Genomic DNA, 256224 nt, shown 5'->3' on the forward strand with positions numbered 1-256224 from the left:
GAACGGACTAACAATAAGCTATGCTTGAGCAACCATTTAAACATTCATAAAAGAGGGTTTTGATTTGACACACTATAATTATTCCTATCACTTGATGATTTGCCTCTGCGTCATTTATTTTAAGATCAGCTTTCAATCCTCGCTGCAAAACATCCCATTGATACCATCTCAATTTATCGTATAAATTGGTTTACAGGCTGATGTTGGAGATCTGATAACTCACTCAATCAGCAATAATTGATGACTTCTGCTTTCCTGGTTTAACTATGGATCTGTACACAATGATAAGTTTGTCACAGTTGATTTCTTAAAGTAGCAGATGTGATTATGGCCAATCAGAGTCAGGATTCTGGTAATGTTTAAGAGCAGGACAGTTTGGTTTGATTTTTAAATGTATCTGTACATAAACATCCTTATGTATAAATATCACAATGTATATAATTCTACTACATCGACTTATACAGTTAACCCTCACGCTGCTGAAACACTGGTCCACGCCTTTATCACCACAAGGCTGGACTATGGGAACTCTCTCCTCGCCGGCCTTCCCAGCATTAACTTTATCAATGTTTAAATGGTTGCTCAAGCATAGATTATTGTTAGTTCGTTCATTTATAAATCTGTCGAGACTGAGTCAGACTTTACTGCTTACCAGCGAGCGACTATCATGCAGCGAAAATGACCATCACGCGGCTGAAACACTGGTCCACGCCTTTATCACCTCAAGGCTGGACTATGGGAACTCTCTCCTCGCCGGCCTTCCCGGCACCTCCCTCCACAGGCTGCAGGTCATTCAGAACTCTGCAGCTCGTGTACTGTCCCGCACCAGGACCACATCACTCCCACCCTCGCTCGCCTCCACTGGCTCCCCATCCCCCAGAGGATCGAATTCAAGATCCTCATCCTTACCTACAAGGCCATTCACGGTCTTGTTCCCTCCTACCTCTCTGACTTACTATCCCCCTACCTACCTGCCCGTACCCTCCATTCCTCTGGCTCCGGTCTGCTCCACATCCCCCGCCCCAACCGCCCTACCATCGGTGGCCGGGCCTTCAGCCTCTCAGCCCCGAGGCTCTGGAACTCCATCCCCCAGTGCCTTCGCCGCCTCCTCCCTTTCCTCCTTCAAAGCCGGTCTCAAGACCTTTCTCTTCGACCGTGCCTTCAGCTCCCCTCTCGACTCCCTACCCCCTCCTCGCTCCCTCCCTTCCCTCCCCTCACCCTGACCAGTTCCCCCCTGCTCGGGTCCCGACCCAACTGTCCAACGCCTTGGGACATCCTCCCGATGTGAAAGGCGCTCTATCAATGAAATCTTGTTGTTTCATAAATAAGATCAACAAAATGAACGATGATTTGCTCCTGTAATGCCTCAGTAAGTTTATCCAGAGTGTAGTTGAACCATACAGTTTGACAAGGTCCCAGGTTAGTTCCTTGATATGTAATGTTTTAGTTGATTTTAGGTAGGGCAAGGGAATGGGAGCTACAACTGATCTCAACACTACTGGGTCAGGAGAGACAATATCAGCCAGAGTTCTCATTCTTGATTACTATCCAGTGATCCCCCTGTTGTAAGTGTCTGAATGTTTTTTTGGATAAGGATGGTATCAGGCTCAGCTGATGATTAAATAACTTGTTAACTCACTATCAAAGCTCACATAAACGATTGCCATCTGGCTGACATTGTAGGAGATTGCCAGTCATCTTCACTACCTCGTGGCTGGGTATCGAGGAGAAACAAACCAGAATAACTATACACATAACTATACACATCTTTCGCAAATTGTACTTCTCAAGGCTGAAGCTCCAGTCACCCTCCCATGTATCAAGTGTGATGATAATAATAATAGTCTTGCTTTTAATATAGCACCTCTGACATCAGGAGGATGGCTTATTGCATTTCACAGGATTTATTATGAGATATAGTGGTTGTATTTTATAGTGGAATGATGCACTATTATGATTGGGGGGTTGGGGGAGAGAGAATTAAAGTTAAAATCATTTAAGTAGTACGAGATAGGAGAGCGACTTTTCAACTTGTTACTTATGTGTACGTCTGATCACTTGATTATCAGAAGGACATTTTTATCATTGAGAAGTTATATAGATAAAAAAAACTAAGATATCTGGAATTTAACTTGTCATGAAAGCGTAAGGAAATTGGGTTTGTTCCAAGAGATGCAAGATAAAAATCGGGAAGTTGGAAATCAAGCAGAATATTTTTAGCCAAACCATAACGCATTTACGGAATAAGTTACCATGGAAGGCTGTAGATTGAATAGTATAATGGGTTTAAAAGGCAGTTCAATGCGTTTTTAGAGAAAGAGGGGGGAAAGAAACAGTGAACAAGCCAATCCCATTTTAATGTGCACTGATTTAGTGCAGGTCGGCTTATTGTCTGATTGGACCTGTGGTATATTAGAAGTACATTTCCAGTTTCCAAGTCCTGGATGAGAACTAACTTTCTTCAGTTGAACGTCAACAAGACCGAGGCTCTCCTGATTGGCTCCCGTCAGCGCCTCCTCACCTCAGGCGCTGACAGTATCATCATCCATGGTTGCACACTCCACCTTACTAAGCCAGTCCAGAACTTTGGGGACTTGTTCAACCCTCCACTATCTTTTCTATCCCACATCTGCGCCATGACTCACTCTGCCTTCCCCCACCTCCGTAACGTCACCCAGCTCTGACACTGTCTCACACCTCAGGCCCCCGAAACCCTCATACACGCCTTCATTACTTCTTGGCTCGATTATGCAAACTCACAGCTTGGCCTCCCCAACAACTCCCTTCACAGGCTGCAGATCATCCAGAACTCTGCAGCCCATGTCCTCTCCCACACTAGGCTCTGTGACCCTAGCACCCCTATCCTTGCCCAACTCCACTGGCTTCCCATCACACAGAGGATACAGTTCAAGATCCTGGTTCTCACCTTCAAAGCCCTCCATGGTCTTGCTCCCCCCTACCTCTCCGACTTCCTAATCCCCTACCATCCTGTCCGCTCCCTCCACTCAGCGGGCTCTGGCCTGCTTCACGTACCCCGCCTTGCTCACCCCACTATTGGCGGGCGAGCCTTCCACCACTCTGCACCCACCCTCTGGAGCTCCATCCCGCAGTCCCTCCGTCTCGTCCCCTCCCTCGCCACCTTCAAGATCCACCTCAAGACCCTCCTCTTCGATCGTGCTTTCCCTGCGATCCCTGCTTCCCCTTCTTACCTCCACCCTCCCCCAACCCGACCCTCAGGTCGGGTCTGAAACTCTGTCTGTCCAGCCCCTTGGGATGTCCTCCCGACATGAAAGGTGCTATACAAATGTAACTTTGTTGTTGTTGTTGTAACTGGTCAGCTTTCTGTGCATAGTGTTCAAGTGCACTATGCACAGGAAGCACTAATGAAGTCGCTTTTAGCACTTTCTTCTATTCCATTATAATCTCCACATTCTTGAGTTCATAGTATAATGACATTTCAGGGAATTGTTGAAGGTGTCATCTTCAGATGAATATCAAAGACCCCATGGCTCTATTTAAAAAAGAGAAGGAAGCTTTCCTGTTGTCCTGGCTGTAAACATCCAGACAACTATATCATTCACTTCATGGCTGTTTGTGGAATATTACTATATGCAAATTGGTTGCCACATTTGCCTACAAAAATACCCAGTCACTACATTAGACAGCAAGTGCTTGTGAAGTACTTTGTGAATGTTTTGATGCTATAGGCACTATATCAAAGGATTATTATAGTTACACAGCAACAACTTCTAATATATATTTCCCTTGTCCAATCATTGATCTGTTGTTGACTAACTGTTTAGGACAAGTTCACACAACATACTTCTGCGTAATACACTCAATATTTTTAGCAGGGATGAAATAAATACCATATAATTTATTTCTGGTAGGACATTTTGAAATATTCAAAAGGTTACGGCACCAAACATTCAGTGCGCTGATGTGACAGTTGGAGACACAGTGGAGGGTCCCATTGATTTACATGCCTTGTGGTCACGCTGTAAATGATACAGTCATAATTCAGCCAAAAGAAGCATCACAAGTGGCCCTTAGTGTAGTAATACTTTCCTTTTAAGCTATTGCTACTATATGATAAGACTTATAAGTTGCATTATATTACAGATCTTCTACGTCACATTTAATTGAGGACACTTCAAATAGTATGACATTTACTAAATGAATTATTTTAGAAACTATTTGGAATCTGTAAAGTGTTGTATCAAAACTCAATCGTGTCTTAACCCAACTTTCCCGTCAGGACTGCAAAACATTGGGACAGAGCCAGAAGAATCAGAATAGGACTGTCAATTAGTTAGGAATATTTCTCTGGTTACACAGTGGGGTAACTTTGGCACAAGTGTAAAAGCAGCTTCAAACAGAAATAATTGAAAATTTCTTTTCATCATGTTGTACTATACTTAACTGGCCATGCATGGCCATTAGAGACTGATGAGCACTGTTTCCAAACCAGTCCAACTATTGCTTGCATTTACCTTCCCAGGAAAGTAGTGCTAATCAGAGTTGGCCATGTGTTTTTTTAGGAATTTCTCATGGCTTATGCACCTTCATCTGACAAGCTTAATTTCAGTCATGTGGTCAATTGACAACTCAACAAAACCATCAGGTAGAAATGCAATTAAGTGGTGAGGATGCTGTACTTCAAATAAGACATCAAACAGAAAGTCCTGTAGCGTGTTGGTTAGAGCACTTGCCTTGCAAGCAAGAGACCTGGGTTTGATTCCTAGCAGGGCGAAAAGTTGGGCAAGTTTCCTTACTCCACACACTTCTATTTACTTAGCAGTAAGTAAGAACCCAGTTGTTGGTCGATTGGAAGATCTTCCAGGTGTAATAAATCTCTTCAAAACAAAAATAAATTTTAAAAATAATTTGGTCACTCAATTGTTTATTGTGTGACTACTATGCGCAATTGGCTGTCATGTTTCGCCCCACAAAATATACAAAATATACAGTCAATTCACTTTACAGTATATTCTGTGAAGTGCTTTAAGACGTCTCGAACAAATGATAAGGCACCAAATCAAATGCAAAGATTATTATTCTTGTACAGGTTCTGTCTGCCTTTCAGGTAGATACAAAGATCCTGTGGCACTATTCAAAACGAGAAGGGAGTTTCTCTCAAAATCGTGGCTAACAGTCTCCCAGATAAATTTGTCATGCACATCATGGCTGCTGCATTTGTCTTCAAATGCCTCATCCCTATACTTGACATTAACTATTTGTGGAGCGCTATGAGATATTTTGATTACAGGAGCACCATATCAAATGCAATATTTCTTATTTACATTGTAAAACACGAAAAGTGTTGTCCGTTGGCTACCTAACTTTATCTTGTTCATTTCTTGGGACAGTGAAGGATTCTTAAGTGTAAGAATCCTACTTATTTCCCAAACCATTGTGAAAGGCGCTATTCAAATCTAATCTTGTTGTTCAGTGTATTTGTGAATAACATGCTGTGTCAGATGTAGCCAGGCAGTTTGGGTTTTCCAGCCTCAACTTTAAGATACATTCATCACCTAAAGATATTTGAGTCATGAATTTGTCAAACAAGATAGCATGGACTTGTGGGATTATACTCATCCTTATAATTTTGTTGCCAATTCATAGATTATATCATAATTTAATATGAATATTAAAACTAAGGTATTATAACTACAGGCGGTATGGTAGAAATGTTTATCAATCTATTTGGATACAAAGTAGAGTTCTCCATTATTTTGTATAGGATAACAATTTTAACAATGGAAAAAATCTTACGTAGCCTGCAGCAAAGAGGCGGCATCTCCAGGAAAGGTAAAGAGGGCAACGGAGCAAATTGACACAAAAAGAAAAAAAAGTTTCTCCCCATGTACTGGGCATCAATCCTTCTGATTAAAAATTGGTCGTTCACTTCATGGCTTGTTGTGGGACATTGCTGTGTGCAAATTGACTGCCACATTTACCTACAATAACACAATCACTCCACTTTACAACAAATCCGATGAAGCACTTTGAGACATTGCATCCATTTGCTAACGTGCTACATCAAATGCAAGGATTATTATCATTATGATTGTTGTTACCATTCTATGAAAACTTAATTTGTTTTTGCAAGAAGAAAAGATTTGGAACAAATATAATCTATGTCTTTAAAATGCTGAAGGGAATAAATTATACAGATATATCCAAATCAAGGTGTGATCACAGAATAATAAAGAATGAGTTTAAAATTGCCAACCTTTAAATGACTTAGAAATTAGTAAGATTTCTCCCTGCACTAAAGTACACAGATATGACTCTATGAAGCTGTGACTATTAACGTCTTAAAAAAAGGTGAATGCATATCTATTTAAGAATGATTAAAGAAGATTATAAAGATGAGCATAGGTATAAAAGATTGAAAACTCTGTGGAACATGATGGAACCAGTCTTGTTGAACCCGTGAAAACGTCACTCAGAGAATGCAGTGTGTCACCATTAAATAATATGACTTATATAAAATTGATATTCTGAGATATTTCAATGATAAAATAAACGTAATAAAAATGGCTGGCTGGCAGGTGCATTACTATAGGCATACGTGTGTTCAGCTAACCTCATAATAAAGTTAGTAACACTTGAATTAGTAGCACTTTCACTTCTGAGTCAGAAGGTCATGGGTTCCTGCCCCATATCAGCACTTTGTACTTGTGTTGTCTAGTCTGACACTCCAATGCAGTGTTGGAAATGTGCTGTATTCTCAGATGTGTGGTCCTTTGGATGAAATCTTAAAGCAAGCTCTTATCTGCCTATTCAAATGGATGTTAAAGATCCATGACACTATTTGAAAAAAGAAGGGCGTTTATCTCGGTGTACTGGCCAATACTCCCCCACATAAAATTAGTCATCTAATCCAGTTGGCCATAGCTATTTGTGCAACATTGCTGTGTGCAAATTATTTGCTTGCAAAATACAGTGACTATAACTCACACTTCTTTGAAATGTTTTCAGATGTCCTCTTGACGTGAAAGATGCTATGTCAAATGCAAGGATTATTAGTATATTAATGGTGGCTAATATGTGATCATTTCCTTCATTACACAAGTCAAGCCAACCAATCCTGCTCTGAAACTAGATTGTCTGACATGACATACTTCTGATTTCCCTATTCAGGAGAACCCTAGAAATCTCTGCAAATAAGGCAGTAGGACAGTTGGATCATTTGATGGCTTCAATTCTTCAAATCTCTCCTCCTAACTAATATTTGTCATCTGGTGAATCTCCTCTGTATCCTCCTCATTGCCTTTGACATCCTTCCTAAAGTGGGGTGCCCAAAACTGGATACAAACCCCTAACTATAATATAATAATAATATTCCTTGCATTTGATATAGCACCTTTCACGTCTTCTCTACGTCCCAAAGCGCTTCACAGAATAAACTGTATAACTCTGGCCCATTGATTCAGGTTGAGAATTACCTCTGCTTTAATTCTCTATTGCCCTATTTATAAAACGTGTTTTAACATTATTGCAGTTTTGATAGATATCTTTCATATTTTCACTGTTAATATTTATAAACCTTGTGCAAAATAATTTTGCTGGAGCAAATAACATTTCAATAAATGAGGAGTCCAGCCAGGGTCACTGAAAACCACTCTACTGAAATGTCACATTAAAGTACAGTATGTGTTTTCAAGTGTTTTTATAGCCCTTCCATTTTAAGTGTAAGACAAGTATAATGCTTTGCTGGCAGTATATTAAAGGGAATGTAAATCTGAATACAGAAGTTGGTTCTGTGATGTAATGTAAAGACAGCACTCGATGTATTTATTTCCGCCTTCACAGTACTTGTGTGAGGCTGCCTTCCGCACTCTGAAATTACATCTGGTTGAAGATTTACTCTTTTTGTATATCATTTCAGAATGTCTAGTGTTCTTAATTACAGTTTCAATTTTGTTGATGGCTTAATGCAGGCTCTTTGAAGAGCTAATAAAATACAGCTTCAAAGTCTAGAATGTATTCAAGAATTTGCAAAAATCTGAAATGCTGCTTAGATAAAATAAATCTAGATTCTGGTGGACTTTCTCCCCATGAATGGTATATGTCTGGTTTGTGGGAAGAGACCAACAGAAGAAATTCTCATTTTTGGGCACAAACACCTCCAATTATGTGGTTTTTTTTTTACCTTTTTCTGCTAGATCTTTGTCATGGGAACAGAATACCTTCTGGTTCAGCCCATTTATTCCAGCTTATCACTCATCACTCATGTGTTATGTAACTATAGAATTGTTCAGCACCAAATAACAGCCTGTGCCCTGCTTTTAAGATCCGTTTAATTCAAGATGTTACAGACTTTATACAAGAGCCATGTGTCTGCAGTAACACCAATCGGGTTTAATTTACAGCAGGAAATCAAATTTAATGGATGTCAGAGGTCTGAAAATCCACTTAGTGTTAGCCTGGAGGATAATTGTACCTTAAATTTTTTAAATTGCTTAAAGTGTTGTGGAAATTTCTTAAATTCAGTTTCAATTTGGAAGGTGGTTCATCTTTATACAAAAAATAATCTGTGAAAAAATGGCTTCCAGACAGAGGCAGAGCTTTCCACAATTCTATGAGAATTTTGTTTTTAAGACAAATTTATTCTTACAAGTTAGGGTTTGCTGGAATTTGGGACCTCTGAAATCAAACAAACAGCAAACAAGCCTAATAAACAAGCCAGAGGATTAATAATTGGCAAAATACAGAACCTTAAACACAGAGAAGTGTTTAATTAAAGGAACAACTTTGCCACTTGAGGATTATTCCCCTTGAAACTAGAACTGAAAGCAATAAATAAGTTTCACACAACACATCCCTCCAAGGAACTGTCTAATAATTTACTCCAGTCAGGCAACAAACTGATTGACACAACAAAGAAATTCCATAGAGTAGCTGTGATGTGGTTCACTGGATATAGCCTGAGGCCCAGGAAACGTGAGAAAAGGTAATATAGCATCTATATTTACCAAAAATCAAATGCAATGAATTCAATGCATGATTAGATCTGTAAAATCTGCTATCTATTTGACCTGCTGTTAATACTTGAAACATTGTAGGAATACAGTGGGAATTATATAAAACAAATCCTTGTTCGCTTGCATGTTTACTCCCTTGTATCAAGAACATCTCCCGTGCTGGTAGTGATGTGCCTTGCTAGCTGTTCCCCGAGATGAAGGAGCAGCTCACTGTTGCATAGACATTTGTAAAGATAGAGGGTCAGTATACAAATTATGGCAAGTCAGAAAGATATCCATGAGATAAGCAATACAAGGGGTCATCAATAGATCTCAAATAGTAGAAGAGAAGCCATGGATGGAAAAAGGCCATTTGGCTCACCAAAGCTTATATGGTGTCATGAATATTTTGAATGATGGCAATATTTTTACTTCCTTAACCTTGGTTTGTTGTAGATTATGCCAAACATATCATCAGTCTTTTATGAATCTATCTCTTCTAACTTGAATTTTCTACTTAAGTTAATTTGTTTTATTTGCTGGACTTTTGCAAATCTGCCTCTACTGCCCAATGTTGCAACAGAAGTCAGATATGCAGTCACTACACTTTACAGCAAATCAGGTGAAGCACTTTGAGATGTTTTGACAAAGTGACAAGGCGCTATGTCAAATGCAAGGATGATTATTACTGGGGTATTACAATTAGGTTTCAAAGGGATCTAGATAAATATATAAAAATGAATAAACTACACTATGGGTAAGTGCAGGTGAATGGATTGTTCTTAAAAACGCCAGCTCAGACATAAAGGATCAAATGGCCTTGTGTGCTATCAAGTTCTTTGGTTCTATGGAAAAATGTATCTATTATTTGAAATGCAGAACATCCAACAGGAGATCGGTCATGTTATTTGACAAAGAGAATTCAGGATTTTTTTAAAATTTTCAACAAAAATGAAAACAGTCAAGTAAAAATCTTCAAAATAATGAGAATTGACATGGTTTATCACATTATGCTGCAGATGCTGAGCTCCTGTGTGTACTGTTTCTACTTTAATTGAGTCTCATGGGAAGGCAGTAGAAATCTCAGCACATTGTTTTGCTGCAAGGTTTCAATGTGACATACTGTTGCTGAGGGGAAAATATGCTATTTATTTTCTTCCGTTCTACAAGTTTTGCAAACTTGCTCCTGCGCACTTATAGATGACTCTTCTGCAATTTTAAAAGTATAATTTCATTTTAAATCTTTAATGTCATATGTTGAATGATCCCGATGTTTTAAAAATACATTACATGTATAATAATCTTTGCATTTGGTATAGCATCTTTCACGTCAGGAGGTTGTTTTGTAGTGTTTCACACGATTTACTGTGAAATGCAGTGACTATATTTGTAGGCAGATGTGGCAGCCCAAATTGCACACAGCAGTATTCCATCAACATCCATGAAATGAATGCACAATTTTATTTTGGGAATTGTTGGTCTGAACACTGGGAGAAAATCCCTTCTCTTTGAAAAGTGCTGCAGAATCCTAAATGTTTCTTTGAACAGACAGACTGGAAATTTAGTTTAATATTTCATTCAAAGGAGATGACAACTCCAATAATACGATACACCCCAGTACTGCATTGGAGTATCAGCCTAGACTTTGTGAGTTCATATTCCCATTTTGGGCTTGAAACCATAACCATCAGAAGCACGATTCCTACCAACTGAGTCAGACTGATATTAGAGCTATTTGTAAGTGCAACACACTAAGTGTGTAATGGAGCAAAATGACGCCTGCCAAAGTATTGCGCACAATACACAGCATAGCATAACCTGAACATTTTTTATCTATTTCATGTCAGCCTATCAGCAGAGGAAAATTCATCTTAAAATAATTGAAAACAGTAAGAAATGTGTGTGTGTCATTGAAATTTATTATTAATAATAATTATTGCATTTGATTTAGTGCTTTATCACATCGTCGAGACATCTCAAAGAAAAAAAATCATACATATATGTCATTATTCTCAGCTATTTCATCCATTCACTTAAGATTTTATTATTTTTTGAGAGAGATGATTTTAGATTAAGTCCATTTCACAACAAGCAGTAATACTTTTCACTATCCCACAAAATGTATTTGTTCAATGTTCCATTTGCATATATTAGTAACAATTGGAAAAGATGATTGCACAAAGTCTAGCTGTGCGCTGGCAGAGTGGTGGATTATCACAGGGCTTTGCAAATTTGCTTTGCAACTGTTGCTGGAATAGTGAATAGTTTCAAAGATGTGTTTTTTGTTTTAATGTGTCATGCTTCAGCTGATACATTGACAAAAGGTCTATGATCTGCACTTGTGGTGACGTTAATGAGAATGATGCTAGTACTGGAAGAAATTGCTGTAATTGTATAATTGATGTTTGGGATACATCAAATGCCAGTCTTTACGAGAGCCCAATGTTATATTTGATAATTGGCCCTGACTGATCCACGCTATGTATCCAGAGACAAATCACGTTTTGTACTTCATAATGCTGCTGAGTTGCACACTGAGTGGCTTTGAAAGGACAAGTCTATTTAAATTTGTTAAGGAACCTCAGAAGTATTTACTATTTAAAATTCTATAGTTTCTCTCACAGAAACCAACAATTTCTGTATTAGTTAGAAAGGATTTTTTTTTATATGGAATTAATATCGTTAAGGTAGTTATGTAGAGATAATTACCTATGCTTCCAGGCTTGAACAAAATTCACTGAGTATCTGATCTAGACATTATACAACAAGAATCACAAGTTTTTTTATAGCACTGCAGCAAATGCCTGTTGAAATGATGACGAAAAGTCACAGAATTACAATACAATCTTGCTCCTCACCGTTGTCTTCTTTTCATTTAACTGGTCAAGTCTAGTTTTTGTTCTGTGTTGTGCTTCAGATGGAGAAGGTTGTTGCAAAAAACACTAAACTTCATGTAACGTACAGTAAGATTGTGCACTGTTTAAGGACTAGGGTCACAGTCAGTTTAATCCTGCAGTGAACCAACTCTCATTGTTTGAAAGAGAATTTAAATAATCTAATGAAACTTAATAGTTATATAATAATCTTTGCATTTGATATAGCACCTTATCACATCTTTGAGACATCTCAAAGCTCTTTACAGGATATACTGTAAAGGAAATTGACTGTATATTTTGCGGTGAAACGCGGCAGCTAATTGTGCATAGCAATGTCCCACAAACAGCCATGGATTGAGTGACAACATTTTTTTTAAGGGATTATTTCTCCCGGAATGCGATGCGCCTATTGACTAACAATCGTCTTCCTACATACTGCTGGGTAAACAGAGGCATGTGGAATAAGGAAACTTGTCTAAGGTTTCACCCAACCAGGGAATCGAACCCAGGTCTCTCATTTGCGGGTTGAGCGTTACAGAAGTCCACGTAAAGAACATGCCTATGTGAATTAAAAAGACAGGATAAAAAGGTAAAATACTTTGAGGTCGAATAGTTTCTGCTGACAGCCAGATATCATCCAAAAGAGGTTTTAAAAATCCCTTTGTCAGTTGTGCTTTCCTATAACAGCGATAAATTCCTAGAACCTAGACACTGGATTCAATTTGTCCAGCTGGATAATGTTTTAGTGCAACTTGATACTGTGTATTATTTGTGTCCCAGATTTCTACACATCAAGTTTTCGGGTTTATCAACATATTGTTTCCTGTTCTGAGATCACTGTAAAAACACAATTATTGGAGGATACATGAGAGGAAGTTAGGATGAATCAGGGTTGGAAATGTTTTTAGTATATTTATGACCTTGATGAGAAAGAATATAACTGGTCCATTTTCTGGTCCTCCCCCAGAGATGTTGATTGAAATCATTGTAGTGCCCCTATAATAGTGTTTTTGCTGAGACATAAAGGGATCACAGAGGTCCTAGATGCAGAGGATAGCACAGAGGAAGACCCAATGTGAGAGGAATGAACTGTGAGAAGTTAAGTAGATAAGTTTGTTTCCTCAGCCTTGGAAAAATACATCTCAGTGAGGATCTTCAGAGGTAGATACAATTTTCAATGGGATTAAAAAAGTAAACACAAAATAGTACTTTCAGATATGCCAATGTAACAGAACAAGAGGGCATTAGCTTAGCTTGTAATTACAGGAGCAATTTGAGGGCAGATGTAAGAAAAGGTCTCATTTAAGAAAGTCTGATGCTGTATTGGAAAAATGGTGGCGAGAGTGGGTATTCTAGAAAGATGAGATCAAATGGGTCATCCTCGTCTGAACTTCTCTTGTAATCTTCTGATGAGTTATATGAGCACATACCATTTGTTTGTCCCTGCTTGCTGGCCTTCAATGACCAGGTAACAACTTTCACTCCATTTGAATCCCACAAGCAGAAGATAGCAAATGAACTATATTGTAGTTGCAGCATTCAAACAATTACAATGCTGGTACTGGCATTTACAAGCATTTATCGGCACTGAAAAAACGACACCAAAAAAAGTTGGTGAATGTCTGTACCAACCTTGTGCTTCCACCTAGCTAAAAATGCCATCTTTCAGTTCCAGGTGCAGTTAAATAACGGCTTGCCTGTGAAGACTATCCCCTGAAGAATAATTGCCTTCAAGAGAAGAGGAGGAAAGACAATTGGCAGAAATCCTTAGATGAATAGTTTATTGCTGGAGCAATTCTGGCCAGTCATTCTTGAACAGGTGATCATTAAAGCAGCACATACCATTTGCTATGTAAACAAACCAACTGCTGAAAATTCTAGTATTTTAAAAAAGTAAATGCTTTGCTGGGAAACATGTGATGCAAGCTACGATAATTAATACTCCAAGAGGTAGAAAATCTATAGTGTCTAGAATTTGGCAAATTTTCAATTTAGTCTTAAATTTTTAGGCCGTTATGTTATTTTAGGAACAATCGAAAAAATAGCTTTAAAGTTAAGACTGAATTCAATAATTTGACAAATTCTGGAAGCTCTGAAATGCCACATAAATAGAGCAATTTCCTAAAAATAGTATTTTTATCATTTATTTTTCTGTTGCCTCTATCCTATTTTTGTCAAACTCAGGAACACATGCAGAAACCAATCACCTGCTAAGCATATCCAAAACAGATTGAGAGTTCCATATATGTGTAGCACCTACATATGGACATTTCCCTGTGTTTGGAATGGAATGCACAATCTCTCCTAAAGGGACACCCCTCGCTCACCGAATTACGAAGAGTATTAGGCACATGTTGGTGAGAATGAAAGCTTGGGGACAACAGAATATGCGTATCATACTGTTTGAGTTTGAACCAGCTAATTAACACTTTGAAACGTCTTCCTGATGTGAAAGTCTCTATATAAATGTAATTTGTATTGTAACATTGAGAACACTCTCTGGCAAGCTTATGACTGCTTGACCAACGAGGACCACTCTGCCCATCCGAGCTTTGGGTTGCAGGGTTCACAGATGCTGAGTGTGACTGGTCTGACCTGCCAAGTAGTGCTGATGAGTCAGGCTGACTTATCCATCAATAGCAGTACACAGGAGCATTGTGCACCCATCTGGCTCAGGAATCAGTCTACCAAGACCGCAACATAACTCAATCCTGATATTCTATTGCCAAATGCGTGAATTTGGAGTTATCACAGCTACTAGGAAACCCCACACTTTACCCCCACCTCTTGGAGGACAGTCATAAGGTGGTCATTGATATCAGACAATCATAAGTTTCACAAAAGATCTCTCACTAGATGAATGATAGATACCAGGAAATACCTGAAAGTTTCCTGATGGGCAGCTCAGCATGAAATGCACAAAATCATTTCTACCATCCTCCTGCCCACAGCTCGGACACACAACGGTTCCATTAGTTGGAAGTTCAGAGCTTAGAGCATCAGCTGTTAACCTCTCCGCAAACCAATCAAGGTGGATACCAGGCCCTGCATATATGAGTGTGTTCATGATCCTGGACTCCAGGGTAACACCATCCAGCAGCTATCATCCCAAACCTCAGACTATCCTCATCAGCTATTTGATGCAGGAGACTTACTTGATCAATGGTGAACAGAACTCTTTCTGCAGCCAGTTTTTAATTCCCCCAAGACAATCTAGGCACTCTATCCCATGAGTAAATGTTAGATGAGACAAGGGTTTACACTAGTATCTCTTAGTGGAGAGTTCAGCACTTATTGGCTATATTATGCTACTTGCTTTGTTTGGTCGTTGCGTTGATCCAGCCAAGTGTTTGTTTCATAGGAATAAAATATATTTCATTTTATTACCCACAAAATAGACAGACAATTCACTTTACAGCATATTCTGTGAAGAGCTTTGAGATGTCTTGAAGATGTGAAAAGGTGCTATAGCAAATCCAAGGATTATTATTATCATCCTATTATGTGAGAAGCGTGACATTTCATATAAGGGTTCCAAATGGATTGACTTACTGTTTAGTAAATCGTATCACCCGGTACTGTAAATTAACTCTGTAATATAGTCTGTTATTCCCATCTGCTTTGTTTTAATGCTGATTAGTATGGAACTGGAACAGCAGCAAACAAACCTTAGTTAAACAGCAAGCTAAGCCTATGCTTTTAATAACATTCCATTTGAAGCCCTGAAACAAAGCTTGCTACTGTTAGATCTCTGAAGCCTGGAGGACTTTAGAACCGTGTTTGGCTGCATGCAATGTAAGACCCGTTCATTAGAGTAATGTGATTCTTTCAGGCGAATCAAGCCTGCAAGTTCTCGGTTAACCAGCAATTTCCTACATTTCCCTTGGGAAATGAGCATGTACAGCTGAAGGTTAAGGATAAAAAAATCCATTAACATGTAATGAGGCACAGGGCCAACCAATTGGAAGCTCTGACACACTGAAGATGTTTTCGGATACAACAGAGTATGGCACACATTATGAAGGCTTATTGCGCATGAAGACGATATACTTTCTCCAAGTGCAGCGAGTACTACTTTGTGCTGCTGTATAATGAGGAGAGCTGAGAGGCAGCAGTTTTTTCAGTGAGCACACACCTTGTAACTCATTACTCCACACAGTACCCAGTTACTCAGTCTGCAGTGTTCAATGCCAGAATGCCCTCACTTGAAGGTAAGTGATTCTGTCACTTGTAATTATGCAGGAATTCCTTTATTCTAAGGCTGTATTTATCACGCAATTTAACTAAGATTTTCCTGCTCTGGCATTTTATGGATGGTCCTGGTTTAATTGTGCTTTGTACAATTGGACAAAAGCTTTTGTATCATTAGGATGGGGCAGTTTTGTACAAGTATTTATTATGACTGACAAAAGTCTTGTCCTTTTTGATTGTTTTAACCTTACAATAGTAAATTATTAAATGGAGTGTATGCACCATGATCTGCTGAAATATTTATAACCTGGATTTATCTGTTCTTAACTAATGTCACTTTAACAAAATGAAAATAATGGCTGCGTATTGTCATTTGAGAACAGAATTTCCCTTTGTGTTTCAATTTACTACATTCGTTTTGCTTTGGACCAGAAAAATAGCCACCTGCAGCTACCTTTCTGAATGGCATGACACTGGGATTTATAATATCTCTGCCATGCTTCAGCATTCACAACATCCAGTTACAATGGAAACAAGGCAAGTTGGATTAAATGAATTCTCTTTGTGCTGCTTGGTCTGAATGCTTTTGCGGCCTGGCATCAAAGTGTGCTGCCTGTGTGTACAGTGTGCAAGTGGCATATACCAGCATGAGAGCAGAAAACTCTGACAGCAGCTATTTCCATAGTAACCACAATGAAGTACCCAATAGTTGCTAAATTCTCAGAAAAGGAGTACTGTAGTACCTGGAATCCATTAACTCCTTATATAAGAATAGCTCTCCTTCAATTCCCATGTTTTTTTTTCCAACAATGGCTTTAATGTTATCATTTCTATAAACTGTTGACCGAGAATTCCCTCAGTGCTTTTGAAGGGGCTCATTAGGATGTAGATTGAATTTAATCTTGTACGATGGAAAGATATTTGAATCTACACCAATATGTTGATGCAATTTATTGCTTGCATTTCTGCAGTCTTACCAGTGGAATTACTTGAGGTCTTGCAAAGTTGTTTACTAGAATGAGCAACACATTACCATTTAAATGTTATGGTAAATTCTAAAATTAATTTTATTATCTTATTAAAACAGTTTGACATCAATGTAGTTGTGTTGATGGAAAAAGATTACAACACAGTTCATTGTTTAATGTAACATTTAGGATTCAAATGTTTCTTTTACATTTATGAAACATTTCTTTGTACAATGAGTGTGAGAAAGTAGATTAGGCTGATTAAACAATATTTATTTAGATAGGTTTATGTAACACTGTTTGTCTAACAATTCATAACATAGATAGATAGGATCCCTAATGCTTTCATGTCACCATTACTTTTCTGTAAATACAGTTCTCAGGTTCCCTGTATGATCACCTTGTAATAATGTTATTACTAACCATCTCTTCAACCGTACTTTTGGTCATTCTACCCCCTCCCCAACCCAAAGTCAGCTGTGGGAAGTGCTCTGAAACATTCTTCTGACATGAAAGGCACTATTTAAATATAAATTGTTGTTGTAAACTACAGTTATCACAGAAATGACAGCACAGAAAGAAGTCATTTATTCCACCGTGTCCATGCCGGGTTCCTGTATAAACTGCCCATTTAGTGTCCAATATGCCTTTTTTTCCCTAGGTATACATGAATGTCCAATTCATAAATATCCAATTCCCATTGAAAGGCCATGATGGATTTTGCTTCAGCCATGATTTTTAGGCAGGGCATTCCACATTCCATCAGCCATCTGTGCAAAGACATTTTCTCTGAATGTCTTCTTTGTACTTTCAATAATCTTAAATTTATCCCATGTATAACATATAGGAGACTCTTTGCTGACTGAAGATTTGTTCCTACAGGAAAAAGTCATAATGTTAAAGCAAATATTCAATTTGGGCAGTTTTCCATAGCAAACCAATTCAGTTCCAGAATTGAAATAGCGAACAGCTTTGTTTTGCTGATTTTCATGGGCTGTACGTCAGACTTCACCGGGTGCAAAACCAAGTACATTTGTGTTGTATAGAGATCCAAATACATACATTATTAAAGGTGAAATTACGGATGGAGAAGGCATTTAAAGGGATAAACAGGATTCTGGCTTCTGTATACAGAGCCAATGAATACAGAACTAAGGATCGGTTGAGGATTCTTTTTAAGACTTGGGTTACACCATTGTTGGAAGGTTATGTGCAGTTTGGGGCACCACTCAAAAGAAAAGGATGTTAGAGCCATGGAGAGGATGCAGCATATATTTACAAGGATAATATCAGAGATATGGGGATATAACTATAAGGAGAGGCTAGAGAGATTAGGACTATTTCCTTTGGAGCAGAGAAGATTGAGAGGTGATATGATGAAAGTATTTAAGATAACAAAAGAATTTGAGAGGATAAATGATGAGGAACTATTTCCGCCGGTAAATGTTTCAAGGACAAGATAGCACAAATGTAAGATTATAACTGGGAGAATGCAAGGGGGAAGTTAGGAAAAGAAATTCTCCCAGAGAGTTGTCAGAGTTTGGAATGAATTGGTAAGGGTGGTTTTCAGAGCAGAGTCATAGGGGGGCATTTTTTGAAAGAAATTGGATTATATATATATGAGGAGAAAGGTTGGTATTAGGGGATATGAGAACAGAGGTTTGGGATTGATGACAAATAACAACGCTAATATAATTTGTTGAATGGCCTCCAACTGTGTCGCATAGTTCCTATTTCTTATTGTTGATGGCTTTTGGGCATCTTCAGAAGAAGCCTAATACAAACATTGGAAAAACTGTGGTTTAATATTTGGAGCAATATTATACCTTATTTTAAATGTAACAAAAGAAACACTGAAATAAAAAAAATTGGTCCTGTAGATTTTTCAAACAAAGTTAGTATCAGATGAGAAAATCCTCAACAGGAAAACATGTGCAGACAACATAATACTTCAGACACTAAAGACATGGAATCCCAAAGGGATTCACGAAGCTCTGTTAGTAAATGCTAATTAAAGAATGTACCACACAGTCAAATTTCCATCAGACAGCAAAATCAAGGTGCAAAACAAATCCAGTTGTAAGAATTCATTAGAAGATGAATACTACAAATTCTTTTCAGTGAATAATACTTGGGATACAATGGGAATCTGGTTTGTCCTTATTTCTGAAATGGTGAGAATAAAAATTCTATTCTTTATTTATTATGATCATCTTATATAGTAATAATAATCCTTATGTTCAGTATAGCACTTTTCATGTCAGGAGGACAGAAGATTTAGTACAGGGCTTTTCATGTCAGGAGGACACAGGATACACTGCAAAATATGTATTTGTAGGCGAATGTGGCAGTCCATTTGCACACAGCAATGTACCACAAACAGCCATGAAGTGAATGATCAATTTTATTTGGGGATTGTTGGCCAGAATACAACAACAAGATTTCATTTATAGAGCGCCTTTCACGTCGGGAGGACGTCCCAAGGCGCTGGACAGTTGGGTCAGGAGAATACCAGGAGAAACTATGAAATGGTGCCATAATATACAGTGGAATCCACTTTAGCCGGGCACTAGTTAACCCCGGACGCTGGGTAAATCAAACAAAATGCCCAGCCTCGATTAATTTCTAGTTTTTAAAAATGCTGGCTGATTCGGATAAAAAATCTGATTCATCCATCAAAATGCCGCGCCACTGTTTGTACTCACTTGGATCTTCTGTGTCTCGAGCTGCTCCATTCAGCCATGAGCAACTCCAGGATGGAGATGGTAGGAGGCTAATTGCGATTGATTGACAGCGGACTCCAGCCGTCCAAAACCAGCTGGAGTTGGGCTGTCAATCAATGAGGAGGCGGAGAAACAGGGAATAAACAAAGGAGGGAATGGGAGGAGTCGAAGCACAATTGATTGACAGCTGGAGCTGCTTGTGAACGGGTGGAGTGCCCAAACATTCAGAAGCTTTCAATCACCTTTGAGCCACCGCTCCTCTCCTGGGCGGGAAGATGTATGGTATTTCCTAACCGCAGACGCCTCTTAAACCAGACAAAATGTCCATCCCCGATGTGTCCGGCTTAACTGGCCTTCACTGTATTTGACGTCCACCTGAACATGCAAACCAGGATCTCAGTTTAATGGATCATCCAAAGGACGGCACCTCCATCAATGTAACACATCCCAAGCACGACACTGGAGGCTCGGCCTAGATTATCTGAATTCAAAGTCCCGATGTGGAACTTGAACCCATAACTTTCTGACTTGGAGGTGTGAGTGCTACTAACTGAGTCAGCTGCCATCCACATATTTAAGCCTGAAAAAAATCAGTTGGTTGGTTTGCTAATTCGTTTTTATCACAGTTTGTGAGGGTAGAGATTCAAAGTACATCTCTTCACATTGAGTTCCGAATCACAGCTGTAACATTGAGGGAAAGGTGGAAAATATGTTGGAAAATGCTTTCTCAAATGCTTTTTCTCACACTCTTTCCCTCAACTTGGTTGATCTCACACAGCTTAACACAGCAGAACAGGTGAACAGTGGTAAAGGCAGAACTACTTGAACTCTCACTGGTGAGTGGTTCACAGTTTAAGGGGAACTGAAAAGGGGAAACATATCTAAGGATCTGAGCGGAGTTGAACATTTATTTTCTTAGGTGCATAATAGTAAATGGCACATGTTCTGGTTACGGTTTCAATCGTAGCAGTGGTAGAACACTGTTGACATTTACACCATAACGCAGCTGGAATAGATTTGCAACTAATACAGAGAGGATATATACATTTTTCAAATCAAATTTGAGTGAAGAGCTTGGTGGAAAATAAGAGATACATTTTTACACCTCATAACTCGGTGTGTACTTCTTACACTGTTAACCCAAGGGTTTTGAAGGAGAGTCAGACATGTACGGGTTTACTGGGAAGATTTATGGTTGTGGTTTCATCACTTTATATGAGAGATTATATTAAAAATAAATCATTCTCAGAATAGTGCAACAATCTGAAGATTAGCCAGGCCTCAACAAACTGTAAAACTGTGGCCAAAGAATCTGTCTTGTTCAGAGAATCTACACTCAATGCCTAACAGAAGGTTTGGCTCTCACTCACCTACACAGCAATGTGTGTTAATACAGCTAATCTTCTCCATCTGAATTTTAAATTGTCTGCATGTGACTATCTGCAAATTCTGTTGCTTGCTGAATCTCACCTTGACTAATTTAATCCTTTGAAATAAATTGCTCTGCATCTCATTACATAAAAAATAATCTTCAAACTCTAACAATGTAACATTTCAAAAACTGTCTGTTAGCCAAGTGGACAAGAAAAGAAGCAATAACCTTCAGCATTTAGAAGACAAAATGTTCTAATATCCTATTACTATGCAACAAGTTCCAGTTGTCATTTTGCAGTTTTAGTTAACAACTTACATATATACATAGTCCCATTATAATGTGTTCCTTTATAGTGTGGGTTTGGTTGCAGTATAGACCCCATTTATTGCACATGCATTAGAGCCTTTCATGTGAGTGGTAAAGCTAGCGAGGCTGGCAAGGAGGGTATTTAAACCTCCAGCCTGGAGGTGACAAATAAATCAATACAAGTTTTAGCAGCATTGTGCATGGTGAAGATGAAAAAAACTGAACTTGGTCAGGGATGTAGAGAAGAAAAAAAAGAGGTGAGGATTGAACAGAATGCTAAGATTGCACACAGGCTCAGTGGAGAAAGCAGCCAGGTTGATTGAGGTAATCTGATCATTTAATATTTATTTAATATTAAAACACATTTTTGGTCATGATACATTATGCATTATGAGATGTTTATAGATTCCCACTGTACAATGAGGGACTTGCACAATTCTACACCTCATACAGACAAGGTAAAGTTCTTTTTTTGCAGGGAAGTTGGGTTGGATTCTTATGGGTATTAAGAAATAATCATTGGATTTGATACAGTGCCTTGAAGTTCAGGAACTTCTCAAAGAGCTTCACAAAATTTCTGTAAAGTGTAGTGACTCTTTATTTGTAGATACTGGAATATGGGCCACATATTAAATGGCATAAGGTTCATTGGAGTGCTTAAGTGGCTTTTGGATCCAACCCCATTTTTAATTATTTTCAGAAACCTGTTGAATTCATAAGCCAGACTTCGATTCTGACAGGACAATATTATGTTGGTGAATGCTTATTGAAGTATTTGTTTACATCAAGAATTATTTTAACTTGTTGCTGATAAGGATCGCACGTCAACTGGGTTTATACCTGTGCAGATCAGGGACATAAAGAATAGTCATGTAATAACATAGGAAAGAGAACAATGTGGTGGTGTTATATTGTCACACTGTCCTCCCTACACAGTGTTATCTGGCTGCTGATCACAGATGGAATCAGATATGACTGCAGGCTCCATTAAAATCTGCCAGCACCTTGTCTAGCCAATACGAGACAATAGTTGGAGATCTGATCCCGAGGTGAAGTTTCTGTTACAAGTTTCCATTTCAGGTTTCACTTCAGAGTCCCCTCTATCCCAGGATAACTGCAGAATGAAACTTGCATCTCAAAGGAGCTTTTGTGAAAAAGTAACCAAAAGAAGCTTTTGCACTGAGACACTAATCTGGAATGAGTTTTAAACTAAATGAACTGATGTAATTATCTGACCAGGCGAGAGTTGTGTGTCACAAGGCATCCTTTAGATTTTATAAAGGTTAAATAAAGACTGCTGCAAGAGAATTTGAATGAGGAATTTGAATGCCGTTATGATCTATGAATGTTTACCCACTTACCTGAACCATGAGTTACTTCCACAATGAATTTACTCCCAAACGTATTCATTAATACAATGTATATAGTTTAGGTTTTGTTTCAATTTTTTCAAATATTTCCATGTATCGTTTGTCAAAAGAGTTTAAGTCTATCACCATTAATTGCTATTGAGTTATATACATCTCCATATCATGATGTTCAAACTGCAGCACAGGGTATCTGCCGACAGAAGGAAATGATTTTACTAAATAATAATGAATGCTGTTATAAGTTAAATTGTACAGCACTCCTATAATATATATTCCGACTGCACTAATTGTAGGATTCACAAATATGTGTGTCAATTGTACCTTCTGTGGAGGAAGAAGGAGCAACAACTCTTGTTTTTNGTTAGAAGAGCCACTGAATGTGGTGTGTTTGGTTCCAGGGCAGCTCTCATTTAATCCTAGATACATAACAGCTTGCAGAACATTAACAGCTGTCTGCTCAGCAGGGGAAGGGAGATGGGAATATCGGAATTTGCTTCATGTCACATTAGTTAGTACAGGTAGGCTGAGTTTTTGTGTGCCTTCAGCCAAACTATGAAAGTGTGAATTATAATAATGCCCTTAAATAGGGTATAGGATATTTCTCTCTAACAGTAAATGTGCAGTGGGAACTGAAAATTTACATTAAATCATGTTGGTGGGAACTCAACTCTCTGATCGTTGATGGATTCTTTCCTAAAAATAATCCTTGCTTTTGGTATAGCTCCTTATCACATCAAAACATTTGTATTTCACAGGATATACTGTTGTATGTAGTGACTGTATTTGTCGTCAATCCAGCAACTAATTTGCACACAGCAATATTCCTCAAACAGCCATGAAGTGAATGATCTTTTTTATCTGGAGGATTTTTTGACGACTGTCTACAAAGATAAAATTAACTAACTCAAACTAACAGGGAAACGTAGAACAACAACAATGTATAATCTGGTCCCCACATTATAGAAGGGATGTAGAGGCACTGGAGAGGGTGCAAAGGAGATTCACAAGGATCATCCCAGAACTGAGAGGTTATACCTATCAGGAAAGGCTGAACATGCTTGGACTCTTTTCTCTTGAAAGGAGGAGGGTAAGGGGTGACCTGATAGAGGTCTTTAAAATGATGAAAGGTTTTGATAGGGTAGACATAGGGAAGATGTTTGTGGGGGAGACCAAAGCCAGGGGCCTTCAATATGAAATAGTCACAAATAGATCAAATAGGGAAATTAAAAGATATTTCTTCACACAAGAGAGGTGGAACATGTTACCACAAGGAGTTGTTGAGACAAATAGCACAGATGTATTTAAGGGAAAGCTGGATAGGTACATGAAGGAGAAAGAAATAGAAGGTTAGGCTTGAAGGCTTAGTTGAGGAAGGGCAGGAGGAGGCTCGTTTGGAGCATAAACACCGACATAGCCCAGTTGGCTGAATGGCCTGTTTCTGTGCTGTATATTCTAATATATTCTAATGTATTCTAACAACTTACATTTATATCACCCTTCATGCAGGGTAGGGTTTCAGAGCTCTTAGCAGTGAAGGAGCCTGACACCAAGCCGGGGGAGCTGACCGTAAGCATAGTTGAAGAAAAAGTCTTCAAGCATGATCTGAAAATTGGAAGGAGGGGCAAGATTGAGCGAGAGAGTTTCAAAGTTTCGGGGCATGGTGGCTGAAGGCACAGATGCCGATGGTGGAGCAGAGGAGACATGAGACAGCAGGAAGCCAGAGCCAGCTGAGCGGAAGCAACAGGTGGTGAAGTGGGGAGTAAGCAAGTCAGAGTAGTAGGGTTAGCGCCAGGACATAAAGGGATTTGTAGACAAGTCTGAGAATCTTGATAAGGAGCCAGTGGAGCCTGGTAAGGACTGGTGTGTTGGTAAGGAAGGGATAAGGTGTTTAGAGCAGGTGAGAATACAGGCAGCGGAGTTTTTAATTTGTTGGATTTTGTGGGTAGGAGAGCTGGGGAGACTGGCAAAGAGGGCATTGGAATAGTCGAAATGGGAGGTGATGAAACAATTATCAAAATGTCTCTTAATTTTCATTGAACCTTATCTTGGGAATATCCATGTATAGGTGGGATATGTGGAATTCTGTTTGATTTGGATACTTTTAAACATGGTGATGAGTTTCTGCATTTGTCAGACACCCGGCTGACAAAAAAAATCAAAGCTGTGATAAGGGCAATCAAATGGCAATATTATCTCAACAATGAGTTATTTCTTTCTTTAAAAGAAAATACCTGTTATACCTCTTGTCCTTTCCAGTCAATGAAGAGGAACAACAACAACAACAAAATTACATTTGTATAGCGCATTTCACGTCGGGAGGATGTCCCAAGGAGCTGGACATTCAGTGTTTTGGACCCGAACTGGGGTTCCGGGTTGGGATTGTGGAGGGTGGAGGGCAGGGAGGGAAGCAGGTTGATCGAAAGCACGGTCGAAGAGGAGAGTCTTGAGATGGGTCTTCAAGGAGGCAAAAGAGCAGTAAAGTAAGTGAGCTGGGAAGCTAATTTTATATTTCCTGTTCATAAATTGCATTGGCCAAACTGAGAAAGGGTTTATACATTAACTTACACTCTTTAGTAACATTGAAAAATGGTCCTAAAACGTGCTGTGGTTGGGATATTCTCTGAACAGCTTCTTTTTAAATGAATTTTTGAAGTCCAATAGCTAAGCAAAGGCTAAATGGCTTAGCAATGCCAACAGTTATATTGACTACATCAGTGAAAATTGGTGCGCTGTTAGTATTATTTTTTCAGGAAGGTATCATTATTCGGGCTTTGTTGTGATTTGCATTCTACTAGCACAGATCTATCTTGCTTTATATTCAAGATTTCAACATAAACTGGGTGTAAATGGCATTGTAGATTTCCAATCTGTCACCACATACCAATTTGGCAGATTCTCCAGCACTCTCCATAAAATACAGCTGTTTGGCTGGGGTGACACTACTGAGCAATTGTTTGAATATATTAAATACACCAAATACCAGGCGCGTGGATTTATAACCATCTCTAACTATTGACCACACACCAAAACAAGCGGCCAGCTTTTGGAGCTCAATGAATACTCTCTCTGTCTAACAGGAAATAAATATTACAGATGTGTTTCTACATTGCATTTTCATTAATAATGCAATATTGTTACAAAAGGCAATTAAATTGTAATGCATAGAACATTGAATAATTTAACCCCATAAAGGGTTAAGCATGTGCATTAATTTAACAAGTCTTGTTGGGCACCTTAGTGAACCATCATGACTTTGTCTCTTCACACACAGGTATACAGTTTATTGCATGAGTGTGTCTTTAGTAGTTTATGTACAGTAATGGTGTTACGCAAAATATATTTGTATATCGAACAGAGAGGTTGAATTTTCAAAGCAGGAAAAACATTGTTAAATCTGCTTTTTTTTATCTGGCAGAATATGGTGAATGGTAAAAATTTTATGAGCCGTCTACTAAGTAAGCAAATTAACCATCATACAATTGAACTAGAAACACATAATTTTATATGGAACATTTCCATCCTTTCCTTTGTCAACGTATAATTCTTTAACGTTTATGGGTGAAAAGTGCATATATTGCTAGGGATGCTATTCACTTTTCCTGTCCATTTTTTTTAAGACCGCTGAAACAGAGAAAAACCTTTGAGATGTGCAAGTGAAGATTGCAACCTGTAACATGATTGAAAAGTGCTTTACTTGATAACACAAAATCAGAATTAAACCGATATTGATGTCTTGATAACCAGCAGCCCAATACAGCAACTCGCACATGGGTCAGACCAATGGACAGTGTAACTAATTCCAAGGCTCAACAATTGCGATGAAGCCAGGGTATTTTTTTGGGGGGGGTCCCACAGACCAAACCATAACTTAAGACTTCATCTGATCATATTTTTCAACAACAATAATCCTTACATTCGATATTGTCTTTCATGTCAGGAGGACATTTCAAAGCGCATCACACTGTAAAGTATATTCTGTAGATAATGACAATAATGCAAGGATACTCATAATTATTCTTGTATTTGATATAACACCTTATCATGCCGTTGAGACGTCTCAAAGCACTTCACTAATTATGCCGTAAAATGATGTGTATTTTGTGGGCGAACAATGGGTTAATCAAAACATCACAGATCAGGAATTTTCACCCCTTGAAGTGACGTTAAAAATGAATAATTGGTAAGAATATAGATATTCGAATGCAGTAGTTTGTGAGCATAATGAATGTTATTTAATTATAATCTCAGGCCAAACTGCTGGAGCTCAGCTCTGATGCTGATCTCCTGTGGGGACAGGAGCCTCCGGGGTCACATGGTTTTGTGGCAGTCACAACTGAAGGTCAGTTTCCAAGTGGAGTTCCGGAGATTTGACCTGAGATGCATACAGGCGCCTGCAAGATTTGCTATTTAATAAATCTCTGTGAGTCTTATATTATATATTATCCTCGGAAAAACTAGAAATCAGTCTTATTATTCTTTGCTATAATGAGATGTTAAATAAGGAGCCAGACCGAAGTGGATCTGAACTTATTAATCTGAAGACATACCATGTGAGTTTGATCACATACGAGTACAGGGGAAGAAATAAAACATAGAATCATTGAAGGGAAAATGAAAAATAATCCCTCTAGACATGAAAATCAACTGGCAAGCCTTTCAGTACTTAAAGGACTGTTCAGTTTATTGAAGTGAAATCCCACAGAATATGTGTTTGTATTTAAACTTAACAACGAACAGTAAAGTTTAAATACAGTCTGGGCACTAAGTCTGGCGTCATTTTGCTACATCAAATAAACTCAAACAATGTGATAACATACTCCTACAATAATGTTTAAATCACAGGACCACATGGTAGTCATAACTAGATATACCTATAAGCTTATAATATTTATAAGATGATAAGGTTATAAAATTACCAGATGCTGTGGCTGATACCTGGTAATAGGAAATCTAAATCTTTATGGACATTATTTTACCTATATTTTTTAGTGCATCAAGCTACCAATGTGGTGCAACTTTAACACATTGGCACCTTTTACTTTGATGCAAAACAAAGCTCCCGCTATCCAAGTTTTATCCCTAAACCCCAGAAAAGAATCTCCTATTACACTGGTGACAGTTTTCTATTTTTCACTCTAAGCTATCCTTACTGGCAAAAAATCTCCACTTTCTGTTTGATCCTGTGGACCTGTGAACACCATGGCTTGAAATATTAAGCTTGAAAAAGTAGTTTACCAGGAAAATAGTAGCATAAATAACACTTCAATGTTGGAAATTTTGAGACATAAATTATTGTGCAGATTTCCTCAGGGCTCTGTCCTTGGTCCCCTCCTCTTCAATATCTATATGCTCCCTCTTGGTGACATCATCCTCAGATATGGGGTCAATTTCCAATTAGAGTTGGAAATTACGGTTGACGCCAGGACCACTGCTGTCCTGACAGAATGTCTGTCATTTTCTTCAGTTGAATGGCAACAAGACCGAGGGGCTCCTGATTGGCTCCCGTCAGCGCCTCCTCACTTCAGGTGCTGACAGCATCACCATCTATGGTTGCACACTCCACTTTACTAAGCCAGTCTGGAACATTGGCATCTTGTTTGACCCTCAACTATCTTTCTACTCCACACCTGTGCCATGACCCGCTCTGCCTTCCCCCACCTCCGCAACATCGCCCGGTTCCACCACTGTCTCACACCGCAGGCCACCGAAACCCTCATACACGCTTTCATTACATCAGGTTTGACGAAACAAACTCCCTGCTTGTTGGCCTCCCCAACTCCTCTCTCCATAGGCTGCAGATCATCCAGAACTCTGCAGCCCATGTCCTCTCCCGCACCAGGCTCTGCGACCCTATCACCCCATCCTTGCCCGACTCCACTGGCTTCCCATCACACAGAGGATACAGTTCAAGATCCTGGTCCCCAATTTCAAAGCCCTCCATAGTTTTACTCCCCCTATCTCTGTGACCTCCTAACCCCCTACCATCCTCCAGCGGGCTCTGGCCTGCTTCATGTCCCCCACCTCACCTGCCCCACTAGTGGCAGGTGGGCCTTCCGCCACTCTGTCCCCACACTCTGGAACTTCATACTGCAGACCCTCCATCTTGCCCACTCCCTTGCCTCTGTCAGGACCAATCTCAAGACCCTCCACTTCGACCATACTTTCGATCTCCCTGCTTCTCCACCTGCCCTCCACCCTCCCCGATCCTGACCCCCATCTTGGGTCCAAAACTCCGTCTGTCCAGCGCCTTGGGATGTCCTCCCGAAGTGAAAGGTGCTATTCAAATATAATTTTGTTGTTATTCATGTAAAGTCATTCTCCTCCAGGGAATAATGTGTAGACTACACTGGCACAAGCCTTGGCTCAAATTATGGGTGGTCTTAAATTTGAGATGTTGCAGTACAGTGTGCTTATAGCATGCTGTTGTTTTCCAGATGAGTAGTCTTTCATCTCCATTGTGTGCTGAAGAGCAACAAGTGTCATTACAGGACCTGGAGCTAGAGTAAAGCAATGAAGAAAGCCTCACAGAATTTATTTTCATGAGCAAAAAGATTAATGGAATGTGATCCAAGCTTCCATAATGCACAATGTAAATATTGATGTATTGTAGAATCTATGAAAAGAGTAAAAATTGATCACTCAATCCATGGCTGTTTGTGGAACTCGGTTGTGCACATTGTCAGCCACATTTAGCCCACAAAACACAGTCAATTCACTGTACAATATATTTTGTTAACCACTTTAAGATATGTCAATGACACGGTAAGTTGCTATATGAAATCCAAGGAATATTACTATTACTATATAATAATAATCCTTGCATTTTACATAATATAAATATCCTTGCATTTGTGGTCCACTATTTATCGTGGACCACGAACGCAGAATTATCATAGATGTTGATTGAAAATAAATGGATCTTGAACAAGGCTGTAGAATGGGATTCCTCCACACCCACCCACCCCCCACAGAGTGGTGGATACATGAACAGACTCCCAACTGAGCTGTTGCTGTTGTGTGAATTTACACCTTCAAAAAAGAACAGGATAAGTATGTACTTTGGAAACGTTTTTGAGGCTAATGTGGTAGTTGGAAATTGATACCCTACCCAAATCCCCCACACCTCGGGATAGTTGGACGGGTGAAGCCCAAGATAGAGAAGGTTTTTGTTCGGTCAATGAAAAAAGTGCCAACGTCAAGGGTGTGATGAATGTCACCCATTCTTTGCTTTCTTAGTTGCAGACTGTTTAATTTCATAGATTATCCTTATAATCAGCAGAGAGGAGACTCAGCTCAATTCAAAACCTTATCCCTGGTTGCTTTCAAGAGGGAACCAGACAGATGTCCAAAAGGGCATATGGAAAAATGCATGGGCATATGGAAATAGCAGGTGAATAGGACGAGATGGGTAGCTCTTTCAAAGTGCCAGCAGACACAATGGGCTGAATGGCTTTCTTCTGTGCTGTAAATTTCTGCAGTGTAGAAACATTGCAATTCTGCAATTCTGTGGTATAACACAACAAGCTAACATGATGAAGACAAATGAATACATTACAAGTAAATTTTATATGCATAAAAATAGTGATCACTTATAAGGATACATTGACATACTGACTGCATAGTTGTAGGATTCATTATTTAGAAATTAATTTGCAGTTGCTACAAATTAGACCCTGTAACCTTATGCTTTGGGAATAGATTGACCATTAGTACATTTTTTATTATTTATAATGCACGTGATAGAAGAAAAAAAATATTGTGGTATTGTATGTCTGATCCTAAAGGTTGTTGTAGACAAAATCAGGCCTTCAATGTACAGTGGAAAACAGAGAAACTTGTCACTGGCGTATTTGATAGCCCTATCACCTCTGGGCAAAAATGTTATGAGTTCCAAGTCCACATCAAGGCTTCAAGCCCATAGTCTTGGCTAAAACTCCAATGCCGTGCTGTGAGTGCATTATCAGAGGTGCGATGTTAAATTGAGATGGATTTAATTTTTCAGATGGCTGTTAAACATCCCATGGCACAATTTGAATAGAGACAGTGTGCCTGGCCAACAATTCTACAAATAAAATCGGTCACTTCATGGCTGTTTCTGGGACAGTGCTGTGCAAACTGGCTTCTGGGTTTACCTATAGTGAAGCCTGTGGAGACATTTTGACAAATTTGTAAGCAAATGCAAGGATTAATATTGATACTTAAAACAGTTTATATTGAAATATTGAATGACGTTTCTCAAAATTACAGAACATCATACACAATTATATTCACAAACAATAATTCACATTTTATTGCATGAATGCATATGATTGCCTGTGTTTTAATTTAATTTATATTGCTGATAGTAGTCCATTGGAAACAAACTTTGAAAATGCTTAAGATGTAGAAATAAACAAATATAAGAGCTTATATCACTGTTGTTTAAACACCAAAGGAACATTGAAGCTCCCATGATTAATATTGGGCTGTGTAATTTGTACAGTGTGAAATTTTTACTATTCAATAAATACAACAACAAGATTTCATTTATAGAGTGCCTTTCACGTAGGGAGGACGTCCCAAGGCGCTGGACAGTTGGGTCGAGACCTGAGCAGGGGGGAAATGGTCAGGGTGAGGGAAGGGAGGGAGCGAGGAGGGGGTAGAGAGTCGAGAGGGGAGCTGAAGGCACGGTCAAAGAGAAAGGTCTTGAGACCGGCCTTGAAAGAGGAAAGGGAGGAAGCAAGGTGAAGGCACTGGGGGATGGAGTTCCAGATAATATACAATATGATATACAATAATATACAATATAATATACAATAGTCCCTAAATATTCTCTCAAAACTCCATATTGTTTCCCAGTAATAACATTTTTTAAAGGAAATTATTTATTTTACTTTGCTCTTGCAACAAGCCAGTTTGTTCAATTAAAAGCACTGGAAGTCTGTCTATACGTAATACTTTCTACGGGCAATATGCTCTCCTGGGAAGTAATTCTGCAATAGACAGGTTGACCAAGGGTGAATGTATTAAATGTTTCCTTTGCCTGTAACCAAGAGAAATGCTCTTATCAATAACTTCCTTGTGGTTCGATAGTGCAGTTCAACTCTGGAGAGTGTTGCTCAGTAAAAGCTGATATATTAGCCAATTTATCACTGTGATATATAGTGACAGTGGCACTATTAAGGTCAAGAGAATTTATATGAACTGAGTACTTTTACTTCGGGGCATTATTAATTGAGATAGTGTGCAATCAAATTGCAATCAAATTTGAGGTATTCCTAAATCCATTCCATTCCTTAATTAAGGAATGAGATTGAAATGGATTTTGAACTCTTTCACTCTCCTCCCCACTTCTGAAAAACCCCACCATCTTGAGTCCCAGCTGGAGGAGACAGCATAGAGGCGGGAGGATGGCACTCATGGCTGCGCCTGAGAGGAGAAGAGATAATGGACTGTTGAGACCCGAAGGATAGGGATGGTAACAGAGAAGAATTTCAGGATAAGCACCAGGAAGTATTTATTTAATCAGAGGGTAATTACCAACTGGATTAGTTTACCAGAGAGGTGCCCTGGGGGGCCAGAGCATGGACGCGTTTAAAAAAAACTGCTTGAATCTGTAATGGGAGGATGGTAGGGTGTGTATTCTGGAAGGATGGGATCAGGTGAGCCAAAGGGCTTCCTTCATCCAACCTCTCTTGTACTCTTTAATGAAATATATTTTGCAGTAGTAATAAAACAGGGTGGTCAGAGTCATTGAAATCAAAATTAGATTGCCTTTTAGATTCAGTTGGCAATAAGATAGCTTAACTTCATCTCACAGAATAGGTCAGGGGAATGGAAAGGTAAGGGTAGGTAGGTAGTTTGTCTTTGAAGAATTAACCTTGCATTTATTAAATTTTCATTTCAATCCTCATCATGCAGCCTTGAAATTCAATGTAGTATTGTTAGATTTTCACATCTGTACAATATTTTCTGAACTCTTCAACAAAGGTACATTCTTGTATTGACTCCTACTTCTTTTTTTCCTCTATATCACAGCCAAACAACAATGAAAAATAATATTCCTTCCATTTGATATTGTTTCTTTCACCTTTGGGATGATGTGCCTAAGCGCTTCACAGGATTTATTGTAACATGTAGTGACTGCATATGTTGTATACAAATTGCATTATTAGATCATTTCCTTTTTGATTGTAATTTTAATTAATCCTTTTAAAATGTTTTACAGGCTTACCTCATGTTTCATTTCACTGTACAAGTTTCAGATAATTCATGGTGCCATGATGGTGGTGCCATTTTTGTTGAAAATCATAAAGAAGTAACTCTACAGACAAAAGCATCCCTCAGAATTTGTCAGGGGAAGAGAAAGGTAAGGGTAGGAATGGAGTTAGTCTTAAAAAAATTGACTTTACATTTGTGAAATTTTCTTTTCAATCCTCATAAGGCAGCTTTCAAATTCAATGCCGATTTTCACATTTGTACACACATCATCATCTACTCCCAATACAAGAAAAACTATTAACAAAGGCTTGCAAAAAGCAATGTTTCATAATCAATTTCACCAGTAAGATAATGTTATATAAGCTGTAATAAAGCATTTGCAACTTTCCAACTACCGCTAAAGACTGGCCACTTTTGTGACCAACCACCCCCAATATTGACACAATGGTGGAGTTCAAAGATTTAAGTATTAAGTTGCTCTTTTTAATGGCTATTTGAATGTCGCTATAATGGCTATAATAATCTTTGCACTTGATATAGCACCTCATCACATTGGCGAGAATCTCAAAGTGCTTCACAGGATATATTCTAAAGTGGTTTTGACGTGTATTTTGTGGGCAAAACAAGTCACTTAGTTTGCACACAGCAATGTCCCACAAACAGAATATTCATTAATTCATCAGAGATTGGTCACTCACACAAACAGCCATGGTGTGAGTGGCCAATCGCTGATGAATTAATGAATATTTTAAGAAGCAGAACTGGAACACTGGTTCAAGGATCAGGAACAAAAAACACTGATAGAAACAAGGGGGCAGGTGCTATCACATCCATGGCCAGGAACAGATGGGGGAAAAAGTGATGTGTTATAACGGGCAAAACATATGATATGAATTATCAAGCACTTTGCAATGTTTGTCAAGCAAAGGTACTTCATTAATGCACGTTTTAGGGTTTCTCAACCTCCCCCACCCCATTACCAGACTGGCCAGAATTCGCATACATTGGTGTTGTCAAAACTATATGCATTTATTCACTTGGATTATAGAAATTGATAATAATCATTAATTGGAGGTTTTAACAAGGAAGAAAGAGAGCTATCCACTTTCACTCTTGATATCTCTTTACATATAACTAATACTTTTATTAGCTACACTTGAGAGCCAGTTATCTACACTAATTGGGACTGGTCCCATTGTGGATATGGAAACGGGATAATGGGTCAGAAAGCTAAGTACTAATTGGCAGTGATGCACTGTGACAGCCCTTCAGACTCTCTGTCTTTCTTTCCCATGTTTTCTCTCCTTTTCTTTTTTTCTCTCTTATTTTCTCTGAGAGTGAATCTCTCTTTCTCTGACTTTCACATTCTCTCTCTTGCTGTCTCTCTCTCTCCCCCTACACTATACCTAAATAAATATTTGTGTTGCTGGCCCTTAGTCGCACTGCGCGAGTAAATTGCAATGAGTCCAAATCCCAACTCTCAGATTGTAGGTGTGTGGATGAGAGTGAGGTAAAATAGACCCCAATGATTTCTGTGTTCCTGGTGCCAAGGCAGAGTAATGGTCGAGGAAAAGGAGGTCAATTTTGAACAGTGATAATATGGAAATGGATGACTATACTGTGGAAGATTTGCTTAATTGCCTTTTGAAGATTAGCGAATATCTACTCAGAATTCTTTGCCCCTGAGAGACAGAGCAGGTAGCTTGGACTCCACAACAGTGTAGGTTTTGCACAGACTCCGAATGTAATGGGTTTGATGGGCTAAAATAGCCTTTTCTCATGTTGTGCTTTCTTATGTTGTTGATTAAAGCAATAAATATTATTCAGAATGTAACACTGATTTGGAGGCAAGAATGAACTCTTAGAAGGTGTCTTATGATGTATGTATATGAATAATAATCCTTGTATTTGATATAGCACTTTATGTCATTGAAATTTCTCCTTGCTTCACAGGATTTATAGTGTAGTTACTGTATTTTGTAGGTGAAGGCAGCAGTTAATTTTTGCCACAACAATGTCCCAGAAACAGCCTTGAAGTGAATAACCAATTTTATCTGGAGGATTGTTGGCCAGGACACTGGGAGAAATTCCTTTCTCTTATGCATGAAAAATGTATTCACATTCAATTTACTGAAACTGGGCAGTGTTCTGGTATGAACAAACAAACAAACAAAGCATCTCATTGAGTTGGCTATTTTATTTGTCCTGTTGATCTTGTGGTATATAATCCTGGCATTCAGTGAGGTCCCTGAGATAGGTATGCTTTGCAAGTACAGCAAGAATTCACCTAATCTAATCCTAAAAGTATGTCTCCTATTTTAATGGATTGTTGTAACCATTAGCAAGAGTGCCAGTGAAGTCGATGCCAAGTAGAATAACAAAGCCTTGAAATCCCTGGCAACAAGAAGCAGCATAACAGAACATTTCCTGTTGTTGGAGAAGATGGTGGTATGCCAGCAGGGAATGCAACCTAACACTTTGAATCGAGTGGGAATAAAATTCATGTAACCAAAGGTTGACAAACATATTTACTTGTGATAAATGACCAAACGTAATTCAAAAGTTGCCTGCTTTAACAAAAGCACCAGAAAACTTCTTAAGATGTCAATCTTTTAAATCATTTCTTAATATTACTCTTCATTAAATCTTGTTGATATAATAAAACGCAGTCTTGGTTGTCTACCTATTGTAATTGACCATGAAACACTTTCAGTCATTATGGACAATATGTCAAATGCAGCGAGTTTGGAATAAAATAAACTGTTTTACTAATCATTTTAACATGCCCGCTACTTCTGTATTAAAGATGCTGGAGGGAAACAACAGGGAAGAAAATAATTGGTAGACATATGTTCAACAAAGTACCAACAATCAGTACTATATAAGCCAAAGGAGACTAATGTTGAATTTATACCTAGCTAAGAACCTTTAACAAGTGAATTATATATAATTCAACCATAAAAACTCACCAAGAATGCTATTATCTTTACTTCAGAAGGCATCAACACATAAAACATAACAGCTTAACCCTGATTAAAACACAAGGTGAGCTCCATTGGGCATCGTAATCTTTGGGAAAACAATAGAGCAGAATTTATTGTTCAAATAAACCCTAGATTTAGATTGTTTCTTTAAATTACTTGTACACATATATATCAAAATTAATGTATTCACACTGATTGAATTATTCTTTCTGATAGATGCTTTGTTAGTGGCATCAGTTTGTTTCATCGAATGTGAAGGGTTGGGTTTATAAGTCAAGAAAGCACAACATTACTATTACAATACTAACAATAGTAAGCCTTGTATTTGATATTGTGCCTTATGTCATCAAGACATCTCAAAATGCTTCACAGGATATACTGTAAAATGATGTTGCTGTGTGTATTATCTGAGCGATTGAATTCCTTCAATTTAATAATATTAATAATCCTCGCATTTGATATTAGGCTTTTCACGTCTTCGAGTTGACAAAGTGCTTCACAGAATATACTACGAATAGGCCCACTCAGGAAGCTACTGTGCTTAGTCTGTTTGAATACCTATCTCCCAATAATATAAAATGCATATCCAGAATCTCCTGTAGTAATATGCCTCAAGTTCTGAAGAGCCAGTCTTATGCTGTTACAACGCTTTTCGCAAGTAGCTTTGATAATAATAATAATCCTTGCATTTGGTGTAGTGCCTTATCACTTTGTTGAGACATCTCAAAGTGCTTCACAAAATATAATGTGAAGTAAAAGTACTTCGTATTTTGTGGATGAAATCATGGAGGTGTGACCCCACACTCCCTACCTGTGGACTGGTTGTCTGCAGCTTCGGTTGACCCCACTCCAGGGTCTGAGACAGGAAGCTCAGCGGTGGGAGCGCACTCTCCTTTCAATAACTTGCTGACTGCAGCTTTAGCCATCCCCCCGCCTTCAGTGTATGGCTCAAATTCACTTCAAGAGTATTCCAATTTCAGGATATTTACTTTACACGGAAACATTGGGAATCAATTTTGCAGTTTTTAACAGTATTTCTTCCTGAAGAAATCTGTAATGCTTACTCATACAAACACTTTAAATCATTTTATTTTCAGTTAATCCTGGAACTAGCATGATGTACTTCCTGTTACTGGAGTGAATCCCTATTTGGAATTCTTCTTAGTTAAGAAATCCCACTGAGGTATATCACAGAATTGACTCTTTTTTTCAGGATAGTCATTTAAAAACAGTTGTATTTCAGATCCGTTTTGGTGAGAACATACTTTAAATTATTCCAAGCATAAAAGCGTAGTCAATTGTCAGTTTTTATGCTTAAACAAAATGTTCTTTCACATCTGGATTTATTAACAAGGAATTTTAGTTGTTATTAATGTCATTTTGCTTTCCTTTCTTTTAGCTTAATTGTTCTCAAGTCCCTTGGGTGACATTTTACACCCATCTAAGCCCTTTAAATGTCAGCTGACTACATTAAATGCTGTAATGTAGTCAACAGTATACTATTCCAAACATAACTCCTACCTATTAGTACAAACAGCTCTACCTGCTTTGTTCTGTAAGTAAATAAATCATCTACCACAATGGTGAGATTGCAAAATAGAGAAGGGTGGATGGAGAGTTCACAATTCAGCGCAAACTGGGAGCTTCTAAAGATTTCCTCAACTCTCTCAGCAAAAATTCATGTGTAATAGAAACACTGAATGTCTCTGTTAATTTATACTCCTTAAAGTGTACTGATCATTTGTGTGTGCAGTGTATCAAAGCAATTCACAGAATTTACTATGAAGTGAGGTGATTGTGCATATGTAGGCAAACATTCAAATCATACATCAAGCAATGAGAAGTGGAACGAAATTCGACTCATATAGTGTCAGATAGATGACAACAGTTTGGGAAACTAGTTTTGCAAAAGACTTACAGAGTTGCATGCAGTTTTTGTAATATTTAAGTAAAAGTGTAGACAAATGATCAAGAATTCTAAGTCTACGAAAGACATTACTTGGTACTTGGAATTATGTCAGTCTCTCATCTAAACATCCCACTTTGCACACGGTGATGTATTGGAAGATAGTACATTTTTTAAAAGTGGTTGTTTTCTGAAAGTATTAAATGCCTGAAAGGAACCAAAGAATGACAAGCGTATTAGAAAAAGAGATTTTAATTTAAAACAGAATTATGAGCGATCTACTAAAAGATGTACATGAAATTCTGTTTGGGATATTTTCGTTTATAAACATGCTGGAATTTTAAAAGGGATGTTGATAAGCATATGTGGAGGAACGGCATTAGAGGGTAAAGAGCAAAGAATTGGGATTGGGATAGATAGCTTCATTGGAGGAGCAATCATCGACACAAATACAGTAAGTTGAATGGCTTTCAGCACCTGCCTCTGAGTCCAATCAAATCTTTTCGTTCCGTCACTTCTATATGAAGTTATCATAGTGAAAAGGGCTCGGAGCACTCCTCAAACAGACAACTTTTTCAAACGCGTCTTGTGAAGGCGGCACATCTCACAATGACTATTGTTTTGGCAGATGAAAGATGTCGAGGCTGGATATACAATTTATATTGCTGGTAAATGTCTTCAATCATTTCTAAACATTCTGCTGTGTACTCTTCACAATGTGCTCCACGGGCATATAGTGAGCGATCTGCTAAAAGAGGTACATGAATTAGTGCTGGCTGATGTATCGGGGGTCTGTCTTGTCTGTGGCTTATCTTTTTATATTAACCTTGGGACGTCTCCCAACATGAAAGGTACTGTATAAATACAAATTTGTGTTGTTGTTAATCCTCCTATAAATTGATAGCAGGAAGTTGGTTTGATCCTGGCTCTAGTTTCTCTGGGCTTGACTATCTTCAGAACACACATGATACAGCTGGTCCAGTTGTGCTTATTTGTCTCTGAGAGTGTTGAGGTATTTTTGTTTTGTTGACAGAAAATATGAAGGTTGTCGGGAATTATTGGCCACAGGGTTTATTTCTTGCGAGGGAGTATGTATAAGGGAGGAAGTTGGTTGACATTCATTTAAATAGGGAATATTTAAAGTGAATGAAAGCGTGTGTCCCATGCACATTCCAGTTAATAAATTCATATGTTTTTACAGTAATATAACATTACTGAGGCACACACCAGCTCACAGATCAATCTCATAGTTAAAACACACCTGAAAAATGTAGCGTGAAAGTGACAATGTAGTGAGAAGGTTCATTCACAAATGACAATTGCAGTTGTGCAGAGCTTGAGATACCTTGACCTCCTTGGATTAAAACAAACAGAATATGTAACAGTGCAAAGCTTCAAGGCATTTGTTTGAATTGAAGGATGCTGCATGTTGTAACTGCAAGTTTCTATTGTTATGATCAAATGGATTGAAGCCTTCAATAGAATGGCCTTAAGCAGAGAATGATGTGGCTTCCCCGGCGTGTTCATCACACAACTAGAGTTTAAAACTAACAAAGATCAAGTGAGATTAATGTTTGTGTGGATAGGATTCAACAAGAATTTACACTTGTACAGCACTTTCCACATTGGGAGAACAAAGACTGATTGGGAGCTTGAGCTGAGCGGAGAGTGGGAGAAATTAAAAAGGTGGGTCTTGGGCAGGATTTGAAAGCAAAGGAAAGGAGCAAGACTGCTGCTGCAAGGCTGCAGGCATTTGAAAGCGCGGATTCATAAAGTTGATCTGTTGGAGCATAAGGAGCCAAGGAGTTGAGCAAGGATGAGGAGGGGATGAACTTATGGAGCCATTTCTCTATGGTCTGCAGTTTGTGGACCCAGTCCTTTATTGAACAATTCCTTTTTTTTAGAAAAAGGATAAATCTCTACTTACCTGCAGAAATTAAAGTTATAAAGATGATCAAATATCCCATAGTACATAATGGGTCTTATGATACTATGGCCGTGGGTGTATTACATGTGAAAAACAACTAGTCAGAGTTGACTCACACCGTTTGTTATCCTGGAAAATAGCTCAATATCTTCTGAAGGACAAGAGAGACTTGTCATAGAGATTTACCTTATTTATGCCTGGTTACCACCCTCTGGAAATTTATGTGGGCTGTTTGGGAAGCAGTGCATGCATGAAAGAAATTTTATTGAAAAATATGGATCAGACATGATCTGCTGGCATGTTTGATTTCAAGGCAGCCATCACTGCAGAAATGACTGGAACCTTAGGTGTTTATTCTGATCCTTGTGCTTAACAGCGAATTCTTAGACAGTACATGGCACTAAGCGATATTTGTCTCCATTTGGCCCGTTTAACAAATTTATTTAGATTTGTGTATTTATTGTGTATTTGTGTATCTGTGTATTTAGAGATAAATGTGATGCCATTTAATTGTAATTAACCTGATATTTTAAAAATAAATAAATGTATTCAAATGGCAGTCAAAATTATTTATTTGAACAAATGAGCTAAAGTTGCTCACCTAAGCAGAACAGAGTTCAGTCCACATCAAAGCACTTCCACAGTATCCTCAGTATTTACACCTTAATATTTTGGTTTGCAAGCTCAAAATTCCAACTGTGACAAGTCAGTTCAAATGTCTGATGCAATGCAGCACCCATTATAACCCGTTTCATTATAGCATGAATTCACTTATAATTAATTTGGATGGATGCCATTCTCAGCGGACACCATGTACTGTGCGTGTGCACAGTCAGCCCACTCATACTAATAAAAACAGGCTGATTTTCAGGTCATCAGGTTGCAGTCAATGTCACTTTCTGCATTGCAAATGGCAATGAGAAATGGCATTGGCAGTGACCCAATAATCTGGATTGCGGACTTTATTTTAACTTGAAACAGTCCATCGTGCAGGGAGTGAGACAGTCAGCTGCACACATGTACAGTCATACCTGTTATCACGTCTCATGTCAGCAAATGTTGTATTTAAACAAAAATTCAGGCTGTATCAGCTCTCAAATCTAACTATAGACAAAGCATTCCAAGACTGCACTTTAACAGTGAATCCCTCAGAGAAGGCCAACTATCAAGTAAATGGGATACCTTTGACACACAATCAACAGGATTACCTTACGGCTCTTTTGTTTTTTGCTCTCTTAAGCCTTTGGGGAAAAGCTACAGTGAAAGCACTTTGCACAATGTATACAACAATGTAAGAATTCACTACAATGGTCAATAGAGCATTGCAGTCAACACCATCGTGCAGTTCTTTGCTCCAATTTTATTCAAAGCAGGTGTGTAGAGCATGGCAGGCAGGGACATATAACTAATGGGTATGTACAATAGCAAAGACAAAGAGTCCTCTATTCTGGAGTGAAATGATCCCCAAAGGGACACCCAAGCCATTACTTATCTCAAAAGATCCAAGTTAGCACAAGAGGTAGTGAGACTGAAAATCAGATGGTTATGTAGTCTATTCATTAAAAAAAGAATTTAATTTGTCCTTTTTTGTACAAACCAAAGGTATGTTTCTGAATGCTAAATACATGCGGTTTTGTAAAATCAAGGTATTGGAATGAAACAAATATTCCAAGAAATGACAGAATTATTTAAATCTAAATCAGACTTAAAGTTCAATATTACTTAAATCTAAAAATGTTTTTTAGCATAGTTGTTACCTATATAGAACAGCATAAACAACAGTTCATTTTGACTTCATGAAAGAAAAGCAGAAATTCTGTAAATCCATAGAATAAACTTAAGGTGAAAGTCTCAGCCATTCCCTTCATCAGAACCCTTATCATCCCTTATTACTTTATCTTCTATGCACAGGGAAATGTGTGTGTGTGTGAGTGTGTGTGTATAAGAGAAAAAGCAGAGGAGGACACTCTACTGTTGTTCATGGCTCCAATCGGAAATCAAACTTCCAGTCCCTGTCTTTGTTTATCAGTGACAGTCACTCGAAAAATATCAAACCTGATGGATCAAATCATTGTGTCCTCAGGGAAAAACATCTGTAATAGATCAATAAAAGGGTCATACAAGTTGAATGCAGCAATTGTTGGGTTCTAAGCAACCAGATGCTTCCAATTTCCCTTTATAAAGCTAGTTATTAAAATGTTCTTTGCAGCATGATTTTTGGTGCACTGTTGCGGAATTCCAGCCTGTGATCAAAAGACCCTGAATTTACATTGTTCTCACAAGGAATCAAATGTGCTGCAGCTAAGCAGCTCAAGAGACTGACTCACTGCTATTTGACAGTGAGTGTATTGTACATGTAAATCTCATTATATGATGATTCAGTGATAAAATACTAATGGGTAAAGACATAAATTCCCAATAATGCCTTGTTGCAGATCACCTAGGGGTTACGCTTTGTGCGTTCTTATATTACAATTCTTTTATATGCTTGAGAGTTGAATTATTTCAGTATATATTTCGTAACACTGGAATGCATTCACTGTTTGTAACTTACATTGATGAATGCGTTGTGTTATGTTTTATGCACAGGGAAGTATGTGTGTGAGAGAGAGAGCATAGGGAAGGGAGGAAACTGGACACTATTGTTCATGATACTCCAATGGCTTCATGGCCAGAGCCTCCAATTATGGGTTTAATTGTTTTTGGAACTAGATGTTTAGGGCTCTTTTGAGCTTAGGCCTTTGCTGATTGAGTTAGTTATGTAATCAGCATCCATACAAACCAACCATTTGCAGTCCAATTTCATTTGCTTCTCAGTAAGCAGAGAACACATGTGAAGAATATTGGAATGGAAGATTGTACCGACTGTTGTGGTCTACCTCACCTGACTGAACATTGATGGAGTGGTACAGAGTTATTTATTCTATCTCTCATACTCAGTCAATGTTTGTGAATTAGGGGAGTGAGGGACATCAAAACGGTAGTTACTTACCGCCTTCAGTTATTTATTTACTAGCTTTATTAACTGCATTTATCATAATGTGAGGATCACAGTATAATGCTGTGTAATGTCATGTCATCTATTTGCATCCACTTATCCACATTGCGATTCTAATGCGGAAGTGAGGTGGAGCTACGATGCCGGCAAAAACATTTTAGTCACATGCAAGGACTCAATCAAGTCTATGAGGTTCACAATTTACCCAAGCGAGACTGTGAACCAGTAGCACCAGGTAAGTGTGTTTATAAAGTGATTAGTTACACCTAGTGCCTTGGGATGTCCTTCCGCCGTGAAAGGCGCTATATAAATGTAATTTGTTGTTGCTGTTGTAGGTACATTGAAAGGTTATAGAGAGAGGAGTGAGAGAGATGCTGAGAAATTGAGGGGAAAGTCAAAAAGACAGCGAGTCATAGAAAGTTAGAGAATTAGAGATAGAGAAAAAAAAGGAATAAGAAGAGCGAGGGGGGTTAACGAGTATTGTTTCAAGGGATACAAGCTTAAATCAATGTAGTTTCAAGACAATCTTATTGTTTGTAACTGCGCCATCATCAAGCTGAGTCTTCCAATTCTATGCCTCTAACCTCTGGAATTCCCTTCCTCAACCTCATGTATCGTGCCCTCTCTAACCATCTTCAAGTGCCACCTCAAAGCCTACCTGTTCAACTGTGCCCATGGTCACCTCCTCCCCTTCCCCCTCACCACCAACCTGCATGGTATCCATCCAGTCATTGTAAAGCTCTCCGAGACATTATTTAACATGAAGGCAACTTAGATAAATGTAAATTTGAATGAATGCAATTTTTGACAATAAATGTTATAATTGTCACTAGCAAGAAATATCACCAAGTTAATTATCCAAATACATTTTTTTTAAGTATTGTGTTGTCAATTTACTGTCATGTAACATATCCAAAATAATGTTTACACATCATTTAATCAAACTATCAGTCAGTGTAGCTTTTGAGATTAGTTTTTAATTTTTTTTTAAACAATTGATCCCCCCAAACCCTTCTTATGTTTTCCTAGTAAAGCAAAGCTCAAATATGCCAGCGATTAGTTTGACTGGAATTAGTTAATGTGTTTGAGGAAGCAATTTGTGCAGAACATTTTGACAATTGGTCTAAAGCCACATGCAATCAAATCATTCCCCAGGAGCTGAGATTATAACCAAAGCTTGAATTTTCTGATTTATAGTTGGAGAGCTTCATTGACAATCTACATAATTTTCACTGTTTCAATTAAGAAGATGGCAATACACCCACATAGTTTTAATCTGAGGACTAAGGTTCTTTAATTCTATGTTTTCTTATTCTCTTTGTCTTCCCTCCCTTCCCCCTTACATACAGTTGTGCAAAAGGGAAAGAGATTTTCTGATCACTGTACTTTGTTCCCCAGATAGCTCTGCCCGGTTGCTAAGCCAGTTAATTGCTTGCAGTTGAGTCTGTGGCCAGCTATGTGTTCCTGGGACCACAGTTGCCGACTGAGTGGTAAAGGGCAAGTGTGCAATACATAATCTTTCTTGGCAGAGTTGAGCTGGTTTGGCGTGTCAGAGATTAAATTTACTAGTGCGACATGCCATCTTGTCAGTAAGACAAGTGAACTATGTTTCCTTTTGCTGGACTGGTGTCATTTGAGCAGGACTGAAGATGGTTTCTAAGGATCCGAGAATTACTTTACTCATAAGAACCATACAGACAAAGCGATGTGGTTACGGTTGAAACTGGATCCATTACAGCCCTAGCTGATAAATATGGTTGAAAACTAAAGCAGCTTTTATACATTTCTGAAATGATTTCTTACACTGTTTAATACAGTTGCCTCAACTTTTTCTGCATGGAAATACTGAAGCTGTTTGAGGACTATTATTTGGTTTGAATATGATGCTGCTATTGAAAAGGTGCAGCATAAATTAATTACGAGGGTCTCTGCTTTCTTCTTCAATTCTTTAACACAATTTAATATGATTCTTTAATCTTTTATATTCCTACTCTTAGGAAAGTCGGAACACCTCCCCTTTACCACCCTCCAACCTACACATATCTACATTCAAAGTCTCAGCTCACTTTGCTTGTTTCCTTGAAGAAGAACACTGTCCTTTTTCATGTCCAAAGCCCTCCCCATGGCACTAAATATCACATGGCATTATTCAAAAAGAGAAGGCAGTTTCTCTCTCCCGGTGTCCCGGCCAACAATCCCCCCAAAATAAAATTGGTCACTCACTGCAAGGCTGCTTGAGGGATATCGCTGTGCACAAACTGGCTGTCGCATTTCGCACACAAAATACACAGTTGAACACTTTACAGTATATCCTGTGAAGCGCTTTGAGACGTCTCATCACTATATCAAATGCATGGAATTTTATTATTCTTACGTGTGTGCCCTTGTGCTTCAAACTAGGTAGAGATGTGGATTATTGGAAGTGCTCTCTACTGATGAGATATTGAGTCAAGGTCCCATCGGCCTGTTCTTCAGATGAATATGAAAAAAATGTGAAAGATAGTTTCTAAAAATGGGAGTTTTCTAGCCAACAATCTTCCAAATGAAAATTGGTCTTTCATCTCATGGCTATTTGTAGCACATTTTGTAGCACACAAAATAGTGTTCTATTTGCCTATAAAACACAGTTGCTACAGTTGAAAGCAATACTGTAAGCACTTTGATAGGTGATAAGGTTTTAATTAGGGTCAGGGAATCTTCTCACTCAGCTCCTGTTAACCCTGCAAGCCAAAGCCCAAATGGATAAGGTGGCCCTAGCTGGATAAGCAGCAAGAAAGCTTGACAGGCAGTGATTTCAATGGCAAGCTATTTGGTTTTAGCTGGTTAGACTCCAACCATACCACAAAGCACACTCTAGGACACTACGCTTTGACGCCAACCTGTGCCTCATACTGTCTGGAATTATGTAAGCAGTTCGCATCCAGCTGGAGAGAAAAAGACTGTGCATTCCATTCCAAACAAGGGAATTTCCATGTGTAGGTGAGATGCTTGGAACTGTCAGTCTGGTTTCTATACTCTTAAGCATGGTGATGGTGACTCCACATGTGTCGGACCCCCCGCGCCCCACCCCACCCCAGCTGATCCTGACCAAAATGAGGAATTATAAATGTGCAACTTGTTTTTCTCATGTTCAAAAAACCAACTCTGTTTTATAAAAAAATACACAATCATTGTCAATAATGTGTGTGATAGTCACCCTCACTGTAAAAAAGGTAAAATTATGTTGTGTTTCTTCAGTGTGCTAATTGTTTCCTATGTTGAGCACAAACTTCCCATGAAGAACTATTTTGAAGATATTGTATAAATATTTATTCATTTTAAAAGAAACAAGGAAGAAAGACCACAGATTATAATCGGCTTCCTTCATCTGACGTCTCATTGCTTTTAATTCCATGTGGATTTCATTGGAATTCCTTGTGAAACTATGTTGAAGAGCCATATATAAATGGCCCAAAGGGGTTGTGAGATGTGCGGTCATGTCCTGGTTCCCTCAAGACCTCGGCTACTGATGGTGGGAATAGATTTGTTCTCCCTCATAAATAGTCCTTTAATAACATTTAAAACATCAGTGTATGTCAATTGAGCATGATTGGGTGAAGTAAGTATTAATTTTGCCACTCTATGCTATGAATCACTCTGGGTCTGAAAACAGAATATCACATCCAGCAGTTGTAAAGCACTGTACACCTGTGGAGGGTCCTTTCCCTAAATGGAATGATGTTTCCAAATAAAGAGTTTATCAATTTCCTTCATCCCTATAGTTCTGATCTGGACAAATTGATTTATGCAAAATAGATAAAACAAATTGTATTAAACTACTAATTGTTACCTGAACTATTCAGTCACTGGTATTGGGGATTCTTCCCACTCAGTCCTGTTAACACTGCAAACCAAAGCACTGATGGGTAAGGTGGCCCTAGCTGGAAAAGCAGGGGGAAAACTTGCAATGGCAAGGTTTTAGGTGGTTAAATTCCAGAAGAACCACAACTCTGGGGTCCCAAAGCCTTGGCTCTCGCAACCTATGCCTAATAGAATTAAGGATTAGTGTGAGTACCTCTGGGAAAAACTAGGCATTCCATTCCAGACACAGGGAAATGTTCTTGTGTTGCCCTTTCTTAAGTAGAAAACAATCTCCAGGTTGAAGATTCAAACCAGCAACATTTTTTATATTTAACAAATGAGGAGCAGGAGCTGTCGTTACTGATGGCTGCAGGAGCAGTGTTTCAGTGCTGCTTCTCCAAAACCTGTCACTGATCCTACCAAAGTCGCATGTCATTCAACTATTGTAACAGGCAATGACACCCAAGCAATAAACCCTATTTATACTGAAATGTCCACATAAAGATCATGCAGAATGCTGTACTACAAGAATGGACATATTGTAATAGAAATGGGAAAAAAAAGGGTGACTTATCATTGAAGGAGTCTATCATAACACTGGTCTACAGACCCAAGTCCAATTACAATACATACGTATGTCAATGCGTGATGTGTTGCAATATTTTGGGCTCCAGTAAGATAAGGACAGAGCTGTATAACTCTTTGTACCCAATTCAACGTCTCTATCCGTGCTTGTAAAATTCAGCGCAGTAGTCAATTTTTCCTTGCTCCAGGGACATGCGAGGCAGGATTTTGTTGATTTGACCTTGTTTTTAACCACATGATAGAATATACTGACTTGCTACATGAAATTCTAATCACATTCTGGACAGCAGGCCAGACAGCAAGTCTTTCATTGTCTTGTTAATATTCCCATGTCCTGGGGCTAATAATCTACACCCATGCGGATATATAGACTCTGTCAGCTAGTTCGACAATGTACATTAACAAAAAGGGGTTTCAGTTTAAGTGTTTGCAATGTTGGGCTTACGCCAAGGGAGCAGAACAACAGGGCAGCATTTCAGCATTGTAAAGGGCAATTTGGGGACAGACACCAGAAAGAATGTCTTTACAGAGGGGGTGACTAGCAACTGGAATGGGTTATCAGGAAATGGATTCATTTAAGAAACAGATTTGTTGTAATGGGGAGGTCAGTAAATTGGATACTCTGGAAGAATGAGCTCAAATGGGTTGAAGGACTTCACAAACCTCTCTTGATATCTTGTGAAATTACATCTCAGAGAATGTTAAATTCTCCATATGAATGCACAATTCTTAAGTCTTGAACCATACGTATTCATTTAAAGTATTTGAGTAGTCAGCTCCAGTGATGGAGCCAACACCAACAAGGCCTAAATGGGACAAATGAGGATGCTTCTCTGCTTAAGCTTTTATGATTCTAAGTATGACTAATGACACCCTAAATGGTAGCTCCTAAATACTAGCTAACACAGTATAACTTCACACCCTTCAACATTAAGTGTAACTTTGGTTTCCTGAAACAAAGCTATCTCTCTGGAGATTTCTTCCATGTTACACGGAGAAGATGGCCCAATTAGTAATTATGTATGATATGGCTACATATGATATCATGATATTGTTTCGCCACAAAACACAAGCCACTCCAATTTACAGTACATCTTGTGGAGCGCTTTGAGACATCTCGATGACGTGATTAGGCGCTATATCAAATGCCAGGCTTATTATTATGGTGCACATCGTGGCCATCATGGATGTTGGCTAGATAGAGAGAAGTTGGGAATTTGCTCCCAAACTGTCCAGGACAGCCTTCAAGAACATATTCTAACCACATATTTGGTTCATGTGATAATTATCACCACTGATAGTTGTCAGATAACAATTAACATTTTCCTCCCAATATACAGTCTCGCATATCAAATATATTTTCTCCAATCAGCCTTCCTCAGCGGTAGAACTTTACCAATTATTAGAGGGATTAGGAAAGATAATCTGTCACATTTCATTAAGTGACAGATAGCAAATCCCTTGTGTTTCCAAACAAGCAAAGTGTGATTTAAGACTATTATTTAAATGGTACATTAAACAATGTTGTTAAACTGTAATTGAAAGTCTCTCAATGGTTTGTCTTAAAAGCAAATTTATTTAAAGGAAATTTATTTAAAAATAATTCACTATCAATTTCAGTTATGCAATAACGAACATATACACATGAATAAATTCAATTTTTCTGAGAAATATATGGCCCTTAATTTAATAATGATCATATTAATACATTTATCAACTAAGAAACCACTTTCACTGTGCTAATATGTGAGTTAAAATGTCCAGTGCACATATTGGCTGCTGTGTTCACCTACACAATACACAGTCACTACACTTTATAGTATATTACATGAAGCACTTTGAGATGTCTTCCCAATCTAAAAGATTCTATATCAAACACAAGGATCTTTTTGTTCTTTTCCAGCTCTGATGAAAGATATTGTTTCAAAAAAAAACTGTATATAGCTCCACTTTTGCAGGTTTTCAGATAAGTTGCTGTATGTGAACACATCAATTGCATTGAAACATCTGTCACTAAAACACTACAGTCACTGTAGAATCGCTTGGTACACAGTGGTTGTCACAGTGTGGTTCAGTGCATTTGCTGATTCACAATCAATCCATTAGTTCATCTAAGGGCAAAGGCTGCTTTAAATACACGCAACCCAAAAGGCTTGTTTATTGCTTCAGGGAGACAAGAGGATTTATGAAAGTAATTGTAGTAAATTGAGGATCTGGGAAGGAAGAACTCGCTTTCCCTTTGGGATGTTATTATTGTAGAAAAGACAACTTTGTGGATAAACTGAGGGCTGTGTAACAAAAGGAGTGCAGCAAAATAAATATGGCTTACTCAACTACAAATACAGTCACTTTACAGAAAAACTCTGAATCACTTTGAGATATTCTCAGTTTTCTAGGTGCTATATCAAATGCAAGGGTTACTCTTTATTATTAAGCAATGGGACCTACGAAAGTGCTGCATATGTGGGATGGAGAAACCAGGAAGGCGTGTCAGCAAGTTCCAGAGGGAAATTGATAGCTATCGTTGAAGAAATTAATTGAGGGCTATGAGAGAGAGTCTAGTGTATGTGATGGGGGGATACTCTTTTTTGGTCTTGATTTTCATATGCTCCTGTGACTGTTTTCCTGTAAATCGACCCTTTTGGTAAAATGAAGGTGAAAACTTGGCCTTCACTTGGCATTCAGGAGTCTCTACATAATTGCAGCTTCTATTCATGCCTGAACATTCACGGTTTGCTACCAAAGTTGCTAAAATGATTTGATAGAGGCACTCAAAACAATTGAAGGATATTGACAGGTTACATATTGAACTTTCCTCTGGTGGAGGGATTCATTTCAAGGGGATGTAAAATCAGAACTAAGACAATTAGAACTGACGTCTGGAAGTTTTGCTTAACGCAGAGGATTGTGAAGATTTTAAATGCTCTTTCCAGAAAGCTATAGAGGTGGAATCAATAGATATTTATAAGAAAAATAGACAGATACTTGGGAAATATAATAATAATAATCCTTGCATTTGATATAGTGCTTTATGTCATTGAGACGTCTCAAAGCGCATCACAGGACATACTACCGTAAATTGGATTTAATGTATATTTTGGGGGTGAACCCAGCAGCCAGTTTGCACATAGCAATGTCCCACAAACAGCCATGGAGTCAGTGACTGAATTTATTTGGGGGATTTGTTGGCCAGGACACTGGGCAAAACTGCCTTCTCTTTTTAAATAATCCCATGGGATCTTAAACGTCCACCTGATGAGGCAGATAGGACCTTGGTTTAACATCTCATCCGAAGGGTAGCAGAAATATTAAGGGGTATGATAAAAGGGAGGGGATATTGGGATTAAAAGATCAGACAAGATCTAAAACTGTTGGAACAGACCTGATGTGCTGCATTGGCTCCTCCTGTTTCTGTCTTCGTATGTTTCTATGTACAACATTCAATACAAAAAATACAATCCCAGAGACCAAGAAAGGCTATTTTACCGCTGGCATTTTGCTTTCCAGCCTTTTGTCAGACCTTTTAGGCCTTTTCCTGGCTGAAAGCAAAACATTGCGGTAAGAGAACAAAAGGGGGTCGAAACCGTCATCTCAACCAACAGCAAATGTACATTTATAAAGCACCATTCACATCAGGAGGACATCCCAACCACTCCAGAAGAGAGGAGAAAAGGGGGACAAAGATAGGCAAACTCAAAGATTTGAGGAAAATGTGCAGTCAAAGGATACAAAATGGACAGTGAAGATATTTACCTTTTATTGTGCAGACTAAAGTCCCTACCTCTGGAGTATACCTGTACTGTGAAGCAGATTTGCAACAAACGTTCTATGAAGAGCCATGAAACTGCTGCCATGGAAAGCTTGACACTGCACTGGTAACTTAAATCCACCCAGAATATGAATTGAATCTGGGCAGCAATGTAAACTGGAGATCACATTCAGCACAGATCATGCTGATTCAAACTGAGTTCTCTGTGAGTACTCTAATGTAAATGAAGTGTGTCTACTTTCTCCCTTGTGGCTTTAAGAAGGGATCCGGTTCCAATTGAAACGATGGAGAGAACGGCCAAGGCTGGTAGTTGTCAAATTCATATTAATGTAGTGAAGAGACTCCCTGCTGTTTCTCTGAGATGTGACAAATGTTACATGATTTATGTCATTACGTCACAGTGTTTTACAGACAATCAAAACAAAGGCTTGGCAAACTCTTTACAATAAAAACATTGCTCTGCTTAAATTAAGAGCAAAACAGTCTCATCTCTGAGCCACATTGAAGCCTCGGTCAAACAGAAGGTTTGCATATAATTTCTGCTCTGGTGCTGATTGTCAGTCTAATGCCACAATAGGTTAGCAGCTTGCAATGTACCAACAGCACACTGTCTCTGAGGAGCTGCCACTGCAAATAATCACCATTGTGAAAGCAGAATTTTTAAATATTTAATTTGTTCACTTTGATCCAAGTAATATGAGATGGCAAGTGATGTGCAGTTGATCGCGGCTGCATTACAGCAAAAGCTAAGCTGTCACCCAAAGATCTTCTCAGGTCTGTGTCTCAGGACTGAAACACACAGCGAACATTTTTGTAAATAAACGTTGCTGTGCCCAGTGAAATAAAGCAGTTAATAAAAGATAACACTTTCCATATGCAAATGAAGGAATCCAACAGACAACTAACATTCCCTCCCACATATTAGTTCATGGTGATGTAGCCAGTAATTAGGCTATTTTCCAATCCCTTGCTTAATTTAAAAAAAACACAGAAGCCCTGAAGACTCCTAGTTTTGAGTGAGGTTGTTGATAGTGCCCCTGGGCGTTGGGAATAGAGCCACTGTTATGAGCATGAGGCGGTGCCATAGTAGTTAAGGGGAGGATGACATTTCCATGTACCATAGATCTCATAGATCAGTGCGTGTTGTGGTTGGGGTGGGGCAGGGGTGGGAGGTTACAAGGTCAGCAAAAGTGAAGTGGGTTCTTGGAGGAAAGTTGATAACTGCAGGATCTGAAATTTGATCAGCCAAGAAATGTTGGGGTACATTCCACAAGTTCATACCATGGCAGGATAGGGAGCCACAATGGGAATCACAACATTGCCATTTGCTTCCAATGACTCCACGCATTTTGAAGGAAATTTACGATCTGCTGATGAGATCCAAAAGTCCTTTATTACTATCTAACAGTAAAACCATCATATCCACAGATATGATTTTGGACGATTGTTCAGATATTTCGAAAAGCTGCTTTTGTGTCAAAGAAGATGAGCTAGTTTTACCTCAAAACAATATTTCTTAAAAATAGCTTCTTACAAAACCTGTTACTTTAAAGAAAGTCACATCCCTCTAGATTATTTTTCCTTCCAAAGTGAATCACTCCACATTAATGTATATTAAACTTCATCTGCATTTATCCACCTATCTGCAAGCCTGTTTATGTCTTCCTGCATCCTTTTACAATCCTCTTCATTATTTACCAAAGTTCCCAGTTTGGTGGTGTTCATGAATTTTGACATCATTCCTCCTATATATGAGTTGAGAGCATTTATAGTGAACAACAGTAATCCTAATGCTGCTGATAACCACTTCTTACTTTTTTGCCAGAATGATAAACTGCCCTTCAATCTGACTCTTCATTTTCTGTTTTCTAGCTATCTCTCAATCCATTCTGCTGCCTCTTCCATGACTCCATGTGCCCCAGTTTTAGCCACAAAGTCTCATAAGTAGCACCTTAACAAAGGCCTCCTGGAGAGATTTTTCTATTTCCCTTGTCTACTCTGTCTGTTAGCTCTTCAAATTCAATAATGTTGGTCATGCATGACTTTCCTTTTAGAAACTCATACTTGCTATTTTCAAATACAATTCTTGAGATGCTAAGTTATTTTATTATAGACTACAATACAACAACAGATTGCATTTGTATAGTGCCTTTCATGTCAGGAAGATGTCCCAAAGCATTGAAATAGCTTGCCACTACAACAACAACAACAAAATTACATTGTATAGCGTCTTTCACGTCGGAAGGACGTCCCAAGGCGCTGGACGTCCTCAACAAATGTTAAGATAACTGGCCTGCAGTTTCATGGATTAGCTTTGGAGTCCTGTAGCTCAGTGGTAAGAGCACTCGCTTTGCAAGTGAGAGACCTGAGTTCAATTCCAGGCAGAGGGCGAAACCTTGGGCAAGTTTCCTTACTCCACGCAGCCTAATAATAATCCCTCCAAAAAACAAACAAAAAAAAACAATAAATTGTTCATTTTCAATCTACGACTGTTTGTGGGACATTGCTGTGCGCAATTGGCTGCCGCGTTCGCCCACAAATATACAGTCAATTAACTTTACAGTGTGTTCTGTGAAGAGCTTTGGGACGTCCTCCTGACGGGAAAAGCGTTATACCAAATGCAAGGATTATTATTATTATCTCTTTTTTTTTAAAAAATGGGAATAACGTTTACTTCCCTCCAGTTTGCTGACACAACTTCCTTTCTTTACTGTTCCTCTCACTGAGTCAGTGGGTCGACCTCTTTAAACAGCCATGAGATAGACATAATATGGGCACTTCATTTTACTCTCAGCTCGAAAACAAGCAATTTTGCTGTTGTACCTTTTTCCCATTTCAGTTGCCAATGGTTTGCTGCCAGTTCAGAATACAACTGGTACATTTTCCATAGGTTCTTTCTTTTAGCAATGGTGACTAGATATGTATTTGCACTGCTAGTGACTCCTTGAATGTGAATATTGCATTTTCTTCTCAGTGACTTCTTAGGATCTGATTATTTTACTCTTACTCCACTGCTTACCAATGAAAGGGAAGTGAAATACTATTGAAGCAAGAGGAGTGGCTTAATATCAATTTTGTATTTTGATTGACAGCATTCAATAGGATGGCAGAAGGCATCAGTTCTGTACATTTAATTTTAGCATGCATATCAGTTTGTAATGGTCTTTTGAAGTCACCATGGTATCCTTTAAAGGCTATTACTATCATTAATAAGACTGGATAGTGAATGACATCACTGTGTGTGAAATACCATAAATGCTGCAGCATACCTCAGTGATGAGATAGTGTTAGACCAGACATGCAGACAAGCCACCTTTCCCATAACAGGAAAAAAATCATAAACAAGATACTATTTACTCTTTTACTACTTGGAGCTTAACACTTGCTGCTTGCAGAGCAATAGCCATTAACAGCCAGCAAATGCTAAAGTCGGATACTTTAAGAGATGTCCTGGGTCTCTCTTGTCCACGGATTGAATTTCAAAACTAGAAAATAAATCCGCTTGCTCTTAACATGTCACAGCCTCCGACATTTTTACTGCGAATTGTCAGTGCTAAAGGTTTAGCAGTGCTGAGCAAGAGGAGATTCTGCCACTCTGTGTGAATGAGTGGCCAGCTGGAATGTACAGTGTCTTTTTTCTGGCAAGCAATTTACTTTGAAAAGGACTAAATGAGGTTCCTAGAAGTCTTCCTGAGCATATTCTCAAAATGTTCTGCGATGTAAATTTGTCACTGATATGTGCAGGGTGGGGGAGGGGGATAAGTTTGTGATATTTCATAACATTCAACCAGAATCTGTCATGAGATGACTGATTTTTAGTTGATAATTATCGACAGCTTTCATCTCGAAACAGCTTTGGAGATTTAGTTGGTTCGTGCAACCCTTTAGAAACATTGTGGCCACCATCTTTGTTCAAGGCAAGGGGTCAATGTGTTCAATTTTAATTAAGTTACAGGCAGCATCTTAAGTTCCTTTTGCAGGATACCGGCTGAGTTTAAAAAACTTCCTATTATGCAATATAAATTAATATTTACATAGCGCCTTTCATGTCAGGAGGACATTACAAGGAGCTTAAGTACTATACAAACACATTATGTGATCATTGCACCAAATCTGTTGTAAAATGATACAACTTCACCCTGTAACATGAATACTACAGATGGCATCCTTTGGTGTCTCATTGGATAAGAATTATTTCAGAACTGTTTATGAAACTAAATATTTTTAGGTTTACAGCGGCAATGCTTTGTACATTGGACAAGAGATTGAATGCCTGACAATTGAATGCAATACATTTATTCATAACTAATCTAACATTTAACCAACCAGACAATTATCAAGGTCTTGAAAGTGTAGGCAGTGTGGTAATGAAGTCATTGCTTAGCCATTGAGGGAGACGTTGAATAGAGGCGAGGTGCTTTCTAGTGGGAAGAGAGCAATATCTGATAGTAAATCACCCCATGTCATGCTTGTTTACTTCCAAGTTGCTGGCTAGAAAATGGCATTAACAGCAGTTAAAAGGAATCTCAAAAATAAAATTCAGACAATTAACAAAGTGTACTGTCAAATCAAATATATGCTAGACCCAGTGACAAAAACTCGATGTACCTCTGGCTTTGGGTTCTGATTTGAAATCTCAGATTGATCTGCAATAAAAAATCTTGCAGGTATCTAGCTGTGTCTGAGGTCAGCTTTCCAGAAATCCACTTAGATGATAATTTCCTGCTAGGTGCCAAGAGCCATTTTGGCCATCTTCTGCCTTCATCGTCTTTGTATCAAAGGATACTGTTCTGAGCAGACTTGCAAGAGTCAACCTCAGTAACCTTCACCATTTACTAATCCTTCTGGATCTAGTCAATTACTCCTGAATGTCAAAACCACCAGAGTTTAGTCACTACAAGCTAGGAAATGGTACCATTTAAAGCTTTAGTCAACACAGTTCAGTTACAATGCTGTATCCATCAGATTGGTAACAATAGTAAAGGAAGAGCTTTGTTCAGACATTGGATTTCACTTTTCAATTTTGATGAAAGCAGTTCCAGTTGATTTCTCCAGGGGGGCAATAATAATAATAATAATCCTTGCATTTGATATAGCGCCTTATCACGTCTTTGAGACGTCTCAAAGCACTTCACAGAATGTACTGCAAAGTGAAATGACTGTATATTTTGTGGGCGAAACGCAGCAGCCAATTGTGCACAGCAATGTCCCACAAACAGTCGTGGATTGAGTGACCAATTTTTTTTGAAAGAATTATTACTCCCGGAAAAGGGGTTCGCCAATCGACTAATAACCAGGTGCCTACTTACTGCTAGGTAAACATAGGTGTGTGGGGTAAGGAGATTTGCTCAACATTTTTGCCTTGCCGGGAATTGAACCCAGGTCTCTTGCTTGCGAGGCGAGTATTCTAACCACTGAGCAACAGGACTCCACTAATACCATCGAAAGAATTGCTCAATAGAATTGGAAAAATGGATATGGTGAAATAATGGTGTGTATTAATATTCCCTGTGAGCAGCGGAGGTGAATAGTGTGCAAAATTTTCAAACAGGAATTGTATTTTTTTTGGCAGTAAAGGTTATTGGTTAAGGAGAATGTATTCATTTTACCGAGGCTCACTCAGAAGTATATTATGGTCAACAATCAGTAACTGTTATTTCAATGCCAAGCCTGTAATCTATTCAAAACTTTGACTAAAAATTGTTCATCCAGTTTAAGTCAAAACAGCAAAAATTCTGTCAAGACTTCAAAGGGTCACCATCTAAATCACAAAAATATTCCACAAAGCTATTTTGTTTGAAATAAGTGATAGTTATGGTTTAAATTGATTCTTGTTCTGAATTTGTGCCAAAACGAACATATGCCTCTTTTCGCTCTAAACATTGAAATGCATCTAATGTGGTCCCATGTGCTACTTGAAGCCACAACCACTCACAGTAGTATGTTGGATGGTAGCTTTCAGACAAAACTGAGAAATAAAATTAAAATCACTTGCAGCAAATCTCTGTATGACGTGCCAATGGTTGCAAGTGTTGCAGAGTTAATTTCCCAGTTCTTGCAAATCCTACAGTCTTTTTTTGAAAGAAAACGCGAAATACTGAAGATGCTGGAAATCTGAAACAAAAACAGAAGTCGTTGGGAACACTCAGTAGGTCAGGCAGCATCTATGGAGAAAGGAAAGTGAGTCAATGTTTTGGGTCCATGACCCTTCGAAGGAAATGGGGCATGTTGGGAGGCAGAGGCTTTTAAGGTCTAACAGGGAGGGGGAGGCAGGGCAAGGAAGACAACGAGAAAATGGGGTAGAGGACAGGGGATGATGGGTTAAAGAGATGTTAATGATGCAAAACAAAGATGGGGGGATTGCAACAAAGCAGGGGAATAGAGATGTTAATACTGCAGAACAAAATGGGGGAAATGATTGCAACTGGTCTGCCTGTTTTGTTGCAATCTTTTTTCTTCCCTTTGTTCTGTCATACCAAGTCTTCAAATGGTTAAGTGGTGTTCAGTCACTGGTTGGTAGAGTACTTGTATGTGGGTGCATATGTATATATGTATACTTTCACAATGCTCTAGATTGCTAAAAGAGAGGAGAAAGTAATGCAGAGCTGCCAGTGTAACTCTGTGCTATGGTTCATACCAGTTTACAGTTTGCCAGCAAAATAACAGAACCATGAAATTACATTGAATCAGAGATGACAATCAAATTGTTCTGTTTCTTTCAGTCCTAATGCAATCTTTCCTTTGCGCAGCTCCTGAATAAAGTCCTCAATGTTATATTTGCAAAATGTCTTACGAGCACTGGTTTGGTTTTGGATTGCAATAAATAATCAAAGTGCCTTTTAATATAATAAAAATGTTAATTTGTTTATAAACCTGTAGTAGAAGTATCAATGTACAATAAACAGTATTTAATAGTTCAATATTGAGAAGTATGATAAACATATAGAGGTATAGATGTACATAGCACACTATATAAACTAAATTTAGATTTGATGTAGAGTGTTACCAGTGAGTTATTTTGCCATGTTGTTATGTAGGCAATTCAGCAGCTAATCTGCACCAGCAACACCTCAACCCAACGGGTTAATAAATTATCAATTCATCTGTTTTTGTGGTGAATTAGATTGATGAAGGAACAATGGTCGGCTCCGGCCTCTGCACATCCTTCATTCCTTCTGTTCCGCCAATGGCAACTGTACTTTCAGCCACTACTCCCCAAATCTCTGGAACTCCCAACCTCAACCTATCCACTTTGCCCCCCTCCCCCCCCACACCCAACCCCCCGCAAGTTTTCACCTGAAGGCTTTCCTATTCAATTGTGCGACAGTGACCTTCCGTCTCTCCCCAACTCAGCATCAAACTTCGCCACTGTTAAGTGCCCTGAGATGCTACACTGAGTGAAGGGGCTACATAACACAAATTGTGGTGATGGGCAGGATATCAGGAGAACTGCCTCCACTCCCTGAAACAGTGCCATGGGATCATCAATATCACTTGCACCCAGGAATAGGCAGATAAAACCTCAGTTTACATATCGGTGAAGAAAAGCACCTCCAACAATCGAGCATTCCCACAGTGCTGAGTTAAGGTTCCTGGATGATGAGTTCAAGGCATGAACTTACTGTCTTCTAACCCAGAGGCATGAATATTACCAACTAGCAGTACCATGATGATTAATGCATATCCTACTCCATTTGTCCTCTCAGCATCTAATTTTAATGACTTGCTGCTTATTTGTGACATTTGCCAATGCAGACTAATGAGTTCTATACTTCCTAGTTTTCAGAAGAATCAATCTCACCTACAAATAAGACAGTGTTATGCATCCTTAATTTCCATACCTGATGCTCTTCAACAGGAGCAGATAGAAAATGCTCACTGTTTCAAAAGATTTAGCTGAAGTCAGCAAAATCTGCAAACTTTCTCAATGCCCTTTAGTTTCCCCTTTCTGTGCTACAACTGCATTTCACAAAAGTATTACATGTTCTCTATGTTAAAATGAAATGATCAGGTGATCTTTGATATCTAGCAATGCACTTCATTTGTTATACTTTACAGAATATCCTGTGAAACATTTTGAAACATCTTCCCAACATACTTCTAACTATTCTGTGTCACCAAAGTCGGGTCATCACATTTATTACAATCATCACCCTCACACCTTTTGTTATTTGTTATCTCGAAGATGTGATAAGGCACTTCATCAAATGCAAGGAATATTATTATTATTTGGCAACATATTTCATCAAGGATGTGTAACAAATGGATTCTCATACATTGGTTCTGCACTGAATAATAATACCTGAATGTTAATCCTTGCTTTTGGTATTGCATTAAAGGGAATATAATAAGGGAACAAATTAATTAATCGAATTCAAGATCCTCATCCTCACCTACAAGGCCATTCACGGCCTTGCTCCCTCCTACCTCTCCGAACTACTATCCCCCTACCTACACGCCCGTACCCTCCGTTCCTCTGGCTCCGGCCTGCTCCACATCCCCCGCCCCAACCGCCCTACCATCGGTGGCCGGGCCTTCAGCCTCTCAGCCCCGAGGCTCTGGAACTCCATCCCCAGTGCCTTCGCCGCCTCCTCCCTTTCCTCCTTCAAGGCCGGTCTCAAGACCTTTCTCTTTGACCGTGCCTTCAGTCCCCCTCTCGACTCTCTACCCCCTCCTCGCTCCCTCTCTTCCCTCCCCTCACCATTTCCCCCCTGCTCGGGTCCTGACCCAACTGTACAGCGCCTTGGGACGTCCTCCCGACGTGAAAGGCGCTCAATAAATGGAATCTTGTTGTTGTTGTAATTACAATCATCTGTAAATTGCACAATAATAGCACATAACGATCCATTTTAAAATCCCAGCTTCTCTTTTATTGAGGGAGGAAATAATAATATCTCCAGTTCATCCCACAATATCCTAGGTCATTCCTAAAGTACTCCAAACATGAGCCAAGAATGAGCAATCCTTCTTGAATTACAAAGTGAAATTTCTAATGTATGTCTGCTTACAAAATACAGTCACTACATTTTATAGTATATTCTGTGATATGTTTTGAGACACTATAATAATAATCTTTGCATTAGATATAGTGCTTTTCACATCTTCTAGACGTCTTAAAGCGCTTCACAGAAGACTGTAAAGTGAATTGACTGTATATTTGTGGGCGAACTCTCCTGATATGAAAGACACTATATCAAATGCAAAGTTCACTTTAAGGATTTATTAAATTAGAGATGCTGTCTTTTTCCATAGAAAATTCCCAAACATTGGGAATACAATTTATTCACTGCTTTCTGTGCAATTTATTCACTGCTTTCCCAAAGAAAGTTTAGTTTTCACCTGGTCTGTTTTTCAAATGCTGAATTCCTCAGTAATAACTATTGGAGTCCTGTGGCTTAGTGGTTAGAGCTTTCGCCTCGCAAGCGAGAGGAACCGGGTTCGATTCCTGGGCAGGGCAAAACCTTAGGCAAGTTTTCTTACTCCACACACCTCTGTTCTAAGTAGGAACTCGGTTGTTAGTCGATTGGCGGATCACTTTTCCGGGAGTAATAATCCCTTCAAAAATTAAATAAATAAAAATAATAATTTGACCTCTGAATCCATGACTGTTTATGAGACTCTGCTGTGCGCAATTGGCTGCCGTATTATACCCACAAAATATACAGTTAATTCAATTGTACAGTATATTCTGTGAATCGCTTTGAGACGTCTCGAAGATGTGATAAGACGCTATATCAAATGAAAGATTATTATTATTATTGCAATTTACAGAGAGATCACTGTAGTCAGTTACATGATAGAAGGTTGACAAGTTTCAAGTGACAATTGTTTCATTATTGAAGTACTAAATACTATAGGCATAATTGTTTTGACGTATTCTCCTTGAATCTTAATGGGAAAACTTCTGGTTATTGGGACTCATTGTGCTGTGCTGTTGATTTAGGAGATTCTGAACCTGAGCTATTTTTGGATCGATAATGCATAATCTGGATTCATTTAATTTCCCTAACTCTGATATTAAACATTGCAATTTTATAACAGCTTATAAGTGGAGTTCTTGTTTTTAAAAGTGTGTGTTTTAAAAGTTGCAAAAGACCTTCAGTACTCCAAAGGGCTAACACAGCAACTTTTATACTGCATTACAATGACCTCATTCACTACAGTCTCTGCCTTTTGATACAAAACATTCCACACAGCACACGCAAAATAAATAAACAGGTGCTCATTGGGACAAAGATTATTTTAAAGATAAGAAATAAAAAAAATGCTGAACATTAAGTGGTATGAAAGGCTGCCTCGAACAAGACTCAGGAAAGAATTTAGCTCATAGAAAATCCCCCAAGAATGGAATTCTCCCACGTGAGATTCAGACTGCCTCCCTGTCACCACACTTACAAAGCAGACAGTCTGGGTGCCTGTAAATTCCTTTATCTATTTTTCTATTTGCCCTCTTCAATTTATCCTTGCACATAGCTTTCACACTGGGAAAACGTTGTATTAACCAAAATGTCTTTTGTTGAAAACACATCTCCCAGTGAAAAGCCCAGGTACAAATAACGGGTTATTGACAGAGAGGCAAACATTTGCCCCGTGGGTGAGTTGTAGACAGAGTGGTCGAGTGTAGGAAGCTCCTTCTGAGATCTGCCTGAGGTACTAACACTGAATCTGGGTCAGTAATATTCTTGGAATACATTTGTACAGCTGACTTGTGAGCTTTTTCTCTCTATTTGTTTGTTTTTTTAGGTCAAAAAGGTGACTTGTCTGATAGTTTTTTATTTCCCATTGAAAACACAGGGACCATGACTTTGCATGTGGAAGTTATACAGTCTGGGCCAGTGCATCTTTTCAGCCAATCCATTTTCTAAATGCAGATTGTGCGTGTGCTGAGGCAATTCTACCAACCCCACCGACCCTGTCATTCCCTTCATTCAGCAGGCGTCAGGCTACTTCATGTCACTCGCTCTACCCTCCCCACCATTTAGCACCCAGGCTCACCTTATTCAAGTCCCTTCTCAAGACCTCCCTTAAATTCAAGTTCTGTCTCAAGAACCTCCCTCTTTTATCACACTTTCACCTTTCCCTTCCCCACCTCCCTTGGCTCCCACCCTCAGCTTAGCTACCAAGCCAGGACTGTTAAGCGCCTTATGATGTGAAAGTTCGATAAATATAAATTTGTATTGTAATGTAATGGCCATTGTCAATATTGTAATCCAATGAAACACCAATAATGCACAGACATTTTGTAGGCTGTTTGCAGCAAGAATGGCTCAGGCTGCAATCAAATGCGATTTTTTTTCCAATTTAATGTAATCTTACTCTGAAAGAAGCAATGAGTAAAAGCACTGCACAGTGTTAAATCATATAGGTTCTTGGTTTGAAGTATTTTGTGCTGAGTCAGCTGCACATCAATTGTGACACAATTGGCCTTAGAAACCTTGAAATTAGGGAGGGAAATTTCAGCCAGAGGATGACTCCTAATCACTATTCAGATTCCTCCCCCAATACTGAGCGATTAGACAAGCTGATCCACAATTAAACAAGCTAGTGCTCTTCTGTCTTGAGTGAAGATGACTCAGATCTCGTAGAGATGTATGAAATTTTAACTAAAATTGAAAGAATAAATCCAAATCAATACTTTAGAATGTTTCAAGACAATAGAACATGAAGATCATAGGTTTAAGGCTGTAAAGGAACTTCAGGAAAGGCACCAGGAAGTTTTTTTTAGCAAACGGTAATCAACAACTCAATCAGGTTGCTAGGAAGTGTGAGAGAGGACTCATTTAAAAAGCATCATAACCCAGTTATTGGGGGCAGCTAGGGTAAGTGTGCTGGATGAATGAGATTAGACCAAAAGGCCTTATTCATCCAGACCAAATGTCTGATCTTGTGATTAGAAGGTGCATGTTTGCCCTGTTGTTTGAAGGTGGGATTAAAAATGTCCCATTCAAGGGATCCACATAGTCTGTGAACACTTGATATCAAAATTCACAAAACAGTAGCCAATGGTCCCTTGGCCAGATTACCAGATAGTGACCTGTATCATATTGGAAGGAAAAAAGAATCAAGATGTCTTCAAGAGGGGACAAAATAATTGGAGGAGAGGAAAAGAAAGTTTTGGGGAAAAAGACTTACAGGAATGTAAATCACAAGATGGGTTCAGATGAAAAGGCCCTTTGATCTCATCCTTCCAGAATAACTACCCTTCTGTTTTCCCATCACAGCACCAGGCTGTTCTTTTTTAACCGAAAAGAATTAAATGAAAAGGATGAAACATAAGGATTGTTGTTCAGGAAAATCTCCCTTCTCTTTCAGACAATGTTACAGGATTTTTAATGCCCACCTGGAAGACAGGTCATCTTAACATATCCCAAGCCATTTCGAGTCAGGATCCTTACAACAGCAGAGATAGAGGACTTTAATTCCATCATCATCAACAACAAGTTGCATTTATATAGCGCCCTAGGATAGCTCCTCAAAACAGGGTTGGATGCAAGCCACGGAAATGGGGGCGAGGTAGACCATTGGTGAGGTCAAAGATATACATCTTCAGGTGTGATTTAAAGATAAATGAAAAGGAAACAAAGTGGAAAGATTAAGGCAGGGAGAGATTGAGGGCTATGTGTGGATATGTGGATATTAGTTTAGATTGGCCTTGATCCCACCTCCCAGTGTTGAAATGATAGTCCTACACCTCTGCATGTGACCATATACTATACACTCCAATCTAATAAATCAAATTTATGTTGTCGTTTCCCAAGCAATATTCTTGTAGAGTTTCCTTCAGACGTTCCAGCCTATATTCCCAGAGGTGTTCTTTTCGATAGAAAGTTACAGAATCCTGAAAGCTGGGGTAGGAAATGGTGCTTCAATAATAGAAACAAAGAAAGTTTTTTTTTCTGTAGAGTTATTATTTACAGGCTGGTTGATATGCGTTTCAATGTCAAAATGAATTTTTTTAAAAGAAATATGTGGTGAAATACGTTTAAAATATTCTAGCATTTTTATTGTAGTGCAAGAATGTGGCTTCGAAAAATCCTGTTGGGGAAAAAATCTTGTCTGATTGAATTTGCTGGAAACTTATTCGAACAAACATGACAGAATTTTTGCTTTGGTCATGCTTCCCCTCTATGGTTGCTTTACTGTATGAGTTTCATGTCATAAAAGCTTAGTCGCCGGTTAAAGGGAATGTAATGGGTGCCTGACACTTCAAATTTTTTTTCCCCAAAGGCTCTTCAAAGAAATCTGTTTGGCACTGAGATTGGCACCTAGACGCACACATTGCTCATACCTTTGAAGATCAAAAGGTCTAAGGGCCCTAAGTACAGCAACACTGCTGACAACACTGCTTTATTTTGTGTTGATGTCATAGCAAGGAAGTTATGGAAATATTGACTGTGTGTGACTGGGCATCACCCAGTGGGAACAGCCACAGCACTCTGGTGAAGAATGCCATAGATAAGCAGTGAATGCTTTAATCAGTGTCTTGCGTGGTGCCAGAGAATCTCAGTCAACACAGTTTTCTGAGGCCTGTATTATTTTTGGAATAATTTTAAGATAGAATTCTGATCTCATCGGTCAACGGCTGTTAATGACAAACCTCCGCTTTCTTGGAAAAGCCTTTTAGAAAGTAAACACTTTGAATATCCTCAAGCTGAAAATCTGCTTGAAGATATGCATAATTTTTCCTGTGTTTTGAAAAGGGCAAACGTAAAATGAAAAAACGGAAAAGAATGAGACTAAATAGCTCATTCACAGACCCAGTGAGACACGATGTGCTGAATGGTCTCCTGTGCTATAAATGGCTGTGATTCTATGATTTTCTTTTCTCATTCATTACATAATGTCATAGAAGTGAAATTTGTGACATTACATAATATGTTCCTTCGAATAATTATTTCATAGAACGCAATATAAAATCTCAGTATATCCCTTAACTTGTTTAAACCATATGTAAACACACTTATATACATTCTTGTACAGAGGGAATTACAGATACCTTTACCAATCTAGTCAATGAAACTTTTAAAAGATGAGGATTTAAGCCCCATGTCAAGACTTTGAACTCATAGCCTAGGCTGGCACTCTAATGCAATGCTGGAGGAACACTCTGTCATTCTGTTCATCTGCAACCAGGGCTCCCTCTGCCTCTTCGTCCTCTTTGACCTCTCTGCTGCCTTCGATACTGTTGACCACATAGTTCTGTCCTTGAACGGTTCAGATCCTACATCTCACACTGTCTCCACTTCATCTCCACAAACAGTTTCTCCTCCAGCCTCCGCACTGTCATGTGTGGCATTCCTCAGGGCACTGACCTTGGTCCCCTACTCTTCAATATCTATATACTTCCTCTTGGTGATATCATCCGCAGACATGGGGTCAACATCCACATGTTTGCATATGACACACAACTCTATCTCTCGGCCTCCACCCTTGACTCCATCGTACAGTCTCTCTGCCTTGCCCCCCTACCTTGCTTCCTTCAGGACCCATCTCAAGAACCTCCTCTTCGACCGTGCCTTCAATCACCCTCCTTTCCCCACTGGCCTTCATCCTCCCCGATCCCACCCCCAGCTCGGGTCTGAAACATTGACTGTCCAATAACTTTGGACGTCCTCCCAACGTGAAAGGCGCTATACAAATGTAAATGTGACGGCACAGTTGTTGAAGAAGAAGGTCTTCAGATAGGAATTGAAGGAGGCAAGAGAGGGGATGAGGCAGAGGGATTGCTGGATAGAGTTTCAGAGTGACACAGAAATAGTGCTGTCAAGGTCACAAACAATGTTCCCTCATCAGGACCCCCTCTGCCTAATCCCCGTCTCTCCTCCCTGATCCATCTCAGTGGACCCGCACTAGCCTGGTTGAGTCCTACCTAACAAACCGCCTTCACTTTGTCTCTTCAAATGGTTTCTCCTCTGCCCCTGCCGTTTCACCTGTAGCATACCCCAGGGCTCCATCCTTGGCACCTCCTCTTCCTCATCTACATGCTCCCTCTTGGCGATGTCATTGGCAGACACGGGGTAAACTTCCACATGTATGCGGATGATGCACAAATCTACTTCTCCTCTCCAGCTGCGACTCCAGGTCCGATGATGTTCTGTTGACTTGTCTGGCAGACATCAGGGCCTGGATAAGCGCAAACCTCTAACGACTAAATGTTGACAAGATGGAAGCTATACTCTTTGACTCCCATCAATGTCTTCCATCCTGCAGCTCTGACTTCCTCAGCTTCCCGGCCTATCCCTAAGATTCACCGAACTGGTGCACAACCTTGGCATCAGGTTCAATCCACAGCTGTCCTTCCTTCCCCACATCTGGCCCTGACCAGGACGCATTCCTCCACCTCCGGCACATTGTCCGCGTCTAACCCTACCTTACCCGAGACACGGCCAAAACACTGGTCCATTTGTTCATCATCTCCTGACTCAAATTAACAAACGGCCTCTTTGTTGGTCTCCCCAACACCACTATGCACAAGATCTAGTTAATCCAAAACTTCATCACTAGTGCTAAACTCTGTAACCCCAGCACACCAGTTCTAGCCAGGCTCCACTGGCTCCCTATCACCGAACAAATCAATTTCAAGATCCTCACACTCGTTTCCAAACCCCTTCATGCCCTGGCACTTCCCTACCTCGCCTACCTGCTTACCCCCCACCCACAACCCGCTCCTCCACTCAAACTGGCTCTGGTTTTCTGCATGACCCTCATGCCCTCTGTTCCACCATCAGTAGCCGAGCTTTCAGCCACTATGCCCTGAAACTCTGGAACACTCTTCTTCTATCCCTCCATTTTGCCCCTTCCTTCTCCATCTTCAGGACACGCTTAAAGAACTTCCTCTTCAACTGTGCCTATGGTCACCTCCCCCTCACCCTGGCTAGGCATCGAGCTCCACTACTGTCAAGTGCTCTGGGACACTATTCTGCATGAATGCAAGATTTTGGTGTTGTACAAATGGAGACATAGCCTTAGTTTGACCCCATATGGCTGGGTGTCCAGAAAGATCTGCCATTTAAAAAAAAAGCTACTTCCCATGTACAGTGGACTGAGACAGCCCCAAACACATGCCTAGTTCATAAATTCCTAATGGATGTCAGACAGGCAGCTGCCATCTATGTCTTGAGATACATGAACAAGCACAGCATAGAGAGAAAGGCAGAGAGTATGCATTCCTGCAGTGTACTTGCATCTGTCTGATCCCTGGTCACAGAGGTGAGAGTCTGATATGCGGCTTTGTGGTGTTAAATCATTTCTCCAATCCCTAGGATCTACAGGAACAGGATGGTATAGAGGGTGTTAATGTGTCGATCCAAAACTTTGAAGCCGTGTGGGTTATGATACAACAAATCATTGTACACTAATTGTTAGTATTAGTGAAAGCACTCCAATCCTATATAGTTCGACTGATACTAAACAAGTAAAAATAAATTCTTACTTAAACCTGAGTACAGCAAACTTTAAATTCATACTTTCAGCTTCATATTCAGAGAATGGCATTTTTAACTCGTTGCACTGAATATTTAGCACAAGTTGGTAGTAATGAGACTGGTAGTGGGGTCTTTTTTATTTTGGTCAGCCGGATGTCTGACACATGCGGAACCCCAGAGAACAGCCTGAGTTAAAGGAGAGAAGGGGCTGAGCAGAGGAGGGGGATAGGAGAGATGCAAGTAATGCACTGCAATGGGAAGAGAGTCTGCTTGGAATTGTTGAAGGATGTGACCAAATGGACGGAGAAACATTCTTCATCCATACTTCTTATGACCGTGCAAGCCCACTGATAAATTGGATTGAGGAACGAAAGACATAGTTGACTATTCAAACTGTGACTGTTGTCTATGATTTGCTTATTTGGGACATCCTCCCGACATGAAAGGAGCTATACAAATGTAATTTTGTATTGTATTATTTGTGTTTCTTTTTTTATTGATGGGAGAAAAGCAGTGGAGATTTCAGTCATCCACTATTTGCAGTCGCAAGCACGACAGTTTTGCTGAGATAGTGGTCACATATCCGATGTTAAGGGAATAAGGCACACATACTCCCAATTGGTATGAAAAGAAAGAAAAGGATGATGAAATGTTTGTTATTCGCAGGAGTATTTTGTGCGAAGGACTGCTAACAGACGAGATTAGAAATGAAAAGTGACACTATCATCTTAAAAATGTAACAAGCAAACAATACAAAACAAACGTGAGGCTTTAAAACAAAGCATAGTAGATGAGAAAGAGATGAACATGAATGCATTTCACTGGAATGAACAACTGAGGAGGTTGTCAAAAACAAGCATTCTAAGACACTACCTTGTGCTCTATGTTAATGCAAGTTGTTGTTGATGTTGTTTCTCTTTAACAGTCAGTGCCATTCCTGCCATAGTTTACTCGCTTGTCAGTATGTTTTTTCTAAAAGTTGTTATCTGCTCAGCACAGCTGCAATAACGACTTCCTGGATCAGGAACTGGAGCATTCCTTCAGATTTACTAACACTGACGTATTCAAAGTTAACTATAGGATATTGCTGCAGGGAGAGGGATTAAGCATTAACCATTTCTACCTTCTGTCATGGGAAGCCCATGGTAACACATGGATTGGTACTGACTGCACAGGAACATCAGCTGCCAGGAGTGGCACATGCATGATCACAGTGAATAACAAGCACATGTCCAAAAAACAGCCAGTATGAATGCCGACATAAAGAGTGAGCAAAACTAAATAAAACACAGATTAAAAAAAGAATTTTCTGAAGTGAGCAACCTCATGTTTCTAAAAATGGATCAAAGTCTTGAGTGCTCTGAATTCCTCTGAAATAGCTGATGGCATTTTGATCGATTTTGAACTCTTCTGACCCTCATGCCAGTTATTACAGTGGTGGTGATGAATTGCAGGAGTTTATTTACATAAGAACATAGGAATTGCGAGACAAAGAAACCCAAGATCCTTGCAATTCGCCTTCCATCATCCCAGCAGTTGCATGCAGATGTCATGTTCCAAGCTGCCAGGATGATGAATAGCTGTATCCCAAGATATTACTCCCTAAAATAAATCTATCTAATTTGCTTTTGAAAGAATTGAAGCCTTCTACTTCCATCATCCCCCTCAGCAGCTTGTTCCATACATTTACTACTCTCTGAAATGGTATAAGCGTGAAAGTCTTAATATATGCTGTAAATTTGGGTGATTTCTAAGCATTTCTGAATCAGTTGAAGAATCTTCACAGCACTGTGCATGAGGTGATATTCCATTTGTAACATTGCTGGAACATGGGGTATGATTGAAACCATTCATTAATTACTAAATGCAAATGGTGATAATTTCCCTTCATCCTTGAGTTAATTATCACCTTCCAGGACTGTGCAAATATCAGCAACAAGCACAGAATACTTCCTAATATTTGCTCATTTTTTCGTTTTAAAAATGTTCTTGTAGAAAAAATACAGACTAATGTAAAAGATTAACTTTTCATACTACAGTCGTAATTATTCCAGCTCAGGTTTTGATTACTTCAGTTAACTACCCAGCAGTATCCAATAGTAGACAAGACCTCTGTGTAACATATCAAAAGACGTCAAGTCAAACAATGCAAACTCCCCCAATCTGCACTGTGTCAGCTTTGACTTGAGCTCAAATCCCAATGTCGGATGTGAACCTACAATTTTCTGGTCTAGAGATGGGCGCTAACCACTGAGCTAATCTAATGCAACGACTGAAAAATGTTCCGGGTAGGCAGAAAATATCCAAAGCTGAGTCCCATCATCCTTTACCCACCCACTCTGCAGACAAAACATTCACAGTGCTGCAAATAGAAATAATGTAACTCAAAGTACTGTGAACATAAGAATAGGATTAACCCACTTTTTACCCATTGAGTCTGCCCTAATTTATGCCTGCTCTTTATCTTTCTAATCTAATTTCCCTGTCTTTTCTCTAAATCCCTTAAAGCCCTGGTTTTCTCAAATATTTATTTATCTGCCTTTTTAACACCACAATGGGTACAAGCAGCTATTGTGTTCAGGGGCAGTTCATTCCACTTTCTCACAGCCTGCTGTTGAAGAACCGTTTTCCAGATTCACGTTTAACCAGCTTTGCTCCAATGTTAAGGTTATGCCCCATGCATTGAAGGACAAACCTGCTCTGGAAGTGGGTGGTGGGGGAAGGACAACTTAAATAGCTGAAGATTGGGAAATGTATTATATATAAATACGTAAAATCTACATCACTGTCTGAAATACTAGTTAGACCTGATTTGGAGTAATGAGTGCCATTTTGGCACTAAATCTTAAGTTGGATATATTGGCTTTAGAGAGTGTGCAGCTGAGATTTACTGGAATAGTTCCTGGTGTCAAGGGCCTAAATTATGGTGAAAGGATGGAAAAACTTGAACTGCATTCTCTTGAGTTGAGGAGCGATCTTATTGAGTTGTATAAAATTATAAAGGCATTTGACAAGATAAATAGTGAGCAACTGTTTCCTTTTGTCAGAGAATTTGAGGACTAGAGGCGTTAGTCTTAAACTTGAGGCGAAACCATTTAAAAGTGAAATAAGGAAACATTTTTCACACAACGGATAAGGGAATGTGGATTCAACCCCGCAGAGGGCAGTGGAGCAGAATCAATTGAATAAAGGAGTCCTGTAGCTCAGTGGTTAGAGCACTCGCTTTGCAAGTGAGAGACCTGGGTTCGATTCCCGGCAGGGTGAAACCATGGGCAAGTTTTCTTACTCCATACGCCTGATAATAATCCCTCAAGAAAAAAAACGATAATAAATTGTTAATTTCAATCTATGACTATTTGTGGGACACTGCTTGGCGCAATTGGCTGCCGCATTTTGCCCACAAATATACAGTCAATTCACTTTACAGTATATTCTGTGAAGCACGTTGAGACGTTTAGAAGACGTGAAAAGCACTATATCAAATGCAAGGATTATTATTATTATTATAATTTAAAAGGCAAACGGAGATATGCTTGATAGCCAAGGGTATCAATGGATATGGAGAGAGGGCAGGAGGTGGAATTGATCTGTGGATTGGCCAATGATCTTAGAAAGTTGTCGGACAGACTCAATTGGCAAAATGGCCTCACCTTATGTTTCTACGAAACACGCCATTTTTCCACTGGTTCCTATTAGTTTTTTTTTAACTCCACATGAGGCTCACCTATTCCTATTTCTCCCCTTTACCGCTCTATTCTCTTCTCCTTTCCCTTCTTTATTAGGTTCTCTCAGTCTTGCTAAACTCACGTTAATTAAATTGATTGATACAGAGTTGATATTTGATATATTTCAGCCTTTGATCTTTGTCTCAATGCTCAGCACTGAAACCTTAATTTGTAACATGTTTCCTATTGGCACATTGCTGCTTTATAAACAGGATTTTTCTCTCCCTTTGGAGTATCATTTTCAAGCAATTGCCACCTGAAGATGCAATTAAAATGAGCTGTGTTTTGTTTAAAACAAAAAGAATAATGACTGAGGCACGTAAGATGAGTAGCACACCAAATTCAAATCACCCTAAAGAGACAGTAAATAATTCAGATCCAGGAGGCATGCTGCAGAGAACTGTTTCAGCTGTCACTTCTAGTTCTTTTCAAAAGTTCAGCAAATGACTAAAATCAAACAAGCGAGAGTATCGCAGCTAAGAAATGTAAAGCACAAAAGAGTCTAGATTACAGTTTATAATGAAGTCTCAGATAGAATCGTAGAAATTTACAGAGCACGAGTCTACCGCAGCTCTAAGAAGAAGATGGACTTCCAATCCCACTGCCCTACCCTATCCTCATACCCCTTCAAGTCTCTATCTTTTAGATACCCATTCTCTTCCCTCTTGAAAGCCACAATGGTCTTTATCTTCTTACGCAGTAGGTCATTTTCATCCCAACAACTCTGTGTTGAAAAAAAGTCTTTTTGAATAGTGCCAAATAATCTTTAACGTTGACCTGAGCAGGCAGGCAGGGTCTCAGTTTAACATCTCATCTGGAGCAAGACAACTGTGACTGGTGATGATCATTAGTAAAAGAACCATAGAAATTTATAGCACATAGGCTACATTTTCATTGGAGCTCAAAAAAAATTAAGTATTGGGAGGGAGCAAGAGTGGGATTAGATGTGAAGAAAACACAAGCTCAAACTTGATGGGCCAAATGGCTTGTTTTTTGCTGTATCATTGGATGATTCCATGATTAAAATCAAAGCACTGAATATACTGAGGTCAATTACTTCCCCAAAGGCCAAATAAATCACAATGCTTTCAAAAAGCTGCATATTTGTGGTGACTACATCTGTGGAAAAAAGACATTTTAATTCTTTGTTTGCATTTTTGTGTATGCCTACAATCATGAAATTAAAATAAATTTACTTCAACAAGTCAAGCAGAACAGAACTATCATGCTATTGGATATAGGAACTCCAAATTTCTCAGCAGTTTACTCGATAAAGTGTCCATAGCTGACCTATTTTCACGCGATAAAGACATTTCCCATGCCAGTGTTTTTGTTTTTCTAGCTTGTATATTCATAGCAGTTAATCAACAGTTGATGTTTATTGCTACCAATAGCATTTGATCCTTGCCAAAATAATCCTTGCATTTGATATTGCTCCTTATCATGTTATCGAAACGTCTCAAAGAGTTTCACTCATATGACTGTTTTTGTAGGAAAATGTGGCAGGCAATTTATTCCCAGAAATGTACCATAAACAGCTATGAAGTGAATGACCAACTTTATCTGGAAAATCATTTCTTCATAGTTATTTTGCTTACAATTCTGCTTTCCGATGTTGTAAAACAAAAATCCAGAGTAATCTATTAAAGTCAATTTAAAATGAAATGAACAACAACTTGCATTGTATGTAATTTTTCAGGTAAGATGAATATCGCAAAGCCTTTGCAGAGATGACAGGGAGAATTGGCCAAAGGCATAGTTGGAGACAGGGTTGTAAAAAGGGTTTTGAAACAGGGAATGAAGGATCAAGGTGAAGAGATTTTTGGGAGAGTTTCAGAGATAAGGAGAATTGTGATGAACAGAGGGAATGAGGAACAAGATCCCCAGAGGATCGAGTTAAAGATCCTCATCCTCACCTTTAAGGCCATCCATGGCCTTTCCCCCTTTTACCTCTCTGACCTGCTGACTCCCTACCAACCTGCCCGCTCCCTCCGTTCAGCGGGCTCTGGCCTGCTCCATGTCTCCCACCTGACCCGCACTACCATCGGTGGCCGGGCTTTCAGCCTCTCTGCCCCCACACTCTGGAACTCCATCCCACAGTCCCTTCACCTCGCTTCTTCCCTTTCCTCCTTCAAGGCCGGACTCAAGACCCTTCTCTTCGATTGTGCCTTTGGTCTCCCTCCCACCTCTCTGCCTTCCCTCACCCCTACACCACCCCTCCCCCATGCTTGTGACCCGACATCTGACTGTTCAGCGCTTTGGGACGTCCTCCTGATATGAAAGGCGCTCTATAAATATAATTTTGTTGTTGTTGTTGCTGCTGTTGTTGAGAACAGAGTGAAAAGAGTGGAGTGCACAGACTGGAGTGTAAGGCTAATGAGGTGTCATAATTAGGAAGAGGCAAGACAGGGAGGGAATTGAAGATGAGAATAAGAAATTTAAAGGCAGTCCACTGTGGTAAAGGAGCTTGGTGAAGATGGGTGTAATAATAATCCTTGCATTTGATATAGCACCTTTCATGTTGCCAAGACATATCAAAGGATATACTGTAAAGTGGATTGACTGCAGGGTTTTTTTGTGTGAGCAAAACACGGCAGCCAGTTGCATATAGCAATGTCCCACAAACAGCCATAGAGTGAGTGAGCAATATATCTCAGATATGTATTTTGACCTAACTCAAAATTTAAGGCAAAGTTTTTTTTAACCCCTGGCTCCCAATGTCCTTCACAAGATTACCACATCAAATGTACCTATTATATTTTCAATGATTGTACAACTGTTTGCATGCAAACATGCAGGAAATAGTTGGTTAACTGCTAGAAAACCTATTTATGAAACATCTGCTGTGTACAAAATGTGCAGTCAGTGCTCAGGGCAAAATTGAAGTGCATCAGCTTGTTCAAGACAGCAAGTAAATATAGTATTCAAACTGCAGCCTCGGCCCAGCTGTTGAATTAATTGGGTTGGTTTGGTTGTATAATACTGTTGCAATTTATTACATTCAGGATGCTGAATACATTTAAAAAACAGCTTGATGGGAAACCAGAAGAGTGGTTATATTCTGGAGGGATGAGATCAAATAGGCTGAAGGACCTTCATCATCCAAACAAATCTTATGGTCTTGTAAATTACAATATGAGTTGATTCTGGACTTTCATGAACCTGTAGTTCATGAACCTGTGATTCAAATAGTAATTTGAATCACATCCGCAGACATGGGGTCAACTTCCACATGTATGTGGATGACACCCAACTCTACCCTTGACTCCAGGACCACTGCTGTGCTGACAGAATGTCTGTCAGACATTAAGTCCTGGATGAGAGCTAACTTTCTTCAATTGAACGTCAGCAAGATCGAGGCTCTCCTGATTGGCTCCTGTCAGTGACTCCTCACCTTAGGCTCTGAGAACTTCACCATCTATGGTTACACCCTCCACCTTACTAAGTCAGTCTGGAACCTCAAGGTCTTGTTTGACCCTCAACTATCCTTTCTACCCCACATCTGCGCATGACCGTCCCCCACCTCCGCAACGTTACCCAGCTCCGCCACTATCTCACACCATAGGCCACGGAAACCCTCTTACATGCTTTCATTACATCGAGGCTTAACTATCCAAACTCATTGCTTGTCGGCCTCTCCAACTCCTCCTTCCATAGGCTGCAGATCATCCAGAATTCTGCAGCCCGTGTCCTCTCCCGCACCAGGCTCCACAACCCTATCACCCCCATCTTCGCCCGACTCCACTGGCTTCCCATCACACAGAGGATACAGTTCAAGATCCTGGTCCTCACCTTCAAAGCCCTCCACGGTCTTGCTCCCCCTACCTCTGCGACCTCCTAACCCACTAGCATCCTGCTCGCTCCCTCTGCTCAGCGAGCTCCAGCCTGCTTTACGTCCCTGGCCTCGCCTTCTGCCACCGTGCCCCCACCCTCTGAAACTCCATTCCACAGTCCCTCCGTCTCGTTCCCTTCCTCGCCACCTTTTAAGACCCATCTCAAGACCCTCCTCATCGAGCGTGTTTTCGATCTCCCTGTTTCCCTCCTGCCCTCCACCCTCCCCGACCCCGAGCCTCAGCTCGGGTATGCAACTCTGTCTATCCAGCGCCTTGGGACATCCTCCCGACGTGAAAGAAGCTATACAAATGTAATTTTGTTGTTGTTGTAATTCTGACCGTTAAAATGCCCTATCATTTGGTAAAGATGTGATTCTGAAATTGAAATTTGGCTTCTATAAATTGACTTTAAGATCCTCGTTTTTACCTTCAAATGCCTCCACTGCCTTGCCCTAACCTATCTCTGCGATTTCCTGTGATCTTCCTCCTCCATCCCTTCTCTCCACTCTACTAACTCAACTAACTCAAGCCTGCTTCATGTCCTCCTCCATCTCTGCCGCACTGTCGGTGAGTGAGTTTTCACACTTTTCCCTTGCTCTCTAAAACAAATATCTCTACTTAGTTCCCTCCCTCTCTGCTCTCAAAACCCATTTGAAAATATATCTTTTTGACTGTGCCTTCAGCCATCTCCCGCCATGTTTCCCACCCTGCTGGGACTCCAACTTTGCCTCTGTAAAGTACTTTGGGATGTTCTTTTACATTAAAGTTGCTACACAGGTACATGTTGTTGGGTTTTTTTCTGACAAAACTGAATGAAAAACTTCAATATACTTTGATACTGTATAAGCAATCCACATTGGATTACATTTCCATGAGCAGCAGGAGACCTCTGCAATTGTATTTGAGACGTTTCAAAGATGTTGTGGGGCGCTATATCAAATCCAATTATTGTTATTGTTATCTTAAACATAGCAATTCCAAGAAAAAAAAGGGCCTCACTGGCTTCAAAACCCATCTCAAAATCGATCTCTTTTGACTCTTCTTTCGGGCACAATTCCCTCCCCTCCTCAGCTTTCTGCCCCCACCCCCTCCCTTTCTGGTTCAGTTATTTGTGTGAAGCGCTTTGAGACAACAACAACAACAACAACAAGATTCCATTTATTGAGCGCCTTTCACGTCGGGAGGACATCCCAAGGCGCTGAAATTCTTCTAGGGGGAGACATTCTTCTGTTCCCTAAAGGTTCCCTAAAAGGTGAACATTGTTATAAACCGTCGGTTTACTTTTGCACCTTTAATTATATTTGTCACTGATCTTGTGGATTCCTGTAGCTTATTGGTTAGAGTACTCATCTCACAAGCGAGAGGACCTGGGTTCGATTCCCGGGCAGCATGAAACCTTAGCCAAATTTTCTTACTCCACACGCCTGTTTATCTAATGCAAGTCGGAACCTGGTCGTTAATGGATTGGCGAATCGCTTTTCCGGTGGTAATAATCTCTTCAAAAAATAAAAATAATAATTTGGTCACTCAAGCCACGACTGTTTGTGGGATATGACTGTGAGCAATTTGACTGCCAAGTTTCACCTGCAAAATATACAGTCAATAAATTTTTACAGTATATTCCGTAAGGTGCATTGAAACACCTCAAAGAGATGATAAGGCACTATTACCAAATGCAAGGAATATTATTTTTCTTTTGCACCTTTAATTGATCACTGACTTTATTCAGCTGGATGAAGAAAAAAAATCTGCATTTTAAAGCAGAAATGGTTCAGAAACCTTAAAGATGGAGCAAGTAAAACGACAAGCCCCACACCACGGTCAAGACATTGTGTTGATCCTTTCAAGCAGGAGGTAGTGTTCACCTTTATTAAAGATAGTTTATATTTCATCCCTATTGCTCTTACAGGTGCACGTAAAGCATTACATATAATTGGGATGTCTTATCAGATGCTATATGATGTTATTGCAACAATACTAGCCAGTTGTGATAGAACACAGGATTGTAGAAGTAGCACATCTATGGGCACTTGGATTTCTGAATAATCAAACATTGAAATAGGGGATATAACCTGCACTTGGTGAACGTTGGGTAGACCAGGATATGTTCTATCTCACTCTTCTGACCCCCTCCCACCCCGCTGCCCCCATAAAACAACACCACCACCTTGCATTTATATACTGACCCTCACACCAGGGTAGCGTCCCAGAGAGCTTGACGGTGGGGGAGCACAACGTCAACCCGGAGTATACAACAGTTCTCTTTAAAACAATACAGTGTGAATCAGAAGTCCTTACTCATAGAGTTTTTAATTATTAATTATGTTCCTTTTATAAGACCACATTCGTAAAGAGTGTGCAGCTATTACAGTTGTCCGCAAAATATATAGTCAATTAATTCACTTTGCAGTATATTCTATAAAGTGCTTTGAGATGTATCAAAGACGTGATAAAGCGCTATATCAAATTCAAGGATTATTATTATTAATCATTCTTGATGTGTGATCTACACAGAGAAATAATTCAGCTTAGGGAGTAGTCAAAGCTGAGCCTGATCTTATCTTCTCCAGCCATCCACACACATACACATATACTTTGACAAGAGGTCATTCCATAGAAATCAAGATGGGAAACACTGGAAAATACAGCCTATTATGTTGCAAGTGTATATGTACACACATATGCATTTTGCCCTATGTGTAATGACACAGAGAATTATAGGTGCCATTAATGATTGAATTAACATCCCTTTTACTGGTTCTTCACACCCTCCTCGAAAATGATACTTGCCAGTGATTGTTAGATGGAAATATTGAAAATATATAATTGGGATTGCTTACTTTTGTGCCTTACATTATATTCACATACAACGGGTTTAACCGTAATGGGTCAAGTAATGCCTAAAAGTATGAGTAGCATCAAATACACTAATTTAGAGATTATGCCCAATGTTTTTGTAAATCCCAGATTGTCTGCTACCTGGACTATTTCTGAGCTGGCAGGCTTTGAGTTGCAGTGCTTCGGGTCAGAATTTAAGGTTAATTATTAAAGTTGATCTTTGAGGAACAGCCTCTACTAGGTACCTCAAAGGATTAAGTTGAGCTGAGAGCTTTCTAAAACTAAAGGTTAATTATTAGAGGAGATAAATCATAACAAATTTAAGTGATATGGGAAAGATAGCTGGGTTTAAAACTCTTTCTTCCATTCATCACTTCATTGGCATTGCATCTCAATCCCAGAAAGATTCTCAAGAAAGAAAGATTTCTCCAGGGCCATTGTTTGCTGGGTCATTTCAAGGAAAAACAGCAATTGTGTGTACCCGGAATGGAGCTTAGGAATGCATTTCATCCATGACTGAAGCATTCTGTTGGGCCCCATACAATGCCTTCTGTAACTCACAGTGAAATACCCTTTCAGATTAAATTCATTCTTTCCATGTTGCAGGAATAAGAAATGGCAATATTCTCTAACCCCCCACACAATCTAAGGCCAATGATAGGACTGCAGCTTAAATGCTATTTTTGTCTTCTTTGGTATTCCTTTGCCCTTCACCCACAAAATATACAGTCAATTCACTTTACAGTATATTCCGTGAAGCACTTTGAGACATCTTGAAGACGTGATAAAGCGTTATAGCAAATGCAAGAATTATTATAACCTTTATTATCCATAAAATCCAGATCATTAAAACTCTGCCACCCGCATTCTCACCCGCACCAAACTGCTCCCCGATCATCCCAGTCCTTGCCAGACTGCACTGACTGCCTATCCCAGAGAGGATTGACTTCAAGATCCTTACCCTTGTATTTAAATCCCTCCACTCTTTTGCACCCCACGAACTCTCTGACCTCCTCCCTCCTCAAAACAGTACCCGTTGCCTTTGTTCCTCCAGGTCTGGCCTCCTCCTCGTCCCCCGAGTCCTCCACTCCACCCTCGGCGCCGTGCCTTCAGCCACTATGCCCCGAGGCTCTGGAATTCCCTTTGCCTCCCTCCCTCCCTTCCTATTTTCAGGTCTTTGCTGAAGACCTTTCTCTTCGACCGCGCCTTTGGTCACCTTCCTCCCCCTCCCCCTGGCTCGGTCCCGGGATCCTGTTACTGTAAAGCGCTCTGAGACGCCGTCCGGCGTGGAGGGCACTATATAAATCCAAGTTGTTGTTGTATTATGATTTATGTTTCAGCAAATATTTTGCAGAAACTGCATAAAAAGGCAGACTGCTATATTTCTGCAAAGAGAATGATTTTAAGGTGCCAAGTCCTGTAGTGTATTGTTTAGAGCACGCGCCTTGCAAGCGAGAGACCTGGGTTCAATTTCTGGCAGGGCGAAACATTAGGTAAGTTTCCTTACTCCACACGCTTCTGTTTATCCAGCAGTAAAGAGGAACCCGGTTGTTAGTCAATTGGCGGATTGCTTTTCCAGGCATAATAATCCCTTCTGTATATTCTGTGAAGCTCGAAGATGTGATAAAGTGCTATATCAAATGCAAGGATTATTATTATTCCTTTACCCTTTTCCTTCCACCCTCCTTGCTCCCTACCCCCAGCTCAGGTCAGAAGCACTTGGGATGGCCCCCCGACGTGTAAGGCGCTATACAAATGTAGTTTTGTTATTGTTGTCTTTAAAATATTAAGGCATGCCTTTGCTGATATTATCTCAGTCGGTTTGTTTCACATGGGACCTGAGCTCTTAATTTAGACTCACCCTCCACGACAATGTTTGCAACGTTCTTCGAGGTACTATCTTTCAGATGAAATGTAAAAGGCCCTTTATGCTTATTCAGGAGGTCATTACAAATGCCATTGCACAGTTTTAGGGGAATCTTGCTTTGGCTGACTGACATCAGTACATTGTTCTCTTTAGACTACTGTTGGAATACTTTGCAGGAAACTTGGCTCATTTGATCATATGGGCTAATGGATGAATATTGAATGACCATGGAAACTGTTGAGTTGATTGGGTGGATGGTACTGTTTTATGAGAATAGGCAGTAGTTTCTGGGGACATTATAAAAAATAATTTATTATATTCTGCCTTTCACATAGAGAGGATGGCTCCAAGCACTTCACAGGATTTACTGTAAAGTGTTGTATCTATATATTCTATAGGGGAACACAACAGCCATTTTGTGAACAGCAGTGTCCCACAAACAGCATGAAATGAATGACTTGGAAAATTATTAGCCAGGACACTGTGAGAAACTCCCTTCTCTTTTTGAATAGCAATATGGGATCTGTAAAATCCACCCGAGCAGGCAGCAGAACCTCAGTTCAATGTATCATCCAAATGACAGCACCTCCATCAATGCAACTCCCCAGCGTTGTGTTGAAGTGTCAGCCTAGACTATGAGCTCAAGATCCTGATGTGGGTCTTGAATCCACATCCTTCTGACTCAGAGGCAACCAACTGATCCAATCTGACCCCCCATTTGCAGTACACTGAGGTATAATCATGCAGAAATTCTAATCCCTTGAAAAGGCATGAAGCTCACTAAGTTCAGAAATCAGCTCGCTGAGAGAGTCTCAAAAACCCTGCCCGTTAGGTTTGGAATCTGATCTCTATGAATTTCAAGCCCTGAGAGGAATCCAGCTCAAATCTTGGGGGACAATAGTCACTGAAGGATTGTCAAGACAACCTCTCTGGCCTGACTGACTCTCACATGTGTAAAGAAACAGTTAGCATATTACAAATAAAAACTGGAGTTTGTTTCTCGACTGGAGAACTATGTGCGGTAAAAAGTTGAGGAGTGGACTGAGACAGAGATATTGGAAACAGAATAGTTTTGGAGAGAGCTGCTGAAGATTGTTTTCTCAAATAAATCTGTGAACAGAGCATAAAGAATGGGGATGAAGTACAGCCTTCTCTATTCATAAATACATTTACTGACCTTTGCCACTGTGAGTTTTATAGGGGACAATTGTTTGGCCACAAATAAATTTATAGACTGATGCGATGAGCTTATAATAGGATTTTCTGATTCAAAGCTCACGCGACAAGGTCAGTAAATCTACCGACGAGCAACGAATAAGATGCACTGGCTGACCAAGGTCAGTAAATTTACCAACAATAATAGAACCACTTTCTGCAAAATAGATCCTATTGAGTTATGTGGATTTAAGATGGCAAGGTTCACGGATTCTTAGTTGCTCATCCAGTATTGTCAAGCACTTTGGAGCATCCTCATGATGTGACAGGTGCTATATATAAGTGTAACTTGTAGTTATGAGGTAAGTTGTATAGGTTTTTTTAGAAAAGTAATAACATTTTAAAGTGTGCTTCTTTTCTAAAGAAATAATACATTTGTGCGTCAGGCTAGATCATGCTTCTGAATCAGAAGGTTATGGGTTCAACCCTATATAGGACTAGGTTGATAGTGTGCTGCATTGTCAGAGGTGCCTTCCTTCGGGTGAGGCGTTAAACTGAAGTCCCTTCTGCCTGTTCCGGTGAATGTTACAGTTCCCATGGTTTTATCTGAAATGAGGAGTTTCTCCCGGTGTCCTGGTTCAGAATTCCCCAAACAGAATTGGTCATCCACTTTAATACTGTTTGTAGAACAGAAAATATACCGACAAAATGTACAGTCACTACACTTTACAGTATATTCTGTGATCCGCTTTGAGACATCTTAAAGACGTGATAAGGCGTGATATCAAAGGCAATAATTATTATTATAGGACATTGCTGTGTGCAAATTGAATACCACATTCAGCTTCAAGGTACAGTCACTCCACTTTACAGTATATCCTGTGAATGATTTCAGCACATGAAAGATGCAATATCAAATGCAAGGATTATATATTCATTTATTTTCAAGGAAAGATGAATGTAAGATAAGTAGTATGCATTTATTGCTAGATGATTGACAGCTATTTGTATCTTTGTTGAAAAGGAACAAGGAATATAGCAGACCTTGGTGGCCATCTGTACGTGGAGGAGCAGAAAGAGAGAAGCCCAGAGGTGCAGAGCCCATTGAAGGATGATCACTTATGATAGGTCGTAACCCAGATAAAGTACAAGAATTGTACAAGAGTAGATTAGCTATCGTCAGTTTAGAGAGGTGTTAGGTTCCGGGAGATAATTATGCAAGGAGTAAGAAGTTAATTTCAGGTAGTCCCTTTTTTTAAAAAAAAGGATTGCACTGTATGACGACTTTGGTGATGGTCATTAACCACAGAAGGAAAGATAATGCCTTATAGTATCCAGGATCCTGGAGCAATTTACAGTTCTTTTCCACAGATGTCAGGTGTGGCATTTGACTTGGTTCAAAGGGAAGAAAGGGGGGATGTATTGGAGGATATATCTGTGGATCTGTATTGCTCATAAATGCCACTGATAGAGGCAATCTGCTCCAGATCCCTTCTGATTTGATCTATGTGAGTATTGTGACACCCTCAGAAATTTCTAAATCCTTCTATGATGGTTGCCTACAAGAGATTTAAAGATGACCCTTAGTGCATTTTGGATATAAAACTTGAACATCTCAAAAATTAATGCTTCACAATGCTTGATTGTCCTCTCAAGGGTGTTGTGTAAATGCAAGTTGTTGTTGTAGCAGTTGGATAGTCAATTCATGAAAGATGCTCTGACTCTACAATAGATACTTGATACAGGCCACCAATAGATATCTGCACTGCATTGAAACACTTATTTGCCAGGTGCAACCAGATATGGATGTGGACTCCTTCACACAAACTAGATCAACCTTCCAACATAATAGAAGTAAGTGACTCCACATGGTTCATATTCACTATTAACCTCCATTTAAAAACATCCATTTACTCAATTAAAGTGCTCAACCTGTTGGGTCTGCAGCCTCTGCTGTCTAGACCTGAAACCAGTATTTTCTCAAAGTTACTTAAATCTCTCACAATGATTTTATTAACATTTATAAACTTAGTGTGCATATGTGTGTCGAGATCTTATTTTACGTAACTTATAACACTATGCATTAACTCTCTTTTCACTGAGATCTTTCTTAATCTGTCAGAGGACCCTCAGTCACTTCCTGCATGTCTTTCACCTCCTCAGCTTTGTGGAATGTTGACCTTCCCCCATCAAAAAGGACAACAACAACTTGCATTTACATAGCACCCTTCACACAGGCTGACGTCTTGGAGTACTGAGGTCCTCACTCTGCTCCAGGGCATCGCTTTTCGGGGGTGATAATCTCTCGAAAAAACATATAATAATTTGATCACTCAATCCACAACTTTGTTGGACATTGATGTGCATCTGCCACGTTTCTCTCACAAAATACAGTTACTACACTTTACAGTGTATCCTGAAGTGCATTGAGACAAATCTAGATGATGTGATAAGGTGCTTTATCAAATGCTAGGATTATTATTATTATCCTTGGGGGACAATACATCATTTATTACACGTTTTAATGGCCATATTTGTAACCAGCTAAAGTCACACCTACCTAAAGTGTGAAGGGCACTATGTAAAATTGAAAGCTTAAACACTTCCCTTAAAATTAAAATTTTTCTCTCCCTCTACTTTTAATGAAGGTAACATTTCCAAATATTCACAAATAAATCAGAGTGAAACTTGCTATGCTTCTGAACAGATTTGATTCTGTTTCTAGTTGTTAATTAAACACTACCCATGAGTGTGAAACCCCCCACCCCTTCTCTCCCAGTGGGTGGACCTAAAAGTCTGTCTGAAAATCCATCACCCCACCCCCCCATTGTGTTTCCGACCATGGAATGTGCCATTTCATTGCCATTTCCCAGGATACAGGTTTAATTCAGATTGAGTTCAGTCAACATCCTGTAAAGTAGCACTAAAACACATTTGGCAACAACAATAGCAGCAATGACGTTTTCGGATCAACTTCAGTCTTTTCCAATCGACTGGAATTTGCAATGTTTCTTAACAGATTCAACAACACAGATTCGAAGTTCCACCTATTCTTAGCCTATCAGACAATTTAGTCTTAAAATTTAAGATCGGGCAGAATTATCATTTTTTTTTAGTATTAATTTGGAAGTCTATTTTCCACCTAAATACAGTATTAAGAATTTTCCACAAGTCTGCGATCTTTTAAATTTTACAGGACAAAACTAAGTGGAATGTTGGTGCTCAAAAGTGTTAGAATTCATGGCAATTTTCATCCCATTCTATGCTGAGGCCACTGTAATAGTTATCTCGTCATCATTGGATAGCCTCAATGACTGTTCACTGAGTTTGTTGATTTTGATTTCCTCTTAAATGCAAAATTGTCCATTATTATACATCATAAACTCAAGAAGAATACATTTGTGGTGATGAAGAACAATTCAGCTTGTGACTGCACTTATAATCACCGTTTGACACAACAACAACGTGCACTTATACAGCGCCCTCCACACAGAATAAAGTCTCAGAGCGCTTAACAGTGTTGGAGCCTGACTCTGAGCCAGGGGAAGGGAGGAGGTGCCGTAAGCACTGTCGCACAGGAAGGTTTCAGGCGGGACTTGAAAGAGGGAAGAGAGGGGGCAAGGCGGAGGGATTGAGGGAGAATGTTCTAGAGTTTCGGGGCATAGTAGCTGAAAGCGCAACCTCTAATGGTGGAGCAGAGGGTGCGAGGGACAAGCAGGAGGCTTGTGCCAGTCGAGCGGAGGTGCCGGGTGGTGGATTGGGGAGTGAAGAGGTTGGAGAGGTAGGGAGATTCCAGGGAGTGAATGGATTTGAACACAAGAGTGAGGATCTTGAATTCGATCCATTCAGTGATGGGGAGACAGTGGAGTCTGGCCAGAACTGGTGACATGTGGGTACGGAGTTTGGCTTGGGTCAGTATGCGGGTAGCAGAGTTTTGAATGAGCTGGATCTTGTGATTGGTGGAGCTGGGGAAATCGGTGAGAAGTGCGTTGGAGTTATCCAGGCGGGAGGTGACAAACGCATGCATGAGGGTTTCGGCAGCATTTGGGGTAAGGTACGGTCAGAGGTGGGCAATGCTGCGGAGGTGGAAGAAAGCAGTTCTGGTCAGGGACCGGATGTGGGAGACAATTGGGGGTTCAACCGGATGCCTGGGTTGCACACTGGTTTGGTAAGTCTGAGGGAGAGCTCAGGGAGGTTGAGGAGTCTAGATCCATAGGAATGAAGCTGTTGATGGGAGCCAAGGAGTATGGCTTCTGTCTTGTCCATATTAATCTGCAGGAAGTTTACATTCATCCAGGCCTTGATGTCTGCCAGACAAGCTGATAGAACATCAGCGGCTGGAGTTGGTACTGGAGGAGGCAAAATAGATTTCCTCATACATGTGGAAGTTTATCCCGTATCTGTGGATGACATCATCCAGAGGGACCATATACATAAGGAAAAGAAGGATGGAGCCCTGGAGTACCCCGCAGGTGATCCGGTGGGGGCGTAAGGAGAAACCACTTGGTGAGGTAGTTGGTTAAGTAGGACTCGAACCATACATGCGGTTCCACTAAGGCCGATAAGGGAGGAGAGCCGATGGAGGAGGACGCGTGCTCAACTGTGTCGAATGCAACAGAGAGATCCAGGAGGATGAGGAGGGAGGGGGAGCCCTGGTCACAGATAGAGAGGACGTCGTTTGTGGCTTTGACAATCGCTGTCTCTGTGCTGTGGACAGGGCGAAAACCAGACTGCAGGGGCTCGAGGAGGAGTGGAGGGAGAGTTGTGACTGGTTGACCTGCAACAATGCATTCCACGACTTTGGCAAGGAAGGGTAGGTTGGAGATGGGATGGTAGTTTGAGAGATTAGAGGGATTGAGGATGGGTTTTTTGAGGAGGGGTGTGATGACAGCGGTTTTCAGGGGGAATGGAACAGAGCCTGAGGAGAGAAATCAGTTGACTCTGTCGGCCAGGAGGGGGGAGAGAAGGGGTAGTTGAGTGACCAGCAGCTGGATGGGGAGGGGATCTGCCGGACAACACTACAGAATGGGAGAAATCAGGTATTAAAACACACCTCAACTTCCTAACAGTCCAATGTGTTACACAATGGGGTGATTCATAAACACATTTGATGTGATAAGTATCACAACTATTATTGTGTATTACATGATTAAAATGTGCAACAAATGTTTTCATGGTTTACAAGCCCATTGTGAGGCTAATAATAGACATTTTAGGAAACTGTCACAAATCAGGGACTCTGGAGCACTGTTACATTTATCCATATATTGAATAGAGCAGGAGTTCAACCATCTTCCAGGTGCAGAGTAGGCAATGAGGTAATTTTTAAATGGCCTATGCTCTTAGGATTTTGCTTAGGAGGCCTAATATCCTACAAGTGCATCTCTGAAATTTGATTTTATTATACTATAGTTCCAATAATTTAACACTATCACTCAACTGCAATTTATTCCAGTGCTAGGCAAGGTAAATGCAAAATGTGGGACAAGTCACTTGCAATATTGCAGTCACAGCCTCAAGGCATTCCAGTGGAAATTCTCTAGGGAGCAGGTGCAAATGCATCTATTGTCTGGAGTGCTGACTGGAATGATCCAGTGGTGCATGAAGGGGCTCTTCAGTTGTCGGCTAAAGATTGCTTCACTCTGAATGAGTACTGTATCTTATTAGTTACCTGCTGAATTGACAAGTTTCGGAAACACAATCGCTGTGACCCATGCCTTAAAGCCAAAGGGTTAAAGTAAAATGAGTAAAATGGTATTCCAGCAGCACTGCTCGAAACATCGCTGGAAACAATTTGTGCATCATTTTTACTACAACTGTGCAAATTTTATTTCTCTCGCAATTATCTTTGGCATCTTCCAATCATCCCATAACATGAATAAAACAAAGGAACTTAAGAAATGCAATTCGATATGTTAAAAATCATTTGCTTCTTACGCTTCCATTATCCGCATCAGAATATTTCAGTAAGGATAGTATTTGTTCCACCAATCAACATACCTAATTTTCTTATTTCAACATCCCCAATTACAGTGACAGCATCTGCTGGGCTCTCTGTGTAACCATGGTTGTATATTAGGAGCATGCTGCAATATTAAGGGGGCGTTAATAATAAGCTGCTGTCTGTATGTTGCAGCAAATGGTTGTAAACTTCAAATAAACTTGATCAGCTTTAAATTGTGAATTCGCACAGGGGCAGTGGGGGGGGGGGAGGGGGGAATCACACCCATTTGCTTGAAAATGAGGAGAATCTGCACTGTTCTTCCCATTGACCTACACACGATCTGCCATATGCCTGAAGCACAAATCTCTCTGTTGCTTGTTGCTATAGTTACACAAAAGCCAGTGGTAAACCAATGAGCTTTGTGCCACACTGCTGAAAAGGACCAGCCATTTTGGTTATGGGAGAACACTGGAATAATGCTCTGCTTTATCCAGGAATAAAATCATTCAGTCAGGAGGAGGAGGAGGAGGAGGTGGTGGTGGTGGTGGAGGAGAAAGTCAGGCTTTTCCAGGATGATAACTGAGCCTCAGAGTGCCATCGCACAGACTCAATGTCATGTTGCCAGTCACTGGCTGTGAAATAAATTGAAGGAGAGAGAGAGAGAAAAAAAAAAGCTGGATTGCAAAAGAGAAAGCAAATCTGCATCTGCCTGCCAGCAATTCAGCAGGGGCAGTGTTTGATTTCAACACCACCACCACCACCACCACAACAACAACAAAAACACTCTGCAGCAACGTTACCTCAAACAGTGCAGCAGTTGTGTGCAAGCGCTGACCGAGGAGAAGGGTGTCGCCCTGCTCTGACATTGTTTGTGGGTATTGCTGATGCTTTATTTGGACAGATTCCACTGAAGGAGCAGGTGTGTGATTCATCTGAGGCTGCACTCGGGCTGCAACTGCTGTGGTTTACATGCAGCCCCGCAGCCCAGGCTGCTCCACTCCGAACAGCTGCTCCGGAGACACTGAGAGTTAAACCCTCTCACTCGCTGCTTAGCTGATTCCTTTTATTAAGGTAAGACGGAATTGATCAAGTCTCTTCTTTCTTTCTCTCTCTCTCTCTCGCTCTCTCTCTCACTCACTCACCCACTCACCCACTTTGAATATAGGAACGCAGGAAAGGATCATTTGTATCACTCGTGGTAATATTGCAGCCCCCAGTGGTTTTTCGAGGTTTCCCTTTTTTTTTAGTGCTGGAAATTCTCACACTGTGGAAGCGACTGGCGGCAAAACCACTGATTTGATACATCGGTTTCCCTTAACCAAATCTTTCATGGGATCGTGACCTGCAGGAGCAGCAGCTCCTTTAATTTCTGCAAACTCTTGCATAAATTAACACATGCATATACCCATGGCGTGCCTCCTATGGTTAGGGTTTGTGATGCTGTGTTACAGATGTCTACACAAACCCTGGACTTGTATGTTGGTCCATCAACAAACCAACCCTCCCAGTCCCAGGGACTGTATTGTCGAGCTTCCCCTGTACTGTAGTGAAGGAATATCCCTCCACAAATTGCTTTAAAGGATCATTAAAAACGCACAAGGATGCAGACGGTTTGTAAGGTGCTTTTCCGAACTGTGATACATTCCTTTAAGCTCCCAATATCATTTTAATTAAAAAAAAACAGCAGCATCAGTGTTCCAGCATCGGTTAGATTGCTTTAGATTATCCTGTGATGGGTGACAAATTCAAACTGTAGACCCAGTTCCCAATTCAGGAGCACTAAATTTGTATTGAACTCCTGCAAAAAAAAAAAAAGACTTTGTTTTGTGTTGCTCACTTTTCAGAATGCAAAAAAAAAAAATCTCATTGCTGTTTATTCCCACAGCAGGCAGCATTGGCTGGTGAGATCCTTCTCAATTCCAGCCCCTTCAAACAAATCACTTGCTCAGCTAACGTTCTCATTAAATTTACTACAGGTCTGGTTAGCCTGAGATATGGTGTGACACCCTCAATGTGTTTGATGGTGACAAAGACGAAATGCTAGGTGCCTGGTATCTATCTGCTAGGCTGCTGCAGGTGTGGTGACAGTTTGGAGACAAATGTGGTCCAGCTTTATCTCTTTTTCTAGTTTGCATGGAGAGCAAAGAGCTTTAATGCAACACAGTAAACTGAAAATTCTGTCATTAAAAAGGGGGAAATGTAAATCGCTATAGAGTACGTTTTTGTGGACTCACTGGATTTTTTTGTTGGGCATCTGAAAACCCTCTCCCTTAATTGGATTTTTATCTGAAATTATTATGGTTGATTTTTTTTCCCCCCCTGGATGCAGTATTGGTATCTGTGACAAAGAATAATGTTGGATACAGTAGCTTCTCGTTGTGCACGCCCTGATCTACCACTCCTCAAGATTAATTTATTCTGTGTTCTGTTTGTTTATCCAAGAATGACACTTTTGCTGCAAATGTGTCTTTAGATTCTCCCCCACCCCCCAATTGTGCCATTTTTATTAAGCCTCACATCTAATCCTAGTTTTAGTGATGTAGTGAGTTAACTATGCCACTTATTTTGTATTGAGTACAATATGTATTTGAAACAAGGGAATGCATATCTTAAATAATACCCAGAGCTTTGTTTTGTTTCATTTTGTGTTTTTGTTCGAAATACCAACTTAGCTGCTTTTTATACAGCTGATTCTTTTAAGCATATAAGATAGGATTATCTGTATTGATGGCTTCCCCCATTAACGATAAGATAATGACTTTTCTCCAAAATGCCGCCTTCAACAGCAGGTCTTCCTCACCTCGATGAGATCTGTGGTGGCTTTCATAAATCTGGATTCTTCATTGCCACGTTCTTTATAGTTATATTATTTTCCGGGGTAAAGCACAGCTTGTCTATCACATGTTAATATTAGTGACATATCTGTTATGTGTTTATAATGACACTTTTGAGAGAATCACCAATGTTAATGATCAGTCCATAATAGACCTCATTTCCATCTCAGATTCATTGTTCTCAATGATATTGAGTACACACGGTACAGGGTGGGCATTTACAGTGTATTGTGGTGAGGAGTGAGCTTTGCTGAATGGTTTATGGATGGTCTAAGACAAGTAAGTAACCAACTCTAGTGATTGGTACAAATATTTGGGTGTAGTGCTGCAGAGGCTTGTTGTCTAATAAATTTTTGGCTTCACTTCGATAGCTCACAAGCTGCCACAGAAAAGGGTGATTGTATGTTCTTCTTGGGCAGTGCCTGAGCTGCCTGGAAATCATTGCCGGTATATTGGCGGTAAGCTAGCAATAGTAACCAGATACTGAAGCATTGCTCCTGAATCAACCTACGTAAGTACATTATGTTGTGTCAACCTGGCTCAGTTGGTAGCACTTTCACCTCTGATTCAGAAGCTTGTGAGTTCAAGCCCCATAATCAGGACTTGGAACTCATATGGTCTAAGATGACACTTCATTGCAGTGCTGGGAGTGTGCTGCATTGTTGGAGGTGCTGTCTTTCAGATGATAAGTTAAACCGAGGCGCCGTCTGCTTGTTCAGGTGGATGTTAAAGATCCCAAGGCACCATTCAAAAAGAGAAAGGAGTTTCTCCTGATTGCCTGGCCAATGATCCCCCAGATAAATTTGGTCATTCACTTTGTGGCTATTTGTGGGATATTGCTGTGTACAACTTATCTGCTGTGTTTTCCCACAAAACACAATCACTACGCTTTACAGTATGTCCTGTGAAGAGCTTTGAGACATCCTTCCAATGTAAAAAGAGTCATACCAAATGTGAGGATTATTATTATCCTCTGATGGGGCTTCACCTTTCCCTAAGGCAGGTGGTGGGATAGGGAGGAGGAGGGAGAGAGAGTCTGGATGCCACCACTTTACAATTTGCACCTTGAGATCGAGTTTGGGGAGAGGTCGTCTGAGCTACTGTGGCTTTACATGCATGTATTGATATACATACGTTTTAGATTCTCCAAGATGAGTTTTATAGATCAGTGGCAAAATAAGCTCTTGTACTCTGATAGCCTCTGACAGCATTTCTGTCATTAATTTTGGTTTACAATTGTCTTAAATCACATCTTCTTCTCAGTTCCTTTTGTTGCCTAGACCTGTTAGGGATGTATTTTATTTGTGAAAAGACTTATTGCCCTTAAAATTCATGACTGGGTTTATCACACAAGTTCAGTTCATCTGTCTATCAAGAGCTAATACTTAATGACCGAGGCAATGAATATATCATCATAGTGCAAGATGAATGTTGTTTTAATCATCCAAATCAGACTTTGATATCCTGGAAGTGAATTAGCTGTTCTCTACACAGCCCATTTGAAGTGATGAGACCAGTAGTTTTCTACCTTAATGGTCCCTGAAGAACAGTAATATTTTCTCTTCCTTGTAGTCAAAAGTTACTTAACTAATCAGCAAAAAAAGAAATAACTTCCATCATTCTAACAGTAGTTTAATTTATTTAAAATGGTTCACGACTCTGTTAATGAGAGTGTATTCCATCCGCATGTCAAAGAAAGCAAGCTAAGTTAGTTCATGGTTACTTCAATTTTCAGATTTAGGGGGTTCAAACTTCCGACAGCCTGAATCCAACTCAACTCCAAGAGTTCAGAATAAAAAAAATGTTCAGCCATCAGTTACTCAGCAGATAAAATCATGAACTTGACAAGCAACATCTCTGCTATTCGATCAGCCCTGCACCAGGAGGTCCAAGTACCCGTGTGCGAGACATCCACAAGAACATCAGAGACCAATACCTGAGTTAATGTATTAGATTTCCACTAGACCACCTGGCACTACTATCTGTGCTGTTAGATCTCTATTAAAACCACTGCAAGAAAGACATGAACTACTATATTGTGCCACTTCATTTTTGGGATCAACCAACTGCACAAAGAAAATTGTGTTGCAGAAATATGCATTTCCTTCAGTTAAATTTTAACAAAACTGAAGCCTCCTGCTTGTTTGTTGCCAGTGTCTTTACACCTGCAGGCTCCAATTCCATCAAACTCTGGCTGCTTCCTCAGATTTAATCAGTCATTATTCTGTTCAAATCCTAGCTGTCCTCCATCAAATCCTTTGTCTGGTCTGTCACTAAGATCTTCTTTTTCCATCTCTGCTTATGGCCTTACCTGCTACTGAAATCCTCGTTCACCTCAAGGATGAACATCTCCAATGCCTCCTCACCTACTTCCCTATCTCCACCCTCCATAGGCTTTAACTCATGCAGTCCCTTTCGCCTCCAGTCCTACCCGCCTGTCCATATCAATGCCCTGGGACGTCTTTCCGAAATGAAGGGCGCGATACAAGTGTAATTTGTTGTTGTTGTACCCTCATCTTCTTCAATTCTGATCTGTTGCTTATTCTTCACTCTCTGATTCCCACTTCTCTCTCTTCCTTCCTTGAGTCTTCAGCACTGCACCCATACTCACTGGAACTCGCTTTCAAAACCTATTAGCCTCTTATCCTCTCCTTAGAACCATAGAAATCAACATAGAAGAAACCATTTAGCCCATCTTGTCTGTGCTGGGTCTTTTAGAACAATGTTTTCAGGCCCATTTACCTGTTTTAAGAAAGCATACTAAAAACATACCCACTGGACAAAATCATTATACTTAATTCTTTGATTCTGCACGTTCATTTAAATAAGTGCATTGTTAAATGGGTCCTGAAATGACAATATTTTGGAGATTTATCCTGCTAATGAATAAAAATACTTATTTGAGCGTTGGAGAGTAAGAAAATCTGACTTGAGTGCCTAACTAGTTGCTGGTTAGGTTTGTTCACATTTGTTGACGTAAAAATAACAGAATCACTTAGAAACTTCAATTGATTTCTGCTTATTGTTTCACAAGCCAAGTATATTTGTTGTTGCACAGAGATGTAGGGGAGTCGCCTAACTGGGAATATGTTTTGACTACTGACTGATATGTGAGATTGGCAAAAGGATTTCTAAATAACAGATGATGTAGCTACTTAGACGGGTTTCAGTCTGTCCCCGATAGGAATGTTGTCAGATGATAGGTGGAGTTTCATAACTCAGTGGTTAGAGCACTCGCCTCGCAAGCAAGGGGACCAGTGTTTGATTCCCGGGCAGGGAGAAACTTTTGGCAAGTTTCCTTACTCCATAACTCTGTTTACCTAGCAGTAAGTAGGAACCTAGTTGTAGCTGATTGGCGGATCGCTTTTCCGGGGTTAATAATTCATTCAAAATAAATAAAAATACTTTGGTCACTGAATCAACGACTGTTTGTAGGACACTGCAGGGCGCAATTGTCTACCGCGTTTCGCCCACAAAATATACAATCAATTCACTTTATACTCTGTGAAGTGCTTTGCGACATCTCGAAGGAGTGATAAGGCGCTACATCAAATACAAGGCTTATTATTATACTCTTGGACTATGGTCCGGCGTTACAGAAATAAAAACTGAGATTTGATGTTTGAGCAGAGTTGCAGAGACTGCACCGGGTCAGGCTAAAAGAATGAAAAATTGTCTCAAATCATTTTAAAAGTAAAATTGCGAATTTCTAAATTACAACAACAACAACAAGATTTCATTTACAGAGCGCCTTTCATGTCGGGAGGATGTCCCAAGGCGCTGTACAGTTGGGTCAGGACCCGAGCAGGGGGGAAATGGTCAGGGTGAGGGGAGGGAAGAGAGAGAGCGAGGAGGGGGTAGGGAGTCGAGAGGGGAGCTGAAGGCACAGTCAAAGAGAAAGGTCTTGAGACCAGCCTTGAAGGAGGAAAGGGAGGAAGCAAGGCGAAGGCACTGGGGGATGGAGTTCCAGAACCTAGGGATTGAGAAGCTGAAGGCCTGGCCACGGATGTTTGGGCAGGGGTTGTGGAGCGGAACGGAGGGTACGGGCAGGTAACTTGGGGGACAATAGGTCGGAGAGGTAGGAGGGAGCAAGGCTGTGAATGGCCTTGTAGGTGAGGATGAGGATCTTGAATTCGATCCTCTGGGGGATGGGGAGCCAGTGGAGGCGAGCGAGGGTGGGAGTGATGTGGTCCTGGTGCGGGACAGTACACGAGCTGGAGAGTTCTGAATGACCTGCAGCTTGTGGAGGGAGGTGGCGGGAAGACCGGCGAGGAGAGAGTTCCCATAGTCCAGCCTTGAGGTGATAAAGGCGTGGACCAGAGTTTCAGCAGCGTGAGGGGTGAGGTAGTGCCGTAGTCTGGCGATGTTTCGGAGGTGATGGAAGGCGGTGCCAGTTGTGGCGCGGATATGAGGAAGAAAGGACACCCTGTGCGGGGTGGCCGGGGGGACGGAGGAGTTGTGATGTGGTAGAGAACAGAAGCCTGGGTTGTTCTTTGCCTCCAGGATTATCCTGGAGTAGAAGGACGACTTGGCCGAGGCTAGAGTGGAGCGGTAGATTTTGAGGAGGTCCAGCCAGATTTGTCGGTGGACCGTTAGGCCAGATTTGAGGCAGGTGCGTTCAGTGGCATGGACCTGGCTCCTGGCTCTTCAGTGAGCGGAGGTGGGTGGTGAACCAGGGGGAGGAGCGAGAGTAGCAGACTGTATGGGAGGTGATGGGGGCAAGAGTGTCGAGTGTGGAGGAGAGGGTGTTGTGGAGGAGGGTGAGAACTGAAGAGGGGTCAGTGAGGGTTGAAGGCCAGAGGGAGAGGAGTTCAGAGGACTCCAAGGCAGCGATTAGGGATTGTGGGGGTAACTTCTTCCAGGGGCGGTAGAAGATGGTGGTGGGTCTGGTGGAGGTGGTGAAGGAGATGAAGTGGTGATCGGAGACGGCCTTGTCGGTAATGGTGACATCCGAAACACTGAGGCCCCGGGTGATCACCAAATTGAGTGGGTGGCCATGACTGTGAGTGGCGGAGTTGATGTGGAGGGAGAGGTTGAGCGAGGAGAGCAGGGAGGAGAAGTTTGAGGAGATGGAGTGGGTGAAGTGCAGCTTGAAGTCGCCCAGAATGATGAGGCGATCAGAGCAGAGGCAGAGAGAGGCTCTTGAACTCTATCCCCCAGTGCCTTCGCCTTGCTTCCTCCCTTTCCTCTTCAAGGCCAGTCTCAAGACCTTTCTCTTTGACCGTGCCTTCAGCTCCCCTCTCAACTCTCTACCCCCTCCTCGCCCCCTCCCTTCCCTCCCCTCACCCTGACCATTTCCCCCCTGCTCATGTCCTGACCCAACTGTACAGCGCCTTGGGACGTCCTCCCGACGTGAAAGGCGCTCTATAAATGGAATCTTGTTGCTGTTGTTGAGAGATGTTAGGAGGGTAGAAATATCGGAGATGAAGGTGGGAGAGGTTTTAGGGGGCCGGTAGAGGAGGAGAATTTTGAGTGAAAGAAAGGAGGGGTGGGAAAGGGTGAGGTGCTCAAAAGAGGGGAAAGAGTCAGAGGAGTAGGGAGATAGGGCAAGTGGCGTCCTTGAGAGATAAGGGCTATACCACCGCCATGGCGGTTGGGGCGAGGGATGTGGTGGAAGGTGTAGCTGGGTGGTGTGGCCTCCGTGAAGGGGAAGGTGTCGCTTGGGGTGAGCCCCCATTGGGGTGAGCACCAATTAGTCCCCATTTTTGTTAATTATACCTCATATAGTTTCAGGCCATGTCATGGTGCAGTATAAATCAAGTGTTAGTATTGCTGTTTAGATTCTGAGTCCTACTTCCAAACAGGATCAATGTGTTAGCTGCAATGTAGGAAAGAGGTTTGAGCTGGGGTGGATTTCTAAAGCATTTTCAAACTCAAACTAAATTGGGTGATCATATGACCAGCTTTTTCATCACATTAAAACACTAACTGGCATTTGGCACCTGGTAGTGGAGTGCTCTGCATTATTTGGCTACATACAGAGTTCTCCTCAGTCTTGGCCAGTGTGATTTCCTGGGAAGCAAATGTAAATCCTGATTCAAATCACTTTATTGCTGGAGGTGATGAGGAATTGTTCCAATAGCTGTCAAAGCAGAAAAGCTCTCTCCAGTACTCTTTATATTTGTGGTACTTAGAGGCCATACAAGTTATTCTTCAATGGTCTTAATCTTTATGAAACTTCTCATTGAATAACTTTGCTGAACCATGGCAGGAAGGAGAAAGAATCTCCAAACTCAATTAAAAGCTTTCCAGCTTTACTTTTGTGGTTTATACGATCAGCTGAACTCTGCAATTATGTTACTGCCATGTGTACCATTTATTGCATAATAAACCCAGAGAAGAATAAGGTAGTTGCACCTCAGCAAATGAAGATTACGATCCCATTCTTCAATGTAGTATTGTATGTCATAATGTAATGTCCACTAATTTACAGCACACTATTGTGCAATATCAATCAAGGTATGAGGATGCAATTGGCCTCTTCACTCATGCAGCAGTGTATACTTGCTTCTTTTGTGCACCAAAATAGTTAGATCCTGATATATTTTGTTATTTTTGAGATTTGCTCAAGGGCACAATGAAACCTAAGCTTATAAATATGCATGACATTCCTTTTAATTATATCTGTCCCTGTGCAACATGAATCCACTTAAATATGAATACAGTTTCAAAAGGGAACTAGATACAATACCTGTATAATGTATGTTTAAACATTTTAATAATTCACTGAAGACTGGATATGGTATACAACTGTGGTTTCAATTTGGATTTTAGTTGTCTTACAAACTGCTTCAAATGCTAGGCATAACATGAAAAAATGTTGCCCAGCTTTCTATTGAATAAAGACAATGCCTGGTATAGTGTGAAACCATGCAGAGCAAAAAAATTTAATTTCAAATCTCAATCTATACCGAATTAGGTGGATCAAAGCATATTGAGCATTTGAGAGGATCTTTCCCTGGACTAGGAAGGGGAAAGAAGCTGCCACAAAGGGCTCTCCTAAGGTCATTGTCTTCCCCCACCACGTACCTCCCCTCCCCACTCTAGTGGAAAATAATTTGTGTGATTATTGAGTAAAGACTTGCTTATAAACAAAATAAACATTTTGTTTGTCGCCAATGTAGGATTGTAGGAATGTTCCAATTTGAGACCAATTCTAAGATGACCCTGAAAGTCACTCACACCAATACTTCTTTGGAAGAGCACTGTTTTTTGGGCAGCTAAGGTCTGAGTTATCCGGAAACTCATCACCATGCTTAAGATTATCAACCAGGCTGAATGCTCCACATATCTATGCCATCCATGCAAGGAAATTTATAAGTTATCTGGAACTGAATGCACATTCTCTTTCTACAGTGACCTACCCAGCTTACCTAATTCCAGAGACCATTAGGTGCAGGTTGGCAAGAGCCTTGAGAACACTGCCTTAAAATTTAAGGCAGTGCAGACTTTTGGGAGTGTTAAATACAGTCATGATTGGCTCTGTGTGGGTCAGTCTTTTATTGAATAAACGTCCTGTGCCAACAACAACTTGCATTTATATAGATTGTTGGCCAGGACACCGGGAAAAATTTCCCTTCTCTTTTCAAATAATGCCATGGGATCATCAATGTTCACCTGAACAATGAAGATGATCCATCACCAGCTACATTATAGCTAAGCTGGTTAATCATCTTATGAGCTAATGAATCTGGATACTCCTCCCTGTTGTGGGCCATTAGTGGATGTTTAAGAGAACGTTTTTTGCTGGTGGCGCTAAGGATAATAAAATTTGTTGTTTGCCATCCAGCTGTGATGGACCAAGTGCTGGCTCGTGACTGTTCTCTCTATTTGTGTTGTCATGAAACACATGGTACTTGTACTCCACTGGTTACCCCATTGGAATTTGTTCTGGGTTACAAGCCTGAGCCCTGAGACACATCACCCTATAATTTTGGCTCTGGCATGTTCTAAACATCTCTCCTTTTACCTTCAACCGTCTATTTTTGTAAACTATAACTATATTTAAAAACTTTTGAATATTGGTTTGCTATAATAAATTTACAACTTGCATTTTTCACGCTTCCCCGTTTCACAGACTAGTTTTACTCGTAAAAGGACAACATTCATCTGGTTCATTTCAGCTGTATAAGTAGAAATGAGAATATGAAATGAGAATATTCTGATTTAGGCCAGTGACCATCAAGCTTTGAAATAAGTTTGTTGCATCTGTCAATCACACATTTAAATAAGAAATGATGTAATGTTGCAATGGTTCTGCTGACAGATTATCAACTCAGAACATTCATCTGCTACATCTTCTGGCTTCCTGCACAATCAATCATGTAACTTCCTCGTCACTCTCTTCTTCTATACATTCTGAAATATCCATTCTGCTGAACGCACAAGATTCAAGCTTTTAGCTCCGTCTGAGCGAACAATATTTGGTGGAATGGAATTGAAATTCTGTTAACATCAGCAGCAATCTGCAATCTTTGGACCAAAACATTAGTGATAAACTCAGACACCTTTAATAATTGATCAAAAAAAATCAAGATGGATAGCTCATTGAATTTAATTGTATCACGATTTTGACTTCCAGGTTTTTTGTGCCCCAACATATTTGCTTATTCTTTATGTAACACGATCCTGGCTAAAGTAAGGGTATTGTTTTCATTTTGCAAGTCTGCAGTTCAAGGCTGAAAAGGACATAACACGCACTTTTCTAAATTGTACTTACAAAGCAGACTGCGACTATAATTGCAGGATGCAAAAGCATATTTGCTACTTTTAAAATGCGGCTGGCATTCTACTTTCAGGTTGACCAAAAATAATTGACTCTTGAAACCGAATGTTGGCTTTAGAACTGCCTTCACTGTGTTTAGGAGCATTGTTGTGCCCCCCGCCACACACAAACAGATTTTAGCAAATCCCACTGTTTTAGTCTAAAGCACAGGTTGCAACCAGCAAGCCAACTCATTCGTGGAATACTGCAATCTGGCTTCTTTTTCCAATTCTCAGGGTTGAGTATGTCAGATTGGTTCAATAGTAGCACACTCGTCTCTGAGTTAGTAGGTTGTAGGTTCAAGCTCCGCTCTGGGTCTTTGAACTTGTATTGTCCAGTCTGACACTGTAAAGCAATTCTGCTGGTTAGAGATACCATCCTTAGGATGAGACATTTAAACTACAGTCCCACCTGCCTGTTCAGGTGGATGTTAACTATTCCATGGCACTACTCATAAGGGGCAAGTTTTTCCAGGTGCCCTGGCGAGCAAGTATAATTAGTTATTCACTTCAGGGCTTTTGCGGGACATTGCCTTTGTACAAATTGGCTGCCATGTTTGCCTACAAAATGCATGGGCTACGCTATACCATATGATACAATTTACATTTATGTAGCACCTTTCACATGTGGAATATGATCCTATGAACTGCTTTGAGACAGCTCTCTGACATGAAAGGTGCTGTATCAAATGTAAGGATTATTGTTTTATTATTATTTATGTTTTAGCCTGGCTCAGTGTTAGCATGCTCCCCTCCGAGTTAGAAGGTTGTGGGTTCAAACCTGACATCGGGCGTTGAACTCACGTAGTCTTACAGTCCAAGGAGTTGCAATGTCAGAGGTGCTTTGGATGAGATATTAAAATCGAGGACCCATCTGCGTGTTCAGGTGGAAATTAAAGATACCACCTGGTACTTTACCATTAAGCTAAAGATCTTTGGGACGTCCTCCCGACATGACGAATGCTATAACGAATGCAAGCATAACTATTATTATATTATTTCGCCCACAAAATATACAGTCAATTCACTTTACAGTATATTCAGTGAAGTGCTTTGAGATGTCTTGAAGACTTGATAAGGCGCTTTATCAATGCAAGAAATATTATTATTAACTGAAGCTCAGCCATGCTACCTTCGGAGTTTGCACCTGTTCTGCACAGTTGACTGAAAGCTTCCCAAATGCTACCTGTTTTGAGACTTGGCGTGAACAGGATATTAGACTAAATGATCCCCAGAAGAGCAAGCCACAATTGGCACATGGTTCAGGGCTTAAATAGTGAAAATAATTTAAAATAAGGAAAAGAAGCAGCCTTCTAAACCCCCCTCCACCCCCCACCCCAAGTTGGCTCTCAAGGATATGGGCTGACCGCAGAAGTCATTAAATTAATTAAATTTAAAAGGAGACTTTTACTATCCTCCTGCATATTGCATTGTGAAAATTACCTTCAAAATAACTGATGGTAAATACGATGAATAAAAAAGTGGTTAACCGATACAGTTTAACATTACCCGAGGAACGATCCAAAGAATTTGCAAGCCCTGAAATTTACTGGCCAAGTGACTTCTCTGAACGATTTCAGTTTCACTCCATTCTCTTTACCTGATACTCTGGCCTGGTGCCAGTGTTACACAAGGGTGCTCCACAACTGACTCATGAGGGAACAGTTTGAGTCTGGAGAGAGCTTCATGCGAAGTTGGCATCTGACCCAGCAGTTTGAAGCAGAAATCCATTTGGTGGAGATTGGAACAGCCGGTGGGAGATGATCAGCAGATTGAAACCTTAGTGATCTATTCCTCTGGGAGGAAGGGGACTCTGCACACATTGCCACATTGCCATCCGGCGTGGAGGGCGCTATATAAATCCCAGTTGTTGTTGTCTATTGGTGAGGGAGTAGGTGCACGCAGTACTAACACCGAAGCCCTCAAGGCTGCTTTGAGGGAATTTACATTATAAATTTGTATTGCACTTGAGGAAGGCAGAAGATAGCCAGGGTCTTGTAGAAAAATGTCAGGAAAGACAATTTGCCTTTGAAGTGCCTTCACAAGTTGGTGAACTGGATTCTAAATGAGGCAGGGTTTCAGAGTCCAATTGTGGTTGTTATTATTTTTGTAATACCTATGCACAAGAAGTGTGACCCTCGTGAGTTGAATAGTAATGAGGAAACTATGCATTGAGCTAACGGCTATTGGGAGGAATTACCTGAAGTCTGCACTTATAAACCATGATCATATATCCAGGGCTTGGTATCTAACTTGTGCAGAGAGATGAACTGCTGCTGCTGAAGTTCTGAACTTCCAACTAGTGGAACCACCTTTTAGTGGGTAGGAAGATGTGTCTAAGCTGTGGGCAGAAGGATAGTGGCAATACACAGACCACGCTAGTTTGTACTGCTCAACAGGAGGCTCACAGGGAATTCCTGGTGCCTGCTTTCCACCTAGTGAGGATTCGGCTTGTGCTTGCCAGATGTCAATTTACTGTCTCGTTGAGAGGTAGTAAATTGGGTCTCCTTGGGGCTAAGCTGGTTCTGAGGTGATGTTTCTGTTGCTGGAATATTGGAATCTACTCAATCCTTAGTAGTCTAGTTCCTGAGCCAAGCTGGTCTGCAGTACTCCAAAACACTGTTGATGACAGATCAGTCAGCCTGGCTTGTCAGCAGCAACCTGGGAGAGGCAGATCAGTCACTGGAAGGAATGTTTCCAACTTGTTAACCCTATAAGCCAAAGCCCTTAAAGGTAGGGTGGTCTTAGCTGGACAACCAGTGGAATGTTTTACAAACAATGCTTGCATTTATAAGATGTGCGATTTTTGTTTAGCTGGTTAAATTCCAACAGTATCCCAATCTAATTCTGGGGTCTTCTAGCTTTGAATATAATAATAATAATAATCCTTGCATTTGATATAGCGCTTTTCACGTCGGGAGGACGTCCCAAAGTGCTTCACAGAACACACTGTAAAGTGAATTGACTGTATATTTGTGGGCGAACGCGGCAGCCAATTGCGCACAGCAATGTCCCACAAACAGTCGTGGATTGAAAATGACCAATTTATTATTGTTTTTGGTTTTTGGAGGGATTATTATTAGGCGTGTGGAGTAAGGAAACTTGCCCAAGGTTTCGCCCTGCCTGGAATTGAACTCAGGTCTCTAGCTTGCAAAGCGAGTGCTCAACCACTGAGCTACAGGACTCCAATATCATCAATGTGCACCTAATACTTCCAGGCATTAGGTAAGCAGGTGGCCATCTAAGGAGAAAATGCACACTCTATTCCAGACAAATGGGATATTTCCGTGTGCAGGTTGCATGTATGTGTGGAACTGGCTGGTGTGAACGCTCGTAAGTATGGTGATAGGTGTCAGACACCTGGCTGACCCACAAAATAAAAAACAGCTGCTGAAATTTCTCTGAAAAAATGAATTGAATTCTTCCACAGATTTTAGAGACTGTCCGATGGTAAGTTTCACTGAGCTCTGCCTACACGATTCATATGTTACATTTAAACAGCAATTTTTTAGATGGTGTCAGACACTTTTTTTGCAGCATCAACGATGCTCTTGGTTTCTGATAAATCATCAGAATCACGTACCTCGTCCTATCAATCGAGCTGTCAGGCTGGAGTTATTGCTGTCATTTTTATTATTGAGCTTGTGCTGTATCTCTGAATGATGCAGTGCCTTGTTTTCTGAAGTCACCTCCACCAATAGCCGGGCTATTCTTTGTTACACAGTACTTTAGCAGTGTAAATAAGGTCTCCTCTCCTGAGACAGCCTAATTTACTGTTGACTTTCTCTCCACTAGTACAGTATTGCTCTTTCCTGTTACTGTCTTTTTTTCATGGGAGCAGTTTGAGATTGCTTTTTTTGTGTCTAACCTGAGTGGATGAACAAGCTCTAAGGCAATTAATAGACACATTTATATTTCATCGATGACACTGACCATCCATTACTTTGTGTTGCACCAATTTGCATTATATCACATGTTAAGGGGTCATTGTTCATTGCTAATGAACAACCCTGGTTAAGGGATGCATAATGCCCCAATGACCAGCCGATGGAAAGAAATCCCTGTCTAATTATGCCACCCGATTTCCCTCTGTACTTTGATTCTCAAGAGTTTCGTGGGGGATCCAATTTTTCCTCTGCTGAAACATTTTTTGCTGCCACTATATATATAGGTCAGTACAATGTTCACGGGGTTGCGGGGGGGGAATCTAATGGTATCTTATTGAAGATGCACAGTCCATTTTGAGAATGCAGATCCATTTTCTGTGAATAAAATAACAACAAATTACATTTGTATAGCGCCTTTCATGTCGGGAGGACATCCCAAGGTGCTGGATAATCAGAGATTTGGACCAAAGCACCAGTGGGGAGCAGGACAAAGGACTGTTGGATGGAGTTCCAAAGGGTGGAGGCAGAGAAGCTGAAGGCCCGACCACCAATGGTGGGCCAGGTGTGGGCCGTGGCGCAGGTCAGAGCCTGGTAAACGGAGGAAGCGGACAGGTTGATATGGGGTTAGCAGATCACAAAGGTAGGAAGAAGCAAGGCAGTGAAGGAGAGGATGAGGATTTTGGCTCTATCCTCTGGGGAATGGGAAGCAGTGGATCCAGGCGAGGGTGGGGGTGAAAGGAGGTAAAGGGGTGTTTGTGACATTTGATAGTATATAATGTGATGTTTGTGAAGTGTGATGAACCATGGGGGGACATTTGTGATGCGCATGGGGGATGTTTATTCAAGATCTATTTGGTCTTGATCCTGACTTTCGGACGTCTTTTCCCCTTCCCACCCCGAGCTCAGGTGCTGGGAAGGGGTAAAAACATCCGAGTAGACGCTGGGAAGGAGAAAAGACTGTTAAGCACTTACAAACATTTGTCAGGAAGACATTTAATTTGTTTGAATGGTATGATGGTATATAGTATACTTAAAGTCATGTTCCAATGGTGGCTTCGAGCCAAACCACATTGCTGTTCCTATATGCAGTATTCTCATCTGTCACAAGCAAATATTTGAGGACTAGCTAGAGAAAACCCCTTCTTTCATGAAAGATTTTTAAACATGTGATCCTACAAGATATATTGTATGCAGTGATGTTAGCAGATCAGGTCATGATTTGCAATGGGTCTCACAGTTTATTAAATGGTACTGAATTCTACCAAATCTATTGTACCAACTGAGTTGTTAGATAAAACCTTCCTGGGGTTTGAAATATTGTGTTATAAACCTGTCTGCTCGGCATTCTAGTAGTTTGTCTTTGAGGTCTGGTGTCACTGTGGTTGCTGCCTGTGAGTCTAAAAACTGCCATGGCCAAAGAAATTCTGTACTCGTTTCACAGGAAATCTTGGTGAATAAAACCAAGTTTATTTTGGGAGGTAAAGGGAGCTTGCCCTTTTCTCCCATCTTTCTTTTCTAAAGTCGCTGACTCTTTATTTCTCTTTGACCGTGCCTTCAGCTCCCCTCTCGACTCTCTTCCCCCTCCTCGCTCCCTCCCTTCCCTCCCCTCACCCTGACCATTTCCCCCTCCTTGCTCCCTCCCTTCCCTCACCCTGACCATTTCCCCCCTCCTCGCTCCCTCCCTTCCCTCCCCTCACCCTGACCATTTCCCCCTGCTCGGGTCATGACCCAACTGTGCAGCGCCTTGGGACGTCCTCCTGACGTGAAAGGCGCTTTATAAATGGAATCTTGTTGTTGTTGTTGTTGTTTATTCTGGTACAGTTTCACAGATTTCATTTGCAAGTGAATCATTGACTTGAGGATGGGAGGGGAGCGAAGGGAAATGGCATCACAGACAAACGTGTCATCACCGAGCCTCCTTTTTTTTTTGGCAGAGTGGTTGTCTTGACACATGCGGAAGCCCATCACTATGGTTTTGAATATCTAAACCACACAGCAAGTTCCATGTATTATTCCATTGTCTTATTCATCTAATTTAATTAGACACTGCAACTTCATGCAGCTATTGGAATACTTTCACAAAAAATCATTTGCAGTATGATGCACCTGCCTAAAAACATATTGAGCCTTAACTTAAAAGGTAACTATCCAATAATAATCATTGCTTTTGATACAGAGCTGAAATATCTCAAAGCACTTCGCTGTACTGTAAAGTGGTGTGACTGTATGTTTCTTGTGGATGATGCGGCAGCCAATGAAATAAATAATTTAGCTAACTTACAGGAGTTTAATAATTGTTAATACATTCAACTGTGTTCTTCTTGATTACGTTTGGCAAGGGTTGCCAACCTTATGTACACGGCTAAATCTTGCATATTATCAGGGATGTGTATTTTGCGTGCAAGATCTGTGTTGGGGTCGGTCCTGAGCCTAGCTACCTGAAAGAGAATAAGGCAAGGTTGTCCACTTTTGCTCATTTTACCCAATCTGATTACCAATTATGTTATCTGCAATGATAGCAAGGTCCCATTAGGCTTGTAGCATATAAGATGTGTGTCCAAACTGTTCAACTTCAAGGCTTGTGGCTCCTGAACACACATTCCTTTCAAGACTTGCAAAGTCCAAGACCAAGCAGTTAGATGGATTTGTAATAAGAGCTGCAGGAAGAACAGTGCTGGTATATACTAACCTGTTGCTCTGCAGCTTGGAGGTATGTCTCTTGCCAAGGCCCCTCACATGAGTCCCTGGATAAAACTAGAAGTAACAGTTGCTAGACCTTGGACCTCTAGAACACATGATACATGGCATTCAACTTGAACCTCCAGAACATCAAGATTGTTGGCAACTCACAATTTATCGAATACCGTACAAGCCCTTCCACCACGCTGAAGTCAGATATTCATCAAATAGCTGAGGAAGAACCCCTGAACCTTTGAACAATGACTGTTGAAAGGCATTACCTGAAGTCCTGCTTGATCAGTTCAAGCTCATATCCAGGGCTTGATACCTACCTTGATTGGTACGAAAGTAAACTTTACATTTACAACTGGTGGAACCAGTTCATTTGGTCTGTGAATAGGAATGTGTGTCTGAGCTCTGGGCAGGAACATCAATAGCAATTTTTAAGATAAGCTTCACTGTCCACAGTATGACTTGTGAACAGTTCCTGGTATATTATCTACCAACTGAAGACTCTAAACTGTGCTTGTCAGATGTCCGATGACTATTTAGTGACTATCCTTGTAAACCAAAGCACTTATGGGTGGTTGTCGTTGGACAAGTAGTGTGAAGCTTGTCAGTGTTCACAATGATTTTAGTGTGATTTAGCTGGTTAAACTCCAGCAATATCTTCATGGACACACTGGATTCTCCAGACTCAACTGGGCGGTTGGCAAAAGACGGCATCTCTCCAGCTGGAGAGAAAGCAAGACTGAAACAAGTTACCTCAACCATTCTCATGCATCTCTCAGCACCAATGCACAATGGACTTGATAGATTGCCTGTTTCCCCTTTAATCTACAGGGTTCTAGGGTAAAATGGGAATTCCTATATTTTCCCAATTCCCAATGCAAATATCAAAATGGGAAGCAAATGGTGGGGGAGATATTCTTTTTATTAGGTTTAAGTACATTGACCAATGGTGAGACAAGAGAATGAAACGGAAAAATACTCCTAACTCAATTCAAAATAGTACCAGGAATATATGTATTTCTTCTCCTTGCAGCAGGCTGTAGGCAAGGCAATTTTTAACTAAAAAATTATGCTGACACCTGAGTTTTGTTGTTTGCTACAGGAAGGCTAAAGGCAGACAACCAGGACAGGCCTAGACATTGCAGCAAGGGCAGGGGAGAGGCACTGCAGTGAGAGCAAGGGAATGACAGTGCAGCAGAGGGGAGGGCAAGAGAAATGGAAAGAGTCCAAATTGAGAACAAAGGAAGGAAGACTTGGATGTGAGACAGGGAAGAGAGAAAATGAAGATAAAAGGAAGCCCTGTAAGGTGTTTTGAAACATTTTGATGTAGGCACTGTAACAAATGTAAGGATATTGTAATAGATTGAAATAGAAGAAAAGAAAGCAAACTATAGGATCTGCTAAGTGGTGATTTCTAATTGATTTCTGTAAGAAAACCTAGTTGGGACACCTGGTGTAACTGGAGGTAAGTTATGAAGGCTAGCTGAGCATAGATGATGTTGGAGCAGAGCTCCTACCAGTTAGTGTAACGTACTTCCTGGTTTCTAACTTCATAGGTCCCATTACAAATCACTGCATGTTTGATCCCAGAATCAACAAAAGCAAATTAGAAGCAATTCTGGATGTATGGCAGCACTCTTGCCTCTGAGTCAGAAGGATGCGGGTTCAAGCCCCATGTCAGGACTTTGCACTCACAATCTAGGCTGACACACCAGTGCAACACTGGGGAACTGCTGCAATGTTGGAGGTGCCGACCTTCAGATAAGATGTTAAGCCAAGCTCCCGTCTGCCTGTTCAGGTAAATGTTAAAGATCCCGTGGCACTTTTGAAACAGAGAGAATGGAGTTTACAAGTCAAATAATCCCCCAGAATCAAATTGATCATTTTATTTACATGATTACATTGCAGTGAGCTTGTTGATCGCCACGTTCACCTACAATTAGACAATCTCGTTACTCCTGTGAAGCACTTTGAAGCTTCTCAGTGACATAAGATGTAATTTCAAATGCAAGGATTATTACATCGTCAGAATATTCAAGCAGCAATGGGAGAACAACAAAAAACAAGAGCGGTTTACATATTTTTAATCAAGTATTTGCAGTGAAATAAATTGCAAAACCAGGAAACATGAGTGGTAAAAACAGGGGAGGGGTGGAGAAGTGCTTGAATGCTTACATAATATATGTATGGTAATAATCCTTGCGCTTGATAAAGCGCCTTTCACATCAGAAGGGTGTCTCAAAATGCTTCACAGGATTTTTACTGTAAAGTGCAGTGACCATGTATCTTGAAGGCGGACATGGCAGCCAATTTGCTCACAGCAGAGGTAAAGTCTGAAATGATGGGGGAGTTTTCCAAGCAACAGAATTGTGCATTTTGCGGGAAATTAATGGATCAAGTAGAAAATAAAAACAGGTATATCTGTGCAACGGAAAATGATTACGTGAAAAATAAACATGTTTGTTTGAGCCAAGGACATTGCATTGCTGAATAAACTACTTTTAGATTTTAGTAAAACCCACTGGACTAACACTTGCTGAGTGAGTTTTAAAGATCTGGGTCAGTCGGCACAATGTGATTACGTCTCTGGGGATCTGTAAGGTTATAAGGAGAGTTTTTCACATGACTTGTTCCATGCAGTTCTCACTGACAATAGTGGTTTTCTTTCAGTCTTGGTAAGTGGTGCAATTTGCAAAGTGGAGGTATTTGGCATGGCTGTATTTGTATTTAAGAGGAGTGCTCACATGCTTGCAAGGATTACCAAACTCGTTCTATGTATATCTCCGACGATTAACGATCTTAGTTGCTGGTGCTTTATTCAGTTGCTGCACGCAGTTCAGGAACTTTTTTTTATAAACTTCTAGTAGGTCCAAGTGACAGATCAGCAATGTCAACACTTTTGAGCTGTATGTGTTTTAAAATAGGACTTTACGGAATTGAAATATCATTTCCAGAATTAAATTAGCTGCTCCCGTAAATCTCAAAAGGGTCTGCTGTTAACAAGTAGCGTGACTTGGGCATGTGAAGCATTCTTTGGAGGCTCTTTTTAGAATGTATTTTTGTATACTTGAGGAAAGCTTGCTGGTCAAACTACTCTATTGTGTTTGCTGTTGGGGTTACAAAGTGAGTGAGGAACTATGTTTCATTGAGGCTTCAGCCACGAAAGCTGCATGATGAGAAGGAGAGTTTGAAAAGTCAAGTCAATAGATATTACAAGTTTACCGTGAAAAGTAAACTGGAGAAGACATTCTTCTGATAAGATTTTTTTAAAAATGTTCTTCATATGATGTTGATGTCATTTTTTTTTTGTATTTTGTGTCTCCACACCCCCCTCCCCTCCCCTTCCCCTCCAGACACCCCACTTAGTATATACAGCTCTGAAACTTCAGAGGTTCTGAAGCTTCAGAGCTGTATAAACTGTACATAAAAGCTGATGACTTTTTTTTATTGACTTTGCAATTCATATGTTTGTTTTCAGTTTGTTGATTTTTTTAAACCAACCATATTTCTGCAATTGTAACTTTTTGTATTCAAGTAAATGTTTCTGTAATATAGAAAGTTAGTGCGTATGAACTGATTATACTGTATATGTAGGTATGGTTGATTGGGGAGGGATGCATATCTTCCACCACCATCCTCCCTAATCCCAGCTCACATGTAAATCCTTGACTGTCCAGTGCCTTGGGAAGTTCTCCCAACGTGAAAGGCACTATGCAAATGTAATTTGTTGTTGTTTAATTTGAGAACTTCCAAATGTTGCATTTCCTACTTTCCATTTCTTACACAGAACAGGTCAGTAATGTGCAGTAGGATCAGATGAAGAAAGTCATTTTTAAAACACCTTTGAATCTTTTAAATATGAACTAACATAGAAAAGCAGCAGAAGAAATTGTAATGGGAATAAATATTTCCCTACAAACAAAAGTACTGTATTGTGGAATACATAACAAGTATATTATCCATGCACAAGTCTGTTCTGTTGGTGCTATTTCTGTTGATGGGCATTTAAAATAGGGTTGTGAATGGAGCTTTTTGCAGCTTGATTATATCTTAATGGGAAAGACCTCCGTTTAAAAAAAAGGTAGACACAGCCTTTTTATATTTTCACCTAATTGTACTGAAAGAAATACCTCCCAAAGGACTAGAGGAATTCAGGGCTGCTCACAAATGTTGCTCTGTGCTCCTGAAAAACAAACAGCAACAGTATGTACAGCTCAGCACAAGGTAACAGTATGCCTTTTATCAATGTGCTGAATGTGGTGTCAGATTTTAGTGAACAAAAAATAAGCTCTTGAACCATTATTTACATAACTGGATTCTGAGGATTCAATTTTTTTCAAAAAAGGCTTGTGCTTTTTCCACGGCAAGACATACAATGAAATGTTTCACTATACCTAAAATGTAGCTGATGATAATTGAACCAAAAAAAACGCGTTTCTAAGAATGTGATCAGGGTGATAAATACTTTGTGACTCAATTTTTTTTGTAGTAGAAAGGCTTAATAATATCCAGTTATGTGTATTAATGCATGGGCAGTTCTAACACAGTATGCTATCAATAGCTCTGTAAAGTGCTATGATTGCCAGCTCAGTGGGGCCCAGCTTTACTGGTTCTATTTACAATTTCTATCGACACTAAAAAATCCCTGTCTCCTGAAAAATAACTTTTTTTTTCCTCCTGTGTTTTCCCTTTCTGCCTTTATCCACTTAGTTTTTCCAGAAGCTATTTTACTTTCCCCTGTTTCCCTTTTGTTCCTTTCTTTCCATTTTTGGTTTTGATTGCTTCATATACAGTGTACCTTTTGAACAATTTGATCTAAACTACAACATGATTCTTTCACAAGAGAGTAAGCAAATGGACCATTTGGTCAATTGAGCCCATTCCTTCGGATGGACCTTGTAAAGTTGGTAACATCATTATATATTCCACTGAACCTCCATTTAACAGTCATACCCTTGCTCCTCTTTCCTTACTTGGCATTCACCACTGTTCCTGAGATACCCTTTGAGACTTTATCCTATGTGAAAGGTGGTGTGTAAATTGTTGTTGATGTTAATCCCCTGAAGGATTATTCAATAATAAATTTGTTTGATTTTCTACATATTGCACGGTAGTTTGAAGCCGCATGCATGCAGTACTACACATGGCATTCTTTACTGTGGAATGATATAGTTTTTGAGTGGGTCTGCCAACTCTTCCACTTCATCAAGTAATAGTCCATTCAGCTTTCATACCTTAATTATTATTGAAGAGGAGAACTGAATCAGCAAGCTGTATCTTCTTTCTACGCCCTTCCTAATTTATTACAGATAATACTCAACTCTAAGTTGAAATAAACATTAGTGATGCGCAATAGAGAACCATGGAATTGCTGTTTCATTTTCTGTAACTCACAAAAAATATACAAGTGATTTACTAAATTTCTGTAGTAGAATGAATAGTCCATTATTACTCACTGAGCAGTCCCTTTCAAAGTTTTTTTTTGGGTCAATGGGGTTTATGACACATGGGGAAACCCATCACCATGCTTAAAAGTATCCAAACTAAAATGAAAGTTCTGTGCATCCCATCTATACTTGGAAATTCCAGAGATATTTATTGGAATGGAATGTGCACTCTTTCCCTGAAGAGACGTGGACAGTATTAAGTAAGTAGAATGTGTCCCTCCAAGGAGAGAGTGTGCACTCCACTCAATTTTTATATTGGATCTTGGAATGAATTTTTTTATAATGTTGTACGCTGCTTCGATCAATTAGAGTGTTGCTGGAGCCGGTGGTGTTCAAGTGGCCTTTGGTTGAAAACTGCGCAACCACAATGATGTAATTATTAAAATAGAGCTGGTGATTCATAAAGGAATTATTTGTCCATTCTAAAAAGTCAGGGGAATTCGGAGCCTAATTTATTATTGCAGTCCTAACATTATTTATTATTATTATAATTCTAAATTTTATAAGTTACTTTTTTTAAATTGTTGGTTGAAAATGCAACATTTCGTAACTGATTTTGTTGGTCTGTAGTGATATATATTGAATATATTATCAAATGTCACCTGTTTAATCCTACCTGGGTTAAACAGAGTTCCAGGATGCTACCCCGCGTGAAAGGCGCTATATGAATTCAAGTTGTCATTGCCCACAGTTTAGCTTCTTTAAGCTACTCTGAGAAAACTTCTTTGATATCAGGAATAGTAATATTACAAGGTGCAATGTGAGATATCAAAATGTTACTCCATGTCAAGGTCCAGGCTGGCCTGAAATAAATTGAAAAGATGTTGTGATTAATACAGTTGCTAGATAATATTTCAACATAAGTGAGCACAACCAGATAAGGTATGAGTGGCAAAGGAATAATCTAATTTGCCTCTCATGTTTGTGGTCTGCATTGTCAGAAAATCTGATACTGGCCAGAATCTCTACATTCCCTTTGTAGAGAGCAATTCAAAGTTTAAATAATTAAACTGCAGTCATGCAGTCGCTAGCTGGTACAGCAAACATGCTTAATTTTATTAAAATATGAATTTAATGTACCTGTTGTTTCTGCTCATTGATGTACGCCTCTTTGGTCGTAGTCTAGCCTTCTCTTGCTGGGTGAAGCTCCAGAGCCGCTGGTTGCTCTCTGGTACACTGTTCAAGTGGCCATTGTTTACATAGGAACCTTGGCAGAGTGTTGCCGATCTCTTAGACTCTAGAGGACATCACAGCTGAGCCTTCTTCCCACTCGGCCACCCTACAAATACACACCCAATAGAGGCCACTGGAGCAGACTGCTCACGTTTCCCCTTCACCCATCCCGCTCCTCAACTCTGGATAGTCCAGGGCCAATTTGACCTTCCTATGTAGCCACAGTTGAGACCAGCATACTCAGCGCAGACAGGATTTGAACCTTGCCTGTTGGCTGCAGCTTTACCCATGAAACAGTCAGACATTTTTCTTGGCTACTACCTGTGGTGTGTTTGTTCATTTACTTCTAATTTTGAAGCACACAGTTAACCCTGGGTGGGGGTGGGGCAGGACCACAGCTGTGAACACAGTGAATGACTGAGTACCTAACATACTTGGCACAGACCCAAATAGCCCCTAACTAGTCTTATCTCTAATGCCAGTCATCACCACCACACTGCAGGACTATTCAAGTGATAGCTCTGGGATGCTTTTTTCTTGAACTCAGTCCCAGAACCCACAAATACATTGTTTGGTAAAAGAATAAAATACAGCTGCATGATGCAGATTTTTGCATTGCAATTCAATCCAAGGAAGCATTTCTCTGCACTGTCTTTGGGAATAAAAAAAAGTAACATTTCATAATCAATTCAGACCAAATTGTTTACACAAGTGAAAGTGGGGGAGTTCAGATTTCTAACTAGACTTCTGAAATTGATGGTTCATGATTCATTTAGTATGTTGTATTTGTCACCCCAATGTTCTATGGCTGAGGTTTACAAGGAAAGTGAGGGAGTTTACAAGGAAAATTTGTGCTTGTATTGATTTTCCACTCGTCTCTTTTTATACATGAAGCCAGTTTTGATGTTCTTGGTGTACTATGAAATAGAAGGATTACACTGTCTGTCTGAAATACTAGTTTGTATGCACATAATCCCAAAACAATAAGAGCTAAATTGTCCAGCGATCAGTATACAGTCAGTTTGCAAAATCTGGACAGTTATACACATGTCACAGGAGAGATAGCAAGGATACTTTCTTTAAATCACAATGAAAATTGTATGACTGCTAGTCTGAGGAATGGTGTAGTCCGTGGATCTGGTAGTTGTAAAGACTCCCAACAACGTCTAAGCACAGCATCTAATCTGTGCACTATATGATGTAACTTTCTTTATATGGCACATACCAGCATTCCATGTAAAGATAGCAATGTTGTCTGAATACTGACGTGTGATAAGACTTGGCGAGGTGACTTTCAGACCAATAAGTGTTTTGGAGACTGTGTTGTAGAGATGCCTTTAAATGACTTTCCATCAGCTCTGGCATCTGCCCTTCAGTCCTAGCTCCAGACCCACATGGGCCGAACAGGGAGATCTATGGATTGTCCAGAACGCTTATGGAAATAATGTAGATAAATAGCAATTCATTAGGTAGAGAGGTCCACCAGAGGAAGGATTGATTGGGCCTGACTCATTCACTAAACACCACTGTAAAAAAGGATTTAAAGAATACCATTTTCATGAAGAATTATTTTCCGACTAATTTATAGAATCCGGGAAAGTTTACACACTGCAGAGGAGGCCGTTCGTCCCATCATGTCTCTGCTGGTTCTCACTCCCTCACTGGAGCTATCTGTCATTCCTTTTTCCCTTCTCTTTCGCTGTCCCCTTCAGTAATATTGTTTAAGTCTTTATCCAATTCCCATTTAATGCTGCTTCTACTCAGCTAGAACAGACATTTGTGGTAAGATATTCCAAAATCTAATCACAAATGTAACAAAAATTCTTTCTCTATTTACCCTATGAAAATCATTCATGATTTAGAAAATCTCTGTTAGATCTCTCGTTAACCTTCTCTATTCCAACGTTTAAAGTCTCCCTATTCCCTCTCATGCATGATGTTTGTGCTGGTGAATCTCCACTTCACCTGCTCCAATATAGTAATGCCATTTATATAACACTAGCTGTACCCGTTGCAGCTACCCTTGCAACAAAAGTATTATTATCTTCTTCCTCTATCTTATACTAATAAAGATGAAATGTCTGTTGTGTGTGTCTGCCAAGAATGCAATAACTGCCGAGAGTCTCCCCCTCCCCCCGCCCCCCCCCCACCCCGCCGAGAGTCTCCCCCGTCCCCACCCCCCGGCCGAGAGTCTCCCCCCAACCCCCCGGCCGAGAGTCTCTCCCCCACCCCCGCTGAGAGTCTCCCCCCACCCCCTACCCCCCAGCCGAGAGTCTCCCCCCCACCCCCACCACCAAGAGTCCTCCCGCAGGAGTCCTCCCAACAGTAGTCCGCCTGACTGAGTCCTCCCAACAGGATTCCTCTAAAAAGGATATGTGTGCAAATATGTGAGCAAGAGATGATAGCGAGTTGAATAGCATATTTTCATCATCTTTCTGGATAAAGATGTCTAAGAAATGGCAGACCAAAGAGAGAAGGCCGATTAAATGAAACTGGTTGCAAACGTAGCTCCAACAGATATAGCTAGTACTTTATATTATTATACTTTATATTATATTGTACTTTGTATAAGACATTATAAATCATGTCTCTACATTGATCAATTATTACATTATTGGCAGACAGACAGATGTGTCTCTCTAAAAGGGTGTGTGATTTCCTCCTTTGTTGCAGAATACCTCATATTTTGGGCTTAATTAAAACATTTAAATATAACTCATCAACAATAGGAGATCCCCAGAAAGAAATATGCCCATGGCACTCCCCATGCAAGACCTTTCCGATGAGGTATAAATCATGTCTCTACGTCCATTGGTTATTGCGTTATTGGAAGACAGACAAACATACAAACATTTTGTCTTTATTCGTATAGAAGGTCCCCAAAAACTACACAGTAGACAGGCTATGATCTGACTAACTTTTAACATCTCCCTCCCTGCCTTGCATGTAATCATATCACAACACATGTAGCAGGATTATGATGAAAATGACAAACAACAACAACTTGAATTTGCATAGTGCTCTTCACGCGGGTAGCATCCCGAGCGCTTCAGAGTGGCGGAGTCTGACATACCCCTCTTCTCTTTCTGCGGACTAAAATGTTTTTAATAAACAGATCAGACCTACTTGATGAAGACTGACATTTAAGGGGGTAGCAGCTCAGATTTCTTTTATCATTTTTAAATATTTCGTTAGCATCCAAAGGCAGAAAACTCAGAAAATGTACTGGTTTGGAATCCAAAGAAAAACATTTTTTGTGTGTGTTCTTTTAAGTATTTAAATGGGTGCGTTATTAAAGACTTTAGCTATCATGCTTCAAAATTTGGTAGATCTGCTTGAAAATAATTGTTTTTATATGTGTGTGGGTATGTATATATAAGTTTTACATATATTGGCAATATGAAAAGTTTTAAAACCAAATATAATCTCTGTTTGTGAACCCATGTTGTATCTGGTGAAAGTAGAGGTTTCTGAAGTTCTTTTTGTTTCTCTTGGTCGATTGCCCTTATTTTACGGTCTCCCTGGTATTTATACAGCTCCCAATGCATGACCTCTGCGAGAGCATCAGTCATGTTTCACCTCAGCGTGACCCATCCAACAAGTGCTTAGTACTCTCGAAAGGAAAGGGGATGTGCACAGTTTTGCGAATTCGGCTTTAACAAACAATGGCAGTTTGAACCGATTAGGCTTTTCCACACAATCATTGAAGTGCTCTATAATGTAATACACTTGCAGTAGGAGTGGGCAAACATAACCTTGCATGGAAGGGTTGTGGGTACACGGCTCTTATAGTATTTTTAGCCCCTTGCATTGCTGATAATCTCTTCATGCCATTGCATGACCCTGACACTTGCAGCTGTAAAAGCCTTAGTTTGTGTACCTCAGTGAAGGTGGAGCAGATGCTCTCCATGTCAGAGACAGTGAATTGAGAATGGAGATTTGCTAAATTTATTGCACAGCACCATTCATAGAACATGTGCTGTCTCATTCCATTCTCTGGATAAAGAAGAATTTCTTTGAACTTTTACTTGTTGGCACGTAAGTACAGAACAGACTTTTAACCATGTACAAAAAGGCTAGCACTGCGGTATGGCATTCACAGATCTCTAGTTTTGAAGAATATTGATTATTAATGGATATTAAGTCATCACCTACGCAGTAGTATTTTTCCCACTGCAGTCTGACCCACACACCCAGGACACATGATTCTTGTAAGTCTTTAAAGAGGATTAAAGGTGTTAATCTTCCAATGAACTGAGTAAGACCTGGCTGCAGAAAGCACTCCATAACACTGAGCCTATAATTCAAATGGCTGTCTGTGTGCTGGGAAAGTTTCATTTTTGACTGGTAAGTTATTTATTAATCAGTGGTTGAGAGAAATTATTGTGGGATAATGCCTATAATTTTAAATGGGTTTGACAAAATGTTGCTGTCTGGGTGATATGTTCTACATTTTCAGAAATGTTAAATGAGAAAGCTTTGGGACGTCCTCCCGACATGAAAGGCGCTATATAAATGTAATTATTTTGTTGTTGTAAATGATAAAGTATATTTATATTTTTATCCCCTCCAACAGCCCTGCCATATTTACAAACTACAATGCTCTATTTAATTGGGTCATCTGCACAGATCATTTTATCTTGTGACATGCTGGTCACTTCGTAGGGTCAGATATAGTGTGCAGAATTGATTGTCTCTATTGAGTTGACGTTTATGCTAGAATATTCACCTGTGCATTAGAAGTGGGGAATATCCAGTCAACAAAATGCAAATTTGTTTTCATACATATTTCTGTAGAAAGAATTTCATCAGGATAAATTGTCTAATGCAAAAAAGAAAATCTTGATGAATGCACGTGATGCTTGATGCAAGGAACTCAAAGCTGTTCAATGCTCAGATTGACCAACTATTGTTTTGAGATTTTATGGTTATTATAATGGCAACAAACATATGGTAAATAATATAATCTTGCATTTTATATAATACCTTATGTCGAAATGTCTCAAAGGATTTCACAGGATTGAGCGTGAAGTGTGCTAAAGACTGTTCATTTGTAGGTGAGGAGAGCGCTGTTTCACAAACTTCCATGAAGTTTATGACCAATTTTATTTGGGAGATTGTTGGCAAGGAGACTGGGAGAAACTCCGTTCTCTTTTTGAATAGTGCCATGGGATCTTTAATATATTCCTGAAAAGGCAGTCGAGATTTGACGACTCCTCTGAGCATGCAGCCCCACCAGCTGCGTTGAAATGCCAGCTCAGACTGTGGGGTTTAAGTCTTGATGTCGGGCTTGAACTCATAACTTGATTTATAGACAAGAGTAAGCCAAACTGTCGAGAATAGGCAAATTGAAGTAGCATGAAATCTCATGTCCTCATTCACCCTCACTGCACATACCCTACCTTGCCTCCACCTGCCCAGATGCATGAAGAAGAGGGAAAGTTTACCTGCGTGTGAGTGTGTGAGAGGGAGAAGGAAGGTGGCGTGTCTAAGATGTAAGAAGGTTGACTGGAATCCATTTATCCACTGCTGGTTAAGTTGTTAATACCAAAGCATTGAGGCTCTGTTTTCGAAAAATTCACAGCAAAGCACAACAAGGATGCACTACTAATTTCAGAGAAACCCATATACTGTGATTCTGCATACAAAACTAAATCCAAAATAAAAAAATGTGCTAGTATAACAGCAATATAAGAGTGTGGCTTGTGAATTCAAATTAGGTTTGTAATATGCACTAGACATTTTTGGACTCATATCCATATGGCTATTTTCAAAGTCATTAATGTTGATTTTCGTTGGGTAAATACATAGTCAGATTGAGTAGCATTCTTTCTTTCTCTTGAAGTTTAGGATTAACAGGTCCAAAATGATGGTAAATGGGAGAAATATGGAATGCTCAAGAATAACAGTCAATGTATGAATTGCCGTAAAATGGGCAGCAGTGGAATAATCCAGTCTGTTTTGAAATGAAGGTTAATTTTAATTCTATAACACTCCATATACATTAACATATGCCATTATAGCTGGATCTCTTTTGGAGGCTGTCTCCGCCTTGTAAAAATTAATGGCTTGGCTCTTTAGAAGATACATAACTCCCACACATAAACCCATGATTCAGAGCTGTGGGGGAGTCTGCAAACCCACGCTCCAAACTGGGGTTGTGATGGTGCACAAACAAGCTGGTAAAAGGAAAGCAAGAGAATATTAAAAAGATTTATCATGACTATTCTGATGATATTGTGCTCAGTAAAATCTTGTTCCACTGTTTGGTATGTAAACTCTTTCTGTTCCTACCCAATGCTGGAAATCCGACATCCGCAGTGACATAAAAACAAAAATTGAAGTGTAAACAAAAGATATTTGTATCAGTGTGACATTTACAAACTTGTATATATCGTTGTCTGTGTTTAGGCGATTTACACATAATCTAAACAACCAAGGGCTGTGCAAAACCATCTTTATTCCTTAAAATGGACAACACCACCTTTGTGAGCATTGCTTTATGTGGATCTGTTCAATGTGTTACAAAGGGCAGGCTTCGTTACAAAGGGGTAAGAATAACGCAATAATGTCTCTATGGGGCATTTTACCTCCATAAGGACAATGGGTTTATTTGGCTGGGGGTGGGGGGGAGAGCAGGGACTGCATCTGGATCAGATGTGACTATAATGTAACTTGATTTGTTCTAGAATAATCAGATGGTGAGACCGCAACGCCACATGTGCTCTTTGTGAGTTCCATTGGTCAAGTGGTTGTTCTATTACAGTAACACCCAGAGGTTCAGAAATTGACCTCTGTGGTTTGAGAATCTCTTGCATTCAGTGTAAACCACCCTCCCCACTCACTACCACCATCAAATCACATTCACTCCACTCTTAAATTCTTGCATGGCTTATGGTGGTATCTGATGCATTGAAGTGAGGAAAGTTAATCATCTGGTAAGGACTGAATATTTCCATTATATATTAATGTTTGCCAGGAATGTCGCCCACGTTCACCCACAAACACACAGTCGTTGCACTTTATTGTTTCATGTGAAGCGCTTTGTGACATCCTTCCAATGTGAAAGGCTTATTATTAAATACTTATCATCAAATAAGTATTATAACATTTGGCAGGAATGTTGCAGTATCAATAATATTAATAATCCTTGCATTTGCTGTTGTGCTTTATGTCATTGAAATGACACAATGTGCTTCACAAGAATTACTGTGTAGTTGAAAGCAAATTGTGGGTGGAATTTGTGGTTGGACGAAAAACATTGTATCTCTTTTATGGTGTAATTTTCTTACACTTTCATAAATTCAAAGCACAGTTAGGTAATATAATAATCCTTGCATTTGATATAGTGCTTTTCACGTCTTCTCGACATCTCAAAGCGCTTCACAGAATAGACTGTAAAGTGAATTGACTGTATATTTGTGGGCGAAATGCGGCAGCCAATTGCGCACAGCAATGTCCCACAAACAGTCGTGGATTGAAAATGACCAATTTCTTATTGTTTTGTTCTTGGAGGGATTATTATTAGGCTTGTGGAGTAACTTGCCCAAGGTTTCGTCCTACCTGGAATTGAACCCAGGTGTCTCGATTGCAAAGCAAGTGCTCTAGGTATGACAAGTTAGGCAGATGTGGAAATAATTTACCAAAACATGTATCTTTTAAGGAACCCCAACACACTTGTGGTGTGGATTTAATAGTTAGGATGTTAGAAAGGGTAAGAAAATTGCACTGTAAACATGATTTGCAACCTAACACCAATTTGCCTACAAATATAGTTTCTACACTTTGAAGTGCTTTTGAGACATGTTAACTTGATAAAGCCCTATATCAAATACAAAGATTTATTTATCTTTCTCCATTTGTAAACAAGCCATCAATTCACTGTCAGACATTTGTGAATGTCTTAGTTTATCATGGAAATTACAAAATATGTTATGAATTGAATAGTTGTGACTTCTTGCAATCGGGAAAAGTGCAGTGAAATGCAGTAATTTATTTCATACTCCATTATAATGCGCTCATTGTTGGGTGTCCAAATGTCTTAACTTTTTTTTCCTTTTTGGTTGTTAAAAATCACACTGACTCATACTGAGTTCAATTAACTCCCTCCATTACCTCACCCAACTGGGATTCTTCAGATGGTGAGTATTGGCAGGCTGTTTGACTGCAGGGGGCAGAACCCAATCATGGTCTGACCATTCTTCACCCACATGCAACTTTGGGCATCACATAGGAGCAAGAATCCTGCCAGTTGTTTTTCCTTCCTTTTCCACATCCATCACCACCATCCTTCGTTGGCCAGGAATGTTGAGGTCCGTTATAACATATCTTTTGGTTAGCTACATGTCTGACACATGTGGAAATCCATCACCATGCTTGAGAGTATCCAAACCAGACTGAGAGTTCTTATACGTATGCCAACAAAATATGGAAATTTCTGGAATGGAATGCGCACTCTCTTCCCGGAGGACTCGCCTGATTTACATAATTCCGGTAAGCAGGGTGCATCCCTCCAGGGTGAGCATGTGTATTCCATTGTCCAGGAATGCTGAGGCCAATTATAACATCCCAGCGCTGCCTTGACTGAGATCAAGCAACTCAGCACGGGCCAGGGAACGCAATTCTGAGCTATTGTTTGTCCATGTATGTGTATTATAATAATAAAAAGAATCCTTGCGTTTGATATAAATGCTTTATCACTCGTGGAGATGTCTCAAAGCGCTTCACAGAATATATCTAATGGGAATTGACTGTATATTTGCGGGTGAAATGTGGGAGCCAATTGCACACAGCAGTGTCCCACAAACAGTCAAGGACCAAATGACCAAATTATTTTGTATTATTTTTATTTGAACCGTTTATTCCCCCCGGAAAGCAATCCATCAATCGACTAACAACAAGGTTTCTACTTACTGCTAGGTAAACAGTAAGGAAATGTGCCTAAAGTTTCACCCTGCCCAAGAATCAAACCCGGGAGCTCTTGCTTGCGAGGCGAGTGCTTTAACCATTACACTACAGGACTCCACACTTGCTATCGCTAAGTTTCACGCTTTCAGTGGAACCAGTGGAGATCTATTTTTAATCTTATTTATGTTTGTGTGAAAGACGAGGGACAGGTGGCAGTCACCGTTTTGGAAGGTTAATGTGGACACTGGGATGGAAATAGTTTCCTTCAGATAATTAGGGTTGTATTGGTGGCCCAGGGAATTTGTTGGCTTGGACACAGATAGGGGGATGCAACTGTGTGGCCAGCAACTGGCTGTGATGAGACAAATGATACTATTGTGTGGTCTGACAGCATGGGCTGGTTTTCCAATGTGTTTTTGAGGACAGCATGTGGCTTCTCTCTTGATGTATTTGTTGCACGGCCACCATTGGCAGCCATTACACTCTGAAACTTTGGAACTCCTTCCATCAACCCCTTTGCTTCGCCCCTCCTTCCCCATCTTCAGGTCATGCCTGAAGACCTTTCTTTTCGACCGCACCTGTGGTCACCTTCCCCCTCCCTCTGGCTCGGCCTTGGGCGCCATCATTGCTAAGCGCCCTGAGACGCCGCTCGGCGTGGAGGGTGCTATATGTGCAAGTTGTTGTTGTTGTTGCTTATGTTCACTGTGCCATAAGGAAGTGTTTACATGGCCTATTTAATTAAGTATTCATGATATCAGATGTCAGAAGTTACTCGAGATATTTCCACAGAACGCTTGTGTAACTGACTCCATTTCACTGGTGACACATTCTCAGCCTCTGCCTGCACTGGAACACTCTCCCTCAATCCCTCTGCCTTGTCCTCTTGCTCCCCTTTTTCAAGTCCTGGCTGAAAACCTTCCTCTTTGACCGTGATTATGGCCACCTCCCTCCCACCCAGCTTAGAGTCAGACTCCGCCACTGTGAAGTGCTCTAATGCTACCCTGCGTGGAGGGCGCTATATAAGTTGGTGTTGCATTGAAACACCCCAGGAAACTCTTTCCTCTGTCCCAGCTATCACAGTACAGTACATTAGTACATATGCTAATGTGAGCAATGTGAAAAGCCCACAATATAATGCTCTCACAGAGAAGGATACATTACATAGAAATTTATTAGGTTGTATAATTGGTCTAAAAGCCTCCTGCTGCTGTGTAATACTGCTCATCTATGTTACTCAGTGCTATTATAATAGAATCATGTAACTTACAGCATAGAAGGAGGTTATTTGTTCCCTCAAGACTATTCTGGTGCTTGCTCTTCTGCTAGAAGTAGACATTCTAATCTTAATTGCATACTCTTTCCACATAGCTTTTATTTTCTTGCAACCTTCCTCATCACTGAATACATCACCTGAATCTTCAAAAAGTTTTTTTTTGGCTGCAGTTAAAAATTGGTCTTACATTTTTTAAAAAAGTTTCAGTAATGTTTATTATTTAAATAATTCGCCACATTTACTAAACGATAAATCTCTTGCAGGTAATTTATTCTTTCCAGGTCAGGAACCATTTCTTCCCCCAGAGGGTTGTGAAGATGTGAATACCCTGCTCCCATACAGCTGTAGAGGTCAAATAAATAGGGATATTTTTCGAGAGATGGTTTCTTGGGCAGTAAATGTATTAAAATATGGTGAAAAGGCAGAGAATTATGATCAAAAGATCTGCTGAGATTTAATAAATAAGTGAAACAGGCTCAATAAATTAAATTGGCCTGTTCCTGTTTCCAATGTATCAAATTGTAAAATGCCTTTTGTTTTAGTATTAACCAAAAGATACCGGTGAAGATTATTTAAGGATTAGGTGTTTATATGTACTGAATAGAAGAATGCTAGGTATCTAAATAATATATGGAAATCAACACAATAAAATGTGCTCTGATTACAATTCTCATAATTTCACAGATTGGAGGCAGTGTAGGTGGAATAAATTACTATCTTCATAAGCATTTGGAGAAGTGGAAAATGTGTAGGCTAAGCAACTGTTCAGCATTTCAAAGAGGGTTGAAAGTAAAGTTGCTAATGATCTAACTAGGTGAAATGAAGAAGATTCCTAGTATGTATTCAAGTCCATCTGGAGAATTGCCAATTATGCAATATGGAAAGACTGAGGGGAAACTAGTTTCTCAGCATGGATTTTAATGTAAGTGTGTTCTGCACCTCCCATTCCATTGCAAACTATACTGACAGGTAGTGCAATAATGTAAGGGGAGTAGCAATGCAGCTTCTAGAGCAGAGGCTTTGGAGGCAGCTGATTGAGGAACTTTCCTACAGGGATGCATACGTTTTGGGCTGAATTCTTAGCCTGCCTAAATTCTTTCCGTGCTCATAAGTGCTTCTCAAAGATTTTCCCCACACCATGGAGAATGATTGTGGCAAGAAAATAGAAGTTGCCATTTCATCACTTGTAAACAACTGCCTGTAGGTGTGAGCTCTTGCACTCAATATGCCATGGTTTGACTCTTTCTACTGATGCTGTAGAATACTTCTGTCTGTGTTATTAGGGGAGGCATTAGTTTCTCATCCTATTAAACTGGAGGAATGCTGTCATTAACATGCAGGAAAATGGGTTCAGGACCTAAATCCTGGTAATATCTGCACATTGAAAGAATAAATAATGGGGGGTAAATACTGCTTCTCAAATGGAGCCATCAAATTCATTGCATGTTTCTTAACTGAGAAATTGACCAATATAGAAATACAGCATTTTTAATCAAATGTCCAAAAGGCATCAAACTGAAAAATTACCACTGTGAAAAATCCATAGGGCAGTCATGTTACGGTACAGTGCATTCATTTGAGTTTATTGCTTTTGTTAAGTAAACTCCCATTAGTTGTTCCCCGTTGACATTCATTGGATTGTTGAATGGATTGTGCTTGTCACTCTAAGCCACAGGCATCAGCTGCTTACGTTTGGGTGTTTAGACAAGGAGAGTATTATTGAACTGTTCCACGACTTTGCCGTTGATATCTTTCATAATCATCATGTTCTTTCTGGTAGGGCGTTTTGGGGAGATTCATTCACTTTGTACATATCATAACATAACAGATTTACAAATCACTTTTAATATCTGCATATAAATGTTTTGCCTAGGAAAGTCAATACTGTAAATTTATGTAGCAATGGTTTCTACATGTATATCGGTTGCCTTGCTTTACTTCTTCTTTGCATTTATTCACAAACATGCAAAATTGCTTTCATGTGAAACAGTGTTTGCAGGTTCAGAGTTCCTCACCCACTGTTTGCTGCCTTCCCCTAGATGTCGCAGCACAAAACCAATCTTGTTGTAAATTCATTACTTCCAATTAAACTCAAATGTTTCCCAATTGGCTTGTAGCTGAATGGAATGCAAGCTCATGTGAGAGGGATTGTTTTGAGGTAATGCACTGGTCCTGCAGTGTGAGGCATGTGTACATGGTTGGTTAAATCTCCACACTGATTCATTCCTGTGGAATGCCTTTTGCTAGCTCAGAGTTATTGACTGGGTTCTTCTCTTGTACCCGTGTGCTGAATTGGATTGATTTGTGGAAGAATTATCAGTACAAAGCTTTCACAAATGCGCAAATATACTTCAGTACTGCAGTAAAACCATTGAGCAACCCTATGCTTGTAAAGGTTTAATTCCCTGTTAATTCCACCATGTATCAGTGTTTGAAGGGAACCTTTCTCTCACAACTGAGGTGATCCTATTAGGATTTATTTATGATTTTTGTTGGAGGAGGAGTAGCGTACCATATAATGTGTGTCTGTATAATGTAGTGGGGAAGGGTGTTGTTTAATGCTTTTGGTGGATTTTCTGACTATTAAAATGTGAGTGTTGGAAAAGAGCAGTTTTCCATTTTATTTTGAACACTCAGTATTCAGGAATTTCTAAGTCAACACCATGTATTTAGCTGTAAAGTACATGGTTTATATGGCTTCCACAGTTTACCACAGCCCCAATCTCTGAATAGTGCTTCTGTTCATGCCACCTTTCCCAATTTCCACAGTAGCTATCTGGTAGGTACATACAGCATCTTGCATTACATGGTGCTTTTCATGTAGGTTGAATGTTTCCAATCGATTCTCAAAGAGTCTGGAAAGGGGCAAACTATGACCAGGGCGGAAAGGATTTTTGGGGGCTTAGGTGGGTGTCTACCTCAGCAGAAAATCATCACTCATACAAACCAGTCTCAAAATCACTCATGCAAACCAGTATCCAAATCACTCATGCAAACCAGTATCCAAATCAGACACATGGAAATTTCTCTGAATCTAGCACACTCTCTCAGGAGGGATGCACCCTGCCCACCTAACTCTGGAATGTGTTAGACACAAGTTGGTGAGACCCAAGGCTTGGTTACCCTAGAGTGTGGTTGTGGTACTGCTAGAGCTTAACTCGCTAAAGCTGTTAAGCTCGAGCATTGAGAGCTCTGTCTGGCAAGTTTCCTGGGACAACCCAATCCAATGGGGGCTATGGCTTGCAGGGTTAACATGAGCTGAGTTGGAAGAACCCCTGGCCCCAATATTTGGTCTGCCTCTCCAAATCCCATTGACATGCCACATTGGCTGGCTTCTCCTCATCATTGCCCTTGAGTACTGCAGCCCCATGTCGCTCAGGAGGAGGGCAGAGAGGAAAGCAAGTTTAAGTCTGATGAGCAAATGCACTATCAAGTAATGTTTTCAGAGAGGACACCATTCGTTTATTATTTTGACAGTAAAAATATTACCAACAGTGAAATGCATTATTTGTTCTTCAGGAGTAATAGAGTATGAGATGGGCAGATAGATGGGTGTGAATAGGGAGGAGGATTATTCAACAGAACCCTCATAGGATCAGTAATATATATATTTTAGGGTGTCCATTGCCAGTGGTGTGTTGATGTAAATCATTGGAGCACAGGCTTAATTCTCTCATTCCTTCTTAATCTGTTGAGAATTGCCAATATCAGTCCCAATAGCTGGAGGGAGATCCCGAATGGTGGAAGGCAGAAACAGGGACAAGCAATACTGGGGCCTGTTAGATTCAGTTGCAACTGGCTGCAGTTCACCTCCTATCTGCAGAAAGTACATGACCCTGTGAACACCAGAAAAAGTATTATTTGGGATTATTTAATAAGGAATCTGAGTAGGAACATGTTTCTAGAAGTGCTGCATGTTCTACCTACTTGTGGGAACTGCACTCCGAAAGTAGATTGTGTAGGGGCAGTGTTCTAACAGGTCATCTTTCTGAAATTTTTCTCTACTCCTCTGCAGTCACCAAGAGGAGAATCCATCAAAAATCTCTCCGAGCTCTTGATGTGGATTATTAGCAGAATTCCACTAATCAAAATGCTAACATGATAAACCAGGCCTCTAATGAACTGCCTCTTCACCAGTTTAAGGCACTAACTTGTGAGCTGCTCAACTAGGAAAGCACAATGAGTTCCCTCAGAGCTGTTAGTAGCCATGACAAAATGAGTACTTTGCCTGAATCCGAATTTGAAGTACAAAGTAACTAGGCAGTTAGAGCAAACAAATAGATCTAGGAGGTAGGTGCCAGATTACATCAAACTCTTGTTTTGGCATATTTCCCACATTCCCCCCCAGGTAGTGTCGCGCAGGAGTTGGCAAGAAGTTGTCATGTAGTCTGACGATTGAGCAGTAATGGTGAAAAGTAGGGAATGAATAACAGGCGCTCTACTTATGAACGAAGGGATCAAGTAGAGCTGAGAAGCAGGTGAGCATAATGAGCTGCTTCCCCAGTCAGATTGCCAAGATCAACTGTTACATTAACAATGTCAAACTGTCAGACCAAACAAATGAATTACTATACAAAGTAACTCACAACGGAATAGATCAATGTATTGCTCACAGGTATGCCAATTTTTTATTTGTCGGAGTATATTTTTGTAACTATTTTGACACAATGCGTTGGAACACTGTCACCTTGGACGGTGGGATTGACGGTGCGAGAATGTAATATGTCTGCTGTCTCACAGTTATTGCATTCCTGTAGCACCAAACAACTCTCAGATTTGTCACCAATTAGTAATAAATTAAAAGCCTGGCTTGGGAGAGGTCAAAGACACAGAAATAGGAATGTGACACAGGGGGTAATCTGCAGAGCATGAGGTCAAAGTACTCTGTTAAGCAACACAGCCTTGCACTATATCTGACCTATGCCGTACCTGACCTTCGAATGCCTTCCTGATGCGGTCATTGAATACCAGGTAGAAAAATGTACCAATCCCCAGGACTCGAATTGTTCCTGCACAGAGTATATTTAAAAATAAGTTTGTTTTTATTCAATATGAATAGTTTTTTTTAAATCTATTCTTTCAACAGAATAAGGCAATTATGCAATGTACATTTGTTTCCTGCAGTGCTTTGTGGCTACAAAGTTTTTTTATTTCCAAAAGAAGGTTTAGATCCTCTTGTCAGAAGAAAACTAGCATGATCATACATTGTACTTCATTATTCCAATCATTTTCTATTGACTACAAAGTGTTTAAACTTGATCTCTTAATTTACATGAGCTGAACTGACCCATTAACAAAAAAATTGTGGTGGTGTTTGTTGCCTGCAATGTGTTCTAATCCATATTTTCAGCAGGAGAAAGAGCTACTATAAGACTGGTTGATCATTAACTAAGTGGTATTAATAACCAGAGGTGACTTGTGTTCTAATAAACCGGTTTGTCAGTTCTGTTCCCATTCTCACAGTGTTGCCTGGAAACCGATTGCTCAGCAGCAATGTAACGTCTTGCTTTTCATTACATTAAATTCGCTTGTGAATTGGGTTATGATGAGTTTATTTGCTTGAAAATACTACGTTTGCATTTGGTAGAAATGTTTTTGCATATGCGTGGACCACAGCAGGAATTGCACTGGCTTTCAATAGTAGCACGACCCATGGGGATGGGCATCAAAGCGCCAGAGAGAAGGTATGGAAAGAACCCTTTCACAAAGTGAAATCTGCATTTTAGTTTAAATGCTGAGTATTGCAATTGCTAGCTTAAAAGCACCAGGAATGTAAACCAACGTTGCAGTAAATCAATAACTTAGCTTTGATGTTTTAAAATTGAGCAATTCTGTAACCAAATTAAGGAGATTGATTGACCTTGCCACAGGGCACAACTTGAGTCTTTTGTTCCATGAATTTATGAATTGATATGTTTTCTTAACCTTTTTATTTTATGTGCATGGCTATCAGTTTATTAACGGTGTTTTCTCATTCTTCAAATGCTCTTGTTTATGGTGAATTTATTGCTAACAGCTGCTGCCATGCTTGCAAGAAAAGAAAATATATCTTTCTGCATTTTCTTCTGGTCCCTGAAGCAAAGTCACTATCAGACCACATTGACGTGTCTGACTTATCTTCTTCCAGCAGATGTACAAAAAATGCAGAGCGCACATTTAATGATTCATTTCTAGTTTTATCCAAAACTCTTGAGCGAACAAGATTCCCAACTCCTTTTGAACTCAACTGTGGCAACTGTTGGATCAAATTCCCTTGTTTTGGTTGCAAACAGAGATCTCACATAAATCATTTTGGGGAAGTGGGGGGGAATTTTCCCTCCACTTGCACAGAATGGAAGAGGGAAGAATTCGCCATTAATTTTGAATCATTTGCTGGGAATGTTTGTACCAGCATTCTTCAAAGGTTAATTAAGGGTTGCAGAAGGCTGCCTGAGTAAAGTGTCAGTCGTAAGAACAACAATTTCTACTTCCGACACATAGATGTTGTTAGAGAATGTAGTGAAACTGTGTTAATGAGTGGCTGTCATTTAGTGTGAATTCCAGCTTTTTGGCAACTTGTCAAAGAACACTTTTTTTAAAAATTGACTGCTTATTGTAAGGCTAAGCTATTTTGTTTCCCCCAGATACAATTGATCTTTTTGGCTGTTTGTGGGTATTGCTGTTTGCAAATTGGCTGCTGTGCTTGCCTACAAATGTGCAAATTTACTGTAAAGTTCGGTAACTAATTTATAGGCGAGCACGAATCCTGTGAAGCACTTTGAGATGTCCTTCCAGCATGGAAAGTGCTATATTAAATGCAAGTATTGTCTTAATTTCCACTTCATAATCACAAAGTTGAACTTCTTGTTCTCTTGTAATTGTATTGCCTCACTATGGACTTTGTAGATAATTGGTGTCAAATATTGAGAGATTATCAGTTCATATCATTTCAGAATAGTTATGCTTGTTGTGATCAGTTTAAACACTGTACTGTCATCGACCATTAACGACTTTAAAATGACGGTCAACCAAATCGCATTAACCAAGATAAATTTGCTATAACCTTTCGGAGGCTTATTGTCTTAATGTATGCAGAGTTATCTTCTTTCAGTATCAGATCTATGTTATGTATTCAAATTAGTCTTTCCTCTGTTTGATTGAAATCTTTTTAAAATGTGTACAAATCGTCTCAAAAGCCTTCTCATGCTTTACACAACACATCTGACTTAGCTTCCAGCAGATGTACAAATGCAGGGTTTACATTTAATGATGTGAAGATGCAATTTTTATTGCACAATTTTAAGGAGACTGCAGTATAAGCTGGCAGGCAGGGATGGGCCAGCCGGGCGAGGGGACAGTTTGGTAATTTACCAGAACTGTGTGCCACACAATACTATATATGGAAAGCAAATTTTAAACATATCTTAAACCTCCTCCTTTTGTTGCAATTAAGGATTCCTTGAGGCAAGATTTTGAATTAGGTCTGCATTTGTTTTTTTGTCATTTAAACACCATTGTCCATTGCTGTGCAATGATTTATCTTGGTGCTGATCTTCTTCTGGAGTCTAACCTCTAACCTTTTCTTTAGTTTTAATTCGAAAGTTATGTGGTTTAATCACTGGTAATCAGCTTCACAATAATGAGGGTAACCAGTATAAAATTGTACATAATCTAGGTATTTTCAAATTTCCTGCAGATCTCCTTACCTCCTGGAAACTTAATAATAATCCTTGCATTTGATATAGCGCTTTTCACGTCTTCTAGACATCTCAAAGCACTTTACAGAATATGCTGTAAAGTGAATTGACCGTATATTTGTGGGCGTACCAATTAAAGCATTCAAAAATTAAAATTAAATTAAATATAAAAAAATTACCAGTTAAAGCATTCCAGTTCAATAATGCTGTGGTGAAAGATCTCTTTTTGAATGCTTCTCTTTGCACATGATTGCTACATTGATTCTTTCTGCTCATTAGATTGGACGGGCTATTAATTTATCAGATCCTTTCAGCACTTTCAGTAAATATAGGCATCCTTATTCTAAAATTAAAGTTCTGCACACTAGGACATTCATAGTTGCTCTGTCATGCTACTGCTGCATTAACCACCTGCTCTTAAAAACAAATCGAAAAGGCCATTTGACCCATGAAACCTTGTTCCATTGGATAATAATAATAATAATCCTTCCGCTTGATATAGTGCCAGATGTCTCAAAGCGTTTCACAAAATATACTGGAACGTAAATTGACTGTATATTTTGTGGACGAAATGCGGCAGCCAATTTCACACAGCAGTGTCCCACAAACAGTCGTGGATTGAGGGACAAATTATTATTATTTATTTATCTTTTGAAGGGATTATAACCACTGGAAAACTGATCCCCCAATCAACTCACAACCAGATGCCTATTTCCTGCTAGGTAAACAGAGGCGTGTGGAGTAAGGAAACTTCCCAACGTTTCACCGTGACAGTGAATCAAACTCAGGTCAACAACAACAAGATTCCATTTATAGAGGGCCTTTCGCGTCGGGAGGACGTCCCAAGGCGCTGTACAGTTGGGTCAGGACCCGAGCATTGGTCAGGGTGAGGGGAGGGAAGGGAGGGAGCGAGGAGGGGGTAGAGAGTCTAGAGGGGAGCTGAAGGCACAGTCAAAGAGAAAGGTCTTGAGACCGGCCTTGAAGGAGGAAAGGGAGGAGGCGGCGAAGGCACTGGGGGATAGAGTTCCAGAGCCTCGGGGCTGAGAGGCTGAAGGCCCGACCACCGATGGTAGGGCGGTTGGGGCGGGGGGTGTGGAGCAGACTGGAGCCAGAGGAACGGAGAGTATGGGCAGGTAGGTAGGGGGATAGTAGGTCGGAGAGGTAGGAGGGAGCGAGGCCGTGAATGGCCTTGTAGGTGAGGATCTTGAATTCGATCCTCTGGGGGATGGGGAGCCAGTGGAGGCGAGCGAGGGTGGGAGTGATGTGGTCGCAAAGCCTAGTGCGGGACAGTACACGAGCTGCAGAGTTCTGAATGACCTGCGGCTTGTGGAGGGACGTCAGAGAGTTCCCATAGTCCAGCTTTGAGGTAATAAAGGTGTGGACCAGAGTTTCAGCAGCATGAGGGGTGAGGTAATGCCATAGTCTGGCGATGTTTCGGAGGTGATGGAAGGCGGTGCCAGTTGTGGCGCGGATATGAGGAAGAATGGTCCCCTCGCTTGCGAGGCGATTGTTCTAACCATTAAGCTACAGGGCTCCGTGGCTATCCAGGTCTTTGCTTTGGAGTAATTCACAAATGCAGCATCAACTGTTTTTAGTGGGAGTCTGTTTGTTTGGGTGTTTGTTTTTGGGAGGTGGGCAAGGGGAAAAGGGAAATCTTTAAATCGTTTTGTTTGCTGGAACCTTTATCACTTTTTTAACACATACTTTCTACTTTTACCTTGTCTAAACCAAATAGCTATCCTAAATCTATATCACTTATGCTTATCATAATGTCACCCAGACAATTGATAGTAAGTCCTCTTTTGAAAGCCTTTCCTAGTAACCTAGATCTGGAATCAACTGTGTTGCTCTTTTCTTTCTCCAATGCAGCAACTTCCTTTTGAAGGTTGAGTGGCCAGAAGTATATAGCTTTATCAGTTTGCTTCATTTGTGAGGGCAAAGAAACTTCAGCTTATAGTCAGAAATCTATCTTCGCATAAAGATTAATGTGAACTTTGACATTCTGTCTGCTGCTAACACATCTTTTAAACATTTCCTGCCATTCTGTTTTTCTATTGTCAACTTGCACTTATATAGCGCCCTTCACACGGGGTAACGTCCCTGACTTTTTAGTTCCTCTAATTCTCCTTCCAGTTAACTTTGCCTACTTTTACTCCCTTTACTGAGGTATGCACCCTCGATCCTCACTTTCGATGCCAAGAGTGAAGAGTTCTTTTTCTCTAAGATAGATAACATCACCCTCTCTTACCCCGTCCCCACCTTACACTCCTGTCCCCCATCTCTCCCTACTTCCTTTCCCCCACCATCGTTCATATAAAGCCCACCACCTGTTGGCTCAACCCCCACCCAGCTTCTGGTCATTCAACTACCCCTCCTCTGCCCACTGCTGGCTGACACAATCAACCAGACCCTCTCCTCAGGTCCTATCTTACTCCAACTCAAAACCGCTGTCATCACTCTTCACCTTAAAAAGTCTGCCCTCAATCTCTCCAACCTCCTGTACCTCCACCTCTTGTGGAGTCCTGTAGCTCAGTGGTTAGAGCACTCGCTTTGCAAGCGAGAGACCTGAGTTCAATTCCAGGCAGAGGGCGAAACCTTGGGCAAGTTTCCTTACTCCACACGCCTAATAATAATCCCTCCAAAACCAAAAAAAATAATAAATTGGTCATTTCCAATCCACGACTGTTTGTGGGACATTGCTGTGCGCAATTGGCTGTCGCGTTCACCCACAAATATACAGTCAATTCACTTTACAGTGTGTTCTTTGAAGCGCTTTGGGACGTCCTCCCTATGTGAAAAGCGCTATATCAAATGCAAGGATTATTATTATTATTATAACCTCGCAAACTTCAGACCCATCTCAAACCTGCCCTTCCTGGCCAAAGTTTTGGAACATGTCGTTTCAAATCAACTTCTCCACACCTTTCCCTCCACTGCCTACTCCAACCCCTCCCGTTTAGTTTTCGCCCTACCAACAGTACAGAGTCAACACTCATCAAAGTAACAAATTGCACTCTCTCTCTGTGACCAGGGCTCCATCTGCCTCCTCATTCTCCTGGACCTCTCCGCCGCATTCGACACAGTCGATCACGCTATCCTCCTCCAACGCCTCTTCTCCCTCATCCACCTCAGTGGAACCGCACTTGCATGGTTCGAGTTGTACTTAATTAAACCGCCAACAATACATCTTGGCAAATTAGATATTTGTTAGGTCAGGGTATTAAGGGATACGGGGCAAGGGCGGGTAATTGGATTTGAGGTACAGATGAGCCATGATCTTATAGAATGGCGGAGCAGGCTCGAGGGGCTGAATGGCTTACTCCTGTTTCTATGTTTCTACACATTGCACCTTCCAGCCGGCAGTTCACTAGTTAGCAATCGGGAGCAGGTGTCCTACCTGATATTTGCCTCCAGACACCAGAGGTGCTACGTTCATTTGTAGTGCTCCAGCTGAGATCAGCCACCAGCGTACAAATCAAGATGTAACATTCTGATTGGGTGTCTGGTCAAATGCTACCATGTGGTAATAATATATAATAATAATTCTTCATTTCATATAGCACTGTATCATGTCTTCAAGACGTCTCAAAGCGCTTCACAGAATATACTGTGAATTGACTATATTTTGTGGTTGAAATGTGGCAGCCAATTGCACACAGCAGTGTCCCACAAATAGTCGTGGATTGAAGTGACCAATTTATTTTTTTTGAAGGGATTATTACCCCCAGAAAAGCGATCCGTCAATCGACTAACAACCAGGCTCCTACTTACTGCTAGTTAAACAGAGGTATGTGGAGTAAGGAAACATGCCCAACATTTTGTCCTACCGGGGATCGAACCCAGGTCATTCGCTTGCAAGGTGAGTCCTCGGACCACTGAGCTATAGGACTGCAAAGTACTTTTGGATATCTGGCTTATAAAAGCAGTACTTTTACCCACTCGGGAAACCCTACTAATTTCTACACAAATTCCATTGGGCAACTCTCCTGTTGTATCCTCTCTAGAGATGTCAGTCTTCTGCTTCACAGGTTTATTCTTGTAACTTTATAGTTCCATCTTGTGACCATCTTCTCATATTATCTATGTTTGTGAGCGGTCGTGAATGAATATCAGTCTTGCAAATCTGACATGAAAGCTAATGGATGGAGAATGTTGTCTGCAATTTTAAGTTTGAACCGTGCACGAACCAGAGTTTCTTTACCAGTGTGACATGTATCGCACTTGTTATATGTCAGCCAAGCTCTCGAGTGCTAGGATGGTAGCAGTAAAGCTTCAGTCAGCTGTCGTCTACTGTCTGGTGCCTTGTAACCTAATATTATAATCTGCCTTTCATTACAGATATGATTTATCAAAACACATTTAGCGTAACCTAGTAGTTCAGTTTATACGGTGAAGATTTATGGCTAGTTTAGATTTAAGGTTTATTTAAATGATGCCTTTTAACAGGGTTTTTTTTAAAAAATGCTAGCAGGTGATCTTTGCACCTTGCCTCTCATACCCACAACACATAAACAAATTGGTGTTTAAAACCATAGCAAAGGATGTTTAACAACCTGCTTTCCGAAAGGGATTTGTGAAAATCTGCAGTATAAAAATAGAAATGAACTCAATGTTGATCTATATAATGATATGAAGACAGGTTTAGGTCAGTACAAATATTTCCATCGATCTCTACTCCATTCCACACTCAACAAATGATAGTGTCCTGGTGAAGTTGGCTATTTGTTGGCGCTCCATCACATAGAATTAGACTTGTAGGGTGTGGACTTGTACCTTTTACTATAAATACAGTGACTATACCTCAAAGTAAAATCCTGTGAAACACTTTGAGATGTTTCGATGACATGAAAAGACACAGAGGCAGGAAAAGAAAACTAGATGTGCAAGTTGCCCAGGATATCCTGCTGTTTTGTACATACAATGGACAACGGTTCCAGTGTCAGAGCCTTGGGAGAAGACAAGAACACAATCCTGATAAAATTAGAAAAGGGACCTAAGATAAATGGAAATTGCATTTAAACACAATCATATTAGTCAAAACAAGCTGGATTTTCCGTCTTTTCCAGAATGTTACTTAAGGTAGGAATAATGCTCTATGTGGTGGTGAGTTTGGGTCCTTTGAACAACATGAGTGCTTTGGAGGGATGAGATGAAATGGCCTGATGGGCTATCATTGGAACGACTCTTATTTATTTGCAGTGGAATTTCCTATTGTCAGTACACTTGCCTCCTAAAGTGAGCTAGAATTATCATTATCTCCGGTAACCTCAATATACCTTATCACACATTTTAACAAAGTCAAAAACTTGAATTGAAGTCAAAAAGGCTGTAGTGAGATTTATATTTTCTCAAAAATTCAACTATTAATCAACTTAAGTTTTTCAAATAAATAGGCTGAATATTGGGCAAAATCCTTTGTACCGTTTTGTCTGCATAATCGTAACCTTGACTACAAGGTAAGTTTGTTTCAATTTATTTGCATTTGTAAGTTGAGGTAAACTGGCTCCCGATTGAATCCGATATCCTTGTCAAATCTTTCTATGGTCTCATCCCACCCAACCTCTGGGACCTCCGCCAACCCTACTTTCCCCACTGTTCCCGCTGCTCAGCAAATCAGCCTCCTGCATATACCTTGTCGTGGTTATCAGCCATTCTCCCCACACTCTTGAGTTTCATCCCGCATTCCATTACCACTCCCACTCCATTACAGTGTAATATTTAAGAACCTAAGGGATAGCCCTAGGTATGATTTTCTAGGGGCATTATTTATCAGATCAAGACTGAGGCTGATCTGATAAATAATGAGCAATTAAATACTGCAATAAGTAAGTACCTGTGAGTGAATCATAATAATCTTTGTAGTAGTAAACAGGATGCTTTACAAATTAATTAGGTATTGTTAATTGGCTAAATAGGTGAAAAAGATTGGTTTAATGAAGCCCTGTATTCCTTCTTGGTTTGGTTACAGCTGGAGGCAGTGAGTGCAGTACACAAATGTGGTGGATGATTCAATGTTTATATCACACTCTGAATATTCCAATATTTCCATTGTATTCCGACAAGATCCATATATCTCATTTGTTAATCTTCCAGAGGTCCATATGAAATTCTTCCTCAATCCTGACATTTATGGGCCCAGTAGAAACTGAGGCACCAACGTCGATTATATTTTTGTCTGGATATTTTGGAAATTTTTGCTTTATTGTATGATAAAGAATTTATAAGCCAGATATCCAAGGTTGTGTGATGATTTGTACCATAAATATTCATTTGTAGGTAAGTAATTTGCTATTTGTGGCAATGTGGTAACATTTTTCATGTCATACCAGTATGCTCTAGGTATATTGTGGCGATTGACAAGACCCATACTATCCATTGAAGTGGTATGAAATCACTTAAAGAAGATAGACTGACATTTGCACCAAAGTGCAAAGTAGCCCTTTTAGTTTGGGGCTGTGGGTTTGCTTAGATCTTGGGTCTCCTGTGAACCCACGCAAACCAGAAGGGCAATACACCTGACAACCAGGGCTGAAAAATAGCCAATGTCCAGGGTTGCCAGGTCACAGCCAATCTGTTGCACACTATCTATATGCAAGAAATGACACTGACATTGCAGCACACAGGAAGTGATGTTCACAGCGAACTGATGTTGTGGATGTGAAGTCTGCCTTTTTTTCATGCTTGCTAATAACTGGAGCCTAGTGTTGTACCCAGATGACGCTTTATAAGGAAGTTGTCCTGCATGAGGTTAACTTTGCAACCTTTGTAAACATTTTTAGTCTGGTGGACTGTGAAGAACAGAGAGTTCTGTCCCCTCTCACTAACGTTGAACATTAACCAACATTCACATGGTATTATTGAGTTCTGCATACCATTTTTAGAATGGCTCAGTGAGAGAGAGATAATTGCCAGTATAATAATAATAATAATCCTTGCATTTGATATAGCGCTTTTCCCGTCGGGAGGACGTCCCAAAGCGCTTCACAGAATATACTGTAAAGTGAATTGACTGTATATTTGTGGGCGAACGCGGCAGCCAATTGCGCACAGCAATGTCCCACAAACAGTCGTGGATTGAAAATGACCAATTTATTATTTTTTTGTTTTGGAGGGATTATTATTAGGCGTGTGGAGTAAGGAAACTTGCCCAAGGTTTCACCCTGCCTGGAACTGAACCCAGGTCTCTCGCTTGCAAAGCAAGTACGCTAACCACTACAGGAGCTACAGGACTCCACAATTGTCCAGCTCTCATCATTCTACCACAATTTTTGACATGGTGCCTATAGCATAATTGAGATGGTGGCAAATTGTTGTTGTTTATGGGTTCAGAATGTGTGAACTCTGCATAGCCTCTTCAAATGGTTGTTAAAAGGGACAAAAATAATTCTAATGATGTTTGTTTATTGACATCAAGAAGAAATACAAAAAAAATCATGGAAACATCTGATTATTGCACAAAGCTACATTGTACATGCAGAATTAATATTGATGGTATGTTTGGAACTGATTTCTAACTTCTGAAATGATTCCATACCAAGTGAATGATTTGGTCTTTAAATATGTGTGCCTTCTGTAAACAATTTGTGTTAGTTAGAAGTGTTTAACCACAAAAATTGTACATTTATATAGCTCCTTTCATATTGAGAGGATGTCTTTGAAGCACTTCAAAGAACGGGCTTAATGAAGGGGGCATGTTGACTAAAAAGCACAGTCACAAGGAATGGTTGAGGTGGAGGGAACTCCAGGATTGCAGTTCCAGAGACCGGGAGAAGAATGGTTGAAAACTTACCCCACTGGTGGCGTTAGACACATGTAACCCATGCAATTGTTTGAGATAGTGAGGGAACCTCCTGCCATTGTGACTCAGTTACTTGTTGGCTCACACGCTCCAGGCCAGGCTCCACTCTGCTCTGTAAATAGTTTCCAAAATTATGAAGGGTTTAAATTGATCCTCCCCTTCCTGCTTTCAAAACCCTCTTTTATAAATGGCGTCTCTTTGATTCTATATTTGCTCCCCATCCTTCAATTCTCCTTCACCCTGTTGTCTCAGTGAGGTGCTTTAACGTTCATCCGTCATGAAATGAATTGATTCCTTTTTGAACTGAGGAGATAGCTTCAGACCCATAGAATATTAAAAGTGGCTTTCTTAGTTTTTTGTATTTTTAGTGATACATTTTTTGTAATCCTTTACCTGATCTTTCTTATGCTACGTGACTTTTGTAATCGTATACAGAACGTGATTTAATTTTGTTGACCCAGCTAGAAATTAGATTTTCACATAGAAGGGGGACCAAATAGATGCATGGTGTCCGTGCCAGGATTAAACTACCCACAGCTTTGAATTATGTAACTTGTCAAGAGCATAAGGACGTAACTTATTTCTCCTTATAGATTTCTGTCCACTTTTGCTAGCAGTATCTGCCTGCTGACCACAGCATGACGGGAGCACATCGACCTCTTCCACATAATTAATTAGTAGAAAAGAATGTGGATGCAACTGATTTACTTATTTCGTCAATGTTATGAATGGCCTTTAAAAGGAGCAGGTTCATTTACAAAGCAGAGCTGTTGCAATATTGATTCCCAAACTCTACACTTTGCTCTTTCAATCTATAGGACAAAAGTGTTAGTTTTAGGCACTCTTTAAAAATTTGGTGTTGCCATGTGAGAGTCTCTGTCTGATTCTTTTCCAAGTTAATATGCTGGAAGGTGCAAAGTGGTGTAATTCATAGCAAAGATGCATACATCATTGTGCTTGAACTTAATGTAGGCAACTAGTGATGGGATAGTTGTCACTGGTGATAATTATCAATGGACAGAAAATACAGTCAAAACATATCCATAAAACCTGTCCTTATCAACACGTGTGAGAGCGAATTTCTTACCCCACCAACCCCGGGAGAATAGTTTCACCCAGACGACCCTTAAGATTAGCGTCTACACCATGGTTTTTTTTAGCTAGTGAAGAGCTGATTTTAAATCCATTCATAGGAACAGTGTTTTAACGCAACTTCTCCAAGTACTGGCTTAAATTGCAAAGTTACTATAGTCTCTAACATATTGGCACAGCTGTGTCATTTACAGAGCCAGTTGTTCTGACTTTTCCAGTGATGAGTCTAACTGAAGACTCCAAAAATGGTGGTAGTCCCTCCTGATGCAGATCAGGGATTTGAATGTGGGGAAGTTTCCATTATTCACTTTTGCATTCTAGTTTTGAGTGAGTTGATGCTATTATGACTTCTAAATAAATACTGTATTCACATTAAAGTCCAGCCAGGCCACTGACTGTAGCCTCACCTCTGGAGTTATGCTTCCTTTGAGCCAGGGTGGTATGTGTATTTTGCCTCTGAAAGAAGCAACAGAGTAAATGGTTCACCTCACAACTGTGTGGTGGTCTGAACACTGTGTTGTTCCAGTCACAGCTAAGCTGCAAGGCCATCACAATAAGGCTGGTTTAACGTTGCTGGCCTGAAATGTCTGTGAACGGAAAAAAAGTCCCTGCTTTGAAACAAATGTGCTTATACGTCAACAGTTGTTTCAATATTACTACTGGTCCTTTTGGATCTCATCCTGCAGTGCAAAAGCACAGGTTCCCAGCACTAGCAACCATAGACTACTTTACATCCTGACACACAGAGCTTGATAATACAGACAATGCATCAAGTGACAATGACTGGAATCAGTTTACATCTGTAATCGATTTACCTAATTCTAAAATATTGGCATTTCATTTGATACCCAGTTGTAGTAAGTAAGCACAGTTCAACCTGATCAGCTTTTGAGGTTTTTTTTAAAAAAGCTATCAATTTTCTATTATTTATTATTATTATTTCATCCTTTCAATTAAATGTATATTGTTTTCTAGACGCAATTAATTGAATCTTTAGTCTCCTTCACTTTTGGGACAGACATTGTATAAGCTTGTATTCCTAGCTACAACATTTGTGAAATAACATTTAATTGCCCTCAAGTATAATATACTATATATTCTGTGTGTGTCTAATATATTCCACCACTGAGACTGTCAGTGACCCACATATAATTTGCCTTAAGTGTTACTAGTTGTGACTTTCTTAATAGAATTACAAGAATATCAGATAAATTGTGCTGCATGTACCAGCAAGTCAGCTGAGTTTTAAAAGACTATCTTTTGAAAGACGTTCCTCCCTTCTTTGCCAACAGTATCACAAAGCAAAATGCCATCTGCTAAACATTGTTTATGTAGCCACGGACATTTCTCAAATCTCATATCCGGCCCTCAGTCGCCAAAAGGTTTAACCACCCTGATCTACAAAATGCTGCTGCTCTCCTACAGAGAGGAAGATGGAGGCATTGTGGGCACTCCTTATCATCCCTAATGACTGGTTCAATGTTATGGCTTCTCCGGAGGCCAAACGCTTGCTCTCTCACCCACCGCTGACTTGCATTTATAAAGTGACCTTCACTTAGAATAATGTTATGCAGCACTTTACAGTGATTGGGACGGATGCCTAACAGCAGGGAGAGGCGTAGGGGGAGATAACATTGGCGCGGTCAAAGAGGTAGGTTTTAAGTTGAGGTGGGATTTGAAGACCGATTTTAGAGGGGGGGGTGAGACTGAGAGGATAAAGAGGGAGGGTGCAGAGATTGGGGGAAGTGGGTTCAGTGAAATAGCTGAATGAAGGGATTTTCATTCTTTTGGATTTTATATAATTCCTTTTTCTTTCCTTCATTATTTCCAGGATTGGAAAGACCTGCTCTGTAAATAACGTATCAGAGCAGCCCAGCAATTGTCTCTGTAATTTCCCACCTTCCACTTGACGCCTTCTTTTAACAATCTGATGAAGATCAGGAACGCACTATGAGAGAATCGCTGGTGTAGAGTGGAATGCTAGTCATTCAGCGGGCTGCATTATCAGGCACAATCCTACCATTTTAATATGTGATTCTGGGGTTCTAACCTCTAGATATGTTCAGCATCCTGTATGTTGTGTTAAGAACATAAGAACATAAGAAATAGAAGAAGGAGTAGGCCATTCGGCCCCTCAGCCTGCCCCGCCATTCAATAAGATCATGGCTGATCGATTCTAACTCCACCTACCTGCCTTATCCCCATATCTTTTAATCCCTTTATCCACAAGAAATCTATCAATCTCAGTCGAATATGTTCAAGGACTCAGCATCTATAGCCCTTTAGGGTAGAGAATTCCATAAATTCACTACCCTCTGAGTGAAGAAGGTTTTTCTCAACTCAGTGCGAAAGGGCTTACCCCTAATTTTAAGACTGTGACCCCTGGTTATAGTTTCTCCAACCAGGGGAAAAAGTCTCCCACTATCTATTCTATCGTGCCCCTTAATAATCTTATAGGTTTCTATAAGATCACCTCTCATTCTTCTATATTCTAGAGAATATAGGTCTAAATTGCTCAACCTATCCTCATAACTCATTCCCCTCATCCCAGGTACCAACCTAGTGAATCTACATTGTACCCCCTCCAAGGCGAGTACATCCTTTCTTAAATAAGGAGACCAAAACTACACACAATACTCTAGGTGATGTCTCACAAGGGCCCTATACAGTTGCAGCACTACTCTTATATTCTAACCCTTGTGTAACAAATGCCAACATACCGTTAGCCTTCCTAATTGCTTGCCACATCTGCAAACTAACGTTTTGTGACTGGTGTACAAAGATTGCATTTTGTTCACCTGTATCATTATGTTTCTATTAATCTTCCCTGTTAAGAAGTGTTTCCTATTTCAGTCCAGACACAGGAAAATTTCCATGTGTAGATGGCACTTATATGTGGCACTTTCAATTAGGTTGGATACTCCTATGCCTAGTGATGGAGTTCTGCATGAACCAGACACCCGTTGACCAAAACAAAAGATTACCTATTCTTAAACTTTTACAAAGAGCCAACAACTTTCTCATTTGATCCAAGACAATCACTGTGAGCTGGATGTTTCTCCTGGTGTATACCAAATGCAAGGATTATTATTGTTAGTTTTGACCTGGACAGGTAAAAGTGTTATAAATCAAACTGCAGGTACCGGAAATTTGAAACAAAGTCCAAGTTAGTGGAAATCCACAACTCAGTTGGCATCTGAAAGGCAAAGATCGGCTGGCATTGCAGGTTCAGCCTTCCATCAAGAAAGTGGTTTAGCTGATATTACTTCAGAGAACTTTGTAATTACATTTGCCCTAATGGTTTTTATGTTTATGTCAAGCTCGCAGAGCATCCAAGGTAGAACACAGTGAAATCCTCTGCATTGCAATCACGATTGAATCACCTAAGCAACTTGATTCCACTGATTAGGTGATCTTCATATTTTGCTTCTTTCTGTTCGATCTCCCATTCTTATTAAACAACTTAATTATCTTCATCTCTGCTGCTCATTGATGTGTTCTGCACGTGGCACTTTATAAAGACATGTTTATTTTCCTTTGCTTAACTTCCAAATGGGCAGAACTGTGAAGTACTGCTAACCAGAACTGAATGTGGAATTTATGGAATTTAATCAGCTAAAATTGTACACCTTATTAGTCCTGAGGCCCTAGTAAACTTGCTCCAGCTGTCCTGCTGTAAAATGCTGCTTATTCGAGCATTAGATCGCAGGGTCATCATGAGCCAAGTAATAATTCTGCCCTTTTTTCCCTCCCCATCTCCTGTCTGCAGGACTATTTTTACCTCTTGATGCCCTATTAATTTTTTAAAAATGTTTTGGTCAACCTGGTTTTCATGCAGAAACCTATACTATAAAGTATCCAAACCAGACTGAGTGTTCCACATACATATGGTACCTACACATGGAAATTAACTTGTGTCTGGAATGAAATGCACGCTCTCTCTTTGGAGGGTCCCATTCTGCTTACCTCATTTTGGAGAGTTTTAGGCATGGGGTGACAAGAGCCATACGTGGGAATCCCAAAGTATGTGCTCGAGTTTTAAACAATGAAAAAATTGAACCTGCCTGCCTCAGATGGCAGATCACCAATGCATCATTGACTCAGCTCAACTCTCCCTTCTCTTCTTTATGCAAATGCCTTTCCACAAGAGAAGATAAAAATTGGTAATTGTGATTTTGTTAACATTCAAACCAAAGGCTAAGCAAAAAATCTAAATCAAAGTCATAAACATTCACTTAAATATTCTTTTTGAATGTTTAACAAAATGGTCAAGCTGTCTAGTCTTACCAGTGTACTCCAAGGTCATGGAAACAGTGGTGCAGCAGTTACTAAATATTTTCAGTTGGTTCCCTTGCAGTTTAGATCAATATTTTCTATGAGATTAGAATCAATCAAAGCAGGCCTTGGACCTCAGAGCAATATAAATGTCAGCCTCTCCTCGGAGAGAGCCGCAGATACATCCTAATGTCAGTGACTTTACAGAGAGACATAGCCAAAAGGAGAGACTTCTGAGAATTTAGTGGTAAGGGAAAGAAAAATATTAACAAAAATTCTTCCAATATTAAAATGTAATTCCAGGTTCTAACCAACCTTTTACGTGATACATAATAAATAAAAGGTAATATAATTAACAAATATTCACCTACACATCGCTGTCACTAATTTTACAGAACTGTGAGGTTCTTTGAGATACCCTGCTGATGTGAATGATTATCACTACAACAGCAACAACGACGACAAATTATATTTGTATAGCCCCTTTCACGTTGGGAAGATGTCACAAGACTCTATCAAATCCAAGAATTATTATAAACAGAGGGAGCCCCTCCAATCTGGTTTCCACCCTGTCCACAGCACAGAGACTGTGCTCAACAAGGTCATAAACAACATCCTCTCTCTCTCTGACCAGGTCTCCCTCTGCCTCCTCATTCTCTTGGACTTCTCTGCCTTTTTCAACACATAGTAGACCACGCCATCCTCATCCACCACCTTTCCTCCCTCATCAATGCACTAGTCTAATTTGAGTCCTACCTAACAAACTGACGTCACTTTATGGTTTCTCCTCCCATCCCCACCCAGTCACCTGTGGTGTACCATCCTTGGCCCCTCCTCTTCCTTATCTATATGCTGCCTCTTGGCAATGTCATTTGCAAACATGGGGTAAACACAAGCCTACCTCCTCCAGCTTTGACTCCAGGTCCGCCGATGTTCCCCCGGCGTGTCTGGCGAACATCAGGGTGAGCACAAACTTCCTACAACTCAATGTTGACAAGACGGAAGCCACACTCGTTGGCTGCTGTCAACGGCTTATCCTGACTTTGTCAACCTCCCGGCCTATCCCTCAGACTTACTGAACCTCTGTGCAACCTAGACGTCAGAGTCGACCCACAGCTATCCTTCCTACTCATCCAAACTAACCCCATCACACCAGTTCTAGCCAGGCTCCACTGGCTCCCAATAACCGAATGGATTGATTTCAAGATCCTCACACTCGTTCCCAAATCCCTGGCACCTCACTACCTTTCTGACCTGCTTAACCCCCAACCTGCTGCCTCCGCTTAACTGGCTCCAGCCTTCTGCATGTCCCTAGTGCCCTCCGTTCCACCATTGGTGGTCAGCTTTCAGCCATTACGCCCAAAACTCTGGAACACTCTTCCTCTATCTCTCTGCCTTACCCTTTCCTTCCCCATCTTCAGGTCACACCTGAAGACCTTCCTCTTGGACCGTGCCTACAGTCACCTAGCCCTCTCCCAGGCTTGCCATGGTGCTCCACCACTGTCAAGCGCTCTGGGACGCTACCCTGCCTGAGGGGCACTATATAAATCCAAGTTGTTGTTGTTGGTGAGTACTTGAAGGTGTTGCCCCCTGCCTGACCCGTCCCACCATCAGCGGTCGGGCTTTCAGCCTCTCTGCTCCCACCCTTTGGAACTCTATCCCACATTCCTTTCGCCTCACTCCATCCCTTGCCTCCTTCAAGGCACATCTTAAGACCCTCCTCTTCAACTGCACCTTCAGCCACCCTCCCTGACTGTTCAGCACGTTGGGACGTCCTCCTAACATGAAAGGCACTGTACAAAATATTATTTTGTATTGTATCTTCTTTATAGAAAATTACCATACTTTAATTTTCGTAATGACTCTTGCCTACTGCAGCTTTCAGCAACGATGAATTATGTTGTTTCGATGCCATTTGTTAGATATATGAAAGCAGGATTAATGTTCTACTGTTGACCCTGAAGTTTTTTTTCAAATCTGCTGGCCTATACCAGAAAAGCAACTAATCACAGATGATCTCTAGAATATTTTATGTATTCTGTGGTGACCTTGCTTATGTGCCAGCCTGGATGCCTGCATTTTTGTTGTTCATTACTTTGAATGTGTTTTTTATCTTCCTGATTTTTACAAAACAATAATCTTCACATGGGAAAGAGCAGCGTGTTTCACATGCGACTTCGTAAGTATCTTGTATTCGCAGGGTAGTCTCATTTTTCAGCGCTTTGCTGGTTAACTTGGGTTCCTTGTAGACCCGTGGTCTCACACTCAAATTCTAGGTCAACCAGCTTCCAGGTTGACTTCCTGGACTGCACAGGAAGTACTATTAACAACTCTTGGTTATGGATGTGATGCCAGCAGTAACCAGACAGTCAGGACATTGCCCATTTTTTCAACCCACGTGTTTCACCACAGGGTCTGGGTATAGGGATCCAGATGACTGGGCTTTAACAAGTTGGTTCTGTATTAAGACAGTGGCTCTCTACTCCAGCAAACTTTGGGTTTGTATATGAAGCTGAGCTATTCACAATTAATGGAGGAACTCTGGATACATGCAGGAGAAGGGAACAGAGGGGAAGGGAGACGAGGGATGGAGGCTCATTTATAGAACACTGGCGTGGAATATTTGGGCCATCTGTCCTGTTTTGGGGCTGGATGGCATGTTTTGGGATCACTTAGCTTATGTAATTCAATGCAACGGATGCTGTTTGGCATGGGGGTCTATTTTACAAGATTTGGAAAGTAGATTCACTGAAACCTTACTGAAAAAGCCAGCCTTTTCATGGAACTTATGAGCTCAAAGTCCAGACAAAAAGAACTGACACAAGTTCCCTGATCTCATGTGTTGCTCTATATCTCTAAATACTACTGGTAATTAGTTAGGGGCCTATTTGCTAAAGATTAAATCAATGTTTATATATCCATTGGATTCAAGATATTACTGCTATCTGTATACAATATCTTTACTTCCATATAGTGTTTTGTAATGCTGGTTTTATGCTGATCTAAATCACATCCTAGATCTACAAAAATAAAATGTTGCTGTAGAAAGAGCATTGCTTATGTGTCAGCACCTCCACTTGAGATGTCACGATTTGTGCAGCAGGTGGTATACATTTAACTCAGCATGAAACGCATGCACCAAAAACCATGCCTGACTCCAAAGCTCTGAACTCTGGTTACAAAAGAGGGATATGGGCAGTCAGTGCTTTTCTAATCTTGTAACCTTTAAGAGAGTTCTCTGGGCTTCCAGCTCTTTTTAAACTTGTTTTTTTATGCAACACTGGGTGTAGTTAGACTGTAATTCATTTAGACCATAGCAGTGTTTATCTATTTGCTGAGAGATTCTAGCACTGACATCTCCAGTTCAGCTGCACACCGGAATTATTATTTATTGATGCAAGGAGTAGTCAGCAGCTGAAACAAGTTCCCAGGCAGGATGATTGATTGATGCTTGACTTGCTCAAGAAATGATTTGATGTTGTAAAAGGAAGATGGTGTAGTTGCTCTTCTGGAAGAATGAGATTGTATGGGATAAAGGTTTTTCTTCATCTGAACCTCTCATGATCTTCCAATATGCCAAGTGATATTGGATTCAGTGCAAAATAGCAAACTTACTCCAGTTCAGCTGCTCATTTGCTTTATTTTTATAATAACAATTACTTTCTAGCAACAGAATAAAACATTCATTTTGTAAAAGATGATAAAAAATGATCGGGAACAGATTATTTTGTGCAGATTGCATTGTTCAAGCGTTTTTACATTAACTGGTTACTATTCCAGAAGAACAAGATTGTATCCCATTCTTCCAGAACATTAACTCTTACATTGTTCAAGCCTTTTTACATTTACTTGCTAGTATGACCTTTACCTTCTAGTACCGTGGACTGGGTGACAGAGCTATAATGTGGACAGTAGTTCGGACAATGGATATGCCATTAACAATAACAAAATTACATTTGTATAGCGCCTTTCCTGTCGGGAGGATGTCCCAAGGCGCTGGACAGACAGTTACGGACCCGAGCTGAGGGTCGGGGTGGGGGAGGGGGGAGAGCAGGGGGGGAAGCAGGGAGATTGAAAGCACGGTCGAAGAGGAGCGTCTTGAGGTAGATTTTGAAGGTGGCGAGGGAAAGGGCGAGACGGAGGGGCTGTGGGATGGAGTTCCAGAGGGTGGGTGCAAAGTGGCGGAAGGCCCGCCCGCCGATAGTGGGGAGAACAAGGCGGGGAACATGACGCAGGCCATTAAATTAATGTTTAATACAGTAATCCCTCCAAACATGTAAAGGACTCATCCCTTTCTTCTGGTTTCCGCAAATTGCGTTTTTAGTGCACAAGTAAAAGACTAACATCTGTCACTGCTGTGATGGTATTATAAAGCTTAAGGGGAAGTTTCTGTTTTAAATGCTTACTTCGGGGTAGTAAATACCTGTCAGACATTAATGGACTGTTATGTTTTAATCTATTTTTAAAAGTGAAAGGCTTACAAATCACGATATTACTGCACATATTGTTATCTCAGCCTCTTTATGTTCGCATTCATGTTTAGTGTAGAAAAGTTTGTGTAAGTTTGACCTTGCGTATGTTGTCGTTTATCTTATCCACTTATCCAATCAATGGCTCTATTGTTATTTTTGGTATCAGCATCACAATAATGCAATGTACTGCATTCAATTAAACACTCTTATCTTGAAGTGCTACTAACAGCAGGTAGGATGTTTTTTCTACACTGCCTCTGAAGCGGCTGAGTTGGAACATCCTCAATTGCAAATGCACAAAACTACATGAGTCTTAAGCTGTGCTGACACTTAAACTGGAACCTATTGCATTCCACAAAAGAATGGCAGACGTTTTGTAGTAGGAACATATTTGTGATGAAACAATTTTTTCTATGAATCCTTTCTAGTAATGAGATATTGTTAGAGAATGATATTCCACCACTGAACAAATGTTCCTTCAGTCAAGTATTTCACTATTACAAGGTTCCATACTAGTATGATCTTTACTTCCTGACACTAATGTGGACTGGGTGGCAGGACTGTAATGTGGACAGCAGTTTGGACAATGATATGCTGAGTATATATAGTAATTTCTCCAAACATGTAAAAGATTCATCCCTTTCTCCTGGTTTCTGCAAATTGTGTTTTAATGCACAAGTAAAAGAATAGCAACTGTGACTGTTGTGATGGTATTGATAGTCCAAGGGGACGTTTCAGTTTTAAAAGCACTCGGAAATACCCTTGTAGACCATCTGTTTGGAGATTGCAGTATTAACTACAGGAAGTTGTCACTTCTAATAATGCTGTTGAGAATCTCCCTGTCTGTGCAGTGGAATTATTGTTGGCATGAACAGAATAGAGATTAGTTTCCAATGACAAAATGGTTCCAAAAAATGTAAAATGTGTACAAAATAATATTCGTGAATGATGGATTGAAAATCTTTCTTTACACTTCTGTCAAATCAAAGCGTTGTCGCTTATGTTGAACTAAAGCACTTATCTCAGAATTAAGCAAGTTGACTGAAGATAAACATACCCAATATTGTTTAGTATTTTACATGTTTATCAGTGAGTCCTCATCAACTCTGTAGATGTGTTGTGTTTTTTGTGTACAAATGTGCAGACTCTTATATTTAAATGTCATTCTAGCTCAATGGGTAGCACTCTTGCCTCTGAGATAAAAGGTTGTGGGTTCAAGCCCCAAGTCAGGCTTTGGGTATCATCCTAAGGTGACACTTCATTGCAGTGATGGATTGTGCTGCATGGTTGTATCTTTGGATGAAATAAATTGAGGTCCCATCTGTCTGTTCATGTTGACGTTAAATATTGCATGGCACTATTTGAAAAGAGAAGGGAGTTTCTCTCAGTGTCGTGGCCAACAATCCCCCAGAGAAAAGTTTATGACTGTTGTGGAGTCTTGTAGCTCAATGATTAGGGCATTCACCTCCCAAATGAGAGACCTCTGTTCGATTCCCAGCAGAACGAGGAATTTTTATGTTTCCTTACTCCACACACCTCTGTTTACCTAGCAGTAAGTAGGAATCTGGCTGTTAGTCAATTGGCGGATCGCTTTTGTGGGGGGAATAATTCCTTCAAAAAAATAAAAAAAATAATAATAAATTGGTCACTTCAATACACGACTGTTTGTGCGACACTGCTGTGCTCAATTGGCTGCTGTGTTTCGCCCACAAAATGTACAATCAATTCACTTTACAGTATATTCTGTGAGACGTCTCAAAGACATGATAAGACCTATATCAAATCCAACCATTATTATTGCTGTCTGCAAATTGGCTATTGCGTTTGTCTACAAATACATTCATCACACTCTACAGTAAAATCCTGTGAAACACTTTGAGATATTTGACGATAATGCTAAGGCTCTATATCAAATGCAAGAATTATTAGTTTTCATATTAAATTCTACCCAGGGATCTGTCTAATGGACAGCTTATGAGTTTTGAACAGAGGATAGGTGAGCAAGCCCTGTTTACTTCATACCCTCTGCCCCCACCAAACTTGTACTGTTAATGTACAGCTGCAAATTACCCTGCTCCTCACATTGCCTCTGCCATGAGTTTTTCAGAAGTGAGGTTTCAGTGATATTCAAGTTGACTTGTATCCCCCCATTTTATATTGCACGTTTGGAAGCAAATCCTAAAGTATAAACGAAGCACATAAGTTTTTTTATGGTTTAAAAAAAACATTTACTTAATCTGAGTATCATTTGCCAAAATGCTGCAGATGTTTTGCGTACCTCAAGCAGAAATCTGCAGCTAACATTTTGTAATAATTAACAGCAGAACAATCAGGATAATTGTAGGTAAACATTCAGACACAGGAACATTATTCAGATGTGGAAATGTGTTTCAGTTTTAGAAGGACGTTCGATCCAATGGTCGCTCAAACCATTAATGAGGCTCTACTTATGACAAGGAATGTTATTTTAAGATCAGATGGAAATCTGCTCCTTTGACAAACTGAGGCAAATTGTTCATCACGGTCATTTTATCTCTGATGTTTACTTCAATAGCAATAGCCTGGGTATCGAGAACAGCTTCACTCAGAAGAGGGGAAAAACATTATGTGCAATAGCATACACAACAAAGCAACGTGGGAGATGGATTTGAAATATTGCTTTTCACATTCTATTGTCTGAAGAAATAACTTCTGGATAAACAAGCCCAAACAATTTCATTAATCTCCAAGATAGAAAAATTGATATGAAGTGTACTGGATTCACTGAACTCCAAGATGCTTGGTACTTTGCATCTTTAAACAACAACAAGATTACATTTGCATAGCACCTTTCACATCGGGAGGATGTTCCAAGGCGCTGGACAGTATACAGCATTTCAGCCCTGAGCTGGGGTTGGGGGGTTAAGGGATGGGAAGGGAAGGGGTGTGGCCGATGGCATGGTCGAAGAGGAGGGTTTTGAGGTGGGACTTGAAAGAGGCTAAGGAAGGGGCGAGGCAGAGTGACTGGGGGATGGAATTGCAGTGGTTGGGGGCAGAGTGGCTAAAGGCTCTCCTGCCAATGGTGGGTCGGGGGACGTGAAGCAGGCTGGAGCCGGCCGCGTGGAGGGAACCTAGAGATGAGCAGCAGCACTAGAAAAAGGGGCGAAGAAAGAGGACGACAACAACAACAAAATTGCACGTATAGCGCCTATCACGTCGGGAGGATGTCCCAAGGCGCTGGACGCATTTGGCAGGTTTTTAAAATGGTGTGAGAGCTGTTTTGGGCTCAGAAACTGGACATTGTGGAACTTGCCGTGGAGGGGGTGCAGCGCAGATTTACTAGGTTAGTACCAGGGATGAAGGGGATGAGTTACGAGGATAGGCTGACCAATTTGGGCCTATATTCTCTAGAATATAGAAGAATTAGAGGGGATCTTATAGAAACCTATAAGATCATCAAACGGCATGATAGAGTAGATAGTGGGAGATTGTTTCTCTTGGTTGGAGAAACTAAAACCAGGGGTCACAACCTTAAAATCAGAGGCCAGCCCTTTCACACTGAGTTGAGGAAGAACTTCTTCACTCAAAGGGTGGTGAATGTATGAAACTCGCTACCCCAAAGGGCTGTTGACGTTCAGTCCTTGAACAAATTCAAGACTGAGATAGATAGATTTCTTATTGCAAAATGGATTAAGGGATATGGGGATAAGGCAGGGTTATGGTATTAGCTGGAGTTAGATGAGAAGATCAGCCATGATTGAATGGTGGGGCAGGCTCGAAGGGCCGAATGGCCTACTCCTGCTCCTACATGTTATGTTATGTTAAATAGATAATTGTGATGAAGTGAAATGATTTGTATGATCAATGAGGTCATCACTAACGATCCATTGCAATCCATGTTCAGGAAAAAATGAACCGCAACATGTGACAAAGACAATGCACGTGATGGAGATGGTGCAAGTCAGGAAAGAGCGACCAAACTATCATAGTACAACTGAAGTGATGACAAAGCACGAGAGTGGAGATCGGGGTAATAATGACGTACAATGCAATTGACGAGTATGGCTTTGGATAGAAGCAAGGAAGATGCCGTAACTGTTCCTCTCTTTGGGCAGTATTAGGAAAATGACTCTCCCCTTGGCAGCGGGTATTAAAAGGAGGAATAATCCCTTGGTCTAACTGAAAGTACTATTCAGGGTTTATCTTTTCTATTCCATTTATCAATGTTAAATACCTTCCCTCTGAGCAACCTTCGTCTTAGGCCTTAGCTCATTGAGTCACTCGTAATAGCTCAACCCTTCAATGTTGAGGATCTGTCTAATTGCTCTCCTCATTACCTCGAGGATCTGTGAGGGTGACTAATGTTGCGTGCAGCAATCTGAGATTCCAGTCATTGCTGTTTGCCGACTTCCACTGCTACTTTCTTAATGTGGTGCTAAACATTGGTTCAAGTCCAAGTTTAGAAAAAAAAATAAAGGTTAGCTCCTGACTTTCTTGGCAAAGGGAAACATTTGAAGAATGTTAGCAGTTTGCTGTTTTTAAGGCTGAATCAGTATAGGTATTTTCGCTCAATACATTAAAGTGTATTTCAAGAAATAAGTTATATGGGAGTAAATTTCTCATTTAGATATAATAATAATCCTTGCATTTGATCTAGCGCTTTTCACGTCTTCTAGACGTCTCAAAGCGCTTCGCATAATAGACTGTAAAGTGAATTGTCTGTATATTTGTGTGCGAAATACGGCAACCAATTGCGCACAGCAGTGTCCCACAAACAGTCGTGGATTGAAATGACCAATTTATTATTGTTTTTTTTGAGGGATTATTATCAGGCATGTGGAGTAAGGAAACTTCCCCAAGGTTTCATGCTGCCGGGAACCAAACCCAGGTCTCTCACTTGCAAAGCAAGTGCTTTAACCACTGAGCTACAGGGCTCCACGTTTGTAAACACTGCAGAGTATATAGACATTTTGAATAAAGAAACTGCATCATGAGAAGTTAATGCATCAAACAATGTATTAATATGTCATGTAATGTTTTTTAAAAGTAATTTTAAAATTAATGCTCTGAGGCAAAAAACTCAGCCTGTGTTGCTTTTTAGTTGATTATATACTAATCTGTGAATGTTCACATTTCCTTTATTAATTGACAGAATGGAATAAATTCATAGTAGGTGTTTCATAGAAACATTGGAAAATGGGAACATGAGGAGGCTATTCAGTTTATAAAATCTTTTACTCCCAATGCACCTCCAATACCCTTAGTACCGCCACTACCCAAGTATCTCTCTTTTAAACATTCCTATTGATTCTCTCTCCACAGCTTTCTGGGGCACATCATTCCACATCTTCACATACAGTGAAGAAATGTTTCCTGAAATGAGGACTGCCTTGGTTCTGATTTTATGGCTCTGTCCTCTTGTAATGGATTCCTCTTAGCAAAGGGAAGAGTTATCCACTACCTAACCAGAGAATGAATTCAAGTTGCCTCATGTTTGCATGTGTTTGTTTGCTTTGTAGGCAGATTGATGGCAAAAACCAAGAAGTAATATGGATGATTGCAGAGGCGAAGATAGATTAATAAAAGATGGGTCTGTTTTCACTGGAGCAGAGATTAAGAGGAGAACTGATAGAAGTATGCAAAATTCTGAGAGGCTAAATAGTGAAAGATTAGTTCCCCTACTTGCTAAATTGGTAACCAGGGCACAAGCTCAAAATTGCCACTGGAAGAATTCAGAGTTAAGCCATTAAAACAGGAATGTCACAGTTTTGAATTACTGTAGTCAGTTGGCTTTTCAGTTGAGGTCCTACAGTTGGGCTGAGTGGACTAGGTTTGGGGGTGGGGGGGGCAAATCTGCCAGCTTTGGACAGAATTAAGCTGAGCTATGAGGCTACCCACAGTTTAACACTGGCCACCTTTGCTACCCAAGCAGTCATATATGAATAATAGCTATTTGGGGAGTTACTGGAGGATGATAGGAACTCTTAGAACTATATCCCAGTACTAGGAAAATATCATAGCTGCTACCATGATTAAATATCTGTATCATCTCCTTAGTAGGTTTAAGGATTTGCAGAACATTTAAAATATATTATTTTCAAGTAGATTTTAGTCTGATTCATTGTAATATGTTTAAGCGAAAGTTAATCCTCCAAGAAATTTGTACAATCATTTTTGGTCACAATTCAAGAATCTAGACATTCTTGATTACATACTGATATTTTGGGCTGTGATCGCTTGAAAACTGCTTGCTATCTGCTCCCAAAACCACAAATTTCTCTTGAAATTAGATCACTGATAACAAATGTAAGAGAGATTGTCAAAAAATTGCATCCATTTAAGACTACAGTATTAAAAATAAAGTAAAATACAGTACTGAAATTTCGAATATGATTTTACATTCCTTTGTAATGGATTTATAACAGTTATGTTGGGTACTGGTGTGTGTGTTTATTTTGAATGATTATACAGCAGCAATAATAGGAGATTAATGCTATTGCAATTAAATAGTATGAATTCCAATCTTTTTTGATAAACAAGGTTGGAATCCCATATCTCAATGAGGAGGGTTTTCAGAATGAATGATCTGTCGGTTTGCTGCTCTAAATCACCAAAGATTCTTGTATTGTTTTACATTGCCATGTTTGGTTGAGCTTTGCTCTGGATTGCAGTAAAACAGCTGTACTCTATTTATTTTTCAGGGTAAACTGAAACTTTCCAGTATAACGCCTTAAGTGAGTCTCCTTGTCACAATGAATACAGGTATGTTAAATTCTCTCCCTGATTAGGCTAAGCATGTTGTTTGCATTAATCTATCCTTAGTTAGGACTGCTGTATGAGCTGAAGGAAATTCAGTGTAAAGATGGAAGTCAAACACCATTTACTTTAAAAAGGAAGAAAAGGTAAGAAATCTTGTATTTATAATCTGACTGTGCATGTATGCTAGATACACAAAAAACTGTTGTACTCAAAACATAAATGTATGCAGTAATGAGAAATGCCCTTTTTAACCCGTAAATTGTAAATTGCAGAAAGCTACTTTTAATGTTGTTATTCTTTTAGCCCAAGTATTAGAGTTCTGGGAAGATTTCAAAATTAATCCTGGTCATAGAATCTAGAAACAAAATTTTAATCTAAATAAAAAATTCCCTCCATTAAACTCATTTTTATAATCTTTAGTTTATTTCTCTCTTTTTCTCCTTCCCACCCACCACAACTTACATCAACGACAGTAAAGCACTATTGCCTCTTAGACCTGCTGTTACACTTTTACATTGGTAGGTAACTGACAAACAGCAGGAATAGATGGACCCATTTATTCCCTTTTCTTTCAGCACAAGTTGTGTTCCTTGATCATATATGGTTAAAAGCCCCACTTACCCCACGTCACATCTTGTGGTTTAGGTGAAGCATGTTTGTTACAGGCGCAAGAATTGGGAATTCTGTTAAATTTTGTTGCAGGTGTGAGAATTGGAAATTGTTACTGATAATATTTTTTAAAAAAGCATAGGGAATTTAGAAAAGTGAAATCTACCCTGTTTGATTTTTAACACCTTAAACTGATATGAATGGTCAAAATTAACCTTTTAAAGCAAATTATAGTAGCATTTTTGGGGGGACCTAATATTTTAGGAAATATACCAAAACACTTTTTTTTAATGATCTTCAAACCTTCTCACTCTTCCCCAAGTTACATTATTATGAGTTTAGACTTGAGGTCCTATCAGATGTGGTGATAAACTGTCATTATTTTTATTGTAATGGTTTCAGCAAAATTGCTTGTGACTCACTACACATGTGAAGGTATCAGCTGGACGAGCTCTGTTATTATAACAGGACTTTTCTAATATTAAAAACTGTAATTAAATGCTTTGAACAGGATTTTGCCCTGCTTGCATATAGGATGAAGTTATTTATTTTTAAAGGCTTTTTTTAATGATCCGGCAACTCACTGTAAATCAACAACAACACAAATTGCATTTAGATAGCAACTTCCACGTCGGGAGGGCGTCCCAAGGCACAATTGAAGGAAATTGTACACGGTTGCCACAGCACAGCTTAAATAGCTTTGCACTTCTATATTAGCACTGATATTGCAACCCTAATAGGATCATATTATGCTGATTATAATTGGCTTGGTAAATGCTTTGCCACAAATTGGTGATTGAAGCTGAGACCTCACTCTTTCCCAGGTTATATTATTATGAATCTAGACTTGTCGTCCCATCAGATGTGGTGATTAACTGTGATAATTTTTATTGTAAAGATTTCAGCAAATTGCTTGTGATTCACTGCACATCATTTAAAAGATGATTGGATCAACATTTCAGGAGGAAGAATAAAAAAGAGCAAGAAATTGTGGTGTGAGCTGCAAGTTTCAGTGGATGAAATAGCAACAGATTAGTTTTGGTTCTTCCCCAATTTCTATCGTCTTATTTCATGGTGTGAAAACACCATAGAAATTTTTTTGTAATGTTGACAACATATTTTTGTTGGGTCCATTATGTTATTCCATTAATTCAGAATCACTGACTTGGACTAAGCACTATTGTAAAAATAATTTCACTCCATGTAATTTTGGAGGGGTTAGTCGGGTGTCTGCTACATTTGGAAAACCATCGCCAGGCTTAAGAGATTTCAAACTAGACAGACTGCAAGTTTCCCATTGGTCTGGAATGGAGAGCTGAACCCTAATTCCAGAGCATATTAAGCATAGGTTGGCAGTAGCCAAAGGTTGGGGAGTCCAGAATATATTGGGGTACTGCTGGAGTTGAACTAGCATGCATGCCTGCATATCTAGCTGGCATGCAGACTGCCTAGCAAGCTTCCTGGTGCTTGTCCATTTGGGAGCCTTCTACATGTTAAATCTTTGGCTTGCAAAGTTAACTGTGGTTGAGTCAGAAGAATCACTGGTGACAAGTCTGCCCCTACACATCCCGCTGACAGGCCAGGCTGCCTTGTCTGTCATCAACAAGTCTTAGAGTGCCAATGCCATTGTATGCAAATGTATAAACCAGTGGTGATTACCATAGTTCATCACTGTTCATGAATTTACCACTGATCAGGGAATCATCTGTTTAGCATTTTTATTTACAACAAGAAACCACAAAATATTGATGAAATTTCTAGTGGTGTAATGGTGAATAAAATTAATATTAACAGCTCTGATGAGAATTTGGAAATGGTTCTGTTGAAGAGATTTAAAGGCCAGTAGATTTCCTTGTAAATGTGTTACTTGGACAAACATTGAGTGCAAGCATTTTTTCCCCAGAAGTTACATTTCTTGTTTCTAAAATTGTTAGCCAAGGATTAATAAAATGTCCCAGCCAACTGCAGGGCATGATGGGAACCAAAGTTAAGTGATTTATCCAGATATCAAATATTAAGATGGGTGCAATTGGAGGTAGCTGAAATAATGCACCAAAAAAGGTACTTAATATAACCACATTATCAGGTAATGGATCTATTATGATTTCAAAAGCAACAGGTAAACAATAGAATTTAATTTTAGATGCAGGTTACCTACACACTGGTAGAGCAAAATCTGTTATAAAAAGATCCCCTCCTGATGGGCAGATCAAATGATTTTTCAGAGCACATTTGGAAAAATTATGATCCGGTCAAATTTATATGCTGTTCTTGTGTATGTTCAGGTTAGAAATTTCAGGCTAAAATACTCCTCGGTGGTACCTCCCACCTTAATCATTGTTTCATCAGGTATAATAGAGCCAAATTATCACACATTTACATTAGTCACTTTGCTTTTATAATGGTTCTGCATAATTTGGAGAAGCTGAAACCTCTTGAATTTCAATTGCCTAGAAAATGCTTTTATTTCAGATCTGTTGAGGTGAGTGGACACCGCCTACATACTTGTGGGAGGAAATGTACTCCCAAATGAATGTTGCAGTGAGATTTTCGCAAAGTGTATTTGGTGAACGAAATGTTTTTGAAAAGTTTGTAAAAGTATTGAGAAAATGTATGGAAGTTTTTAACCGATTGGAAGACTGCCATCACTCCTGCTTTTTTTCCCCCTTCATTCTTGCTTTTGCCCACGCCTGCACCTCCCACGCTCCACCAATGGGTTTCTGAGCTGCTCTGCAATTTCCATGATAATTGTCTGGAAGGCAGTGATTGCCCTTGGACAGCTTACAAAACAGCCCATCTAGAAACTACCAGTCTGATTAATTGTTCTTGTCAAAATACTTTCCAAATATTAGCATATTATTCAGTTCATAAACTGCTTTTTCTTTTGTCATTTATCTTGTTTGTTTTCCTCCTTGTTTTTCTTCCTTTTATTTGGTCTCCTTGCATTGCACATCACCTGCAGCTCAAATGATCAGAAGGCTACTTAACCCTAGGCTATGTTTTTTCCCTCTCAGCAACACCCATGATGCCAGCCCTCACTGCCACTGCCATGAGCTGCTGGCACAGATGGCATGACCGTTCTTGCACCAAAGGAACTCTGTGCCTTTACCCTGTGCTGCTGTCATATGTGGTGTTGACAGAGAAGTGGGATGTCTTCAGATCACATGTGCAATGACTTCCCACTTTGAAAGACCTTATCATTGTTTGTGATATCACTGGTTCAGGGCATGTATGGTACTAAATACAAATTTTGAAAAAAAGAAAGTGGAGGCAGCACAAAGGGTGACATGTAAATGTCAGCACCAGTGTATGAACGTTGCCTCCACTTGAGCATCATTCTTATTGTCTCAGGAGAGATCACATAATTCAATAAGAGTAAGAGCAACTTAGAATATCGGATGGGTGTTCCCTCACACCCAGAGCTCTAACCCATAACACCATAGCTGAGCTCAGCCTGACAGTGAGCTTGAGCAGGAGCCTCCATCCTTGAGTTTGTACTGCACATCTCCTACCACTGGTCTCACAAAATGCCTAAAGTTGTGACAGGGTTTTCAAAAACGTCTGCTTGCCTCAGATTTGTATCTCTAATGATTTGACTGCACGTTTTTCTGATCAGTAACTGCATTTCCTGCATGTTGATAACGTTTGAGTTTTGAATGCCATGTAATATTGCTGCTGCACCTGCGTGTTCTGCCTGACGTGTATGCTCTGCATCTGTGTGGTTCTGTGTTTTCAGATAGTGGTGGCTATGCTCGCAAACGTGCCGCTACATCTGTTAAATTAGCCTCTGTGAAGAGAGTACAGAGTTCTCCAAACTTGCTGCTGGCTGAAGGTATTAACACTAACACTAGCATGTGTAACACAGGAGCGAGCACTGGAATTGTCCTGCTCAATTTGATTGCATATTTTGATAATTTATCAAAAGTTAACATGTTTTGCTCTTTAAGAATCCAGGTGAATTTATTCCAGGATGCGAATTATTCTTTTATCATATATGTTTACTTTCTTTTAAGGAGGGAATAAAACAAATAATATATTTGCAAATTTTTAAATCGGTTAGTCAATCTCCAGTGAAGAACCATTGATGAGTGATTGATTTATATTGCTCTGATCCTTAGGGGGGGTGGAAGTCGCTCATGTTAGGGATTAATGTGTGCAGTAAACAAAGGCTGAATGTTGGGTGTTTATGTTATAATTTTCCCATAAGGAGCAGGCTTGCAGCATTGTGAGGGTACATTGAGAAGAGTTGTATCACTGGTGTTAGTGAATTAAACAGTGGGAATAGTTGAAGTATCCTTAAGGCAAAGTAAAAATGCAAAAAGTGACTTGCATAATTGCTGCTGTTGATTTCCAGCTTTAACATTTGATAGGAATTCTAAAGATGAGCTATTTTCAACTTCGGTCCCAATACAATTTTCCTTTCCACATAATGTCATTACATAAGCTGTTAGATAGAGATGCCTAAGGTTTCTTTATTGGTGGTGTGGGTGTGTAGTATGTGGATGTCCTTGACTCTGAGTCAATCATTTTCTAGTCAGATTTCACTGGATGCTCTGGTGATTATTGATAACCAACATTTAATGTGTTCAGCCTGGGTATGATAACATTATTGGCTATATTGCAGTGGAGGAGGAGAAGAAGGTGGCCTGGGATATTTCCATAGGTATTTCATTAATTCAGCCTCTACCTGCCAGGTCTCAGATGGTATTTAAAACATCTGTCAACGCATACACAGTTACTGCACTTAACAAACAGCAAGTTTGACTGTGGAAGTTGTAAATTCTGGAAATTGAATTCAAAAGAATAATTGCCAATTGCGGAATTCACTGGATCAACTGGACAGAGCCTCTGGCAGAGGTCAGACTGCTGCATTATACCTCTTGGTTCTTGGCATGCCAGTGCGTCACCTTCAGCAAATCACTTTACGATCAAACCATTCATTGTAATTACTAAATTCCTCATGTTGAAAAGTCTCAAAAGTGCTTTCACTTTGGAGTTGATCCGCTGGGTTATCTTTGTTCTTTGAAGGGAGCAGATGGTAGTATTACCAGTACAATACACACAAGTCATTGAGGTACCATATTGCATTGCCCTGTTGCAACTGCAACATTTAGGTGCACTGTGATGTGTCCTTGTGTTCAGGCCACATAGTGCAATTTAGCCTCACTCAGGTGTTAACACTTTAGTTTTACACTCCTGTGCAGTGTTAAGGAAGTACAAAGCATTTCTCTGTCAGTTTGTTTGAAGGAAGATTCCTACCAATTGTTCAGCAGAATTATGAGAAATACATAACTATTTGCCAAGTCAAAATATGGTGGTAATCAGAATTTTTTGGACTGATTTTAAATTTATACAAAAAAGTGATGTGACCTAGCTCGTTTAATCACTTAAGTTGGAACTGAATCAGATTCAAACACTTTGGATAAAATATTTTACTTTGTACAGCATGGTTGTCATGCAAGGGATAACTGGAATTCAAGTATTCAGCACATTGAGAAATGAAAAGACCAATAATTGGGCAAGGTTTATGCTTAGATCACAATTATGATTTTGTGCATTTTTGCTGGGTCGGGAATTCAGTCTAACCTTGCAATTATGCTTATGTCAGCCTGTGTTTTTCAAAACGTCATAGTAAAATACTGTAGTTTATTGCAATAGATGTTAAATGTAGATTTTATCCCTGCAAAGCATCACCAATGCAATTACATCAAAATTATCACTTTGGAAATGACCTAGTTGAGGTCATACATGATGAATTATCTTTTGCAGTATTTAACAAATATGCCATTGTCATCAATGCCAAATGTTATAATTTCTGCAAGTTACAACTAAAAGTAACCCTGGCTGTGCTTTACTCTAATTGATCAGGAATACCTCAGATCTCAAACCTCAATTAAGGAGTCTGAATGCAGTCGTTTTCTGAGAACCAATTGTACATCATACAGATTTATTGCAACTCTGCCCTGAAAGTAGATTGCAAAAGAAAACCCATTCAAAATCGTTGTATTTTATATCCCAATAATAAATGAACATCTAGGTTTTTTTTCTTATAGTTTGAAACTTCAACTGATGCCATTTAGGGAATTACATCTAACATCAAGATTTTAGATGAAAATATTTAAGTTCACATAAATGAAACTGGAGAAGTGCAGTGACCTAGAATGAAATAACTGCACCTCACACATTTTCCACACTATTTACTCTCTGTTGGTTATACCTCAGGGTACCCAAACTCAATTAAGCTGCATCAAACAACGTGTGCGGCTTTCGGAGCTGAACTGTGTAAATTTCTGCAATTCTGCAAGTGTCAAAGCATGAAAGTCATTTCAGATTGGGGTGAAGGATAACCTTCAGATTTTTTAATACTGCTGGAGTTTAACCAGCTAAATCTATTTAGCTTGCCATTGCAAGCTTTGCCTGGCAAGCATCCTGCTGCTTGTCTAACTGAACTTCAACTTACTCTTTCCCTCACAGCTTTCAAAACCATCTGAAAGCACATCTTTTAGATATTCTTCTCATGTGTGAGTGCTATATAGCTGCAAATTATTGTTGCAAAACACTATCTAGCGCTCCTCAGCCTGACAATGGATATCTGCTGTACTTCGATCTCCTCAATTAATATCTAAATCTCTAATTTAAATTATTGCTTTGTGATTAGTTACAATTAATCTTTATGGGTGTGTATATACAGTACTGGATATTAAATTGCCTGATAATAAGCTACAGATTGTTTCTTCATAAATTTATGAGTTATGTTTCTTGCCTGATTCAATGGGGAGAGGGCTTCATTTGAGATAATGAGCAAAGGAGAGATTTTTCTCACATTGCGAGTTATTGCTCTGCTGAGTGTAGTTGTCGAAGCAAAATGTATATTCTCTTTGAAAAGGGAAATGGATATCTAAAAATGAGTAAATTGGAAGAATATGGAGAAAAGACATGTAATTTGGGCTGTTCTAAGTTCCTGTGTTTCTATATATTGGTGTGTCAAAGATGTGGAGTCAAGAACTGCCTGCATTGATATGCTGACAAGTACTATGTTGACAACCAAATGTATAAAACAGAATAAAACTAATTAAAATTAAGTCTTTTTAGGGCTGCAATCTAATACAATGATTCAGATCATAACTATAAATTACTACTTTTACTATCACAGTTCATGAAGTTATCTGAATGGTTTCATTAGTTTATTGATTTATATTCCACGCAGGTAAATCACTCCCCATCTACTGCCAAAGAATAAATCTGCTTCTAATGTAAAGTGAAAACAATTACTGATCTTGCTGTGTGACTCAATGTATCTTGAGGTATTGAGTTGCATTGTTGGAAATACTATTTGCTCCACATCATGAGAGACTTTCACATTCAGTGAAAATATATGACCTCCATGTCAAACAAATCATCCACCATTTCAGTGAGAAACAACATTTCAAAACTTCACAATGTGGCATATATTATTAACAGATGGTGACCCGGTGGTGATCTGGCGCACTGGCACATAGGGGCGTAACATGTTTGTGTTCACAATTAACCACATGGTGAGTTCTTAATTTAGCTGGGCCACGAGAAGACAACACCAAGTAAAACTTGGACACCTCCCCACCTCCCCCACACCGGGAAAGGAGAGACGGAGGCAAAATTGTGTCCATCAATGCTGGCCTCGCAGGAGCGTTCAGACAAAGAAGACCTTTTGATCCATTTGATCTCATCTTCCTATTACAGTATTGAGGTGTTTTGTAAAACAGAACCCTGACCTCAACCATCGCTCTTGGTAACCTGTTCCAGCTGCTGATTACTCTCTGTAAAAAAAAAAGTTCTAAAATTATCTTTCACAACCTGGATTTCATCTTGCTGAAAACCCTGTTCTGATTTTGTGTATCTTTACAAGATTGCTTCTGACCCATCTCTCATCAAAGCAGAAGAACCCTAGTTTATTTAGGTATTCCTTGTAGGGTATCCCTCTAACAGAGAATCCTACAGTACAGAAAGAACATTTGGGCCATCATGCCTGTGCTAGAAAGAGCTAATGAATTAGTTCCACTACCCCACTCTTTCCCCATAGAGTTGCAATTTTTTTCTTTTCAAGTAAATATCCAATTCCCTTTTTAAAATTAGTATTGAATCTGCTTCTATCACCCTTTCAGACAGTGCATTCCAGATCGAAACAACTCTCTGTGTAAAATAAATTCTCCTCATCTCCCCTCTGGGATCTGCCCATTATTTTGAATCTGTGTCTTCTGGTTACTGACCCAACGGCCAGTGGACACAGTTTCTTCTTATTCTATCAAAACCTTACATAACATTGAGGATGCATCTTGTTCCTTTCCTCTGCACTGCCTCAAGAGCCCTCACACACTTGTTTATTGGTACCTCATACTTTGAGCTTTTGCTGCAAATAGCCAACCCAAGAGCAGAAACCTCTCAGCCCTGGCACCACGTCAGCTGTCCATTAAATGATTTCAAGATCCAAGGAGATCCATAAGAAAGTGAAAAATAAATATTACCAAACTGGTAACTTACTTTTAAGACAGGAATACAATACTGTGCTTCAAATGCTGATGTCCTTTTATTCGTCAAGTATTTTCCTTTCACAGATCATGGGACTCTACCCTTCCAATTAACCTCCAGATAGAGAGGTCTAAAGAACTGTTGCTTAACCCTTAAAGGCAATCTACCAAAACTCCAGAATATTTATTCATCTTCCCTGTTTAACCCAGCCATTGTCTGTTACAGACAACATTCCCATCAACACATGCCAAGAATGCAGCTTGAAGCATTGTGTCCCTTGCAGTATTTGCGCTCAATCAGCATCCCTGTGATTTCCAATTGCTTTTGAAACCAGAAATTAATTATGCTTATTTTGAATAGGTTATTTAAGTCATAAATGTCTAGTTTTAAAACATCTTCAAGTAACAGAGGTTTCTTCTAATCTTACTTGTTTAATTGTTGCAGTAGTTTGGAGCCTTGTTAATTTAAATAATTATCCTTTGTTTTGGTACTCACTGTCTAAATCCAACAACAACAAGAATCCAGTAGTCTACTTGCATTATCTAAGCTTTCAGCATCTCAGAAGTGCAGACAACATTTCAAATGTGTCCTCAACAGTAATTTTATGCAACTTTAATACATTTATATTGTCTCCTCATCAAATGCATTTGAGAGAGATAAATCCGGGTATTTGAATAGACTTGTTGATGGCAGCTTCATACTGATTGCAAATTTTCAGTGAATAATAAAAATCCTATCCAAACCTTTTTCCTTTATTACATCTTTGATGATTAACACTCATTCATCATGTAAACTGTTGCTCTTTCTTCTTCGAATTTTCAGCACCTTCCAGGGATGTTGAAATCAATGTGTTCTTCAGTTTTGACCCTTTTAATATCTTGATGTACAAATGTGCCAAAATCCATCAGGGCTATAGAGCTAGGAAGTTCAGTGTTTTAATGCCAGCTCTTGATAGATGATGTAGTTGTACTAGTGATGTAATTATGAATTGTTCAATATAAATAAATATTCTATCAGTTGATGGTTTCCATTAAAGCTCTGCATTGACGCATAAACTGCTATGGGAATGATTTGTGATCACTCTCTGAGCATATTTAGTAAATTATTAACCAAAACAATAACGTAGCAACTCACTATTTTTGCAGTCATGGGTGGGTGGGGGGATGGTAGTTATACATGAATTAGAACAAACTGCTCCAAATAAGTCATTATACAGTATAATGTACATGGAATAACATTTTCTTAATTTTGTGACACAACATGAATTATAACATTTTAAGCTGCATGGTTAATTGTTTCAATTAAAAGTACAAAACACAGTTTTTTTGGTATGTCTTATAAGGCATTGAAAATTTGACGTGTGAACGTTCCTTATCCTGCATTTAAGTATTTGGAGCAAGTGTGCAACAATGTTCAGATGTAGAAGCAAATCCAGGATGTGCTAAGCAAATGCCCCCAGCAAATCAAGTTATTTTTCCCAACTTTATGATTCACTAACATCTCAATCAAAGTCCCATCCAAATGTTAAGCAAGTTTCATGCCAAATTTTCAAGTGGCCTAATTGTTACAATAACCATTAGACCATATCTTCAACTTGCTAAAGGTTGCGTTTGAATGCATTTATTTGGTTTTCTGAGTCATCTAATTTGATTTGCAGTATTTTATAGGGTCATGACAGTACCACTAAAAGGTTCAATTCACTTCAGTTTCAGTACATTTTAATTGTTTGTTGATTACTGCACTGGGTGGAAAAGAACATTTACCAACTGATACGTCTTTCTTTCTTAACAAAAATTAGCTAAGCAATATTGAAAATGACTAGACAGTAAACCAATACAGAACCTTAGAAGCAGGCTTTCATATGATCATTGAATTAATTTCATGGTCCAATATAAAATCTGTCACCTCTCATTTGATTGTGTTGATGTGTGCCTCATGGTGCACTTTTCATTTCAGTGTTTAGGCAACTAAAAACTAACTGTACATTTTGACGTTGAAGGATAACTATAAAAAAGATTTTTTTTACAGTTCTATTAATAACGTGGTAGTTACATGGGTATGGTTAATTTTCAAGTGATCCTGTTACATTTGGGAAGATGGTAAGGCAACAACATTCTTATAAATTTTGTATAATATATATAGAATAAGGATTATTATTATTTATTATTTTATGTGAAATCTATTGTGTAGACTGTACCTCTCTGCATGAATAGATGCTCATTGTGTCATTTTCTTTTCTTTAAGGTTATGAAGCACAGGCACCAGATTCAGGTAAAGATAGTTACTTGCTTGGAAAAGCCAGCCAAATATTATAATGATGTCCTGTGGGATCTCTTTCACTTCTTTGCTCATTTTATTTTACAAAAGGGGCAGTGATCAGCAAGAAGTTCCAATTAAAAATTCCAGTGGGTATCAGTCTGTAGATTTCCTTTCTACGGTCGTCCATAGCTACAGACTTTAAACACTCATGAACTCAATGCTGCTCAACTCAAATAAATCCATCTTGGTCCTTTAGATTTTTTTTGGTCAGCTGTGTGCCTGACACATGTGGAAAGCCTATCACCATAATTAAATTATCCAGATCATGTTCCATATATGTAACTTCACATGGAACATCCGATGCTTAGGTCCTTTGGGTATTTTACACCACCAAGAGGTTTAATTGGATCTCCAATTTGCTCAATGTTCTGGATGTAATGCCGTTGCTGGCAGGCTTGTGTTCTGTAACTGTGGCATGTTATGAACATAATTCTAGTTAATGAATGACACAATGTCAATTACTTCAAAAAGTTAGAACTGTGATACCACTCCAGCCAGAATTTATTGAGGGGAATTGGTGCTCAACCTGTACAAGAACCTGTGGAGTCCTGTAGCTCAGTGGTTAGAGCACTCGCTTTGCAAGTGAGAGACCTGAGTTCAATTCCAGGCAGGGCGAAACCTTGGGCAAGTTTCCTTACTCCACACGCCTAATAATAATCCCTCCAAAAAAACAAAAACAATAATAAATTGGTCATTTTCAATCTACGACTGTTTGTGGGACATTGCTGTGCGCAATTGGCTGCCGCGTTCGCCCACAAATATACAGTCAATTCACTTTACAGTGTGTTCTGTGAAGCGCTTTGGGACGTCCTCCTGACGTGAAAAGCGCTATATCAAATGCAAGGATTATTATTATTATTATTATTATTATAAGAAATATACAACATTACAAGCTACATTTCTTAACAATGCACCAGCAATGCATGCTTCCCAAAACTTAGCAGAAGAGTTTATTTGTTAGGAAATTTATTTTATTTTCAAAAAGTACAGGGGCCTTCTCCCCCTCCTCTCAAACAGTAGGTGAGGCTATTAGAAGATGCAATAAATTAACGGTGAGCCATGATTTGAAATTGCAAATGTAAGCAATGTTTTGATTTTATTATTATATACAATATATAGATATAGATATAAAATCAACATTCATAGGAATCTGATTGTCATCGTCATCAACAAAAGTTATGCTAAAAATGAAACTAGTAATTGGCCTAGATAAGCAGACTTAGATAACTGGATAACTGGACTTAGGTTTGCACCAAACCCAATTATTTTTCATCATTACTTCTGACTTTTTCTGGATTGTTATAATTTCATTCTGCCTGCAGTTAGATTTAACTCCTGCCTCCTGAGAAAAACACTAGAAAAACATCCGGATTCTGGAGAGGGGACCTTAGACAGAATTAAAATGGCTTAGGACATGAGCCAACTGTGTGTATGCATGTGTGTATGCATGTGAGAATGCGTGTGTTTATTTTTCAGAAGAATATGAACTCTTAAGTGTATCTTGGCTGGAAAGTCATGTTGGATTGCTTTACCAAGAAAGTCTATAGTGAATAACCAAATTGTAGCTATCTGTATTCTGATCCTAATGGGAACCAATTCTTTTTCAGCGGTATTTTAAAAACTGTAGGAAGATGTGATTACATCAGCTGAGAGATTTCTGTCTCTATTCATTTCTTCCCTGTTCGCATCGCACAAGGAGAGGAGAGTGTACTCTCCAGTTAATATTTCATTATTTTTGTTCATTTTGGGGGGTGGGGAATGTAGGTTTGTGCACAGATGTGAATGGGATCTAGTTTCCCTTGTCAGTCAGTAAGATGAACAACGACCTTTGGACATATACCTGAGGTGGTGTAAGTGAGAGTTGCCTCAACAAATGCAGGGTCCCAGCAGCCTATTTACAGGATGTTCTCCTTTTAGCCCTTCCAATAAAATCTACAGTAAAAACAAACAGTGGGTAAAGTAACCCAGGTTTTACCTTGTCCTTTGCAGATCTCTGGCGGTCTTATGGCATTAATGACAACCCAAGAGGGGCTCTGAATGGCGATGCTCACAGCTCGTCGCTGACAGCCAAAGGTTTCCGCAGCGTCAGGCCAAACCTTTCATTTCCAGAAAGGAAAACTCCCCCACAGCAGGTGAATATATTATCTGTATGTCGCTACCCACACTTCTGTACATATCTGTACAGCACCTTCATCAAGTTGTTTTCCAAATAAATGCTTACACGTTCTATCAGGGAATCGGAGGGGGTTGGGGATAGCTTTTGTTATTTTTTACACCATCCAACATAGAGTATGTGGAATTCACCAAGAGCTGATGTGATTCAATGGGACCGAACATGAGCCTCATTTAAACCTAGGATACATCTCACACCAGTAGCATCTGTTTAAGCTCCTACTGGAAGGGAACAAAAAGAGCAAATATTTCCTTGATGCAGGTTTAAGTCATAATCACAATGTATTGACTCCAGAATGACTGCATTGTTTTCATGTTGCCTTTTATCTTGGTAAATAGGAACATAAGAACAGTAGGAAGACATTCAGTCCATCAAGTCTGTTCCGCCAGTTTATTAGACAATAGCACATATTTTTAATCCTATTTCCCCATAATTGTAAATTATGCCTGGGGTTTCAGATAATTTCCATTGTGACCAATAAACATTTGCTTTCTTATTTCTGTAACGTTGATTTAACACCCTACAGAACTACCCCTGAGCACACAATGTACCACTTGTTCATTGAACTACAATGCACGTGCCTGTCATAAAGTGGGATCTGCTAGTCACTCTTTCAACCAGTGTGGCTCCTAATACAGGAAATTGATTCAGTTCAACAATTTAATTACAATAAAAGGTCATTATGCTGCTCAGTAGAATTATAAAATTGAGTCCAGTCTGTAAGTGTACAGTGGAGTTTCAATTATTTACCATAATAGACAGTCACTAAATTGTGTAATTGAAATTGGCTTAACCTAATCTTTTGTCAGACTATGTTTTTCTCGTTGTTGTCAAGTGGCAAAGTTAAGCCGGGTTCTCCCGAGATGGATTTGAGGAAGTGAGATGTAAAATGTCCAAGGACACAATGAAATGTACTGGAATACAAATTTATTGCAACAGACTCAATGTATGAAGAATGACAGTACTTTGGCACTCTGCAACAGACTGCCTTTAATTTGTATTAGTCATGGGGAATGCTGCCCTGCTTGCACTGTAATAAAATTCAAATCATTGATGGGATGTCTATGACTTAAACCTTGGTTTTTTAAAAAATTAATTATGGCAAAAAAAAGTCTGGCTCATAATTATGTCATTTGTTGGTGCCAACAACATCCACAGTTGATGTTTTGAGGCTAACATTGGAAAATGCAAATACAGCCTCGTATGACTTATACGAAGTCAACTGTTGCACGTCATATGTAATTCAGTGTGTTATAGAGGAAAGTGATTTTTAAAAAAATTGTGTTGAATGGTTGTTTTGGTAAATAATAAATGCTAGTGTCAAAAAGCACATCTGATATGGTGTTCTGATGGCCAAGAATTTAGACTAATGGGAACTCTGCAGATGCAAGCTTGGACTAATATACTAGACTGACAACTCTATTATTGAACAACTTATGGTCTGCTTAAGAAACGTAATAAATTTATTATGTAGCTCTCTATCTGACAGTAATAATTTATTGAGTTATATAATACGTTTCTGGCCATTTGAAAGAAATGTTAAACTTGAGAACCTTTGCCGTTTAACTTTTCAGACATGTTATCATTTTTGAGACAACCCACTTTTCTGACATTGTGGGGTAGAATTATGGAAATGAGTTTCTAACTGAATTTGACCTCGTATCGCACAAGGAATGAAGTGGCTCAGAAATAATGAAGTCCTTTTCGCAATTGAATTGACCTCTGCAAATCATTTATACCACTACCATCCAGACTCGTGTTATTTTTTAGGGTGGGATGAAGGAATTTTTGCAAGGCGTTAATTTCCATGGTTCTCTTTGAACGCATCTGGGTTGATCTGCGCTGAGCATTCACTTTCAATGTGCTTCATAGGTATTGAGTAAATCAACCGTTTAAATTCTGTCAGCATGGCTGAGTCAGTAGTGTTTACAGGATTCCACGAATATATGTGTGTTGTGTATATGTAGTTATGATTGTAATTATCATATACAGCAGTTTTTTGTTTTTTATGGTGGAACAGACTCAATGGGCTAAATCACTTATGTTTATATTTTTCTATGGCCTATAGAGTACTGTATGATAAGAGAAATGTATTGATAGTTTTCTCATAAAATAACATACACACTGTTAAGAAACCAAATGCTCTGCTGAGATTGCTTTGTAAAGATAAGCATAATGTGAATCATGGCTGCGCAAGTGGGTAACGTTCTCTGCTAAAAGTAATTCAGGTTTGTTCCCATCTCCTTTCTCTTCTGGGGGAGGGAAAAATTGGCTAGTGCTCTCCACCAACTATGAGGACAATGGTGGGCAGAGGCCTGGAATATTTCATGGTTTTAGCCTTAAGACCATCACCATAAAACAATAAATAAGGTCTGTATAATTTTGGCCATATAAAATTTGGCAATTTAAGAATTTTTAAATTGTCTTAATTTTGAAACTGTCATTTCTGACGCTCTTCAAAATGCTGCAAGCACATATCAAATTGATCTGTTAGAGAACTTGCTGCACAGCCATGATCTTTTCTTGAGAGTAGTTTTGAGTTCACACATTTAGATTTGGCAATCTGTGTTTTTGTTTTTAAAAAAACTCCCAACAAAATGAATTGCTCAGCAGCCATTTTTTGTTTGCTGAAAGGCAACAAGGTATAGAGTCAGTCTTTAAATGTATTTTGAAAGTACTGTATTATACTCAATGTTTTAATTCCAGCCAAATCTCCCTGCTGACGTTTTCCAATTTTGTTTTCTTTTTTCTTCTGTTTGGTTTCTTTCTTTCCTGCTGTGTGGTTGTCTTTGGCAGGTTCCTTCTCCACCACCCAGAAAGGAAAGCTTTAACTGGTATCCATTAACCAATCCCAGCAACTCCCATGCACCCTCTGGTTCAGACCAGGGACCTATAAATAGAAGCTGGCCAGCACTCCCAACATCTAACCTGCAAATAACCTCCAATGTTACCTGTGTGACTAATGAGGAAGAGTATGTTCAGAGTGCTTCACATTTGTTTGAACAATCCAGTACACGTTTCTCGTGTTCACAACAGGCACCATCTGACCAGGCCTCTACTCTATGTAAAGTAGTTGACCGTAGCAATGCCAACGCTTCACTCCAAACAAACTATGGGCACTTTCAAGAACGTAAAATTAACACCATCAAGCTAACTCTATCAGAACGTCAAAAGGTTGCTAATTCCTCCAACACAGAACACAAATCTATGCCTCACTCTGACGTGAACCCCTCACTTCATTCACCTTTCCCTGGAGATAAGACAGAGCCTGAGAGACACACAGCCTCTCTTTCCATTCAAATAGTTCCAGCCAGTGTGCATACAACAGAACAAGGACCCCCACCTGTATATGCTGCAGACAGTGGAAGGAAGCCACACAGGGACACGGCACAAGTGCTTAATGCTCCACCCTGTGCACAGTCCTCAGGGGATCGTCTGGTACATACTTTTCTTTTATTAGCAATAGTTAATATGTTTAATATTTTATTTTCTACTTACCGGAGATTTGCACGGCAACCGATTAACTCTTTGTTTTATAGCTGTCGAATGGCTTTATTCTAAAAAAAAGGAAAGTGAATTGCAACTATTGATGCTTACTGACAATAAAAACATTGGCTTGCACACATTTAGATATGTAATAGGTCAAATTATCCAACTCTTTCTGTGGACTAATTGAGGTTACCCCAGCCACTCACAAGCTGAGAACTGTGACCATGGATATTCATTGTGTAATAGGGACAAACTTTAAGATCAGTTGCGACTATGGGGTAATAATCCCTCAAAAAAAATGTTTTTTAAATTTAAAATGTGGTCACTCAATCCACGACTGTTTCTGGAACACTGCTACGCGCAATTGGCTGCCGTGTTTCCCCCACAAAACATACAGTCAATTCACTTTACAATATATTCCCAATGACATATTAAGGCACTATATTAAATGCAAGGATTATTATTATTATGTTATGATATTCAAGGGGTCCACATTTCTGTCCCTTCCCCAAACTATTTATTGTTGCTCTTTTATTAGTGCCATTCACCTTTTGATCGTGCTTCTCTCCTCAATTCAACAATGCCAAGCAGAACCAAAATAATGTTATAAATGGGCTTTGTATGTCTTTAATTATGGGGATTCTCTTTATACATTCCACTAGGAGATATTTGATTTAAAAAAAAGATCTCCAATGCTTTACTGGCCTGGTTGTAGTCTTGTTACTCAGAAAGTTTTGTTTGTGTCAGAATTACCAGGTCTAGTCTTTGTGATTGAGTTTGAATGAGAGATCCGTGTCTTCGTTTAAAAAAAGGATTGTTTTATTCACTTAATTTTTTGTATTCAGACCCTAAATGAATGGATAAGATGTAAAATGTAGTACTGTACAACTTACCAAGTTGGAAATAGTAGAAGATAAAAGAAGTCAAGAAATGGTTAGAAAATGCATGGTAGATTCTAGTGAAGAATGTCTGTTAGTCCATTGATCTTACCCTATTAGACTGCCAACTCTGCTGTCTTCTCATTATGGCACAGAGCTTTTACTTAATGAGTTAACTACCTTGGCTCAAACATCTGTCCTGGTACTGCAACCCATGCCAGTTGTCGATTACTATCTGTGTGAAGAAATGCTTCCTAAAGTCACCCCAAACTATCCCCATACAAACGTGAACCCGTATCCTGTGGTTTATTTTTCTCTAACCATAAATATCTTACACAACACTATTTTGCCCACAAAATACAGTCAATCTACTTTACAGTATAATTCTGACAAGCACTTTGTCTCAGCGACATGACAAAGCAGTATTATTATTATTAAGGCCTGTTCTGAGATGTTTCATTTATTGCAGGGCTTAATCTCTCTTTTTAATTTCCCTGTTGATGCATTTTTGTTTAATTTGTCCTGAAGTACGTCATTGTCCTGGATACTTTCAAGAATGTACCATCCTTGGTAGATTTATACTTGAGTTGTACCCCAGACTGTTGTTAAACTCATCCCTCATACTCCTAAATTGAAAAGCCTGCAGGAATTCAGAGTAGAGATTTTAGAGTATAAAGTTTAACTTTCTTGACATTGAGGGAAAGAATGAGAGCAATAGTTTTGATAACCACAATGTGGAGATGCAGGAAGCAGGAGGATACAGGCTGCAGAACACAGATTGCATTACTTTAAAATGATACCTCACACCTAAATCTGACTCTTAGCCAGAACAAATTATTATTTTTTGATCAGCTGGGGTTTGAACACATGCAGAAACTCATCACCATACTTAACAACTAATTAACCTCAGTTAATATGTAGGGCAGTCTCAGGCATTATAGGAATTTGTCAATACCTCCTAATGTGGGGATTTGTTGGAAAGCCAAGTTGAAACAAAATTAGATTTGGGAGGAATTGAGGTACATGTTCCTCAATTTAAAATCAGAACAAAAGCTCCCACTTTTGAATCTTGGTCTATATACATTTAGGGTGTGTCATCTTAGAGGGGACAATGAAGACGGTGTAATTAGCTCCTTGTCAACTAAAGAGGAAAGACAGACAATGTTTTCCTGCTGACTAGAATCCAACAATTTCCAGTCAACATTGGGAGGCTAAAAGGTCCACACATGTGAGTGGAAGGTCCCATGTAACTGATTGTCTTCAGATTGAATAGCCCAATATACAGGCTCAAATGTGATGAGTGTCTACATTGATGAGGTATTGGGTGGAGGGGAACCAAATTAATTAGCACAAGGCTTCCTGTATCAGAGGATTGATGGAAAGATTTACTTTAATCATATTTTATTAAATATCTCTAGGTTAAGTTATAACTATTTTAAAATTAGACTTATATTTGTTGAGTGTAAAATTGTTGAACATTTTAGGGAAATTGTTGTTAGTGAATCAATGATGGCTATCTGTAGATTCTTAATTCTAATTGCTGTTTGCTACATTGGAGGTCTACTTTGATGGTTGTAGAACATTGAATATTATATAACAGGAACATTCTGTGCTTTTTTTATAGAAATGAGCATACAGTAGTTCTTCCATTAAAAAATCATTTGTGCATATTTTGTTTTAACATTTACAAAGCTTGTTTGACATTTGTTCAACTGTTGCATTTTTTGTTTGCTGGATATTTAGCCTGAATTCCTAGGCTTACAAAACATAAAATACTGCAGATATTGGAATTCTGAAACAAAAACAGAAGTCTCTGGGAAGACTCAGCAGGTCAGGCAGCATAGCATCAATGGAGAAAGGATAGTGAGTCAAAGTTTCGGGTCCACGACCCTTTGTCAGAACAAAGAATGAAGTTGTGATGGACCCGAAATGTTGACTCACTTTCCTATTTCCATAGATGTTGCCGGACCTGCTGAGTGTTCCCAGCGACTTCTGTTTCTGTCCTAGGCTTACAGTTTGGTATAGATCTCAGAGAATTAGTTTGTCCCCTGTAATTTTTATTTATAAAATGTGTTGTTTGACAGCATCTTATGCAGAATAAACTGTGCCTTTTGCTTTGTAGAAAATAATTAATTTCAGTTATTTTGGTTCTACATTCCTACTTTGCCCCCATCTCTCCCTCCTCCCTTTCCCCCACCATCGCCCAGATGAAGCCCACCACCAGCTGCTTCGACCCCCTCCCCATCCAGCTTCTGGTCGCTCAACTCCCCCTCCTCTGCCCACTGCTAGCTGACGAAATCAAACAGTCCCTCTCCTCAGTCTCTGTCCCAGTCCCCCTCAAAACCAGTGTCATCTAAAAAAAACCTACCCTCGATCCCTCCAACCTCGCAAAATTCAGACCCATCTCAAGTCTGCCCTTCCTGGCCAAAGATTTGGAACATGTCATTAGAAATCAACTTTGATCAAACCCCTCCAGTCCAGTTTTTGTCCTGTCACGGCACAGAGACAGCGTTCATCAAAGTAACAAATGACGCCCCCTCTCTCTGTGACCAGGGCTTCCTCTACCTCTTCGTTCTCCTCAACCTCTTTGCGAGTTTGACATGGTTGATCAGGCCATCCTCCTAAATCATCTCTCCTCCCTCATCCACCTTAGTGGGACTGCACTCGCATGGCTCAAATCCTACTTAACAAACTGCCAACAATACATCTCGCCCAATGGTTTTTCCTCCCGCCCCCGCCTGGTCACATGTGGAATCCTCCAAGGCTCCTTCCTTGGCCCTCTCCTTTTCCTTATCTATATGCTCCCTCTCAGCGATGTCATCTGCAGACATGAGGTCAACTTCCACATGTATGCAGATGCTACCCAAATCTACTTCTCCTCCAGCTGCGACTCCCAGTCTGCTGATGTCCTGTCAGCTTGTTTGACGAACATCAAGGCCTTGATGAGTGCAAATTTCCTGCGGCTGAATGTCGGCAAGACTGAAGCCATAATCTTTGGCTCCCGTCAACGTCTTCTCTTCTGCGGGTCTGAACTCCTCAACCTCCCCAGGTTCTCCCTTAGATGCACTGACCCTGTGCAAAACTTAGGCATCAGGGTCGATCCCCAGCTTTCCTTTCTACCTCACATCCATTCCTTGACCAGGACCAATTTTCCACCTCCATCACATTGCCCACGTCCGTCCGTACCTCACAACCAAAGAAGTTGAAGCCCACACCTTCGGCACTTCCCAGCTGGACTATTCAAATGCTCTCCTCGCTGGTCTCCCAAGCTCCATCATACATGAAATACAATTGATTAAAACTCCGTCTCGAGGATACTCACCAGTACAAAACTCCATGCCCCCATCACACCAGTCCTTGCCAGGGTCCACTAGCTCCCCATCACCGAACATATTGATTTCAAGATCCTCCCACTCACTTTCAAATCTCTTCGTACCTGCGCACCTCCCTACCTAGCTGACCTGCTTACCCCCCACTTCACCACCTGCTGCTTCCGCTTGGCTATGGTCTTCTGTTCATTCCTCATCCTTCCACTCCACCATCAGTGGCTGTGCCTTCACCCACTGCGCCCCAAAAATCTGAAACTCTCACCCTCAAACCCTCCGCTTTGCCCCCTCCCTCACCACTTTCAAATCCTGCCTAAATACCTTCCTTTTTAATCGTGCTTAGAGTCACCTCCCACCTCCCTCTTCCCCTGGCTCAGGGGCAGATTTTGCCACCGTCCAGCGCTCCAGGACACTATTTTGTGTGAAGGGCGCTATTTAAATGCAAGCTGTTGTTCTACGTTTCTAGTTGTCGATGCCATCATTGTTCGTAATAGCAATTTATTGTTTATTGTTCATTATATTGGGCATTGGAAAGGATCTTGATTGGTTTGGACCTTTATTGATGGATGTAGCTACACATAATTCTACCTTGGGTCCTTTCCAATCATATTTTCTACAGAAAGAAATTTGATTCAAATTCATACATTGCTGCTTTTGTCAAGGGATCTATTGCACCAAATGAACAATTTAAAAAAGAAGATGGATTTGTTGTGTCTGTTTGCGTGTGTTTTAATTGATTTGTGGTCAGATTATCATCTAGTTTGAGCTGTCTGATAGCTTATCCCTTTTGAAGGGAAATGACAGTCATTACTAAGAGCAGCTGAGCACTGATCAAAATACATTCCTTGGACCTTGGTGCAGGTTAATCGGTCTAATTATTTGTGTTGCTTTGTGCATTTGAAACAGATTAGGTTTGGATTGTAACATTTAAATGCAGAAAGCTGAAATAATCATTCTAACAATACAAGTGGGGCACAGATTTTGCAGTACTGAATTTTTTTAATTATAGTGTTATATTCAACCAATTGGAAAAAACGGACTGCCTGAAGTTATTATTTATCAATGTTTGATTAATTGTCCCAAATATTTAATAACTTATTGACATGTTTACATCCTTAATATTCTCCCTCCTTCAGAATATGACTGCAGTGGCTCAGTCAGAAGAGAAAATGGCACCCAAGATTAATAATACTTCACAGGCATGCAGGCAAATCTCACCAAGAGTGTCTTCACCTTTACCTCTGGTACCTACTAACCGGAACTTTCTGTCACCGTACACTGGTGTGAGCCCAGAGCAAAGTGTCTTGCCAACTTTTGATGACTTCATCCCTCCTCACCTTCAGAAAGCCCTTTCCCCAACCCCATCATTGTGCAGCTTTCCTCCCCCACGCTTGAATGAATCATCGCCCCTTGCCACTGAATGCACTCTGAGTGAATACTCGTCTCGGACTGTGAGCGAATCCTCCACAGCCATTCTAGATGAGCTGCAAACCTGTGGCTACGACACCACTGACCATTCTGCCACGCCATCCCCAACCCTGAGTCAGACGTCCGCATTAACTGATGATAAAGCCACCACCATCACTGCTGCTCCCATTCATGTAATTATCCTTCCTCTTTATCCTTACTCACCTAGGTGGTGTCATTTCAGTAAGGGAAACTTAACCAGATGTATTCACGTCAGAGGTGTTGGCATGTGCTCTACCGTCTGAACTTTTCTTTTCCACTGTCGTTTTACACTGGTACTACCCACTAACAGCTACTCATTCACAATTGTGGATGTCCTTGTCTTGAATCAAGTCTACCTATATGACTATGGTGGAATGTGGGGCATCTTGAAACAACCAAGCACATTAGCGCATCTCTAACGCAATACCACTTAATGTCTCTTTTTAAAATTTGTGCTGTGTAAGTCTTGGGGAGTTTTTTTCCAAACCTGATTTATATGGAATTCAAATCAAGGTTGATCTGAAAGTTTGCTTTGATATAATGCATATTTTAACCACTGTTTTACCTCTGTCTTTAACCTTTGTAATCTCTACCTACTGACCATCTCTATCTCAGAGTGCTAATGGATATTTTTGATTTCAGCTCATGCCTTGCTTTAATCGTGTAACATTTCCCCCAACATTGTCAGAATAACTATTACTGTAATATTAACCTAACCCGTGAAGAATAAATTTAAAAAATGCTCAAACTATCTTTTGTTTTTTTTTCTCTTTTCTACTTATTTTCACTTATTTTAAATTGAGAGTGCAAATACACATTACTCGTGGCCAGGGGAGCATTATGTCTCAATATTATTACCTTTTACAAAGAGGTTTAACCTGTTTCAGATTAGATGAATTGGATTTTGCTCTTCTGATCAGTCAGTCTATTTTACCAATTCTACAATTCTGTTTGCTTCAAGAATTGGTCACAAACTACTGTACTTGTTTACCAAATCTGCAAAATCTTCTTTATTAAATCTTGTTTATCAGATCTGCAAAGGATGCACTTAAGGCAGCAAATCCTATCGTAACCTTGCTTAGTTTGAAGATCTACTGCATTTTGGCTATTCCTTCCTTGATAGTTGTGTGAGCACTGTGTACCCTCTATAGTTGGTAAAATCGCATTCCTGAAAATTACATTTGATTGCATAGTAAGTAGCATTCAGGTCAACCACAATTTGAATTGGGCTTGAAGAAAGTAGAAAAATTCATGTGGTTTAACAGGCAGCAATAAACCTTTTAACAAATGTGTGTTGTTGCGTTGTCAGGTCAATAGCAATTGAGCACAGACCTTAAAGCCCCATTGTACTCACTCAATTTTTCATTTTGGATTGCCATTCTTCTCACCATGAACCTTTTTCCTCCCACTGCCACTGCACCTGTTTCTGGTTCCAACTTATGTGTTTTTGTTTTACATTTTTATAAAACGGTAAAACAGAAAATGATGAAGCATCAAGAGATTTAACGATCAGAGACCCATTGGTATATTTGGAGTTCTTCAGTGATCTCATTGCCAAAGCTCTCATTGGCATCATAAAACCACCAATATGCATTGCGTGTGTTGACATTCGTTATTGTTTAAATCACTCATCTGAGAGAAGCAGGATTTTATCAAATGTTTGTCATTTCCGTTGCTTACCCTATTCTAACCCAGAATTCTTCCTGTACATTTGAACACTGACTGCATGAGATTCACTAAATCCCAGTCTCATCTTCATTATGTCATTTGTTGGTGTCACAACTAATAGCTACCATTTTTGAGATAGGAATTTATCTTGGAGTTGTGGAAACTCAGAATGTAACTGAGGCAAAAATAATCTGAAGCCTGGGATTATAGAAATATATTGATTGCAGCAGTTGGTAGAAATATTTGTTTGGCAGATTGGGACCTATCAAACTCTTTGTATTTGTATTGTGGACAATTTTAACTAATAAATGAATGTGCGTTTTGTTTCTGTACATACTAATCACAGTTATCTTTTCTGATTGACATTCTTGCATCATTTATCCCTTTTTCATAAGAGTAGCATCACCAGTTAATTGTGAGATGTTTCTAATGGTCTGTTTTGTGCTTGCTGTACACAGATGGCAGTGAATGGGAATTCCATTACTGACAGTGGAAGCCTGATGGGTAACTTTCAAGGGTCCTTTTCCCCATCATCAGCATATCCTTTGTTGGCCTCAGGCAATCCAAACATCGTTGCAATGCAGCACAGCAGAAAGATGGGTAAGCTATCCCTGTGTAATATTGGCCTGGTATGATTATGTAACAATCAGGTGTTACACAGGCAGAGTTTTTGCCTATTTTTAAGTGTGGGAAGCCAGCCATATCTCAAAATTGAGATGTTGGAATTGAGTGGAAGAGTTACAGGGTCAAATAGCTGCTGGAGTCATGAGACCATTTCTGGTCCAACAACAGACCGCTTATGATGATTGATTTATTGAGTGCTCTGTGAATAGATTCTTCTGGCTCGGGCTAATTTCTGCTTCACAAGATCGAAAGACCAGCTCTGAACTTTCTTGACCTCCAACTTCCAATAAAAATCAAAACCATTGACAAAAAGGTTTAAGGAGTTCGCTACAAGAAATAGGGTTGACATAACTCATTGTGTTTCTACAGAAAGAAGCCACATATAATCAGCAAACAAAAGATGCAGGTACAGCAAATCCAAAGAATCCACAATGAGAAACATTTTCGCATTCACATCTAGCACACAGCTGGGTTTAAGACAATCAGACAATGTGTTGATCGAGGACTGAAGGTGAAACTTGCCATTGATCATAATGGTAGAATAACAACAGTAGAATGAGTGGAACAATATGTGAGGAGGTTCTTTATCAAGGTTAGAGCTGAAGAAGAAAAGTGAAATGGAGAATGCTATATTTTCAAGTCACGAGTAACTGGGATAGAAAGGAGGGTGCACAAGAGTTCCAAGAGACAAGTTTGCCACGCAAGGAAAAGCATTCTAATTTGAAGCAGTGTAGGAGAAAAAATAAAAAAAATTTGAAACTAAAATACAAACTATTGACTAGAATTTTTTTTAAGCCCCTGAAGAGCTATATTGTTTAGCATTGCATGCCTCCAGATTGATGGCAAAGGGAACTGGTTCAATATGAATTTTCCAGTGGATTCTGAAACTTACTTCGATAATAGGCTCCAATTAAGCAGCAACAAAGTGTTCACATGTGTTGTGGTGCAGAAGTAAGAATTGATTGAAACTACATCTACCTCCTCCTACAACCAAAAAGCCTACACACAGTCTACGCTACACAAATTATTGTTGCAGTTCGGTCATTCCTGCTTTTGATGTTTGAGATGCAAAATGAATATTGTTCTGGAAATAAACTAACAAACTCTGCTGGCTGCAGCTGCCAGCTACTTGACGTTCAAAAAATAAAGATGATACAACCCAAACCTACAACTTGCTAATGTGGAGGATGATTCTCGTGGTCAGACTTGTCTTCCATTATAATTACACAAAACCTGAAACAATTAGAAGTGCATAGCTTTGGAAAGATATTATTGTTTTGTAAATTACTCATTGAACTTTGGAATAAGATCCGTTTACTGTTCTTTTTCCTGTGGTATTTCAGCCTGAACAGGTACGTTCGTCCTTCGGATGAAACATTAAACCAAGGTCTCGTCTGCCTGTGCATGTGGACGTTAGAGATCCTGTGATGCAATTCAAAAGAGAGGGAGTTTGCCCCGGGCAACGTTCCCGCAGAAAAAAAATTGGTCCTTCACTTCATGTCTGTGGAACATTGCTGTGTGCATATTGGTTGCCGTGTTTAGCAACAAATGTATATAACAAATTTATAGAAAACTGTGAAGTGCTTTGAAATATTTCAAGATGAAAAGACGCTATATCAAATGCAAGGATTATTATATCTGTGAATAATGGGTAAAATGAGCACTTTGTCTTCTATCTTGTCCCTACTCATCTTTAATTGGCCTAAAAAAAGTGATTATTCCTGTATTTTTCACTGAAAACCATTGCATTTAATTTATAACATGAATCTTAGGTTTTTATTTAATTGCAAATTATTTGACTAATCATTTGGTTGATTTCCCTCCACTTTTAGTTTTACAATTATGTCAAAAATATCTAAAAGGAATGTTGGATAGATGTGTAATTTCAATTTATCAGTTGGAATTGATCATTTAGAAGCTAACAATGAGCAATAAGCATATGATTGGATTCGAACTGCAATATGTACACTATTTTTTGATAAAGATAAGAATATTAACCAGTTGAAGTTGTGCCAGTATAAAGAACAACAACATAACTTGCATTTACATAGCTCCCTTCAAGCCCTTCTCTCAAGAGAGTTCATCCCCGTGTCCTGACTAACAATTTCCCAAATAAAACTGCTCACTCATTCAATGGCTGTTTATGGGACATTGCTGTATGCTTATTGGCTATCACCTTCACCCACAAAATTCACACAGTTACACCACTTTATCGTATATCCTGTTAAGAAGTTTGAGACATCTTACCAACATGATAAGGTACTATATTAAATACAAGGATTTTTATTTTCTCTGAAAATCTTTTTTTAAAACAATAGGTAATAATCCTTACATTTGATATTAGCACCGTTTATGTTGGGAGAACATCTCAAAGCGCTTCATTGGATATCCTGCAAAGTGAAATGATTGTGTATTTTTTTGGTGCCCATTTTTGATTGATGCACTTTTAATGATTGTCAGGTATACAACGCTTATTTTTTACTTCCTTGCAGAGAGTATGAGGACTTCACAGCAAAGTCGATCTCCTGGGATCGATATGATCAGTATTGATCCACTTTACAGAACCTCAGAGGAGGAGAAGAAAGTGACAGTAATTAAAGCACCACATTATGCAGGCATTGGCCCAGTTGATGAATCAGGAATACCTATAGCCATAAGAACGGTAGGGAAATATTATTTTACTCTGTTCCCCTGTCTGCAGTTTCTGCCAAAAGGTTAGTTTTCTACCAATGTGGCTGTTCAAACTTCTTTCTCTATTGAATGTGAAACATTTTACCAAAGAGATTATTATTAATAATAAATAATAATTAATAATAATCCTTCCGTTTAATATAACTCCTTACCATGTAGTTGAGATGTCTCAAAGAGCTTCACAGAATATTACTGTAAAGTGAATTGACTATCTTATGGGAGAAATTAAGACAGAGTAAGGAATTTGTAGAATGCTAATTGTATATTTTTGTGAAAATATAAACATTTAAGATACAATGGGACTTTGTTCTTAGACCAAGTATGGGCTCCTTTCTCTTTTTTTAAAAAGGTCTTGTTTTAATTAGCAGTATTCAGGACACGCAGTTCATTTGCAGGAAATAATTATTCTTTTTGACTGTTTACAGCTCGTGTTCCTGCAACTGTTAGGCAATTGCTTCTCCCATTGTATTTGTACATTATTCATAGCCTAGCATAGAAATTACAGCACAGAAGTAGTCCATTTGGCCAATCGAGCCTATGCTGGTGCTTGCTGCTCCACCGGAACTACATAATCTAATCACAATTTCCTTCTTTTCCTCATGTGCTTTTGTAATTTTTTTAAAGAAAACGTCTCTGAAGTATGCATCAAATTTTCTATTAAATACATTGATGCCATTTTCTTCAAGCATAGCTTCCTTTGAATATGTGGGGACCTGCAACCTACGCTCAAGGAATACTACTTCAGTGTATGTCAATATATGTCTATGTTCAACGACACGGTTTTCTCTTATCCACATATAATTAATTTGTAGGCAATTGGGAACTTCAGTTAAATATTGAATTGTTGTCTGCATTTCAGTACTCAGTCTTGTCCTTATCGGGCTTCCAAGCCACCACTGCTCCACCAAGACCAATGAATTAAAGTGTCTCTAATTCTTTACATTATTCTTTGGCTAACTATAGCAAATATTCTGTGAAGCGCTTTGAGACATCTAGAGACATGAAAAGCACTATATCAAATGCAAGGATTATTATTATATAAGTTCTTAGAATTTTTTAGAAAGGCTGTATTTTGATGTGTGTACATACCAGATACAATGACTGACTGTAGTCTACCATTGAAAAAACTCTAAATCTAGTCTTATCAATTTCTCAGTTCAATAATTAACCTTCTCCTATCCACTAATTAATTTTTGGAGGTCAGCCGGTGTCTGACACATCACCATGCTTAAGAGTATCTAATTAATCTTGAATAGCATTTCTCTTCTATCAACCAATTGCTCTGGAAAATAACTGAAAAAATTTTCAAAGTCCTAGACAATCTCACATTTTAAGACTTTGGTATTCCTGCTAAGACTATGAAGTATTTCAGGCCTCTCTGGTCGTTACCCCTAAGGGTATCCTCCTTAACCACCTTTTGTTATTTTCCCCTGGGCTTCAGTCCGTAGCCTCCCTGACTGTTGGCAGTACGTAATTTTTGATTATATGGTGTCAACTAAGAGGAATATAATGAGCACTCGGGGAAAAGCTATCACGACTGTATATTGCTTGTTTTAATTGTAGACTTTTTTGTGCATCTCACATTCCACAGATAATTGCCATGTTGCACACATAGCACTTCTCTTTCTCTATTTTTGTCCACTCACTTAGACAGCTATTGTTGTTCGATCTTTGAATGTATGTAATGATACCCCTAGATTTAGCTAGTCTGTATCCAGTGTGGAAAAAAAACAGCTGCATATGTTTCTTTGTGTAGATGGGAGAAAAAATGTAGTTCATCCAGAGTTCACTTTGGCTATTAATTGGTGGTTAACGTGTGTTTGTCATGCTGGAATATCTTCATCAATTTTCATTCAAGTGCAATTATTCCTTCACGTATAAAAATTTACTATAATCCACTTGGTTCATTTACAAATGGAATAAATGATTGTAGATTAATTATATTGAGCCCCCGCATGCACATATGCACTGCATCAAAACTTGCGCTATGTCCAAAACAAATATGTAACTGAAGTTTCTTGAATGAACTATATACTTCAATTCATAGATTTTTAGACACTAATGCATATTGAAGGCCAAGTACAAAACACTAATTGAAAACTGTTCAGAAATTATTCAGCACATTGGAGAATTGAGCTAATTCAACAAAATTTTCTGGAGTACCATCAATCCATTAATATTCATGATTGAATTCATAAATATTTCATGCAAACGCAGTGGTGTATCTAACAGTGTCTTGTGCGTATGAAAGAGAAAAATAAATTTATAAAACGATAACTTCTGTACAAAATAACACTACTGCACTAAACAACCCGTTTTTTTCTACAACCGGGTGTCTGACACATTTGGAAACCCATCACCATGTTTAAGGTTATCTAAACCAGATGGTGAGTTCTGCATTTGTTTGCCACTTTCACATGGCAAAGTGCGATGTCCCTGAGCCTGGAATGAAATGTGAACTTTCTCCCTGGAGGAACACACCCTGCTTAATTTCAGGGAGTATTAGATACAAGTTGGCGAGAGCCAAGACTTGGGGACCAGGGTCTGTGCGTTGAAGGTACTGCTGGTAATTAACCAGCTAAATCACTGTTCAACCATATAGTTTGCCGTTGAAATCACAATCTATCAAGCCTCGCCTGTTTATCCAGCTAGAGCCACCCTGCCCATTAAGGTTTGGGCTTGCAGGGTTATCAGGAGCTGAATGGGAAGAATCCCAGCTCCAAGTGGCAAATAACCTCTTGACCTCTGGCAGAAAAATGCTAAAGATAGCAGCAACTTAATATTTTAACACTGTTGACAAGTTTTGAATTTCCCACATATCTAGGTTCTGGTGTTCAGCGCCTTGGGACATCCTCCCACTGTGAAAGGCACTTTACAAATGCGATTTGTTGTTGAGGAAGGGATTGTGCTCATATGTCATATAGGTTATCCCATCACATTTCTCTTTCTCTCCACCTGTTTCCTCTTAAAACTGCTAACTCCAGAGGGTGGGGAATCAAAAGATAAAAATCTAAAAGGAAATGAGTAATAATGGAAAACCACAATATGTTCTTGAGCATCTGAAAGAAAAAATTGGGTTAATGTTACAGGTTATGACTTTCATTGGGACTGATTGGACTGCTATGTGCCTTTCACTTTGTTTTCACTCCGGTCCCACTGCCTACAGCTTGCTCACTGGACACCATGAATAAAACGGCCATTGTGAGTGGCTAAAGCAAAGTTTAAACAGTTGCTATCATCCTTTGGGTAAAAATCATAACTAGATTTTAGATATGGAGTAGAGACTTACTGTATATACCTTTTTATGTAATACTAATTCTGATTTACAAACTGTAATCTAGACAGTGGATCGACCCAAAGACTGGTATAAGACGATGTTCAAGCAAATACACATGGTGCACAAGCCAGGTATGTTTCCTGTTTGTAATAGTAATGACTTTATTTACACGTTTAGCCTCATTTCACTTTCTTCTTAGCCTCAGAAATATTATTTCATGCTGCATCAGTCATATAAATGGCTCAACCAAATAAAGCGACACAGACTCCACACTCAGCTAAGTTTTCCTCCCTTGAAGCTCAAAGTTCTCCATTTGAAAATGTTTTCCTTCTTTGGTTCAGGACAGTTTTAGGATTAAATGGTCTTTATAAAAGAGAAAAATAAATTTATAAAAAGCTGACTTCTGTACAAAATAGCACTTTTGCACTAAATAACCCTGTTTTTTTGTCAGCTGGGTGTCTGACACATTTGAAAACCCATCACCTAGTTTAAGATTATCTAAACTAGATGCTGGAAGTAGAATTATTGCCTACAAAACACTATACAGTACAATTCTGTGAATTGCTTTGAGATGCCTCAACAATGTGATAAATAGCTATACCAAATGCAAAGATTATATTATTATCCAGTGTAAATCCATCAATCACTATTGAGTGGAAGGAAATTGCCTTTCAACTTTTTTATCTCTTAACAGATGATGATAACGATGCATACAATGCCACATATGCATATACTCATCCTGGTAAGGACTTTTATTTTAGTACCTTGATAAGACTAGTGAACAACGTTTGTAATATATATAGGTAAAGGACGAGACCATTCAACCAATAAGACCTGTTTTACTGGTGTACTAAAAGCTTGAAGAACTTTTAAGACCAATGCTTTGCCCTTTCAATATACCCCTTAATACCTCTACTATTCATGTGTCTGTCAATCTCACTTCTAAATATCCCTATTGATTCCACCACTACACTAATTGAATTAGACTGTAGGATCTTCCCACACATGTAAATGCAACCAAAATACCCCAAATTCAACCTATTTCATCTGTTGAAATCCTCATCTTCATTCAGCATTGCTACAGTTGCTATCTTTTCATATATCCTATATTGCTTCCATCAATTATGCTGGTGTAGTAAACACATGATGCCTGCCTTCTAGGGACTGGAATATCAACAATATTAATCTTTAATAATAGATTTTCTTATAGTTATTAAAGAAATTTTAAATATATATTTTTGGCCAATAATTCAGATATTTCAATACATCACAATATAATTATAATGCAGCAATATTTGCCATAGCAGACTATCTGTATTACATGAATGAAAATGTACTTTCATCAACATATTGCAAAAATACAGAGAACATCCAAATACAAATTTCTGTAGTGTGAAATTAACATTGCGTAGACGTCCATTGGGTTCAGTGGAGTCCTGTAGCTCAGTGGTTAGAGCACTTGCCTTGCAAGGAGACACCTGGGTTCAATTCCAGACAGGGCAAAACCTTGGGCAAGTTTCCTTACTCCACACGCCTAATAACAATTCCTCAAAAAAATAATAAATTGGTCATTTTCAATCCACAACTGTTTGTGGGACACCGCTGTGCGCAATTGGCTGCCGCATTTCGCTCACAAATATACAGTCAATTCACTTTACAGCATATTTTGTGAAGCGCTTTGAGACGTCTAGAAAACATGAAAAGTGCTATATCAAATGCAAGGATTATTATTATCCAGCGCCTTGGGACCTCCTCCCATCGTGAAAGGCGCCATAGAAATGTAATCTTGTTGTTGTTCTATGCACAGCATGGACACAAAGTGCCTCCTCCAAAATAACATGCATACAAAATACACAGTCACTACATTTCACAGTAAATCCTGTGGCATCCTAACATGAAATGTATATATCAAATGCAAGGATTATTGTTCATTTTTATTATTATACTGCTGGTATTGCAGAGATCCACAGACACTCCTGACTAACTTAATGTAGTGTAAGAAATACTTAATTAAAATTGGAATTAAATTGGTGACTGGTTTTCTAGAGGATGATGGATTCAGCCTGTCCAGCTTCAAAAATTCAATTTGCTTAACCTTTAGCAATTTCAACAGTGGCTGAAAACCATTGAAAATTTAGCTCTAACATCAGCAGCAAAAACTGAATTAACACAATGATGGATTTTACTAACATCTGTTTATTGTATTTATTTTCAGGTAAACAAAATATCATAAATGTAGCCACACCTACCATACAGTAGCTAAACACAAGATTATCACAGTATCTCATTGTCTGGGACAAGTAGCATAGTTCAGTTCAAAATCGTGGAAATTCAAATCTATCCTAAACCCATTCCATAGCATTCCAGAGAATACAGCGACATCTCTGTGCTATGTCTCGACTGGTTGACTCTAATCTTGTCTCGGAACTTTGTGGAGTCCTGTAGCTCAGTGGTTAGAGCACTCGCTTTGCAAACGAGATACCTGAGTTCAATTCCAGGCAGAGCGAAACCTTGGGCAAGTTTCCTTACTCCACACGCCTAATAATAATCCCTCCAAAAAAACAAAACAATAATAAATTGGTCATTTTCAATCTATGATTGTTTGTGGGACATTGCTGTGCACAATTGGCTGCCGCGTTCGCCCACAAATATACAGTCAATTCACTTTACAGTGTGTTCAGTGAAGCGCTTTGGGACGTCCTCCCGACGTGAAAAACGCTATATCAAACGCAAGGATTATTATTATTATTACTGTAGCTAATTCATTCCCTGCACTAAGACGTTGCAGTTTTGTACCCTAAATGTACCTAACTCACTTCTTCCTATATCCAGCTGAAAATGATTACACCCCTTTACTATCCACATTTCTTTTCAAATATTACCGTTCCATTCTGATCTTCAAACAATTGCTATCTCAGATTCTCCTCTGTTCTGATCTTCAAACAATTTCTCGGTCATAATCAAATTCTAAGTACAGTTTCAAGATACTATTAACAAGTAATTGCAAAGCAGAAGACTTGCACACAATCTACCTTTTTTCAATACTTTCTTTTTCTTGAATCTATCAGGTCCCATCTTTCAAAATATCTTTATTTCTATTACTTAAACCTTGGCTTTGATTTTCTCTATTGAGAGACGCTCAATTAACGTCATCTGTATATTACATTCCTCTGCTGTTAAGTATCCTGACCAGGAAATATGTAAACAAAGTGTCCTCAGGACATTTTAGTTTGTTGGCTTTACTTATCAGGTTCAAAAGGTTAAATGACTGAGCAATTCACACACCAGTTCACTGCCAGTATCACATGTGGACCCCGTCAATCTAGAGACTTCAAGACCTCTATTTAATGAGGCTCATAACTTAGCAATTACATCAACAATTAGCATGATAAGAGACTAAAAGGTGAGCTAAATAGTTTCTAATTATCCATTTGAAATGCACAGTATATGTTCTGGCAATTATAAATTTGCATGAAAAGGCACATCCGATGGAAATGGAACTGACTGTTGCATTATACAGGCGAGCCAAGTACTATGTTATTACATATAATAATCTGGCTGTTTTCCAAAGTCATTAATTGCTTTTACTGAGCAGCCGATTCTTCAGGTTAATAAGGCCCTCTTCGTTGCTACTACTACACACTGTTGCCCGTACCCACCCCCCCCCACTGTGTCACAATTTAACAAATGGGGCAGGTGGTGGACATGTTCTCAAGCCTCCATATAAATGCTCGTCTGCAACAGGAGGAGGAAGTAATGAATGCCCGGAAGGGAGGAGCAGTTATGAGCCTTGCCAGGAGCCCACTTTGTATTCACAGGCTTAAAATATCCATTCAATTTACCCTGCAGTTGCTTGTGATGAGGTTAACTGCTAAACTCACTGAGTTAACCTGAGTATTAAGCCCTTTGCTTTGACTGCCCAGCAGATTGCAAGCACCTCCCCACAGTCCCCCGCCCCATCATCTCCCCCCACATCGCAGGCTGCCAGTCAACACTGTGAAGCCCTTTGAGATGTCCTCCTGAATTGAATGACTGTATATAAAATGTAAATTATTGTTGTTTAAAGGACTATGTGATCCAAAATGCAATTAATGTTAGTAACCCAAGTGGCACACAGTGGCTCTGAGTTGCAGGTGGGGTAACAGGAAGTGCATCCCTTTCACTCTGGGCCCCCCAATCCTGAGGTCAATCTCATCAGAGCAATTACACCGTCTGTTGTTACTCAGGTTAACATCACCTGCACTAACTGTCCTGTAACATATCTTACCATATATGCAGGGAACGGTGCAATTATGAAATTAGCGATGAATTAGAACAGGAATTCCTGTTAACTGCTCTTTTCTGTTTTTTTAAAACCAAACTAATAACACGGAATAACAGCAGTGTCATCGCTCACTACATGAGACAAGCAGAGAGGCAGAGCAGCAGAGATTAAGAGCAGATTCTCTTCATACCAAGCTTGGCCAAATTCAGGCTGATATGCTACACTGTCTGTTGAAATTTATTGCATTTCACTGGTCATGAAAGGTTAAATGAAACCAATATTTAAAACAAAATATTCAACTGTATAATACGCAATGTAAATTACACTAATGTAGCTCCTTTCATGCCAGGAGGGCATCCCAAAGTGCTTGACAATTCTGGCTGAGCTGATGGGGGCAAGGGATATGGTATTGATTTTTTTTTTAAATTACTTTCCTTATTTAAGGAATAGCATTTAAAGTGGATATTGAAATACCAGCTTAAGGTTCTGGTTCTGTTATGTTAGTTTCCAATTTAGCGGCGATCATTTTCAAATGTCAGTGGGGAATAACTTAACACTGTATCTCTTTGAGTAATTTCAGAAAGGCTCTTATTGATGATTGAAAAATGTTTCTGCCAGGCATAAATCCAAGAACGGCATCTAGGGCTTTTCAGATGGATTTATAAGCTATCGTTTTTCAGAAGGGAGAAGGAATATTTCAAACTGCATTTTAATGCCATTCCGCGAATCAGCAATAATCCTGATAGAGAATTGACCCAATTTAACCACAATTTTTTAAAGATCTATTTGTTCAAAACAGTAAAACGTGCTTTTATTTGTACAGTATTTACAAAGTTACTTGCAGGACCTCTGCATTGATTTTGAGGTAATTGTTTTCATTGTTTTTGTGCTAGATAATTACAGCTCATTCACCTCCGTTCAAGCACACCCTCCCCCCAAGACACACACTTATAGACCTTTATCAAAAAGTGTCTCGGATAGTAGTGCTGAATTCTTGAAGGATTCTGCTCCTTTACCACCCCCTCCACCTGTTCCACCACCTTCACATCTGAGGTATCGAGAAATGGTCCTTACAGAAAAGTAAGTACAATACAAATTTATATTATTATATTTATTGAACATTATTTGAAATATGCATTTTTCCAGGGGAATTGTCTGAACCTAAAGTAATGTAATCACGGTTAGTTTAGCTGAGTTGTCTCCCCGGTGCTGGTTTGCGCCCTCTGTGGTCAACTTCTGATGATGACAGATCATTGAGGGTTTAGTCCCTACATCAGGACTTGATTTTAAAGTCTAAAATGACTTCAGTGCATTCCTGGGGATCTGCTGTCTTGTCTCTATCTTTGGGTTGAGACCGTAAAACCAAGATTGTATTAGTCTGCTGAGGTGAGCAGCATTAAAAATCCTACAACCATTTACTAAACAAGGAAGTTTCTCCTGAGTGTGCTTAAGATACATTGGTCATTCACCTCATGACTGTGTGTCGACACTCAAAGTGCAAATTGATTTTCAGTAAGCAATTATTACACTTTACAGTAATTACTGTAAGATGCTTTAAGACATTTTAATATAAGATACTATAACTATGAGTGGAATAACCTTATAATGTTATTTCAACAGCAAATGTCACGCTTAACAGTTTATCAATATCTAAACAGTTTCTCAAACTTTTAGGAAGTTTTCCTTATAACAGAAGTTATTCAAACAGTGTCTTATTGTATTTGGGCCTGTAATATTTACTGCAGTATTGTTTAGAAATAATATTCAATTTTGATTATCTGGTGGATGAATTTGGATGAAGGCAATTTGCTCCTTCCTTTCTCCCAACCTGCTATTTGGGCACTTTAGATGTTCTGTAACTCTGAAATCTCACAGTACTAAAATTGAAACATCAGACATTCCTTGGTGCTCAGGTCTGTTGAACTTCTTGCCTCTCCCAGTCTTCCCTTCCTCCTACAGTCTGCAGTCTTTCAAAAGGTGAGCACTCCTTGACTTCTCACCTTGTCTTCTCACCTTGTCTCAAAGTTGGTGGTGTCCTGCACTTCAGGCCTTTAGCTGGCTATCATAATTCAAGAACAGCGTTGCAAGAAATTTTTCAGGATATCCTGAAAACATCAGAGTTAATGGCCCAAATAGGTTTTCCATTTCCTCAGAATTCTTACTATTGAAGTTCCAGCCTAGCCTCTGTTTGGACATGTATGTGCATGAAGATGCACATCTGTGTGCTAGCACATCCATTAATGGTAGCTAATCACAAAACATTTTTTTACAAGGTAGTCCCATGTTTTTAGATGCTTTGTTTTAATTTAGGACAACACTTGGAAGCCCCAAATTCACCTAAAATTATTTTTTTTAAAAACATTAAAATCTAAACAAAGAATTTTGGAAAATGCTGAATCCATCTTAACTGGGAAGTGCATTTTCAGCAGAACTTAAAATGAAAGCAGTTTCCAAAATGAGTCTGAATTTAAGAATTTACCACAATTGCAATCTCAAATTCTAAGATTGTAGTTCTGCAGGTACCTAACGTGGAGCAGTTTTATGGACTCCCTAAAGTGGAGCTGTATTACGGGCCACTTACTAAGGCTAGTAGTTTTATGAGCCATGTAAGACGAGGTGATTTTTTCAGTCCTGTGATGTTCATGCAGCTTTAACTCACTCCTGTGGCTGAAGCTAACGTGACATCACACTGCCATTATGACGACATCTCAGTGTCTGAGATAAGTGGGATACAACGTCAGATGATTGATTATTGGTATTTTATGGACCTTGAAGTGTAACAAGTTTCTTTTATTTCGACTCCAGTCAATCCCCAAACACACTCATGTAAGTAACATGTTCACGTGTCAAACATTCACTTCAAATGCAAAGCTTTGAGTCACCCAAGCCTACGGTCATTTTCTGAATCAAGATGCTTCATAAATTGTGACACTTGGGGCCACTGCTGCGATGTAAAGGACATCATATTTAAATTTCCTTTAGGAATGACTGGGATCCCCCTGACAGAAAAGTTGATACTCGCAGATACCGTGCCGAACCAAGAAGCATATTCGAGTATGAGCCAGGAAAGTCATCCATTCTGGAGCAAGAGCGGCCGGTAAGAACTTTCTGTTCAAAGCGATTTTTCTTGTTTCATAAATATAACATGAACAAATAGAATTTGTTTTGCCAAGATCCGCTGGCAGGCACACGCATGTGAGCACCTGCCTCTCTGTCAAATTGTTGTGTCTTCCAAAGCCAGGGGGGCCTATTTTGCTAGTCTGGTTGCTACTGTTGGCAGTAAATCTTCATATCCTTTTGACCTTGAGTCTTAAGTTTTCTCAGCCAAGCTGATGGCAATAAGCAAAGTGCACTCTGTTTTTTTAAAAAGAAAAATCCCTCAGGGCTTCGTGAGGTGCGTCATATTTTTGTCTGATCATAAAGAGCATTGAGTTCTATTAATGACCCCAGTGAAGCCAGGTAATTGAACTAGGCTTCACGGTAGTAAATAGCTCCTTTGAAGAAACCAAAATGCAAATTCAAGTATAAATATATTGACATCTCTGGCCTTAGGTTGTGCAGTAAATTTTAAAACAAAACAAATACACAATATGTTATGACTTTATTTTTAAACAAAATTAACTACAGAGCAAGGAAAAATACTGGATTAGAGTTCTGATTTCTGATCACTGCAGTAAAGCATGTACATCATGTCAGAATCAGACCCAGTCGTGATGTTCATCATTGTTGAATAGCTCGCTAGCTAGACTCTTTGCATGAAGAATACCAATGTGAGTTTTATACTGAAGAGATGCAGGCTTCTATGAACCAAGCAAATGGGGTATTATGCTCAGTGATTTTCTTAACTAAACATCAATATTGCCAATTTGGAAGTAAGTTCTTTTTGGGATTACCAGAACGATTCCTTAATTAAGGAATCCCATTTAAAATCACCTGAGGGCAAGAGAAAATTGGGTAAGAAAATGGAGTTAACTGAATCTCTCAAATTCGTATTTACCTGATTGGTATGCCTACCAGGTTTTTGAATGGTGTATTTTTAATATGTGTTCATATTTAGTAACTCCCAGATGAAATGTCAATATCTTACACTCACTTCCTGTTAGCAATTGCAAACTGCTGCTATCTTTTTGTCAAGTGGCCAATTTGAAATGTGAAGTGCATCTGACAACAGAAGTTGTCTCATTGTATCAGTATCAGAAGAGTGCTCCAGTTACCTACAATTAAATTTCCTGGCTGAGGAAATCTACTTTCACTTTAAATGCAAAGCTTCATAAAGTTAAATCTATCTTTGTCCAGAATTTATTCATTGTATAGAAGCCTTCTGTATTTTGTAGACTGTAAAATAATATAATTTCTGTCTGCAACTTCAAAGATACATTTTAGAATGTGTGCTAAACTTTCTATGTGAATGACTTATCAATGTTGACCAACCACTGTAGGAGGGCCCGATAAGGTATCGTGATCTTGTTTTTATGGCTCTTTCATGTTCACAACCATAAAGAAATGTAATGCATCAGTGGTTGGTCAACATTGATAAGTCATTCACATAGAAAGCAACGCGTTTTGATGACGCTGTTGGTGATTCTGAATGATGCAGTTATCATTCCATTTAAGGCAATTGGATTCACAGAGATTGTGTGGATGGGATGATTCATTTTCAGCATGCATTCTGTTAAAATGTGAAAGGAAAGCTATAAATTAGTAACTAATGTGAACCGTGTGTTTGAAATGTTGAAGTGCAATGGGGTTTCAAGGCTGGCTTTAGGCTTTGAGTCGATTGTGGACCCCGTGAATTGGAAGGAAGTTCTATTACATTAGTTACAATAATAAGAAATCTTCATTCCATACTCAACCTCTTACTGTTCTCAAAGTCTAGTGCTACAGCGGCACAGCTTTATAAAGACAAGAGGTTCAGTGAGCCACAGTATGTGGCTAACAAAGGAAAAATGTCCCAGAAAAGCAAGAAAATCAAGACTGCAGGGAGTAAGGTGTTCTCAGCCCATCGTGCTCGAGAAGTTGGTCTCAAACACAGAGTGGAAGAGGAGGATCAGGAGTGGGTTGTAAGTGATGCATACAAATAGGGCTAGTTAATAAGCCGGCCTATTATTCCAAGACCTACTTTGTTTGGGTTTAGATTGCATAAAACATTCACGTGAAGTGGGATTAATCAGTGGAAACTACTGCCACAGAAGCTATTTAAAAGCATCTATAAACGCTTTATTTACTTCGCGAGGATAATGAATTTATTACTGAGATGGGTCCTGGAGCAATAAGTCTACTGCACTTTTTTTCCTCACTCTGGTCTTTTTACTTTGATTTGTAAGATTAAACATAAAGGTGTCATTCAGTGGTTGTGTCTTGGAACAAATTTGATCTTATATAAAAGTATCTTGCCATTTGATTTTTTTTGCTACAAATCAGAGGAAATAAGAAGACCATAATAACTGATCTCTCTTGAAAACATTGGGATTGCATAGTAAGATGGTTTGCATCTGTTCAAAATAAAAATTTAAGTTTATCTTAAAATTAATATCCCTGGCCTGTTTTTGGAGCTCTACTAGTGGTTCATGGTCCAAAGTATTGATCACGGTTAGTACAATCTTTGAACTATTAAGCCACATGTAGATTCCAAAGTGTTGTTCAAAATTAAGCACAGACTTTGCAGATGGGAACTGCAGTGTTGATCCAGAGTTAAGTGTCTATCTCTCCAGCCTGTCCAGTCTCTCCTGCTGTCTGGGTATTTGTCTATGTAACCATATTTGTGTACATTAACCATCTGTACAGAAAAAGAACATCATTTTGAGTGAGTAAAAACAAAGGATGTTTGATGGGCAGGAGTTGCATTGTTGTAGTATTCATTGAATTACGGGGAGAATGCGTTCTGACCACTCTGCCATGCTTGTTTGACTAATGGTCACTGGCTGTTTTCGTCTTGTACCAGAGGTCCTGAGAAAATGAGCAGCTACATTTTGTGACTGGAAGAAATCATTGCACCTGGCTTAAAACCATCTGAATGTAGTTTAACCTAGTGTGGGCATTCAAGCAGATCAATGACAAAAATCCTGCAGATCTATAAAATCTGAGTGCAAGCTGAAATAATAAAGGTAGTATTAAACTGCATGACTGTCTTCCCGAAGCATGAGTTGATCTTTGATTTTGTTATGACTACAATTATAAAGTTGTATTATTTTAATTGAGGATCTCTAGTGCATGGCACTCAAATGTAGAATTGCACAATGGATGGAGTGGCAGAATTCAGCTTCATGTTGTAACTGATAGCTGAGAGGTTGAAAGGTGTTGTTCTCCTTGAGAATAATGAGTGGCAGCTGAATAAATATGTTCCCTGGAAATAGTTACTTACACCAAGTGTTCCTTATATTTAAAACAGTAGCTGTTCTTGTGTGTCCCTGAGCCAGTAAGATTATATGTTTAATCAACGAAACTGGTATGAAGCAATCCATGAACGAACTGCTAGATGCTGATTGATGTGAAATTCAGTATGAAATCCTTATAACATAAATTGTATGGCCTTTTTTTGTTAATCCACTTTTGAAAATAAAACCTACAAGATTAGATTCCTCTGTACAACCTCAAGGAACCCATTCCACTATGTCTTTCAGAAACTGGAAAAAACTACTAGATCAACCACTGTCAATAAAGACGAATAAACTCGGCACTTTCTTGACTGATCTTAACCTCATCTCATCTTATATTATCCCTTCTCAATCTTTAATCCTTTCTCTTTCCAAAAATGCATACAGTATTCCTGAATCATTTATACTGTTTACTACAATGGCCTGTGTTGGTAACCTATTCCACAGGGCCTTTGCTATTTATTGCAAAATAATGTTAACCTTATTTGCTTTCTTGCTTCTAACTTCTTAATAACTTGTGGCCCATGGCATTTGAACCGCAACTTTCTGTACAGAACATTTTGAACAATCATTAAGATGTGAAATGGCATTTGGGAATAGATTTTAAAAAATGTATGCGTTTATATATATATATATTTTATATATATATATCTTTTATATACATATCTATATATATATATCTTTTATATATACATATACACTAATAAAATAACATCTGTCTGCGCTTCAAGAAGGATTTCAATAACCAATTAACGTAGAGACATGATTTATACATTATCAGAAAGGCATTGCACTGGGAGTGACATGGGCATATTTGTTTTCTGGTATGTCCTATCGTTCATGGGTTATTTTCAGTTTTACATTTTTCGCTGCAGTTACACCTGGTGGCTGCTGAGTCAAAGTGGTGCTGTGGTATCGTGTGTCAAGGAGTATGTATATATGTAAGCACACACTGCAATTACACCTTGTGGCTGCTCTGGCTGACCGTGGCGCTGTGACATCCTGCATCACAGAGCACGTACGTAGCCAAGTGGCAGGAACAAAATAAAGAACAGGTTAAGCTAAACTGCGGCAAAAACAACAAAGTTACATTTTTAAATCCCTAAGTCCTCCCACTGAGTCATTCTAAAGGGAGTCATACTGCAGGAGTCCTCCCAGATGAGTGTAGATAAAGATGAGATGTCTGTCTGTGTGTCAACCTCCATTCCAAGTTGGATCCTTTGGTTGCAAGCTTAGCTGCAACAGGTACAGCTAGTGTATATATGTGTATATATATATATATATACACATATATACATATCAAAATTCCAAAGCCATTTCTTGCGTAGAAAAATAAAGCTGTAATCCTGTAAAACCATTGATTGGACCATGTTGACCATCTTGTTCACGCCTGGTGATGGCTTACTTAATGATTTATGTTTCATCATGAGTATCCAAGCCAAACTTTAAAATTCCATGCGTCCCACCTCCACGTGCAAATCCCAGAGATAGATTGTTGGAATGCAGTGTGCACTCTCTCCATGGAGGGATGCATCCCACTTAGCTCATTCTGGAAAGTATTAGATGCAGCTTAATGAGGCTTGGGGACTCTGGATGGTGCATTGGAGGTACTGCTGGAGTCCAATTTCTGTAATTCTGAAGAAGTTTAATGCCCAAGTTCATTTATGGCATTTTAAAAAAGATAAGTGAACATGATCCAAACTCATTTATCTGAACAAATCATGTTGAATTGGAAGTCATTTACAATAGGCAGCATTATCTCTAGAAGTAGTGTTGTTTCAGTAGAAATAATTTATCATAGTGCAAGGCCACATTCAAACTGTTGTTACTTTTGATAGAGCCAAATACCGCACCTTTTTAGGAGAGGCACAGCCCACAAGACCATTATAGCTTTTATCAAATTGGGACTTTTACACCCAGAATCTGTACTGATTTAAAAAGTCGTACATTTATCTCCTTGTAGTTAAAGGGCTACATTCACAGTTGTACTAAATGTTGATGTTCAAAATTGAAATGAGGCATATGTTAACGTTAGAGTTTGTTTTTGGCGTCTGAACTATTTTGAACCAAATGGCCTTTGAGTCAACAACTTCATGCCACAAGGAGCATCTGAAATTGTCTTTAGATATTCTAGTGTTCGTGTTAAACACATTAAATCAAATGCTGGGATCTGAAGAGCAGCTTTAGAATTTCCTTCAACATTTGGAATCCTATGGCTGGAAATGGATATAAAGGTATTCCTGTTTTGACTCAAAACCCCATGGTGGACTCCCTGTGAAGTGAGTCTGAACACAGCTCAACATCTCCTGGCTAATGAAGATGATGTGGGTGGAAATCCAGAACCGCGTTCTTACAGGAGGAAAAAAGAAATCAAAACACATACTTATTAAACAATACTGTCTGCAGTATCTAGTAATATTTGATGTGTTCTGACAAAACTGTCATGCCTTCAAAAAATACTTTAAAGTGGGTGCTCAGAAAAATAATCAAATAATAATTCCTACATTTGATATGCCTTTCCTGTTGGGACGGTGCCTCAAAGCACTTCCCAAGAAATTTACTATGGACTGCAATGACTGTGCATGTATATTTCAATGGAATATTGTGCTGTGTGGTGCGGATAATGTATCGGTGACAGAAAGTGCTGTGATACTTTCCACTTGCTGAACAATCTCACGGAATTTATGTATGCTAAAGGAGAAATTATTTCCACTAGTCAGTGGCAGTGGAAATTTAAGATTATAAATGATCAAATGGGGAAGTTTAGAGAATTATTTTCACGCACAGCAAAGTTAACATATGGAATGCCCTGCCAGGAGGTGTGGTTGTGGGAGAATAATGTTGGCCTTCTGAAGGGAACCAGAAAAATACTTGAAGAGCTAAAAGGGTGTGGGACAAAGGCAGGTAAATAGGTCTTGCCCTTGAGGGAACCAGCCAGCACAGACATGATAGGCCAAATGGCCTTCTTCTGTGCTGTAAATTTCTACAGTTCTAATGATGCTCTGCTGAAAGAAAATGTACATCTCACTTTTTGATCATTTGCTTCCAGGAATTTTTATAGTTCCCTAGTGAGCAATTTACTTGGATTAGTTTTCCAAATCCCCTTCAAAAAAGACCATCAAGAAGATCTGTGAGTTGATTGCTACAGGTGTGGGTAGAATTTTAGTCAACTTCTACCATACAATACCAGTGAAAGGTGCAATTGCTTGAATGATTTGCTGCTTGAATTGGTTTATGCCTGGGAGGATCCTGGTAAGATTATCCCAGCTTCACTCAGACCACAGTGTCCAATCAAGTGATTGAAATTGCTGTGCTGGTTTCTGCATATGTCATTCATTCTTTAAGGGGCAACAAAAATGCAGGTTATCGACTGGAAATACATCAACAAACCAAATCATCTTGTCAAGCTCAATGTTTTTTGGCCTGCTAGGTATCTGACACACTCAAATCTATTACCATGCTTAGGGTAGGAGTTCCACGTATGAATGGAAATTTCCTTTAATGAAGATTGAGTTGCATTCTCTTCAGAGGACGAGGATTGAGTGTGCATTCTCTTCAGAGGAACGCATCTAGGTTACCTAATCCTGGAATGTAGGATTATTATGACCTCAATCAGGTTTAATTACCCTTTACACCCATACAGGTAGTCTGTAATAAATAGACAGAATATTTTGGGAAGTTTCCAAAATTTACTGGGTTGTGATTATTTAGTTTTGTAAAGAAATGCATCAAAGGGGACCTTTAGTAGCATGTAAGATTCTAATTGAGATTGAGAAAATAAACTCCGAACAATAAATCCAAATATTGCTAAGGCAACAGAACAAGAAGTTTGGGGTTGCAAAGGACAATTACAGAAAATATTTCTTTGCTGGTTGAGGCCAGGGAGCTGGACTCATTGAAGAAGTAGCTTGATGCAACAATGGAAAGCTGATAGGGTGGGTACTCTGGAACAACAAGATCAAGTGAGCAAAGGATCTTCTTCATCTTATAATATCTTATTCTTAAATGGAATTTCTACATACTAGGGTTTGATGATCATGGAGATGGTTTAAAACTGATCTTATGACATTGACCAATGAGAAAAACATTTTTTTAAGTGAAATTAAACTCTAGTCACATACACAAGCCAGCAGAGGAGATGTGGAATAAGCTCGAGCAGAAATGAAAAGTTGGATATTTATTAGCAGTGCAGATATGAAAAAAATTGCTGCCTTATGTTGAATGAAGGAAGCAATCAGGAGGGTGTTCAACCATAAATGGATGAGACAACAGCATCTTCAGAAGATAAACTTCAACAAAGGGTGATAATAAAACATTGCATTTTATCGTGCTTTAATTGTGAACAAACCAAACCTAAGTGCGGTAGCTATTTTCTAGGTATTTACATGTGTCATTTACAAAAATGAATTATACAGAATGGTATAACAATCACTATAAACATAAGAGAGTTGAGAAATTCTCATCACTCTGAAACATCTCAAAGTGCTTCAGAGCAATTACTGTCAAAGAGTGAATTTTTGTTGACAAGTTGATCTTCAATGCATTGCTCTCTGGTCTCTTTAGTTCCACCATTAGTAAAGTCCAATTGATACAAAACTCAACCGTATCCTTCACCTACCAAGCTACATCCCCATTCTTTGCCAGGCTTTACTGCCTCCGTATCACAGAACGGATCGATTTCAAGGTCCTCACATTCATCTACAAATCACTACATGCTCTGACACCTTCCTATCTCTCTGACCTGCTGGCAATCAATTGCTCTACCTGCCCTCTTTGCTCAACTGACTAAGGCTTCAGCAGGTCCCTCAACCTCCCGAATTCCACCAATAGTGGCAATGCTTTCAGTCATTTTGCCCTGAACCTCTGGAACTCCCTGTCTCAATCCTTCAGCCTTGCCCCCTCTTTGGCCATCTTCAGATTACACACAAGGACACCCAACGCTTTCTTTCCACCTCCACCCTCAACTGTCGGATATCAAGTCCTGTGGAGTCCTGTAGCTCAGTGGTTAGAGTACTCGCTTTGCAAGCGAGAGACCTGAGTTCAATTCCAGGCAGGGCGAAACCTTGGGCAGGTTTCCTTACTCCACACAGAGCCTAATAATAATCCCTCCAAAAAAGCAAAACAATAATAAATTGTTCATTTTCAATCTACGACTGTTTGTGGGACATTGCTGTGCGCAATTGGCTGCCGCGTTTGCCCACAAATATACAGTCAATTCACTTTACAGTATATTCTGTGAAGTGTTTTGAGATGTCTAGAAGACGTGAAAAGCGCTATATCAAATGCAAGGATTATTATTATTAAATCCTGGATGAGGGCAAATTTCCTACAGTTGAATGTGAACAAGACTGAGGCCCTCCTGATTGGCTCACGCCAGCACCTCAGCACCTCTGGCAACATCAATCTCTATGGTTGCTCACTACAACTCACCAAGCCAGTCAGGAACCGAGGTGTGTTGTTCAACCCTCAACTGTCTTTTCTTCCCCACATCCAAGCCATGACCCGCTCTGCCTTCCCTCACCTCCGTAACATCGCCCGACTCCGCTCAGCCCTCAGGCCGCTGAAAATCTTGTTCATACCTTCATCACCTCCAGGCTCAACTATGCAAACGCCCTGCTTGTCGGTCTTCCCAACTCCTCTCTTCACAGGCTGCAGGCTCATGTCCTCTCCCGCACCAAATTCCGTGACCCCATCTCCCCGATTCTTGCCCGACTCCATTGGCTCCCTATCCTTCAGAGGATCCAGTTCAAGATCCTCGTCTTTACCTACAAAGCCCTCCATGGCCTCGCCCCACCCTACCTCTGTGACCTCCTAACCCGCTACCAACCCGCCTGTTCCCTCCACTCAGCCGGCTCCGGCCTGCTCCACATCCCCCGAACCACCCGCTCCACCATTAATGGGAGAGCCTTCAACCACTCTGTCCCAAACCTCTGGAATTCCATCCCCCAATCACTCTGCCTCGCCCCCTCCTTAGCCTCCTTCAAGTCCTGCCTCAAAACCCTCCTCTTCGACCATGCCATTGGTCACCCCCCTTCCCCTCACTCTTCCCCCCCTGACCCCAGCTCAGGTCTGAAATGCTGTACACTGTCCAGCGCCTTGGGACCTCCTCCCGATGTGAAAAGCGCTATACAAATGTAATCTTCTTGTTGTTGTATGCCAAGTGTCAAGTTTAGTATGTGCAGACAAAAGCAGCAGATAATTTGCACATAGCAATGTCTCACAAACAGCTACAATGCGATTAATCAATTTAACTTTGCCCAGGACACCAGAAAAAATGTATTTCTCTTCTCAAATTGTTAACATTCACCTGAGCAGGCTGATAGAATCTCGATCTCTTATAAGGACCACACTATCTTACTGCACTGGAGTTTTGCCCTGGATAATGAGTTCACATCAATGCGAAGCTTGAAACCACAATCTTTTAACTCTTAAGGCATGAGTGCTACCTACTGAGCCAAGTTGTATCTGGACAAAGCACTGAATTCATTTACAAAACTGCTTGATGTTGTAATGAGAAGATGGTAGGCTTGGTGTTCTGGAAGGATGGGATTAAATGGACCACTAAGATTCATTACAGCACAGTCTGAATTGTGTGGTTCTTTTTGATGCAAGTTTAACTTGAATTTTACCGGTAGCAACAATGCTCTTGAGCTGAATGGTGACAAATCCATCGGAGTGGATTTGTCACAAAAACCCTTAAAAATCAAACAGTACATTTATATGAAAATAAAAATACTAGTTGTGTGTATAAAACAAAGCTGTAGATTATGAGCGCTAAGCTTTTATTTAATAGGAAAAAAGCCAATGATGTATATCACAGTTATAAATTGAAGAATGTCACCTATGTATTTGTCACCAATGAATAATCTTGCAGTGCCTAACGTTGTTTAGTTGTTTGTAATGCATCACTTAGTTGTTCTATGTTGCACGTTTCAGTGGCTTAACCAGCATCTGTTGAAAGGAAGCTTCTGTGTGGTCTAAAGTGAGTTGATCTGTCTTGTGTGGATTTCCTGCACCCTAATAGAATCTGGTGATTCCTAACACATTCCTGAGTGTGAACAGTACAGTATCTACTTTGTTTGACTTCCTGGAGCAGGCTTTTAATAGGGCTGAACAGTGCAGCAGGGTTTGTGAGAGAATTAGCACTGAATGATACCTTTACGTTGTGGGAATGGAAATCAATATGTTGTAATCATAAAAAACGTGCTTCCACAATAATATTTCACGAGCGAAATTTAATATGTCCAAATAACGTTCACTTTTTTTTCTTTATTTTATTGACCTTCAGATGTGGCGTTTTGAGATGAAATGATTTGACATTCCCATTTTGTTTAGTTTGCATTTTCCTTTCCTTTTCCTTCACTTCTGCTTCAGAGTGGTCGAATAAACCCAGATGAAATAGATTTAGAAAACGAGCCCTGGTATAAATTCTTTTCAGAACTGGAGTTTGGACGTCCGGTAAGTTGAGTAGCGTAATGTGGCCAACATCTGTAACCTAGATATATAGAGTCCCAATTGTTTGCAAAAAGGGACAGATTTATTCATTATGAGCAAACTGTTCATGTGCGTTTTTCTTATCATTGTAATTTTTTTACTGGTACCCTCCTTCCGTAAATCTATACTGTTCAGTAGTTGTGGTGCTTTAGAGTGAAGGTCTCTTTTGCTACCGTTAGTTGCTTTTAGCCTTAAGACTTTTTGTGCCAGTTAATTTTGCTGCATGGCAGACAGCTGTCAAGAAATTATAAGAAAAGTTATTAAAAATGATTGAATTAGATCATTGCTCAAAGTTGTAAAAGACTGAATAGTATTAAAAAAAACCTGTACTAAATTATGTGGTAAATATTTCCCTCTTCATTCCCACACAGTCTCATGAAGACTGTTACATTTATTTGACATTATTAGTGATTTGTCGTCAGCCTGCTACTTCATCTCCATTTGTAATAGATTGACCAGCAGCTTTGTTTAGTTCCCAGTCTCTTCAAGGGCATTTGTAGATTGGCTGTCTGTTCCACTCTGTCTCCTCATTTTCACTCTTATTTCTGTATATTTATTCTGTTGTTTGGTGCTTTCAGTTCCCAGCTTACCTAACCATGTCACCTTTTCCATATGTTCCATCCCATGGTGCCATTTGACTTTCCTCCACTCATCTCTTCACCTCCTATATGCTGCTTGTGCCACCAGCCTCCCAAAAAACTTTTGGATTATGTGCCAGAAAGGTCTCCCCATGTTTCTACTGAGACTATAAAGGTAACTGCTAATTCTTTATTCTTAAAATGCAGTACTTTGCTGTCATTAGTGCATCCTTTCATGGTTATTATCACTGATATCATTTGATGTGAACTTTCAGTTAAATAGATATCATTTTCCAGGCTGTTGAGGTTCATATACATAGTCTCTTACAGAGTCATGGTCCTCCAAGGCTTCTCTGGTTTACATTTTTTTTCTCAAGCTTATAAACATCATCAACCTGTGGAACTGGATGGTGGGATTGACCAGGGTCCTTTCAACCCAGTATCTAGCTAGTTGATGAAATTTAATTTTGTTTTGAAAAAGGAAGCAAAACTTGCCTGATCGTTGAACATTTGCACCTTGAATTTCTCTTGTTTCTATTTTCAATCAATCAGAAGAAACTCCCTTCTATTTTCTCTTCCCTTCGTCATTCAAATATTAGAATGCAGATCAGAGGATTATAGTTTTGATACTTAGCTGTGTCTCGAGATCCACTAAATGGAGGCTGCACTTTGTGAGTGATTAGCGAGCATTACTTGCGAAAGGAAATGCATTTCGAAGCTCAGCTCAAAAGCAGGTTGTTAAAAATAAAATTGGCTTTCAAACTGCTGTAGTTTTAGTTCTTTCCTATTAAGATAGATTTGCAGGCAAACTACTTTGATCCAGCAAAAGATTTTCAAATATAAACTTTATCTCCCATCACTTTCACATTTATTGTTGGAATGTACTGAATCTTCAACTAGTACATTGAATGTGGAAATGTTTGAAGCAGTGAACAGTGGGGCTAGAGATTACTTGATTCAACAGAGTGTGGATTCTAAGTGTGTGGATGTGTTGCCAGGGAAGGGGGACGATGAAAAATAGTTTAAATGCAGAAAGGAAGTAAACAATTGGATGGAATAAATGGACTTCTCTTGTTCTTGCAGAGTGTTTGGTGTCATTGACTGCAAATATAATACCAATTATAACAACAAAACGAAAAGAGTTGAAGGGTGCAAGGGAAAATATATATTAAAAAGGAATCTGATTTTTGTCTCAAGTACAAATGTTTGAGTAGTTTGCTTTCTTGTAGCTTCCATTAATGGAGAATACTGTAAAACATTGCTCCGAGATCTGGTATCAATATCTATAACACCATCATCACAACAACAAATTGCTATTGCTGTTTACCTCTAATATCATTAGCACTTTGAATTCAAGCTCTAAGTCGGCTGATTTGTTTTTGTTTCACTCAATGTTCTCTGTTGACTACTTGCTTATTCTCTTCAGTCAGTAGATGATCTGTCCTTGTCAAAGGGTATAAGATCAACTCACAATTCATACAATATTGTCACAGTAGTTCTTTGGGTCAGTCCCACAAGATCGCCATGAAAGTTTGGTATTTTATCCCCGGGTTTGGCAACATTGACCGTATTTGGTGCCTCTTACAGTGTGTGCAGACTGTTTGTGCAATAGTTACTCTTGTGTGCTTTTTGCAGGATTAGTAGAAGTGTGATCCATTTGTTGCACAGAGGTTGAGCAGTAGTTCTGCATGAACCTGCACAAGTCGTGCTTTGTGAAATACAATTTCAGTTATTCAGCAAAAAATCTTAAAAGTTAAACCTGTACAAATCGGTGTAGAAGAGATGGAAAATGACATCTATTTTTTAAAAAAATCAAAACGGAACTTCGGAACTGTTGTTGGGGTTTACTAGGCACCAGGTGTAAACCATGTTTAAACTCATGTAAATACTTATAGACAGAGGGAATTGTACTTAATTCTGTATTCAAAACTGCAATGAAAAGGTTTTATTGTATAACTAGCCACCAATCTGTTTCATTGCTTACCTGTAATTCAAGTTACCTGTAATACCTTTTTTTAGACCTGCATTTTCAAAAAGTTAACCTTTTTAAACATTCTTCAGATGAGGCAATCCTACCTGCTTGTTCACGTGGACATTGCAGTGTTAAATATCCTTCTTGGGGAAGTTTGTTTCAATGTCGGTCAGCAATTCTCCAGATATATTAGAAATTCACCTCATGCCTCTAAGGAAATTTGTTGTGTGCAAAATGGTTATCGGGGTTGTTTATTAAAAAAAGGCACTAAACATGACATTAATTACCTTGAATTCCCCAGATAAACTTGGCCATTCAACTCATGGCTGTTTAATGACATCGCAAATTGGCTGACACATTCGCCTTCAAATATTCACTACACTTTACATTAAATCATGTAAAGCTCTTTGAGATGTTTCAATGACATGATATGAATGAAAGGGTTATTATAATAAGCATTATGAGATATTTGAATGTTACAGACGCTAATATATGGTATGAGGTACATGCACATGGTTAAAACATGATGCATTATAGGTATTATTATTTTCTTCTTATTGTCTATACGTGGTCCATGATGGCTTCTGTAGCTGAGGGTTCAAATGGATTTTCCTTCATGTTATTCTTTGTTTAAAAACACAGACTTGAAGGAGTGAGTGGGAGATTAAGGAATGAAAACGTAATCCTCCTAATAATAATACTTGTTTCTCCTAATAACAATACTTGCATTTGACATAGTGCCTATAATGTTGAAATGTCTCAAGTTGCTTCACAGGAAATTGCTATTAAGTGTAGTGACTGTGTTTGTAGACAAACTACAATTTCTGTTGATTATTTCACTATAGACCAGATTCCGAGTCTCTACCAAACTGATTCTAATTTTATACATCCTAGACATTGGTTAAATTAATTGTTAATTGCTTTTGTTCAGTCTCAGACTCTCAATGGTATTGCATATTTTAAAATGTCTTGAGCTACAGCACCACAGAGTGGTGCAACATGGCATTGCACCCAAATGTATCAAGTGAATTTGATCTCATCCATGTCATCAAAGAGGTTACTTCCGCGCATTTCTTTAATGGTTGTTTGCAGAAACAAACAGCCTAGAAGCATGTCAACTGCCAACCTTGCCGACTGTTCATACATTGTACAATCACATCATTATTGTACATCAAAATATTCTGGCTTCTCTTCAATGCTTGGGACTGGGTGGGCATTCACAATTACCATTTACCATTACCATTCTCTATTTTATTCACATGCTCCTTAGCATCACTATGACTGAAGGCATCATCCGTGGACAGTTCAATCCCAAATGAATGTTTTCAGCATAAAATAACTCCACATTAAACAAACATTACACATTATTTTGTCAATTGAAAATATACAAATATCAAAATCGAAAAATTGGGATCTTGCCACAGATAGTGAACATTTGGTGAGGTGTGGTCCAATGGGTGATTTGGCAGTAAGTACTTCTACAAATTATACAGTCACTACACTTTGGAGTAAATCCTGTGATTCGCTTGAAATATCCCCGTAACGTGAAGGGTGCAGTATCAAATGGATTTCTTTTAAAAGTACTGATGGTAAAACACAAGACATTTAATGAGTAAAAGATTGATTTTTTTAAAATATCATTTTTAATTAAGCATCTTTTGGGTTTGTGCTGTAAATGTTTTGAAAGGTAAGATTAATATGTCTAGATTGCTTTAAACATTGATAAATCATAGCAACGTTTTTCAATATGTTGCTGCATCAACGGCATAGGACAGAGTTTTCACAGCACTTCAGTTAACACAGACTTCAATGCAATTCCTTTCAAGATCTCCTAAATCGGCAGAACCATAGTGATTTAGATGCACGTCAAATGGGCCAAAATGTTTATCTCAGCACAGGTTGATAGTAATAATCCCTTCAGAAATTAATAAATAAATAATAATTTGGTCACTCAATCTGCGACTGTAGTGGGACACTGCTGTGCGCAATTGTTTGCTGCGTTTCACCCACAAAGCACACAGTCAATCCACTTCACAGTTTATCCTATGAAGTGCTTTGAGACGTGTCGAAGATGTGATAAGGCGCTACATCAAATGCAAGGATTATTAATTATTACACGTGGTATTCAGAGTGATCTCAACAGCCACTTTGAAAGGTTGCCACATATTGTCTCAAGCAGCTTCTGTGAAGAATAGCAATTACAACAAAATTACAAGTGTATAGCACCTTTCACGTTGAGAGGACGTCCCAAGGCGCTGGATAATCAGTGGTTTGGATCCAAGCTGGGGGTCGTGATCGGGGAGAGTGGAGGGCAGGGGGGGAAAGGAGGGTGACTGAAAGCAATAATAATTAATTAATTATTATTATTGTCGAGAAGGACAAGGAGGCAGAGAGCCCTGATCGCAGATGTTCAGAATGTCATTGGTGACTTTGACCAGGGCTGTTTCCATGCTGGCAGTGAATAACAGAGGCTGAATATATTTACAAAAAGGAGAATGAATATGCACTTCAGTTATAATTGCACACAGTTTGCATACTTGGTTGAGGTGCTTGTCATTGAATCCTAGAATATTTACGGCAGAGAAGTCTATTCTGTCTACAGAAGTGCTAACGCTCCCACTGGACCTGTCCTAATCCCTGTTATTTCTACCCAAAATATAATATTCGAATATTTATTCAATTGCCTTTCAAATGTTGTGGATTTGGCATCAAAAGCCGTTTGTGATGAAGAAACCCACATTCTAATAATTTTGTGTAAAATGCATTAATCTACAAACTCCTTTTTTTCCTCTGGCAATAATCCTAATGGCAACATTAAAATCATCCGAGCAGCACAACTATAATGTCTCCTGTTAAGAGGTTATGATGCGCGACAGCAAGCAACCTGATTTGTTGTATGTTTTTTCTGTGATACTTAATATATACTTCCATCATTCCTGCTAATCTAATTAACTGACAGCAAGTTCCACCATTGCATTGGATGGCACTGCCAAACCTGGAGGATATAGAAGAAACATTTCACTAATTTTGCAGTAAGCTAATGCCTTCCTTCAACTGTTTTTTTGCAGACTTCCTTGTATAACTCTTCAGTGGAAAGAACCATAGATAGACCTACCAGGTAAGCATTAATAATGTGCAATCACATTACTTCTGACATTTGCTGCTCAGTGTTTGTGGTCTAGGGTTTGACCACACACACTCATCCTTACAAAAGCATAGAATCATAGAATTATACAGTACAGAAGGAGGTCATTTGACCCATCGTGTCCGTGCCGGCTCTTTGAAAGAGCTATCCCAATTGATCCCACCCCCCCTCTCTCCCCATAGCCCAGCAAACTTGTCCTCCCCAAATATCAATTTACTTTTCTCTTGAAAGTTGTTATTGAATCGGCTTCCACCACCTTTAAAGCAACGTATTCCAGATCCAAACAACTCACTGTGTGAAAAAAGTTCTTCTTACCTCCCCTCTGCTTCTTTTGGTAACTATTTTAAATCTGTGTCCTTGGGTTACCGACCCACCGGCCAGTGGAAACAGTTTCTCCCTGTTCATCCTATCGAATCCCCACATAATTTTGAATACCTCTATTAAATCTCCCCTTAACCGTCTCTCCTCCGAGGAGAATAATCCTAGCTTCTCTAGCCTCTCCTCATGACTGAAGTCCCTCATTCCTGATACCATCCTGGTAAATCTCCTTTGCACCCTCTGCAATGCCTTGACATCGTTCCTAAAGTGTGGTGCCCACAACTGAACTGGTTGCAGCTACTTTGCAGGGATAAATGCACAGTGTAATTCAACATTAGCAGCTTCATCTCTTTAATTAACTAATTGTCCTGAATATCATGCTCAAACCTTTCCTGTTAGTGAAATTAGAAAGTGGACTACAATCCAGCAGACGTAGAATCGATTTCAAAATAATCAATTTGAAAAAAAAGATAAATAGATGCTTGGGAGTTACAAACCTGAAATAGTCTTAGCCTGATCATTGAGATATTTTTTGTCTTAATTTAGAAGCCGGTTTCTGTTTAAGATCTGCGGAAAAGTGATGTGTGAATTAAGAATTAAGAATGAATTTAAGAATTTTCTACAATTGTGAATGTTTTTAAACCTTGGGACACATGGCCCTAAAGGGTAAGGGAAGGTGCAATTTTCGGCCTTTTATTAAAACAAAAACGATATAATGAATCAATGAGACTTAAGAATTGCCAATATTATTAACTAATAGTAAATTGGTCACAAATAATCCCACGACTTCCAAAATTTTAGAAAAAGAGCTATATTAAATGCAAGGATTGTTATTAAAGAGCCCAGGGCTGCAGAATAGTAACATAGATGCACAAATTCTAGGTGCCCACAGCTTGCACCTCCTCTGTTAAATAAATTTGTTCTAAGAGGAACGTTTACAGGTGAGTTGCTTTATCTCCTACCGTTCTGGCAGGGAGAATGTAGCAAGTGATTCCAGAACTTTTAACAATAATAATCCTTGCCTTGACATAGAACCTTATTGGGAGAACATCTCAAAATGCTTCAGAATTTTATTGTAAAATGTAGTGACTGTATTATGCAAGCAAACATAACAGCCAATTTTCACACAGCAATATCAATGAAGAGAATGACTGATTTTAGCTGGGGGATTGTTGCCCAGGAAACTGGGAGGAACTTCCTTCGCTTTTTGAATAGAGCCACAGAAATTTACAGAACAGAAGAAGGCCAGACAGTCCATCATATTTGTGCTGGCTCTATTAAAAGCAATCCTTTAGTTCCATTTACCAACCCTTTCCACATATTTGTGTAGCTTACCCCTTTCTAGACTTCTTCAAGATGTCTCAAATTGTTTCACAGAATATTATTGTAACGATATTTTGTGGGCGAAACGCAGAAGCCAATTGGCACAGCAGTGTCCCACAAACAGTCGTGGATTGAGTGATCAAATTATGTGGATCCTTTTGGAAAGCTAATATGGATTTATGGATAATATGGAGCCTACGTGTGCCATGGGATCTTTAAAGTCCACCTGAACAGGCAGACTGGACCCCAGTTAAACTTCTCTATCAATGCAGCCCTGATCAAATCCTGGCGTAGGGCTTAAACCCACAATATTCTGATTCAAAGGCAGATTAAGGTAGGTTTTCACTCTAGTAGGGTGAAAAACAAATCATGCAACTTTTATATTGGTGCATCCGATGCTTTTGATATTCTAGATCTTATCATGATCTTATGAAAATAACAGGATCTGGTCCTTCTACTTCACTTATAGTTGATGGACAAAGCGAAAACTGCCTATTCTCCTCTACTAAGTGATCATTCACTCTCCAGAGCACTAAAACAAGAAAAGAAAATCATGCAAACAGTCTCATTTTATTCTGTTGTTAGTGCCAGGAGTTCAGCAAGTGACTACAGAAAGAGGCGGAAGTCTGAGCCAGCAGTGAGTCACCAGAGAGCACAGAACGATCAAGCTGCACAGAAAAGTGGTGACCCACAAGGCTTAAGCAATGTAAGCAGGAAGTCATTGACCAGTTCTTCTCCATCATCGCCATCCAGAATTAAAGGTAGGAATTAGGAAAGACAGCTGCAGAAACCTGCAGACACAAGACATTCATTTAACCTTACTTCATATTGAAATTGGTAAAAAATATGTCCAAATGCACCTTTAAGAGTTAATAAATATTTCTAATTGTAAAAACAAACAATTGCTATTACGACTGCTCAGTGACTGAATGAGCAAGACTCTCCGTGAATGGGCACTGATTTTTCTTTTTATCAAATTTCTAATGAAAGGAATAGTGCCTTTACCTTGAGGTGAACTGTTGGTATTCATCTCTCCTGTATGAAATACCTGAATTGACTGCCAAGGATGTGCATTGTGTACTCTGGCTATTAACCTCTTTAGAGATTTCTCCTCAAAGCCTATAAAAGACAAATTTGCAGCAACAAACATGGTTGTAAAGTAAGATATTTGCATATGCACAAAGGAGGAAATTAAGCTTGATATTTTTAATAATTAAAAGCTGTTTGAATATTTCAATGAGCTTCAGAGAGCAGAACAATTGAAACAAGTTATGCTGAATTAGAACATTGAATTCTGGTGAACTTCCTGTTTGAGGGCAAATCATTTTCTTAACGTTGATTTTAGTTTGTGTCAATTGTATTTGTAAGAAATAAAGGTATCTGTAGTATTGAGATGTTTAGGTGGTTTCTGTGGTTTAAGTTTTGCTTTGTCAATTAATATTTATTGTTAACATTTTGAAAAAAATTCTAGTCACAATTTGGCTGGAAAAATAAATAGTGGATAGCTCAAATAAAGTGTTAAGAGCAGAAATATTCCCATTTATAACATAAACACTGTTTTCTTATTTACTTATTATAGTTGAATAGTTTATTAAACTAAGGATGCAAGTTGTAGCAATATTTTCAATAATTATGGTTTAAAACAAATTATCAAAATGTGATGAAAGATACTAAGATTCAGCATTTGTGTTGCTTTAGTTTGAGAAATGTTATTAAATTATAAATCTATTTGACAAAGTGGAGGTTTGTATGGAGGATCATTTCAATTATGTTATCAAAGCATTGTTGAATTTTTCAGAAAGTATTGAAACAACCTTGTAAGTTTGGGGATTACAATTTTTCCACTACAAGGTGTGTGTAGTATTCTTTATTTTCTTCCTGGGATGCAAGGTTTATAGCTACAGTCTTCAGTTCTCTTGCAATAGTGTGCAAAGGTGTGAATTTTTGCATGTGCTCCAATTACATTTATATGACTGTAGACTGCTCCACTTAAATGGTTGTTTTAAATTTCACTCCAGCAACAGGAGAATATTTCTGTTCCCCTCTCTTCCTATTTTCTGTATCTTCTTCCATCGTGCACCGCATCAAATTGTTGAGAACACAATTCGTGTGCAAATGGTGCTCTTGATCAAGCTAAGAGGCATTGAAAGGAAATAAAGGGATTGCTCTCTATTCTCTTTGTTTCCTCTCTTCCTGTAAGCAAAACTCTGCTCTGCAGCCCTGGCCCTGAACTTTCCCTGCGGGAATTAACGTGAGTTTGCACTTATTAGTCTTGCAGCTGTTTGGCACATGAACATATTGTACTGCTGCACCTTCACCCCTCTGCCAAATTAGCCAAGTTGCTCAAAGGCACCATATACAGCTGGTATACCAACACTACTCACTCTTATCATGGGGCCAAGGCAACATTGTGTTGGAAACAATCATGGCACTATCAGGGATAATTTCTTTTAAAAGTACCCATATTTGTCATCCTCATAAACCTGTCTAAAACATGACAGTTTGTTCTAAGGCTTTAATATTTAATAATATAACTGATTTGTGGAGTACAGGAAGTCATTATAAAGGCTTATGTTTTATGTGTTAGTGTTACAAAATTGTCTGCTTTTTGACCACTTTTAGCTTTGCTTAAATATGTTTCTTTTTGCAAACAATTGATGTTTTCGGGCAGTGAGGATCCAAGTACTAACTGCTTTCACACTTTTGTGCATGTAATCGCTAAACCTTGTGAACATTGCATTACTATATAATGTCTTTGCCCCGTGTTAAAATGCAAGAAACGCAAAGTGATTCATTTCTGATAAATCGTGTCATTAAAAAGCCTATTCTTATAAGCAACTGCCAGCAGCTCAGTGTCCTGCTTATTGAATATAATAGGGATCTGTTTCGCCCACAAGTGATCAGCCAATTCACTTTACAGAATATTCTGTGAAGCACTTTGAGATGTCTAGAGGATGTGAAAAGCGCTATATCAAATGTAAGGATTATTATTATCTAATCCTATGAGGAACTGAAAGCAGTTCAGATGAAAACGTTTAATCATTTTCACAACACATAAGAGGTACTGAAAGTGAGGCTTAGACCAGTGACAGTAGTCTGAAAGGGAATTGTGAGTTGGTACACTAAGTTACATTTGTGGTTAAAACATTTTAAGAGCAATGTAATCATGTAAGGGAGTTTTATTAAAATACAGGCCAACCCCATTATAATACAATTACTTGGGTTAATAAATTCAGATCCCGCATAAAGCGCACATGCTATAAAACACCTGCCTGTCATCGCTTTGGGTAGTCTGGTTGCCTAAATCAGCTGATGAGAATAATTTTCATTCGAAAAATGAGAGAACGTTTCAGTTCAGTTTTATTTTGTCATCCGGTTGTAGACAGACGAATGACTACACAGCCATAGGGTATAAAAATACAATGACCCAACTCTTGATACACTCCATGAGTTGTTTCTTCCACTTCCGACGCATCGCTCGTCTCCGCCAATACCTCTCCCCAAAAACCGCTGAAACCCTGGTCGATGCCTTTGTCACCTCTCGGCTGGACTACTCCAATGCCCTCCTCGCTGGTCTCCCAACCACTACCATCTATAAAATCCAAATCATTCAGAACTCTGCCGCCCGCATTCTCACCCGCACGAAACTCCGCTCCCCGATTACCCCAGTCCTTGCCAGACTGCACTGGCTGCCTGTCCCAGAGAGGATCGATTTCAAGATCCTCACCCTTGTATTCAGGTCCCTGCACTCCTCTGCATCCCCTACCTCTCTGACCTCATCTCTCCTCAAAACAAGCACCCGTTGCCTTCGTTCCTCCAGGTCTGGCCTCCTCCTCATCCCCCGAGTCCTCCGCTCCACCCTCGGCGGCCGTGCCTTCAGCCACTATGCCCCGAGGCTCTGGAACTGCCTTCCTCACTCCTTTCACCTCGCTCCCTCCCTTCCCATTTTCAGGTCTCTGCTGAAGACCTTTTCTTTTCGACCGCACCTTTGGTCACCTTCCTCTCCCTCCCCCTGGCTCGGCCCCGGGATCCGTTACTGTAAAGCGTTCTGAGACGCCGTCAGGCGTGGAGGGCACTATATAAATCCAAGTTGTTGTTGTTGGCCATTCACATTCAACTGTCCCTGTCACAAACGCGCATTAGCTCACCAAAGTTAAGAATCTAAAAGGCCAGTGTACACCCTTTTTTGTCTGGGTACTGTTAATATTTGGGACGTCCTCCCGACGTGAAAAGCGCTATATCAAATGCAAGGATTATTATTATTATTATTATTATTTACATAAAACAATTAAAATCTTCAGGACTCTTAAGGGGAGCAGCTGAGTGTCTATCGAAACCAATCAGAATGTGTTATGTCTGCGATGGTTAATATTTTTACAGCTTAGTACATTATATAGTAATTATGTTCATTCTGATTTTCTCTTGACTCTTTCTTTACATTTCTTAATCATAGTTACTGCTACAGCAATCCTGTCCTTATATGCCTGTTAATTCTGGAAATGTCTCTCTTTTAACCATGCTGCTCTATGGATCTGAAAGGTGGGAATAATAACAAATCATATCCACCTCTTCTTAGCTGTGTACTTCAAAACCAGAATGCTTCTCATGAGTTAGATTATGGTAGCCGCCATAGCCAGCCTTTGGTGATTATTACACCAAGCCCGAAAAGAGCTGTCATTTTTAAGAACAGCTGGCAGATGAACCGACAGAACGCAGAAGCTTGGAGTAGCACCGAAGAAGCAACTTCACCTAAGATCAGGTCTCGAAGCTGCGATGATCTGCTGCAAAATGACTATGTCCAAGAAGCTCAGACAAAGTCTGAGAGTATGGTATCACTGGTTTGTGATGAACAACCCAAAGACGAGTACTCCAGAGGCTGGCTCTCACCACATGGCCCTGGAAGTACTCCCTGCCACAGACCACGAATTCGCCATAAGTCTGCACACGGTAGCAAAGGGTTCTTGAAATTGTACAAAAAAATGCACCATATAAACCGCAAAGACTTATTGAATCCAGAAGTGATCTGCTCAGTCAAATCCAGGATTTTACAGTATGAACAGGAGCAGCACAAAGACAACTTTCCAGATTGGAAAGAATTGTCCGATGAGGTGCCGAGGGATATGGTACCAACTAGGATCTCTGAATTTGAAAAACTCATTCAGAAGTCAAAGTCCATGCCTAATCTTGAGGGGATTTTATCCGATAACTGCTTTACAATTCCAAAGAAAGCAGCCTGCCCAAGACGGCGCCTATCTATTGAATCTCTATTAGACGAGGAAAACCATGGCAGAAAGATCTCTATGCTGCAGCAGCAGTTTTATTCATCAAAATCTATTGTGCCAATTCATATTAAAGTGACCAACGAACATCAACAAAGAATGGCATCCCAGTTTGAATATACTGAGGTGGACAGCGATCACGAAGCTGTGGTATCAGACCTCAGTGATTTCATTCAGATTGAAGGTTCTTCCTTCTGCAGTGAAAGTGACTTTGACCATTTCTCTTTTACATCTTCCGAAAGTTTCTATGGCTCAAGCCATCATCTCCATAACCATAAACATTACCTTAGTTCCTGCAAAGGGAGGTGTCCAGCTTCCTACACGAGGTTTACAACAATGCTCAAGCACGAAAGGGCGAAACAGGAACAAAAAACAACTTCGAAAAAGCCAGAACCTGAATCCAACCTTTCAAAGCTAGCATTCCTCGTCAGTCCAGTGCCTTTCAGAAGGAAAAAGGGCTCAAATCCTCAAAAAAAACCCGAAAAGTCAAAATCTAAATCATCTGTGTTTGAAGCATTGGATTCTGCTTTGAAAGACATCTATGATCACATTAAAGCAGAAAAAAGGCGAGGCAGTTTACCAGATAACAGCATATTACACAGACTTATAACAGAGCTGCTTCCAGACATCCCTGAAAGGAATTCATCCCTCAAGGTCCTAAGGAAGAAAAGTAGTCCGCAGCCTTCCCATCAGCAACCAGAGGACATAAACTTTTCCTTGTACCAGTCTGATTGTGAAAAGTGTCCTTTTAGTGCCTCTTATCAAGATATGGACACCAACAACAACCCAGAGAATGATTACACTTTGTGCTACCAAGGTGGAGCAGAATTCCTAATCTACAATGTGTGTCTGAGAGTTGTGCTGATCTACCATTTAATTTTCCATCTATTTTAGTGCTTAACAGCATGAATTTTAATAAGGCAACATAACATTTCTTTGATGCATGATTATTTCATCTTGTCTTTAAAATTAAGATTTGGTAGATAGTAAGGTCCAGTTCAGCACAATGAATTTGCTGACTTTTTTTTAAATCCAGGAAAATGTATGCAGCTTGTGAGAGCAGCTTCTTGTCAGCATCATATATATTATGATATATATGTTCACTTTTAGATTTTGTCTTAAATATTGTGTCTCCAAAATATCACAACATCTTAAACAGTGGATGCATTTGTCACATTGACCTCTTTTGAACACACATTTAAGCAGAAGTACATTAACACATGCTTGAGGTTCATACAATACAGCTGAAGTCTGCAATTCGTACATATCATAGAATCATAGAATTATACAGCACAGTAGGAGGCCATTTGGCCTGTTGTGTCTCTTTGAAAAGAGCTATCCAAATCAATCCCACTCCCCCTCTCCCCATAGCCCTGCAAACTTGTCCTCCCCAAATAATTGTTTACATCTCTCTTAAAAGTTGTTATCAAATCTGCTTCCACCACCCTTTCAGGCAATCCATTCATCCAGCAAGCTTTCCCGCCTCTTATCCCAGCTAGGACCACCCTACCCGGCAGGACTTCGACTTGCACGGTTAACAGGAGCTGAGTGAGATGTGAGAGTGAGATGACCCCTAGTGCCTGGTCCTGCCATTGAGCCAAGAATACTGTGGACCCACCTGACTAGGATCCAGACTACTGAGACTGCCACAGAGGGCTGGCTCTATTCCGACATTCAATTGTCAGGCATGTCACCTTGAAACCAAGTTCAGCTCCAAGGAGACCCGCTTACCTCCCACTCCCCAGGAGGATAGTCACTAGTTGGTCGTTTGACATCTGATAAGCATGGGTTTGAGCCCTTACTAGGTGGATGGTGTATAGATTTGTAAACCTGTGAATGAGCCACAGCCCAATTCAGACCAATCACAATTATACTTAGTTATTATACCAATATAAGAAATATTAGAATACATGACATTAGAATATACAGCACAAAAACAGGCCATTCGGCCCAACTAGTCTATGCCGGTGCTTATGCTCCATGAGAGTCTCCTCCTGCCCTTCCTCAACTAAGCCTTCAAGCCTAACCTTCTATTCCTTTCATGTACCTATCTAGCTTTCCCTTAAATACATCTATGCTATTTGCCTCAATAACTCCTTGTGGTAACATGTTCCACATTCTCACTACTCTCTGTGTGAAGAAATTTCTTCTAACTTCCCTATTTGATCTATTTGTGACTATTTTATATTGATGGCCCTGGCTTTGGTCTCCCCCACAAGTGGAAACAACTTCCCTATGTCTACCCTATCAAAACCTTTCATCATTTTAAAGACCTCTATCAAGTCACCCCTTACAAGAGAAAAGAGTCCAAGAGAGTTCAAGAGAAAAGAATCCAAGAATATTCAGTCTTTCCTGATAGGTATAAACTTTCAGTTGGAAATATTTAACTAGAATCAAGGAAAACATAACTCGCATAAGCTTTGTAGAGCCACAGGTAATAAACTTTATTCTAACCAAATCATTTTCCTTTTGTTGAAAAGGTGTGTTTTACTTTGCCATTTCAGTCCACTTAAAATCATTGTTATTTATTTCAACACATTCAAATGTATCATCTGTGTTAAGAAAGTTTGGTGTAGTCTTTTAACAGGTTATTTTTTTTCCTGCTTGGCCTTAATATATATGTCACCACATTGTAAAACGCTACTAATAGGAAGTGATACTAATGTGTAGTTTGTAATCCACAAATTACTTCAAACTCAAGAGGCAGACTTACCTGTCTTCTACTCCTGTGCAAGTTAATCAATTATATCACCCAGCTACTTGGGCCCAGTTTCTGTTGCTATTTTGCAGCAAATTGCTGTGAGGAAAAGCAGTATAAATCTGTGTTTATATATTGGGATTTATTATACAGTATATCAATTTATCAATAGAGTACTATTGCAGGCACTACAGATTGATTTGCGATCCACTTTGAATATAATATTGCTATTAGTCCAGTCTTAACAATTGTACTATTAATCAATAAATAGTACAGTATTAACAATCTTCGTCCACAAGAATGCAATCGCTTACACTTTCCAGTAAATCAGGTACAGCTCTGGCAAGTCCCACTGTCATGAAAGGCCCTGCAAGTATCAATTGCAAGTATTATTATTGTGGAGTCCTGTAGCTCAGTGGTTAGAGCACTCGCTTTGCAAGTGAGAGACCTGAGTTAAATTCCAGGGAGGGCGAAACCTTGGGCAAGTTTCCTTACTCCACACAGAGCCTAATAATAATCCCTCCAAAACCAAAACCAATAATAAATTGGTCATTTTCAATCTACGACTGTTTGTGGGACATTGCTGTGCGCAATTGGCTGCCGCGTTCGCCCACAAATATACAGTCAATTCACTTTACAGTGTGTTCTGTGAAGCGCTTTGGGACGTCCTCCTGACGTGAAAAGCGCTATATCAAATGCAAGGATTATTATTATTATTATTACATAGTAAAAAGGATAAGTCATAACCAGATAATTATCAAATTTACTGGGAAATATCACTTTTTTCCACCTATTACAAAAGCCTGGCCATGATTATGAATCCCTCCCCCACAGACTAATTTTTTTTGATTAGCCGGGTGTTTGACACATGCAGCTTCAAAGAGGCCCATTAACCCCCACCCCACTCCAGGAGGATGTCACATTAGCCATTTAACAACCAACAATTGTGGGTTTGAGCTCTCACTAGGAGGAGTCAGTTGAGGGATATGAGAGGAAATTAGGATTATTTAATTTCTTTTTATATATTTTGGGATGGGCCAATGGTCTTTAGTTAATCCTGTATATTATATTCCCAGTTCTAAAATGGAAATAATCTGCTACTTTAAAAGCTTTCAAAAGGAGCCAATATTAATAAATTTTAATGTTAATGAAACTGCCAACATAACAAGGGAGCCTTTAACAAAAATGACCATGTTTGGTATGTTTTCTCTCCCAATTGATTACATCATATCTGCTGTATGTGCTCAGTGATGACCAAGGTACTCATATTACTTTCATATGTCCAGCACCAGCAGTTTCACGTAGTTAGGCACAAGGCCAAAACAGATCTCAACGGTAAGTGTCGCTTTTAGCTCACCCACAGACCATTCGATGTACTTCTTCCAAATCTTATGCTTTCTATGCAGAATTTAGCTCAACTGAATTTTGCAATAAAATACACTTGTTAGAATATTGCATGCTAATGGTTTTGTTACGAAGGTCCATTAACTAACTGCAGGGCAATAGATAGAGGGGAGTAAGAAGGCAGTAATTGAATCAAGTTATTCTGGGGGCATGGGTGACTAGCCATTAACTGGTAGAGAATGTGTTATTAGTAAGATTCAAAAAGATGGTACAGAATCAGAAGAGGCTGCATAATTTGAGCATAATTTGAGCTCTTGCATCGGTACAATAATACAATCTGTTTAGGCAGTGCAGGATTGCAGGAAAATGTACAGCTTACTTTATATTCCTGGTCATTAAAACCACATAATTTGGCCCTTTTAAAATCGAAAACATTGTATGCAAATTTATTCAATTTCTCATTCTCAGCCTTTGAAGGCTTCACAACACTGTCCCTGGGAGTTAAAATGGAAGGCCACAAGTTGACAAGGATTTAATTTACTTACAAGTTAAATGTTCCACTCAAACAGTAGCTGATCAAAGGCAGTAACTGCACAGCTGATACCAAATACATGTCCTGGGACAGACAAAAAAAAATTGCAAACTCTTTATACACACTTGCCCATTATTGCTACAGTTTGAAATGCTCCAAAAGCATCTTCTAAAGGAAAAGTTTGCCAATCTCTCATTCCACAAACTTTGATTTAGCTGAGCTGCTGCTATGGTAAAATAAGATCCTCAGCTGTCCCCATCAATAATCGCTGTAACTTCATCCTCTCTGTAAGGCAGAATAGCTTACTATCCCCACCAGCACAATCTCTTTAAGTCTTATTCTAAAGGACACACTCGGCAACATTAATTCAGAATTCATTCATGCAAATGAAGTGCTATCAGTTGAGAAACACTAAGATTGGTCTACTGAGTAAAAATGGTAGGCGTGAGTTGGCAGGCATTTATTTTACTTACAAGTGTTCCACTCAAATATTAGGCATTTGGTTACAGATAGAAGGATTCTTCCAAGTATAGAAGAATTATACACTGAAATCTGTCCTTTCCTTGGGAAATACTAGATTCTTGGTTCTTGATCTGGTGTCAGAATCTTCATAGGGTGAAAACCATTGCAAGTTTTATTGTACCTAAGTAACAGGTAGCAATATTGAGCACAATAATCATGTAGATTATTTCCATTTGACCAAGTAGCTAAAAAAAACTGGTCGATGGCATTTACAACTTTGTATGGGTCTTTTAATTTGTTGTTCTTTATTTCGAATAGATCAGGAATCTCCTAGGTATATTTCTGAGATGGGTCGATATACACCAAGGAATCAAAGGGAAACGCCAGATGAAATATGTAGGCGCTTGGAACAAAGAGAGGTATGAGTCTAATAGAGGGCATTCGACACATACAGTCATTCACTCACTCACATTTGCTCTATGTAAGGGCAAAACTGCATGTACTTAGTCAGAACCCTGGTATCTGATTCAAGACAATACTTTCTCTCACTTTTACTTGTTTCACTCGGCCACACATTCTCATTCTCACGCACATTTTTTTACCTGCACTCTTATACGCTTTTACACTTTATCAATTACGCACGCAACTGTGCAATTTTAAACTGGATTCTGTAGTAACATATTGAGAGGGAGAAAAAGATTGGGACTTTCAATGCTATGTATTTTTAGTCAAAGCACTGTTTGAAAAGCTGTACGTTTTCCCTAAACCATTGGGGAGCCTATTTCCAAGCACCATATTCAGATTTCAAAAGATAGAGACCACAATTCAGCCAAGCTCACACAGTGCCATTGGAGCCCCATTGGAGAGCACACAACAACAACTTGCATTTATATAGCACCCCTCATGCAGGGTAGCTTCCCAGAGCACAGCATTTCCCTGTAATGTGAGTTGCTAGTGCCTGAGGAAGAATATTTGAAGTAGCAGATTTAAAGCTGAAATAAATCAATTTCCAAAAATCAACATTAAATAACCACCGACAACAGACTCAGTGACCACTATGGGTGCTTTGACTTAACCAGTTGGATCAAGTTTGATGGTGGGGAGGTTAGGGAGGGAATGGGGTGATATTTACTGACTGGCATGAATTTCTATTGTGATAATTAATACCTGTGACGATTATCCCATTACACGTAACACAATAATTTCTGATGGGGAATTTTGTCTTTTCAGAGACAGCCTGCTAAGGCAATATATGACTTTAAAGCTCAAACCGCAAAGTAAGTACTGTTTATTTATTGCTTGTAGTTTATTTACTGTTTATAGTTTATTTGCTGCTTGTAATTTGGTTATTATTTTTCTAGATGGTAATGTTTTAAGCAGTAGTGACCTGCTGCATGATGGAATACAATACAAAATACAATACAAAATTACATTTGTATAGCGTCTTTCACGTCGGGAGGACGTCCCAGGCGCTGGACAGTCAGGGAGCTGGAGGTCGGGATAGGGGAGGGTAGGAGGGTGGCTGAAGGCTCGGTCAAAGAGGAGCATTTTGAGACGTGCCTTGAAAGGAGGCAAGCGAGGGAGCGAGGCGAAGGGATTGGGGGATGGAGTTCCGTAGGGTGGGGACAGAAAGGCTGAAGGCCCGATCACCGTGATACTAAACAAATAGAGCAATCCAAGAGGGTACTTGGAAATTATTTGTAAGTGATACCAAATTGTTGCTTCCTTGCACTAATAAGCACTGATGGCTGATAGTGGCAAGGAAGCAACAATTTAGTTTTAACAGTTTAATATTGTTGGTCTACATTTAATTTTTCTTCCCCCCCCCACAATGACCACCACCCTCCATTTTCTACCAGATGAGGTAGAAATTGGAATAATTATAAACTCCAGCAACCTGACTCCCAGCAGATCGACTTTCAGATGCTCATTCTGACTTTCATGTTCTTGCCCCACTCTGCTGTGCAATATTCTCCAGTAACCAATCTCCTGTTCATATCTTCCGCTCCTCCAGCTTAGTTCTGTTGCCCACCGATTGGTACCAATAACTGCTCAACAACAGGTCAATACAATTCACTCATAAAGTCACTTTCCTGCTCCAGAGAGAGCAATTCAATCACTCCATAGGTGTGAATTTCCAATGTCAAAGCAATGTCAAAGAATTTCCAACATTCTCCATCCATTTCCATTCTGCTGTGCATAATTCACTGCCGCGTTTCGCCCACAAAATTTATAGTCAATTCACTTTACAGTATATTTTCGAAGGCACTATATCAAATGCAAGGATTATTATTATTAGTAGTAGTAGTGCTATTATTATTATTTATAAGGCCAAGCTTTCACCCACTACGTCCCCACTCACTGCGATCCTCCCAAAATCTAATTACATTGAACCATTACATTTACCGTCAGAACACTCCTTAAAAAAAATTCTTTTTGACCTTGCCATGCCTTCAAAAACAATTTTGGGTGATTTTACATTTGTTCCAAGAAAGAGTTTATTTTGAGTACTAAAGTGTACTTTTACGATATAACTTTCGACCATGTTGGAATTTCAAAAAAATCTGTTTGTTCTTGTTTGCAACATCTTTGTTTGGATGTTTCGAAAATTACAGAAGTTAAAATTTGTTATTGATTTCTTCAACAACAAAGAGCACATTGTACTGCAGCACTTTTATCCCAGTGATTAATATGGCAGAACCTGTAACAATGCAGCTGAGCAGGATTTTCCAGACAGTAACATGCTTTTGCATGTTTTGTAGCAAAAAAGCCCTTTGACCTCTGTGTCCCATTTCCTGTACAATAACCTGCACCTGTTCACAATCTCCCTGTGCATCCTTTGCCATCCTTGCTATACGAAGTCTTCATAGCAATGGAGCAGTTAGAGGTTATTCCAATTTTCTTCAGGGTAATTCAATATGGAGAATCTTCTGAAACACTTTATCACCTATGTGTTACAGTGTGATTGTGCCTAAAGGCCATAGAAAGCTCATGAGTCATGACCTGTGATAAGAACAATATTTAAAATATGATTGTCCACAGGGAATTGCCATTCAAGAAAGGAGACATTGTCTACATTCTCAGGCAGATAGATCAAAATTGGTTTGAGGGCGAGCACCACGGAGCTGTTGGGATATTCCCCATTTCATATGTTGAGGTTTGTAACTCTTCGCACCTGCTGTATAACATGGTATTGATTTATTTTACTGCACTCTATGGTGTTGTTATGAAGCTGTACTACTCGTGCTTTGATTCATGACAGATATGTTTGTGTTTCCTGGCAGAAGGTGCCCCCAATGGAAAAGGCACAGCCTGCAAGACCTCCTCCACCAGCAGAAATTCGGGAGTTTGGTGAAGCTATTGCAAAATATAACTTTACAGCAGATACCAACGTGGAGCTTTCCCTGAGGAAGGTAATTCTGGCTGCTAGAAATCTTATTTCTGTAAATTGAATTTGTTTTAACAATTCTTTCAACTTAGCTTCATACTACTGTCTCCAGTTCTATGTTCATAATACCCCAAAATGTCAAGTTGTTCTCTAAGCTGGTTTATTCTATCTGTGGAGCTTTTTTTTTAATATGTTCACATGTCCAGTTAAATGCTTTGTAAATTGAGTCCAATTTTCTTGTCTAGGCCCATAGTATGTACCAGTAATTACTCTTCAAGAATTAGGCACAAGATAAAACAAAACTTTAAGAGAGCAGAAAATAAGCATAAGTCTCAATTCCTCTTAGAAATAAAGCAGAAATTGGAGTGACGCTTCAGAGATGTTGGCAAAATATTTGGGTTTCATTTGGTCAGCTACCAGGTGTCTGACACATGCAGACATCATTATGCTTAAAAGAATCCAACCAAACTGAGACTTCCACATATGTATTCCACCTAATCATGGAAATTTGTGTGTCTGGAATGGAATGCACGCTCTCCCCCTGGAGGAACACATACTGCTTACCTAATTCCAGAGAGTGGAAGGCGCAGATTGGCAAGAGCCAAGACTTGGAAGCCTAGAGTGTTGGAGTACTGCTGGAGTTTCACCAGCTAAAACTAGCATTGCTAGCCATTGAGTACATAATCTAGCAAGTTTACCACTGCTGGCCCAGCGAGGACCACCGACCCAGAAGGGCTTAAGCTTGCAGGCTCAACAACAGCTGAGTGGGAAGCTAGATTGGCTGGTCTGTCATCAGCAATGCCCTGGAGTACTGCGGACTCACCTGGTTTAAAGCATTCAAAAGATGCTACCCTGCATGAAAGGGCTCTATATAAATACAGGCTGTCATCATTGTTGTTGGTTCATGAACTGGAATTTCGAGACCAGTACTGTCTGCTTGTCCAGGTGGACATTAGAAATATATTGGCACTATTCAAAGAGAGAAGGGAGTTTCTCCCATTGTCCCACCAACTATCTCCCAATAAAATAGATCATTCACATCATGGCTGTTTATGGGACATTGCTGTTGCGAAATTCTTTGTCGAATTCACCCACAAAACCCACAGTAATTCCATTTTACAGGATTTCCTGTGAAACATTTTGAGATGTCCTCTCAACATGAAACGCCTTGTACTAAATGTAAGCTTTATTATTATTCAATCCACTTGTTTCCTCTGGGTATACAATTGAAATATTTGATCTCTTTAGGGTGAACGAATCAAACTTGTCAGGCGGGTAGATCAAAACTGGTATGAAGGAAGGATCCCTGGAACAAACCGGCAAGGTATCTTTCCGATAACCTATGTAGATGTACTCAAGAAACCTCAGCTTAAGAGTGCTGCAGAGTTCTCCGGTCCTCCTCTGCCTCATAGCTATTCCAGCGATAGGATCCATACATTGGGATCCACAAAGGTAGGCAACTAATTTGTTTTTGAACAATTTACTGTGGCATTTATATCTATGGATTAATATAATACAGTTATATTAGTGGGAAACCATCAGATTTTATTTTGCCCCCTGCTGTTTTGTTTACTTTTCAGTCTTCTGGAGATGGTTTTGCCAGAGATAAGAAAACCTTGAAGTGAACCTTTAACAAGTGACATTTTTGAATACTTTTATTGAAAAACGATCGTTGCTGTAATTATACATATTGATAAGAATTTTTTTTAAATTATGCTTATCGACAAGAAAAAACAATGGTAGTTTGTCATATACAATATGCACTGAAATATAAGAATGTACAGGACCAGAAAAAAACATTGTCATCCACCCACCCCACATATAATGTCAAACTAGGACTCTGGGTGGTTGTTTGAGAATATTAGAGCTTAAAGTGATGTTTTCTGATATAACTATTTAAAGTAAGAATTAAACCAACACACTTAATGAGAAAAAAAACAATACTGCAGATGTTGGAAATCTGAAAACAAAAACAGAAATCGCTGGGAACACTCAGCAGGTCAGGGAGCATCTATGGAGAAAGGAAAGTGAGTCAACGTTTCAGGTCCACGACCCTTTGTGTTTCTCCCAACATGCCCCAGTTCTGACGAAGGGTCGTGGACCCGAAACGTTGACTGACTTTCCTTTCTCCATAGATGCTGCCTGACCTGATGAGTGTTCCCAGCGACTTCTGTTTTTGTTTTCACTCAATGAGAATCTCCTCTTCAGCTGGATGGTTTCTCAGATATTTTGGTGGAACGTGACTTATTAAATCATAACCTGATTCTTTTACTTCTTGAGTTTCAATCCAACTTAACCCCAGATGGCTTATGGGACAAATGGAAACATACATTTTCTACTTTGGTAGTGGAGGACATCTCCTCAGAGGTTAGAGTTATAACATTTATTTCAAGAATGGAGGGAACTTTACTGCGCATTTGACTTAGAATTTTTCAAACTTGATGATTGTTCAAAAGAATAGAAAATATCCAGTTCCTCAGGTTCACTAATTGAATAGCTCATATTTTGAAAGAATTGTAACATCTTAGTGTTGTAAAAGATAAGAAAGAGGCATTGCGCGATGTTGGCATTTTACTTTATTTTAATTTTCTTTTGATTCTGCTCTTTATTCAACTCCCATCAAATATAGCAGATAAAAATATCTAATGGGTAGAAAGAAGTGGGGATTAATAAGAGTGTGATGAATAGGGTTTCTTGGGAAGATTATACAGAGTAAATGAATATCCTATTTATACCTACAAATCCTTTAGAGATTGAAAACTATTAGCAAGAATGTTTAGTGAATAGATAAGTACCCTATCTTATACCTACAATTCCAGAAAGATGACATTCAATTTGAATAAAAATGCATTCAAAATGAAGGTCATCTCCCAGATTTGTAACTGTCTATGATTCAGCTTATGTATGCATCAGGGATATTAAATGATCCGTCCAATATCTGGGTTGACCATTCATTGCAAAGAAAGTAGCGGATAATTCAGGTTAACTGCTTAAACTAAAACTGTTACAAATCTGCTTTACAGTCACCTGAGATTCTGAATAATTTCATCATTTCTATGTGATCATTCACTCTTATTTAGTTTAATATTCATTAAAGCACATTTACTACTTTCGTGTAAATGGAGCTAAGAAAAATAGATTTTTAGCAGTAAACTTCAGTGTTCAGCTTTGATTCAGGAGCTTGTTAAAATACGAGGTTATTTGCGTGTGTTGGATCTCATCTTGTATATATGATTGTTGAGGCCATGTTTAGAACAGTGTGCACTGTTTGAGGATTTCAAAAGATCATTGGAGAAGGCTTGAAAAGGTGAAAATAAGCACAAAACAACATTCACATTGCATACTTTTAATGAAATTAATATATTTTTTGCATATGGAGTTACATACAAGTGCAGATTATCAAGGGTCAATTTTTGCCTAACTGATAGTCATTCATGTAATATGCAACCTTTCTCTCCATCCCAAAGAGGTATATCCAGCACTATATTGCTTTTTTTAAATTTAAAATATGTTTGCTTTGTGGCACACAATTGGTATTGGGAATAGCAAGTCACATCATTGTTTTCACCAGATGAGGCTCCATTCATTTCCTCCTTGGAAAAAGTCATTTCTTCATTGTCTTGCATAGGAAATTTTCTTGTGAAATGATCTTGGTGTTAGTTTCCTCTTCGACCAGGCCTTCCATCATCTTCCTACTCCCACCCGTCATGCATGTCCTCCACCACACTGACCCCAACCCCCAGCTTGTGTCCACATCTTTGACTACCCAGCGCTTTGGGACATACTCCTAACATGAAAGGCACTGTACAAATGTAATTTGTTGTTGTTGTTTAACAGCAGAATGCATTTTGAAGAGGAGCATCTGCTGAGTTTAAAATGATAGTTATTATTAGGGGGATAACTTGCATCAAATAATTGCGCCTGTCAGTGACCCATTTAGAATATCACAACATTCTGAGAATTGACTTGTTTATTGTGAAATTGAGTCTGATTTGTCAATAAGTAGAGGTAGGGATAAATACCTGAAAAACTTCAACTATCCTATCAGCTGGCTGAACCAATATTTATTAGTAACATCTATGTTACTGAAAATGCATTTCATTGCCATCATTTTTTTTGAAAAAATGTCTGAATTTTTCCCGTTTCCTTTCTTAAGTTGGCTTCTTGTCGAAGGCTCAATACAACATCCCCTGCTGTCAGGCATGACTCCTCACCCTGTCAAAATGAGTCTGCAGTTCTTGCGATCACTAGTGAATGGATATCACTGACAGTTGGGTCCTCCCCTCCAACCGTCCAGGCCCCAACACTCCCTGCATTCCCTAATAATAGTCTGTTCTCTGATTTGGATGAATGTACATCTTGGGCAGTGACATCCTTTGGATTTGATTTTATTCCCTCAACAAATTCTGCTTCCTGTAATAAGTATGGTGATTTCATTCCAGTCAGTTCTATAGAGAACCTCACCAGCTCACCTGAAACTCCAAATTGCCCACCATGTCTTCCTCTATCTCATGCTATCTCACCCTCACCATTGTCTCCAGTTTACTGTGTGGCTCACGGACACAATACTGAGTTAATCCAATTAGCAAACAAATTTGAGGGTACCCCTGAGAAAAATGCAGCCATTCCCTCTACTGATGAGAAAGCTTTGGAAGCCACAGACATTTCATTAGTGATTATAGAACCATCAGAAACCAGTTCTCCTGACAAACACCTGGAGCTCAGAAATGAACCAGAAGAGGAGCGCTGTGAAGAATTACTCTCAGCCATTCAAGAAAGCCAGTCAAAGCTTGATCAAACCGAAGACACACTGGATGCAACTGAGGAGCCTCTGAAACTCTTTATAAAAGAAGAGCCTAGTGTGATCTATAAGACACCAAAGGCAATTCTATCTAGACCTATTATGTCTGATGAAGATAAGACCGAAATCCTTATTGATACTGAGGTACAATTACTGTAAAACTGCTCCTAAAAACTAACTTTTGGGGGATTTTGTGGGGGTTTTTTACAAGAACGTAATGAACAATTAAACAAAGCTGGCTTTCAAAATTGAGTTAATGCTCCAAAGTGGCATGAAAATGTTGACTGTTTGAGGAGTATGAGGATAATCTATTGCCTGAAGGCTTACAGAAGTGATGAAATTGTGTGCTGATCTTCCTAGCAATGACAGCAATCTAATACCTGCTATGGAGGAGTGCATGTTTTTAATACTAATATCACTTCCTTAATTATCATGGAATGCAGTTTCTGAAGTGTAATGAAGAAAAACAACTTAGCTGCCTGAATATGATATGCAATAAAAAACAACTTGTTTTTGTTCAATAATACATAAAGATTGCACTGCATTTGCAATACTATATCTTGCCATATCTAGTCCTATTCATTTTTGTTCAACTGTTTTATAGACTGTAACATCTGGAACTGACAAACCTATTGCTTCTCCTCCCTCACTTTTGCCTGCTGCATATTCATCCCCACTACCAAAGGTTTCTCCCTCTGTACCTTCTTCTGCACTTCTACAGCTCCCTCAGAGACCCACTATCTCCACCAAACCATCATCCAGTCCGGAGACTTGGTCTCCAAAGATGAAGGTAACTTGGGCAATGCCAACAGCAAAAGGATATCAATGATTAGCATAGGCCCTGAATTGCTATCTGATTACTCTGTATACATAATTTCATTTGAAATTTGGGATCAGTAATGTGCTAAATTTATTTATTCAGTACCACAGATTAGATCCCCACTTCACTGAATTTATGGTCTTAGAGACATTTGGGTGGTGTAGTGCTGAACTGGTAGAAGAAGAGAAAACCTCGCTTGGGGATTTTCCAAGTTCCCCTCTGACTGCCAGTTAAGGTGCATTTAGCTCTCTTAGCTGGCAAAGTGTATTGCACAGGACAGGGAGTTTAGACACTGTGAAAATAGCATATACCATTAGAGTGAAATGCAGTCAACAATTTGATCTGTCATCTATCTGCTGTTAGCTTAAAATAACCATTACAAATTATGGTAACACCACAAAGTACAGAGCAATAGCACAGGAGAAGTAATCCATGAGAAATATTATGTTAAAAGGAAATATATTTAGGGACCCACATCTTTGTCCGCGATGGAAGGTGTGGTTGAACATTTTTAAAACATTATAGTTTGAAGATATTGAATTTGGATTTGTTGATTAAGGTTTTAATAAGTGTAGGCAAGCATTTCTCCTATTGCTGCTATTGTGTAGTGAGGTATGTTTCCATGCTGGTAATGTCCCAATTGTTCCTAGCAGGTTTTTAACAGACCTGTTATAGGTTCTTTTTGCAATCACCTTAATTGTTGCAGATGATGTTTAGGAACCAGTTATGTATCAAGAAAGGCAAAGAATCATTGGAATTCTCTCAACTAAGAATTTTGTTTTTGTTCATACAAATTTAGGTCTGTAGACATCTACAGCACAGAAGAAGGTCCTTCAGCCCACCGTATTATAAGAGTATTACTGTTACCTATCTTGATTACCGGGTAATCTAAAAGTACATCAAATCTGATTAAAAATAGGCATTTACAGGGTTTGGGTTAGTTGGAAAAGCCTGATGGAGCACCACAGAATGGCAAGGTGCAAGAATGCATATGGATATCCCCAGATTTCTGCTGAAGAGGAGATGAGCAGTGAAGGTTGGAAAGGTGGGAAGAATTCTTCCTTCCTATCCCGATTGCTCTTCCACAATTCTTGGTGCTTTTCTGTGGAACAAATTTGGATTAGGTCTTAACTCTTTCCTTTCAGCAAAGGCGTCCATTTTAATGGTTTTCAGTCAAAAATACACAATTGGAGTCTAATATGAGACAATTTCTAATAACGTTTTGATAACTGAAAGTATATCATGCCAGCCTGTGGGAACTTCAATCTGAAAGTAGATCCCATAGAGTGGTGTGATATACTTTTGGTTTCCTTACTAGGAGCATGTGAATATAGGAATGAGGTGTGACCAACTCCTAGGAAGCTGCTATCTCATTCATCATCTGATAGAATACAATAGATGTTGCTTTGAGTTTGGGATTAATGCATATTACATTGTTGCTTATCCTTAAATTTACTGATCTGTGGTGCTAAATATTAATGATGGCATTTCATTTGAAATAGATAACCCCAAAGTTGGTAAATTTACAGACTAGTAGAGAATTACTCTGATTGTGGTACAGAGTAGAAGAACCTTTTCCTGACTGTACTTTTCCTGATCCTTTGGCAAGCACAACCATTCACACAAAAAATACCCCCAAAATAACCAAGATCATGAGTAGTTATACAGAGGCAGCTGCTTGTAGTCTCAGCTGTAAGTGGAACAAAATATGTGATCTCGTGAGTCAAAACTACAATTGCTGAGTAATGAATTGCATCTAAAAGGTCAGTTAATAAGAATCATTACATTGAGGATAAAAGGTTTTCATTCTCTCAGCAGATACACTAGTGAAATCAATCGACTACAATCAGAACGTGTTCTTCAAGTCAGAACAGTGACTGTCAGAAATATGAACGAGACGGCCTATATCTTAGCATGTTTGTATGTTTTGTTACTGATCGGGAGAAAGTAGCATTTAATTCAGCTCATCAATTGAACACTGGTCGCCCTTAGGGCATAATGTTTGATCTGTATGTGTTTCTTTCTCGGTTGGTGGTGAGGTGGGTGAAGTAACTAAAACTTTAGGCAGTCTGACTGCACTTTTGTGGCTTTTACAGGCTGGATTGAGAACTGAAATAGTGATTGTTGGTAAGCCGCCTCGCAGTCCTTTGATGTCTAAAAGATCCTGCAGTTCTCCTGTCAGGCATCCTAGTTTTTCACCAACGCATAGGGTAGGGGAATCGGGAGGCACTCTGCTGCCAGAAATGTGGAGTTGTTTGCTTTCTGCTGGATTGTGTTTGTGTGTGTGCTGAATTAATTACTGTCTTTGCCTGAATTTCTTGCAATTTCTGTAGCATATTGGGGTGTGTTTATGCTTCAGTATGTTTTGCTGTGTATAAGGCTTCTTTCCACCATACTCCAATGTGCTTTGATAGATGTTTTGTCCTGAAGCTTACAGAAGAGTGATTCCATTTTAGGCGTTAAAAATAAAAAGTGGCTTGTGCATAACAATTCCTGCACTGTCAACAGATGCTGAGTTACTCAGTATGATTAATGAACAGCCTTATTTTCACAGATTAAACTGTTTTGTACTTAGAGGTGTTTAAAATCGTAACTCCTGAACTAAGTCAAAATAATACTTGGAAATAAAATGATTTGTTGTTTTAAAAAATTAAGTATTTAAATTGAGTCAATTTCCCAAATCCACACAAATATGATAGCGACTAGGGAATCAAAAAGAAGGAACCATTTCATGCATAGGGTAATCAGATTGTGGAACTCACTGACTGAAACGGTGGTTGAATCAAATAGGAAAGATGCATTAATTTTAAGTATAAACATTGGCATGGACTGATTGGGCTGAGTGGCTTGTTTCCATGCTGTACATACTTTGTAACTCTTGAACCACAGCCTCAAATTTCCAAAGTGTATCTGAATGATGATTCCAAGTCTCTTGAATTTGATTAAACAAATAGTAGTGCAATATATTTTCTCATAATTCTGATTTTAAAAAATACTATGTGAAAATGAAACAATTAAGAGGTCTTTTGCACTTTTTAAAGTATTCTATTGGTCTAATATTATGGGTGATTTTAATAAGGGAAATCTAAACTTTTGAACATCTGTTATAAAACCTAAGAAGGTTTACATTTAATGTGATACAATAGTGTTCAGCTGCTGGCTCAGGTCTGTTGTATTCCAGAATATCTTTGTTTTAACCTCAGAAATGTTACATTGTGCAATTATTTTAGGAGAGGAGCACAGGAGTTAAAAATAAAGCTTGGTTGTATGAAACAATTACAATGTATTTAAAGTTTAATTTCAACCATATGTTCCTATTCTTTTTAATTCCCAGCATCCAAATTTGTAATTCAGAATATAAACCTTTTGCTTTCAAGTGGATTTAAATGAATTTTTGGAATTTGCTATCAATTTAGTAAGCAGATCTTGTACTCTGGGCAGTAGTCACATTGGCTGATAATGCACTGTGAACTGTGCATTGTGGCATAAGCAAGTACAAGCAGAAGTGGTACTTGCTACTATTCACATCAATAGTAGAAATGCTTCAGTTTGTTAAATCTAGTTTTGCCGTCTGTCCAGCGCCTTGGGACGTCCTCCCAACGTGAAAGTCGCTATACAAATGTAATTTTGTTGTTGTTGCTGTGCCAACTGAATTCAATACATTTTTNACCTTGTAAACCAGTACTTGTGCATGGGAAGTAAAAGCATGAGTCTTTCCATGGAGTCTGTAGAGGACAAGTTATAGAGACCAAAGGTTTGATTTTGTATGTCTAAAATCAGTGTGCAGCTGAGCATGTGTAATGCATGATGGCAGTGTGTAAACTCAGGGATTCTTTGCTGCAGTCTCGTCCTGGTTAGTCTCTACGGTTTGTGTTTTTATATGCCTTCAATGCTTTACTTTGACTTGAAGTGGCATATTTTTGTTTCAGGCAAGAAACTCTAAAGTATGAATGGTTTTCTCTTTATTTCCTCTGAAAATAAACTTAAGTGAATCATACTTCTTTTCACCCACAGCCCCAACGACCAGCCTTTATGCATGATGATTTGCAGTCTGGGGGAGAGCCGTGAGTATTATTTTTTTTAACGTTCTGAACCTGGTTAAATGGTTAAACGGGATATAACATTTCCATTGCAAATAAAATATTTGAAGCCTTCTCTGGGCAGAAATTTCATTTCTTAAATATTATGTATCTCTACTTGATGACAATTGGAGTTGAAAAGCCATAATCTAACAGAAGTAGCTTGCAAATACAAATTCAGGAGGCCAAACACATTTTTGAGGGAGTCAATGGACATTGGGGATGTTCTGAGATACTGTAAATAAGCAAATATGGTTTCTGTACTGTAACTCATTAAATTTGGCCTTAAATCATGCTTGGAATGAATCCAATCCAATTCTTGCTTCCCAGCCCTAGATTTTTGAACAACCATTGTGCTTGTCTGTATTATTGTAGTTGAGGTAAGTTTTAACTTTTTTTGCAGCCCATTTAATTTCACACAAAAATAGCAAAATTAGATAGACCATGAAAAAAGAAAGGTCATACAGGATTCAAGAAAGCTACCAGAGCTACACCTAAGACTACAGACCTGACTTCAATACAGTAATTGGAAAACAAATGAGATAAATTATCAAAAGGGAAAAGGACGATTATTACCGAAAATAACCCAGTAAATAATTCATTAAAACTTTTATTGTATTCATTGTTAGTAACCTTAGCAGATAACAGCTGGTTAAATTTAAATGTCTCACATTGCATTTTGTATTTCCTTACAGGTACCAAGCTATGTATAATTACAATCCTCGAAATGAAGACGAGTTAGAGCTCAAAGAAGGCGATATTGTTGATGTCATGGAGAAGTGTGATGATGGATGGTTTGTTGGTATGTATATTTATGGCATACTTGTATAATTTATATGCCAGTCTGCAATGAGCAATTGATCAATTTAAACATCTGAATCTAATGGTCTGAGTTTTTATCAGATAGATGGGGAAGTAAACATTAGTACAGGAGTTAATGGGTGGAAGCAATGAATAAATTCCCCTGCGTGTGCTTGACCTCAATCCAGAAAGTAAATGCCTCAGACAACACAGGCAGTGTTTTTCGTGTGTGGGGAAAGGTGGGGGGGGGGGTGCAGACCCAACATCACAAGCCATAAACACTGTTCATAGGGCTTTCCATTCTTTCACAATTCTTCCGAGCCTGATTTTCACTGTTCTATGACTTCATTTCATAAAGCTGCCATCCCCTGAAGCATTAATATTTCACACATGCAAATTCACACTGAACGGCCAGTAGAAATACAGGAACCAGAATTTATATTAAAGCTGCACATGAGATTTTACCACAGGTTATGTGGTAATAAAGAGGAACAAAGAAACAAAGCCATCATGAAAATCAACTCCAGGCATTCTTCCAAACTAAGGATATCCATAATCCATTTGCTTGCATGGTTATCTAAACAGCTATGCTGAATTTGTGTCCTCTTGCTGAAACCCAAGTTTAAGGTAGGTTGTCCTATAGGCTCAATAGGTTTTGGACCAAAGCTGTCCAAACATGACTTTATCCATTATAATCTAAAGGGGAAAGTACCATTGTATTTTTTTTAAAAAATATTAGGAACAGGAAAAGGTCATTCAAAAAGTCGAGTCTGTTCCACCATTTTATTTGTGCGTTTTCTCTACATCTTTTCCCACATGTCGATGTGAAATACTTCAGAAGGATCCCTTAATCTGAATAGCATGAAGTATTGGCCAGAGGATTGAAATCCTTAACTTTCATCCAGACCCTCATAGCAAATGTTTCCTTCAATATTTACGGTTGGGTTCAGTACCTGGGACTTCTGTATTTCAAAGCTAAAGCTGTTGCTCTGGACATAGTTAAACTCACACAGCAATCATTTGACCTCCTCACATCCCAATTAACCATTGCCAATGGGTATAGTTCATTCGTTGATAAAATAAGAGTCTGTTCCCCCCACGAGGGATACATTTACAAATGGAACAAATCTGCTGAATTCACCCTAGACCCTATCTCCTTTGAGATCCATGAAACCTATAGCATTTATTGAAGTAGGATTTATACAATTAGAGCTGAAACCAAGTTTTCCAAGGGAAAATATTGCAGCAATTACTGTTTTTCATAAATCATTGCCAACCGGGTCACCAGGAGAATACATCTTCATGAAATGTGTACAGAGATTCGACGCCATTTCTTAAATGTCTCTTATTTATTTAATGCACCCTTCTCTCCTTGTTGAACTTGTTTCTTTGACTTGATCTTTTTAATTTGCAAAAGAGTACCCTTGGTGGCTGTTATCAAAGGTCAATGAGATAGGGACAGATCAATCAATTAGTCAGTCAATCAATGATCAACACTGCCTAGTTAGACAAAATGATGAGGTAGTCTTGGGACCACATTCCAATTCCCACCTAGTCATCTCATAAATTAACTTGGCAGCCCCTTCAATTTACCACATAAAACTGACTTAGAAAATTGCTGGTTGCACATTGTATATTAATCTGCAGTAAACTCATACAGAAATGCAGACTTGGTATTTATACCCAAGGAAACCTGGTAACTAAACAACAATTAGTAGAATGATTGCTTCAAACTGTCTGGGAATAGCATTGGGATCAATAAGATACAACGATACCCATTATCCTGCCATATACTGAAAACTATCTAAACCAGTATTCAGAGATAGATAATATTTGTCAGGCTGCCACATTAGAGTTTCACCATACATTAGCCCCAGGATGAAGATCAGTTTGTCCCATCAAATCCTTCCACCTGTAGCCTATTTCCTTGCAAGGACCTCCCCTTTCCTCTTCCTGTCATAACCAGCAGATTGTCTTACTACAGTGTGTGGAGGATGTCAACAAGGAAACAATTTGGTGTTCAATTTAACCTTAAGCAAACCGCACAGGATTTGAGGGTGTTCAACAATATTGTGGGTGTCAAACAAGGAGAATGTGCCTTTAGACATTATCTTCATCAGTTCAGTTCTCTTGCAAACCTCACTCTTAACATGTGTGGCGGATACATTTGAGTTGAAAAATGAAACAAACAATCTGGGTAGGTAATCTTCTTTATTGCTCCCAGTCTGTGGATTTTGTTTTTTTCCAATTATTTCGCCGAACATCAAGCTGCTTTCCTAGGAATAGCCCATCATCACTAAGGGCTGGATGGCAAAGGACAAACATGGATGACGAGAGCAAAAAGCCTCCCTAACTTTCACAAGATTTGTTAATCAATAACTTGTGATGAAACAAAAATCAAGTCCAATGACCAAAGATTAAAAACCAAGTTGTCCTGTTACGCCAACGAAGAAAGGCTTAACTTGGCTGGTGGAAAGATTCTGAAAATCATCAAGATTGGACCTGATATGCCACCGTCCATCCTGGAGTCCCAGCTCTCTGGTAGGTTTTTATTACAGTCTCTCCTTCCATGCATTCTTCCAGTAGAATAGTACTGTGCTTAACTAACGTTTGCAGAAGCTATAAACATTTGCGTCTTTAATCTGCATGTGAATATTCCTGTATAGAATGGTCCACAGCAGCAGTTAATTGCTGCATGAACTTCTACTATATTTGCATAAGTGCTTTATAAGTCTCCACTTCCACTGTACATGTGCAAATAATGTTTGTATTTTTTTTTTGTCTCCTCAGACCATCTTTGTTCTGGCACCAATTCATCTGTTAAGAAAACCATTCCAGAATCTGCTATAGGGTTACCCTGGGGCCAAAGCATGACTGGCAATGAATATTCTTCCTCTATCCTCACACAACCCAATCCAGACAGAGGGAGGAGTCCAGAATGTGCTGCCGGGCAGCAGGATGACCCAGCATCTGGCAATAGGTCTGCTTCGAAAAATCCAAACAGTGCAAGAGTTTCTGAATATGCAGACAATGGGAAACATATGTCAGGAAAAGCAGATCTCAGCCACATTGCACCTCTCCCACCCTCCGTTACGGAGGAGGGTATGTATTTGATGAAACAAGCCATGGACAGAGTCCATGCCAGTGTGCAATCTGGTAACAACCAGATGCACGCTAACATGGTCAATCTGCATAATATTATGCAGTGCAGCGGGGTAGAGCTGTCTAAGCAGATGAGCTCTATACATAATCTTCTTGCTGCGCTGGTGTCTAACCAGCCACCCTCTGGGTTGATCCAGAATGTGGCTGCGAAGAGCTCCAAGGAGACATCTGAAGACTTTTCCACTAAGTGTGTAGATTCAGCTTCCACGTCACCTGTGCTTCAGGTGATCCCACCTCCAGAGAATCAACCTATAAACCCAGAATGTATTTCACCTCAGGTTAAGATGGCTCACCCTCCAGAGAATGGTTCTATAGAATCTGAATCCATTTCACCCCTGCTTAAAATGACTGCACCTCCAGAGAATTGTCCCTCAGAACCAGAACCCATTTCACCTCAGATGAAGGTGATTCAACCTCCAAACAACTGTCCTGTAGAGGAAGAATTAACTGCACCTATATTTGAGGCGTCCCCAACTCTTGTGAACAATTGTGCAGAACAAATATCCACTTCACATATAGATGAGATGACACCACCCCTACAGATCTATGTTGTAGAAAAAGCGTCTACTTTTTCTGCGGTTGAAGTGAACCTACCTTTAGTAAACTGTCCTCTTGGGAAAACACCCACTTCACCTGCAGCTGAGGTGACCCCATGTCTGAAGAACATTCCTGTAGAAAAAGCATCCAATTCATCTATTGGGATGGCCTTGCTTCCAGACAATTGTCTTGTACAACAAGAATCCAGTTTAATTAAAGTAACATCATCTCTAGAGAGCTATGCTGTAGAATGACCATCCAACTCACCTAAGATAAAGGTATTCCTGCAACAAGGGAATCAAATGATGCTTCAGCAGATTAGTTCTCCCAATACCCAGAATTCAGCCTTTCTTGAATCTAAAAAAGTCTAAATGGGCAGTTATGTGTTAATGTTATCCTCAAACCATATATACTACGCAGAAGTATTAAGCTATCACTGTTTTGAGTAGCACTAATCTGTTTTACAGTATTTTTGCTCAGAAATACAGTGCAATGATGGGCATTTCACTAAGTTGCATTGAAGTATCATGCATTTACCTTTTCTGTTAAAAATACTGTTTAAGGGATCACTAGGTGTGTATGTGTATTGATTTTCTACAGCTTAATAAGATTCTACCTGTAATACTTTTCTACTCTTGAAGTAAAAGATGCTCTCATGTTTGCCTCCATTGTGTTCTTTTTCGCCCATAAAAGTCTTTCCTTGTAGATGTACTCTTCATGGTCCGGCCAGCAGATTGGCTCACTCTCCTGAGTGAAAGGGTAACTTTCTGGACTGTTGAATCCAACCAGGTGATTTTTTTAGTCTCAATGGGGAACTAGGTGACTTTACATTGTTCATATCAAGGGAGTCCTACATGCTGTTGGTTGTGAGAGAAATGTTCTTTTCGTAAACGGAACACATTTAGGAAGTGTGCATTCAGGATAATTTAGCATTAGCACTGGAATGTGAAGCAATGTGAGTTTATAGGACTGAAAGGACTGGAAAGAAACTGGTTTGTCAGTCTTCCATACTAATGATGATGCGCTTATATTGTAGTTTGGCAGGGTTGGCTGTTTTATTGACATCATTGCACATGATAATCATGATTGATCAATGTTATGTTGAGGCCCGGTCTAAGTGTGACAACACACCTAGCTGAGTGCCATGTTACAAGTTTCTAATTAGCCACCTGGCTCATTGATGCACCTCTCCTTAATCATTGATTTAAATATTGCTTTATGTTGATCTGATTACCACTTTTCTTCCATTTTCTCTCTCAGTGTTGACTTATTGGGTAATGGCACCCAGTTAACCTCTGGCAGATCTCCAATCAGTCAGGCTCCGCCATTGTTAAGTGCTCTGAGACGCTACCCTACGTGGATGGCGCTATATAAAGTGCAAGTTGTTGTTGTGATGTTTCTAATCTGTATTTCTGGGATGGAGTGTTGGTGGCAATTCATCAGGTGCTGCCTTGCTGAGAGGCTGATTCAATACAGTTTAGATGTTAAAACTCTGACCCAATTGCCTTTGGTGCCTTCATTCATATATCACTGATCAAGTCATGATTTTTATTTTACTACCATGTTAATTCTACACAAGCATAAATAACCACACACCTCTTGACTTCAAAATTAAGACTGAATTGAACAATTTGAGAAATTCTGCATGTTCTAAATTCTCATACAGGAAATACTGACCGAAGTGGAATTTACCGCATCTCTTCGTAACCTTCATACCAACCCCCCAGCAATCCAAGTCTAATTTAAACTGTTTATGATCCTCTAAATTTACCTCTCCTTATTTGATTCCTTTTTCCATGGGATTTAGCTTCATGAGTGCTGTTTATCCCATACCTCATCCAAGTGTCCCTTATTCCAATAGAACTTTTACAACGGGAGACAAGATGTAGATGATATTGCAGCCAAACCCACCTAATCACATACACGTACCTTCCAGGCTTCCGGATAATAAGAAGTTGGAATCATGGCTAATTTTCCCCCAGAGAACTCTCAGGCCAATTATAGCACCCCAACTGCTAGCTCAGCTCAGACCAGAATTCAAATCTGCAACCATGCAGTTTGCTTCCATGGTCACCTACAAAACACACAATCAATACACCTTATATTCTGTGAAGTGCTTTGAGACATCCGGCTGACATGAAAAGCCCTGTACCAAATGTAAGGATTATTAGAATTATTTTTACTCTACTGTCTCGCTACATGCCTTTATTAGTTGTGCCATCGGGGGAGTTTGCTGTCCATCTGATATATTTTATCATCAGTGCTCAATAACAATTAAAGTAACACACTGAGGAAAAGAACTGATCGAGATCAAGAAATTAATGAAATATAATTAAGTTCTCTTTCTAATTGCAGGAACTTCTCGGCGATCGAAGTTATTTGGTACCTTTCCAGGAAACTACGTGAAGCGACTATAAAATTTTATACAAATTTGTATCTGCAGTGCATTGGTTGAGCACAATATCTACAACAGTTATTAAATGAAATTTCAGTCTGCAGATACTCGAACATAGCCTCTGTGACAGTTGTGTGATTGACTACAGCTAAGAAGCATCGCATCATTTTAGCACCATCTTCTGCCAAGAAATAGGAATAGCTTTAAAGCATCGATCATGCTGTCTGAAGACTGATCTGTCTTTCCTTCTTGTCTTGAGAGAAATTATTTTATAATTATTATTATAGCAAATCTCATTTGCTCACTTTTTGTCCATGCATGCAGTAGTGATGCCTATTTATTCTCATTGGTACAGAAGCTCACAATGGTCTGTCACTAACATTTATTATTAATGATTTTGTCAAATAGAGGAAAATATATATACGTATATATATATATATAAAAACACACACAATATGTTCAGTGTGTAGTCTTCAATAAATCATACAGCTATGATAATTGCCCAGAATAGGTGCCCCTGTTCATTCACTTTTTTTTTGTGCTGAGGAATATATGGTACAATTAAATAATAATTTACATTTCCTAGAGATTGTTTTGAAAATGTTGATTTAGTAATCTCACCCGGAGACAAACTCTCAAAGGATCATTGATTCTAGTCATGCAGTACTCTTAATGGTCATATTTCTGAAGTCCTTAGGCACTTTTGAGTTAGCAAGCCTAGGTTGTTGTATTAACATCAGTGACCATTAAAACTCAGCAGTTCTGAAGAACTGAGACATGTAATTGTTTTACTTAATGAGAGTTTAAAAGTATATTCAGCCCAGCAACTGCAGAGGTGTGGGCAAGTTTTGTCACTGTATGGTGCATCCACACTGAAGTGCTATTGATGTGTATCTTTTTTAAAATGGTTTTGGAATCAGAAGCATCATTCAACGTTGAATGCCACTTGCCCCAGTGAAATGGAAATGCCTTCGCTTTCCTGCTTAATTATCTATTCAAAGCTCCTGAAAAGAATCTCTTGTACAATTTGTTTATAAGTTTGAATAGCAGAATAACTTCCTTCTAATATATATGATTTTCTGGAGAAAGGTTTTAGTAAAATTTACTCAAGTTGACGCCATATTACGTCCATGATTTTTTTAAATACAAAATTGAGTAAGATATACCATGTAATAAAAAGATCACCAAGTATTACTGCCATGTTTATTTTTCAACACACACAGACGAGGAATGGTTGGCGCTGCAGCACCTTAGTTTTTAAGAAAAAGTGTGACTTTTCTTTCGTAAATGCTTGAATTTACCACAGTGTATTCAGTCTAGCATTTTGTATATATGTCTGCTGTACAGTTATTTAGTCATCAATTCACTACTTTTCACATGTTTTCATAGGCCTGTCATCTCCCCTACTCCCCCTTTTTACTAACGGCCTCTTGTGCGCACGTTGCAAGAACATTTAGATGGTGCAAATGTATATGATAGTATTTTATTGCAGAATTTTGCAATTTATACTTCAACAAAATAGTGTTACCAGCAAAAAAAAACTAATTACATATGTCTTTATACTGTAATTGTTAACAGTAGGAAATGAGGAAAAATGTCTGGACAGGTTCAATGATACCCTTTTACAATACCTTTGTTACACCAAAATTTGAGGTCGTAAAAGCTACGTAATTCTGAAGCTTCGAATTTTTGGACTTAGTCAGCTGCATGCAGCACTGGTGTGAATTAAAATTCTTTACTGTCATTTTATGATGAAAATTACAATATTTGTTGCCTGTAAGATGAAAACTCTTTATATTCTCTGTAATTGATTTTAAAGATTTCTTTCACAACTGACATCAGTTAATTGACTTTGATGCAGCAAGATTCTTACAGAGAAAAACTTTTTGTGTTTTTGTGAATTCCAACCCCTAATAAATTTTGCCTGAATTAAATGCACCCTGTTTTGTTTGGTTTAAAGCGCATCAAGATGTTCCACAGTAGTACAGTGTTTCTTCGTTCCGTCATTGACAGCAAGAATAATTGAGGTTCCTTCAATTGTCATGTACATCACATGTCTCAAGTTGCTTATTTACCATATTATATGAGGCCTGGGACTGCTTAAAGTGAATAGTTAAATGGTCTGTAAAAATAATTCTCGATTCCTCATTGTTACCTTCAGATTGTTAACCTGCACTGAATAAATGTCACCTAAAAAATTATAGGTGTTGCCTCTGGGTCAGAAAGTTGTGTGTTCAAAGCCCCATGTTGGGATTATTCTACTTGAGTATTACCTAATAGTTGAAGCACCTATTGAGACATTTTGGGGCATTCTCCAAATATGAAAAGTGCTGCACCAAATACAAGGATTATTTATTATTACAGAAAATAAAATCAGAATCTCGCTATGTGGGACACAAAATTAAAATATACCTAAAAATTATAGAAGAGGCGGTTAAAAAAAGAAGGAAAGGCTGGAACGTGGAAATGGAATTAGATGCTTGAAGAGCAGGGATATTAAAGGGTGTGGGGAGGGAGCAGGAGCGTGAGATTAGATAGCTCATGTGAAGGAAAAGTACCAGCTCAGCCCTAATGCAATTGATCAAGACATTATTGTGCATGAAGGAGCTATCTAAATGTAAGCAGGTGTTGTTGATGGGCCAATATCTGCTGTCACGCTATAATGTTCTATCATGCCACAAACACATTGCAATAGCAATGCTAGAAAATCCATTAATTCTAGCATTGCTTCACGTGTTGCATCCCTTCAGGCATCCCTTCACACCCTGGCACCTCCCTACCTTTCTGACTCCTGCCACCGCTTGGCTGGCTCTAGCTTCCTGCTTGTCCCTCACCCCTCAACTCCACAATCGGCATGTGAGATTTTAGCCATTATGCCCCGAAGCTTTGGAACGCTCTTCCCCCAATGCCTCCACCTTGCCACTTCTTTTCCCTTTGACTGTGCTTGAGGTCACCTCCCACCTGCTCGGCATCAGGTTCCACCACTGTTAATCTGCCCCATGTGAAGGTCATTATATAAATGCAAATAGTTGTTGTTAATTCAAGTTTAGTTTGGAGATAGAGGTTTATAATTGCACTCACATCTTGAATAAGGGCACAAACAGAATTATAATAAGTGATCTTTCAGATACGATGTTAAACTGAAGTCCTGTTTTATCGTTCAGATGGGCATTAAAGATTCCTGACATTATTTAGAGCATTGTGCCCTTGTCAACAATTTTTCCGATTTATTGGTCATTTACCCGAAAGGACCTTCTTGGCTTATGTAGCTTCTGTGTTTTTTTTAAATCAACAGTAACATTGACAATCTTCACCATCATAGAGCTAAAACCCCATTTATGCCATTTATGCCATTTCCAGACTGGACTTTTCTACTGTCCTGCTCATAGCCTCCTCAGCTCAAGCTCCATACTTTCCAGAACTCCATGAGCCCATCTTTGCCATCTTCGCCTGGTTCGCTTATCCTCAGCAATTTAATTTTAAGATTCTTATCCTTGCCTTTAAATACTTCCATGGCTTTGACCCAGGCTAACTCAGTGATCTTCGGTCACCCTACTCGCCCAGCCACATCATCTGCCAACTGTGGCCTGCTTCATGCTCCCCATGCTCTCCACCCCACCATTGTCAGCTTAGCATTCAGCCACTTTGCCTTCACCCCTTGAATTTTAACCCTCTGCCTCACTGCCTTTCCTTCTGCATTCAAAACCTGCCCAAAAATCTCTTTGGCTGGTTCTTCGGCCACCTTCCCCCTACTGTTGCCCTTCCAATTTTGGACTCAAGGTCAGTCTTTGTAAAGCGCTTTGAGATGTTCTCACTATGTAAAAGGTGCTTGAAATGTGAAATTTGTTGTGAACAACTTGTGAAGCGTTTGTAAATATGTTGACCTGATAAGGCATTATATTCTCTTTCTCGTTCACATTCTCTTTATATGTTTGGAATTAAAATTATTTCTGTACAAAGCTATGAAGTTCAAGTGAAGGCCTATCATTCAAAATGAGTGAAGTGAATATTTTGACTATAAAATTAGAAATCTCTTCTTTCACATCTTTTGGTACCTCTGAAGTGCGCTCAGTTACTGTAAAGGCTAAATCAGAAGTCTTGCCAGTTGTTGGTCCAAAGATTCTCAAAACACTTTGACTGCTTCAGATTAATTTGCATGTTTAAGTTATTAATTTTTGAATACTGTAAAACTTTCTGGAATGATATGAAGTTCACCTTGCGATGTGGCCTCTCAAATAATAATAATTCTTAAATTTGACATAGTGCCTTTCCTATAAGGACAACATCTCAAATAGTTTCACAGGATTTACTGTGAAGTGTAGTGACTGTGGATTTCATAGGCAAATGCGGAGGTCAATTTGTGCATAGCAATGTCCCACAAATGTTTATATTGCCCCTTCATGAAATGAATAACCTATTGTATCTGGTGATTGATAGCCAGGACACCGAGCGAAACACCCTTCTGTTCAAAGACTGCCATAAGATCTTTCACATCCACCTGAACAGGTAGACGGGACCTTGATTTAACATCTCAGTCAAAGGACTGCTACTCTCACAATGCACACAACCACAGAACTATATTCAATTGTTGACCTAGACTGTGAGTTTAATGTCCCAAGAGTGGGCTTAAACCCACAAGCTTCTTATTCACAGGCGCGACATCATTCAACTGAGCCAGGCTGACATCAAAAGGAAACAATAACTCAAATTACCTAAAGTAACCATATAATCATGGCTATGTAATGTGCTTAAAAGGATTAAACTGAAGCTGGTATGTGTGGATTGTAAATCTTAAATTCTTTAAAATCCTGTTTTAGCCAATAGTTTTTTTTCGCTTGGCAGCTGCAAAATATACATCTACAATTATTTTCAAAGCATTTTTTCCATAGACAAGATGAGAAAATATGACAGCTTAGAGATATAGATGCATAGTTCTTAGAAATTATCCATTATTGAAACCTTATACGCTAATGGCAGAGTAGATGCATTTACCTCTTCGCCCAGCTGTTGTTTTCTTATTTAGATTTTCTGTTAAGGAAACTGAAAAGACAAATTATTCGCTACAGGGTTCAAACACTAGGGACATAAGGTTAAAAATTTGGGATTTATATGGAAGAAAAAAAGTTGGGTGAAACATTTTATTGAAACAGTTATAGACTTGTGGTATAAATGCCATTGAAACAGACATAATTGACAAAGGATGAAAGAGTCATGTATTGACCAAACAGGCTTAGGTGCCTGACTTCAGGATCTACTGTACAGTGTAGTGACTGTATTAGTAGGTGAATGCAGCAGCTAATTTTTCACACAGTACTTTCTGCAACAAACAGCCCTGAAGTGAATGAATAATGTAGATTACCTCAGCCCTCAGTTACTGTTGCAGTATAAGTTAATGACTGAGGGGGCACATAGTAAGTTAATTACTGTCTTTTACTGTCTGCTTATTGGTAGCCATGCCTTTGAGAGCAGTGTTGTAAAGTAAATGAGACAATTTAGCTGCCCCCAGTGGCATAAAAAACACCTAAAGTTGTTTCTATACGATTGGAGGCAGCATTGTACTGACAGTCACTAAAAAATGCTATGGTGGTATAGGCTACTGTTACCAGTACTCTAAACCACAATCATAGGCAACAAGATGTACGGATTCCTAATTCCTGACCTAAACAGACCTTTCCCAACAAATGGAAGGAATAAAAGTTAACAAAAATGATTTGTAAACAACACAGACACAGTTGCTGACTATTGTCGCAAGTGTTGTAGATATTCCTCACAGACTACACTTTGTGGATGTCAGGGTACTTTTCAAAATTGAACCGAATTTTATTTTATTTGAAAACGAAATTCCACACCCAGTACAACAAGTATTTCAGACCCACTGCATGTTCATTGATTACAACCTCCAATGATTCCAATTCCCTGATGGTGTGGTGAGTAAAAGCATGGCCTGGTGCAGTCATGAACAACAGGATAGTTAAAGATTTATATTCGCAGTCTGTGCTAAATTAGCTAATCTCATTTGGAGGCTGCAATTGTGGGACATTTTAAATGTCCTATGGATTAGGGAAGCAAAATCAACTGGCATTCCCACTCCTGTTTGGTATCCAGTGATAAGCCTTGCTGATAAGTGGAGTCACTCGATCTATGGCAGCAGATGTAGAATAGCTTATGATTAACCTGATGAGTTTTCATACTGCAATTGGAAAAACTGAGACAATGGCTGTTATTTTTATACAGTTCAGAACAGTAGTTTGCTGCTAACATTGCACCTTTTTTTTCTTTTAATGGAATCCAGTTCAAATCTGAAGTAAAATGAAAATATTTTTAGACCTAGTTGTATCAGTAAAATATACAGTCCACAAAATATACAGTCAACTCACTTTACAGTGTATTCTGTGAATCACTTTGAGATGTCTCAAAGATGTGATAAGGCGCTACATCAAATGCAAGGATCATTATTATTTATATTCTTGTAATGAATGTCAGTTTTGCCTTAATTTCACCTTTCCATTCTATCTCAAGTCTCCACCCTCTAAATGGCATCCAGACTTTTGGCCAGATTTGTGGTGTTTGTGATCTTAAGATAGAGACAGCTCTCAAAACAAAAAAAAAGCAAGTAGAATATGTGATGCAAGTGAAGATAAACTAGTGAATAAACTGTTCCTAGAGTCTCATATTGAAATAATTTAGGTGAAACATGTAAATCACAGATCTTGCAATTAATACACTTTCGACCTGAATAGAAATCGCTGTAATTGTTTGCAATTTGATTTAATACCTTTGATGTTAGCTCAGAGTATAGGAGAAGAAGGGGTTACACAGATTATAAAGTGCATCTATAACTATGTACACCCCAAATCATAGGCATTTCTGTCACATGAGCTTGTGCTACAGTCTCAACATTTTGAATTAACTATACTGCTGCCAAATTTTAATGTATTTCATTTGCAGCGTACGTTTGTTGATAAAGTGGTTGCACCGTGGACTCCATTACAGCTTTACAATACATAATAATAATAAGAAGAATCTTTACATTTGATATAGTGCCTTACAACGTCTTTGAGATGTCTCAAAATGCTTCAAAGAATATGCTGTAAAAATTAACTATCTTTGCTGGGCGAAACGCGGAAGCCAATTGTGCATGGCAGAGTCCCACAAACAGTCACGGATTAAGTGACCAAATAGTTATTATTTTTTAAATCGAATTTAAAATTTAAAAAAAATGTTGAATGGATATTTTTTTCAAGTCATGTACACATGGGTTCGCAGATCTCTGTCACTCCCATTGTGTAATTAATGATGTTAAATGATGTACTAGAGTCGCAAGGGATGAGTTGCCTCGGATATTAATAATAATTGATATTTAATATTATTTCTAAATAATAATAACAATAATACAACAACTTGCACTTATATAGCGCCCTACACGCAGGTTAGTATCTCAGAGCGCTTAACAGTGGTGGAGCCTGACTCTGAGCGGAGGGGAAGCATGAGAGGTGACCGTAAGTAGTCGAAAAGAAAGCTTTTCAGGTGGGACGTAAAAAAGGGGAGAGGGGGTGGGACATGACGGAGGGATTGAGGGAGGGTATTCCAGAGGTTCTGGGTGTAGTGAAGGAATGCACAACCTCAATGGTGGAGAAGAGGGCGTGAGGGACAAGCAGGAAGCCAGTGCCAGTCGATCGGAGGTGCCGGTTGGTAGATTGGGGAGTGAGAAGATCGGAGAGGTAGGGAGGTGGCAGGGAGTGAAGGGATTTGAACACCCTGTAAAGTGCTTTAACATGTCCTCCTAATGTGAAAGCACAATATCAAATACAAGGATTATTATTATTATTATTATTATGCTTGTGGTCCCATTCTGAAAGAGCTATTGTTTAGTCCCTGCCTCTGAGAGGATCAAATTCAAGATCCTAACATACAGATCCCTTCATAGCCTAGGACTGCCCTTTCTCTCTGATCCGCTGGCACCCCACTCCTCTGCCTACACCCTTCACTCAGCTGGCACAATATTTCTGTGTGCCCCCATCCCCTCAAGTACCACAACAACAACAACAAGATTCCATTTATAGAGCGCCTTTCACGTCGGGAGGACGTCCCAAGGCGCTGTACAGTTGGGTCAGGACCCGAGCATTGGGGGGGAAATGGTCAGGGTGAGGGGAGGGAAGGGAGGGAGCGAGGAGTGGGTAGAGAGTCGAGAGGGGAGCTGAAGGCACAGTCAAAGAGAAAGGTCTTGAGACCGGCCTTGAAGGAGGAAAGGGAGGAGGCGGCGAAGGCACTGGGGGATAGAGTTCCAGAGCCTCGGGGCTGAGAGGCTGAAGGCCCGGCCACCGATGGTAGGGCGGTTGGGGCGGGGGATGTGGAGCAGACTGGAGCCAGAGGAATGGAGGGTACGGGCAGGTAGGTAGGGGGATAGTAGGTCGGAGAGGTAGGAGGGAGCAAGGCCGTGAATGGCCTTGTAGGTGAGGATGAGGATCTTGAAATCGATCCTCTGGGGGATGGGGAGCCAGTGGAGGCGAGCGAGGGTGGGAGTAATGTGGTTGCGAAGCCTGGTGCGGGAGAATACATGAGCTGCAGAGTTCTGAATGACCTGCAGCTTGTGGAGGGAGGTGCCGGGAAGGCCGGCGAGGAGAGAGTTCCCATAGTCCAGCCTTGAGGTGATAAAGGCGTGGACCAGAGTTTCAGCAAACCACCACCAATGGTACCCTCTTTTTATCTTTAAATCCCACCTTAAGAATTACTTCTTCAACCAGAACTATGGTCACATCCCCTCTCCCTTTTTCCTTGCTTATTAAGACATAAGAATTTAAGAATTTGCAAGGTGGAAGAAGACCAAGGTCTATCCATTTTGCCTTCCACCATCTCAGCAGTCGTTTGACATGTCATGTCCCAAACTATATATTGTATATCACATGTCTTTTCCAAAACTACATATTGTATTCCGAGATATTAATTTTACAAATCTATCTAATTTGTTCTTGAAACAAACAACACTTTCTGCTTCCACCATCTCCCCATTCTCATATATGTATTGTACTTTACCTGCCTGATTTTAGAGCATGCAGTAGTTTATATTTTCCCATAGTTGCACAATTTAGACATTTCCTGTCTTGCTGCAACCTCAAGAAGACTTTGGAAGGTCAAGGATGATTTGCTGTCCAAGCTTGGAGTTGCTTGTTTTGTTTGTTTTCCCAGTTCCTCCTCACTACAAATCATGCATTTGTGTGATGTTATCCCTGTGGAATGTCTTGATGCTGTTCTGTTCTATTTTTGAGTAATACTTCCTTGTCTAAAAACAAAGCTGTTTCTCTTTGGCAGTCAGGCGCAGACTGAGGATATGGGAAATTAGGAAATTCCCCAAATGCCCCGTGAATCGTTCCCAAACGCCCCCATGAACGGCTCCCAATGCTGTGATGCCTAGTTCAGAAGTTCCGTTTTAGACTGACAAAGCTTTTAAATGTGCCGATACTTCATGCTTTTTGGCATCCCCCATGAATCATCACCCCCATTTTAGGTGACAATCCCCAGCCCTTTTGGGGAGCCAGTCCACCCCAATTGGCAGTGATGTCTTTATCGGTGAACCACAATGGGTTTAAGGGCCTTCTGTTGGTGGTTTTTACACTACACTTGAAGTATATCGAAGGGTAGGTACCTTTATATCTAAGTTGGTATCCATAGCCCATAATCACTGAAACTCCCTTTCTCTATTCCTCTGTCTTTTCCGCTCTCTATCTGTCTGTAATTTCCACTTTAAAACATAACTCTTCAACTGCATCTTGTCACTTCCAGTCTCCCTTGTTTGATGCCCAACCCGTCTTTGTAAAGCACTCCAAGACTTTATCCTACCAAAAGAGTAATACTTAAATACAACTTGTGTTGAAAAGCTCTCGTTCTCCCCGATGGATGGCATCCAACCCAGGGGAGCAGCTCTGCTGGCTGAGATATGCCAAGTAATGCTAAGTAATGCCAAGATTTCTGTTGATTCTTGCATCATTCTGAAAATCCAGAGAGAAACGATAAATGTATCTTAAAAACAACCCATCGGTAACAATGCCCACAAAACCCACACAATCACACCAATCTACAGCATATTATGTGAAGCGTTTTGAGACGTCTCGATGATCTAATAAGTCAAGGATTATTATTAATACTTTAGATTGAAACTGCTATACTTTTCCCACAGTACTGTTCCCCTTTAAGCGAGGTTTTTTTGGTTCTCAATGTGATTGGCAGAAATGTTTTCATTTTCATTTCACAGGAGATTTACAGCCAGACTGCTAATAGAAAATACCACAGATCCACAACAGAAGTAATTTAGTGGATTTGCTAATGAATTGTTGCCAATACCAGCCCCACCACTGCCAAGTAAAATTTTCTGTCTGGGTTCTTTGCACAGTTGTTAAATGTGGTAAAACAACAGTGTGCTGCTGGTTTAAGAAAAAAAATCACCTGAAGCTCTGATACTTTGTAATGAAAACCCAATTTATTTTACTTTCGAGACAAATTGTATCCTTGTGACATTTCTGTTCTCATCCAATTGGAAGTGTTACATAACTACACTTGCCTTTCACTCATTGTGTATTAAAGTACCTGTATTGTGCTATAAAGTGATCTCTGCAATATCTATATTCTCTACATTTTCACAATGCACATAGTATTCATTGCTGTCCTTGGATAACAGATAACATTTGGAGTATGGCTCAATTTGGGAAAATCTTCAAAACGTTGGATGAGCATTTGCAAACTCCAAATGTTGGCTAACTTGTTCAAAGGTCAAGGTTTTATAATTTGACATACAGTATCGGAAGTGTAATATAAGTTTGAATGTTACATGTTATATAGTGCATGCAGATCAGAGAGCTGTTGCTTTTTGGTAAGACTTGATTCTTTGTCTCAATGGGCACTGAAGTTGGAGAGGTTACAGTCCTTGTGGGTTTACAAGGACAGTGGGTGATGGGAGCTTGGGGTAAAAAGTACAACAATTCATAAGTTATCACATTGAATCTGTTATGAAATATCATATTTTACACTCTCCCTGTTTGTTCTTTGTCCTTTGCTACTATAATACTGGGAAAACTGAGGAGGAAAGGGAGATGGGGGAAATAAATCTGTAGAAAGATTGATCCTGTTGCTTCCCCAATTCTAGGTCCAGGCTGTGCATCCCATGTGCTAATGTTATATGTGTCACAAGTGATCGGCGTATACACTTGTTAATACTAAAATTACGAATCCTTGCATTGGATATAGTGCCTTTCAGGAGACTGTGTCTTTGGTAAAAGAAAGCAGTAGCCAATTTGCACACAGCAATGTCCTATAAAGAGTCATGAAGTGATTGACCAATTTTATCTGGGGATTGTTGGCTAGAACACTGGGAGAAACTATCTTCTCTTTTTGAATTGTGCTGTGGGATGTTTAACATCCACCTGAACAAGCAGATGGGAACTTGGTTTAACATGTCAACCAATGGATGGCACCTCCCACAATACAGTGCACTCCAACATGGCATTGAAGTGTCAGCCTAGACTATGAGTTGAAAGTCCAATGTAGGGCTTGATCACACAACTTTCTGACTCAGCGTAGAGAATGCTACAAACTGAACCGGCTTGATACTTTTATTTGGGGTATTGTTGTGCTGTGATGGATCTTTGAGTTGCACCTTTTTGATCTTAACAAATTGAGAGAATGTGCAGGAGATTTCAGTTGCAGCAAGGCATTCATTGTGTTGAAAAACTGGAGAGGCAAGAGTGGTGGGCACGGAGAGGCCAAATGACTTTTCGGCTACAATCAGGGGATAAGGTTGACAATAAACTTAATGGCCTTTTTGACCTCCACCAAGCTGTAGGTATGAACCAGTGAGAAAGTGTGTAGAAATATACACTCTGGTCCCAGTCCCTCCAACACTCCAGTTTTAACAGTTACATTTTTAGGAGTTTGTGAATAGTTTGTAGATATAATATAGGTTTTGAGTGTCAAAGCTGGTTATTTCTCATTATATTGAATCTCTATGAATCTTTTTATCCATTGGTTGTTCTTACAAAGAGTATTGTAGCACAAACAGGCCCAAATAGTCCATGTGCCAGTGTTTATACTCCATACAAACCTTCAACCTACCTATTCCTCCCGCCTATAACCTGTCTCTCTGTTCCCTTCTCCCTCATGTATGTGTCAACTTTCCTCTTAAATACACAATGCTATTTGTTTCCACCACAGCTTCTCATTATTCTCTGCGTGAGGAAGTTCCTCCTTAACTCTCAATTAGATCTCCCTACTGACTAGGGTGTCAGGTTCGATCCACAGCTTTCCTTTCTCCCCCACATCCATTCCCTGACCAGGACCACTTTTTCCATCAGTGCCACATTGCCTGCCTCTGTCCGTACCTCACACCTACAGCAGCTGAAACTATCATCCACACCTTTGTCACTTGCCAGCTGGACTTTTCAAATGCTCTCCTCACTGGCCTCCGCAGTTCTATAATACATAAAATAAATTAATTCAGAACTCCGCCGCCTCTGCTCGGCTGGCTCTGGCCCCCTGTTCGTCCCTCACCCCTTCCACTCCACCATCAATGACCATGCTTTCAGTCACTACACCACGAAGCTCTGGAACTCTCTCTGCCAATCCCTCAGCTATGCCCCCTGTTTCCCCACTTTAAAATCCCGCCTGAAGACCTTCCTTTTTGATAATACTTATGGTCATCCCCTCCCTCTCCCCCTGGGTGAGGATCAGACTCCACCACAGATAAGTGTTCCAGGACTCTGTCTCTTGTGAAGGATGCTATATTAATGCAAGTTGTTGTTGCTATTGTAGACCTAGTACTGGCTCTCTTATATTTACACAGTGTAGTTTTGGACTTACTTACAAAACAGCCTATCAACATCCACCTTATCAAATCATTAGAATACATTGGAATATACAGCACAGAAACAGGCCATTTGACCCAACTGGTCTATGCCGGTGTTTATGCTCCACATGAGCCTCCTCCTGCCCTTCCTCAACTAAGTCTTCAAGCCTAACCTTCTGTTCCTTTCTCCCTCATGTACCTATCTAGCTTTCCCTTAAATACATCAATGTATTTGCCTCAACAACTCCTTGTGGTAGCAGGTTCCACATTCCCACTACTCTCTATGTAAAGAAATTTCTTCTAACTTCCCTATTTGTGAACAAGACTGAGGCCCTCCTGATTGTCTCGCACGAGTACCTCTGCACCTCAGGCTCTGGCAGCATCAACCTCCATGGTTACTTGCTACAACTCACCAAGCCAGACAGGAACCTAGGTACCTTGTTTGACCCTCAACTGTCTTTTCTTCCCCACATCCAAGCCATGACCCTTTCTGCCTTCCCTCACCTCCGTAACATTGCCCAACTCTGCCACTACCTCACCCCTCAGGCCACTGAAACTCTTGTTCATGCCTTCATCACCTCCAGACTCGACTATGCAAATACCCTGCTTGTCGGCCTTCCCAACTCCTCCCTCCACAGGCTGCAGATAATCCAGACCTCTGCAGCCCGTGTCCTCTCCCACACCAAATTCCGTGACCCCATCTCCCCCATTCTTGCCTGACTCTATTGGTTCCCTATCCTTCATAGGATCCAGTTCAAGATCCTGGTCCTCACCTACAAAGCCCTCCATGCCCTCACCCTACCCTACCTCTGCGACCTCCTAACCCCCTTCCAACCCACCCGCTCCATCCACTCAGCCGGCTCTGGCCTGCTTCATGTCCCCCGACCCTCCCGCCACACCATTGGTGGGAGAGCCTTCAGTCACTCTGCCCCCAACCTCTGGAATTCCATCCCCCAATCACTCCGCCTCGCCCCCTCCTTAGCCTCCTTCAAGTCCCGCCTCAAAACCCTCCTCTTCAATCATGCCATCCCTTCCCCTCCGCTCCCTTTTCCCTCCCTGACACCAGCTCGGGTCTGATACGCTGTACACTGTCCAGCACCTTGGGACGTCCTTCCAACATGGAAGGCGCCATACAAATGTAATCTTGTTGTATTTTATATTGATGACCCCTGGTTTTGGTCTCCCCCACAAGTGGAACCAGAGGTGGAACTATGTCTATCCTATCAAAACCTTTTATCATTTTAAAGATCTCTATCAGGTCACCCCTTACCCTCCTCTTTTCAAGAGAAAAGAGTCCAAGCATGTTCAGCCTTTCCTGATAGGTATAACCTCTCAGTTCTGGGATCATCCTTGTGAATCTCCTTTTCACACTCTCCAGTGGCCCTACATAATGTGGGGACCAGAACTGCATACAGTAAATCCTTTCACAATGTTATACATCTTGATCAAGTTACCTCTCAATCATCTCAACTCAAGACAGAAAAGCTACAACCTTACAACAGCAACAAATTACATTTGTATAGCTCTTTTCACGTCAGGAGGACGTCTCAAACTTTCTTGATAGCTGTATCCACTCATGCCTGGTGACATCCTTGAAAATTACATTGTACTCTCCTAATAGTATAGTATCTTTATAAGATTGTGTCCTTTGATTCTGCAGAAAATTGGAGGGGTCAGTGAGCATGGGGGAATGGAGTGACTCTTGATACAAAGAGAAGGTCATGGGTGTTAGCATCAGCAGAACCTTCCACTTTTCCCCAACAGTGTGTGGCTTGGGCTTCACTCAGAGATGTAGCACAGGTTTTCTGTATGATCCAAATCAAGGAAGTGAATAGAGGAGAATTATACGCAGAGTGTTCTAGGCTGTGCTTGGTAACTTGCAATGCCATTGGTTTAAATTGGGTTTTGGGAGTTTGGGCAAGTTGCTGGTAGTGGTGTCAGCTCTGAGGTGACTGAAGATGATCTGGAATGTAAAGCATGTCAACCAGCTGAATTAGCACTAGAGTAAACATTCCATTCATAGTTAATGGGTGCATGAAATGTCTGAAAAACACATGCAAGACTTCAAGAGTTACTGCTGGGTTTAATACTGGCTACATTTATATGTGGGAATGACTGGCCTTGGAAAAAGTAACAACTTTTTTGGAAAGTGGTGAATCTTTAGAAGCTAATCTGGAAAGTAAGCCACAGTCTTGGCAGAGGTAGGAGCACACAGGTCCTGTGAAACACTTTGCCAAGTTTCGACATGATAAGACGCTGTATTAAATAAATAGAATCTTTGAATTTGATATATGTATATAAGATCCTAAAGCCTTTCAAGTTTCTGTTGGGTGTAATGACTGTGTATTTGTAAGCAAACGTGGCAGGCAATATTGTGACACAATATTGTCCCACAAAGAGCCATAAAGTGAATGACCAATTTTATCTGGAGAATTGTTGGTTGGCACACCAGGGAAAACTCCTTTCTCTTTTCAAACAGTGCCTGAAAGATTTAACATTCACCAGAATAGGCAGATAGAACAACAACACAACTTATATAGCGCCTTCTACATAGGGTAGTGTCTCAGACTGCTTAACAGTGGTGGAGCCTGACAAGGTGGAGGGATTGAGGGAGAGTGTTCCAGAGTTTCGGGGCATAGTGGCTGAAAGCACAACCTCCAATACTGGAGCAGAGGGTGCAAGAGATGAGCAGGAGGCCGGTGCCAGTCGAGCGGAGGCACCAGGTAGTGGACTGGGGAGTGAGGAGGTCGGAGAGGTACGGAGGTGCCAGGGAATGAATGGAGGATTTTGAATTTGAGATTTTAAGTCAAGACCTT

General features: G+C 39.5%; 1 protein-coding gene across 1 annotated transcript; it reads left to right on the plus strand.

The window, feature by feature from the left end:
- Nucleotides 1-115312: 115312 nt before the first annotated feature.
- LOC103178234 (sorbin and SH3 domain-containing protein 2) lies at nt 115313-242510 on the plus strand. Its single transcript, XM_042341065.1, has 26 exons — nt 115313-115609; nt 150948-151073; nt 153745-153805; nt 158148-158243; nt 165161-165187; nt 167225-167367; nt 170205-170846; nt 176238-176702; nt 178677-178818; nt 181335-181504; nt 184875-184941; nt 185505-185552; nt 189968-190154; nt 192057-192171; nt 208561-208610; nt 210864-211039; nt 214818-216374; nt 219504-219590; nt 220912-221012; nt 221824-221870; nt 223636-223750; nt 223878-224006; nt 225230-225433; nt 233617-233666; nt 234377-234483; nt 240537-242510. Exons 3-26 carry the CDS (start codon nt 153796-153798, stop codon nt 240596-240598), a joined length of 4797 nt encoding a protein of 1598 aa, XP_042196999.1. The 5' UTR covers nt 115313-115609; nt 150948-151073; nt 153745-153795; the 3' UTR covers nt 240599-242510.
- Nucleotides 242511-256224: the final 13714 nt, after the last annotated feature.

The sequence above is a fragment of the Callorhinchus milii genome, unplaced genomic scaffold (genome assembly GCF_018977255.1).
Source record: "Callorhinchus milii isolate IMCB2004 unplaced genomic scaffold, IMCB_Cmil_1.0 Scaffold1, whole genome shotgun sequence".
In the NCBI taxonomy this organism is placed as follows: Eukaryota; Metazoa; Chordata; class Chondrichthyes; order Chimaeriformes; family Callorhinchidae; genus Callorhinchus; species Callorhinchus milii.

Excerpts from the sequence above, each read along its gene's own strand:
- LOC103178234 (XM_042341065.1), top strand. Across the intron at positions 165,188-167,224 it reads AGCACAGGCACCAGATTCAG|ATCTCTGGCGGTCTTATGGC; the intron begins GTAAAGATAGTT and ends TGTCCTTTGCAG. Across the intron at positions 219,591-220,911 it reads GGCCAAAACAGATCTCAACG|ATCAGGAATCTCCTAGGTAT; the intron begins GTAAGTGTCGCT and ends TATTTCGAATAG.